The following is a 208,643-nucleotide window of genomic DNA, read 5'->3' on the forward strand; positions in this document are numbered from 1 at the left end:
CTAACTGACTTGCCAAAACTATAGTTTGTTAGCAAGAAATTTGTGGAGTGGTTGAAAAACAAGTTTTAATGACGCCAACCTAAGTGTATGTAAACTTCGGACATCAACTGTTTGTAACAGTATGTATGTATGTATGTATGTATGTATGTATGTATGTATGTATGTATGTATGTTTGTATGTATGTATGTATGTATGTATGTATGTATGTATGTATGTATGTATGTATGTATGTATGTATGTATGTATGTATGTATGTATGTAAAGAAACATACTACTAGAGATTAATTTTCACTTACCCTGTGGTTTATGGACGTTAACAAATTTTATTTAAATGTTATACATAAAACATTAGTTTAGCCAAACAAAAAATCATATATTTTTTTAAATATTAATAATTCTTATTTACAATTTAAAACAGTACAGTAAATAATAATAACAACATCATCAATCATAAAAATGTTATAAAACAAACTTTCAATTCGAAAATTTGGGAGCTGGGAATTCCAGAATGTTAGGATACAAAGTAGCTATGCGGAGTTGTTCTACATTCAAACAGGAACTCGAGGTGTGTTCAATCAAACAAGAAGTAGGCTACATGTCAATTTGTTCAGCAGGACACAACGTTGTGGAATATTCCGAAATAAATAAATGATGTGGAATAAAACATGTCTCTCTGCCTTATAGAAGGATTCATGTTGGCTGAATCCATAGTATTTCTATCTGCATCATTCAACAATGTTTGGCTACTGAACGTGACCCTAATTTCCTTTATAGAATTCCTTGAACTGTCATTTTACAATAGCTTTTGGAATTGCTTACCCCAGGTGGCAAACATTTGCAGCATAAATATAACCAACAGAATATGGACAAATTGTTGTGACCAGGATTACAAGCAAACTTTTGTCTGTTGAACGCACCTCAAGCTCATTAAGGTCACAAATTTCTAAAGGGATGGGGCTGGGGAGAGAAGGCGTGTGTTGTCTGGGTGTGTGTGTACAGAGTAAGGAGACGAGGTGGTCGGCAGGGGAGTGCAAACATGGATTGAGCCTTAAAAACAAAACAAAGTAACAGTACAGCAGCCTGTTCTACTGAACATCACCAGGACTGCAGACTACCGGGACGCCAGACTACCACAACTCCAGACTACCACGACCAAAGTCTACAGACTTCTGGACTTCCCCATCCACTTCCCTTTTTGCCTCAGTTCCCATAAAGTCACAGTTCCAGTCCCCTGCTCCTTTCTGTATAATTCCTGGCAGGAGGAAGAACGACGTCTGTCACCAGGAGCCATTTTGGGTAAACATGTCCTCCTGGGCACTGTCAGATTCCAGCATGCCTATTGGCTGCTCAGAAGGCGCTGTGTCGTTCTGTTCCTGGTGGTCTTGTGTGAGGGATCTTGGTATGGAGGAGAGACATAGATAGTCAATTAATCTTTCAAATAACACAAACAGACATCTGATGAATGCATGATGCGACCAAGCACGCACACACATATATGCTGAGAGGTTAGTATAATGCACAGCACAGTTCCACTTGCTCCATAATGACAGAGTCGAAAGCATGGTAAAGTGGGTGGGTGGGGGGGGATTGTGTGACGTGCCAGTCTTAGAAACGATAGTGAGGGAGATATTAGAAAGAGGAGCAGAAACTGAATGAGAGGAGTTGTCTATGCAGCTGAGATCCAATGAAAGAGAACAAATGAACAAAGAGAACAACACAAAGTGATGAGACCAAGAGACAAAACTCTAGCTAATCCAGCAAAAGCTCATGTGTAAAAATAAATAATGAAACAATGATATCAGAGAAAGTAATGACGAATTCAAATCAAATCAAATCAAATCTGAATTCAAAAGAATGATGACGTGAGAACAAAACTGTACCACACGAAAGTAAACAAAGACATTGATATGAAGTGTGTGAAGGTTAGTACTGTAAGTAGCTAGGCTAATGACTGAACAGCCCATTGGCCGAATGTATCAAGCTTCTCACAATATGATGTTTTCCTTAAACATCACAATGGGGGGGTGGAAGCTGATCCTAGATCAGTACTCCTATTCTGAGACATTTGATGCATACAGCCTCGGTTGTCTAAAGAAACAACAGTTTCAATGTTTCGGGGCGGTTCCGCAGACCTGCTCATTCATGACGGTGGAGAGCTCTGTGAGCATGTCCCTGTAGTGGGCTCTCATCTCCTCCTGGTACTCCAGCTGGTCCTCCTTGATCAGCCGTTCGTTGACATCCAGCGCCTGGCCGCACGCCTCTGCAAACTGCCTTCAGGGCCAAACAGAGTATGTTAGGGCACTATGAGGGCCAAGAGCTTTCCTGACCATGTGACTTGATCTGGAAAAACTCTGGGTTCTAGTTATCTTGACCTGAATTGACCCCAACCCTTTTGCTGAAGACTTATCAAATGCATCATTGATTTATGTGTGGCGCAGTTGGTAAAAGCGTGGCTCTAGCAACACCAAGCTTGTGGATCCAATTCCCACAGGGGTCACATAACTAGGGCTGTGGTGGTCATGAAATTTCGTCAGCTGGTGATTGTCAGGCAAATAACTGTTGGTCTCACGGTAATTGACCGTTAATATAAATACATTTAGCATCTCCTGGCTTCCTACAAGCCACTGATGCAGACCTTTGGAACATCTACACCTTTAAAAGTAAAATAAATCCATGTAATATAGCCTACACATTCATAACATGTCTAAAGAAACATGATATGAAGAAAATGTAGTCTATTTCAGAAGAACAGAACAGCATACACTGAGTTGTCCTTATGTTAGGTCCTGATCTGGCTATGCCATATGGCTGTTGGCTACATTAGCTGTCAAGATTTCCTTAGAATTCTGTGGCATCATTTTATATTATTTTATAATATGAAGAATACAATTGAACAAAGCGGAATAAAATAGAAAGGATATTTTCTCCAAAAGATTTCAGGGATAGCGCACATGCAGTTATTCTGTACTGAGCGGTTAATTCTTGAAACTCTGGGGGCGCAATTTCATTTTTGGATGAAAAACGTTCCCGTTTTAAACAAGATATTTTGTCACAAAAAGATGCTCGACTATGCATATAATTGATAGCTTTGGAAAGAAAACACTCTGAATTTTCCAGAACTGCAAAGATATTGTCTGTGGGTGCCGTAGAACAGGAGCTACAGGCAAAACCAAGATGAAACGGCAACCAGGAAATGAGCAGGATTTTCGAGGCTCTGTTTTCCATTGTCTCCTTATATGGCTGTGAATGCGAGAGGAATGAGCCTGCCTTATCTATCGTTTCCCCAAGGTGTCTGCAGCATTGTGACGTATTTGTAGGCATATCATTGGAAGATTGACCATAAGAGACTACATTTTCCAGGTGTCCGCCCGGTGTCCTCCGTCGAAATTGGTGCGTCATTTTCAGCTGCTGGTATTTTTCCATGGGATTCTGAGGGGAAAGTAGGCTTCCACGAACGGCATATCAATGAAGAGATATGTGAAAAAACACCTTGAGGATTGATTCTAAACAACGTTTGCCATGTTTCGGTCGATATTATGGAGTTAATTCGGAAAAAGTTTGACGTTTTGGTGACTGAATTTTCGGTTCGTTTCGGTAGCCAAATGTGATGTACAAAACGGAGCGATTTCTCCTACACAAAGATTCTTTCAGGAAAAACTGAACATTTACTATGTAGCTGAGAGTCTCCTCATTGAAAATATCCGAAGCTCTTCAAAGGTAAATTATTTTATTTATTTGGTTATCTGGTTTTTGTGAAAATGTTGCGTGCTAAATGCTACGCAAAATACTAAGCTAGCTTGCAATACTCTTACACAAATGCTTGATTTGCTATGGTTCAAAAGCATATTTTGAAAATCTGAGATGACAGTGTTGTTAAGAAAAGGCTAAGCTTGAGAGCAGGCATATTATTTTCATTTCATTTGCGATTTTCAGAAATCGTTAACGTTGCGTTATGCTAATGAGCCTGAGGCTTTATTCACGATTCCGGATCCGGGATGGGTAGTATCAAGAGTTAACAAAGAAATAGGTACTAAACTCAGCAAAAAAAAGAAATGTCCCTTTTTCAGGACCCTGTTTTTCAAAGATAATTTGTAAAAATCCAAATAACTTCACAGATCTTCATGCTTGTTCAATGAACCATAAATAATTAATGAACATGCACCTGTGGAACGGTCGTGAAGACACTAACAGCTTACAGACAGTAGGCAATTAAGGTCACAGTTATGAAAACTTTGCACACTAAAGTGCCCTTTCTACTGACTCTGAAAAACACTGAAAGAAAGCTGCCCAGGGTCCACCTATGGGCACAAACCCACCGTCACTGGACCAGACAGGACTGGCAAAAAAGTGCTCTTCACTGACGAGTCACGGTTTTGTCTTACCAGGGGTAATGGTCGGATTCACATTTATCGTTGAAGAAATGAGCGTTACACCGAGGCCTGTACTCTGGAGCGGGATCGATTTGGAGGTGGAGGGTCCGTCATGGACTGGAGCGGTGTGTCACAGCATCAACAGGACTGAGCTTGTTGTCATTGCAAGCAATCTGCAAGCATTCACTCTGTGCGTTACAGGGAAGACATCCTCCTCCCTCATCTGGTATCCTTCCTGCAGGCTCATCCTGACATGACCCTCCAGCATGACTATGCCACCAGCCATACTGCTCGTGATTTCCTGCAAGATAGGAATGTCAGTGTTCTGCCAAGCCAGCGAAGAGCCCGGATCTCAATCCCATTGAGCACATCTGGGACCTGTTGGGTCGGAGGGTGAGGGCTAGGGCCATTCCCCCCAGAAATGTCTGGGAACTTGCAGGTGCCTTGGTGGAAGAGTGGGGTAAAATCTCACAGCAAGAACTGGCAAATCTGGTGCAGTCCATGAGGAGGAGATGCACTGCAGTACTTAATGCAGCTGGTGGCCACACCAGATTTATTTATTTATTTTACCTTTATTTTACTAGGCAAGTCAGTTAAGAACAAATTCTTATTTTCAATGACGGCCTAGGAACAGTGGGTTAACTGCCTGTTCAGGGGCAGGACGACAGATTTGTACCTTGTCAGCTCGGGGATTCGAACTTGCAAGCCTTTCGGTTACTAGTCCAACGCTCTAACCACAAGGCTACCCTACCGCCCCTGACTGTTACTTTTGATTTTGACCCCCCCCCCCCATCCCCTTTGTTCATAGAGGCATTGTTCCATTTCTGTTAGTCACATGTCTGTAGAACTTGTTCAGTTTATGTCTCAGTTGTAGAATCTTATGTTCATACAAATATTTACACATGTTCATAAGTTGGCTGAAAATTAAGGCAGTTGACAGTGAGAGGGCATTTCTTTTTTTGATTTTTGATACATTTTAAGGCTGCATGATGCGACTCCAATGATTTGAAAGAAGTCCATGATCGATGCTTTGTTTTTTTTTTACACAGGCTGTACACACTTGGTCAGTACACATTTGTACAAGCTGTACACACTAGATAATGTCTCGAGTTTTCCAGCGGCATCCCCTTTGTGTGGCCATAATGCACCCTTAAAAAATCCATTCCTTTTTGCAGCCCTTCTCCCTGTGTGCTGCCTGCTCCGAAGCACCTCTCACTCACATCGCTTTCCATCTCACATGATCGGGTCTTTCCTCACAGGCTACAATGAAGACAAACACATCCGGGACGCAACTGCGCGCGTCCTTATCCAATTCCGAGGTGCATATTGAAGGTATTGAACTGTCCACATGTACTTTTCGTCAGCCAACAAGATAAGTAGGTCTAACGAACAGCAAACGCACTAGCCTATGTCATTCTACTATCCCCCATAGTACAACAGTTGACCTATTCTATTCTGTGCGAGAAATACATATTCCAAACAGTCTGGGACAGTTGTGGAATGCGATAGATCACAAATTAATACAACTACTAGCATCAAAAACGTTGTTTTTTTACGCACTGAGGCTGATGCAACAGATCAGATTAAAATGTTGATAAATTATTAGGCTATTTCTTCACATTATAAGCGCAGCAATGCGCACATGGCAGTAGGCTATAAGCGCAAATGTTCCATTAGCAGAAAGCACCATTATCAAAAGTGACCACAAATTCAATTATGCATGTAATGCTTTTATTATAAAGGTGCATTTTTATGGTGAAAATTATCTTCCCCAAACTTGAAACTCACGCGCTGCTTATGTGTGCCAGTTAGGATCTACGCCCCTTGTAAAGCAGATTAATGTGCTTAATTATAAGAAGGTTTTTGGCCAATTTAGCTGTGATACATACAAACCTTATCAAAACATGAGGTGTACATCTATGATTCGAAAAAGTCACAAAAAAGGCATTGTTTCTTGCCTTATCCTGGGTATCATTCACAAGTGATAATATATCATTCACAAGTGATAGGCTAATTTTGTCACCCATCAGACTATTCTTGATTTAATCTTGTCTTTACTTATACTAAATAATGTGTGAAATTTTGATTTAGAATGGACCATTATAATGCACCTGTCTCGAAACAGGGGCAGGGGAAAAAAATACGTCTCGTTCTTTGCTTACACTCAGTTTGTAATTTTATAACACACTATTTGCAAAACTGTAAACACAACTCACTGCTTTACACTCAGTTTGCAATTTAATGACACACTTCTAGCAAAACTGTAAACATTGGTCCCTACATTGCTACACTATTTCGCCAATTGCCTTTCCACATTGACAATGTGAAAACACTTTTAGGTGAAGAAGTTAGGGGAGGAGGAGGACGAGAAGGAAGAGGTGGGAGAAGGAGAGGACGGGGAAGAGGAAGGGGAGTCAGGAACACAATAACTGATGAAATAAGAGCGACTGTGATGGACCTTGTTGTCACCCATGGGATGAGCATGAGGAAGGCTGGACAACGGGTTCAACCAAATCTGAGTCACTATACTGTTGCAGGTATCATCCGGATATTTCGAAATGAGTAACTTTAAGTGCTGTAGTCTTACTGGTACAGTATTATGTACTGCACTTCCATAATGAGCAGGATCTATCACTGAAACCATTCAAATGTTTTTACAGAACTGCAAGAAAACCACTATCTGGTGGAAGAGGTGGACTGTTCACCTCAGAGCAGGAGACCCACATTGTACATATGGTCATTGCAAATTACTGCATCAGACTCAGAGAACTGCAGGACCACATAATGTCAGATAACACCATATTCCTAAACGTCAACAGAGTGAGTCTCTCTCTGCACTGTCTCGTCTACTGAAACAGAGTGATGTTAGTTTCCACCGGGCTGCTGTGGTCCGCAATTGGTTCACAGGTCACCCACTTTTCATCTCACTCAATCTCCCCCATACTCTCCGTTCTTGAATCCTATTGAAGAATTCTTCTCTGCATGGCGTTGGTAGGTTTATGATCGCCAGCCCCACCAACGCATACCCCTTCTACAGGCAATGGAGGAGGCTTGTGGAGACATCGATCAGGGGTCATACCAGGCCTGGATACGGCACTCCAGGCCATACTTTCCACGCTGCCTAGCTCAAGACAATATCGCATGTGATGTGAACGAAGTCTTATGGCCAGACCCACAAAGGCAGCGAGATGTAGCCTAATTTTTTTCTGCTCTTTTTTTCCCCGAGCACAAATATTTTTGTTTTTTCTTACTGCGCTTTTGTTGTTTGAGGAGTGTTAGAACATTCTGAGAAAAAACGAAACTTTTCCCCCTTATTTGTATTGATAGTGTGTTATGTTCAGAATACACATCCTTACATGTGGATACCTGTGTGTATGTGTGTTTACTACACGTATAACAAAACTTTATTGCAAACTGCTATGCCCTGCACACAGAAAAAGCAAAAGCCACACAAGTGTTCATTTATACGATCAGTGCGCAGTTGGTGCTTCGTGTGCTTATTCAAGTTATGGTTTGTGTGTACTGTATTGACGCTTTGTTTGAAGAGTTTTGCAAGAATTGTTTGCTGGTTAGATTTAAGGTTTTGTGGTTAGTGTGTAGAGTTTTGCAAAAATAGCCTACAGTTTCAAAGATAGTGCCTAAGCAATCATTAAAAAAAAATATAAATAGTGAATGGAGGACGGTTTTCCTGTCGTTCATTTTCCTGCCAGCCAGGTAGGCTATTACTCCTGTTGTAAAGATAAGCAATGTGCTTAATATTTGCTTAATATTAGGAAAGTTAAAAAATAAATATAGTAGGCCCAGCCTATAGAAAGCTGATGGGATCCTTTTAATAACCATCACTCTGTTTTCTCCGCAGTTGCATAGCCTATAGAAATGTCGCGCAAAACATGAGCTCATGGGCTCTCATGAAGAGTTTGATTAGATTCTCCATTACATTTGCATTGATGTCAATGTGATTAGGGGGACAATAGAGTGCGGAGTACCAGACAGTTAGCAAGTTTGGGAGGCTACTAGCGACCATCAGCAGCATCAGAGCTTGGAGAAGCCTAATTACTGTGACTAAAAGGTCACATGGAATTTGACTGCCTTCATGACTCGTGACCACTAGTGTGGCGGTAGTAATACGGTCACCGCAACAGCCCTAAACAGAGCTATACTAAACATTTACCTTTTGGATAAAAGCATATGCTAAGTGGTGCATAAATCAGGAGAAGTGTTGTGATGAATACCTGAAAATCTCCTTGAGCAGTTTGACTTGGTTGTCAGGGTACCTCTTGGCATTTTTCTCTTCCAGGAAGGCTCGGGCATAGGCCATGGGCCCTGCATTGACCTGTAAGGTAAGTTCATGGTTATTCACATGCACTATTTTCAACAGACACCGCAGTAAGAAGAAGGGAACTGAGGGTAATGCTAATAATGCAATAGGCTAATGCTAGTGATGCAAGAGGCAAATGCTACTGACGCAAGACACTAATGCTAATAGTGATGCTAGAGGCTAATGCAAATTCTGTGGTTGCCATAGCCCCATGAGGTCACTTAGGCAGAGAGCTCCCTTACATCTTGTAAATATTTGTATATAATTAAGATTTTTATGAAATGTCTGAATCACTAGTATACTGACCAGTGCTGTAATCACTGATCAGTATACTTGAAATTCAAAACATTTCATAAAAATATATTAATTATAAAGGTGTTTTTTCCCCCCATGCGTTCCGGTACCTCAGAGCCCCCGCCCCTCTCATGCTCGCTTTTTGTTTGGTACCTCCCGATTTACAAATCAAGCACTGTTCCCGCGAGGCCCCGAGCAAACATTTTTATTTAGGAAAACAGCTAACTTCCCACACTTCCACACATTTTGCCATGGGGCAGAAAGAAAAATGTACAGTTGTATAGCTGATCTCATGCTATTCTACACATTTTCCCATAAGGCTGAGAGAAAAATGTGCCGTTTCATAGCTGCATGGGGGGTACTGTAGATGTGTATCAGCTCAGCTATTTCTGAACTCACTAATGTGTGTATGTGTGTTGTTGTGTGTGAGCGTGTCTGTCTGTCAGTTGTGTCTGTCAGCTCAACTCACTAGAGTGGTAGTGTGTGTGTGTGTGTGTGTGTGTGTGTGTGTGTGTACAGTACGTGTATGTCAGCTCTGCCATGACCTCTCAACAACTCCCTTCTGTGTGTGTCTCTCCATCTTTCTCCTCCTCCACCCCTACCCTTACCTTGACGCTGACGCTACCCTGCAGTTTGAGCTGCAGCCGGATCATGTCAACCTCTGCCGTGGCACACAGCTGGTTGAGCTCGGACACCTTGCAGGACATCTCGTCGATGGCCACCTCGATGGGGTTCATCTCCGTGCTCTGCTGCTCCACCACCTGGATACGCTTTTTCAGGTAGGGGAAGGTGGAGTTCGCTGGGTAGGGAGAAAGAAAGGAAGGGGGAGTAGACACAGAGTATGAGGAACCAATTGGTTAAACCTTGTGGTCCTGGGTGGCTCAGTTGTTAGAGCATGAGGAGGGAGCATAGAGTCAGGGCCGTGGGTTTGATGCCCACTGGGGCTACCCATATGAAAAAATGTATGCTTTGGAGAAAAGTGTCTGCAAGATGGGATATATTTTATTGGGTTTGTTTAGGAATTAATTTGATTTTGAACCTACACCATAACTTTACTGGTCAGAATATTATCGCTGATTACAGCACTGGTCAGTATACTAGTGATTCAGACAGTTACAGCTCAGTGTTTACTGGTCATTCAGACACTTCCTGTTAGTATAATGTACTACCATACAAGCCAATGGCTCAGTGAGTTAGAGCGTCACCTGGGTTGTAGGTTCGAATCCTGCACATTCCACATACTGAATATATGTGAGAGTCAATGTCGACAGCTCTTTCGGATGAAAATATGAGCAAAAATGACCTTTTAAATAACTCACTTGTTAGTATGGTGCGTCTCTTGCACTGCTCCTCCACGTCGCCATGTTTCTTCCCCGACAGAGTGAAAGGCGTCTCGAACACGAAGCGATTGATGTTGTGGTGTCGCTCAAAGTCCGTCTTCTTCTCCTGCTGCTCCTTGTCGTCGAAGTAGGGCACTACGTAGGTCACCTGAATGTAGGCGTACTTGGGGTCCAGGTCTTTAGGATTTACCTGGTGGGATATATCAAACAGAACAATCAGTTCACAGTCTGGGTCGTATTCATTAGGTCGCTACGCAGAAAAACGTGGCAAAACATTTTTGCAATGGAAAATGTTCTGCAAACAAAAATGAGAGTGACTTATGGTGAACGATTGAGTGTATTTTTAGATTTTATTAGGATCCCCATTAGCCGACACCAATGGAGACAGCTAGTCTTACAGGGGTTCGACACACAACAAAAAAAATACTTTACAGACTAAATACTTTAGAATTGACATGCATTTAAAACATTAACATGTATGAAGCTATTGCTTACATACAGATGTCGTATCTTAATTTGATCATCCTGCTGTTACAGAAATTTTCCTGTACAGCTGGAAATGCAAACTTGTAGTGTATTTGAGGTTTAAAAGGCTTCTAAAGTTTGTAATTTACACTTTAAAATGTCAGACTTGACATGCCCTAATGAAACATTTATCAACCCCTACACATTTATTTTCATGAATTATAACACACAATCATTTACATTTCCTGTTGCTGTAGGATTATTTTCCTGCTGTAGCAAACAGGCTCATATTAAGATCCTACATCTGTACACACAAAAAGTAGGTCACATGAGGGAGAGGCGTTGTGCCGTGAGGTGTTGCTTTATTTGTTTTTTGAAAACAAGTTTGCTGTTCACTTGCGCTATATGAGTTCCATGCAATCATGGCTCTGTATAATATTGTACGTTTCCTTGAATTTGTTCTGGACCTGGAGACTGTGAAAAGACTGCTGTTGGCATGTCTGGTGGGTAAGTGTGTGACAGTGCTGTGTGTAAGTTGACTATGCAAACCATTTGGAATTTCCAACACATGCAGTCAGTCTCTCCTCAACTCTTAGCCAAGAGAAACTGGCATGCATAGTATTGATATTAGCCCTCTGATTACAACGAAGAGCAAAAAGTGACGCTCTGTTCTGGGCCAGCTGCAGCTTAACTAAGACCTTCTTTGCAGCACTGTTTTTTTTCACTTGGCTCCCCACACCTCCTGGCCAATGGTCATGCTGCTCTCCCTATGGTCATTCCCCCACACTCCCTAAACAGTCTTTACTCTGCCTCCAACCCAATGGACATTTATTTATTCATCACTGCTACAGTTCTGATATATGTAGTGTAATTTCAATAAATTTTTTAAATTACAATTTTCATTATTTTATTTCACTTACTCCTTCTTGTTGGAACTCGGAGCCTAAGATTTTCACTGTACTCTGCAATCACACCTGCAACCCCTGTACATGTGACCTTTAAACAATCCGAATCTCTGAATCATATGACTGGACAAAAATCAAGATGAGATAAAACTACAACCTGCAGGACTTGCTTTGTGTGGTGTCAAAAAAAAAGCAAAGATCTCTCCCCATCTTTACAACCATTGAATCTACAGTATATGTGTTGACCATGACAGTTTACAATCTAAGGTAACACCAAGTCATTTCGTCTCCTCAACTTGCTCAACATCCATACCATTCATTACCAGGTTCAGCCGATGTCTAGAACTTAGCACCAAATACACTGCTGTTAGTTTTAGAGATGTTCAGGACCAGTTTATAACTGGCCACCGTTTCAAAAACTGACTGCAACTCTTTGTTTAGGGTTGCAGTAACTTTACTAGCTGTGGTTGCTGACCTATAGGTCTGGAAGAAAACTAACACATTTAGATTTTTGAGTGTAACACCCCATTAATTGCGATTCTGGCCCTTTAATTGCACATCTAGCGAGTGAGGAACGAGCAGTATGATGTGCCGGTCAAGCGATGCTGCTCATTTCATAGCAAAGTTCGATACAAATGATATACTTACTCATGATATACTTCTGCCAGGCAAACCTACTTTTCAGTTAACGTTTAATTGAGACGGTTATCACATCAACTGGCTACACCAGGAGTAAAAGACAAAACGTGCGCACCACACAGACAGACGGGGGCAATATTACTAGAAATTAATTGACAGATATAGTGTTAGGTTTGGCTTTTTAAGCCAATAACCAGGGGTGTCATGTTGTGTTGATTACCTAGTAGTTGGGAGCTGGCAATGTCTGATACTTGTGAGATTTGTTTATGACAGTTTGCGATGGAACACGTGAAACTTGCATATGCTTTCAGAATTGTTTGGTGAGCTACTCATACAGTAGGTGGGCTGCGAGTTACTGGTAGTTTCACAATCGACCTGTTGGAGCCCATGGTCTAAATGAATCACTACTTCACTGGCTGCTTTTCTGTGGAGAAAGATTGCTGTCAAAATGTAGCAGTACATGAATTCATTTACAACATTTTGACAACAATCTTTCTATGAAAGAAACAGAGACAAGTACTAAAGAGTGCGAAACACTTTGAATAATACTGTATATGAAACATATAGATGTGACAGTGTTTGAAAGCTGGGGGGGAAGTAGACTGACCTTGTTGGAGTCCTGGATCATCTTGACGTTGTCGGTCCCAAACTTGTCTGAGTAGAGTTTGAGGAGCCTCTGGGAGATCTCGGACAGTCCTGTCAGCTTAGGCTCCTTATAGATGAACTCTTTACTCTCCTCCTCCTCAAAGAACCCCTGTTACAGAAACACCATTTTACCCAACCACCTTTGTGTGTGTGTATGTGTGTGTGTGTGTGTGTATGCTTGTCTGTGCTTCTGACTGTAAGTCACTCTGAATAAGAGCTTTTGTTGTAAAATGTAATGTAAATGTGTGTGTGTGTGAGTGTCTGTTTGTCTGAATGCAATGCCTGCGTCAATACTTTGAAGAGTATGTATATGTGCGTGTATTGTTTAGAAACTGTATCCCTTTGTTTTCTTTCTTCATCCCTTAGCTGAATATTAATAACCCTTAACTGGAATTTCTAGGCTCACATCACCCCTTAGTGGTTTACTGCGCTTCCCTATCAGTCAGGTCATGTGTTTCTTAGTGTTAGGTCAGCTTGTTAGAACACAATTGTAATCACAAAAGTTACTGACAAAATTGCAATGTTATTTTCTGGATAAAACAGAGGCCACGTAGAGGTCATTCTCAAAGCACCGTGGGGTCAAAGGGCAATGAGGGTTATTTTCAGACAGTGTGTTCTTTCCTATAGAAAACTTCCTGGGCTCTGTCTCAATGAGTCTTTCTTCAATTCCTGGCATCCTATATCGTCCATCCCTCCTTTTAATTCATTTTTTGTACTTTAACCCATTTTTCTCCACAATTTTGTGATATCCTTCAGGTAGGTAGTTAGATAGCTGAGAGAGGCGAAGGTCAAGAGCCTGCATCCCCCGAAACACGACCCTGCCAACCCGCATTGCTTCTTGAAACACAGATCACTTAACCCAGAAGCACCCATGTGTCAGAGGAAAACACCATCCAGATGGCGACCGGGGTCAGCTTGCAGGTGCCTGGCCCCCCACAAGTAGTCGCTAGAGTGCGATGGGACAAGGAAATGGACCAAACCTTCCCCTTACTTAGACGACGCTGGAATTGTACACCGCCTCATGGGTCTCCCGGTCACGGTCGGCTGTAACACAGCCTGGGATTTAACCCGAGTCTGTAGTGACGCCTCAAGCACTGAGATACAGTGCCTTAGACTGCTGTGCCACTCGGGAGGCCCTCATCTCTTTCTTAACCTTATTGGAGGAAAAGGTCCAAGGTAAGGTTGAATGGTGGGAACTCGGTTACTGAGGTTTACTGCCCAAAACCACTACCTTTTCCTAGGATAAATAACTGTATAATGCATGTAGACCTATCATCTCATCATGGTACATTTTTTTCTTGTGACAAGTAGGCCTGCATTTTCTTCAGGATAGCCCAAGCTACAGTAATATAAGGACTGAATGTGCTTCTCATTTACACATCTCTATTTGGCTTTCGGGGGTCACCTTCATTTTTTATTGTAGAGTCCTGTGTGGCTCAGTCGGTAGAGCATGGCGCTTGCAACGCCAAGCGTCGTGGGTTCGATTCCCGCTGGGACCACCCATATGTAAAAAAGTAGTGGCCCCAGCCGACTTGTAAGTCGCTTTGGACAAAAGCGTCTGCTAAATGGGATATATTATTGTAAAGATTTCATTTTTTAATTGCAGCTGCAGAGTTTTGAAATAGCCTATCATTCGAATAATAATGTATTGCTTTAAATCAGATCATGTGTGAGCAGTCTGTTCAAGATTGATTTAGACAGTACCAGTCAAAAGTTTGGACACACCTACTCATTCCAGGGTGTTTCTTTATTTGTACTATTTTCTACATTGTAGAATAATAGTGAAGACATCTAAACTATGAAATAACACATGGAATCCTGTAGTAACCAAATAATTGTTAAACAAATACAAATATATTTTATATTTGAGATTCTTCCATGTTGCCACCCATTGCCTTGATGACAGCTGTGCACACTCTTGGCATTCTCTCAACCAGCTTCACCTTTGCAGAGTTGCAAAGAAAAAGCAATATGTCAGACTGGCCAATAAAAATAAATGATTAAGATTGGCAAAAGAACACAGACACTGGACAGAGGAACTCTACCTAGAAGGCCAGCATTCCGGAGTCGCCTCTTCACTGTGGACGTTGAGACTGGTGTTTTGCAGGTACTATTTCATGATGCTGCCAGTTGAGGACTTGTGAGCCATCTGTTTCTCAAACTAGACACTCTAATGTACTTGTCCTCCTCTTTCTATTCTGGTTAGTGCCAGTTTGCGTTGTTCTGTGAAGGGAGTAGTATACAGCATTGTGCAAGATCTTCAGTTTCTTGGCAATTTCTCGCATATAGCCTTCATTTCTCAGAACAAGAATAGACTGACAGGTTTCAGAAGAAAGTACTTTGTTTCTGGCCATTTTGAGAGTGTAATCAAACCCACAAATGCTGATGCACCAGATACTCAACTAGTCTAAAGAAGGCCAGTCTTATTGCTTCTTTAAATCAGGACAACAGTTTTCAGCTGTAATAACATAATTGCAAAAGGGTTTTCTAATGATCAATTAGCCTTTTAAAATGATAAACTTGGATTAGCTAACACAACATGCCATTGGAACACAGGAGTGATGGTTGCTGATAATGGCCTTTTACGCCTATGTAGATATTCCATAAAACAATTGTCAGTTTCCAGCTACAATAGTAATTTACAGCATTGGAGCCAGTTTGTGCTGTTCTGTGAAGGGAGTAGTGCACAGCGTTGTACAAGTGGACAAAAAAAGTGATTTTCTTTCAAAAACAATGACATTTCTAAGTGACCCCAAACCTTTGAATGGCTACGTATATGTCCTAGCCTACCTCTTTCAGGTAATGAATGATGGATTATGCATAATAAGCTTCTAACTAGCCTCTGTCTCCTGCGCAATATGCACACACCTGGGCTCCTCTGGCCTCTCTCCTTAGCTCTTGGAGTCCCATGCAGGAAAAGCTAGACTAGAATAGCTTGCTGAATTTGTTATGTTTTTTCTGTCGTGCGTAATGTGCAGTAGCCTACATTATCATATATGTATTGGATAATGGCACAATCATTTCGGCTTTTTTGGGCTTGGGCTCATAAAATGTCTTTAATGTATGGCTCATTAGGCTTGAATTTTCGATCAAAGCGGCTAAGAGGGGATGAGAGGAATTGAGGAGTGATCAGTTGAGAAAGAGCCCTACATTCCAACATTCATGACCAGGGCCCGCATTCATAAAGTGCCTCAGAGTAGGAGTGCTGATCTAGGATCAAGTCGCCCCTCTTATTCATTATGACTTAAAATGCTAAACAGATCCTAAAATCAGCAGTCCCACTCTGAGATGCTTTGTGAATACAGGCCCTGGTCTGGCATGCCTGCATGTATACTGCTATGTCATCTTGACACCAACTGTTCTAAGATCTGTTCAAAGGAGCTAGAGATTAGAGAATGGGATCGTTGAGGGGAAAAATATTACTGGAGATTATAGGATGTAGGTATCGTGGTCAATTCTATTTAAATTCCTTCAACTCAGGAAGTAAACTGAAATTCCAATTTCCTAATTTTCCTAATTTCTTTTCAATGAGGGAAATGTACATTCTGCTTTATTCCTGAATTGACTGAATTGATATATAATCGACCCCAAACCCAGGTATAGGTATACATATCATGTAACAATATCATGTAACAATATGTATACAGCATATATCTAGGAAGAAAGGTTAGAGAAGCTACTACCAGTGAAGGGAGAAGAGAGAAGGTAAGCGGAACAAAAAAGATCGGAAACATAAAAGAGAGACAAAAACTTACCGCAATCTTGATACAGAAAAACCAAAAGGAAGAAAAGAAAAAGAGCAGATGGAGGAATTAAAGAGACTGACTAGAATTAAAGAGACTGACTATTAAAGAGACTGATCCACCCCTCTTTCCGTTCACCAAAGGTTAAATGTCTAAAGGATTCAGGCTCTTCTAAGATGTGTCCAACCAGCTTTGTGAATGTAGAAGTTTGACGTCCTTTACGGGACAAAATACTCGGTGAGACTGGGTTCGTACCAGAGGGCTATAGCTATAGCATGTACTGACTAGCTATCAAGCTAGTCAAAGCTAGTCGAAGCTAGTTTAGCATCGCGCTGTGACATCATTCCTCCTCCCCTGAGACCTAAAAGACTGAATCCCAGAGCAGGGATGGTACACGCTAGCCTGAGTGCCAGTCTGTGTGTGCGATCCAGATCGATGCCAAACATGACAATGAGTAACAAGGAGTTAGCATGATAGCACAAACAGACTGTCACTCAGGCTAGGTACACAGTACACACACATCTATCGATAAGGTGTGTTTGTCATTTTCAGTGTCTTCAGTGGCTCAGATGGCACTTACCAGTCCGTAGAACGCCACGCGGTAGTATCGGCCAAACAGACGCTTCTCAGAGTTCACGACCTCTGTCACCTTCAGGTAGGAGCGGTGAATGTCGTAGTACAGCTCCGATAGCCTCTGTGGATCACACACACACAATGTCAATCACATCTGATATTACTTCTGATCTCCTTCTTGTCAGAGTGTTTCTGGCCTGGTCAAGAAATAACCTTGTCCTTTCCCCCCGGTCACCTTGAAATCTCGCCTCTTCTCAAAGACAGCGATGACGGGTTTGTTGATATCGGCGATGAGCTCGTGCCTCTCAGACTTCCACAGGTAGTCCACACACAGCTCCAGCTGCTCCACTAGAGTGTCCTACATACACAGGAAGGTTAGGATCTGTGTAGCATTTGAAGTCTAAATGAATAAGAGGGGCGACCTGATCCTAGATCGACACTCCTACTCTGAGACACTTTATGAATACGGGCCCAGGCTCTGAACTGCATTGTCATTGAATGATCTTCCAAATCTATACAATTTTTTGTACTGCAGCCAGTGGTGGTGAGGGTACCTCAGTGTAGGGGGTATCCTGAGTCCCGGTGTCCTCTTTCATGGCCCCCTCTTCCTTCACGTTCGGTGAGATGCACAGGAAGGCCGCCCAGCCCATGGAGAAGGTCGCTGAGGTTTCAAACAGGATATGACATCAGAGAAGGAGGGACATAGGAGCAGAGAGCTCATAGTAACAACATGTTGTCACTCTCTTCTTTATGCTTCTGTGCATTTTATCATCCAATGGTATGAACCCATACACCACACACACACACACACACACACACACACACACACACACACACACACACACACACACACACACACACACACACACACACACACACACACACACACACACACACACACACACACACACACACACACACAGAGGTACTTAACCTTCCTTGTGTTCCATATCAACAAACCCAAACAAAGAACAGTCACTCCATTCATTGTGAACATGCTTTCTTTACACATATCAAGTGAAACGTTGGTGGACATCAATAAAGGCATCTCAAAAGGCAAGGTAGACCACAGACATCCAGACATCTTTCAATAGCAAAGGCAAATCAGTGGACATTATACCTGCCTGGACATTCTGCTAGTCTTTTGAGTCATGAGGTATGTTCAGCATACCACTTAGAATGCATGTCCAATACATTGCTTTGTTCTAAGTGGTATGGCTAAGCCATTGCAGTGGACTTCAAAACACTGTGCATCTGTAATAATTCAGATTCCATTTTGCTAGTTACAGTCAAAGTTTGGTCCTAGTATTTTTAAGTAAACTGTTTTCACTGTCTATATTGTATACTTGTATATAGATTATGTGTACGTTCTATATACTCTGTTTATTGCTGTCAGCACCATTTCACAAGGTTAAATTCCTGGTAGATGTACACTTTACATACACTTAGGTTGGAGTCATTGAAACTTGTTTTTCAACCACTCCACAAATTTCTTGTTAAAAAACTATAGTTTTGGCAAGTCGATTAGGACATCTACTTTGTGCATGACAAGTAATTTTCCCAACAATTATTTACAGACAGATTATTTCCCTTATAATTCATTGTATCACAATTCCAGTGGGTCAGAAGTTTACATACACTAAGTTGACTGTGCCTTTAAACAGCTTGGAAAAGTCCAGAAAAGTATGTCATGGCTTTAGAAGCTTCTGATGGGCTAATTGACATAATTTGAGTCAATTGGAGGCGTACCTGTGTATGTATTTCAAGGCCGACATTCAAACTCAGTGCCTCTTTGCTTGACATCATGGGAAAATCAAAAGAAATCAGCCAAGACTTCAGAAAAAAAATCATAGAAATCCACAAGTCTGGAAATTTCCAAACGCCTGAAGGTACCATGTTCATCTGTACAAACAATAGTATGCAAGTATAAATACCATGGGACCACGCAGCCGTCATACCACTCAGGAAGGAGACGCGCTCTGTCTCCTAGAGATGAACGTACTTTGGTGCGAAAAGTGCAAATCAATCCCAGAACAACAGCAAAGGACCTTATGAATTGCTGTTAGGAATTTTATGAATAAATGACTAAACAATATCCCCATTTTAAATAGAACTGTAACTAAGTAAACTTATACACTGTTTTATTATATCTGATTAACAATATGAATTCATAAGTGAGGGATTGATAAGGCAGTGAGTGCATTCCCAGGTTCTCTGTTAACTAGAACGGTCAGCTAAGTGGTGATCGATAATGGTGAGGGGTCAAGAGTTAATTCAGTTTTATTGTGTGTTCTGTGTGTGCGCTAGTGGGTCGGAATGAACTTTTAAACTTGCTCTGTCTTGGTCGGGAGGAGGAGATTCATTCTAGAACCTGTGACGTCATATTTTGTATATAAACTGTTGTTCGTGGTTACATGGCAGCGTGCTCCGAGAATAAATACCATTATCTATTTTTGATAAGACTGGTCTCCGTCTATTTTATGCAAATAAGAATCTTACAAATACTCATAAAATAGACTAAGTGAATTAATAATGAAATTATATCAACAGGTACAAGAGTGTGTGTATATATATATAAATGCAATGCTACCAAATACTAATTGAGTGTATGTAAACTTCTGACCCACTGGGAATGTGATGAAATAAATTAAATCTGAAATAAATCAATTCTCCCTACTATTATTATGACATTTCACATTCTTAAAATAAAGTGGTGATCCTAACTGACCTAAGACAGGGCATTTTTACTAGGATTAAATGTCAGGAATTGTGAAAATGTTTAAATGTATTTGGCTAAGGTGTACGTAAACTTCCGACTTCAACTGTAAATGTACGAATAAAGTTCTGATTCTGAAGTAAGCAAAGCTTGAATCGCCCCCAACCTTTACACATCCCTGTTCCATGGCGGCACACTCACTTTCTCCATCTCGGGGGGTTAGTAAGGGGCTACAGTTAATGACATTGGGCTCCTCAGGAACCACACTTGACATCCTGGCCTTGTCAAGTTTCCAGTAGCCTGCGTTATAAGGAGGAGTATAGGAGTTTACTGTACACAATGTAACTTTCCACTTGCTGTTTTGCCTTTTTTCACTTCACGACAAGCCAGTGCTTCACAGGGCATGCTTTCCACACCCGGCGTGTGGCGGCAGAAAGAGAGAGAGTGATGACGGCTCGTGCGCTGAACGGTGAAGCATGCATAGGCTAGCAAGCACATACCCGCGCAGATGGAAACACCGAGTTCCCGTGTCATAGTAGCACATACCATACATGAGAAGATGTGAAGTCACACTCACAGCAGCAGACACTGTCTAAATCCCAAATGGCACCCTATTTCCTATGTAAGTGCACTACTTTTGTCCAGGGAATATGGTGCTATTTGGGATGCAGCCTATGTTTGTGTATGAGAGAGTAAAGAGTGGATGGCCAGTACTGTAGCACATAGAGGCCTCTGTGTGCTGATTGGATGATGTCATTGTTTCCAGACACTCGAGTTGTGAGAGAGCACACAGAGCTCAGCTCTGACTAACCTCTCTTCTCACACACACACACTAAGTAATATGCCAACACACAAAAGCATGCACACATACACAGTGTATAACAAACCCACAAGCACATGTATACACAAACACACGCACAGACACAAGCATACACGCACACACATCAACCTACTCATACCATTTCCACACCTACACAAGCAGAAGAACTAGTTAGAAACAAATGTTTGCACCGAGGCTACAGTAGCCATATGCACAAAGTGCTGAATGATGATGTCACACATGCTGTCCAGCCAATTGATGGACAGAAGTGGCCAGAAGACTCACAAGCAAAGAGGTTATAGGTTCTCCACACACACATGCTGGAGAGAACACGCATGCATACACACACACACACACACACACACACACACACACACACACACACACACCAGAAGCTTGTTAGCAGTACTGCCATGTTATGGCCCACCGGGCTGTGCTCACCTCTCCTCTTGAGGGACTCAGCGATCAGGGCTGAGATGTGGATGTAACACATGGCCGCCTGAGCGACAGAGGAACAGGAGGAAAGGAGGTGAACAGTTTAATCACAGATACCATCACATCATTAACTGGGCGTCTCGGAGTAGGAGGGCTGATCTACGATCAGTTTGGACTTTTAATTCACAATGAATAAAATTACCTGGATTACATTGACAGTGGGTGAGATGATTCTAGATCAGCACTCCTACTCTGAGATGGCCCCTGAACACTATCTCATGGTAACAAACCTAGTCTTGGAAAGTGCATTATAAACACTTCCAATGGAGGTAGGCTTCTTGAGACTGTGGCAGTCTGAACAAGTTTGAATTACCCGCTAAAATTGATGCTATGGTGTCAGAGGTGGGATGGTACAGTGGGTATAATAAGTATTCACCCCCTTAGATTTCTACACATTTTATTGTGTTAAAAAGTGACTTTAAAATAGATTTAATTGTGATTTTTTCTTCTTCTTAAAAAGTAATAAAAAATGAAAACACAAATATTCCTTGATTAGATGTAATCACCTCTGGCAATTATTACAGCTGTGAGTCTTCTTGGGTTTGTCTCAAAGAGCTTTGCACACCTGGACTGTGCAATATTTGGCCATTAGGTGTTGGGGGTCATGGCTACACAGAAATGTTCAAGTCTTGCCATAGATTTGAAATCAGATTTAAGTCAAAACTGTAACTTGGCCACTCAAGCACATTCACTGTCTTCTTGGTAACCAACCCCATTGTAGATTTGGCCTCGTGCTGTACGTTATTGTCCTACTGAAAGGTGAATTTGTCTCCCAATGTCTGGTGGAAAGCAGACTGAAGCAGGTTTTCCTCTAGGATTATGCCTGTGTTTAGCTTCATCCCGTTTCTTTTTATCCTGAAAAACTGGGCAGTCTTTGCCGATGTCGAGCATACCCATACCATGATGCAGCCACCACCATGCTTGAAAATAAGGAGGCAGTCACTCACTGATGTGTTGTCATAAGGCTTTGCATGTAGACCAAAAAGTTTATTGTTGCAAACTGGATGCATGTATTGCAATATTTTTATTCCGTATATATCCATTCTTCTTTTCACTGTCATTTAGGTCATTATTGTGGAGTAACTACAATATTGTTGATCCACCCTCCGTTTTTTCTCCCGTCACAGCCATTGAACTCTGAACTCAGCCATTTTACAACTGAACTACACTGAAGAAAAATATAAACGCAACATGTAAAGTGTTGGCCCCGTGTTTCATGAGCTGAAATAAAAGATTCCCAAAATGTTCCATATTTGTTTACATCCCTGTTAGTGATCATTTCTCCATTGCCATGATAATTCATACAATGGACAATAAAAGGCCACTCTAAAATGTGCAGTAAATGTCACACAACACGATGCCTCAAGTTTTGAGGGAGTTGGCATGCTGACTGCAGGAATGTCCACCAGAGCTGTTGCCAGATCATTTATTGTTAATTTCTCTACAGTAAGCCGACTTCCAACATTGTTTTGTAGAATTTGTCAGTACGTTCAACGCCTCACAACCGCAGATCACATGTAGCCACTCCAGCCCAGGACCTCCACATCTGGCTTCTTGACCTGCGGGTCGTCTGAGACCAGCCACCTGCACTGATGAAACTATGGATTTGCACAACAGAAGAATTTCTGCACAAAGGGCAACTGGCGGGGGAATGGGCTTCAGGGAAGCTCATCTGCATCCTCGTAGTCCTCACCAGGGTCTTGACCTGACTGCAGTTTGGCGTTGTAAACGACTTCAGTGGGAAAATGCTCATCTTTGATGGCCACTTGCACACTGGAAGTGTGCTCTTCACGGATGAATCCCGGTTTCAATTGTACCAGGTAGATGGTACGTGTATGGCATTGTGTGGGCAAGCGATTCGCTGATGTCAACGTTGTGAACAGAGTTCCCCATGGTGGCAGTGGGATTATGGTATGGGCAGGCATAAGCTACAGACAACGAATCACAATTGTATTTTATTGATGGCAATTTGAATGCGAAGAGATACCATGATGAGATCCTGAGGAACATTGTCATGCCATTCATCTGATCATTTGATCAGTGTAATTTAGTCTTGCCTAAACAAAGGGGAGGAATACTTATTCCACAGCTATTTTTTTAGTTATTTAAATGTGTAAACTTCTGTAGAATTTTCTTTTCACTTCGACATTATAGAGCATTTTGCGCAGATCTATGACAACAAAATATATAATTCATTTCAGTCCCACTTTGTAACGCAACAAAAGGTGAAAAAAATCCAAGGGGGTGAATACTTATATGATACCCACTGTACATACCTCTGTACCCTGTATACACAACATAGCATCAGATCACACAACCCATAACATATCCCAGTAACCCAGTCCTACTGTACCTCGGAGAGGTCTCCGTTGCGGACGTGTATCTTGGCCATGCTCTCCAGCCAGGTGCGCCGGAGCTCGGGGGTGCTGGCGTAGGAGTTGGCCAGGCTGTACTGCAGGTCCACCAGCATCTCCGGGTCCTTCTCGTGCTCCTTCATCTGGGACGTGGCCATCAGCACCGTGCGGATCCGCTTGGTCAAGTCTTTCACCTCGGCAGGGAGCGGTGTGTTCTGGGAGGGCGGATGGATCATACACGATGACGTCACAGTTCATAAAAGGTTTTATTGTCCTTTTTGCCCGTAAACACAGGCAAAGGGTTTGTGGCTTCTGTGTGGCTCAGTTACAGAAACAATGTGCATGACGTCACATCAGATCAAACACGGGCAGTATGCAGAGTCGCAGCATATACAAACATTATTAGTCACTAGAGGGAGTTAAGAGAGGAATCACTAACTCTCTAATTCCTCAACACCATGGCTGACACCCAAATAAACGCCACCCTATTGCCATAGCTGGCCCCTAGACTAACTTACCAATCATAAAACTGTTTTGCTGACAAGGGCTAATTGATTGACTATTAGTGACCGACATTACAAGAGAAAAACTGTTGATACACAACGAAATATAGAAATTGCACCTTGTGTTGTCTAATTTTCGTAACTCGTAAGTTGACACCCCAATTGAGTTCCCCCGCCAGTTGCCCATCCCTGATATACACTGTAGTGGATTTTAAAGGGAATAGGGTGCCATTTGGAATGCAAAACATTTCTCACTCCGGTCCCTGTTCTCACCTTGAGTGGAGCATCTCCGTTGGCAAAGTTATTGATGATGGCCAGAGACTGTTGGAAGCGCGAGCCTCCGATGCCAGCATCCGCAATCAGCTGACTCACTGCCTTGATCAGCTGGAGGGATGGAGGAGAAAGAGGAGAGAAAGGGAACGAGAGTGATGGTGACGCTAATCACAACCGCTCTGAAACAGTGTGGCGATGTGTGTGTGTGGTCTCTGATCGGCTGCCAAACTGTCTGTTTCAGAGGTAAACAAAGCCATAGAAATATGGTGTGTGTGTGTGGCCTTTCTCTATCCAGACCCTGTGTTCACCGAACAAAACAGGGAAAATAAAGAAAGCTCTGGCACACACACACACACACACACTCACACACATACCCACCCCCACACCACACACATCCCTCCATTCCCGCTGACTGACCTGTAGGTGGGAGCGGACAATGGACTTTCCCTTGGTGAACTCAAAGTTTTTCCTCATGAAGAAGTAGAGGAGTGCGGAGGCCTCAGTCTGGGTGGAGCTGGAGCGGTGGTTACAACACTTCAGGATCTCGTAGCACAGGCAGCCACACAGGTCCGCTTTACCCTGGAAGAACGCAGAGGGGAACTAGACAGAGAGAGAGAGAGGGTGTAAGAAGGGAGAAAGAGGGGAAGTAAGGAAGGGGATAGAGAGAAGAGATGGGGTTAAATAAGAAGAGAGTAGGGAAGGAGAGAAAGGACGAGAAAGAGGGACAGCGAGAGAGAGAGAGAGTTCAGCGTCAATAATGTAATATGAAGTCAGTTAGTGTGCATGGGTGTGAGAGAGCTATCAGCCAGTACACAGACCTTCTGTATGAAGAGGCGCAGGGCAGCGAAGACATGTCTCAGGGTGCTGGTGGACTGATTGATCTGGAAGAAGAGGAGGTAGGTGTCGAACACCTTCTTCATCAGCAGGTTCTGACCCTCGTCCTGCAGTAACTGTTTCTGTGGGAGAGAATGAACAACAATCAACATATGCGCTTCCCAAATAGCACCCTATTCCGTTATCTCGTCCACCAGCCGGAACTGCGGTACCAATTGAGTCTGGGAATAAGGGTACCCTATTCCATATATAGTGCACTATTTTTAGACCAGGACCTATATAGGGCTCTTGTCAAAATTAGTGCACTATATAGAGAAAATGGTGCCATTTGGGACACAGACATAATATGAATCATAAAAGAGTCAAAAGACAAAAAAAGCAGCATGTCTAGGTTGCTGGGTTGCTTTACAGAGTATAGCAATTATAGGTATTGAGGGACAGCTAACTTGAGGACTGAGGAGTGCACAGTAACCTACAAGAACAACAGAAGATACAAATCCCTAGCTTGGAATACAAACTGAATATCTCAGATTCAGTGAAGTGAAACAATAGTGAATAGTTAAACAGATTTCAGGCGAAAAAGTCACTGTAGTTCCTAGTAATAACCACAAGGTGGCAGTGGCCTATTAAAATAGGCTCCTGAATGACAGGTCTAGGATAAGGCAAAAATCTAGAAATTACCCCTACAATTCCCAGGTTTTCCAGAAATCCTGGTTGGATTTCCTGTTTATTCCCTCGAGATTCCAGGAATCATCCAACCGGGATTTCGGGAAAGTTGAGCAACCGTAACAGGTCTGTAGGTTGTCGGGATCGGTGTTTGACCATTCAGACAGTGGTCAGTGTTGTTGTCTGACCTTGTGGTGATGGACAAAGAGGCCCAGGACATCCAGTACGATGAGGGCCACCTCGGTGGACAGATTGGCCTCGATGTCCGTCGGGCTCAGGTGGTCACCCTCTGGGATGTTCCCATCTGAGGGAAGGACAGGAAAAGGGCAATGGTACAGCAGCACAGCTAGCAACAACAGCCCAACCCTAACCCTAGCAATAACCCTCACGCACCTAACAAAAGACAACACTACAGACAGAATTATAATAGCGAAGTAATGTTACTTAGCACTGTAATAGATAAGAAATAGCACTATTGGCAGTTGGTAAAAGTAAAACAAGCTATTGGCCTAGGACAACAAAAGCTAACTTGACCAACTCAATAACAGAACACATTGATGTGAACTAAACAGTTTTGAAATGGGACCGGGGTGGCATTGCCCAGCAGTGTTGTTAGGCGGGAGTACTCGGGGGGACATTACCAGTCTCCATCATCTGCAGCAGCTTGGGGTTGGTCAGGGCGTTCTTGGCCCGGATGATGGGCATTGTCTGGGAGCGGGCGTGCCGATGGCCATCCTGTCCTGACAGCATCCTGGTGACCAGACGGGGGTCAAACACACAACCTCACAAGGGGTGTTGTTTCAACCTCACAAGGGGAGGTGTTCAGCAGAGACGAAACAGGTGAAAGCGTTTTGAAACAAAGAGAGATACTCTGTGAACGTATCCAATAGGATAAACGCTCATTTGACCCGTTTCATAATGTTTTGCGTTTCGTGAACACGACACCCAATATATTCACTCCACCTCGAAAACAGCCTGTAATTCTGCACTGCCGCCCAATCCCAAATGGACCAGTAGACCCTATGCCCTATGCCCTAGTGGAGATCTGAGAGGACGTGATTGGTAAAAGCAATATGGGGAAATTTCCAATTAACCTTGGAGGGCCATTTATTGACTGCACCTGTCAAATCTTATCAGATTTCCACAAGTGCATAGGGCGTAGGGTACAGGGGTCCATTTGGGATTAGTCCTAAGTGTGTGAAAATGTCTAAGAAAACAACATCCCCTGTAACGTGACAACACACATGTTAATGCGACCACGTAGTAAATGGGATTGCCGTTAAGACAGGGATCCCATTTTTAATGAGAGGGGATATGCAGACAAAGGACTAGCCAATTACACCACGCCACACGTATGGTAGACACGGGGGGCATGCTGGGCAAACAGTGGCCACCACACTATGTCACATGACACACTCACAATGTCCACCATGGATGGTCACTTGTTCAGGACCATGAAGATGACACTGATGAGCAGCAATGGTGAACTAAACTCATAACAGGACAAATGGTGTACGCAAACTCGGCTGGTTTAAGTCCTATTTATAGTCTCCTGGACTAAAAACGTATAGTTTACTGGACTAACATGGAGTTGAGGGATATAGAGGCAGAAAGGAGCTTTTCTGTTCCACTTTATTTAGAGCTTTCGTCCAGTAAGCTATACATTTTTGTCCAGTAACCCCCCCCCCCCCCCCCCCCAAAAAATGTAAGACACCTAGCTATTGTTACATACACTGCCTGTAGAAAGTCTACACCCCCTTTAACTTTTTTCACATTTTGTTGCGTTACAAAGAGGGATTCAAATTGGTTTAATTGTCCTTTTTTGACATTGATCTACACACATTTTACAACAAAACTGTAACGTTACATTTTTTGGGGGGAAAAGTCAAGGGGTCTGAATACTTTCTGAACTCCACTGTATTTATCACCCTTTTCACCGTGGTGACAACCTGAACTATATTATACTGGCCCTGATTTCTTATTTTCACATGGTCCTTTCCAGCCTGGTTCCAGCAACTATAGTGGATGCGTAACCAGGCCAGCAGAGTACAGCTCGGCTCAGATCAGCTCAGTAGTGTGAAAAGGGTACGTGTGTGTGTGAGTTGTGTTGGACGCTGTGTGGAGCTCCGAGGTGAAGTTTCCCCTCCCCCAGTCCTAACCATAACCATTAGTGGGGTAAACGCTAAACTGATCCAAGATCAGGTGGTAGGGAAAACTTCACCCTGCTCCCTGTGTGGAGGGCCCCCAGGTAACGACTGTGTGTTTACCATTGAGGGAGCAGGCCTGTGGAGGACTGGGTGGAATGGTTAGAGCCCTTCAGGGTGCCATTGTTCTGGGTGCCCTGGGCCAGCTTTACCACGGCCGCTAGCTTCCTGTTCACAAGCCAATGACACCAGCGTTAAGTAACAGCATCATCATCATCATTATCATCATACTCTTCCTTCTCGTTGTCAATTTGAACATCACAACCCAAATTTATCAAGCATCTCAGAGTAGGAGAGCTGATCAAGGATCAGTTTAGCCTTTCAGATCATAATGAATCCGATTATTATGGACAGGGGGTTCCTGAACCTAGATCAGCTCTCCTACTCTGAAACGCGTGATACATGTGGAATCAGGTGGGCTACAGCCATCAAGCCAAGCAGAAAGAGGAGGGGGTCATTTCAGTATTGAACGCTGCCACAGCAAAGTAGCGGGGTTAGTGGCGTTAGATAGAGAAATAAATACATTTTTCCAATGTTAGGTTGAGGTTGCCGTTAGTTAGGAAGTATTTTAAGGGCATTATAGAGCATTAGTTGGAAGAGAGTTTATTGCTGCTAATACATTAGCTAGTGTATGTGGTGACAGAGATGAACATATGAATTGAGCCTAACAAGACCAGCTAATGCCGTCTCAATTAGCAGATTTGTTAGTGGTCAGGTCACTGATGCTACTACGGTCAGTACACACAGAGAATGTAGAGCAGCGGATGGAGGGATGATGGGGAGGAGGGGTGGTCATCATGCCACATGAATGCTACATGATCATTAGCTTACATATGACAGCGGCAAAGCCATGCAAGTAGCTACACGCACGCGCACACACACACACACACACACACACACACACACACACACGCACACACACACACGCACACACACACACGCACACACACACACGCACACACACACACACACACACACAACAATATCACAGCTGAAGTTTTAGGGTTAAACAGTAAGAAGTCCGTCTTCGTTGCACCGCATTCGCCGCACAATAAAGTGTGGCCATCAATACATGTGCAGTCACATGGACCATCCATTAACACATCAATACACACATCAACACGTGGAGCGTGGAGGAGAAAACACAGAGGGGGAGGCCAGAGCAAGGTCAACGGACACACATTCCAGTGTGATCAGTGTGTTAACATGTCATATCAGTGTTTACCAGTGTCTCATGCCTTATCAATGTTACAGAAACGCTGACAAGTGTAACAGAAAACAGCCATGTAGTGGATGGGTCCTAAATGGCACCCTATTTGCCTTTGTCTAATCAAAATCAGTGGATTGGTCACATACACCGATGTGCAGGTGTTATGGCAGGTGCCGCAAAATGCTTATGTTTCTAGCTTCAAACAGTGCAGTAGGATGTCTCGCAAATACAATGCAAACACACACAAATAATAAAGCAAATCTAAACAAGAACTCAAGAAATAGCAGAACTGGTCCTATTTAACAGTCCAGGGGTAGATCTATTAGAGCCTGTGTCAGAATCTAGAATATAAATACATGATGTGTATAGACAGTTTCTAATTAGGAAATAAAATGGTATGTACAGTATATTAGGATGAGCTATATTGAGAATACAGTATATACAGTACCAGTCAAAGGTGGAATCATGTAGTAACCAACAATGTGTTCAACAAATCCAAATATATTTTAGATTCTTCAAAGTAGCCAACCCTTTGCCTTGATGACAGCTTTGCACACACTTGGCATTCTCTCAACCAGCTTCATGAGGAATGCTTTTCCAACAGTCTTGAAAGAGTTCCCACATATGCTGAGCACTTGTGGGCTGATTTTCCTTTACCCTGCGGTCCAACTCATCCCAAACCATCTCAATTGTGTTGAGGTTGGGTGATTGTGGAGGCCAGGTCATCATTCATCTTGTCCAGGTGGGATAGGGCAGTGTGCCCTACTACTACCCATAGGGGTAGTACACCCTGGTCAAAGGTAGTGCACTATAAAGGGAATAGGAGCAGGGGCCATAGGGCTCTGGTCAAATGTAGTGCACCATAAAGTGAATAGGGTGCTATTTGGGACACAACCAGTGTTACAGGTGTGTTGTGTGTTGACGTGTCACTGTATGTATGCTCCTGCTAGGCTGTATCCACTCAACAGAGAGATGTGCTGGAAATAAAAACCAATGAGGCGCAATTGACACGGAAAACGTTTTCGGGATGTCTCAGCAAAACCTTTACAGAGCGCTGTGGATGCACAAGTCATCAGCATACTTCAAAAAAGAGCTCACACTGAGTTCAGACAGGCATCAAAGTGTTGGCGCCACAGAGAAAGAGAGAGAGAAGGAGAGAGAGAGAGAGAGAGAGAGACAGAGAGAGAGAGACAGAGAGAGAGAGACAGACTATTCAAATTCCCCAGCAGCCTCTCTGATTAAGGTTGCATGTAACTTATCAGCCCCAGACAACGTATGTGACCCAAATGGCACCCTGTTCCCTTTATAGTGCACTTACGAGCTCTGGTCAAAAGTCTCCCAGCCCCTTCGTTTTTATTCTTCTAATGCCTGACATAGTTAAAAACGCCATAATTCCAGCCTTTTGTTGGCTCTGACAAAAAGAGAACAAAAATAAAAAATAAACGTCTCTGTCTCTTTTCTTCTTCTTCACATTGAGGAGGAAATAAGGACAAATTAAATTAGACGAGAGGAATTAAAATTCAGGCGAAGAGAAAAAGTCTGGCTGGGAAAGCATATGACTGCTCCAGGATCCACGTACACAAACACACAAAGTGTACCCCAATATCTATATCTAAGGTGTGAATTGAACAGCATCACACACTGGTTTGAGCTCACGAGAGCATATTCATGTGATCAGGCTCTTCACCACACACACACACACACCAACAAACAGACAGACACATACACACCAACAAACAGACACACACACACACACCAACAAACAAACACACACACACACACACACACACACACACAAACAGACACACACACACACACACCAACAAACAGACAGACACACACACACACACACACCAACAAACAGACAGACACACACAAACAGACAGACACAGCAAACAGACAGACCCCCCCCGACTACCATGCTCTTGCCAACCACGACAGTGAGAAACGTCCCAGTTCGTCCACCTCGTTGTCAACATCTGTGTGTCTGCCATTAATCACATTTCCCCCGTCCTCTCCACCCTCTCTTTCTCTCTCTTCTCCCTCCCTCTATCGACTGCAGCCAGCAGCAGGAGAACTATGGGGTTGGCAGGGGATCCACCCTCTTTCTTGTCTCCCCAGTAGATGCAGACACAAGCACGCAAACACACATGCACACAGACACACAGGCAGCAGCAGCTGTGGCTAGGGAGACAGTCAGTGAGCCCCACCCTGGATCCTTGGAGTAGTCTGGGTATGTGTGCATACGCATACAGTACACATATTCCGTTTGTGTGTGACCGACTGTTGCATGCGCATATATTATGCACATTAAGTGTGTATGTGACTGTGTGTCAGTTGGGGGGAGGGTAGTTGAGGGTAGTAGTGTGTGTGTGTGAGTATCTGGCTGTTGAGCAAACATTACATTTCAAACAATCTGACACAAGGTTCTGTTGCATGTCTTTCATTGATAAAACCAATGAACACACACACACACACGCACACGCACGCACACATTCACACATGCACATACGTGCGCATGCACACACACAAAACCTCTGAGTGGGAGAAGAAGAACAGTAGCAGGTACATAGTATCAGCTAAAAGCCCCTGTGGAAGGCTGATACTTACCTGGCTATGTGGCGCTTCCCCAGGAATCTAAAGTGCTGGAGACACAGCCTGCATAGAGGAAGAGGAGAGAGTGTGTATTAGGGTGTGTGTATGTGTGTGTTGAGTATAAGTTTATAAGCATGTGTGTGCATGTGGGTATGTGTTGTGCGTGCTGTCACAATACATGTGTGTGCTTGTGCAGTCACAATGTATGTATGTGTGTGTGTGTGTGTGTGTCCAGTGTGAGCTGAGGAGAGGTACTACAGCACTGTGTGTCTTGGAGCTGTGTGTTATAAAAACTGAAGCTCCAGCAGAGACAGGAAAGTGAATTTACTGCAGTGAATTTACTGCAGAGCTGAGTGGAGGCTTGGGGAGAAAAGTTGGAGCCTATTTCTCTATAACTCTCGTCAGTTTAACAGCCCCCCGCTCTCTCTCTCACTCTTTTATCAGTCTCATTCGTTCCCCTCTGCCAAGTCTCCCATTATTCCCTTCCTCCTCTGTCTCTCTCTGATATGTACACCCCCCCCCCCCCCCCTCTCCACCTAATGAGAGGACAGAGTCATTAGGCCTACTAAAGTTCAACTACTAATGTTCAAGTTCAACTAAGCCTATTAAAGTTCAACTTCAAGTTAGGTTTAGATTCAATCCGGACCGCAATTGGCATGCTGACTGCAGGAATGTCAACCAGAGCTGTTGCCAGAGAATTGAATGTTCATTTCTCTACCGTAAGCTGACTCCAACGTCGTTTTAGAGAATTTGGCAGGGCGTCCAACCGGCCTCACAGCCACAGACCACGTGAAGCCACGCTTGCCCAGGACCTCCACATCTGGCTTCTTCACCAGCAGGATTGTATGAAGAGGGGGTGGAGTATTTATTTCTGTAATAAAGCCCTTTTGTGGGGAAAACCCCATTCTGATTGGATGGGCCTGGCTCCCCAGTGGGTGGGCCTAGCTCCCCAGTGGGTGGGTTTATGCCCTCCAAAGATCACCCATGGCTGCACCCCTGCCCAGTCATGTGAAATCCATAGATTAGGGCTTAATACATTTATTTCAACTGACTGATTTCCTTTTATTAACTGTAACTCAGCAAAATCTTTGACATTTTTGCATGTTGGGTTTATATTTTTGTTCAGTATACATCTACGCGGTATGGTCAACAACAAAAAATGTAATAATTTCTTATCTTCCTCTATAGGCTTCTTCACAACCAAGGTTAAAAGGAATGTACCATTTCTGTTACACAATGTACAGTGTTTTGGTGAAGAATGGTGAATTGATCAATAATGTGAGGGGGAAACGGTGGAACAGTGTTCCGCTGGAGGTGGGAGACACTGTTTATGTCCAGTTCAGTGGCAGGACGGTCTTCGAAGCAACATCAATCACTACAACACCGCCAGTGGGTTGCTGTTCTTCAGCATGTGATTGGCCTACAGTACAAGTATGCAGTGCGACACATTTTTATTGATTGACAAGACCGTTCGTTTGGCAATGAATACATAACAACTGTGAATAGATCGCAACTGTTTTTTTGAAACACAAATTTGATTATTTCTGTAAAAGATAGTGTTCTTATCTGGTGTGGGGAGCTGCATTATCAAACTACGATCACACATTTCATCTTTTGAGAACGTAAGCTTTTCTATTTCACCAAGAGGGGGGGGGGGGGGGGTCCTTTTAGTATGTTTCTGCTTGTCATCAAGCAATAATATTGGAGACACCAGCACCAATATCCAACCACATTAAAGTGTAAGTCAGCGGAACAATTCTCATTAGTGTGCTTGAGTCAGCAAGACCACTCTTTTTATTGTCCATATTCTCCTTCTATTCAACTTCTTCCCAGCTTTGCGTGTTCAACTACTTATTTGAAGTCTGAAATGGGCAGCTGTGTCTTTGACAATAAATGCAATGTATCCAGCCACCTGTAGTATCTGCCCATCGACACAGGGACAGAGGAAGTGTTAACACTGTGTGGATACTCACTCCAGGATGTTGAAGAAGTCGGAGATCTCCTGGTGTATGGCTCGGTGCCAATAGGAAACCATCACCTCTGCAAATAGAAAAAAAGGTTGTGTTCTTATCACACTGTACCTGTACTTGTACTACTTCACTGTGCAAAAGCAAGAAATTGACTAACAGTGCGTGCCAGTATCGCGATACTCTTTAAGTATCATGGCAAGCAAAACAAACAAACGAACGGCCTTATTTTCGTCATTCAGAGTCACATATGTTTACTTCCCAAGCGTTAGCACCAATAAGGCATAGTTTAGACTTCTTCCCGTTTTCTTTTTTTTGCCATGGAAAATCGGGTATACTGGTATCGTAACAACCCTACTGTAGGATACGGGCTGGTATGGAAGAGGTTAACACTAAGGAATTGGTACCAGCTTCCCGGCTACTGCAGTGTGGGCTTAGCATATGGTCCGATTGCTAGCAGGCCACTGTACTATTGGCTATGGTCTGGTAGTGAAGGGGTTAACCATAGAACTACATAAAGAACACATATACAGTGCACTCTCTAAAGGCATTGGGACAGTGACACTTTTTTGTTGCTGTTTTGGCTCTGGATTCCAGCAGTTTGAATTTGAAATGACGCAATGGCCGAGGTTAAAGTGCAGATGATACTTGTGCTTCTGTAACTTTCTCGCTCATCATCATTCGTGACTCATTCAGGATGATCCGTAACCATGGTAGCATCCACATCGCCGTAGAAGTGTTTAGAGACGACATGTTCTATTCTTACTTACAAAAAAAGTGACTTCAAAATGACACAATACATTATGCACCATTAACTTCTATTGTCCACGAAATGAACTGAAACACAGCCAAAACAAACAGCAAATACATCCAACAAATGTGTAGAGTCACAAGCTTGATGTAGACATTGCGTGCTGTGAATATTGGACCAAATACACTACATGGTCAAAGGTATGTGGACACCTGCTCTTCCAAAATCATGGGCATTAATGTGGAGTTGGTCCCTCCTTTGCTGCTGTAACAGCCTCTAGTCTTCTGGGAAGGATTTCCACTAGATGTTGGAACATTGCTGCGGGGACTTGCTTCCATTTAGTCACAAGAGTATTAGTGAGGTCGGGCACTGATGTTGGGCGATTTGGCCTGGCTTTCAGTCAGAGTTCCAATTCATCCCATCCTCAATGGAGTTGAGGTCAGGGCTCTGTGCAGGCCAATCACGTTATTCCACACATTTCTTGACAAACCATTTCTGTATGGACCTTGCTTTATGTATGGGGGGGGGCATTGTCATGCTGAAACAGGATAGGGCCTTCCACCAAACTGTTGCCACAAAATTAGAAGCACAGAATCATCTAGAATGTCATTGTATGTAGTAGTGTTAAGATTTCCCTTCACTGGAACTAAGAGCCTGAACCGTGAAAAACATCCCCAGACCATTATTCCTCCTCCACCAAACTTTACAGTTGGCTCTATGCATTCGGGCAGGTAGAGTTCTCCTGGCATCTGCCAAACCCAGATTTGTCCTTTGGACTGACAGATGGTGAAGCGTGATTCATCACTCCAGAGAACGCGTTTCCACTGCTCCAGAGTCCAATGGCGGTGAGCTTTACGCCACTCCAGCCGACGCTTGGCATGGCGCATGGTGATCTTAGGATTGTGTTCTGCTGTTCGGCCATGGAAAACCCATTTCATGAAGCTCCGACTAACAGTTATTGTGTTGACATTGCTTCCAGAGGCAGTTTTGAACTCAGTAGTGAGTGTTGCAACCGGGGACAGCCGATATTCAGCACTCGGCAGTCCCGTTCTGGGAGGCTTGTGTGGCCTACCACTTCGCGGTGACATTTCCATTTCACAATAACAGCACTTACAGTTGACCGGGTCAGCGGGGCAGAAATTTGACAAACTAACTTGTTGGAAAGGTGTCATCCTATGATGGTGCCACGATGAAAGACACTGAGCTCTTCAGTAAGGCCATTCTACTGCTAATGTTTGTCTATGGACATTTCATGGTTGTGTGCTCGATTTTATACACACGTCAGCAACTGGTGTGGCTGAAATAGCCAAATCCACTCATTTGAAGTGGTGTCCACATACTACGTAACGTTTTACTACTTTAACCTTAGTCATTGTATAATTTCAAATCCCAAAATAAAATAAATAAATAAATAGTGTCACTGTCCCAATACTTTTGGAGCGTACTGTAGTGAATTATACAGTAGGACCTGCATGGAGGGAACACTATGTGTCTCACCCTCCGATATGGTCTTCATGATGTGGAGGAAACACATGAGCAGACTGCGAGTCTCGGCCTGGTCCAGCTTGTCAAAGCGAGATCCAAAGCCTATCAGAGACTGAGGCCGGGCAAACTGATGACAGAGAGAGAGAGGGAAGGAATAAGTTAGGGAGAGGGGAGGGGAGAGAGAGGTGGGAGGTGGGAAGAGAGAGGTGAGAGGTAGAGAGGGGGTGGCAGAGAGAGAGAGAAGGAGGAAGACACATTCTTCTTTATGCTATAGCTATTTTATTTTTGTTCTTTCTTTAATTAAGCCAGCACAGTGTCTGCACAACATTTCTGGACATGAAATACTGCTGAGTGAGTGTTGTCATCTTTCTCACCTTTTCACATCCATCCATCTTCTCGCTGTTCCTGTCACTGGTGCTGGGGTTGGACTCTATGCTGATCAGAGAACCCCGTGAGTCGGCATGGTTACCCGTGGAAACAGCCAGGGAGGAGAAGGCTGGGGGGAGGGGGAAGTTAGACTTATGGACCTTTATGTGCAGAGACAGTTGTGCACACACACACACACACACACAACTGTGCACACACAGTTGCAAACACGCCTACACACATGCAAAAGTATGCACGCACGCACACACACTACCTGTGATAGAGTTGAGCACTTCTTTGGAAAAGGAGGCATCCACCGAGTTACCATGGCGAATGACGTGAGCCACCGGACCTGCCACGCCCACTCCCACACTCAGGTCATCTCTTGAACCCTGGGAGGGGGAAAGAGTTCTCTAACACCACTAGGCCAGAGGAAAACAGTTCACTATGACACCACTAGGACAGAGGGAAACATTTCACTGTGACACCACTCGGACAGAGGAAAAGATTTCACTGTGACACCACTAGGACAGAGGAAAAGATTTCACTGTGACACCACTAGGACAGAGGAAAAGATTTCACTGTGACACCACTAGGACAGAGGAAAACATTTCACTGTGGCACCACTAGGACAGAGGAAAACATTTCACTGTGACACCACTTGGTCAGATGGAAACATTTCACTGTAGCCTTTTCTCATTTGGGCAAAAGTCTGTCCTCCGCCCTCTTTCCTGTTTCCTCTGTGACCCGAAAACCCGTCCTTCGCTGAAGTGTTTAGAAATCTGCCGCACCCCTTTTGAAATCAGCTTTTGTTTTGTCAGAGGAGAAAAGCAAGCACACCTTTAAAAACAATATGCTAAAACCACGATTTCACATGTGAAAGCATGTGTTTTTGGAACACTTCACACATGATCACGTTCTCACGTGTAGTTTCATGTTATCACATGTTGCTTTACATGTTATCCCATTAACTTCACATAAGATCACATGAAAATGTGTTTTTGGATTTTTCGGTAAGGGATTTATCGTTTTATCCATAAAATGATGACTCACGAGTGGAGGAGAGTCTCATTTCATACAAGCGCATTTTCATCCACGTTCCCTCTCCTCCACGCTTTTTCTCAATTACCTTTGACCTTTTCCAAAAAGAGGCGAGAGAGGACGGAGGAGAGAGTACGCAGGAGTTGAGCAAGACCAATTGAGAAAACGCTAATGAGATCACTTAAGCAGACGGCAACACCACTGGACCAGAGGGAATCAGTTCACTGTGAAAGTGAATTTATGTTAGATCCAATATTGTGGTCGGAGGCTTCGTATGGAGGGAGTGACGCAATTGCAGAGGCATGCAGAGGCCAAATCAAGCTCCGTACCGCATCGCCATGCACCTCTCAAATATTTGAAACAATCCGGAGGGCTCCGTATAGCTCCGCATTGACATGATTGGTTTATGGTAGGTGGAGGCGGTACGTCCTGTATAAACACAAACTCACTTCCTTGACAACTTCCTTCACAATAGCTCTGCTCCACTAAGCGCAAGAATTATGAAAACCCTGACGTCTGCAGAGGCTGCATCGCAGTAAATGCTGTACAGCCACTTCAGATGACCATGCAGAGCCTTTAACACAACTGCGCCAGAGGGATACATTTCACTGTGACACCACTACGCCAGAGGGAAACATTTCACCGTGACACCACTAGGCCAGAGGGAAACATTTCATCGTGACACCACTAGGCCAGAGGGAAACATTTCAAAGTGACACCACTAGGCCAGAGGGAAACATTTCACCATGACACCACTAGGCCAGAGGGAAACATTTCACCGTGACACCACTAGGCCAGAGGGAAACATTTCACCGTGACACCACTAGGCCAGAGGGAAACATTTCACCGTGACACCACTAGGCCAGAGGACAACATTTCACTGTGACTCCAGCAGGCCAGAGGGAAACATTTCACTGTAACTGCACTGGGCCAGAGGGACACAGTTCACTGTTTAAATAGATCTCAAACTCTTACTTGGTCACTGGAGGTGAAGTAGATGGGGAAGAGGTCTCGAAGGAAGAAGCGAGGCATGTTGTCCAGGATGAGGCCGTACAGAGGCAGGTAGAGGGACGCTATCCTCGCCTGCTTATCCTGGAGAATATGAATAGAGGTAGGAGAGAGAGGGGGAGGGGCAGAGGGAGAAAAGAGAGGGGTGGCAGAGAGAAACAGAGGGATAGGGAGGAGAGAGAGAGAGGAGAGAGAAAAGGAGGGAATAGAGAGAGAGAGAGAATTTGAGACAGAGATTGAGCGAGAGACACCGATAGTGAGCGACAGACCTACAGAGAGTAAATATCAGGGGTTTTAAACTGTGCCTGATTGAGAGAGGAACAGAGATCTGTCAACAGTTGTACAGTGTTGGGTTTGGCAGGCTTCTAATCTCAGATGGGTTCTGGCTGTCTGGGGTTGCATCCAAAATGGCACCCTATTCCCTACTGTACATAGTGCCCTATACACTTCCTGTACACCGAACCGCAGGATAGGGTGTGTGTGTGTGTCCAGATGAATGATTTCCTGTTGTTTCATATCATCCTAGCCACCACTGTAATGCGCCTCTCTTTCCTAACACACACACACTTTTAGTCAATCCAATATTTGTGAGAAAGTCTCGACACAGAGAACACTCCTGGAAGTGTGACGTGATGACAGGCAAAATAAAAAGTGATTTTTTACTGTGTATACATTTCCGTCAGCTGTAGTACATTGTACACTCAGAATATTTCAGTTTCCTGTGTGGAACATCAATATTGGTACAGCCTGCTCCCAGATCTGCTTGCACTTCAGCCAACTCACAACGGTAATCGGAGGAGTTGGCTAAATTAAAACAGAAAACAGATCTGGAAGCAGGCTAATATTGCTACCTGGCCCTTGCTTACCTTCACAACTTTTATTACACAAAACATTACATGATCAGATCTGGAACCAGAAATATGACAAACTGACTTGTTGGAAAGGTGACATCCTATGATGGGGCCACGTTGAAAGTCACTGAGCTCTTCAGTAAGGCCATCCTACCGACAATGTTTGTCTATGGAGATTGTACGGCTGTGTGCTTGATTTTATACACCTGTCAGCAACGGGTCTGGCTGAAATACCTGGATCCACTAATTTGAAGGGGTGTCCACATACTTTTGTATATATAGTGTACTTCTCAACTACAGGGCTCTGGTCAAAAGTAGTGCACTATAGAAAATAGGGTGCCATTGGGGACATTATATTATCATCTGGTGCATGGCGTTGGCGTGTGTGGCGTACCTTCATGGCATAGCGGGCATCCATCGAGTGCTTTGCCATCAGGTTCTTGAGGCTGGCGAGGGCCAGGTGGCGCAGGTCCTGCTCATCCTGCAACGCCAGGCCCAGTTCCCGTAGCAACAAGCCCGTCAGGAAGTGCTTCCGGCAGAACTCGCCCGTCAGGCTGTACTCCGGCACATCCACTAGGGGGAGAATAAGGAGGGAGAGAGAGGCGGTTGGGGGGGGGGGGGGAAGACAGGGGGAGAGAAAGAGGCAGAAAGAGAGATTGGGGAAGGAAGAGAGAGAGAGAGAGAGAGAGAGAGAGCTCATGTACAAGTGGTTCTCAACCTTCTTTATAGCAGAGACCAGAAAGCTATGGTCCTTCCTTCCTGGGAGGAATGCTTACATTAAAACTAACACTTTAGACAAAATTGATGTCCGCTAATCCTTTTATTGACTGGTAAGCAACATCTCGGGGACCAGAGCTGGTCCGAGTACCAGAGGTTGAAAAACTGCCATATACTACTGCTGCCCATACGAGAATTCTCCTGCACAACCACCACTACACTAAATGTTAGAACTAAATGATGGGTTGTTTATTCCATCCAGTTCCGGTCGTATGGTAAAGAACACCAGTACAACATCATGTGAATATCACAACACGGGACCAATAGTTACCCTGGGCACTTTGCATTTCTTGTGATGCATTGTCTGAAATGGACAGGAAAGAGAAAGAACAGAAAAGAAAAGTGTTAAGCGGTGTAATGAATGAAGATGAATGCAACGGTGTTAAACGGACTTCGATTGGGTCCCTGTGAACCCCAGATGACCTCTGACCTGTGATGTGAGCAGAGGGGAGGGGCAGACTGAGAGGGATGTAGTGCTCGTGGTTGCACACCTCTCGCAGGAACTCAAACTTGAACTCACACAGCACCTGTTGAGAGAAACATCAGGGTCACAACGAGGGCTGTGGTGGTCGTGAAATTTCGTCAACCGGTGATTGTCAAGCAAATAACTGTAATTGACCGTTAATTAACATGAGCACATTTAGCATCTCCTGGCGACTGATACAGACCTTTGTAACATACACAATTTAAAAAGTTGAATAAATCCATGTAATATAACCTACACCTTTACAATAAATCCATGTAATTTAATCTACACCGTCACAATAAATCCATGTAATATAACCTACACCTTCACAATAAATCCATGTAATATAACCTACACCTTCACAATAAATCCATGTATTATAACCTACACCTTCACAATAAATCCATGTAATATAGCCTACACCTTCACAATAAATCCATGTAATATAACCTACACCTTCACAATAAATCCATCATTTCTTTTCGACAGGTCTAAAGAAACATGATATGACGAAACTGTAGTCTATTTCAGAAGAACAGAACAGCATACTCTGAGTTGTCCTTATGTTGGGTCCTGATCTGGCTATGCCAAATGGCTGAGGGCTACACTTGTTCATTTAGCGGACAAGATTTGCTTAGAATTCTGCTGCATTATTTTATAGTATGAAGAATACAATTGAACAGAGCTGAATAAAATAGAAAGGATATTTTCTCCAAACGATTTGAGGGAGTGCGCACATGCGGCTATTCTGTGTTGAGCAGTTAACAAAGAAATAGGGACTCCTATATGCTAATTTAGAGTTACTCATGTAACTTTAGTTGTTCTACAGACGCTGGGCTATATGTTTTGATTTTTAATACACTAAAGCTGCATGATGCGACTCTAATATTTGAAATAAGTCACTTGAAAGGCATGAGCTCTGCTTTGTTTTTTTTGCGCAGGCCGTATAAACTTAGTCAATCTCTCATTCACAATTTGAGAAGCACTTGATAATGCCTCACATTTCCTGGCGGCATCCATTTTGTGTGGCCATAAAGCACCCCAAACCATCCATGCCTTTTGCAGCCCTTCTCCTTAAATGCTGGCCGCTCTGAAGCACCTCTCATCTCACTCACATGGCTCTCCATCACTTGATTGGGTCTTTCCTACAGGCTACAAGTGAAGACAAACACATCGTGGACGCAAATGCTCGCGTCCTTTTCCAATTCCGAGGTGCATATTGAAGATATTGGAAGAACTGTCCACATTTACTTTTCGCCAGCCAACAAGAGGAGTAGACCTAATGAACAGCCAAGCACTAGCCTATGTCATTCTACTATCCCCCTAGTACAAAAGTTGACCTATTCTATTCTGTGCGAGAAATACATATTCCAAACAGTCTGGGATAGTTGTTGGATGCGATAGATCCCAAATTAATACAACCACGACCATCAAAAACACTTCTTTTTTTTACGCACTGAGACTGACGCAACAGATCAAAACGTTTAGCTTAAAATGTTGATAAACTGTTAAGCTATTTCTTCACATTATAAGTGCAGCAATGCCATTAGCGGGAAAACACCATTATCAAAAGTGACCACAAATTCGATTCTGCATGTAATGCTTTTATTATAAAGGTGCATTTGTATGGTGAATATTATGTTCCCCAAACTTGAAACTCACGCTCTGACAGTTAGGCTCCACACCCGTTGTAAAGTGGACTAATGTGCTTCATTTTAAAAGAAGCTATTTGGCCACTATGTTGTGATACAAACCTTATGCAAACATATAGGCTTATTGGCTAGGCTACATGAGGTGTGTGACTATGATTCGAAAAAGTTCAAAACAAAAAAGGCATTGTTTCTTGCCTTATGCTGGGCATAATTCACAAGTGATAATATATAACTCACAAGTGTTGTCACCCATCAGACTATTCTTGATTTTATCTTGTCTTTACATATACTAAATAATATATGTGTGAAATTCGTTTTTTCAATTTAAAATGGACCATTATCATGCATCTGATTCAAAACAGGGGCAGGGGAAAAAATATATGTCATCTCTGACTTAAATAGTGAATGGAGGACGCTTTCCCGTGGTTCATTTTCATGCCAACCAGGAAAGCTATACTCCTGTTGTAAAGATAAGCAATGTGCTTAATATTAGGAAGGTTGATAAATAGATATAGTAGGCCTAGCCTATAGAAAGCTGATGGGATCCTCCTCTTTTTTTTAATAGAGGCCACCATTCTGTTTTCTTGCGCAATTGCATAGCCTATAGAAATGTTATGCAGCTAGAAATGTTTGCATTGATGTCAGAGTGATTAGAGGGACAATAGAGCACTGAGTACCAGACACTTGGCAAGTTTGGGAGGCTACTAACGACCATCAGCAGCATCAGAGCTTGGAGAAGCCTAATTACCGTGACTATAAACCGTCACGTGGAATTTGACTGCCTTCATGACTCGTGACCGGGTGTGGCAGTAATACGGTCACCGCAACAGCCCTAGTCACCACCTGATTAACCAAATAAAAACACCACAACACCTCTGAAGTTCATTGTTTTCTATTCTAGTAGATATATAATTGTTTTCTATTGCATTCTATTCTACCGTGAGTGAAATGGGCTATTACACAGACAGATGAGGAAATGCTTTATTCACATATCCTCCGTCACTGAAAAACAGAATGAGAAGGATGTGTGTATGTGTGTGTTTGTGTATGAGTGTGTGTGTGTGTTACCTTGTTGTCAGTGGCTGTGATCATGTTGACGTAGTTGCTGATCAGCTTGAAGGTGAACCCTCGGTCCATGAGGGTGAAGCAACGCTGGAGGGAGGGATGGATGGAAAGAGGGCGGGATAGGATGGAGGGAAAGGAGGGGGAGGGAGATAAGGAGGAGAGGAAGGAGGTAGGGAAAGAGGGAGTGGTGGATGGAGGGAGGGAGGTCAGCATTAGTTAATAAAGACCATGAAAGAGAGAGACCATTTCATAATTTCACAACACAGTTAAAAACATGCTCTAGAACTCTGGCGACTACTAAGTATCTTTTAAACTTCCCGTTTTTTTGGATGGATGTGTCAATGTGTAGTTCATACATGCGTAATCTACTCCCCTGGAAACTGGTCATCTCTGTATACCCATCGCAAGACCCACTGGTTGATGCTTATTTATAAAACCCTCTTAGGCCTCACTCCTCCCTATCTGAGATACCTACTGCAGCCCTCATCCTCCACATACAACACCCGTTCTGCCAGTCACATTCTATTAAAGGTCCCCAAAGCACACACATCCCTGGGTCGCTCCTCTTTTCAGTTCGCTGCAGCTAGTGACTGGAACGAACTACAAAAACACTCAAACGGGACAGTTTTATCCTCATCACTCATTCATAGACTCAATCATGGACACTCTTACTGACAGTTGTGGCTGCTTGGCGTGATGTATTGTTCTCTACCTTCTTGCCTTTGTGTTGTTGTTTGTGCCCAATAATGTTGCTACCATGTTGTTGTCATGTGGTGTTGCTGCCATGCTATGTTGTTGTTTTTACGTCTCTCTTTATGTAGTGTTGTGGTGTCTCTCTTTGTTGTTCCTATATCTTTATTTCTCATCCCAGCCCCCTGTCGCCGCAGGAGGCCTTTTGTCTTTTGGTAGGCCGTCATTGTAAATAAGAATGAAAGAATTCTCGCTCAGGAGTTTCAGCCCTCGCATTTGAGTGACATCTAGCAAAAGGCACATCATGCCCACAGAGCAGAGTGAGAGAGAGAGAGAGAGTGCGATGAAGGGGTGCACATATATGTGACGTAGTATGCCATTTCAGGGGTGACCACTTATGGCTCATGAGTGCTACTTTCAGAAATACTGTCTAACAAGTATACAAAAGTACCGGAGAATCTCTTTAAGGAAATCAGTATCTAACAATAATTAGCAGTGGAAGCCATTTTCATTTACAGTTAGCTTAATTGCATTCAACTCGGCTTCCGTATCATTAGTCAGGGAATATAAAAGCGTTAGCCTCGGAGGCATTTGAGCCTGATTTCAACAAGCGCTAAAGACAGCTCCCTAAACATGTAATTTGTGTGTGATGTGTGTGATGCCCACCTTGACAAAGGCTGCCACGGCCAGGTTGGCACTGCGGGTTTCCTCTGCCAGCTCTTTGTTCTTCCAGAAGATGTGGTCGGACACGGTCATGACTAGGCTCTCCAGACGACTCAGGTAGGTTGAAGGGAACCTCTGTGGTCGAGGGAGCTGAGGCCACACATAATATAGAATTTAACAGATTGTATTCGTTGCCCTAGCAACACCAAGGTCGTAGGTTCAATTCCAGCAGGGATCACATATACATACTAACAGCACTGAATGGAACAGTGGGACATAGGACAGATGCAGGCCCAATACAAGGTCGGAAAGTAGGCCGCAGGGAATCTGAATATGTCTGACTTCAGTACTAACTTTCAAGTGTTTTCCACACTGCATGTATTATAGTGTATTGTGTTTGTGTATTTGTATGCAGTCTTTCCAAAATGAATTTCCCTGTAAAAGGACAATATATTATATTGTATCGTACTGTAAGTTGCCTTGATAAAAGTATCTGGTAAGTGGCATACACACACCGGCCAGTTTATTAGGTACACCACTCCGTTCACAAAAATGGATTGCTCTTAACAGACAGTGATTCACTTGGCCATGGTTTGCTATATAAAGCAGCCATCAAGGCATTCAGTTACTGATCAAATGAACGTTAGAATGGGCAAAACAAGTGACCTAAGCGACTTTGAGCGTGGCACGACCGTCTGTGCGGGGCACACCGGATCCAATATCACAGAAACGGCCACACTGATGGGCTTTTCCCGCACGACAGCACTCAAGTAATAATTCATATTATTATTTTGCAATAGTTGCCACCAGATGGCAGTATATCGCCACAACCTCATGCAAAAAAAAGGAGAAGTCGTCACTGGCTTCCAAGTTCCAAATCAAATCAAATGTTATTGGTCATACACACATGGTTAGCAGATGTTATTGCGAGTGTAGCGAAATGCTTGTAAATAATAATACGTTGTTTCACTACGTATTTACTATATATACACGAGTGTTAAGTCAGTACTTATGATTTTGCAATTTGAGTAGTGATGAGCAGAGTTTTGGGACATGCCTACTGGTGAACACACATTTTCTATTCGCATGACCACACAATTCCATCTTAATGACTGTTTTTTGGGGGAATTTGGGAATCTACTACTTAATAGCCTTTAGTGTCGGCGGTCGAGAGAAGGGCGGGTGGGCTTGGGTGAGGAAACTGCATGTTAACGGCCAAACAGAACGGCAGGAGCATGGCTTGATAAAGTGGAATATCGCGGGCGCCCCCGCGAATGAGGAGGCGATTTGCAAAAAAAAGCTCTGGAGGTTGTTGCAGAGAAAAAGTCACATAATGTAGAACTGGCGCCAGCGCAGGATGCAGCGTTGTGACTTTCCCCCGTCATGTTGCTCTTCAGGGCCGATTCACCCACGCTCGCAATGTCAAAGTCTGACGCATGTTTTGCACCTTACACAGTGTGGGTTGGTTGTGTCCAGTGTCATAGTGGTTAAGAAAAAGGTGGGTAAACTACACTGAACAAAAATATAAGATGCAACATGTAAAGTTGTCGGTCCTATGTTTCATGAGCTGAAATATAAGATCTCAGAAAAGTTCCATACCCACAAAAGGCAGGATTTAATCGACATTTGCTCTGCATTTTTAGCTATCGATGTGACATTTGGCAACGCCTAAACAGTCCGTACATGCCTGGCTGAGTGGCAGTGTGGGTGGAATGAGTGAGTTTGCCTGGCAACCGCAGTGCGAAACACGTGAGGAAATACAACTCAGTAGTCTGCCTGGAATTTTTCTAATATCTTTCATAAACATATTTATCATTATCTGTTCTCCTCTCATTTTAATTGTACTTTTCAAGTACCAACTTGAGAAAATGTCAGATTTTCAAGGTATTTCAGTACTTGAATTTCAGAATGCCAAATTCAAGTACTTTAAGCACCTCAACCACCTTGTGCGAACCCTGTGTTTAGGGTTTACAGAGAAAGGTGCGACAAACAAAAAACATTCAGTCAGTGGCAGTCCTCTGGGCGAAAACAGCTCGTTGATGAGAGAGATCGAAGGAGAATGCCAAGAATACTGCAAACTAACAGGCGGGCCACAGACAGACAAATAACAGCGCACTACAACAGTGGTGTGCAGAACGGCATCTCGGAACGCACATTTGTCCAGCCTTGTCACGGATGGGTTATTGCAGCAGTCGACCACACCGGGTTCCACTGCTATCAGCTAAAACAAGAAGAAACGAGCGACTCCAGTTGACACACGATCACCAACACTGGACAATTGAGGAGGTGAAAAACATTGCCTGGAACATGACAGGGAGTTCAGTTTACTTGATTGGGCTGTGGAATCCCCAGACCTCAACCCAAAAGTACATCTTTGGGATGGGATGGAATGTGCTGCATGGACCAACATCCCTGTGGAATTCTTCCGACACCATGTAGAATGCCCCGAAGAATTCAGACTGTTCTGAAGGCAAAGGGGTGTCCGACTCAGTACTCGATGGGTGTACCTAATAAACTGGCCGGCGAGTGTATAATATAATCATTAGATATACTCTTTGAGTAATGAGGTTTGAGAACGTGATGGTCTCTTTGCGTGAGTTAAATACAACAGGGACAATGACACTAAAATTATGATGTCAAAATGTATTCCTCAGTGTGACGAAGACAGAATTTGTCTCATGTATTGTTTATGGGTATGCTAATCTGTCACCTCCCCTCGCACAGGGAGTGTATATGTACATATATAACAACTTCATATCTTATGTTTCTATACCTTGACATTGTCGGAGTCCACTAGATGCTGGGCCATGGACTTGACAATGAGCTCGAAAAAGAACCAGGAAAACTGCAGCAGACAGGGGTAAAAGGTCAAACAGGGGTCAGATCATCCGGGTTACGTTCAGTTAAGCACTCAGGGTCACATTCAACGGCACATTCAGATAGATATATATCACGTAGAGCAGATATGTACGATAAGGAATCCTAGCATGACTATGTGTGACATTTCTAAGTATGTCTTTATTTGGATAGTCCCAAATAGGTTTGTAGATGTTCAGTAGACTGTCAACAACATTTCAACTACATTTCAATGAACTATCCACTAACCTTAATGCTAGGCCTAACCCTTAATCCTTAACCTTAAACCCAATGGTAACCCTGTTAACAGAGATGCAGCTGACAGTTTGTTGACAGTGTGAGCATCTGTAGATCAGGGGACTATCCACCCAAATGACACCCTATTCCCTATATAGTGCACTATTTCTTTAACCAGAGCCCTTTGGGTTCCTATAAAGGGAATAGGGTGTCATAAGGGACTGGGCGTGGCGTCCCTCTAGGCTCACCCTGAGGATGTTCCTGATGGCCAGCTGCTCGTTGCTCTTCAGGTCAGAGGACATGCCCTTGGCCAGCTCCTCGTGGACCGTCCGGAAGCCATGCGACTCCGCCTTGAACACAAACTGACCAACCGCAGTGGAGAGAACAAGGTCAATGAGACAGACGGACATAGAGGCAGACAGAGACAGTAAGACAAACACACTGTACCGACACTTTTGCTCTCTCACTTTCTGTACATGCAATTAGTAGCATCAAGGGAACCAAACTTGCAATTTGCTTGGCTCTGCATTGAATTAAACATACATAAAAACAAAACAACGCAGATTGATTAAGGTTGATGTAATCAGAGTTGAGGAAGAAGAAAAAGCTGAGTCTGACAAAATTTGTAATAAATTATGCATAAAAAAAATCTTGATCTAATGTAGTTTTCCTTGGCACATGAAATGCATTGGGGTACGTGCTTCTGTACTGTATCTATAAATCTATGTGATTATTTTGGCACTCAATCTATTTTTCTCTTTTTGTGCAAAATGTTCCACCCACACTGTACGTGTATGGCACACACACACACCTCATTACCACAGACGTCACCCAATTGAGTTAATTCATTAACAATGGTAACCACACGTACGCGCACCCACACATATTGCAACGATGCACTCACACGTGCATATGCAACGTGCACAAACACACACATGCTACACGCACACAGGCACACGCATCTGGTATCCAGCCACACACACCCACACGGCGAGAAAGCACTGGTCGAAAATTGCTTGCTGCGAGCCCCACGAGCAGCATGCCAATCAGTTGCCATAGCAACGCCAGTTCCATTACAGTGGCCCTCCCATTCTTTCCTCCCCTCTTCTCCTTCCACCCTCCCTCCAATTTCTCTTTCTGTCTCTCTGCCCCTCTTAATGATCAATTGTAGGATTCTCATTTTCTTTCTACAATCTTGTGGTAAAGCTGGTTCTATTCTTCATTTCCCTTACTCACTTTCTGTCTCTTCCTCTGCCTCTCACTCTCTTCTTAACAAGCATGCCTTGCATTCTTATTGAAAAGGCTCGGTGTCCTTGTTTGCCTTCCACCAGACACCCCCCCTTCTCTCTTCCCCACAGCCATGCTTGTCTGTGTGTGAGCTGAGAGCCGTGTGTGTGGCAGACTCTCTCTCGTCTCTCTGGATCCACAGTGTTCTGGGCACATTGCCCTAGACCCTCAGCCACACTCCTGCACTCACCACACCCCAAAGCCCCCACCGTAGCACGCACACACACACACACACACACACACACACACACACACACACACACACACATACACAGCACGCACACAAAGCCCCCTTCTCTCCCTTCACTAATGAAGCTGTCTGTGAGTTATTCTCCTCCCCTTTGCTCTCATTAGCTCTCCTCACCTCACCTCTCCTCTTCTCCTCTCATCTCCTTCCCCTCCTCTCCACTCAGCTCAACCCCTCTCCTCTACCCTATGACACCACCTGGCTAAACTGCAGAATCTGAGCCTCGCTTTTCCTGCAAGACAGGGCTAACATCCCAATGAAATGAGCACCATACCTTTATGTAGGAGTGCAGGTAGTGGTCAAGTTTTTCTTCATGGCACTTGGCAACGATGTGGATCAGCACCCTGGTGAAACACAAGGTGGTCACTCAGTCATCATCATTGTCTGGCAACATTAATAGTTGGCAATGTGAATTCTGGCAACATGTATTCCTGCATGATCCGGTGGCAGTGAGAGTGGAGTCCGTGGCCTGCAGTGCCTCATCCTACCTGGTGGTGGTGGTGGTGACTTCGTCGTTGTCGTTCTGGGTGAGGACCTTGAACAGCTGGTTGAAGAGCACGGGCAGGAAGCGAATTATCACTGGAATCTTCTCAATGCTCAGTAAGCCCTGTGGGAGAGAGAGAGAATAAAGAGAATCAGAGAGAGAGAGAGGTAGTCAGAGACAGAGCGAGGATAGAGAGAGAGAGCGAGAGAGAAAGAGAGAGAGAGGTAGTCAGAGAGAGCGAGGATAGAGAGAGAGAAAGAGAGAAAGAGAGAGAGGAAAGCCGGTCAGTGAAGGGGTGTATAGTATGGGAGTGAAATGCAGAACGGAAAGATGACAATCATCTCTCTATCCTCCCCCCCTTCCTTCGTTTCTTCAGACCTTTAGGCAGTTGAGGAAGTTTGAGGTAGGTGATTGGGAGAGGTCCGTGTCTCGTTTTTGGCACTGTTGGAAGAAGCGGTTCAGGTGGGGGTCCTGGCAATCAAGGAGAGAAGACACAGTCACAACCAGAACCACCATCACTGAGTGATAGACTGTGCACAGGAGATAAGGACTAAATCCAGGAGCAAACTGAATTTGCATCCCAAAAGGCATCTTATTCCCTACATAGTGCACTAGTTTTGACCAGAGCCCTATGGACAAAAGTAGTGCACAAGATAGGGAATAAGTTGCCATTTGGGGCGCAATCCTAAAAGTCACAATGGGATAACAAGGATTGACTTGCTGGAGTTGAAACCCATTAAAGGTTGGTTAAATAAGATTTGATTTTTTACTTGTGGTGGTTTCATGGAGTGGCAGGGTAAGTCCAGACTCTTACCTGAGTATAGACTGTGGAGAGGACGTTGGTGGAGACCTTGAATATGGGCTTACCTCCGTCCACCCACTTCAGATCTGAGCCGTTCTGGGGGGAGAAAGGGAGGAAGGGTCACTGAGCACCAAGGAGATCCATGCTCGCTTAACACTTTACTGTTGTTCCCTTTGGTGTGCTCACTTCATCTCTCTCTCTCTCGCTCCTCTCTCACTCGCTCTCTCTCGCTCTCTCTCTCTCTCTCTCTCTCTCTCTCTCTCTCTCGCTCTCTCTCTCTCTCTCACTCGCTCTTCATTCACAATTCAAATTCAATTTTCTCTCCCTTCCATTCATCTCACCCCATCCCTCCCCCTTCTTCTCTCCTCTACCTTAGTCGATCCAGGTTCTTTGACGAGCAGGTATCCAGAGGGCAGGCTACAGGCCACAGGGATGTTGAAATCCTGTGAGGCCAGGCGACCCTCTCTGAGCAGAGGCAGCCACGAGTAGCCCACTGCAGTCACACACACACACACACACACACACACACACACACACACACACACACACACACACACACACACACACACACACACACACACACACACACACACACACACACACACACACACTATACTGTATGTAATGTGTAAATCAACCAATGAAATGTATTAATAAAGCCCTTGTTATATCGACAGTTGTCACAAAGTCTTCTTACAGCAAGCTCAATCAGAAGCAAGAGCACAGTAGTATTGGCCTGTAGACGTAGCATGCACCATCACACTCCAGAATCCAATAACACAATCACAACAGTATCGAGGCGATGTTGCTGCACAGTGATAAGCTAACACCAACTAGCTACCATCCAATCCATTGACAAACTTGCCTCAACGACATATATGCCATCGAACAGATGCTTTCATCCATACATTTTTGGACTGCGAGCCCGAAGCGGGAACCAAACCCATTACCCTGCCGTCGCAAACACCATGCTCTACCAACTGAGCCACACAGGGTCACAGCATTCCTCCTTCCTCCCTACCTGGGGTCTCCAGGGCCTCCTTCTTCTTGGAGTTGGTCTTGGTGTTGATGTCACAGGTCACATGGTAGAAGGAGAAGAGTAGATGGTGCTTCTCGTGGAGCTGGGTGGGCAACTCAATCTTCACCTGAGAAACAGAGGATGACACAAAGGACCACTTCAGAAACAGGCAAAAAAAATAAATGAAAATCACACATTATTTAAAGTGCATTTAACAAACGCCTCAATATATTAAAACAATTATAATATACAGTGTACCAGTCAAATATTCGGACACACATATTCATGAAGAATCTCAAATATAAAATATATTTTGATTTGATTAACATTTTTTGGTTAGTACATGATTCCATATGTGTTATTTCATAGTTTTTAGTTTTTTATTCTACAATGTAGAAAATCGTAAAAATAAAGAAAAACCCTTGAATGAGTAGGTGTGTCCAAACCTTTGACTGGTACAGTATATATATATATTAATTGACACAAGTGGCAGAACTGGTGTCACAGTGGTGAACAATCAACTGAGCCACTAAGTTCTGTGGTGAAGTTTCCCTTGGGTACAGATCTCGTATAATCTTCCCCTTCCCCCAATCGTAACCATTAGTGGGGGAAATACAAAACTGACCTAAGATCAGCATCTCGGGGCAAATTTATCCTACACCTGCCACTACACGGTGAGGGCTCTAGCCTGGTATGCACATGTCTGATTGTGCTTCAGCCTCTCAAATTCATGATAATGAGCAGAGTTGGCCTAGGCAAAAACAAAACTGGCTACCAGGCAATTAGAGCCCTGTACATGCCCCTTCCAATCAATCTCTTCCCATTCCTCTCCCCCTAGCCATACACCTCTTCAACACACTCATTCCACACTCACCTCATCATAGAAGTCTGGGTTCTGGGAGTGGTGAAGAACTGTCGAACAGGCTGCTGTGGTGAAAACTGGACCCCCAGGCTTGCCGTATATGCACTGAAGCAACAAGTTAAAAAACAAATGAAGAGAAAAGTGATGTTTTTCAAAAAAATGCACCATGACACTAAATGCTATCAATGACAAAGAAGATATTGAGAAGATACTACACCTTCAAAGGTTTGGCAACTTCCTCATCTGAACTCCGAAACTCCACATAGACTGCAAGGTTACGGGCCTGTGAATGAAAATGACGTTGTTAGATTTCATGCGTGTCTGCAAAGAGGTACCATATGTGTACAGTGTGACTTGTGTGTCTACTACATTCCTTTCCTTCATATCTAGTACAGTTTTCACAATACCAGTATCACGATACCAGCATATAGGTTTCCTTGCCATCATATTTCTGAGTATATCTAGTATAGATCACAAGTGATGTTTGATAAAGTACGACTAGAATTTATATATAAATGCCTGGATTACTTTAATTTTGGTGAATTTCTTATACAATGGGTTAAAGTTATGTATAAGCAACCCCAGATGTAAAATAGTAAATAATGGTTACTTCTCAGAGAGTATTGAGCTTTTAAGAGGAGTAAGACAAGGCTGTCCATTTTCTCCATATCTATTTATTATAGTCATTGAAATACTAGCTATTAAAATTAGATCCAACAAGAACGTTAATTAGAAATCCAGGGGATAAAAAGAAAAGTGTTAATGTTTGCTGATGATTCTAGTTTATTCTTAAGTCCGCAATCTGGATCCCTGCACAGTCTCATTGAAGATCTTTATCACTTTTCTAGCCTCTACGGATTAAAACTAATGATGTACCATATTGGATCGTTTACACTACCGCACCTTACACTAGGTTGCAAAATAAATGGGAGGAGATTTTCAATGTACCAATTCCATAGCACATGGTTTTATGAACTGGTACAAAAAACCACACCGAATTCGACCCTTCGAGTTTTTCAATTTCAATTATTATATAAAATTCTTGCCACCATCAGAATGCTATATATATATGGGGCATACAACAATCTCAGCTCTGTAGATTTTGCTGTGAAGAGACAGAATCACTAGATAATTTATTCTGGTATTGCCCCTATGTAGCTTGTTTCTGGTCACAGGTTCAGGAATGGTTAAAAAATCAACATGCACTTAAAATCAACCTTACAAATAGCAGTGTTGGGCGATTTGGAAAGCCATAGTCAGTCAATAAATAATATAATAATACTGGTAGGAAAGGTTTTCATCTTTAGCTCACAATCTGTGGATAATATATGATTCGAAAGGTTACATTTGTCTGTAAAACATCACAGCACAATTGAAAAATATATGGTACATGGAAACCAAACAAGGGTGGTCTATGATGATAGGTGGGATGGGCCGCGGGGGTGGTCTATGGTGATAAGTGGGATGGGCTGAGGGGTGGGATTAAAGAGTTTATGTTTGGTATTGTATTTTTGTTATGTGACTGCTTTATATAAAAGTACCATGTATATGTAACATGTATATGTAAAATGTATGTAGAAATAAATAAAAAAGTGGTGTGTGGGTTTGGGTGGTTACGGTACCTTGGCGAAGCTCTTCTGGCTGTCGTATTTGAGGTGTCGGGGGTAGATGTAGACGTGGTTCTTGTAGACGTGGTGTGGCTGGGTGAACTTGGTGGAGTCCTGGACAAACTCCTCTACCTCCACGGTGGCCTGGTGCTGGCTGCAGTCCTCGAAGGGCTTGACAGGCACATAGGATGACGTCACACAGTCTGCAGACAGACAGAGACAGAGAGAGAGAGATACATATGTAATACATGCAACACTAATGGCTATCAACAGTAGAGAGAGAGAGAGGTAGAGAGAGAGGAAGACAGGGGTAGAAATAGAGATAGAGAGGGGAGCGGTAGAGAGAGAGAAAATAAAGAGAGGTAGATAGAGCGAGAGAGAAGACATTTGTAATACATGTAACACTGACGGCTATTCAGCAGTAGAGAGAGAGAGGGGGGGTGTGGGTGGGTGGGGGGTAGAAAGAGAGATAGAGATGAGAGGTAGAAAGAGAGAGGGAAAGAGAAAATAAAGAGAGAGAGAGAGAGAACGAGAAAGGGAGACATGAGGGCTGTCGAAGTGAGAAAGAGAAAAGAGAGAGAAAGAGAACATAAAAGTGTTGGACTAACTTGGATGCTCCATAGGGACATAGTCCACTGTGATGTCCAGGTTCCCTGGAATGGTCTGCAGTTTACTGGTCTTCTCAGCCCTGCAAAGACACAGAGAGCCAAGGAATGAGTGAGCAATGAGCACCATACATTCACTAAGACTAGGGCCAGGAGTTTTCCAGGTCAGATTAGGTGGTCATGATAAACTCTGGACCATGGGTTGAACGGACAGTATTTGGTCTGCATCCCAAATGGCAACCTATTCCCTATATAGTGCACTACCTTCAACTAGAGCCCTATGGGCTCTGGTCAAATGCCGTGCACTAAATAGGGAATAGGCTATTTGGGACGCAATCTTGATGTCTTTTCGGTGCCTAACCTCCTGTAATTCAGACACCAGCTTGATGAGATCTTCGGTGGAGATCTTGTTGCTCTCCTGTTTGAAGAGGGGCGAGAAGCGAGACTCCCGGTCCACCGTCCCCTGATTGTCCTTAAACACAGACCTGAGACAGACAGAAAGACAAGACAGACAGGCAGAACAGACAGGAACAGGCGAGACAGACAGACAGGAAAATAGTTTAAGAGTGTAAGATACTCAAGAGTGTAAGATACTCATCAATCACCTACACCTTTATAGACATCTGTGTGATGCAGGTTGCTCATTAAAGGAGAAAAAGTCAATAAATGGATACGGAGTGAGTAGGATTACAGAAAACACGGTGTGGCTCAGTGTCCCTCACCTGATGGACCAGGCAAAGGGCATGTGGTACTTCCCCAGTTTACTGCAGAACTGCTTGTTGGATTTCAGCATCTTCTGAACCGTCTTCAAAGGGACAGGAACAGAGAGAGAGAGATGGAGAGAGAGGGGAGCAGAGTGGGGGAGAGAGAAAGAGCGAGAGAGTCAGAGAGAAGGAAACATTGTTGATATTCTTGAAGTCTGCCGGTGGGTTTGGGGAAAACACAGAAATGAATGATCCTCGACGTAGATAAATTGCAAGTCTAAATCAACTCCCGTCTGCTCATCCAGTCAACTTCCCAAACAAAGGCCAGGATTTGACTCTGTGGAATTCTATGGGGGCGTCTTGGAAAAAAAAATCTTGGAAAATCTATGAGGAAAAATGTATCTCCAAACCATCGGATTTTCTGTGTGATTAAGGGGAATTTAAATAGAGCTTTACAAGAAATCTCACTGGAAAGACCTTGTAAAGGTTGTGCATACCACTGTTTCACTACTAAGGGCCTGTACGTTGTTCTACACACTAACTCCCCTCAACTTATGTTCCATAATATATTGTCCAATAGGTAGAGTTACACAATTCCTGTAATTTCCCCAAATGTCTAATTTTTTCCAGGTTGGAGGATTCATAGATTTCCTGCTTATTACCTCCTGATTCCCAGATATTTCTAACCTGGATTTGTAGTTTTTATTGGTTGCAAGTCTAGTAGTATTTCTTTCTTTTTTTAGCTGTTAATAAATGTAAGTTTAAGTTTTGTATTATTGTTATTTCATTGTTAATATTACAAATTATTTGCCATATTATTCTTGTTTCTAAGTTGTTGTTTTTTTGTGTTTTTTTTGGACACTTGAAAAAGAGATTGTGCATCTCGAGAGATTCCATCCCGCAAAACTTCAATTAAATAAATAAATACATTTCTGTGAAAAATGGGAATTGGGGGAAAGTTACCTGAATTTTGCAACCCTACCCATAGGTAATAGGCTATAAAGGTGAGGGGTGGTAGTTAGAGAGAATTGAACTGTGATGTAGAGTTGCGTCACCTTGCTGGAGTCTGTGTTTTTGATGTACGGCTCTGTTCCCACGGCGATATTTCCCATCAGCACCTTCTCCACCCTCGCCACTAGAACAATGTCCGTGTGGGGGTTTGTCACAGAGAAGATGGCCTGCGCACACACACACACACACACACACAAACACACAAAAGGACTAAGTATCTCTCTTTTCTCCCTATGACATTCCCAGCTCTGCCCTATCCCCTGTGTGTGTTGTTGAAACTGATCCTAGATTTGCACCTTTGGGAAACTTCCTCCGGAGCGTTGCTGTAGCGTACCTGTTTGGGGAAGCGGAGCCAGTCGTCCAGGTCCAGGCTGAGATGACAGTCTCCAGGGGAGCTCAGGCCATTCTCCTGCCCCGCCCCGGGCCCTCCCGACCCAGCCCCACCCAGCATCTGACGCACCGTCTCGTGGTTCAGGTCAACATGGAAGTCGGCCGACACCTTCCTTCCCTCACGCACATCCAGCAGGGCCACAGTCACAAAGAAGGGCTCAATCTGATGGGGATATACTACATGTGATGAGCACCAGGGATTTACCAAGGTTTCCCAGCCCACAGCTTTGACATGCTTGCTATGTTGTTCTACTATACTTCAAACAATTTGTAGGCAGGTTGATTAGGATTCAAACCTTCTCTCTTATTCCTACTCCCGTATGCGTTAGCATATGAGTATTGCATCAAGCAAATCATTCAAAAGATTAACACTATTCCCTTTTCCAGTGACCACTGCACTCAATAGCTGATCTCGGATCATCCATCGCAGCACAGTAAACAACAGAGTGAAAAGTGTTTTGACCATTGAGCACCATCAGCTATGTAATGCATGAGCTCATCTCAATATCTGCGGCGCTGTTAGTTGCAACGTCATCATGCTAAGTCAACCTTTAAAAGCTGCGGAGAACTGTACGTGCGCGCGTGCAAGTGAGCGTGAGATGGTGGTGGTGTACTTGTGGTTTTAAGGGGGTCTTACATTGGTGACCGGACCAGTCTCAGTCTCATTGATGCAGCCCTGCAGCGTCAGGTTGAGGGATCCACAGGCGATCATCAGTCTCCTCCCCAGCTTCTCCTCGAAGGGACGGATTGGGAGGCCCTCACCCCTAGGGTACTCCTCACGCGGACTCCTCAACACCTGACACAGAACCAGACAGCATCAGAGGGGCACACAATTGGACTATCAGTGGGCAGCGGGCTGAAGTTGAATGTGGTGTGTAAGCACTGGTCTGGACCAGAAGCCTGCAGACACAGAGGCCCTCCTGGGACAGAGATTATCATCCCTGACCTAACAGTGCTTAATTAACAGGTGAATTGTGCAGTACTGTACCACCAACAGTTCTGCACAAGGTGTGTTAACCCCTATAGGGTACCTACAGTGTCAGTGTATTAACCCCTAAACACTACCTACCGGGGTGTCAGGGTCCAGGGAGAACAGGTTGAGCCTCTCTTCTCTTCTGGCCGATCGGACCACCTCCTCAGTTTCAGAGAAATACTGAGAGAGAGAGAAGATATTCCCACAAATAAAATACAGAATATACAGAATATGTATTAAAGGAGGACTACAGGAAAAGGAGGACTGAGTACACCCCATTCTCATTGACGGGCAGGTTGAGAGCTTCAAGTTCCTTGGCATCCACATCACCAACAAACTAACATGGTCCAAGCACACCAAGACAGTCGTGAAGAGGGCACAACAAAACCTATTCCCCCCTCAGGAGACTGAAAAGATTTGGCATGGTTCCTCAGATACTCAAAAGGTTTTACAGCTGCACCATCGAGAGCATCCTGACGGCCCAGTACATCACCGGGGCCAAGCTTCCCGCCATCCAGGACCTCTATACCAGGCGGTGTCAGAGGAAGGCCCTAAAAATGGTCAAAGACTCCAGCCACCCTAGTCGTAGACTGTTCTCTCTGCTACTGCACAGCAAACGGTACCAGAGCGCCAAGTCTAGGTCCAAGAGGCTCCTATAAATAGTTTCTAACCCCAAGCCATAAAACTCCTGAACAGCTAATCAAAAGGCTACCCAGACTATTTGCATTGCCCCCCCCACTCTACCTACATGTACATATTACCTCAATTGCCTCGACACTTGTGTCCCCGCACATTGACTATGTGCCGGTACCCCCTGTATATAGCCCCGCTATTGTTATTTACTGCTGCTCTTTAATAATTTGTTATTCTTATCTATTACCGTTTTTTTGTTGGTATTTTTTTAAACTGCATTGTTGGTTAAGGGCTTGTAAGTAAGCATGTGACAAATCCAATTTGATTTTAAATTAGCATAATACAAGTAGAAGCATTGATAATTTTTTTACGGGTCAAATGACATCTCCACACACCCACCTTGGCCAGCTCAGGGTTGATGCCGTTCTCGGTCACCTCTTCATTCTCAGGTAAACACATGTCGCTTAGAGACAGATCACAGACGTCTGGTGGGGAAAGAGACAGACAGTTACAGTCAATATCTCCGGTGAAATTCATGTCTCCCATTCCTGTTGTTGGTATTGGCTCATTTCCTCTGGTCTTCAATGACAGCTATAGAATGAGAAGGAGACTGCAAGGCTGTTGTCATGGAAGCCACCATACCTGAGTGTGTTCTGAGAGGGGTAAAGGTGGGGAGGAGGGGTGGGGGGGGCAGGGGAGAGCTCTCTCACACTGGCCTCTAATGGAGCTTACTGTATGTGTTTATCCTTTCACTACCATCCCTCCATTCAGTCAGTGTAGGTCAACCTTTTATGTGGTACTGTAAAAGAGGCCACACACAAAGATGGGGGGAATAGACAGCTGTTTTCTTTCACAGAGACAGAGAGAGAGAGAGACAGAGAGACAGAGAGAGAGAGACAGAGACAGAGACAGAGAGAGACAGAGAGACAGAGAGACAGAGAGAGAGAGACAGAGACAGAGAGAGAGAGAGAGAGAGAGAGAGAGAGAGAGGGAATAAAGAAAGAAAGACAGAAAGAGAAAGAGCAGAAGTAGTGCAGAGCCCTGAATGTGTATTAGGTCTGCTGATGCTGCTCCTCTTCTCTCATTACATGGTTAAACAGAACAAATACGAACTACGAAGATCGATCAAGATGGCGAGACACAAGTATAGGGAGAAAGTGGAGGAGCAATTCTGCGTGTCGGATACTAGGCATATGTGGCAGGGGTTTCTAACGATCACAGATTACAAAAAAACAGCTAAACACTGTTTTCTCACGGTTCATGCAAAACGACTCTGAGCTGCCGAGGAGAGTCCCTGAGGACAACAAGGGCTACGTGCTTACAGTTGGAGGAAGTCCAAGTCTAGTGGTTAGAGCGTTGGACTTGCAAGATCGAATCCCTGAGCTGACAAGGTAAAAAATCTGCCCTTCTGCCCCTGAACAAGGCAGTTAACCCACTGATCCTAGGATGTCATTGAAAATAAGAATTTATTCTTAACTGACTTGCCTAGTTAAATAAAGGTCAAATAAATTAATAAAATATAAGTCATTCAAACGTGTTAACCCTCGCAAAGCTGGCGGCCCAGGTGGCGTCCCTAGCCACGCCCTCAGAGGATGTGCAGGCCAGCTAGTTGTTGTGTTTTCTGACATTTTCAAACTCCCTCTAGCTATCATCCCTGTGCTCAAGGAAGGGAAAGTAACTGAACTGAATGACTACCGTCACCTCCATCATCATGAAGTGCTCTGAGAGTCAAAGATCACATAACCTCCTCCTTCCCTTGACACACTCCACCCTCTCGAATTTGAATACCGCCCCGACAGATCCACGGACGATGCAATCACCATTGCACTGCACACCGCCCTCACCCATCTGGACAAGAAGAATGCATATGTGAGGATGCTGTTAAATCGACTACAGCTCAGCCTTCAATACCGTAGTGCTCTCTAAACTCACAGCCCTGGGACTGAACTCCTCCCAATGCAAGTGGGTCCTGGACTTCCTGACAGGCCGCACCTGGGTGGTGAAGGTAGGCAACATTACCTCTTCCCAAGGGTTGAAACCGGTTCAGGAAACAGAACCGAAAACTGGAAAATACGTCATTTTTCCAGGAACCGAAATGGAACCTGGAACAAAAGTGATCCATACTGTTCCAGAAGAGAACTGTTATTTTAAAACATGGAAACCGGTAATAACATTCTTTTACATTCTAGAAACGCAACAAAAGCACCAAATGCAATGCCCCCACTCTGTCACTCAGAAACTTATTCCAGCATCTGTCTACGAACCAAAATCTTTGTGTATGCGTGTTAAGGCTACCTGCCCATCCCCCCTCCGAAGCATACTGTAGGCCACTGTACTGACGTTAGAAGCATGTGAAGATAGGGAGAGAGATGTTTTATTAGCTAGAGAAGAATGGATTCACTTTTTCAATACTAGTTAAAGGATTAGTTAGCATGTTTCACGTTGGATTTATTAATTGCAAAAAGACGTGTTTTTAATTCTGGCGGCGCTCTCACAAGCTTGTTTGCTTGATAACGCAAGCTTGTTAGCTAGCTAGCTCAAAGGACATTCAAAGTTCCTTCATACAGTAGAAGCCGCTGCTCCTGGGTATAATTCTGTGGACCTAATGAAGATAATGTAATTCTCTCGCTCTCTCCCCACCCTTAAAATTTCAGTCTCATCTTGTGCCATAGGCTACACTTGTCTTTCCATGACACATGTAAACAACTAGCTTGCCTGCTCTATCCTCACTAATTGGTGAATTAATGTAATGAGCTAAACGTAAAAAAAAACCTGTAGATTTCACAAGGTTAAAAAAGGAACAGAAAGGAACAGAAAGGAACATTATAAAAGGGTACCTTTTTGGGGGGTTGAACCAGTTCAGAACTTATTTTTTTCTGGTCAGAACTGGGGTTCTGTTCGGAATGAAACGATTAGACATCTCAGAGGAGCTGAAATGGTCTAACCACATGGACACTGTGAAGAATAAGTCACGACAGCAACTGACCGGAGGCTCCACAAGGGCCCTAACCGGTGGGTCCACAAGGGCCCTAACAATGTTCTAGAGGAGCACCATCCAAAGCATACTGTTGGGCTGCATCACAGCCCGGTACGGCAACGCCACTGCCACTGACCGCAAGGCAACACAGAGGGTAGTACGCTCAGCCGAACACACCACTGGGTGCACACTGCCTGCCCTCCAGGGCACCTACAACACCCAGAGTTGCAGGAAGGCCAAGAAGATCATCAGGGACCTCAGCCACCCGAGCCACGACCTCCATCACTCGGGTACGGGCAATACAAGAGCATCATGGCTCAAACTAACAGAATGGCCAACAGCTTCTACCCCCCTGACCATCAGGTTGTTGAATAGCCACCACTACTCCTACTCCTGGATAATAACTAACTCAGCATGACGCGTTAGTTTCAGGATTAGCTCTGGGAGCTCCACCAGCCAGCGCGGTTGATGAAACTGTACACCACACCACCTCCAGGTGATATTATATGGAGCTTAATGGCTAATAAGGCTCAGGTCAGTTAGTCCACCGAACTTGATTTAACATCATGTTAGTACAGCAAAACAGAACCATGATGACTACGGCTATTACATCATTCGTAGTCATTTTCACAACCTCAATTCTCCATGGTCCAGGGCGGTGTGTGCAATTTGTTTGGTTATATTCCACACCGAGGCTTTTTTTTAAACTATGTTTAAGCTATAAAAACCAAGGTGGAGTGTTTTGCCTTGTGTGTCCGGTCTAATTTCCTGTTGGAGCACAAACAATAAGGATCAAGTCACCGCACATTAAGTCTCAACTTAGCCATGGCAGAAAATCCTACAGCCATTATGAATACCAGATTATGAATACCTTAATGCACAAACAGATCTGGAACCAGGCTAGGGTTCTGTTGGGCATATTCTAATCTATATTCCAAACTCCTCTACTCTTTCCTCTCCCGCTCTGGGCCAATGAGGCTTAGGTGTCAGGATCTAAGTTTTTTTTTTAAAAGGAATATGTCCACTCAGCATTTGCTGCTCCCATAAGTTATTTTCTATGAAACTCAGTGATACTACATTTAAAAAAAAACACCTTTGGGAGACAGCAAACAGTCAGGGAACATCTTCCTTAAGTTGTTGTTTTCAAGTCTTGTTTTCAGGACACGTTACGATGACTGTGTCTCTTCTCATCATCAGGGTCGTGTTCAGTAGGCACACAGAACAAAAACGGTTCAAAAGGGAGTGAGGTACTATCTGGGCTCGTCAAAATAAGAAACACTTTTTCTCATTATCCGTTGCGAAAGGTTTTACTACACTGAGTCCTAATAAACCGGAACCAGGTCCGGAGTAGATGTAGGGTGAAGTTGCATCTAGACGCTGATCTTGGGTGAGTTTAGCATTTTCCCCACTAATGGTAACGGTTAGGATTGGGGGAGGGGAAGCTGATCCCGAATCTGTATGGAGGTCCAGAGTACTCACCTTGCCGTGTGTCGATGAGGTCTACATTCTTACGGTCCAGCTGCGTCAGTGGGGTGGGGCCGTCGTTGGGGCTGATCTGGAGGATCCGGGTCAAGGTACTGATCCACTCCTCCATGTCCTGCTCGCTCTCCGCCGCCAGCACGAAGTACGTCACCTCGTTCATCTTCAGCTCAAAGGCATACTTCCTCAGACGGTTGTTCTACAGGGGGTGTTTTGGTTACTGTTAGTTCGCCCATACTTTGACAGACAAGTCAGTAAATTAGTGAATTTTGTGCATCTGGGTAGTGCACGACTAGTTGCGTCTGTGAAATCTCCTATCGTATCTTACCATATTGTATCCGTATTGTAACATTGTGTTACAATAACCCATAGGGCTCTGGTCATAAGTAGTGCACTATGTAGGGAATAGGGATGCAGTTGGGACGCAGATAATAAGAGTTCTTTGGTAGCCTTCCTGCTGCATTTATAGGCATGACTACACCTATACTGAACGAAAAAATATATGCAACTTCCAACAATTTCTGAGATTCTTCTGAGTTACAGTACATATAAGGAAATCAGTCAATTGAAATACATGAATTAGGCCCTAATTTATGGTTTCACATGGATTTCACATGGGTGCAGCCATGGGTGGGCCTGGGAGGGCATAGGCCCACCTACTGGGGAGCCATGCCCAGCCAATCAGGATGAGGTTTCCCCCACAAAAGGGCTTTAGTACAGACAGAAACACTCCTCAGCTGTTTAATCAGCTTCTTGATATGCAACACCTGTCAGGTGGATGAATTATCTTGGCAAATGAGAAATGCTCACAAACAGGGTGGTAAACCTGTGAGAGAAATAATATTTTGGGGAGCATTTTAACGCGTATGAAATGTTTGTTTTTGTTCAGTTTATTTCCTCTCAAGAGTCTTAGCTAGGGAAAGTTGCAACCCCCCGAGCTCCTCGATTGGACAGATAGCAAGTGTGTCAATCTGTGTGTATGTGTGTATCCCCGAATGCATGCATGTGTGTGCAAATGTAATTTGACAGTCTATTGGGTCTCTATCATCGTCTACCCACCTGAACCACACCGGTACACGAGTCCAGGAAGATGCAGCCCTTGGGTTCTTTGGAGATCTTCTCATCTTTGTAAAAGTTCATGATGTAGGAGTTATCAGTCAGCTGTGTCAGCTGGAAGTACCTCCTCTTGAACGACTACAAGGATGTCAAAATAAAAAATACAACCCCATCAAAATCAATTACAGGCAATAAAGACGTAGTTACCCTAACCCAGACAATAATCTGAGGTTCTGTCCCAAATGGCACACTATTCCCTATAAAGTGCACTACTTTTGACCAGGGCCCTATGGGTAGGGCTCTGTATAAAGGTAAGTAGTAGTGCACTACATAGCGAACAGGGTGCAATTTGGGACACAACCACTGACTATGTGACAGTAAATTGGACATGACCTGGGCCAGTGGTGCTCTACATTAACACAAAGTCTCTTTAGAAGAGACAGGCCATAACTTAAAGCCACGGGGGACTGATGAGGTCATAAAAAAGTGCCAGGACCCTGCAGGGCCGGTCTAACTAAGAGTCTGCTTTTTCAGAAGACAGATTGGGAGGGAGAGGCTGAGAGGGAGACCAGGAAATGAGTGAGACGATAGAAAGAAGAGAGAATCAAGAAATGTGTGTTTGCGAGAAAGAGGAATGCAGTAGGAAAAAGTCCTACGACGAGGTAAAAAAAAGATGGTGGGGAGAGTGGAAGAAACGCCAAAGAGAGGAGTACAGGCATCAGAGAGAGAGAGAGTGAGACAGACAGAGAGAGGAAGAGGTAGAGCGAGAGGAAGACAGGCATCAGAGAGAGAGAGTGAGACAGACAGAGAGAGGAAGAGGTAGAGCGAGAGGAAGACAAGAATCAGAGAGAGAGAGAGAGTGAGACAGACAGAGAGAGGAAGAGGTAGAGCGAGAGGAGTACAGGCATCAGAGAGAGAGAGTGAGACAGACAGAGAGAGGAAGAGGTAGAGCGAGAGGAAGACAAGAATCAGAGAGAGAGAGAGTGAGACAGACAGAGAGAGGAAGAGGTAGAGCGAGAGGAGTACAGGCATCAGAGAGAGAGAGTGAGACAGACAGAGAGAGGAAGAGGTAGAGCGAGAGGAAGACAGGCATCAAAGAGACAGCACGAGAGACAGAACATTTCACTTTTGTTTGTAATCTATTTCACTTGCTTTGGCAATGTAAACATACACTACAAGTATGTGGACACATGCTCGTCAAACATCTCATTCCAAAATCATGGGCATTAACATGGAGTTGGTCTACTAAAAGAGCCTCCACTCTTCTGGGAAGGCTTTCCACTAGATGTTGGAACATTGCTGCGGTGACTAGCTTCCATTTAACCACAAGAGCATTAGTGAGGTCGGGCACTGATATTGCTCGCAGTCGGCGTTCCAATTCATCCCAAAGGTGTTCGATGGGGTTGAGGTCAGGGCTCTGTGCAGGCCAGTCATGTTCTTCCACACCGGTCTCAACAAACCATTTCTGTATGGACCTCACTTTGTGCACAGGGGCATTGTAATGCTGAGACAGGAAAAGGCCTTCCCCAAACTGTTGCCCCAAAGTTGGAAGCACAGAATCGTCTAGAATGTCATTGTATGCTGTAGCGTTAAGATTTCCCAAAACTGGAATTAAGGGCCTAGTCCAAACCATGGAAAACATCCCCAGATCATTATTCCACCGCCAATAAACTTTACAGTTGGCACTATGCATTGGGGCAGGTAGCATTTTCCTGGCATCCGCCAAACCCAGATTCGCACGTCGGACTTTCAGATGGTGAGACGTGATTCATCACTCCAGATAATGCATTTCTACTGGTCCAGAGTGAGCTTTACACCACCCTATGATGGTGCCACATTGAAAGTCATTGATTGTATAAACCTGTCAGCAACAGGTGTGGCTGAAATAGCCAAATCCACTAATTTGAAGGGGTACATACACTATATATTGGAAGTATGTTTCCCATTCCAATAAAGCTCTTTGAAAAAAAATAATTGAGAGAGGGGGGGGGGTATAGTTGGGGAGTCTGTGACACACTTCCTCACCCGAACAGTGATGCTGTTGTTGACAGTGCTATTGAAGTTCCCTTTATAGAGCCATCCCGATCGGAACACACCGATCCCTCCTCCTCCTCCACACCCTCCTTTGGACGAGGACAAAGACGTTGTGTCCTGCAAAAACCAAAACAGACATCTTCAAATCAGGCTCGATGGGTACATCCCACATGACAAACTATTCTCTATGAAATGCACCACTTTTAGGCAATCTAACTTTATAGGGCTCTGGTCAAAAGTAGTGCACTACAAAGGGTGCCATTTGGGACCAACTATGTCTCAATAGCCAAGGTCTAAATATGTCTGCCATTGACATGCAATAAGATACTTTGTTCCATTTCATTCTATGATGCCTCATTTGTCATGAACATACACCTGCTGTAACAGAGCCGAAGCTGGAGGAGCCATAGAGGATATTGTTTTTGGAGAGTCATTGATTCTGGCTCAGTTGAACTCAATTGAATAAAGCTTCGACTCAATGTCCCTAAACCAAAAACAACAGAGTAGAAATATGCGAGCAGACGTGCATTATGACAGTTTAACAGTAGGGCTAATCAATGGCCTCTGACTATTCATCATACTCAGGCTACGTCCCAAATCACACCCTATTCCCTATATAGTGCAATACTATTGACCAGAGCCATATGGGCCCTGTTCAAAAGTAGTGAATTGAAAGGGGAATAGGATCCATGAAAACAGGCCGGACCTCATCCTTGTCCACGTCTTCATGATCAATCTCAAAGGAGTGGGAGGGCAACTTCTCCGCCTTGTACAGCTTCCTGTGAGGGAGAGAGAGATTTGATATGTTTCTTTATGTTTGCTTTGGCAATGTATGTGATTAACATGTCTCGTGGGCCTCATAACCACGTCTTTATAACGATTCAATAAGGATGGGACGGGAGACGGGGATCAGTTCCAGTGGTGGAAAGGAAGTAGGTAAACATACTGAAGTCGCACTCGGTGACTTTCACTTTAATTGAGTCATTTTCTATTCTGTTATCTTTACTTTTACTCAAGTATTACAATTGAGTACTTTATCCACCACTGATCAGTTCAACAGTCAACACCCATGATGCTTTGCGCATACAACCTAAGGTTGGTACGGTACCGAAGTACTACTACATAAAATTAAGGTAGGTACGGTACCTAAGTACTACTACATACAACTAAGGTAGGTACGGTACCTAAGTACTACTACATACAACTAAGGTAGGTACGGTACCTAAGTACTACTACATACAACTAAGGTAGGTACGGTACCTAAGTACTACTACATACAATTAAGGTAGGTACGGTACCTAAGTACTACTACATACAACTAAGGTAGGTACGGAGGTACAACCTTTATATACATCATCTCCTCCCCTCTTACACAAATTGTCCCCATTATGAGCAACAGTCCTCTGCGGTCTGGACAGTGTTGGACACAGGACCAATCTGAGCAATGACTGTAGCAGGAACCCACACTTTGGTCCATTGAGGTAGTTCCTAGCCAAGACAGTTCCTCTACGATTAAAAGCTGTCCTTTGTTCTTAACGTTTGACTTGGCTCTCCTGTTGACATCCCACATGAAAAAAATACTATAGTGTATACTATGGTAGGAATACTATAGTATTCACTGTAGTGTTTTTGCAGACTTTACGTACAGTATTCACTGTAGTCTTGTGGGGACTGAAGTGGCCATACAACCTTTACTATAGTAATTACTGCATTGGTTTTGTGGACTGTCGTATACTGTAGGTTTTACTGTAGTGTTTTTGCAGACTATAGTATACTGTAGTTTTTAGGGACATTACTGTAGTATTTACTAAAGTGTTTTCATTTAATTATGTTTGATATAGAAGTGGTGGGCTTTGTCCTTGAGGAAACATACTGGAGAAATACTAAAATAGCAAATTTTCCATAACAGGTAGGCAAGGACTGGGTTCTGAACGTAGTTCAGAGCTTCTGCTCTATTCTATAACCTGTAGGGAACACAATATATGGTCTATACTGGGCATGTAGGTTTCTCACTTACGGGTGGCACAAATTGGGATATGGGGGAGGGGAATGGGCAGGGGATGGCAAATTAAATGCTGTAGTATTTACTATAGCTAAAACAATCTAGTGTTTTTGCAGACATTTCTGTAGTATTTACTACAGTGTTTTTGTGGATAATACTTCAGTATTTACTATAGTATTCTACAGTATACTACAAAATGCAATACTAAGTATAACTATGATCGAGTAATACTAGTGTGGAGTATAGTATTCTACAGTATACTACAGTCTATTACAGAATTATATAGTAAGTACCGTAGCATTCTATAGTAAACTGTAGTATTGTACTGTCTCATTTGCGTTCTGGGGTTTGAGTACGTCGAAGCTCGTGTGTAGCTATCTCTTTAGGAGTAGCGATGCAGGTGAAGCCTTAGTGGTTGCGTGAGGTGTATTCCTGTAGGATACTTAGGAAGCTATTCTAGTATTGGTGCAGTGTCCCTTGATCCTGAGACGCTTTTAATGTTTCATGGTCTCTATGATCCTCTCTGCCAGCCCGTTGGCAGATAGATGATATGGTGCAGACCTGATGTGCTGTACGCCATTCACCTGTAGGCTTGTAGCCAATTCTTGGGACAGTAGCTGCGATCTGTTGTTGCTAATGAGTTGGAGTGGCGATCCGAACCAACTAAACACCTCCAAGCATCTCAATGGTCATCCCTGCAGTAATAGACCTCAAGATGACAAGCTCTGGCCACTTACTTTGAGCATCCACTACCATGAGAAACATTCAGTTTTTGAATGGAACTGTGAAGTAGATGTGTTTGAGTTGCCACGTCTCTTCCGGTCAATCCCACGGATGAAGAGGTGAAAGTTGATGTACTTTGGGAACCTTCTGACATGAGGAACGTGTTTTCGGATGAAGAGGTGAAAGTTGATGTACTTTGCGAACCTTCTGACATGAGGAATGTGTTTTCGCTTTCATCGCAATGCTTCCATCCAATCCAGGCCACCAGAAGTAGGTTATCATTCCACAATGACCTGAGCGTAGCTGTTGCAACACTGGTTTCCTCTAATAAAGGTGGAATGATAACTATCCTCCCCCACAGCAGACAACCGGACTATACTGACAGCTCAGTTCTCCTGGAAAGGTAAGGTTTCAGTTCCGGAGCATCTCCTGTGGATGGACATCTCCTCCTCATGGACATCAACATGACTTCAGCTAACACCGGGTCGCTTGTGGTGTTTCCCTGCACTTGTGTTGAATGGACTGGTGCATTTTCCACTTGTCTGAAGAAGAAGATGACCACTTGGCATGACTCTGGTTTGACCACTTGTAGTGCTAACCTGGAGAGTCCATCTGCGTTGCAGTGCAGTTCTGATTTGCGTTACTTGATGTCGTAGGTGTGTGCTGACAACAAAGCCCTCCTTTGCACTCTGCTTACAGCAAGTGATGGAATCCAAGTATGTGGTCCAAAGATGCTTGTCAGTGGATGATAATCTGTAAAAAAGGGTGAACTCCCGTACAGATACTGGTGAAAGTTACGCACTCCAGAAACTATGCCTCGGGCTTCTTGTTTTATCGGTGCGTAGTTCATTTCAATGTTCACGATGCAAAAACAATCAGCTTCCCTTCTTTGATCTGTCCATTTCCATGTTTTGTCCTAACAAAGCAAATGAAGCAGTGGCTTCAGCTTCATTGCTAAGCTTGGGATAAAGCGTCCATAGTTAGTAACTCAGGAAAGAACGTAGTTTGCTCACATTCTGAGGAGCTGGGCTGTCCAAGATAGCATTGACCGTGGATAAGCCTTATGGACGCCCGTAGCGTCAATGACATGTCCAATATACTCAAATGATGAACTCGCAGTCTAGTCCTTCAATCACTGTAAGGTCGAATATACATTTTGGAGATGGTCCACTTCGTCCTTTCCAGTAACGAGAATGTCATCCAGGTAGCATTGTACTCCTGGCAATCCACTCAAGATCTGGTCCATCGCTCTTTGGAACAGCGCTGGCACACTTGTGATTCCAAACGGTAGAGGAAATTACCTAAAGAGCCCATTACGTGGTACGACAATCCGCTCCTTTGACTTTTCATCCACGTGAATCTGAAAGTAGGCTTGGCAGAGGTCGATTTCGCTGAACTTTTGACCCCCAGCTAAACCTGCGAAAAGGTCTTCGATGTGTGGTAGCGCATACTGTTCAGCAGACAACACAGGGTTAACTGTGACTGTTGCCCTTTCCTTTAGTCAAATTACCAAATCGTCCTCCATGGTCTCATGGTGGGATGTTAATAATATTTTTCATAATTTCATTTTTTTTTAAAACAACAAAAAAAACAGGTGTTTCAATGTCAAACGGTTTTGTTATATTTCAGTCTTCTGTGAAGTATATCAAGTGTAATATTGGGATGCAAATCAAAATGTAATACATGTCAACTCTATATCTGACATGGTACAGGTGTGCAGGTGTCTTCTTTTTTGAAGCCCATAACCATGTGTGTGAGGTGTATATTTTTGTTTCAAAATAGATTTGTTTAAGACTACCAAGAAACACTGTGTGACCCTGATTTAGCCCACTGCAGGAAAAGGATAAAGTCTCCACATATCCTGATTTCAACATCCTTCTTATTAAGGACTGGTATGATTGGCGTCACCCATTCACTCATGCTGACCGGCTCTAGTAATCTAGTAATTCCAGCCAATTTTAATTTCTCAATAGGCTCCTGATTGTCACTCACTTCAATATTGCCACAGAACTATTTTCCTCAGTCGCGTGACCTTCCATCACTTCACTTACTGATGTTTCATCCTCAAGTTCACTCATTTAGCAGTTTTTAATTCCAAAGTTTGTCTTCACAGTTGAAAAAATGTACTTTCCTTTACTCACTGTATATTCCTCCCTTTTTAATTATGTTGTTTTTCCACTCCGAAGTCCGTCTCGAATCCTTTCTGCCATTCATGACGATAGGGTTGGGCAGTATCCAGATTTTCATATTTACGAAATTACCGGTTTAGTACAAGAGGGCGCAAAAAATTAAAACCTCAAAACAGCCCATTTATTATCGTTTATTATCATAATGCTAACAGAATTAGCACAACTAATAGCGAGTTTCCATTGAGGCTGCTAGCTAAATATGCTAACGAGGGCAACTAAAAATAAATGAATTGCAAAAACCGGCAATCCAGCTCATAAAGTTATACATATATAGATAGGCAGGAGCTACCGAATGTCCTTTTTGGTGAGTTTGGACATTTACAAGCGAATGTAAATGAAATACATTATGCAAATTAACAACATTTTGATGCATGCTTTTTTGAAGAGAGAACAATACTGGCTCTGGAGCAGCATGTTAACACGCTGTGTCTGTGTGGAGTCTAGAGTGGATAGGGCAATGGGCCTGCCTGCTGTGCTCGGAGAAGATGGGGGAGGAGAACATGGGCCGAGAATGGAGAGGGAAAAAAACAGAAGGAAATCAAGATAGCAGCTGTACAGATAACTCATCCAAAGGGCTTTGACTTCTCAAACACAGCAGACACAATATGATGCCCCGTCACCTTATTAATTCAGCGACTTACTTAGATAACTATCAAGTAAAACCTAGGGGCCGCGTTAACGCAGAATTCTACAGGACAAAAAGATAAAACGCATAAGAAATCTCTAGCTGCTTTTTGTAAATGCAGATCTTAAATTCTTCTTATGGTCTTATCTTTAAATCTGCGTATTTCTCCAAAGCTCAGTTGTCCTGAGTCTGCACAACACTGCCAGGACCTAGGATTAAGGGAGACACTCAAGTTGTTTAATACTCTATCTCTTGACACATTGATGAAAATAGTCTTAGCCTCTAAACCTTCAAGCTGCATACTGGACCCTATTCCAACTAAACTACTGAATGAGCTGTTTCCTGTGCTTGGCCCTCCTATGTTGAATATAATAAACAGCTCCATATTCACAGGATGTGTACCAAACTCACTAAAAGTGGCAGTAATAAAGCCTCTCTTGAAAATGCCAAACCTTGACCCAGAAAATATAAAAAACTAAAATCAGCCTATATCGAATCTCCCATTCCTCTCAAACATTTTTGAAAAAGCTGTTGCGCAGCAACTCACTGCCTTCCTGAAAACAAACAATGTATATGAAATACTTCAGTCTGGTTTTAGACCCCATCATAGCACTGAGACTGCACTCGTGATGGTGGTAAATGACCTTTTAATGGCCTCAGACCAAAACTCTGCATTTGTCCTCGTGCTCCTAGACCTTAGTGCTGCTTTTGATACCATCGATCACCACATTCTTTTGGAGAGATTGGAAATCCAAATAGGTCTACACGGACAAGTTATGGCCTGGTTTAGATCTTATCTGTTGGGAGGATATCAGTTTGTTTCTGTGGATGGTTTGTCTTCTGACAAATCAACTGTAAATTTCGGTGTTCCTCAAGGTTCAGTTTTAGGACCACTATTGTTTTCACTATATATTTTACCTCTTGATGATGTAATTTGGATACATAATGTTAACTTTCACTGCTATGCGGACGATACACAGCTGTACATTTAGATTAAAAACATCGTAAAGCCCCAAAATTGCTCTCCTGGAAGCCTGTGTTTCAGACATAAGGAAGTGGATGGCGGAAAATCTTTTACTTTTAAACTCGGACAAAACAGAGATGCTAGTTCTAAGTCCCAAGAAACAAAGAGTCCTTCTGTTGGATCTGACAATCTTGATGGTTGTACAGTAATCTCAAATAAAACTGAAGGACCTCGGCGTTGCTCTGGACCCTGGACTCTGGATCTCTCTTTTGATGAATATTTCAAGGACAGATTTTTTACATCTTCGTAACATTGTAAAAAACTTTCTGTCCAAAAATTATGCAGAAAAATTCATCCATGCTTTTGTCAGTTCTAGATTAGACTACTGGTACCCGGATAAAGCACTAAATAAACTTCAGTTTCAGAAAAAGGTATCCATGCTTTAGTTACTTCTAGGTTAGACTACTGCAATGCTCTACTTTCCGGCTACCCGTATAAAGCACTAAATAAACTTCAGTTAGTGCTAAATACGACTGCTAGAATCCTGACTAGAGCCAAAAGATTTGATCATATTACTCTAGTGCTAGCCTCCCTACACTGGCTTCCTGTCAAGGCAAGGGCTGATTTCAAGGTTTTACTGCTAACCTACAAAGCATTACATGGGCTTGCTCCTTACCTATCTCTCGGATTTGGTCCTGCCGTACATACCTACACGTACGCTACAGTCACAAGACGCAGGCCTCCTAATTGTCCCTAGAATTTCTAAGCAAACAGCTGGAGGCAGGACTTTCTCCTATAGAGCTCCATTTTTATGGAATGGTCTGCCTACCCATGTGAGAGACGCAAACTCGGTCTCAACCTTTAAGTCTTTACTGAAGACTCATCTCTTCAGTGGGTCATATGATTGAGTGTAGTCTGGCCCAGGAGTGTGAAGGTGAACGGAAAGGCTCCGGAGCAATGAACCGCCCTTGCTGTCTCTGCCTGGCCGGTTCCCCTCTTTCCACTGGGATTCTCTGCCTCTAACCCTCGGGTCAGTTTGTTATATTTGGAGTACTTCTCCTGTCTTATCCGGTGTCCTGTGTGAATTTAAGTATGCTCTCTCTCTAATTCTCTCTTTCTTTCTCTCTCTCGGAGGACCTGAGCCCTAGGACCATGGACCTAGGACCAGCCTCAGGACTACCTGGCATGATGACTCCTTGCTGTCCCCAGTTCACCTGGCCGTGCTGCTGCTCCCGTTTCAACTGTTCTGCCTGCGGCTATGGAATCCTGACCTGTTCACCGGACGTGCTACCTGTCCTAGACCTATTATTTGACCACGCTGGGGCGGCAGAGTAGCCTAGTGGTTAGAGCGTTGGACTAGTAACCGAAAGGTTGCAAGTTCAAACCCCCGAGCTGACAAGGTACAAATCTGTTGTTCTGCCCCTAAACATGCAGTTAACCCACTGTTCCTAGGCCATAATTGAAAATAAGGTAGGTACTGTTAAGGTGTATGACTCCAGTCGTCATGACACCACACTAGAGTTTCTCACAACTCATCTCTCCATCTTTCCCATCCCTTACCAACCCCACTGACATCAAAAATTATAGACAGGTATCCTTTAACATTATTGCCTGTCTAATCAAACATCTAAATGAAATAATTCAAAAACTGTATTTTTTTTACATACCTGAATAATTTAACCTGTGTGTTTGCTTGTTTAAGTCTGTCTCCAACCCTGTTCCTTTACTCTACCTAGGGATTCTGCCTAACACCCAGACATGGATCCATTACCAACCACCCACCAACTTTTCATTACATCAGCTACTGTTATTGTCAAGTTGTCATTATCCGCTAAGAAAGAGCAAGACAACTATCATACTGGGCACATAATGTGGGCTGCACAGATTTGCTAAAAACACGAGAACTGCAAACACTCAGAACAAAGAGGTCAGCAGCGCTGCCTGGACTTTGCAGTTTCCCTCTTGAGTCCACAACATGTTGAAATACAAGTGACATGCAGAACCTCCTATCCACACAAGACCCACCTCCTCTCTATTCCACAAACCATAATTCTGTATTTCAGTCTGATTGCCATGTGAGGGTACAAAAAAAATCAGAAAGTAAATTGACACACACGTACCCAAAATATATCAATGGTTGTGTATTTAAATCAAAAATATTGCTAGATTGGTTTTCACAGCTGTTTCATAAGGTGTTTGTTATTGTAAATTGTAACGTATCCCTTGATGGTATTTGTTAGTTCAACATTATTAATTGTATTATAAGACTTACAATAGATATATATTCAACCACAAGGGTGTACTAATGTGCTATGATTTTTTATAAATCATAATTGAGGACTAAAATTATTTCAGTGTAGGTAAGGGAATGCCTATTTAAAATGAAAACATGCCAGCCAGACAAGCAAGTGTATGAATCAAATGTATTTGCATATGAATGAGTGGAAATCAGTTAACTTTATGATCTGTAAGGTAAGTAACTATGTGTGCGTGGGGGGGCATTGAAATTATATTATGTTTACCCTGATGCCTGTTTATTCATAAAAAGCAGAATATGGTAAAAAGCATTAATCGCAATGGTTAGCCTATACAAATTAATAGGAATACATTTAGCCTAATTGGTAATATGATGTGGGGGAAAGTCGGGACCCGAGTCAGGCTTTTGTTTGTCAACTCCAGATTAAATATAGGTCTTCATGTGTGGGAAACTGTGGGCTAAATCAATGAAAAACAGCTTAAATGTTCATGCTTCATCATGATCTGTGATCAATACAGGCTGGAGTGTTTTTGGTTCCGTTTAGTCTAAAGATATGCGTAAGAAAGCAACTTCACTGAAATGAATAGCCTGATTCAGTGGGATTCTCCTGAATAATAAATGTTTTTTATCTGTTAAACGGTTTGGTCTATGCATAGATCCATACCAATTCTAACTCTTTGGTATTTTGCATTAGGCATAGCTCTACATTGCAGAGCATTTAATAAACCAACCACATTTTCCTGGGATGTTAAGGCTGCGCAAGACCTTCGATAGGCTAGTAGACTGTGGAAATAATCTGGAGTTTATCATTGTTGTAGCCTAGATCGCTTTAGAAAATCTGGACTGTTGCATTCCCTATGGCTAAGCAAACAAGTGGTAGCATATTCTTTTGCATGTCTCTATAACAAGGCCTATATCCTCACATGCTCCCTCAATTTGAACCCTGCTTTCCACAGAAATGTATAGACAAAGGATTGCATGATGACAGTAAATGTGTCTGTTAATCCAGTAAACTGGGAAGTGTGTGTGTGTGTGTGTGTGGGGGGGGGGGGGAGGTCAAATCATGACATCAGTGATTTTCAGGTCAGAGAAAGATGCCAGAGATTCCGAGTTGGATGACTGTTCAAAACAAAAATCCCAGTCTGAGCTAATTTTACCCAGAGTTCCCAGTTGTCTTGAACACATTGAAGTCGGAAGTCAGAGATTGCCAACTTCCGAGTTGTTTTGAATGCCCCATAGAGACCCACAACAAAGAAAAGGAAAGTGGGATACCTAGTCAGTTGTACAACTGAATGCATTCATCCCAACCCCTCTGAATCAGAGCGGTGCGGGGCCTCCTTAATCGAAATCCACATATTCGTCGCCCAGGGAACAATGGGTTGACAGCCTTGCTCGGGCAAAACGACCAAAAAAAGTTTGTCAGCTTTGGGATTCAATCTCGCAACCTTTTGGTTACTGGCCCAACACTAACCACTAGGCTACCAATAATCCCTTGTGTTTGTATTGATGTGAGAAATAGGCTTATCTTACACAATAATGGTGGCTGCGATATCAACTAGCCTAATCATTTTTGAATCGAGGTGATCGGCCTATTTTAGCTAAATCGACAACTGAAATTGATGAACTAAACACACATAAACTAACACGTAACACATGTAGACGTTCTTAAGGCGTTCATGGTAAGGTCATTCATAATAACTTTCACGTGACATGAACGCGTCGGCAGTTTGACTCCTTAGAAACAAACTTGTCTCCACTGACAGTAATTCATGGCGTTATTTTATAGCGCTAGGAAGACGCTCGGTGACTTGGTGAGAGGTATCAGTAGCTTCGTGAGGCTTAATTCTGGCATGAATCACCCCCCATAGCAGCGCGGAGTAAGATTCCCAGTCTAGGGCGTCAGCCTTCTCGTCCTCTAATATCGCTCCAGTAGTTGTCACTTCACAAGCTCAGGGCATGCCCGGCTCAGCATGCATCTGTAGTCTACTTGTGTGCTGCTATAGCAAGCATGCCGGTGTACTTACTGACGTGCACATGCTAAAAGGAAGGCAGTGGTTAGAATACTAAGTGTGTCATTGTAGCAAAGTATGCATCAACCAGAAATCTGATCTCTTAAACGTTTCGTTCATTTTTGTTCTATTATCTATATAATAGGCCATCATTGATTTTGGTTCGGTAGGCCTGGTATATTCCCACATTCAAGGAGCTTTCCGTTTTGATTGGGTTATTTTGCCTAAAAACCTAAGACGAGCCAAAAGGGTGTTTAGCGTCCACAGTGGCTCTGCAAGTGTGGGAAGGGTATTCTCCGCTGCTGACCGGCTTTGCAGGCACCACATCACATGAGCCTGAAGCCACAGACTGGCCAAACTCGTGTTTCTAAGGCACTAATAAGTCATTTTTCAATTAATTTGTATTTATTTACAAGTAAGTCACTATATTTGCAATTTATAGACTTTAATGATTTAATATAACAAAATGTTTCATTGCTGAGAATTTATGTACGTACCAGCTTATAGTGTCACACTCGCAAATGCTCCTCAATGTATTTCTTTGTAGGCTATAGCCTTGAAATAATATAAATAATATAGGCTAAATAATTCATGTTTGTTCCATCTTAGGCTCCATGTCTGGCTCCTGACCTATTTAGAGTGTTTACAATGCATTCGGAAACTATTCCGATCCGTTCACTTTTTCCACGTTGTTACGTTACAGCAGTATTCTAAAAAGGATTACATTGACTCATCAATCTACACACAACACCCCATAATGACAAAGCAAAAATAGGTTTTTCAATTTTTTTGGAACAAACCAAACTGAAACATCACATTTACATAAGTATTCAGACCCTTTACTGAAACATCTCTTTGTTGAAGCACCTATGGCAGCGATGACAGCCTCGATTCTTGGGTATGACGCTACAAGCTTTGCACACCTGTATTTGGGGAGTTTCTCCCATTCGTTTCTGCAGACACTCTCAAGCTCTGTCAAGTTGGATGGTGAGTGTCGCTGCACAGCTATTTTCAGGTCTCCAGAGATGTTCGATTGGGTTCAAGTTTGGGCTCTGGCTGGGCCACTCAAGGACATTCAGAGACTTGTCCCGAAGCCAATCCTGTGTTGTCTTGACTGTGTGCGTAGGGTCATTGTCCTGTTGGAAGGTGAACCGTCGCCCCAGTCTGAGGTCCTGAGCTCTCTGGAGCAGGTTTCCATCAAGGATCTTTCAGTACTTTGCTCCGTTAATCTTTTCCTTGATCCTGACTAGTCTCCGGTCCCTGCAGCTGAGAAACATGGTGCCATGTTTCCTCCAGACGTGACAATTGGCATTCAGGCCAAAGAGTTCAATCTTGGTTTCATCAAACCAGAGAATCTTGTTTCTCATGGTCTGAGAGTCCTTTAGTTGCCTTTTTACAAACTCCAAGTGGGCTGTAATGTGCCTTTTACTGAGGAGTGGCTTTTGTCTGGCCACTCTACCGTAAAAGCCTGATTGGTGGAGTGCTGCACAGATGGTTGACCTTCTGGAAGGTTCTCCCATCTCCAAGAAGGAACTCTGTCACAGTGACCATTGAGTTCTTGATCATCTCCCTGACCAAGGCCCTTCCCAGATTGCTCAGTTTTGCCGGGCAGCCAGCTCTAGGAAGAGTCTTGGTGGTCCCAAACTTCTTCCATTTAAGAATGATGGAGGCCACTGTGTTCTTAGGGACCTTCAATAGTGCAGACATTTTTTGGTACCTTTCCTCAGATCAGTGCCTCGACACAATCCTGTCTTGGAGCTCTACAGACAATTCCTTCGACCTCATGGCTTGGTTTTTGCTCTGACATGCACTGTCAACTGTAGGACCTTATATAGAGCGGTGTGTGCCTTTCCAAATCATGTCCAATCGATTCAATTTACCACAGGTGGACTCCAATCAAGATGTAGAAACATCTCAAGGATGACCAATGGAAACAGGATTCACCTGTATGTGGATTGCACCTGTATGCACCACCATATGGATTCGTTTCAATACTTCAAAACCAAGTGGCAGGTCCAGCTAGTCATAAAAATAGATGCATGTTAAATTGTGATTTTGAAGAATGAATCCAGTTAGGAGCGGCAGTTTTTCCCCCTGTGATCGCTGAGCGTTAGCGCCGCTGTTTGAAAGGACATGGAAGGCTGGACCACAAGCATCGTTCCATGAGCGATGAGCGGGATGTCCAACCTCTCAACTTTGCTTACTTGCTCTTTCTCCCCACCCTCCTCTACTCCCCTCATTCTGCCTTCCCCATTTCTCTCTCCCCTCACATACAGTCGGGGGGGGATGTCTTCCATTAGGGATATCAAGAGGGAGAAGACTACACTTAAAAGCCTCCAGGCAGAAAGAGAGACGGCCTGCGTTCCAAAAGGCACCCTATTACCACTACATAGTGCACTACATTTGAACAGGGCCCATAGGGCTCTGGTCAAAAGTAGTGCACTATGCAGTTAGGGAATAGGCTGTCATATGGGACGCAGACAGGAAGGATGTCCTCTTTCTATGTCTCCTTTCATCATATTGTAAATGTACTAGACTCAGTAATGACATTCAACCTCAACTCTACTGTTGATACCTGTGTTGTGATAGCAACATAACAGTCCAGCAGTATATTGTAGTAGTAGTAGGACCTGTTTAACTACACAGGCATGGGCTAACTTGAGCCCAGAGTTGTTTCTGACCAGATCACATTGTCAGGGAAAACCCCTGGCTCTGTGTATAAGTTCTAGGATCACCTAGGTACTAACTCACGATTACAAGACACAGTTAGAAACCTTTGGCGCTCTCACTCCCCTGAAGGTGTCTGCATACATAGGTTCGGTTTGCTCCTAGCAAAACTCAGCTAGGCGAAGTAAATAGTCCCTTGCATACTCCCTTACAATATCTTTGCTTGAAAAACTAGACAAAAGTGGCAATATTACTGTTTGTCCCTCTTGAGACGCCATAGCAACAAGTACCCTTCCTCAAAATAGTCAGAATGAATCTAAGATAAGTCAAGAAATCTGTAATTCATTTTGACGTTTTTGCTGAGGAGGTTTTAGATGCAACTAAGATGTTTGGTGCAGTATTTCTCAAATGAAATGTGCATGAAAACTATTTGTCTGTTGTTGAATGACAACAAACACTTAATTGAAGAATCCCTGCTTTTGACCAATCACTGATGAAGGGGCATAAACTTTGGCCACCGAATTTCGACAAGCCTCAAGAAAAAATGTTGTGTGCTCAAACAGCCGGAAAAAACCCAGCTGAACGCTGCCGAACACCAAAATGAACAAACGTAAAAAATGTTGTGTAATATATCCGTGAACTCTTTTGACTGGGAAGCATAAGGTAAGCTTTACTGTAGAGGTGCTGGGTGCATGGAGTTGGATAGAGGGTAGATGTGCTACACAGCTTGTTATAGCATGGGCAGCGCCATCGAGGTCTTGCTCCATTTTAAATGGGTTAAAGGGACAATGTTCAGTTTTGGTAAACAGCAGATTGCCCCTTGGGAAGATTATCATAGCAAAGATAGGTGTTCTCTCTTCTCCATCTCTATGGCTGGGTGTCTGAGCTGAGCCCTGACTTACTGTATGTGTGCCTTGCTGGGGTAACATCTCACAGCAAGAACTGGCAAATCTGGTGCAGTCCATGAGGAGGAGATGCACTGCAGTACTTAATGCAGCTGGTGGCCACACCAGATACTGACTGTTACTTTTGATTTTGACCCCCCTTTGTTCAGGGACACATTAATCCATTTCTGCTAAGTCACATGTCTGTGGAACTTGTTCAGGATACGTCTCAGTTGTTGAATCTTGTTATGTTCGTACAAATATTTACACATGTTAAGTTTGCTGAAAATAAAGAGGACGTTTCTTTTATTGCTGAGTTTATGCAATCTCTGGAGAGACACAGCATGTGAAGATGACTAGCTCATAGTGAACTGGGATGTCAATCTGTCAATTGGATCCCAGACATATAGTATGATGAGCCCAAACTGATCTCAGATCTGCTGCTAACTCTGTGTCCAGGGAAAGACAGAGGAACTAATTCAGAGAGAAAACTCATCATGTGGATATAACCTCTATAAGAGCATGTACATTGTCTCTTAGTATCTATGATGTTAACTATTGTACACAGTATCAAAAGTAAACTATGGATCAGTTTTAGAGTCGATGTACAGTATATGAACTCAAAAAGATTGTAAGTTCAAGAAACTCAGAAAGGTCACGTGAAATTAACTGGACTCCGACATAACCAACCCATGGGAGACCAGGAGAACATTACAGTGGTCTGGATAGGGGTCAGAGGTCAAAGAGGCCCTGCTCTGATGGCTGGGCTCCCAGTGACCAATGCACAGCCCTGACATCTCCGCAGCTGGACAGCCTGCCACTCAACAACACATCCCACCGACGTCCACCATTTTGTTTTTTTGTTCCCATTGTTGACATCACAGAGAGCTATTTTTCAAGAGGCCCGTTATGCAACCGCAGACCACAGGCTGAATCTTAAATGGCACCCTATTCCCTATTTAGTGACCCCTGGTCAAATGTAGTGCACTAAATAGGGAATAGGGTGCCATTAGGGACACGGCCCCTGGATCTTCTGGTCTAGCTGAGGTTTTCAGCTGCGTCTTTCCTGGTGTTTATGTGAAGTACGCTTTCGGAAAGTCTGGCATGCGTTCCTGACAAAGACGCTATGTCAAAAACAGTTAAGCCCTGGAGTGGGTCCTGTCTAACTTAATACCCATAACATCATGACACTTAGAAGTACATGAAGTGGCGAAGTACTGTGCTTTTCTTATGCGGAACAATGAAAATATGTACACACACTGCTCTGTACATTGGTGTAATCATAGACAAGGCTTGCAAAATTCTGGTAACTTTCACAACACTTCTGGAAAACCTGGGTATTTTGGGAAAGTTGATGGAATTTTGCAACTCTTTCATAGCCTGTTCTGTACCTGGGAAGTAGCCGGTAATCTCCTGCGTACTCATCATATTTGTAATGGACCACGTGTAGTTGGGAGTTGTAGTACTCGCAGGCCTGGAATAGAGGAGAAGAAAGAGGAAGAGGAGGAAGTGGAGGGGAGAGAGGTTCTGTTAATGCCTAGTGCAGGTGAATAACAGACAGTTGATTCTGTCTGTATATATGACCGTGTGTGTGAGAGTGTTTTATTTAATGTATTTATTTTACCTTTATTTTAACAGGGAGTCCCATTGAGACAATGGTCTCTTTTGCAGCTACACAACAAATTATACATAGGGAATATACCAGTCACATTCCTCAGCAAAGAGGTTCTCAATCAACAACAATAGAGATTTGTGTGTGTGTGTGTGCGCATCTTGGCATGGGCAGTTGATGCTTAAAATCCCCTCTCTGTCACAACGTGGTTCTTATACAGCTCTACAGATGTCTATCAGATAGTAGTCTCTCTCGCTCTCTCTCACACACACACACACACACACACACACACACACACACACACACACACACACACACACACACACACACACACACACACACACACACACACACACACACACACACACACACACACACACACACACACTCTATCCATTGAAATAAGTAGATCCAAGGCACAGTAATGGTAATGTAAATGCAGTGTACAGCTTGTTTTACATGAGTAGCTGTCCTCGTACAACCCAGTGTGACGCAAGCTAGGGCTGCAGAGTCTGCGTCCCTCTTCATCATTAATGCCATGTCCCAAATTGCGCCCTATTCCCTACATAGTGCACTACTTTTGACAAGGGCCCATAGGGAAAAGGGGTGCCATTTGGGACACACTTAATGTTGTTGAGGGAGGCAGACTCCGCAGCCCGAGCTTGCTTCACACAGGTCGTCTTGGAGACCCACAAGCTTACAGTTACAAGATTGAATCCATGATTAGATGAATCAAACCGTAAGAAGAATTGAATTAACATTCTGTCCCACGGGCTTGAGTTACAGACTTTCTTTCTCTCCCTCTCGCTCTCTTCTCTCTGTCTCTCACATGCACACAAAGCGCAGATACGCAAGCTCGGCTGCGCGCAAGCGCACTCCCTCTCACTCGTTCACACACACAGACGCTCACGCAGGCATGCACTCTCACCCTGTCTCTCTCTATCTCTCTCCTCTCGGCAGTATGTTTTCTCTGTTGTTCTGTGGATTCTTATCTTCTTTCTGTCTGAGTGGCAGTATCATTATCTATCACTGAAACACAGCTCCACTGGCAGTCATCACATTCATTATTAAAGACACTCAAAACATATTTACTTCTACAAGGAAATAACACGTCTGGGAGCACATACTTAAATAGCCATTCTCTCTCTCTCTCTCTCTCTCTCTCTCTCTCTCTCTCTCTCTCTCTCTCTCTCTCTCTCTCTCTCTCTCTCTCTCTCTCTCTCTCTCTCTCTCTCTCTCTCTCTCTCTCTCTCTCTCTCTCTCTCTCTCTCTCTCTCTCCTCTCTCTCTCTCTCTCTCTCTCTCTCTCTCTCTCTCTCTCTCTCTCTCTCTCTCTCTCTCTCTCTCTCTCTCTCTCTCTCTCTCTCTCTCTCTGTGTGTGTGTGTCTAGTCTCTCTCCAGTCTCTCACACGCACCCCTTCATCAGTAAGCTGTGACGGTGTGGTGTCTGGTGGGTTTCCGTATGCAGCGAGGATATCTGTGAGACAATGCTTGGCTAATTTGAGCACTTCCTCCTAGCCAGCGTGTGCTGTAACTCTTTCACTTCAGCCTCACCATCAAACATGTCTTGTCACACAATAAGAGCATGAAAACAGGCACACCCAAATGGCACCCAATTCCCTATAGTGCACTACTTTTGACCACGGCCCATAGGGTACCACCCCAAATGACTGCCCTATAAAAAGGGAATGGGGTGCCATTTGGGTCACAGCCACAGTATAGGCTTATCAGATCCACATCTTCAACTGACAATCCAATAGGGGAAATGTATGCAAAATGTTGCTGGTCATAATCATTTGCATTTCTAGGGTTCCTCAAAAATAGATGAAATGGTTTCATGGTTAAAAGGGTCGCAGTCATTAGTGCCCTTAGTGTCTTTGCCAGCCCAACTAAGCTGAGTAGAGCAGAGTTCCTTCAAAACAACAGGATGCAGTGGACAAAATCCCTGCTCTCCCTCCTCCCTCCTTGCATGGTCAGCAGGCAGCCTCAGATGATTCAGCTCCATAGACGAGCTCATTGGAAGCAGCAGTCAGCAGTCCAGTCAGCTCAGCCACACAGCTCCCCCCCCCCACCACCACACACACACACACTCCAGATGCTGTTGATTCCCAGAGAGGAACATGATCCAGCAGCAAGCTGTACTTCTCGTTCCCTCTGGTTCAGAGGAGGAGCAGTAGCTCCAAGGCATGGGTTCAGAATACATGTTAGGAACCTTCTCGTATGTATTTGGTACATAGGGACTGAAGTGGGTCAAGGACCAGGAAGCGCTCTCTCTCTCTCTCTCTCTCTGTAGTCTTGCACTTTCACTAATAGAGCTAGCCGGGGAAACTCTCGTTCTCTCTCTCTCCCACGCGCACACACACACACACACACACACAAAAAAAAAAAAATCGCTCGCAGGCACACAGAATCACACACAGCTCCTGGAGGAGCAGAACACATCTGTGCTCCTGATGTCACTGCCTTACGAGCTCATGATGTTGATGTAGACCTCTGTGTTGAGGATATGTTTAAAGTACACGAACAACTGCATGTAGTCCGGACCCTTACCCGGACAACCACCAAGCCAAGCTGCCTGCCTGCCAGACTGAATGTGGAGTCAGCCCTGCTCCATAGCCCTCCTCTGCACCCGAGCTCAATCACACAACTAAGCATGGCACTCTCTCTCTCTCACACACTCACCTGTCTGACCAGCAGACACTCGGCCTGGAGCTCGGCCCCCTGGGGCACGGTGGACTGCAGTGTCCGTCTCTCCAGAGGCACTGTGAACACCTGGGGGACAGAGGGGAAGGAGAAATCAGATGGGGAGGGACAGTTTGATGTCAGGTAAAAGCTCATCTCTTGTGAAAGACTGTCGGTCTGGAAGGGGTGTGGACGTGACATCTCAACCTCTTCCCCGAGAACAAAACTCTGTAGCTGTTGTTGACGCGAGAGCGGGTTTTGGATTACTGAGTTTAGGTACTACATGCAGTCGTGGGATAAGATATATGTGCAAGTCTGAATATGTAAATGCTTGAGGGGACATATGAAATCTAAGGATACAGTCTTTACCACTATGATGTACTGTCAGATCACTGAGATCACTGTCAGCACTTGACGAATAACATCCGACCGAGAGCTCCGGTGTCGTCATAATTCATTCATAAATATTGAGGTCAAAAATAGCAAATGGCTCAAATAAATCATCCATACCTAGAAGGAAAGATTGAAAGTTGGAGAAATACTGATCTCACTGATTATTACGCAGCTAGTGGCAACTCAATGCAATTCTGTCCCAACTAGCACCCTATTCCCTATGTAGTGCACTACTTTTGACCAGGGCCCATGGGACTCTAGTCAAAAGTAGTGCACTATACAGGGAATAGGGTGTCATTCGGGACGTAGGCCACTGAGAACAGCCAAGTTCCCGCCCTCTCTGATCAATGCTTGGTTCTGATTTACTGTGTCTGCAGTCAGCTGTTTAAAATGCAGCACACTCTGAGGAAGGACATTTAGTTTTGGGTTTTGGAAGCGAATTAGGTTTGTCCATTAGCAAGTGACTTGGGGTTTCAATTAGATTGAGCTATGGAGACCCAGCAAATGAACCAGAACTGTTTGGTTGCCGGGCCTGTGTGTGTGTGTGTGTGTGTGTGTGTGTGTGTGTGTGTGTGTGTGTGTGTGTGTGTGTATCACGGTAGCAGAGTCATGACTTTAAACAACAACTCGAGAGCCGAGTCATTTCCCGAAAACCAATTAAAACTAGTTAATATGAAGTGGCGGTCTTAAGGAGTCACATTAGCGCACTAATTAAGTCACTAATGAGCAACAGCCACGGGACATTGGGGAGCAGAAGCAATGGGGAAATGAGGGGTTGAGAATGCAATATGAGTGTGTGTGTCTGTCTGTCCTCCGTCTTGTTGAAAAACATTGGTGTGGCTGGCATGAGCCAGACACAGACACAGTCCCACACACACCCACACCAGTCCCACACACACCCACACCCTCATTCCCACACCCCCATAGCAAACAAAATAAGTGAAAGGAGGTCATTGTGGGTGACATACAGACAGACTTGACAGAGACAGGATGGCATTCACACACACTTCTCAAACGCACACGCACATACAACCCCCCCCCCCCCCCCAAGCACAGACACAGACACGTTTGTACCCACCGTGAAATCATTGTCGGGGAAGAGAAGCAGCTCTCGGAGGGGGTCTTCCTTCAGCTCATCTCCCAGGTCACAGATCACAGCCTCATAGTCCAGAGGGTCTATCAGCTTGGGTTTCTCCTGCTGGAACACACACACACAGACAGACATTTGACTTATCCCATATGGCAGTGAAATAAATACTTGGGTACTACTTGGGGAAACGCAGATGAGAAAGTGGCGGAGGCAGGATTCAAATCCCGGTCCACGTGGAACACACTCGTTTTCAAAATTGCGAGGTCAGCCATACACTTGATGACTGCTGTAACAGTCACATCATGGGATATCCAACGTAGTCAACTATTAGGTCACACAGAAAGTCTTCTACATCTAGGACTTATCCTGCTGTAACACACAGAGAGAGAGAGAGAGAGACGGACAGACAGCCAGCGACACAAATGACTAGGCTAACACCAAGTGCAATTTGCCTCTACACTGTTCAATAATCATGACTCATAAACCTCTATGAACTCTGAGAGAAGTCAGCCAGTCAACAAGTATTCTTCAAATCAAAGACGAGCCAAATGGTGTGGCTAGGCAAATTGTCTAAAACCTCAGAATATCTGTTAATCTATCCATTTCTGTTATTTCTCTTCATTTTCTTTTGAAACGGCATGAAAAACTAGCTACCACCTCACTTCCTGTGTTCACTCAGTCACAATTGGATCAGCTCCACAAACATCAAGGCTGCACCCAAAATGCGGCCCCGTTCCCTATAGACCCTGGCCAGAAGTGGTGCACTGCATAGTGAAGAGAGTGCCATTTGGGATGCAGGCCCCAGTCTAGAGGGGCGGGGAAGAGAGAAGTAAAATAGAGGATGAAGTGGTTTACATGTCATGTGCCAAACCAAACTGAACCAGAAACATGTCGAGCTGTTCCCCTCTTTCCAACAAGGGAAACTGTTTTACTGACAGATGGGGACTATATCACATTAGCAGTGAACATAACAGCTCAGAAAACATATTTAAATGATAGGCTCAATGTCACCTATTATTTTTAGATTCTGGTGCTTAATAGAATTTTGATGCAAAGGATTACATCAGAGATTTGAGTTCTGAAAAGACTGATATATCAAAAGGCAGAAGTTTACAATACGTTTTAGGTTAAGGGTTAGGCTACACATCTGCACAGCACATGGTCTCAACAAGCCCATCCAGACAGAGCGTTTCACAGAAAGCGAAATAGACTGCACATGATGAGACGAGGCTATTTCCGTCCTCAAAGGAAATCAGTATGTCTTATTCATCACTGCTAACAAAAACTGTGGTCGGAGATGTGGAAAACTGAAGACCTGTGTTCTCTGTTTACACGCCCATAGCGGGGGGGGTTCCGACCACTATCCCCTGTTCAGTTAGACCAGGGGTGTATTCATTAGTGCACACCGTAGCAAAACGGTGAAACTTTCCTTTTATTTCCTTTTCCTTTTGAAAAGGAAATAAGGTTTATTGGATTTCTTAAAAGGGTTTCTTAAATTCAGCTATAGGTCCCTCCGCGTTTCAGCCTGTTTGCTTCCGTTTGGTTCCTCGTGAATACAACTCTGACAGAATGCACCGCTCACCTACAAGGGAAAGAGGTAGAAACCAAGCCGTCATTGAGGCATAAAACCACGACAAAGAATGTGACAAAAAAAAACAAAAAGACTAAAAAATACCCAGAATCATAACATTCCTTGTTGTGAGGAAGGATCTTGGTGTGACTCAACTGTAAAAAAAAAACAAAAAAACTATTTGTTTATACGAACTGTACCTGACTGGAAGAGAGAATGACGACTGAGGACAATTTCATTTCTCAGCCTCACAGAAATGTCTACCAAGACAATATCTTTTGCCTGAGTGGCATGTGGTCCAGCAGTTAGTGCCGAGTACCAGCCCCGGCACACATGTTTCGCCAAAACTATCCATCGGCATGGGTTCGAATCTGCCTCGCAATCTCTCCTACCTTGGTTCCAGTCAGTAGGGATCTTACCATATACAGATGAACCGGGGGAGGGGCAGAGAAACACATGAACAACAGCCTCTCATATTCAGCATTCATTCACGCTGTTTCCAAATCACTTAATCACCCTACTGAGCAGGGCTGTGGATTTGGCTCATTCAGTTTTGACTCTGGACTTGACCAGAGGCACTGAGAGGTCAAATGGCACCCCTTAGTTTTGGTTCCCCTTTAGTCTGGTCAAAATGGTGAGGGAGTAGGGTGTCATTAACACTGACAAAACTGCTTGGAAAATAACACAACAATGTGTAAGGAAATGAGCGCTGATGACAGTCGGCCCGAAGCTATAGCTTAGCGCCGTACAGTGGCGGCACCTTCACTGACGCCTGACGTACCATCGGCTCAGTACCACAACAGCTTGGTAATGACTGAGACTTCAGAGTCAGCCGTGTCGCTGTCGGCGTCGTATCAAATCTCAGAGCAGCTTGATACATGCTACGGAACACCTACACGTTCGGGGTCTATATTGCACCAGACAACATCACACCCGATATAGTTAGGAAGTTGCAGAGCATTTGTACAAATCAGACCTACGTATAGAGGCGTACAAGTCCCTTGCTGACAACCTCATATACTCCAGTTTAAATGTTGTGAACAAAAAGATCCCCTTCCTGATTGTACATGGCCACTCCACTGGTTAAAAACTCAGATATAGGGAGCAATACTGTTGGAGTCTCTGCCAGTTACAGATACAAACACACCGATCAGATAGTCAAACAGAGAGGCATTGGCTAACTAGTATTAGACAAAGGCTAGCAATGTCCAATTCCAAACTGTGCCTCATGTTGACGGACAGGTGCAGTGTCGAGTGAAGTTGCCCCCATAGAGACTGATCTCGGGTCAGTTTCGTCTTTCACCCACTAATGATTAAGGTTAGGACTGGGGAAGGGGAAGCTGATCCTAGATCTGTACCTAAGGGGAACTTCACCCTGGATCGACAGGTGCAACAGAAAGGAACAGGAAGCCTAGGGCAATAAAAACACAGGTACGGCACTGCACTAAAGAGGGAGATAGAAAGAGAAAATACATACAACGCTCAGGCGGTTGAAATCGTTCCGCACACGCCTGTTCTTATCCCTGTTCTTCCTTCGGAATGTGATCTTACTCCTGAAACTCATCCTGATTCAAAACAGGAGACTACTGCACACGGATACCGGTGACACACACTGACACGAGAACACGGAGAGGACATGTGTTCCAGCAGGCAGAAGCAGAAGGTCCATTGAAGGGTGTGCGAGACCTGTTGGAGCACGTGGTGGCCCAAGGAGGAAGTAGAGGCTTGATGTCACACAGTGACAGAGGTGCAGCAGGGGAAACTTACAACTAAAAAAAGAAAGTCCAACCACCAAACCACTCTCTCTCTTTCCGTTTCTCTCTGTAGACCGCTCTCACGCTCTGTTCTTAATCTCACCACATTTTCGCACACACATGCACACAAACTCACACACACACACACACGCACACAGCCTACAGTTGAAATCGGAAGTTTACATACACCAAGGGTGGAGACTCGTGAAAACTCCAGAAAATGATGTCATGGCTTTAGAAGCTTCTGATGGGGTAATTGACATCATTTGAGTCAATTGGAGGTGAACCTGCAGATGTATTTCAAGGCCTGCCTTCAAACTCAGTGCCTCTTTGCTTGACATCATGGGAAAATCAAAAGAAATCAGCCAAGACCTCAGAAAAAAAATCGTAGACGTCCACAAGTCTGGTTCATCCTTGGGAGGAATATCCAAATGTCTGAAAGGTACCACGTTCATCTGTACAAACAATAGAACTCAAGTATAAACACCATGGGACCACGCAGCCGTCATACCACTCAGGAAGGAGACGCGTTCTGTCTCCTAGAGATGAACGTACTTTGGTGCGAACAGTTCAAATCAATCCCAGAACAACAGCAAAGGACCTTGTGACGATGCTGGAGGAAACAGGTACAAAAGTATCTATATCCACAGTAAAACAAGTCCTATATTGACATAACCTGAAAGGCCGCTCAGCAAGGAAGAAGCCACTGCTCCAAAACCGCCATAAAACGGTTTGCAACTGCACATGGGGTCGAAGATCATAGTTTTTGGAGAAACAAAAATATAACTGTTTGGCCACAATGACCATTATTATGCTTGGAGGAAAAAGGGGGAGGCTTGCAAGCAGAAGAACACCAGCAGCATCATGTTGTGGGGGTGCTTTTCTGCAGGAGGGACTGGTGCACTTCACAAAATAGATGGCATCATGAGGAACAAAAATTATGTGGATATATTGAAGCAACATCTCAAGACATCAGTCAGGAAGTTAAAGCTTGGTCGCAAATGGGTCTTCCAAATGGACAACGACCCCAAGCATACTTCCAAAGTTGTGGCAAATTGGCTTAAGGACAACAAAGTCAAGGTATTGGAGTGGCCATCCCAAAGCCCTGACCTCAATCCTATAGAATATTTGTGGGCAGAACTGAAAAAGCATGTGCGAACATGGAGGCTTACAAAACTGACTCAGTTACACCAGCTCTGTCAGGAGGAATGGGCCAAAATTCACCCCACTTATTGTGGGAAGCTTGTGGAAGGCTACCCAAACGTTTGACCAAAGTTAAACAATTCAAAGGCAATGCTACCAAATACTAATTGAGTGTATGGAACTTCTTACCCACTAGGAATGTGATGAAAGAAATAAAAGCTGAAATAAATCATTCTCTCCACTATTATTCTATTATCCCCCCCCCCCCCCACACACACACACACACTTCCCTTGATGGAATTTCAATGCAGAACAGAGAGCTGTCAGCTGCCAGACAGTTTGAGGAACTGACCCCGTGACGTCACAGCCTCTGATTCCGTGTCCCAAATGGCACCCTATTCCCTACATAGGGCATTAATGTACTTTTGACCAGGGCTCATAGGGCTGTGTCAAAATTAGTGCACTATATAGGGAATATGGTGCCATTTAGGAATCAACCTGTCTGAGTGCTGTTAGCCTGATTACATTAGCTACTGTTACGTCTTTTTATGTTATTGATCATTTAAAAAGAGGTGAAAATGCAATCGATGTTTACTCTCTCCATCCAACACCACGGAAGAGCACAGAGTTTAAAGCTGAAATGCAGCATGACTTTGACACGCAAACCAACACATGAGAAGAATGATACAGGAAGAGTCATTGACAGACACTGATTGAGAGAGAGGAGACAAGGGTTGCATCCCAAATAGTACCCTATTCCAATGGCCAAATTAAGAAATCATAGGCCCCGGGGCAGTTTTTCAGCTGTGCATAATTGCAAAAATCTTTTTTTTACCCCTTTTTCGTGGTATCCAAATATTTATAGTAGTAAATATGTATAGTAGCTACTATGTATACACTGTATTTCTGATCTCATCGCTACAACTCCCGTACGGGCTCGGGAGAGACGAAGGTTGAAAGTCATGCGTCCGATACACATGCCTCCGATACACAACCCAGCCAAGCCGCACTGCTTCTTAACACAGTGCACATCCAACCTGGAAGCCAGCCGCAACACCGTGCACCTGGCAACCTTGGTTAGCGCACACTGCGCCCGGCCCGCCACAGGAGTCGTGGAATCTTGTTTAATTGAGGTCTGGGCTTTGACTAGGCCATTCCAAGACATTTAAATGTTGCCCCTTAAACCACTTGAGTGTTGCTTTAGCAGTATGCTTAGGGTCATTGTCCTGCTGGAAGGTGAAGCTCCGTCCCAGTCTCAAATCTCTGGAAGACTGAAACAGGTTTCCCTCAAGAATTTCCCTGTATTTAGCGCCATCCATCATTCCTTCAATTCTGATCAGTTTCCCAGTCCCTGCCGATGAAAAATATCCCCACAGCATGATGCTGCCACCACCATACCTCACTCTGGGGATGATGATATCAGGTGAGAGGTGATGGGATTGCGCCAGACATAGCATTTTCCTTGATGGCCAAAAAGCTCAATTTTAGTCTCATTTGACCAGAGTACGTTCTTCCATATTTTGGGAGTCTCCCACATACCTTTTGGTGAACACCAAACATGTTTGATTATAAATATTTTTTAAGCAATGGCTTTTTTCTGGCCACTCTTCTGTAAAGCACAGCTCTATGGAGTGTACGGCTTAAAGTGGTCCTATGGACAGATACTCCAATCTCAGCTGTGGAGCTTTGTAGCTCCTTCAGGGTTATCTTTGGTCTCTTTGTTGCCTCTCTGATTAATGCCCTCCTTGCCTGGTCCATGAGTATTGGTGGGCGGCCCTCTCTTGGCAGGTTTGTTGTGGTGCCATTTTCTTTCCATTTTTTAGTAATGGATTTAAATGGTACTCCGTTGGATGTTCAAAGTTTTGGATCTTTTTTTATAACCCAACTGTACTTCTCCACAACTTTGTCCCTGACCTGTTTGGAGACCTCCTTGGTCTTCATGGTGCCACTTGCTTGGTGGTGCCCCTTGCAGACTCTGGGGCCTTTCAGAACACGTGTCTATATACTGAGATTATGTGACAGATCATGTGACACTTAAATAAAGTCACATGTGTGCAATCTAACTAATTATGTGACTTCTGAAGGTAATTGGTTGCACCAGATCTTATTTAGAGGCTTCATAGCAAAGGGGGTGAATACATACGCACAACTTCCGTTTATACATTTTTTTTAATAAAAACATAGTCCAAATGTGGACTATTTTGTGTATGTCCATTACATGAAATCCAAACAAAAATCCATTTAAATTACAGGTTGTAATGCAACAAAAATAGGAAAAACGCCAAGGGGTATGAATACTTTTGCAAGGCACTGTATATATTTAAATGTATCATATTAAATTATCGTTGAAATTGCACACACATCGATGTCAGACATGCACCTACTCCAGTGATCTGTTGCTGATGACTGGGAGAAGCAGATTTCAGGAGCAGGACAAGGCACCCTCTTTTTGACTGATGACTGATATCTGATATAAGGGCATGTACGTGATTGGCCTATCTGGCGCATATGATTATGATAGTCGTAATGCTTCTTGACAGTGTCATAAAGTGTATTTTCTTAGTCCAAGTAAAGTGAAAAAGAATGGTCATAATGCTTTATGACAATGTCATAAATTGTATTTTCTACAAGTGATATAAAATATGAGAACAAAAACATGACAAGAAGTCATTACAACAACAACAAAGGATTTATGAAACAAACTTTTTTTTTAAAGGAAACTTCTTGGGAGAATTTTTTTTTTAAATAAATGCGGGTTTTGACACTCTTATGTAGGTGTCATAACTAGCCCAAAAAATAACACAGTATATATGTCACAATAGGTGTAAACATATGGGTCATGACAGAGTTGTGAACATATTATGACAGGTTATGACAAGGTATGTCAGCTGCTATGCCATATCATGACATGGTTAGATGGCACATTTTGGGGCGGCAGGGTAGCCTAGTGGTTAGAGCGTTGGACTAGTAACCGGAACGGTTGCAAGTTCAAACCCCCAAGCTGACAAGGTACAAATCTGTCGTTCTGCCCCTGAACAGACAGTTAACCCACTGTTCCTTGGCCGTCACTGAAAATAAGAATTTGTTCTTAACTGACTTGCCTAAAGGTAAAAATAAACATAATGTGTTATGATGCTGGGTGTCACATAAAGTGTTACTGTACAATATTAGGATTAGTACTTTCCAAATTGAGCGTTTTTCCCACGATTGTATTTTGAAATCTGCAAAAGGCAAACTGACAGCCGCAACCAACCATAGAAATATAATCCGGGGCCTCCCGAGTGCCGCAGCGGTCTAAGGCTTGAGCCGTCACTACAGACCTGGGGTTCGATCCCAGGCTGTCACAGCCGGCCGTGACCGGGAGACCCATGAGGCAGCGCACAATTGGCCCAGTTAGGGGAGGGTTTGGCCGGCTGGGATATCCTTGACTCATCGCGCTCTAGTGGCTCCTTGTGGCCGGGCGGGCGCCTGCAAGCTGACGATGGTCACCAGCTGGACGGTGTTTTCCCTGACAAATTAGTGCGGCTGGCTTCCTGACAGCAGTGGTGTAGTCTACGGCGATACGGATATCACTTGTTATTGATATCTACAAAGCGCATTGATGTGAATCACACTGCTGCTCTCTCATTCAGCTATTTGCGTCTCACGGATTGTGGCTGTTGTGGACGGCTGTTCACACTCTCTGCGTCTCACAAAGACAGGGCGGTTGAAACCAAAAATCTCAAATTTGGACTCATCAGACCAAAGGACAGATGTCCACCGGTCTAATATCCATTGCTCGTGTTTCTTGGCCCAAGAAAGTCTCTTCTTCTTATTGGTGTCCGACCATGAAGGCCCAATTCACACAGTCTCCTCTGAACAGTTGATGTTGAGATGTGTCTGTTACTTGAACTCTCTGAAGCATTTATTTGGGCTGCAATCTGAGGTGCAGTTAATTGCCAACTTCTAATGAACTTATCCTCTACAGCAGAGGTAACTCTGGGTCTTCTATTCCTGTGGCGGATCTCCTGAGAGCCAGTATCATCATCATTAATGGTTATTGTGATTGCACTTGAAGAACCTTTCAAAGTTCTTGAAATTTTCCAGATTGACTGACCTTCATTTTTCATTTCACCTTTATTTAACCAGGTAGGCAAGTTGAGAACAAGTTCTCATTTACAATTGCGACCTGGCCAGGATAAAGCAAAGCAGTTTGACACATACAACGACACAGAGTTACACATGGAGTAAAACAAACATACAGTCAATAATACAGTATAAACAAGTCTATATACGATGTGAGCAAATGAGGTGAGATAAGGGAGGTAAAGGCAAAAAAAGGCCATGGTGGCAAAGTAAATACAATATAGCAAGTAAAACACTGGAATGGTAGATTTGCAATGGAAGAATGTGCAAAGTAGAAATAAAAATAATGGGGTGCAAAGGAGCAAAATAAATAAATAAATTAAATACAGTAGGGAAAGAGGTAGTTGTTTGGGCTAAAATATAGGTGGGCTATGTACAGGTGCAGTAATCTGTGAGCTGCTCTGACAGTTGGTGCTTAAAGCTAGTGAGGGAGATAAGTGTTTCCAGTTTCAGTGCAGTTTCAGTGCTTTCATGTCTTAAAGTAATGACGGACTGTCATTTCTCTTTGCTTATTTGAGCTGTTCTTGCCATAATATCAACCATTTTGAAAAGAAGGTCGACGACATCCGATCCTCGTTTGCTAAGTCAAACGACAACGCTGGTTCTGCTCACACTGCCCTACCCTGTGCTCTGACCTCTTTCTCCCCTCTCTCTCCAGATGAAATCTCGCTTCTTGTGACGGCCGGCCGCCCAACAACCTGCCCGCTTGACCCTATCCCCTCCTCTCTTCTCCAGACCATTTCCGGAGACCTTCTCCCTTACCTCACCTCGCTCATCAACTCATCCCTGACCGCTGGCTACGTCCCTTCCGTCTTCAAGAGAGCGAGAGTTGCACCCCTTCTGAAAAAACCTACACTCGATCCCTCCGATGTCAACAACTACAGACCAGTATCCCTTCTTTCTTTTCTCTCCAAAACTCTTGAACGTGCCGTCCTTGGCCAGCTCTCCCGCTATCTCTCTCAGAATGACCTTCTTGATCCAAATCAGTCAGGCTTCAAGACTAGTCATTCAACTGAGACTGCTCTTCTCTGTATCACGGAGGCGCTCCGCACTGCTAAAGCTAACTCTCTCTCCTCTGCTCTCATCCTTCTAGACCTATCGGCTGCCTTCGATACTGTGAACCATCAGATCCTCCTCTCCACCCTCTCCGAGTTGGGCATCTCCGGCGCGGCCCACGCTTGGATTGCGTCCTACCTGACAGGTCGCTCCTACCAGGTGGCGTGGCGAGAATCTGTCTCCTCACCACGCGCTCTCACCACTGGTGTCCCCCAGGGCTCTGTTCTAGGCCCTCTCCTATTCTCGCTATACACCAAGTCACTTGGCTCTGTCATAACCTCACATGGTCTCTCCTATCATTGATATGCAGACGACACACAATTAATCTTCTCCTTTCCCCTTCTGATGACCAGGTGGCGAATCGCATCTCTGCATGTCTGGCAGACATATCAGTGTGGATGACGGATCACCACCTCAAGCTGAACCTCGGCAAGACAGAGCTGCTCTTCCTCCCGGGGAAGGACTGCCCGTTCCATGATCTCGCCATCACGGTTGACAACTCCATTGTGTCCTCCTCCCAGAGCGCTAAGAACCTTGGCGTGATCCTGGACAACACCCTGTCGTTCTCAACCAACATTATGGCGGTGGCCCGTTCCTGTAGGTTCATGCTCTACAACATCCGCAGAGTACGACCCTGCCTCACACAGGAAGCAGCGCAGGTCCTAATCCAGGCACTTGTCATCTCCCGTCTGGATTACTGCAACTCGCTGTTGGCTGGGCTCCCTGCCTGTGCCATTAAACCCCTACAACTCATCCAGAACGCCGCAGCCCGTCTGGTGTTCAACCTTCCCAAGTTCTCTCACGTCACCCCGCTCCTCCGCTCTCTCCACTGGCTTCCAGTTGAAGCTCGCATCCGCTACAAGACCATGGTGCTTGCCTACGGAGCTGTGAGGGGAACGGCACCGCAGTACCTCCAGGCTCTGATCAGGCCCTACACCCAAACAAGGGCACTGCGTTCATCCACCTCTGGCCTGCTCGCCTCCCTACCACTGAGGAAGTACAGTTCCCGCTCAGCCCAGTCAAAACTGTTTGCTGCTCTGGCCCCCAATGGTGGAACAAACTCCCTCACGACGCCAGGACAGCGGAGTCAATCACCACCTTCCGGAGACACCTGAAACCCCACCTCTTCAAGGAATACCTAGGATAGGATAAGTAATCCTTCTCACCCCCCCTTAAATGATTTAGATGCACTATTGTAAAGTGGCTGTTCCACTGGATGTCAGAAGGTGAATTCACCAATTTGTAAGTCGCTCTGGATAAGAGCGTCTGCTAAATGACTTAAATGTAAAATGTAAAATAATATGGACTTGGTCTTTTACCGACTTGGTATACCAACCCTACCATGTCACAACACAACTGAATGGCTCAAACGCATTAAGGAAAGAAATTCCACTTAACAAGGCACACCTGTTAATTGAAATGCATTTCATGTGACTACCTCATGCAGCTGGTTGCGAGAATGCCAAGAGTGTGCAAAGCTGTTTTCAAGGCAAAGGATAGCTACAATGAAGAATCTCAAATATATTTTGATTTGTTTTACACTTTTTTGGTTACTACATGAATCCATATGTGTTATTTCATAGTGTTGATGTCTTCACAATTATTCTACAATGTAGAAAATAGTAAAAATAAAGAAAACCCTTAAATGGGTAGGTGTGTCCAAACGTTTGACTGAAACTGTATATATATCCATTGTTTCTTGAAGAATATAACTTATAAATGCCTCATGCACTTAGTTCAACTATCACAGTCCATGAGAACCCAACATATAACCTTGTTTTACTCCAATGTTTGTCAACATTCTAAATGTAAACAAACATTGTATAGCCTCATAACGTGGTTAAAACAATCATTTTGATATCATGGATGGTCAGTCCTTGCATCCATAACTCTGTCTATTAATCTGAGAGTGGTTACATTTCTGCAGGCCCGTCCTTCAGCTTTTTTTTTTTTTTACCTGAACAGAGGTGGGGAGCCCATTTTGTAATTGTTTCATCCTTATCAAGAAATCAAAGTGTCACCAACACAAAGGTAAACAGTAGGCCTATATCAAATGCAACATATGGCATTCATTTCCCACGTGTAAATAGCACTTTTCTGTAGTGCTCAAAGCATGCCATTCCATAAGCTCAGCCCAATCAGTCCTCCATGAAAGCAAAATCATAATCAACAGAGTAGGCCTGGCTAATAAGTCCTTTGCTTTGGGGATATGCTCAGGATTTTTTGGGGGGGCTAATCTATACTCAAGTCCTATTCTTGAAGATCAAGGGGTATAACATTTATTGGAATGACTGGAATTCTGATAGACTTCGGTTTTTAATGGAATAATAATATTTTTGCAGGAATCTCCTTGCGAATGATTTTGCCGAAGATTGTATCACCGCTGGGCTGGGCAACCTGAGCTTTTGCAATCATATTATTTATATGTAGTAGAAAGTGATGGGTTAGAAGAAGCCTACACAACGAACACAAAGTAAAATTGAAAATCCATATATAGTCAGCTAATGTAAACTTTAACATTGATTTATCCTGCAATAGATGTCGTTCAATTGGTAACATACAGTTGAAGTCGGAAGTTTACATACATTTAGGTTGGAGTCATTAAAACTCATTTTTCAACCACTCCACAAATTTCTTGTTAACAAACTATAGATTTGGCGAGTCGGATAGGACATCGACTTGGTGCATGACACAAGCCATTATTCCAACAATTGTTTACAGACAGATTATTTCACTTATCATTTACTGTATCACAATTCCAGTGAGTCATAAGTTTACATACACTAAGTTGACTGTGCCTTTAAACAGCTTGGAAAATTCCAGAAAATGATGTCATGGCTTTAGAAGCACCTGATAGGCTAATTGACATCATTTGAGTCAATTGGAGGTGTACCTGCGGATGTATTTCAAGGCCTACCTTCAAACTCAATGCCTCTTTGCTTGACATCATGGGAAAATCAAAAGAAATCAGCCAAGACCTCAGAAAAAAAATCATAGACCTCCACAAGTCCGGTTCATCCTTGGGAGCAATTTCCAAACGCCTGAAAGGTACCACGTTCATCTGTACAAACAATAGAACTCAAGTATAAACACCATGGGACCACGCAGCCGTCATACCGCTCAGGAATGAGACGCGTTCTGTCTCCTAGAGATGAACGTGCTTTGGTGCGAAAAGTGCAAATCAATCCCAGAACAACAGCAAAGGACCTTGTGACGATGCTGGAGGAAACAGGTACAAAAGTATCTATATCCACAGTAAAACATGTCCTATATCGACATAACCTGAAAGGCCGCTCAGAAAGGAAAAGGCCACTGTGTCACGCGGGACTAGGTGTGTGTGCAGGAATCAGACACAGAGAGAGAGTAACGGAGTAAAGTGCTTTACTATTGCACACCAAACTGATAAGCCCAATACAATACAGGACGCAGGACACTATGCCAGACAACCCAAAACCACAGGGTGTCCAGTATAGAAAATAAAATACACCACGACCTAATATGTACACAAAAGACAAAAGACAATTCTGCACAAAACAAGGGCAGGTCAAACTACTACATATAGGGAAGCTAATTAAACCAAAATACACACAGGTGAAACTAATAAGACAAAACCAACAGACAAACGAAAAAGGGATCGGTAGCGGCTAGTAGGACGGTGACGACGACCGCTGAGCAACGCCCAAACAGGCAGGGGAGCCAACTTCGGCGAAAGTCGTGACACACTGCTCCAAAACCGCCATAAAAAAGCCAGACTAAGGTTTGCAACTGCACATGAGGACAAAGATCGTAATTTTAGGAGAAGTGTCCTCTGGTCTGATGAAACAAAAATAGAACTATTCAGCCATAATGACAATTATTATGTTTGGAGGGAAAGGAGGAAAAAAGTGGAGGCTTGCAAGCCGAAGAACACCATCCCAACCGTGAAGCACGGGGGTGGCAGCATCATGTTGTGGGTGTGCTTTGCTGCAGGAGGGACTGGTGAACTTCACAAAATAGATGGCTTCATGAGGAACAAAAATTATATGGATATATTGAAGCAACATCTCATGACATCAGTCAGGAAATTAAAGCCTGGTCGCTTGTGGAAGGCTGCCCAAAATGTTTAACCCAAGTTAAACAATTTAAAGGCAATGCAACCAAATACTAATTGAGTGTATGTCAACTTCTGACCCACTGGGAATGTGGTGAACGAAATAAAAGCTGAAATAAATCCCTCTACTATTATTCTGACATTTCACATTCTTAAAATAAAGTGGTGATCCTAACTGACTTAAAACAGGGAATTTTTACTAGGAATTGTGAAAAACTGAGTTTAAATATATTTGGCTAAGGTGTGTGTAAACTTCTGACTTCTACTGTACATGTTTTTCTTCTCCCCAATTTCGTGGTATCCAATTGATGTAGTAGCTACTATCTTGTCTCATTGCTACAACTCCTGTACGGGCTCGGGAGAGACGAAGGTTGAAAGTCATGTGTCCTCTGATACACAACCCAACCAAGCCGCACTGCTTCTTAACACAGCTTGCATCCAATCCGGAAGCCAGCCGCACCAATGTGTTGGAGGAAACACTGTGCACCTGGCAACCTTGGTTGGCACGCCCGGCCCGCCACAGGAGTTGCTGGTGCACGATGAGACAGGGACATCCCTACTGACCAATCCCTCCCTAACCCGGACGACGCTGGGCCTATTGTGCGTCGCCCCACGGACCTCCCGGTCATAGCTGGTTGCGACAGAGCCTGGGCGCGAACCCAGGGACTCTGATGGCGCTGCTGGCGCTGCAGTACAGTGCCCTTGGCCACTGCGCCACCCGGGAGGCCCCCCAACTGTACATTTTGTCTTATTTTAAAGCCTCTTAAGGGGAAAGTAATTTAAAAGTAACTGAATGTAATCAGATTAAGATTTGGGGTGAGTGCTCAGTCCCCTCCTGTACTCCCTTGTTCACCCACGACTGCATGGCCAGGCACAACTCCAACACCATCATTAAGTTTGCAGACGACACAACAGTGGTAGGACTGATCAGCAACGAGACAGCCTATAGGGAGGAGGTCAGAGATCTAACCCGTCGGTGCCAGAATAACAACCTATCCCTCAACATAATCAAGACAAATGAGATGATTGTGGACTACAGGAAAAGGAGGTCCGAGCACACCCACATTCTCATCAACAGTCCTGTAGAGGAGCAGATTGAGAGCTTCAAGTTCCTTGGTGTCCCCAACTGCTCGGTCTCCACCGCAAGGCACTACAGAGGGTAATGCGTACGGCCCAGTACATCACTGGGGCTAAGCTGCATGCCATCCAGAACCTCTACACCCGACGGTGTCAGAGAAAGGCCCTAAAAACTGTCAAAGACACCAACCACCCCAGTCATAGAATGTTCTCTCTACTACCGCATGGCAAACGGTACCGGAACGCCAAGTCTAGGACCAAAATGCTTCTCAACAGTTTTTATCCCCAAGCCATAAAAATCCTGAACAAGTAATCAAATGGCTGCCCGGACTATTTACATTGCATTTTGGGCGGGTAACTAGTAACTGTAACAGATTGCAGTTAGAAAGTGACCTCCCCAACCCTGGAACTACCAATTAGATATCATGAAATTGCAGAGAAAATGGGGTAGAAAGTACAAAATTATAATATATACTCCATAGATGGCAGTTCCCATTCAAGTCAGGACTGGCATCCATTGCTAGTGTACCGATAAGCTGAACAGTCAAATTGCCAGGGTAAGAGGTTACAAAATCCTTCCATGGATTATACACTACATGACCAAAGGTATGTGGACACCTGCTCGTCAAACATCTCATTCCAAAATCATGGGCATTAACATGGAGTTGGTCCCCCATTTGCTGCTATAACAGACTGCACTCTTCTGGGAAGGCTTTCCACTAGATGTTGGAACATTGCTGCGGGGACTTGATTCCATTCAGCCACAAGAGCATTAGTGAGGTCGTGCACTGATGTTGGGCAATTAGGCCTGGCTTGCAGTCGGAGTTCCAATTCATTGCAAAGGTGTTCGACGGGTTGGAGGTCAGGGCCCTGTGCAGGCCAGTCAAGTTCTTCCACACTGATTTTGACAAACCATTTCTGTATGGACCTCGCTTTGTGCATGGGGGCATTATCATGCTGAAACAGCAAAGGGCCTTCCCCCGAAACTGTGGCCACAAAGTGGAAGCACAGAATTGTTTAGAATGTCACTGTATGCTGTTGCGTTAAGATTTCCCTAAACTGGAACTGAGGGCCTAGCTTGAACCATGAAAAACAGCCCCAGACCATTATTCCTCCTCCGCTACATTTGGCACTATGCAGTCGGGCAGGTAGCGTTCTCCTGGTTTCTGCCAAACCCAGATTAGTCGGTTGGATGGTGATGAGTGATTCATTACTCCAGAGAACACGTTTACACTGCTCCAGAGTCCAATGGCGGCGAGCTTTACACGACTCCAGCTGACACTTGGCATTGCGCATGGTGACCTTAGGCTTGTATGCGGCTGCTTGGCCATGGGAACCCATTTCATGAAGCTCCAGACTAAAAGTGCTGACGTGGCTTCCAGAGGCATTAGCAGCACTTAGTTGATCAGGGCAGCTCTAGCAGAGCAGAAATTTGACAAACTGACTTGTTGGAAAGGTGACATCCTATGACTGTACCACGTTGAAATTCACTGAGCTCTTCAGTACGGGCCATTCTTCTTCTTTTTTTTCAATTGAGACATGGCTTGTGTGTGTGTGCCATTCAGAAGGTGAATGGGCAAGACAAAATATTTAAGTGCCATTGAACGGGGTATGGTAGTAGGTGTCAGGTGCACCAGTTTGTTTCAAGAACTGCAACGCTGCTGGGGTTTTCACGCTCAACAGCTTCCCGTGTGTATCGAGAATGGTCCACCACCCAAAGGACATCCAGCCAACTTGACACAACTGTGGGAAGCATTTCAGTCAACGTGTGCCAGAATCCGTGTAGAACGCTTTCGACACTTTGAGTCCAAGCCCCGACAAATTGAGGCTGTTCTGAGGGAAAAGGGGAGGGGTGCAACTCAATATTAGGAAGGTGTCATTAATGTTTTGTCCACTGTATATACTGTATATTTTTCCTTAATTACATGCCTCTTCGGCCCCCCACAGCCTGGGCCCAGGGGCTTCAGCACTGGTAAGCCCCTGCATTAATCCAGCCCTGCCTATTCCCTATATAGTGCATTACTTTTTATCAGAGCCCATAGTAATGCATTATATAGAGAAAGTAGTGCACTATATAGGGAACAATAGGGTGCCAATTGGGACGCACACCTCAGATCAACAACTCTCCAGGCATATGTTAGTATAGGGCCATTCCATTTGATTTCAACAACCTTTCGACACCAAAACATTCAGGAGATAAAGCTGCTCAAAGTTGACCCATTTTGCATACCTCGCCCTGTCATGTCTTCATTACTGAAAAAGAGAAACGGTTGAATTTGATATCATTTGAAAGCTTACAATCAGGATGGTCAAACTATTTTATAATTTCTTGAAAACATTTTTTCTCTCTCAACATTATGTCAATTTTTAACCTTTAATGGGCAATTATCGAACATTTTCACTTTTGTAGCTTAGTCCCTATTTTATGTCCTCTGAGGTGTTCATCTTGTGCCCACTATCGGTTGAGACACGGCATGCTCTTGAATAAAGTGTCATGTTTTGGCTGATAAATGTAGTTACTAAACATTACATTTCAACGTTCACATAGTACCACAAAGATGGCTGGAGGTCCACACATCAGGGTTTGTTTACTTGAATGGGAATATCTGTTCTTTTCAAATTCTACTATCAATCTTTCATAGGAAAGCTATTGAAATCATAGAAATATAGATCATAGAAAATACATTCCCATCTAAGTTTACATTCAACGGTGGGTGGAAGCGGTAGCCATCTATCTTTGTGGTAGTAAATGGAAGTAAAAATGGCAATACAATATAAATGTCAATAGTGTACCAGCTAATTTCAGTGGTCTGAAGGGATAGGTCCATTCTATGAATTTGGTTTCTATGAGTGAATTGGCACCCACCCTGTATTCAAGAGTATGCTGTGTCTCAACTGATGGCGGACACACCTGAAAAACCCTAGATTATGTAAATTAGGGTCTAAGGTCCAACATACACTGTATATACACAAAAGTATGTGGACACCCCTTCAAGTGTATTCGGCTATTTCAGCCACACCCATTGCTGACAGGTGTATAAACTCAAGCACACAGCCATAGAAAATCATTGGCAGTAGAATGGCCTTACTGAAGAGATCAGTGACTTTCAACGTGGCACTGTCATAGAATGCATCCTTTCCAACAAGTCAGTTCGACAAATTCCTGCCCTGCTCGAGCTGCCCCGGTCAACAGTAAGTGCTGTTATTGTGAAGTGAAAACGTCTAGGAGCAACAACGGCATAGCCGCGAAGTGGTAGGCCACACAAGCTCACAGAACGGGACTGCCGAGTACTGAAGCGAATAGTGCGTAAAAGTCATCTGTCCTCGGTTGCAACACTCACTACCGAGTTCCAAACTGCCCCTGGAAGCAACGTCAGCAGCTGTTCGCCAGGAGCTTCTTTAAATGGGTTTCAATGGCCAAAACAGCTGCACACAAGCCTAAGATCACCATGCGCAATGACAAGTGTAGCATGGAGTGGTGTAAAGCTCGCCACCATTAGAATCTGTAGCAGTGGAAACGCATTCGCTGGATTGATGAATGCCGCTTCATCATCTGCCAGTCTGAAGGACGAATCTGAGTTTGGCGGATACAAGGAGAACGCTACCTGCCCCAATGCATAGTGCCAACTGTAAAGTTTGGTGGAGGAGGAATAATGGTCTTTGGCTGTATTTCATGCTTCAGGCTTTCAAATGATACCAAACTCAACCGTTTATGTTTTTCAGTGATTAAAACATGGATGCCTCATGCTAGGGTGTAGTATGCAAAATGGTTCAACTTTTGAGCACCTCTTTCTCCTAAATGTTTTGGCATTCAGGTTCAAAAAGTCACTTTCTGACCACTTCTGCAATGGGCAAAAATGTATGGAAAGTTTTGTTAAAATCAAAAGGGGAAAGGCCATAAAGTGATTGAATTCATATAGAACGACCCTATACAGATGGACCTAACTTGTATCTAATGGACAGAGAGAGTTACAGTCTGAAAACATACCGTGAGCGTGTCATACTCGGAACGACTTGATTAGTGTAGTGTCAACATCGCAGCCACTACCAGCTAGCCTACTCCAGCAGTACTGTTTCATTTCAATCATTTTAGTCAATAAGATTCTTGCTACGTAAGCTTAACTTTCTGAACATTCGAGACGTGTAGTCCACTTGTCATTCCAATCTCCTTTGCATTAGCGTAGCCTCTTCTGTACCCTGTTAACTATGTGTCTATCTATCCCTGTTCTCTCCTCTCTGCACAGACCATACAAACGCTCCACACCGCGTGGCCGCGGCCACCCTAATCTGGTGGTCCCAGCGCGCACGACCCACGTGGAGTTCCTGGTCTCCGGTAGCCTCTGGAACTGCCGATCTGCGGCCAACAAGGCAGAGTTCATCTCAGCCTATGCCTCCCTCCAGTCCCTCGACTTCCTGGCACTGACGGAAACATGGATCACCACAGATAACACTGCTACTCCTACTGCTCTCTCTTCGTCCACCCAAGTGTTCTCGCACACCCCGAGAGCTTCTGGTCAGCGGGGTGGTGGCACCAGGATCCTCATCTCTCCCAAGTGGTCATTCTCTCTCTCTCCCCTTACCCATCTATCTATCGCCTCCTTTGAATTCCATGCTGTCACAGTTACCAGCCCTTTCAAGCTTAACATTCTTATCATTTATCGCCCTCCAGGTTCCCTCGGAGAGTTCATCAATGAGCTTGATGCCTTGATAAGCTCCTTTCCTGAGGACGGCTCACCTCTCACAGTCCTGGGCGACTTTAACCTCCCCACGTCTACCTTTGACTCATTCCTCTCTGCCTCCTTCTTTCCACTCCTCTCCTCTTTTGACCTCACCCTCTCACCTTCCCCCTACTCACAAGGCAGGCAATACGCTCGACCTCATCTTTACTAGATGCTGTTCTTCCACTAACCTCACTGCAACTCCCCTCCAAGTCTCCGACCACTACCTTGTATCCTTTTCCCTCTCGCTCTCATCCAACACTTCCCACACTGCCCCTACTCGGATGGTATCGCGCCGTCCCAACCTTCGCTCTCTCTCCCCCGCTACTCTTTCCTCTTCCATCCTTTCATCTCTTCCCTCTGCTCATACCTTCTCCAACCTTTCTCCTGACTCTGCCTCCTCAACCCTCCTCTCTTCACTTTCTGCATCCTTTGACTCTCTATGTCCCCTATCCTCCAGGCCGGCTCGGTCCTCCCCTCCCGCTCCGTGGCTCGATGACTCATTGCGAGCTCACAGAACAGAGCTCCGGGCAGCCGAGCGGAAATGGAGGAAAACCCGCCTCCCTGCGGACCTGGCATCCTTTCACTCCCTCCTCTCTACATTTCTCCTCTGTCTCTGCTGCTAAAGCCACTTTCTACCACTCTAAATTCCAAGCATCTGCCTCTAACCCTAGGAAGCTCTTTGCCACCTTCTCCTCCCTTCTGAATCCTCCTCCCCCTCCCCCCTCCTCCCTCTCTGCAGATGACTTCGTCAACCATTTTGAAAAGAAGGTCGACGACATCCGATCCTCGTTTGCTAAGTCAAACGACACCGCTGGTTCTGCTCACACTGCCCTACCCTGTGCTCTGACCTCTTTCTCCCCTCTCTCTCCAGATGAAATCTCGCTTCTTGTGACGGCCGGCCGCCCAACAACCTGCCCGCTCGACCCTATCCCCTCCTCTCTCCTCCAGACCATTTCCGGGGACCTTCTCCCTTACCTCACCTCGCTCATCAACTCATCCCTGACCGCTGGCTACGTCCCTTCCGTCTTCAAGAGAGCGAGAGTTGCACCCCTTCTGAAGAAACCTACACTCGATCCCTCCGATGTCAACAACTACAGACCAGTATCCCTTCTTTCTTTTCTCTCCAAAACTCTTGAACGTGCCGTCCTTGGCCAGCTCTCCCTCTATCTCTCTCAGAATGACCTTCTTGATCCAAATCAGTCAGGTTTCAAGACTAGTCATTCAACTGAGACTGCTCTTCTCTGCATCACGGAGGCGCTCCGCACTGCTAAAGCTAACTCTCTCTCCTCTGCTCTCATCCTTCTAGACCTATCGGCTGCCTTCGATACTGTGAACCATCAGATCCTCCTCTCCACCCTCTCCGAGTTGGGCATCTCCGGCGCGGCCCACGCTTGGATTGCGTCCTACCTGACAGGTCGCTCCTACCAGGTGGCGTGGCGAGAATCTGTCTCCTCGCCACGCGCTCTCACCACTGGTGTCCCCCAGGGCTCTGTTCTAGGCCCTCTCCTATTCTCGCTATACACCAAGTCACTTGGCTCTGTCATAACCTCACATGGTCTCTCCTATCATTGCTATGCAGACGACACACAATTAATCTTCTCCTTTCCCCCTTCTGATGACCAGGTGGCGAATCGCATCTCTGCATGTCTGGCAGACATATCAGTGTGGATGACGGATCACCACCTCAAGCTGAACCTCGGCAAGACGGAGCTGCTCTTCCTCCCGGGGAAGGACTGCCCGTTCCATGATCTCGCCATCACGGTTGACAACTCCATTGTGTCCTCCTCCCAGAGCGCTAAGAACCTTGGCGTGATCCTGGACAACACCCTGTCGTTCTCAACCAACATCATGGCGGTGGCCCGTTCCTGTAGGTTCATGCTCTACAACATCCGCAGAGTACGACCCTGCCTCACCCAGGAAGCGGCGCAGGTCCTAATCCAGGCACTTGTCATCTCCCGTCTGGATTACTGCAACTCGCTGTTGGCTGGGCTCCCTGCCTGTGCCATTAAACCCCTACAACTCATCCAGAACGCCGCAGCCCGTCTGGTGTTCAACCTTCCCAAGTTCTCTCACGTCACCCCGCTCCTCCGCTCTCTCCACTGGCTTCCAGTTGAAGCTCGCATCCGCTACAAGACCATGGTGCTTGCCTACGGAGCTGTGAGGGGAACGGCACCGCAGTACCTCCAGGCTCTGATCAGGCCCTACACCCAAGCAAGGGCACTGCGTTCATCCTCCTCTGGCCTGCTCGCCTCCCTACCATTGAGGAAGTACAGTTCCCGCTCAGCCCAGTCAAAACTGTTCGCTGCTCTGGCCCCCCAATGGTGGAACAAACTCCCTCACGACGCCAGGACAGCGGAGTCAATCACCACCTTCCGGAGACACCTGAAACCCCACCTCTTCAAGGAATACCTAGGATAGGATAAGTAATCCTTCTCACCCCCCCCCTTAATGACTTAGATGCACTATTGTAAAGTGGCTGTTCCACTGGATGTCAGAAGGTGAATTCACCAATTTGTAAGTCGCTCTGGATAAGAGCGTCTGCTAAATGACTTAAATGTAAATGTAAATGTAATACTCAATATGTTATGTACCTCTCAGTCTTCCCTCTAGCTAGCCCCCTTCTCTCTTGCTCTTAGTGACAGTTAGACCACAGACCACTTTTCTCAGGCAGATCAGGGAAACAGTGTCTCTCTCTCTCTCACACACACACACACACACACACACACACACACACACACACACACACACACACACACACACGTGAGATTAATGGTTGACACCTCTAAACTTCCAGTAAGAGAGGACACAGTGATCCCATATAGTAGTACTGCTATTAGTAGTGGTAGTAGTCATACTACTAGTGGTGGTAGTACAATTCTTCCTCCTTATTTCAAACTATTTTGAGTTCCATAATTGCTTAATATTTAGAAAATCTCCATCAGTGTGCTTCATCAACAGGCTCTGTTGCACACCAGTCCTTTAACGAGCTTCTAAAACACCTGCAGCCCATCAAACATCCAACCACCCCTCTCTCTCTCCGTCCTTTCCTCCTTCTCTTATTCCCCCCTCGAATTCTGCCTCAGCTGTCTGGGCTGCTTCCATCCCTCCATCTCTCCTTCTTTCCTGTCTACCCACCCTGACTCACTGACTTCCACATCCCACCAAACAGCCCCTTTCTCCTTCTTTTCTTCCTTTCTCTCCATCCACCCCTGTGCTGATTCTGTCAGTAAACTGCAGCTGTGCAGGATTAAAATAGAATGAGTGCAGGCCTTGGAATTAGCAGTGACTGCTTATCAAACAGGGGTGTGAACGAGAGAGAGAGAGAAAATAGACTGAGGGAGAGAGACACAGAGAGAGAAAGAGACAAAGAGAAAAAAGACAGAGAGAGAGAAGTTAATTAGGATCCCCATTAACTACTGCACATGCAGCAGCTACTCTTCCTGGGGTCCACATAAAATATACAAATATCTGCTAAAGTACAGAACAGTTATAGGCAAGAACGACATAAGATATCACAATAAACAAATAGAAAAAGTATTACAGTTAGAGAGAGAGAGAGAGAGAGAGAGCGAGAGAGAGAGAGAGAGAGAGAATGTAGGCTGGGGGAGAGAGACACATCAAGTGGGGCAAAAAAGTATTTAGTCAGCCACCAATTGTGCAAGTTCTCTCACTTAAAAAGATAACAGAGGCCTGTAATCTTCATCATAGATACACTTCAACTATGACAGACAAAATGAGAAAAAAAATCCAGATAATCACATTGTAGATTTATGAATTTATTTGCAAATTATGGTGGAAAATAAGTATTTGGTCACCTAAAAACAAGAAGGATTTCTGGCTCTCACATACCTGTAACTTCTTCTTTAAGAGGCTCCTCTGTCCTCCACTTGTTACCTGTATTAATGGCACCTGTTTGAACGTGTTATCAGTATAAAAGACACCTGTCCATAACCTCAAACAGTCACACTCCAAACTCCACTATGGCCAAGACCAAAGAGCTGTCAATGGACACCAGAAACAAAATTGTAGACCTGCACCAGGCTGGGAAGACTGAATCTGCAATAGGTAAGCAGCTTGGCTTGAAGAAATCAACTGTGGGAGCAATTATTAGGAAATAGAAGACATACAAGACCACTGATAATCTCCCTCGATCTGGGGCTCCACACAAGATCTCATCCCGTGGGGTCAAAATGATCACAAGAACGGTGAGCAAAAATCCCAGAACCACACGGGGGGACCTAGTGAATGACCTGCAGAGAGCTGGGACCAAAGTAACAAAGCCTAACATCAGCAAGGGCATTGAAGATGAAACGTGGTTGGGTCTTTCAGCATGACAATGATCCCAAACACACCGCCCGGGCAACTAAGGAGTGGCTTCGTAAGAAGCATTTCGTGGTCCTGGAGTGGCCTAGCCAGTCTCCAGATCTCAACCCCATAGAAAATCTTTGGAGGGAGTTGAAAGTCTGTGTTGCCCAGCAACAGCCCCAAAGCAACACTGCTCTAGAGGAGATCTGCATGGAGGAATGGGCCAAAATACCAGCAACAGTGTGGGAAAACCTTGTGAAGACTTACAGAAAACATTTGACCTCTGTCATTGCCAACAAAGGGTATATAACAAAGTATTGAGATAAACTTTTGTTATTGACCAAATACTTATTTTCCACCATAATTTGCAAATAAATTGATTAAAAATCACACAATGTGATTTTTCTGGATTTTTTTCCCCTCATTTTGTCTGTCATAGTTGAAGTGTACATTTGATGAAAATTACAAGCCTCTCATCTTTTTAAGTGGGATAACTTCCACAATTGGTGGCTGACTAAATACTTTTTTGCCACACTGTAGATACATTTGGGCTCTATAACAAAGACCAAACAGCAAAAACATATACATGATCAAATACAAAATCTTCGAATCAACTATTAAACACTACCAGAACACACTGAATTCTCCAATTACACAGGTCAAAATACAAACCCTCCAACCCAAAAAGGCCTGTGGTGTTGATGTTATCCTAAATTAAATGATAAAATATACAGACCAAAAATTCCAATTGACTTTACTTAAACTCTTTAACATCATCCTCAGCTCTGGCATCTTCCCCAATATTTGGAACAAAGGACTGATCACCCCAATCCACAAAAGTGGAGACAAATCTGACCCAAATAACTACTGTGGGATATGTGTCAACAGCAACCTTGAGAAAATCCTCTGCATTATCATAACAGCAGACTTGTACATTTCCCCAGTGAAAACAATCTTCTGAGCAAATGTCATATTGGCTTTTATCATGTATTCACCCTGCACACCGTAACTGACAAACAAACAAACCAAAACAAAGGCAAAGTTTTTTCATGCTTGGTTGAGTTCAAAAAAGCTTTTGACTCAATTTGGCATGAGGGTCTACAATACAAATTGATGGAAAGCAGTGTTGGGGGAAAAGCATACAACATTATACAATCTGTGTACACAAACAACAAGTGTGCGGTAAAAATGGACAGAAACACATACATTTCTTTCCACAGGGCCGTGGGGTGAGACAGGGATGCAACTTGAGCCCCACCATCTTCAACATATATATCAACGAATTGGCGAAGGCACTAGGACAGTCTGCAGCACCCGGCCACACCCTACTAAAATCTGAAGTCAAATGTCTATTGTTTGCTGATGATCTGGTGCTTCTGTCCACAATCAAGGAGGGCCTACAGCAGCACCTATATCTTCTGCACAGATTATGTCAGACTTGGGCCCTGACAGTAAATCTCAGTAAGAAAAAAATAATGGTGTTCCAAAAAAGGTCCAGATGTCAGAACTACAAATACAAATTACATCTAGACACCGTTGCCCTAGAACATTGTTTCCCAAACTTTTTATAGTCCCGTATCCCTTCAAACATTCAACCTCCATCTAGCACATGGGTCAGCGCACTCTCAAATGTTGTTTTTTGTCATCATTGTAAGCCTGCCACACACACACTATATGATACATTTATTAAACATAAGAATGAGTATGAGTTTGTCACAACGCGACTTGTGGGAAGTGACAAAGAGCTCTTATTGGGCCTGGGCACAAATAATAATAATCAATAATTTTGCTCTTTATTTAGTCATCTTACATATAAAACCTTATTTGTTCAACAAAAATTGTGAATAACTCACCACAGGTTAATGAGAAGGGTGTGCTTGAAAGGATGCACATAACTCTGTAATGTTAGGTTGTATTGGAGAGAGTCTCAGTCCACACAGTCTGTGCCTGTATTTAGTTTTCATGCTAGTGAGGGCCGAGAATCCACTCTCACATAGGTACGTGGTTGCAAAGGGCATCAGTGTCTTATTAACAGCACGATTTACCAAGGCAAAAAAACTCTGAGCGCAGCCCTATCCAGAAATCTGTAAGTTGCTTCTGATTAAATTACATTTTCACAGAACCGCTTGTTGCAATTTTGATGAGGCTCTCTTGTTCAGATATCGGTAAGTGGACAGGAGGCAGGGCATTGAAAGGGATAACGAATCCAGTTGTTTGTGTCGTCCGTTTCGGGAAAGTACCTGCGTAATTACGTACCCAGCTTACTCAAGTGCTTCGCTATAATCACATTTGACATTGTCCGTAAGCTTGAGTTCATTTGCACACAAAAAAATCCTACAATAATGGAAAGACCTGTGTGTTGTCAGAAAAGAGCTCCAACTTCTTAATCATAGCCTCAATTTTGTCCCGCATCATTGAATGTAGTTGTGGAGAGTCCCTGTAATCCTAGATTCAGATCATTAAGGTGAGAAAAAACATCCCCCAGATAGGCCAGTCATGTGAGAAATTTGTCATCATGCAAGCGGTCAGACAAGTGAAAATGATGGCCAGTAAAGAAAACTTTAAGCTCATCTCTCAGTTCAAAAAACGTGGTAATACTTTGCCCATTGATAACCAGCTTCTTCTGTATGTTGTAAAAGCGTTACATGGTCACTACCCAAATCATGGCATAACGCAGAAAATACATGAGAGTTCAGAGGCCTTTTAACCATTTTCACTGTAGTGTCCAAAATGTCTTTCAAGCTGTCAGGCATTCCTTTGGCTGCAAGAGCCTCACAGTGGATGCTGCTGTGTACCCAAGTGGCGTCGGGAGCAACTGCTTGCATGTGCGTTACCACTCCACTATGTCTCCCTGTCATGGCTTTTGTCCAGTAATTACAAAATATCCTCTCATGTTGACCTGGTTTCCAGTGGTTTGCAGAAGAGGATGTCTACCTTTAATTGGGGCGGCAGGTAGCCTAGCGGTTAGAGCGTTGGGTTGCTGGATTGAATCCCCGAGTTGACAAGGTAAAAATCTGTCGTGCTGCCCCTGCCTAGTTAAATAAATGTAAAAAATAAATAAATAAAATACACCCAATAAATGTAACGGACATATACAGTGCCTTGCGAAAGTATTCGGCCCCCTTGAACTTTGCGACCTTTTGCCACATTTCAGGCTTCAAACATACCCAAGATATAAAACTGTCTTTTTTTGTGAAGAATCAACAACAAGTGGGACACAATCATGAAGTGGAACGACATTTATTGGATATTTCAAACTTTTTGAACAAATCAAAAACTGAAAAATTGGGCGTGCAAAATTATTCAGCCCCTTTACTTTCAGTGCAGCAAACTCTCTCCAGAAGTTCAGTGAGGATCTCTGAATGATCCAATGTTGACCTAAATGACTAATGATGATAAATACAATCCACCTGTGTGTAATCAAGTCTCCGTATAAATGCACCTGCACTGTGATAGTCTCAGAGGTCCGTTAAAAGCGCAGAGAGCATCATGAAGAACAAGGAACACACCAGGCAGGTCCGAGATACTGTTGTGAAGAAGTTTAAAGCCGGATTTGGATACAAAAAGATTTCCCAAGCTTTAAACATCCCAAGGAGCACCGTGCAAGCGATAATATTGAAATGGAAGGAGTATCAGACCACTGCAAATCTACCAAGACCTGGCCGTCCCTCTAAACTTTCAGCTCGTACAAGGAGAAGACTGATCAGAGATGCAGCCAAGAGGCCCATGATCACTCTGGATGAACTGCAGAGATCTACAGCTGAGGTGGGAGACTCTGTCCATAGGACAACAATCAGTCGTATATTGCACAAATCTGGCCTTTATGGAAGAGTGACAAGAAGAAAGCCATTTCTTAAAGATATCCATAAAAAGTGTCGTTTAAAGTTTGCCACAAGCCACCTGGGAGACACACCAAACATGCTGAAGAAGGTGCTCTGGTCAGATGAAACCAAAATTGAACTTTTTGGCAACAATGCAAAACGTTATGTTTGGCGTAAAAGCAACACAGCTCATCACAATGAACACACCATACCCACTGTCAAACATGGTGGTGGCAGCATCATGGTTTGGGCCTGCTTTTCTTCAGCAGGGACAGGGAAGATGGTTAAAATTGATGGGAAGATGGATGGAGCCAAATACAGGACCATTCTGGAAGAAAACCTGATGGATTCTGCAAAAGACCTGAGACTGGGACAGAGATTTGTCTTCCCACAAGACAATGATCCAAAACATAAAGCAAAATCTACAATGGAATGGTTCAAAAATAAACATATCCAGGTGTTAGAATGGCCAAGTCAAAGTCCAGACCTGAATCCAATCGAGAATCTGTGGAAAGAACTGAAAACGGCTTTTCACAAATGCTCTCCATCCAACCTCACTGAGCTCGAGCTGTTTTGCAAAGAGCAATGGGGAAAAATGTCATTCTCTCGATGTGCAAAACTGATAGAGACATACCCCAAGTGACTTACAGCTGTAATCGCAGCAAAAGGTGGCGCTACAAAGTATTAACTTAAGGGGGCTGAATAATTTTGCACGCCCAATTTTTCAGTTTTTGATTTGTTAAAAAAGTTTGAAATATCCAATAAATGTCGTTCCACTTCATGATTGTGTCCCACTTGTTGTTGATTCTTCACAAAAAAATACAGTTTTATATCTTTATGTTTGAAGCCTGAAATGTGGCAAAAGGTCGCAAAGTTCAAGGGGGCCGAATACTTTCGCAAGGCACTGTAGCAGGAGCTGTAGTAACACTATCCCTCTTACTACTCGAAAGTTGTCTTTATTCTTGCTCAAAACACTCCCGTGGGTTATTTTTCAAATTGTCTTGTTTAGTTTCTAAATGTCTGTGCAAGAGTTAAGGTTTCCCGCGAGAGAGTAACGGTTAATGTGATTAGATGTTAATTATTTGACTAGGCTACCTGTATTTGACATTGTGTTATTTTGCCGAACACTAGATAGTTTAATTTTATTTTTGGCAGTGAAACGAGGCTACTCAGGCGAGAAAAAAAACCTCACCCAAATGTATAACCCTGTTTAAAAAAAAGTGAAATCACGACGCATCAGTGACATGGCAGGAGATGTTTTGAAACAATTACTGCTTCGCATACAAGCCAGTGAATTACAACTGTGTTCCATCACAGCAGCAAGATTTGTGACCTGTTGCAACAAGAATAGGGCAACCAGTGAAGAACAAACACCATTGTATATACAACCCATATTTATGTTTATTCATTTTCCCTTTTGTAACTATTTGCACATCGTTACAACACTGCATATAGCCATAATATGACATTTAAAATGTCTACTCCTTTGGAACATTTGCATAAGTAATGTTTGCTGTTCATTTTATATTGTTAATTTCACTTTTGTTTATTATCTATTTCACTTGCTTTGGCAATGTAAACATATGCTTCCCATGCCAATAAGTCCCTTTGAATTGAGAGCGAGCGAGAGGATGCGAGAAAACACAAGAGAAAACGGAAGGAAATAGATGAAAAGCAGAGCTGACAAGGCCATGTAATATCTTGGGAGTGTGACCACCTGTAGAAGCTGGGAATGTTTATCTCAATTACAATTTAGATCTACATCCCAAATGGCCCCCATTCCCTTTGCAGAGCACTCCTTTTGATCAGGGCACATAGGGCTCTGGTCAAAAGCAGTACACGGCACTATGTACTGTTGGAAAAAAAGGTGCCGTTTGGGAGGCAGTAATAGTCTGTTGTGTGATGGGAGCCAGAGAGTTTATGTTTCCTAGTGCTGAAACAGCACAGGACAGGGTCCAGGACCAGACTGCAGCTATCGCCATCTGGATCATATCAACTCAGTCCACATCTACTTCAGAGAGAGAGAGAGAGCAAGGGGGAGAAACGGGGGGGGGGTAGAGACAGAGACAGAGAGAATGAGAGATGAGGGGATAGAGGGGGAGAGAGAAAAAGAGGGGGAGGAGAGGGGGGGGAGAAAAGAGGGAGGGCTAGAGAGAGTACAGAGAGTGAGAATATCATACTCTTATGAACAGGGGAAGGAGGCAGATAAACAAATATATTATTAGGGTTAGAGCAAATTAGGGTTAAGTGCTTGGCTCAAGGGCACATTAACAGATTTTTCACCTTGTCGGCTCGGGTATTCAAACCAGCAACCTTTTGTTACTGGCCCAACACAACCTGCCGAGAGAGGGAGGAGCTAGAGAAGCAGAGATGAAGGAATGGAATGGCAGGAAGTCGTTACATATTTCCTCTTAACACAAGTGTCAGCGACAGACAGATAGGGACCATGGAGAGTCTGAGAACAGCCTAATGTCTGGGCCTCAATCAACCTTAGTTTAATGAGCTTCATACTGCAGCCCTCACCCTGAACTTGATTACTTTTTTGTTGCTATTTATGGAGATACATTGCAGTCAAAATACTGCCAAAGGTTATTCAACAAAGTACTGAGTAAAAGGGTCTGAATACTTTGTTTTTTATTTTTTAATAAGTTAGCAAAAAGGTATAAAAAAGTCAAGGGGTCTGAATACTTTCCCAAGGCACTTTATCTCCATAGCTGTGGCTTCTTGGGAGCCTTGTCATGTTTGAGCTACATCCGTGTTAGTCATGGATGACTTTAATGAATATTTTTTATTTATTCAATCTTCGTTTAACTAGGCAAGTCAGTTAAGAACAAATTCTTATTTACAATGACGGCCCAGGAACAGTGGGTTAACTGCCTTGTTCAGGGGCGGAACGACAGATTTATACCTTGTCAGCTCGGGGATTCAATCTAGCACCCTTTCGGTTACTGACCCAACGCTCTAACCACTAGGCTACCTGCCGCCCCTCAAAAAATGTCTATAAAACATATTAACATGCTTTTTTTATGTTCTTGTGATTTTTGGCCATCCCCTCGACTTATGTTGGTTGGAGCGCTCTCTACTTCCCTCCCAACATGCATTACATAGATTATTTAATTTATGTTCTTCATGTCTTCCATCACTGTGAGCTCAGTGCAGACTCTTTTCCCAGCCCATATCTGTCCGTCCTGCTTCCTCTCCTACACCGTCAGGTCAGATGTGGGTCAATGTCTTAATGGACCAGGAGGATTACGAGTCCTCAGTATCCCTGCAGACTACCGTACAGAAGAAAAGTCTGCCCGAGCGTCTTACTCGTGCCCCTGTCCAGGACCAGAAAAAAGGAGAGGAAAGCAGAGAAGGGAAGATAACCAGACCAGGAGTCTTTTACCCTCCCCGTCTTTTCTTCCTCTGTCTCTCTCCGGCTCCTTCCAGCAGAGGGGACGACACCGTGCTTGGGTCCAGTCTGCAGATGAACAAGACTTTAAGTGCCACAAGGAGAAGGTGAGTGGGTAGACAGACAGGTTCCTCTGGTATATGTGAGGAGAGAGAGAGAGAGAGAGAGAGAGAGAGAGAGAGAGAGAGAGAGAGAGAGAGAGAGAGAGAGAGAGAGAGAGAGAACTTTGTGGTTGCCTGGCTAGCCTCCCCTACGATGTCTAGAATGGAAATACATTCTAGATCGACTGATTGGTCACAATAAAACGATGGGTTGCACCAGAGCCAAAACACACGTGGGTAAAGCGACATTTTGAAAACGTATCATTGACTTTGTTCCTCTGATTGGTTACGTCCAAACGCCGATGACTTGGTTTTGTACAACACCCCTCATTTTGACGTCACCACAAACGACTTCAATGATTGCAGTCTCAGACTGAAGTATGTAGCGAGCGACAGAGCAGCGGAAGAACTCAGTTTGAGTCGTCAGGCAAACTTTATGGATCCCCTCCACAATCACGGCCTTAACCATTAGTAGGGAAAATGCTAAACTAAACCAAGAGCAGCGTACAGGGGCAACTTCACCCTACTGCTCCTAATAATGGATCCAAATGGTATTGCACAATCAGTATCACTGTCACTCACAGACAGAAACATAAGAATGTTGGCCAGTCCAGTATCCTACATTTGTTCATTTGCTCATTCATTCACCCGTTGACTGAGACAAACACTCACATCTTATCAGCAGCCTACTAGACGAACCATGAGCAATGAGGCACATTTTTTCCCACAGAAACTAAATTCCTCAGGACTGAACCCCAGCCAGCCCCCCACCCCACTTCTCTCCCTGTACACCCCCGTCAGCCCCCTGCTTCTGTTTTCACCCCACTCCCTCACACAGCTCTGATCACATCATGCCTCGCTCCTCGATAATACTGTACATTACCCTTCACACACCCATGCACACACACACACACACAGTCCCATGCACACACAGACACACAGAGAGGACACACTAACATACAGCAAGGGGAGAAACCCACATGGTAAAACACTCATATCCAAAAATAGGAGACCAAACAGATTCCCTCTAGCCCTCTTACACACACCCCCAACCCCCCCCCCCCCCACAGAGGAACAATGGAGGCTGCAGCCTACAGCTCCGCAGTCTGATGTTAGTTACCATAACGATGATGGTGAGGGCTCTACTTCCCCCGGAGGTGGCGTGGCCCTCGCCGGGCGGCAGGACATCCGGGGATAGCTGGTCCTGGCGGGAGCACATGCGGGCACAGTTGGCCCGACCCACGGAACGCAGGGCCTGGAGGAGCACCAAGCTGGCCGAGCAGCCCATACCCAGGTACCCAACCACGTCACCCCCAGACAGAGCCCTCTGCCTTGGGATCACCACCCAGCTCTGGCCAACTGTCCCTAGCAGTCTGGACCTTGGACTAGCCTAATAGAGCTAAGTTCAGGAAAGCCCAGCTACAGCCTAGTCCAGTCCAGGTTTGGTTAGCCCAGGTTCCCCCTGTAGCCCTACTTCAGTCCTAAAGCACCGGTGCTCCAGCCCTGCCTGCTTGCTTCGTACTGCAGACCCACTGCTCTCCTCTAGCTCTGCACTGCTGAGCGCTGGGCTCCCTCCGGCTGCAGGAGACAGAGGCTGCCTTGTCTCTCCACTCTCCACACTGATCTGCCTACACTGCAGCTGAACACAGCTGGCTCCTCCAATCGAAGCAAGCCACGGCCATCAGCTGACCAGAACTGACGGTCAAACACACACACACACACACACACACACACACACACACACACACACACACACTAGCACCCAGTCTCACCTGCTCCCTCTAGGTCTCGTGCACTCCCTCCCTCTTCCACACATACTGTACACACTCACACAAATATTCTGATTGAGAGGGAGATGGTAAAAAGCCTGGAAGTCAATCCAAGCTGGAGCAAGCTCCGGGAATTGCACTATGCATACGCAAAGGGGTGAGTGTGTGTGTGTGTGTGTGTCTGTGCATGCGTGTCTAAAACAATCAGCAGTTTCAGTGTCGTTCAACTATCCAGACCAGATACCTACTCCACACACTAGCTCTCGCTCTGCACTTCTTTCTCTTCCTCTCTTCCTACTTAAGAATGTTGAAATCTGGCTCATACTGTAAACTCACTTCGCGGTACCTAAAGTGCTGCAGCCTGCACCTAAAAGCAGAATAGCACAGAGCAAGAAAAAGAGGAGAAAAGGGACAGTGGGGAGAATTTTTTTATTTTACCTTTATTTAACTAGGCAAGTCAGTTAAGAACAAATTCTTATTTTCAATGACGGCCTAGGAACAGTGGGTTAACTGCCTGTTCGGGGCAGAACGACAGATTTGTACCTTGTCAGCTCGGGGGTTTTAACTTGCAACCTTCCGGTTACTAGTCGAATGCTCTAACCACTAGGCTACCCTACCTAGTGGAATTGACAGAAAGAAAGAGAGGGAGAAGAGAGCGAGAGGAGTGTGAGGGAGAAAGAGTGAAAGAAAGAGAGGACAGAGTAAGGGAGAAAGAGGGTGTGATTAGGGCTGTTGCGCTGACCATGTTACGGCCATACCGGCAGTCATGAGTCATGACCGCAGTAAAATTCCATGGTAATCTCCTCTTATGCACTCTGGACATCCATTGGTAGTACCAAACTGACTAATGACCATCAGGTTGCTAATGGTCTGGTACTCAGGGTTCTATTGTCCATCTAACCACTCTGACATCAACGCAAATACAATCTAAAATCACATCCAACCCATCACCAAAACAGTATCGTGCATTTAAAACTCACCTCACTGGGATCAATCAAGTTGAAGAAAGAAGTTCAACAACGGGTTTAAAACATGGTCATTGCGGGACGTTGTTTCAAAGCCAAACACAACGAAATGGACAGCGCTTTCTAAGGTGATAATTTTATATTAAGCCTGAAAAAAATGTGAAATTAAAATAATGACAATACATAGCCTACCACATATTATGCATGGCAGAAAAACATACAATAAATGATTTCAGATGGGCACACAATTAGTACATAATTGCTCGAGCTAGCCTATACTCCAAAATTAAACAAATTCTCGTAATCGCCTTTGAGTGTGGACTGTATTATTATGCATACTGGATGGACTGGTTACTTCATGCTATGCTCCAAACTTTCTATCCATGAGTCTTAGAGAGAAAGTATAGAACTAGGCGATGCTGTTGGTTCACTGGCTTACAGTTAGCCTACAATTAAAGTGGATTTGTATTTGATTTTGAATAGCCTAGTAATAGGGATTTTGTTATATTTTCATAATTAAATAGGCTGACACTTTACCTTTAGCTACAGAATTTCTCCACACCATGCGTTTCCATCTCCTCTCTTTGCTTCAATTCCTTTCTCCAGCTTGCAGAGGAGAGGGGCTGCCAACAGTTGAATTAAATATGTTTTGAAAACGTGTTACTATCAATATTCCCGAACAGATTTCACTTGGTTCCCCAAACTAAACACGGGGTAGCTGCAGGAACTGGGTAGGAGAGCCGCTGGCATACAGAGTTTGGGCGGAATACCCAAGAGATTGCGTCCCCAAGAGACTGCATACAGCAAGAGACTGCATACAGCAAGAGACTGCATACAGCAAGAGACTGCATACAGCAAGAGACTGCATACAGCAAGAGACTGCATACAGCAAGAGACTGCATACAGCAAGAGACTGCATACAGCAAGAGACTGCATACAGCAAGAGACTGCATGCTCCTCAAACAGTGGTTGATACCTGGAGTGAAATAACCGGGTAGCCTACCAGCATGATTGAAAACCGAACCAGTGGGAAAGCGGCGGCCTCCATTCGCCATTCCAGTGCATACAGATGACAGCATATAGTCATTTCCCCCCTGGCCCTGCCCATTTGATAATGGGCCATTCTAAATTGAATCAAATTTTTACATATTAGCCAAGACTAAATTCAATTGAGAATAGTCTGATGGGTGATAATAGGACCACTTGATGAGAGAACAGCATGTGCAGCCTGAGGCAAGGAACAGAGCGCAAGTTTTTTTTTTGAGACTTTATCAAATCATCAATAGACTATAGTTGCATCATGCATCCCATTTATGTTCAGATTTCGAAGACATTCTAGTGATTGGATCATTCACAACTAAAGTTGCCAAATAACTCTAAATCTAGCATATGGGACTTGTTTCAAATGATCACTTTTACACTCAACACAGCCACTTCATATGCATACTCGCTCCCGGAATGGGACAAATATCCTTTCTATTTTATTTAGCTGAGTTCAAGTATATTCTTCTTACTATAAAATCCTATAATATAAAATAATGGCACGGGACTTATAAGCATATCTTATCTCCTAAATAAACACGCCTACAGCCTATGGCATGGTGTATAGCCAGATAACATACAGTCGTCCAACCCATATTCTGTTCTTCTGAAATTCATTTTCTTCATATCGTGCTTATTTAAACCGGCCTAAAATAAAACATTGATTTATTGTGATGGTGTATATATTTAATTTATATTTAAATGTAAACGCTCCAAAGGCGTGCATCAGCGGCTTGTATGCGGTTTATATGCGTGGAGGCCTGGAGATGCTAAACGTACGTATCTTAATTAATGGTCAATCACTTTTACATGACAATAACCGGCGGGCAAAATCGAATGACCACCACAGCCCTGGCGTGCAAGCAAGAGATGGAGAAAGAATGGAGAGCGAGACCGAGATATAGAGGGGGGGAGAGATAAATAGAGGGGGAGAGGGAGAACAGAGAGCGAGAGATAGATATAGATGGGGAACAGAGAGCGAGAAATAGATAAAGAGGGGGAGAGGGAGAACGAGATGTGTATAGTAGAGTAATTACAGGTTACCAGGGTTCCAGAGAAAACAAAGAGGGAGGGACTCCTGAGTTTTAGAACTATTGAGGAAAGTGAAGCATGTGAAATTTCTCTACAAGTTAATTACAGCTCATGGTATCACATCTGTCCAGCAGTCACAGACAGTTTACTGGGCCTGAGAGTTAGAAAGATTGGCCTAGGGTGGTCTAGAGGTCTAAGCTGCTGCCTCTGGGACATAAAAAGTGGGGCCAAAAAGTATTTAGTCAGCCACCAATTGTGCAAGTTCTCCCACTTAAAAAGATGAGTGAGGCCTGTCATTTTCATCATAGGAACACTTCAACTATGACAGACAAAATGAGAAGAAAAAAAATCCAGAAAAATCACATTGTAGGATTTTTTATTAATTTATTTGCAAATTATGGTGGAAAATAAGTATTTGATCACCAACAAACAAGCAAGATTTCTGGCGCTCACAGACCTGTAACAACTTCTTTAAGAGGCTCCTCTGTCCTCCTCTCGTTACCTGTATTAATGGCACCTGTTTGAACTTGTTATCAGTATAAAAGACACCTGTCCACAACCTCAAACAGTCACACTCCAAACTCCACTATGGCCAAGACCAAAGAGTTGTCAAAGGACACCAGAAACAAAATTGTAGACCTGCACCAGGCTGGGAAGACTGAATCTGCAATAGGTAAGCAGCTTGGTTGACCCACTCCCTTTAAAAGAAAAATAAATAACCCAGAAAAAGGACTGATTGGCCCAACAGAGATTAGGCACTGAGAAGGAGAACGGCTGGGGAACAAAACTCCCAACCTTCCAATCTCAGGGAAGACACTCTAACCATAAGGCTACTGATTTGGTTTAGGGATTTTACTGTATGAGAATGCTATTATCTTGTGTTGAGTCTGCTGTTGCTGCCCTGCTGTGTTTCCAGTCAGGCCTGTGATGGTGGGTCTGATACAAGGGGCCAGACTGTCTACCCAGCGTTTACTTGGAGGACACAGACGTGTTCTCCAGGTCCTCATGGTTAAGTGCACTGTCTAAGGAGATGAGGACTGGGATATATTCACTAGGAAGCAAATGGGCCGAAACGGGGCGGGACCTACTTATTTGTCCAATAAGAAATGGTTGTTTTTCGTTTTCCCATTGCAAAACATTTTGCTACGGTGTGCACAAATGAATGTGACCCAGGTCCAAAAGGTTAGCATTTCAGTCAGTCAGTCAGTCAGTCAGGCAGGCAGGCAGGCAGGCAGGCAGGCAGGCACTCACTCACTCACTCACTCAGGCACTCACTCACTCACTCACTCACTCACTCACTCAGCAGGAATCTGCTATAATTCCCCTGTTCTGCATTCCACAGAATATAACAACTCAGTTTGATCGTTCTCCCTTTCTGGCACTTTCAAACGAAATGCTAAGCAGCACCATAAACCCGGTCTGGCTCCTATCTAAACTCTATCCAGACACACACACGCTTGCTCGCACTCTCACACACACTGTATACATAAAACTGATCCTAATTCCCTGATGAGATAGATTGCTGGTGTAGGGATACACTGTATCACAAGGGCAGAAATACTTGAAAGCAATGCTATTATCCTCACATCACAATATATTACACTAAGTGCTGGGTGAAAAAGTCTGAATATAGAAAATGCATAAATAAAATATATTGCTCCTCTACTGTATATACCAACCATAGACTCACATCTCATCAGTTTTCCTCTACCACAAGGTGAGATGAGCCCTTTTCTCCTCTCCCTCTACTTCGTTGGCAGAAAACCAGTTTGCTATATATACCAAACCAATTCTTCTGGATTTACTCTCCGTTAAGTGCAGGAGCCTAGAGAGTAGAGGGCGAGGGTTTGTTTCTGGAGTTGTTTTTGGACTGGGCCACAGCCTCTGGCAGCATCCCTACAATTAGTGTTTCTTAATCCTTGTCATGGGAACCGAAAAAGAGGGGAACATTTGAATTTTTCCCCTCCAGAACTTACACACCTGATTCCACTATTCAAAGACTTAATGATGAGTTGATTAATGGAATCTAGTGTGTAGTGCTATTAAGAAACACTGCTCTACATAGTGCAATATTTCTGACCTTCTGAGGACTATGGGCCCTGGTCAAAAGTAGTGAAAAATGTCATAATTCAATAAATGTTCACTAGAAAAAAAGGGAACTTCATAGCACATTTTCTACATTTTCACTTCATGACATATAGTCAGGAGTAGAGGTCGACCGATTAATCGGAATGGCCGATTAATTAGGGCTGATTTCAAGTTTTCATAACAATCGGAAATCGGTCATTTTGGACGCCGATTTTGCCGTTTTTTTAAATGTATTTTTTTTACACCAAATGGTGGGGAGGTCTGATCTTCAACCGGTACCACGTTGCACCTTCCTAGACAAGGTGCCGGATGGTAATTACTGATGTGGCCGATGTACCCAGTGGAACTTTACGAACAAATGCACAATGTTCAATCGCCCCTATGACGGGAAAAGCCATTTAAGATTAAGGGCATCATTACGTGATTCAACAAACAATGTGGTCTACCTGATCAAGTGTATTTGTGGTCTATGCTATGTAGGAAAAAACGAAACAAGCTCTAAACACAAGAATAGCGGAACACAGGAGTAATATCAGGACTCTTGACCAGAGAAACCCTGTGGCTGCGCATTTCATAGAGGCTTGTCAAAACATCAGCTCTTAGTGACGCAGTACATTGGTATCGAACATGTTAACACCCCTGGGGGGGGGGGATATACTGATAATCTATTACTGTAAAGAGAACTGTATTGGATTCACAGTTTGTCCGCCATGTCTCCTAAAGATCTGAACCAAGAGTTTGATATCAGAGCATTTCTTACATGAATGTTACGTTGATTTGTCTGGCCATCCATGTCTCCACTTGGTCCTTTGGTACATACTGTCTGTCCATAATAGATTCTGTAACTACTGCATGTGCTCATCTCATTGATAACAAGTTATTGAAGGTACACAAGTTGTTTTTGAAATAGCTCACTGCTATTACAGTATATCTACAGCCGTACATCCTGCGTGTAATGGTCATATCGGCGGGTATTCCAACAGTTTCCAACATCATTTTGTACATACATAGTTTTTTACTCTTGCCTAGACTTTAACTTGGACTGATTTGTAGGTATATAATCCTTTATGATTATATACCTCTGTAGTTGATTATGATTGACTATGCGCAAAAGGGAATTTAATTGTTTCCACACCCACCATGTGTCATGTGCGTAATGGTCATGTGAGGTGAAATGTGTATATTTTGGAATGTGAGCACTCAGTCTGTTTGACCTGACTAAGATCCATTTTGGATCGAAACATTGTCAATAAAGCAGTGAATTGGGAACATAAACCGTGTGTGGTCCTTCCTGTTCTTTACAAGTATTCTTTATTAGACCACAACCTACATTTTATAATTTGTGTATAATTATTTAAATGGTAATTTTCTGGAGGAGTGGCTTATTGGAGGTGTGGCATTCAGATGGGTATTGTTGGCCACCCGTGACATTAAATGTCATTCCTGTTAATTTTGTTATGTTTGTACACTGCATTATTTTATCACATTGCATATTTTAATATATAATCAATAACGTTATTATTTTAATACCATAACAAAATGATAACTATTCCAACATTGGGATACGCATAGGCACTTCAGGACTCAACTTGTGTAAGACTCATTAAGCTACAAAAGTGTCAGTGCTCAACCTTAAACATGTGTTGACAAAACAACTGAACAGATTAACTGGACATTTACTCTCACAGGTGGCCAAAAATAACTATCTGAAAGTCTCTGCCCTACTAAACCACACCTCCAGTCTTCTGAACTGACCCGCAGGGTCAAAAATAATTCAGTGTCTTCTGTCCACTATTTACCCATCGCTGGGTTGTTTTTAACCCAGCATTTTTTTTGTGCGGTTGCAGTGAATGGTAGACCTTGTCTGGCCCACTCAGGGTTGCCAATTCTAGCAAAATAATATATCCCAATGACCTCTGAAAACCCACCCACAAGGCCTGAAAACTAGCTAAAAGAAAAGTGTTTGCACACTTATCCAATAAACCCTTTTTTAACATAAAGTTATCGAGCGAATTAAGAAGGAATATCGACGTCATTTTATATAGTAGGCTAAGAAACACAATTTGGTTGTTCATCAAAATTATAATTCTTGCGAGTTTAAGATTAAGTTGCAAGAGAAAATATAAATCCCCTTTATTAAACTCTCTAGATCATTTTCCATCAATGGATGTTGATTTAACTTGTTTTGACTGCTATGATTAAGCAATAAGGCCCGAGGAGGTGTGATATATGGCCAGTATACCACAGCTAAGGGTTGTTCTTAGGACATAACCCTTAGTCGTGGCATACTGGCCATATACCACAAACCTCGGAGGTTCCTTTTTGCTATAATTTTTTTTCTCCCCAATTTCATGCTATCCAATTGGTAAGTTACAGTCCTGTCCCATCACTGCAACTCCCACACGGACTCAGGAGAGGCGAAGGTTGAGGAGCCATGTGTCCTCCGAAACTCAACCCCACCAAGCAACACTGCTTCTTGACACAATGCTCGATTAACCCGGAAGCTATGTGTCGGTGGAAACACCGAACACCTGCGACCGTGTGAGTGTCAATTGAGCCTGGTCCTCCACAGGAGTCGCTAGTGCGCGATGGGACAAGGACAACCCGGCCGGCTAAACCCTCCCCTAACAACGGACAATGCTGGGCCACTTGTAGGCCGCCTCATGGGTCTCCCGATCACGATACAGCCTGGGATCGGCTTTATTGCTATTATAAACTCGGTACCAACGTAATTAGAACAGTAAAAACTATTTTTTTGTAATTCCCGTGGTACGTGGTCTGATATACCATGGCTTTCAACCAATCAGCATTCAGGTCTCAAACCACCAAGTTTGTAATTGTACATAAATCTACAGGTAAAACCGACAGGAGATATGAACATTGTTTTTTTTTATTGGCTATTTGTGAGATTGACTTGTTATTTCATTAGGCATTAAGCTACTGACTAAAATATGTGTTTATAATTGCAATTCTACTTTTCCATGGTTTGCTGAGCCAGATGCAGGTAGTCTATAGGCCAACATCTCACTTCAGGGAAAAGTCCACAATGAAACTGAGGGTTAAATGTGGAGAATGATAAAACATTTAATAGAGCTGTGACCATGATCACAGTTGATAACTTTCAATCTAATTAATTAAACATGGTCATTAACCTGTTGAAACTCTAGGGGCGCAATTTCATTTTTGGATGAAAAACGTTCCCGTTTTAAACAAGATATTTTGTCACAAAAAGATGCTCTACTATGCATATAATTGATAGCTTTCGAATGAAAACACTCTGACGTGTCCAGAACTGCAAAGATATTTTCTGTGCGTGCCCTAGAACGTGAGCTTCAGGCAAAACCAAGATGAGACGGCATCCAGGAAATGAGCAGGATTTTTGAGGCTCTGTTTTCCATTGTCTCCTTATATGGCTGTGAATGCGAGAGGAGTAAGTCTGCCCTTTCTGTCGTTTCCCCAAGGTGTCTGCAGCATTGTGACGTATTTGTAGGTATATCATTGGAAGATTGACCATAAGAGACCACATTTACCAGGTGTCCGCCCGGTGTCCTGCGCCGAAATTGGTGCGCAAAAGTCAGCTGCAAGTATTTTTCCACAGAATTCAGAGGAGAATGCAGGCTTCCACGAACGATATATCAATGAAGAGATATGTGAAAAAACACCTTGAGGATTGATTCCAAACAACGTTTGCCATGTTTCGGTCGATATTATGGAGTTAATTCTGAAAAATTTTGACGTTGTAGGTGACTGAATTTTCGGTTTGTTTCGGTAGCCAAATGTGATGTACAAAACGGAACGATTTCTCCTACACACAGACGCTTTCAGGAAAAACTGCGCATTTGGTATGTAACTGAGAGTCTCCTCATTGAAAACATCCGAAGCTCTTCAAAGGTAAATGATTTTATTTATTTGGTTATCTGGTTTTTGTGAAAATGTTGCGTGCTAAATGCTACTCAAAATGCTAAGCTAGCTTAGCATACTCTTACACAAATTAGTCAATTGCTATGGTTCAAAAGCATATTTTGAAAATCTGAGATGACAGTGTTGTTAAGAAAAGGCTAAGCTTGAGAGCAGGCGCATTATTTTCATTTTATTTGCGATTTTCAGAAATCGTTAACGTTGCGTTATGCTAATGAGCCTGAGGCTTTAGTCACGATCCCGGATCCGGGATGGGGAGTTTCAACAGGCTAATTCATTGCGTAATAACAAAAGGCTACAACAAACTGAGTTAAAGCTCCAGGTAGACGACACAAGTGGCACAAATTGATTTGCAATGTCCCCAGTGATATCGTAATTTCAACATACAGTTGAAGTCGGAAGTTCACATACACTTAGGTTGGAGTCATTAAAAAACTTGTTTGTCAACCACTCCACACATTTATTGCTAACAAACTATAGTTTTGGCAAGTCAGTTAGGACATCTACTAAGTCATTTTTTCCAACAAATGTTTACAGACAGATTATTTCACTGTATCATAATTCTAGTGGGTCAGACGTTTACATACACTAAGTCGACTGTGCCTTTAAACAGCTTGGAAAATTCCAGAAAATTATGTCATGGCTTTATATGCTAACCGTCATAATAAGTCAATTGGAGGTGTACCTGTGGATGTATTTCAAGGCCTACCTTCAAACTCAGTGCCTCTTTGCATGACATCATGGGAAAATCAAAAGAAATCAGCCAAGACTTCAGAAAACAAATTGTAGACCTCCACAAGCCTGGTTCATCCTTGGGAGCAATTTCCATATACTTGAAGTTACCACGTTCATCTGTACAAACAATAGTACACAAGTATAAACACCATGGGACCAAGCAGCCGTCATACCGCTCAGGAAGGAGACGCGTTCTGTCTCCTAGAGATGAACGTACTTTGGTGCGAAAAGTGCAAATCAAAAAACCGCCATAATAAAGCCAGACTACAGTTTGCAACTGCACATGGGGACAAAGATCATACTTTTTGGAGAAATGTCCTCTGGTCTGATGAATCAAAAATAGAACTGTGTGGCCATAATGACCATCGATATGTTTGGAGGAAAAAGGGGGAGGCTTGCAAGCCGAAGAACATCATCCAACTGTGAAGCACGGGGGTGGCAGCATCATGTTGTGGGGGTGCTTTGCTGCAGGAGTGACTGTTGCACTTCACAAAATAGATGGCATCATGTGGAAACAAAAATTATGTGGATATATTGAAGCAACATCTCAAGACATCAGTCAGGAAGTTATAGGTTGGTCGCAAATGGGTCTCCCAAATGGACAATGACCTCAACCATACTTCCAAAGTTGTGGAAAAATGCCTTAAGGACAACAAAGTCAAGGTATTGGAGTGGCCATCACAAAGCCCTGCCCTCAATCCTATACAAAATTTGTGGGCAGAACTGAAAAAGCGTGTGCGAGCAAGGAGGCATTCAAACCTGACTCAGTTACACCAGCTCTGTCAAGAGGAATGGGCCAAAAGTCACCCAAATTATTGTGGGAAGCATGTGGAAGGCTACCTGAAATGTTTGACCCAAGTTAAACAATTTAAAGACAATGGTACTAAATACTAATTGAGTGTATGTAAACTTCTGACCCACTGGGAATGTGATGAAAGAAATAAAAGCTTAAATAAATATTTTTCTCTATTATTATTCTGACAGTTCACATTATTAAAATAAAGTGGTGATCCTAACTGATCTAAATCAGGGAATTTTTGCTCAGATTAAATATCAGGAATTGTCAGGAAAACTGTATAGTGTATATTGTATAGTGAACTACTTTTGACAAAAGCAATGCACTATGTAGTGAATATGGTGGAACAAACTCCCTCACGACGCCAGAACAGCGGAGTCAATCACCACCTTCCGGAGACACCTGAAACCCCACCTCTTCAAGGAATACCTAGGATAGGATAAAGCAATCCTTCTCACCCCCCCCCCCCCCCCCTTAAATGATTTAGATGCACTATTGTAAAGTGGCCGTTCCACTGATGTCAGAAGGTGAATTCACCAATTTGTAAGTCGCTCTGGATAAGAGCGTCTGCTAAATGACTTAAATGTAAATGTAATGTAATGAATATGGTGCCATTTGGGACCTAGGGCCAGTGTGTGTGAGTCATCCCATGGTGGTTTGTTGTGGCAAGGGGGGCTGGGGTTGAGATGGTGAAAACATTCCGCCATTGTCATGACAACTGCAACAGGATGCTGTCACTCAGAGCCGGGAATTACCAGCAGAAAACTTCTGCTTTGGTCCCTGAGTATCTGACAGGCACAGCAGAGGCACAAAAGGTCCCCCTTTCACTTTCTCTTCCCATCTTTCTTTCGCTCTCTCTCACCCTCTTTCTCTCTTTCCCTTGCTCCATCTCAACTCTCTCTCGCCCTCTTTCACTCTTTCCCTTGCTCCATCTCAACTCTCTCGCCCTCTTTCTCTCTTTCCCTTGCTCCATCTCAACTCTCTCGCCCTCTTTCTCTCTTTCCCTTGCTCTCTCTACTCTCTCCCGCCCTCTCTCTCTTTCTCTCTTTCCCTTGCTCCATCTCAACTCTCTCGCCCTCTTTCTCTCTTTCACTTGTTCTATCTCAACTCTCTCTCGCCCTTTCTCTTGCTCCATCTTAGTTAGGTTTTACCTAAAGTCAAAGAGGTTTGAGTACCAGTCAAAAGTTTGGACACACCTACTCATTCAAGTTTTTTTGTGTCATTTTTACTATTTTCTACATTGTATAATAATAGTGAAGACGTCAAAACTATGAAATAACACATGGAATCATGTAGTAACCCAAAAAAGTGTTTGAAAAATCTTAAATATATTTTGATTTGTTAAAGTAGCCACCCTTTGCCTTGATGACAGCTTGGAGTTCTCTCAACCAGCTTCCTTTCTAGGAAGTTTTTCCTAGCCACTGTGCTTCTACATCTGCATTGATTGCTGTTAGGGGGTTAGGCTGGGTTTCTGTTTAGCACTTTGTGACATCAGCTGATGTAAAAGGGCTTTATAAATACATTTGATTGATTGATGAGGTGGAATGCTTTTCCAACAGTCCTGAAGGAGTTCCCTCCCACATGCTGAGCATTTGTTTGCTGCTTTTCCTTCACTCTGCGGTTCAACTCATCCCAAACCATCTCAATTGGGTTGAGGTCGGATGATTGTGGAGGCCAGGTCATCTGATGCAGCACTCCATCACTCTCCTTCTTGGTCAAAGCCCTTACACAGCCTGGAGGTGTGTTTTAGGTCATTGTCCTGTTGAAATGATAGTCCCACTAAGCACAAACCAGATGGGATGGCGTATCGCTGCAGAATGCTGTGATAGCCATGTTGGTTAAGTGTGCCTTGGATTCTAAATAAATCACAGACAGTGTCACCAGCAAAGCATCCCCACACCATCACACCTCCATGCTTCAAGGTGGGAACCACACATGCAGAGATCATCCGTTCACCTAGTCTGCGTCTCACAAAGACACGGCGGTTGGAATCAAAAATCTCACATTTAGACTCATCAGACCAGTGGTGACCCATCATTCAGGGCAGGTGGTGTGGAGCCCCACCTTTTTTGAGCCCCACATTTTTAGCACCCTTTGGTGCTGCCATATAGTTACATTAGAAGTGTCCATCCAAGAAGGCTCAAGTTCATTGGGCACTTTGATTGGATTGATGTCAACACCATACTTTCAAAATCTTAGCTAGCGGTCATCATCATGAATCAAGTCGACAATCTACTGGCAAATCAGTTTTAATCCTTGTCATATGAAGAGAAATAATGAATAGAAATTATAGATAAAACGCGTCAGTGCTCATCGGCCATTGGACATAAACATTACACAACAAGTTGGAAATCGCAAAATCAACCACTGATCACAATCACTGATAGTCTCAAATCTGGGATTAAGTGTCTCTTTTCCAATTTTAAAATAATAAACATTCAACATTGGCCATACTGTCAATGAAGCATGATTTGAGCCGTGCTCAAAACAACTGTTTGCTTGGAACCCGGAAAACTTGACTTCAGTGAGTTCAAGACAACTGGGAATTTGAAAAAAAAACTAGCTCAGACAGGGAAATACATTTTGAACGGTCATCCAACTCGGAATTGTAAATCGGGAACTTGGGCCTCTTTCTAGAGCTACGACCTGAAGATCAACGGCGTCATTATGATTCGACCTTGATTTACTCAGAGTTCCCAGTTGTCTGGAAAGCACCATAAGAAGGTCACACTTTGATGACAAAATTTGCCCACGAAGAGCCACCTTCCTGTTCAAGTGAGCACAGCACAACAAGGTGAGTCCAAAAATGTCATGTATGCTACTGCATAAATGATGTAATATGCCAGAGAGATATGTATACTGTAGCTGAGAAAGTAATACTAAGTATATGCTGTGTAGCAAGCTATTAGTAGCCCATGTGCCTCACACTAATAATTTGGTTTATTTACCCCTCTTAATTTCACCTACTGTTCTGACTTGGTGGTGCACATGTAGCCTATAACCTGTTTTAGAGAAACGTAATCATCAAATTATGTAAGAGCTTTCATTGTCTGCTTATTTGCCCCCTTTATTTATCCTATGGTTCTGACTTGGTGTACAGGGATAACACTGTAAGAACGGCCCATGTTCTGAATTCTCTCACTGTACATTTCAAAAGTGCTAAACAAAGTTATATTGACTACGCTCATTAATGTCTTAAATCAAAATGACGTATTGCATCTTATCCGCTTGTCGCCCCCTTATGCCATAGTTTGTACATCTCAATTGTCATTAGAAGCCACATTAGTCAGCCATATCAGTTATATTTATGTAAAAGGCAGTAAATGAGGCTGATTGAACTGTTTCGCTGCCAGACAAGGCTCCGCTGACAGCCAGGTGTAGCATTGGGAAGATGTTAGGACTGCTTTACGTAGGACCTAACAGTTTGTGGGCACCGTTTGTTACCGTTATAGTGCAATATATGTATTGTTTTGTGTTGACTAGAGGCTTTGCTGGCAGGCATCCCACTTATTTTTTATTTTTTTTGCCCCACCAAGATTTACATGCTAAAATCGCCACTGCATCAGACCAAAGGACAGATTTCCACCGTTCTAATGTCCATTGCTCGTGTTTCTTGGCCCAAGAAAGTATTTTCTTCTTATTGCTGTCCTTTAGTAGTGGTTTCTTTGTAGCAATTCGACCATGAAGGACTGATTCACACAGTCTCATCTGAACAGTTGATGTTGAGATGTGTCTGTTACTTGAACTCTTTGAGGTGCAATCTGAGGTGCAGTTAATTGCTGATTTCTGAGGTAGGTAATTCTAATGAACTTATCCTCTAAAGCAGAGGTAACTCTGGGTCTTCCTTTCCTGTGGGGGTCCTCATGAGCCAGTTTCATCATAGCGCTTGATGTTTTTTGCGACTGAAGAAACGTTCAAAGTACTTGAAATGTTACGTATTGACTGACCTTCATGTCTTAAAGTAAGGAGGGACTGTCATTTCTCTTTGCTTATTTGAGCTGTTCTTGACATAATATGGACTTTGTCTTTTACCAAATAGGGCTATCTTCTGTATACCTTGTCACAACACAAGTGATTGGCTCAAACGCATTAAGAAGGAAAGAAATTCCACAAATGAACTTTTAACAAGGCACACTTGTTAATTGAAATGCATTGCAGGCAACTACCTCATGGAGCTGGTTGAGACAAGAGTGTGCAGAGCTGTCATCAAGGCAAATGGTGGCTACTTTATAGAATATAAAAATACATTTTCATTTGTTTAGCACTTTTTTGTTATTACATGATTCCATATGTTATTTCATAGTTTTGATGATTTAAAGAGAAATGAAAGAAAAACCATTGAGACAGTAGTGTGTCCAACCTTTTGACTGCCACTGTACATACACACACCCACACCTCTGCTCTACAGTCTTCAAACCCACAGCCTTCCTCCCCTACGATCACATTCTCGGTAAAACCTCTATTGCCGGATATAGCACAATTCGCTCGTGTTCTCTGAAACAAAGCCTTGAATAAAACAGGAAGATATTATTATTTATATATATATATTTCTCTCTCTCTCTCTCTCTCTCTCTCTCTCTCTCTCTCTCTCTCTCTCTCTCTCTCTCTCTCTCTCTCTCTCTCTCTCTCTCTCTCTCTCTCTCTCTCTCTCTCTCTCTCTCTCTCTCTCTCTCTCTCTCTCTCTCTCTCTCTCTCTCTCTCTCTCTCTCTCTCTCTCTCTCTCTCTCTCTCTCTCTCTCTCTCTCTCTCTCTCTCTCTCTCTCTCTCTGAGAGGTATGACTCTGACTTGGAGCCAACCTGTAACAGTGATGACTATGGTGTATAACAAACTACAGCTGCTCTGCTAGAAGGGGGGAGGTTGTAGTGATCTATGGTCTACAGTACTCTGCCATTGCCATCTAGTGCTGAGCCCACAATAAAACATGCACAAACAGCGGAATGCACAGATCAATACTTTTTTGTGAGAGTGGTGTGTGTGTGTGTGTGTGTGTATGAGAAAGAGAGAGTCATAATGGCACTGATTGTAAATCCCTGTTTATATTTGTGTTTACTCAAAGGAGCCTTTGAATGAGTGTGTGATAGATGTATAAACCTGGGGTGTGGTTGTGTATGTGTGCTCGTACATCAGATAAACCCGCCTCTTTGTGATGCCCTCCAGGTGGCGCCCTAACCCTGAGATGTATATCAGGGAACTCGCTGAGCGTTTGTTTATGGAAGGAAACCATTAAAGAAGAATTAAAGTCCTGGACAGGGGGTAACAGAGGAACAGGGGAGGAGGGTTGGTGAAAACAGAGGATGTCAAAAGTTTCCGCTCTCTCTCTCGCAAGTCTCTTCCTCCCCTCCCTTCCCCCTAGATATGTGAACCTCTCTCTCCGTCTGTCCCTCTCTCTCCCTCCCTCCCCAGCCCAGCCGTCCTCCAGGGGGGAGAAGGAGAGGGAGAGAACCACAGATCACAATCATCAGAAGGAAAAGAGGAGATTAGAGGAGACATGGTGGTGGTAGTGTAGTGACGAGGTGTTGATCTGAGAAGCAAGACAGGCAGGGATCACCACCATGTCTGTCTGTCTGTTCACCTGTCTGTCCGGCTGCCTGTCCACCCTGCCTTTCTGCCCCCATGGTAAACATGAAGACATTAGGCATGTATGAGCTCACAGAGGGGTTACGTAAAGCTCAGCCCAGCTCAGTGCTGTGATCAGATATGCACCACTGGGGTTGTGTCCCGATTAGCTATCTATTCCCCAAGGGCCTTAGTCAAAAGTAGTGCACTAGGGAATAGGGTGCCATATGGGACGCACTACTAGATCTCAGAGAGAAACAAAAAGGGACACAAATAGCCTGCTATCGGTGGAGCGGAGACACACAAACCCTACTGTCAGAAAGAAAGCAGGGTCTCATTAATTAATCCACCCACGTGGCAGTTTACCCCCCTCCTCCCCACCCGACCCTGGTGGAATCACACGACACACAGCTCACAAGGCCCTGTCTTCACTTCACTGTACTAACTCTCTTTTCTTTACCCCCCCCTCTCCCCACCCGACCCTGGTGGAATCACACGACACACAGCTCACAAGGCCCTGTCTTCACTTCACTAACTCTCTCTTTTCTTTACTTCTCCCCCCCCCCCCATCTCCCTCATTCCCTCCAAGGACACAGCTCTCGTATAAATCTCAGCTTCTCTCCCTGTCGCCCCTCTCTCAGTCCGACATGGAGTTAAATGTTTCTTTTATAGATCTAAACTTATGCCATGTTCCCCGCTAATCAGCTGGTAGCAGGAAGACAAAGCGGACAATGTAGAGCATGCTGTGAGACATGGGGTATAGAATGGAAGGGGCGTGGAGGCTCGGGGCTCGGTCCAAAAATCAGCCCCTCTGACCTAATTTACAGTACCAGTGGGACCAAGACCCAAATATGCACCCTATTCCCTATTTAGTGCACTAATTGTGACCTATTTTATAGGTAATAGGATGCAATTTGGGACGCTACCCAGTTACCCAGTGCAGAGCAGACCTCCTACCTCCTACCTGGGACAGACTTGCCTGTTACTCAGTGCAGCCAGGGGTCTGGAGACGAGCGCTACTGCAACTATCAACACCACACTGACAACTACGGTGCTGCACCGCTACAGCAATAACTACTGTTATATCAGCCCTATAACAAATGACAACGACAGTTACAACTAGTCTTAGAACAACCACAACTAAGCTGAGAACAACAACAGAGTTCAATGATCTGTATAACAATTGTGGCAGAGCAACTAACTACAGTATAGTACAGTTGCAGTATCATAGTAATATCTACAGTAGCAACAATGACAACAACAGGCAGGTAGCTTAGCAGTTAAGAGCGTTGGGCCAGTAAACAAAAGGTCGCTGGTTAGAATCCCCAAGCCGGCTAAGTGAAAATCTGCCGACGTGCCCTTGAGCAAGGCACTTAACCCTAATTGCTCCTGTAAGTCGTGCTGGATAAGTCTGCTAAACGACTGAAATGTCAAAACAAACTGTAGAGGTAAGAAGTAGCAGGAGGAGCTTTTACAAGTACAACAAGTAGCAGCGAAGGAGGAGCGAGCACAATTCTGGGGGTGCGCTTTGTCTTTTTCCATCCAGGAGAACAGAAAGGTAATGAGAACCAGACTGTTAGGGGTCGGCGAGGAAAGCCAAGCTCGCTCTCTCCCTGCGTCCCAAATGACACCCTGTTCCCTTTATAGAGCACTGCTGTTGAACAGGGCCCATAGGGTTTCCTGTAGGGTTCTGGTTAAAAGTAGTGCACTATGTAGCGCGGCTAAAGCGTTATCCTCTGCACTGATTGAATGGGAATTCACCTGGGAAGAAGGCAAGGAGCGAAAGAGAAAAGCTTTGGAGGCAAATGTACTGTGTGTGTCACTGCTAATACACTTCAATCTCACCCCACATCTTTCCGACTTCATTATCTTGATGCTGAAAGTCATAGGCTTCATCCCAAATGGTACCCCATTACCTTTACAGAGCACAACTTCTGACCAGGACCGTGGGTGCCATTTGGGACGCAGACATATTGTTCCAAAACAACAACACACGCGATGTGAAAGAATACAACGATGAACAAAGTAAAACATGCCACCAGGATTATGTGCATAACGGTGATCTTGTCGCCGCCGTACGCATTAGCATTTATTTGCTTAGCATAGCTGTTTATCCATGTCGGCTTACACACTGTATTACATCCCACCTGGACAAGAGGAATACCTATGTAAGAATGCTGTTTATTGACTACAGCTCAGCATTCAACACCATAGTACCCTCCAAGCTTGTCTTTAAGCTCGAGACCCTCCAGGACACCTACAGCACCCGATGTCACAGGAAGGCCAAAAAGATCAAGGACAACAACCACCCAAGCCCACTGCCTGTTCACTTCGCTATCATCAAGAAGGCGAGGTCAGTACAGGTGCATCAATGCTGGGACCGAGAGACTGAAAAACAACTTCTATCTCAAGGCCATCAGACTGTTAAATAGCCATCACTAGCACATTAAAGGCTGCTGCCATATATACAGTGGCAAGAAAAAGTATGTGACCCCTTTGGAAATACTTGGATTTCTGCATAAATTGGTCATACAATTTGATCTGATCTTCATCTAGGTCAAAACAATAGACAAACACAGTCTGTTTAAACTAATAACACACAAACAATTATACGTTTTCGTGTCTTTATTGAACACACCGTGTAAACATTCATAGTGCAGGGTGGGAAAAGTATGTGAACCCTTGGATTTAATAACTGTTTGACACTCCTTTGGCAGCAATAACCTCAACCAAACATTTTCTGTTGTTGCAGATCAGACCTGCACAACGGTCAGGAGGAATTTTGGACCATTCCTCTTTACAAAACTGTTTCAGTTCAGCAATATTCTTGGGATGTACGGTGTGAACAACTCTCAAGGTCATGCCACAGCATCTCAATCGGGTTCAGGACTCTGACTGGGCCACTCCAGCAGGCGTATTTTCTTCTGTTGAAGCCATTCAGTTGTTGATTTACTTCTGTATTTTGGGTCGTGGTCCTTTTCATCACCCAACTTCTGTTGAGCTTCAATTGGCGGACAGATAGCCTAACATTCTCCTGCAAAATATTTTCATAAACCGGGGAACTCATTTCTCCGTCAATGATAGCAAGCTGTCCAGGCCCTGAGGCAGCACCAAACCATGATGCTCCCTCCACCATACTTTACAGTTGGGATGATAGAACGAACACACAACAGATAGTGGTGTGTGTTTGTTCCAAACAACCCAACTGTAGTTTAATCTGTCCACAGAATATTTTCCCAGTAGCGCAGTGGAACATCCAGGTGCACTTTTGCAAATTTCAGACGTGCAGCAATGTTTTTTTTTTGGACAGCAGTGGCTTCTTCCGTGGTGTCCTAACATGAACACTATTCTTGTCTAGTGTTCTACATATCGTAGACTTGTCAACAGAGACGTCTTTGCAGGATGGCCACTCCTAGGGAGAGTAGCAACAGTGCTGAACTTTCTCCATTTGTAGACAATTAGTGTTAATGTGGACTGATGAACATCAAGGCTTTTAGAGATACTTTTGTAACCCTTTCCAGTAAACAATTCTTCATCTTAAGTCTTCTGAGATCTCCTTTTTTTGAGGTATGGTTCACATCAGACAACGCTTTTTGTGAATAGCAAACTCAAATTGAGTATTTTTATAGGGCAAGGCATCTCCAACCAACATCTTCAGGTTAGCGGACTCCTGACTCCAAAAAATACAGAAATGTGTGTGTTATTAGTTTAATCACACTGTTTGTCTATTGTTGTGACTTAGATGAAGATCAGATCAAATTTGATGACCAATTTATTTAGAAATGCTGGTAATTCCAAAGGGTTCACATAATTTTTGGTGCCACTGTACATAGACTTGAAATAAATCACTGGCCACTTACATAAATGAACCACACTGTCACGTGTGCTCCCTCTCCGGCCTATAGGTCACCAGGCTGCTCGTTATGGCGCACACCTGTCACCATCGTTACGCGCACCTGCACGTCATCAGACTCACCTGGACTCCCTGATTATCTTCCCTATATATGTCACTCCCTTTGGTTCCTTCCCCAGATGTTATTGTTTCGGTTTCATGTCTGTGTGCTGTTAGTGTTTCTTGTTTTGTATGATGTTCCGTTTATTTTATGTCATCAAGGCAAAGGGTGGCTACTTTGAAGAATTTAAAATATTATATTTTGATTTGTTTAACAGTTGTTTTGGTTTCTACATGATTCCATGTGTTATTTCATAGTTTTGACATCTTTATTATTATTACACAATGTAGAAAATAAAGAAAAACCCCTGAATGAGGTGTGTCTAAACTTTAAATATTTGTATTTTTGCTCTGCCTCCCCTCCTCCTCCTCACTGCTTTAATTTTCTCTTATTATTTTTACAGATCCTCGGTGAGCTCTCTGCCCAGAGTTACACACACACACACACACACACACACACACACACACACACACACGGCCAGCGTGGAGCCAGAGACTGAGTGCAAATCCCAAACAGAGTAGAGGAGACACAAAACACAAACCCTCTGACTCTCAACATAATATCAGTTTACAGAAGCGTGACAGCATTATTCATCTCTCTCTATTGTTCCCTCTGCCTTTTAAGTCAGCGGATCCTTTCTCTACTTATTGTTTATTTTGCCTGGGCAGAGGGGGACGTTGTTTCCCCGGGGGGCGTCTATCAACGTGGCACCTCCCTGAGTCTGTCACCTGGAAGTGGCATTGGCACTGGGCCAAGGGGTCTGCTTTTGATGGCCGCGCATCTCTTCACACACACACACACCTCGAGCCCAGAACTCTCTCCTTCTCTTCTCCTCCTCTCCGTCTGCTATACATTCTTTTTGGTCATTAACTCACAAAATGTTATAAAAATAACACGCAGACTGACACTGCAGTCATAATAGCGTAATCTGTGTCTCAAATGGACCATAGGGCCCTGGTCAAAAGTAGTGCACTATGTAGGAAATAGGGTGCCATTTGGGACGCAACCTGAGTGTGAGCGGGCGTTTTGTCTGAGGGCAGATGAAACATGAATGATGCCTCAGTGGCGAACGATGATGATGCGGGCATGCGGCTGGCAGGGGATGGTGGGTACCCCGCGGACCTGACAGACAGTTCCCTGCTCTCTCTCCTCTGCCCACCACTGCCCAGGCAAGGGGCAGAGAGGAGTAGGACGGGCTTCATTATTTCCACCGCTGCAAAAAGTATGATGGCAGAAAAAAAAAATGTACAAGACAGCAATGCCCCCCCCCCCCCGGTGAAACACCCCCCGCTCTAACAGTTTCTGTGCTTCTATGACATGTTCACCTGTCCCAACATAAGAAAACACTTTTGGGAGACAAACACACAATCATATCTCAGCTGGACTGCAGTATGCATGTGCTGATATGCCAACTCATGTTCATCCAGTGTGCCAATCCTGTTGGCACTGTCGTCACTGCCCGGCCTGCCATCACTCTGCCACACCAGCAGCATGTGGCTCAGCAAAGGTTGGCATCAGAGAGAGACTTGCACACACACACACACACACACACACAAGGTCACTGGTTGGGGTCTTGGCTACAGGGGCTGTGAGCGAGGTCTGTTGATGTTGTCCAATCAGCAAACTCTGCTTTAACCCCTGCCCAATCAGAACACTTCCCCTCCCTGCAGAGTCCTTATACTGTGTGATTCTGCTGAGTATAACCAACAATGAGCTGCAGGGCTCAACCTGTGTGTGTTTGTGTGTCTCTGAGTGTGTGCTCTGTGTTAGTGCTGAGCTGCTAGTGTATTCAGTATGCATAGAGCAGGGGGGCGTACAGTAATGGCAGCAGCAGCAACAGCAGCATACTCCGGCCTCCTACTGCACTCAGGAATGCAGTCCCTCCCGGAGCCCTAAGAGCTCTGGAGAGAGCGCTCACTCATCAACATCTGCGTCCCAAATGCACCCTATTTCCTACATACTGCACTTTCAACCAGAGCCCTATGGGCAGATCTAAAAGTAGTGGTTCCCTGGTCAAAAGTAGTGCACCATATAGGGAATAGGGTGCCATTTAGGATGTACCCAAAGCAGAAAAATCCTATTCTTGGAGTCTGATATGGATACCCCCTCATCCCCCAGAAACCTCTTTAGATTGTGGTATCGTTTCGAGTCAGGGTGTTTGCAAAGCCGGGCGGGGCGGTAGAGGGGATGTGTGTGCATCAGTCAGTCAGTCAGAGTGTGAGTGTGAGTGTGTGAGAGAGAGAGAGAGAGAGAGAGAGAGGATTGTGTGAATCTCTCTGTGTGTGCATGCGTGGATGTACTCTAGACAGAGTAGATAGGGTTTTGTCCAGGCAGGCAGGCAGACAGGGGAGAACGTTAAGCTTTAATGAAGCATAGCCTGGTCAGCAGTGGCTGAATGGCACGAGCCCAGAGCCCCTGAAAACTCACTACATACAGACTATTGTAAAGCTCCACCAGCACAATTCAATGCAGCCCAAGCGATCCCTCTTCTCTCTCTCATTCACCCTATACCCCCCGCCCCCCTCTCTCTCTGCATCCTCCTCTCTCTCTGCATCTCAGTCAAAACAGCCATGGCCAAGGACATTTCACCCCCCCCCCTCCGCCCTTTCCCCTCTTTACCCATTGGGTTTAATGGTCTGCCATCAGAGAGTTAATCCCCTAAAGCTGACACACACACACACACACACAGCGTGAGCAGGGATTACAACGCCTAGCTACGGGATATTGAGAGGTACACACACACTAACAGAGACACCTAGGGTGTTTCTCAAAATGCATACTACCGTGCTCCAAGCACACAGTTTGAAGCACCGGAGAGTCAGAGTATGAGTCCAAATCAAAGTATGTGAAATGGAGCATGGAGGGCACTTCTCGAATGCGTACTCCGTTTGTATATATTTTGAAGCATGCGTCGATGCAAGCTTCAACAGGAAGTATGCGAAGAAATATGACACAACCTCGTAAAAAATTATGCAACATTTCTTGAAATCAATGGCAGCTAATGGCAGCTAATATATATATCCCTAATATCTGAGCTAAAAGTGTGAGAAAATACACTCTGACCTCGGAATTAAATGTTTCCTATTCACATCTTATATGTTTCCTGACTACAATATTTTATCTTGATATGTTCATAAATACATGCTGTGTTGATTTTGGCATGTACCCTATATCGCAAGCCCATAATAAGTCAATAGGGCTAACTGGCTAGCTCCTAACGTAAACTCACGTAAACTCGTACATCGCCTTAGTCCGTACAATTGGCCTTATTTTAGCGCCCCAAAAACGTAATAGTTCCAGATCAACTGTAATGTCAATACCATTGTAAAGCCCAATTTCTCCCCTTTCCAACAGAATCAATTACATGACCTAAACGCTGCCCATTTCTGCATAATTCAAGCAGGCAATGAGCCCCGTCGGGTCTTTTTAAAAATGGCAGGTGGGGAAACGAAACTAATGCGTGATAGTGAAAAGGACAGATGTCGTGTGGGAAAATGGCTTTTTTTCACTCGGTCTGTCCACCTTATCGCCCCTAAAATGTAAATAATACACTATAAAGATTTTATATAATGTGTCATTTACTTACCTATTTGAAGGTTTGAGTCAAATTTGAATCGGGTTTTTAGGGCGATGCTAAAGTGATCTTATTTGAGAATGATGATCGCTTGCAATGATGACGCAAAACATGACTAGGTTTTGACATCAACACAGTCTCTACAGATCCATTAGTTTTCTTTATAGCCTCGTTTGAATGTTGCGGTTGCGCACATTTGTACGGAATGGGGTGAGTTTACGTTAATACTGTTAGCTAGCCAGATAGCCATGAATAATTGATAACTAGCTATCCATGAAGAATTAACGTTACAGTTTATTGCATAATATTAGTTTTAGGTCATGTTTGCCTGTTAAACTATCTGGTTAGCTACATTATTATGATTCACATATAGCTAGCTGATAGTTATGAAGTAAAACGGTTGCTTTGTGTAGTTAAACAGGCAAAAACGGTTCAGTGAATAGGTAAGTCCATAGTAAGTCAATATGGCTACCTGGCTAGCTACCTTGCATAACATTTTAGGTCATTTTTGCCTGTTTAACTAATTGCCTAACGAGATTATTACAATTTTACATATCTAGCTGATAATTATGAAGAAAACTGTGTGCTTTGTGTATATCTTGTTTCGTCTATTGTTGCCATTGTCCTCGTCTGGAAGACGGTTCAGTGAATGGGGAGGTGAAGTGTGAGGTAATACAGTAGGGGGAGTGTGAGTCCTTCTCAAATGTATTGTTTGATGCATTCTCCACACTCTAGTCCTCACAAGAACGTACTCAAGAGAACGTGGTCGGAGAATGCACTCGGCACGACAGTGTGGAGCACGATAGTATGCATATTGAGAAACACCCCGAGACGCATATGGTCAGGGGAGACACACACAGGCACACACACAGCTGAGATCACTGTGCATGGCACCACCCCCCCCCCCCCCCAGTGAGATCACAGAGTTCAAACACTGGGGCGATTCAGCCGTGAAATGAAAAAAAGGAAAACACTGTCACTTCGGAGTTCTGACCAGCTCCAGTCCTCTCTGCTGCCTCTTTTCTCTCCTTTATTTATTTCTCTCTTTCCACAATGAGGCATTCAGGGGGGAGAGACACATCCACGCCGTACATGGTTCCAAACATGTCAGAGTGTGTCTGCGGTTCAGTCACAACAAAAGTCAAAGACCCATTCACTTCCATAATCCCCATTTCAATGGTGTACAAAAAAAAAAAACTGTTGACAGTGACAGAAGCAAACGCCACCCACTAGAGGAGTCCTATAGAGGTTTTAGGGTCTGAAATGCTCAGAACGTCGTTGTGAGGCTTAGACATTCTACCACTGGCTACTACTGCACTGGCTACCGTATTCACACTATAGGGCCGACCCGACCCGAACCTTACCGCGCGGGCTCGGATATTTCCTCTCACATCTTTATTTCAAGAGTCGTTCAAGCAACCATGGTGGATGTGTACCTAGGACAGCCCAGTACAGCTCAGCTTGACGCAGCACTGTTTGGCTATGTAGTGTGAAAAGGGTCAAAAGGGATGATATTTAGCCATCGTGTAGTGTAAACACACCTTGAGTTTTACCTGACCCCATGACCTGTCCAGGAGAAATCCATGAGCGCTAGTTTTAACTTTGTCCAGGTTACTGCGCTGTATGTTTCACCTTTTTGAGGTCAATATTTGGAGGGTGCATCATCCGTCTCGGAGTAGCAGTCAGTAGGAGGGGGAAACATGGGAAAAGCGGTTCGATAGAAATAAAAGAAACAGTGGGTGTAAGTCACTCCCCCCCCCCCCTCCCTAATGTAACATTGGGCTTTGGCAATGTAACAATATATCATTCCCTTAATGCAAATTCATATTGATATTGACTGAGCACACAGACCGCGCCAGCTCAGTCGCCTTGCCTCACGCTTCATTCGAAACGACTGAATCGGCGAAGCCCGCACTGCACTCTCTGTGACAGATCGACATCCTGTTGATGTGCGATGTGACCTGTGCATGCACCCACTTTGACACTCTGCAGTACATCAGCCATTTAGCACAGGAACCAACAACCTACTCTTCGGGCCAAGGTTATATTTCTGCCTGCGTCCCAAATGGCACCCTATTCCCTATATAGTGTGTCACTTTTCAAAAAGAGCGGAACCATGTACGGCATAGAGTGTGTGTATGTGTCACAAAAGCAGTGCACTAAATGTGGAATTAGGGGGTCATTTGGGATGCAAGCCTTTGTAAGTGGCTGTGCAGAGAAAAAAGACCTGTAAGTGCCAGTGCAGAGCCTTGCCCCTTAACCGAAGGTAAGGACAAGACATCAGGGTGATGTTCATTAGGCAACAAACTAAAGAAAATTGGACTGAAACGGGGAGGGAATAACTGAACTTGTCGAATAAGAAACACTTGTTTTTGTTTTCTGCTGCAAATGTTTTCTTATGGTGTGCACCAATGAATACGACCCAGGCTGGAATGGGACGGTAGAATGGTCGTGATATTAGTGGCATCGGTTTTTACTATCCCAGTGAGCCTGTAAAGCTTTTTAGGTAATGGTCTGGTATCTCCCTCACAGAGCTGGGACACAGCTCCTCTATCCACTACTGCGCAAACAGACAGACAGGCAGAGAAGCAGACATGTATGTGGGAAGGTAGGTAGGTTGGTAGGCAGACAGGCAGGCCATCACCACACATACTTCTAGAGCAGATAGATCTGCATAGACCGCCACCACACATAGTCCTGGAGCAGATAGATCTGCATGCACCACCCCCACACTGTCCTAGACCAAATCGATCTGCATGGGCCACCACCACACATAGTCCTAGAGTAGATAGATCTGCATGCACCACCACACAATCCTAGAGCAGATAGATCTCCATGCACCATCACCACACACTGTCCTATAGCAGATAGATCTGCATGTACCACCAGCACACACTGTCATATAACAGATAGATCTGCATGGACCACCACCACACACTGTCCTATAGCAGATAGATCTGCATGTACCACCAGCACACACTGTCATATAACAGATAGATCTGCATGGACCACCACCACACACTGTCCTATAGCAGATAGATCTGCATGGACCACCAGCACACACTGTCCTATAGCAGATAGATCTGCATGGACCAACACTGCCAGTACAGACAAACATACACCTATAATCCATAGGTCAGTTCTACATGGTGGCAGGCAGGCCACAGTGCCAGACAGACGGACAGTGGTCACTCCCCTAATTGCTTTGGGTGGGATTGAATCCCTCTCATGCGGTTGGTCTGGTTTATAAGCTTGTTTGGGTTCCCCTCTCCAAAAACACAGCTTATGTAAGGAAATGGCAGTGCTGGCATGCAATATGCAACAACAGGCCTCATTCATATTGCAAAGCAATCTGGACCTAAGGGGAAGAGCTACTCTCCCCCATGTGTCACGATCTAGTAGTTCTACAGATGCTAGCTTTAATTGGCAGAGTGCTTGATTTGTCGGACGGCAAGAATTCGGGAAACAAATGCCTGCTGTGATGCTGGGTCTCGGAGTAGAGGACACTGGAGCTTGGCCTTCAATGTGCAGGCATACAGAGAGGCAGACACACACACACACACACACACGAGAGAAGGGTGTGGTGTATCAGGATGAGCCAGAAGCATGGTCCAGTACAGAATGTTGATGTGGCCCAGAGAGATTAGAGAGAGACACACAGTCACATAGTATCAGATGGGAACAGGATTGGCACTAGTGTAGGTGACACAGCTCCGTGACACACACATCCTGTGGTTAAACAGCAGTGTGCATGTGTGTGTCTCTCTGTGCATGTGTGTGTGTGTGTGTGTGACAGCGCCATCATCAAAGGGTTAACCTTGCTGACTGCTAAAACATGACATCCTGCTACTCAGACAAAGATCAGGCACACACACACACACCAGCTGCATACCATAATGGTACCTTATCCCCTATATAGTGCTCTACTTTTGACTATGGCCCACGGTGCTCTGCTCAAGTGAAGTGCCCCATGTAGAGAACAGGGTGCCATTGGGAAACAGACACACCATTTAACGAACCCAGAGGACCAGTGAAGTACCTCAACAAACAGGCACATGATGAATGATTTAGCTGCCTAGAGAACAACGATTGACAAGTCAAAACATTTTCAGGAAACTATATCCAGGATTAGTAAACAACCAACGGCATCCATCCGATCTCTTCAAGACACACACGCATGCGCGCTAACAACATTCAGACAAAAGGACGGACAGACAGAGACCTGCGCGCGCACACACGGGACAGTGTGTGTTTGGAGGGGGATAATTAAGTGTTTGTGAGCAGTATGAGGGTGAGGACATGCTCCTCAGTGAGGGAGACAGACTGACTCTCTCACTCTTTCACGCACAAGCCTCAGATAGCTTGTGACCAAATATACCCCCCCCCCCATCCCACAAGTAGGTCTAATCAGAGACGTGCGACTGCCATCTCATCCCAGCCCTACTGACAACATCACATACTATTCATTCCTCTAAGAGACAGGGGCAGATAGAGAGAAAGGAGTGCCTTAAACCCAAAACAATATATTCTATGGCTTCTGGGCCTCCGGGGTAAAGTGTCCCCTAGGTACAGATCTAGGATCAGTTTCCCCTCCCCCAATCCTAACCTTAACCATTAGTTGCCCCGAGACGCTGATACGAGAGGAGTCAAAATGATACAAACATTTCCTTAGTTTACATTCCATCATAATTAAGCCCGCTCTGTAGCTCACACAGCATTGACTGGACAGGGCCCGTGTCCCAAATGGCAATTAGACCATGCCTGAGGATTGGTGAGAAACCAGACTCAGTCTAACCGTCAGACCAAAAGCTCCGGGCCCTGGTCAAAAGTAGTGTAGTGTATACGGAAAGAGGTGCCATTTGGGACGCACACAGACACAAAGTAATGACCAGGCAAGCTTCCATTTTTCCCTTCATGGGTTTATAAATGGGCCCCTGATAAACAGCTGATTTGGGTCTCAGACAAGTGAGACCGAGTCTGGTTCTCACCGATCCCCACGCCACAACGTACTCCGGAAGCTAGCGTGCTAGCCACTAGCCTATCCAATCCATGGTTGTGGCGGGCCAGGGGCGGCACTATTACAAGTCTCTACTGAGGAAGGCAGTAACGATGCTTACTTAGCCATCCCCTACACACGCATTTATGTGTGTAGCTTTATACACTACCAAACCAGTAGGTGTTCCCACAACTTCATAAACAACCCCAAGTGGCATTCATGTAAAGAAAATTGCTCCGGGGTGAAGTTTCCCCTGGTTGCAGATCTAGCTTCTCCCCCAAACCTAACCTCAACCATTTAGTGGGGAAAATGCTAAACTGACCCAAAATCAGCGTCTAGAGGCAAGTTCACCCTATACACCCAGAAATTTGGGACAGAGACCGAACAACTCGCAGATGATGACTACAGGGCAAACGGACAAAGTGTAACCAGTCAGGCAAGTCCTCATGCCTTGACGCGGAGTGATGATGCGTCACGGAGAGGGAGCTGAGCTGGGATGACAGCAGCTTTGCTTCCAACCACCAAACCACCCATTGAGCCACACTGCTTGACACACATTCTTAGTTCTTAAATGGCACCCTATTCCTTAGATAGGGCACTGGTAAAAAGCAGTGCACTATGGGAATCCTTTAGGTCCTGGTCAAAAGTAGTGCACTATATAGGGAATAGGGTGCCATTTAAGACATATCCGTAGCGCTGAGACTCAGACAGAGATATAGATACATATACAGGGACCCACGGCATAGAAGTAGTCTGGAACTCAGTCTGACGTGACTGGTGACCGTGGAACATGGGGTGAACTGGCAGTCACTGCTCTGTCTGCCTGTGTGTCTGTCTGACTGTTATTCCTCTGTCTGTCTGTCTCAGTCAGATGCACTGCGGGTATAGAATTAAGCAATAAGGCACGAGGGGGTGTGGTATATGGAAAATATACGACGGCTAAAGGGGTGTTCTTTTGCACGACGCAACGCGGAGTGCCTGGGTACAGCCCTTAGCCGTGGTATATTGGCCATATACCACAAACCCCCTTGGTGCCTTATTGCTATTATAAACTGGTTTCCAACGTAATTAGAGCAGTAAAAATAAATGTTCTGTCATACCCGTGGTGTGTGTGTTACTCCCATATACATTTAGAGGGTTTAGCAGGAGAAACCCACAGCACCACAGCATCTCAATAACACACTAAAGAGTGTGAGTGCCTCTCTCCATCCCTCCCTTACATACTCATCCTCTTCTCCCACTCACCATAATTACACTGCGAGTGCAGGGACTTCCTCTGCTCCCATCGTCCCAAATGGCACCCTATTCCCTATTTAGTGCACTATTTTTGACCAGGGCCCATAGGGAATAGGGTGCCATTCTGGATGAAAGCACATGTTTAACACCAACATTCTCTATTGCATGTACAGTATTGTATTTCTGTCACGTTTTTCAATCTAACATTAGATTTCATGCTATCGTGGGTATATTTGATCCTATAGGCATTTTCGGGTCAAAATCAAATCAAACTTTATTTGTCACGTGTCGACCTTACCGTGAAACGCTTTAAGAAAATATTTACCAAATAAACAAAAGTAAAAACTAATAAAAAGTAACACAATAACAAGCATTATGTACAAAATAAGTTTTGAAAAATAAGTTACAAACAACGCCAAAAAAACTAAACAAAAGAGCACGATTGGTTACGGGCATGTAAAAGGTCAGCCATCCTCTTCCGCGCCATCTTCCATTCTACACTGTTTCTACTGTCTACTGTGTTATAGAGTGGTGCAGTGAAGGAGGATAAGCCCCAGTGGGGAGAGTGGAGTGTGTGTGTGTGTGTGTTTGTTTGGTTCTACTATCCTTGTGGGGACCAGAAGTCTTCAAGAGGATAGTTAAACAAGGAAAATTGTGACAAGTGAGGCCACTTCGCCCCACAAGGAAAAACACTATTTTAGGCTTGGTGGTTAGGTTTAGGATTAGAATTAGAAGTTCGAGTTAAGGAAAATAGGATTTTGATTGGGAATCAATTAAATGGTAAAACAAACATGTTTGTGGTGTAAAAGAGGAGAAGAGAACCTTTCAGAGTCCTATTGGTCGAGGTTTGGGAGAGGGTCAGCGAGAGAAAGAGGGCAGGAGAAGGAGAGAAAGAGAACAGTCTGCATACAGATGTTGTGGGAGAGCAGTGGCATTCCTCTCGTCAACCCCCTCCTCCTCCCACAGTGAGAGAGAGAACAACCCCCCCCCCCCAGAGTGAGAGGAGAGACGAGGGCCCTGTCACTGAGTCACTGAGTTCTTTTCATCAGGGGACACAGAGGGAGAAGGGAGGAGAGGAAAGGAGTGGGGATGAGAAGAGAATAAGAAAGTAGTGGAGAAGGGAGGAGAGGTGAAAAGAACAGAGGAAAGGGAGGGGGGGTCCTCGACATCTGCACATCCTGCCATAGCCCCTCCTCCTTCTACCCTTTCCCATCTCTGCTCCCAGGGCATGCAGTGAGAGAGAGACAGACAGACAGACAGAGAGAGAGAGCGAGAAAGAACGATGTTGAGCGAGATGAAAGGAGAGAGGCTCACACAGTCACACCAGCCCTGACAATGTGCATGGGACAAAAACAGACTAAAGGGCATGGAAACCAGAAGAGCCGGAAGAAAAAAGGAAAATCTTTTTCGACCTTTTAAGGTTTATGTGGCCTTTCCGTACATACAGATGTAGGATCTTAATTTGAGCCAGTTTGCTACAGCAGGAAAATAATCCTGCAGCCGTATTATGTGGATTATAATTAATTGGCATTTTTGAAGGAGTTGCTAGATTTTTCGTAAGCCTCAAATACACTACAAGTTTAGGATGTCCTGCCATGCAGGAAAGTACTCCTGCAACAGGGTGATCAAATTAAGTTCCTACATCTGTACTATGGCTACTTGGAAGATGCAGCCCGTCAGTCCGGTACTCAGTCAGTCCATCCAAGTCTTGACCTGCCCATTCCCATACAGCCCTGCCAGATCAGGAAGCAAGCCAGGATCGGAAGACACAAGGGGAGAGGGTGTGTACGCTCCCAAGTGGGCACACAAGGGGCAGGAGGGCAGCAGAGATTCCGTGTCTGATTCCCAAATGACACCCTACTCTCTATATATAGTGCACTACTTTCAACCTAGAGGCCTACGTGGCAGCTCTGTATAGTCTCTGGTCAAAAGTAGTGCACTATATAGTAATACTAGGATGTCTTTTGAGATTTGGCATTTGATCCGGCATGGCACTGTGCCCAGGCATCCTCTAGGAATCGTCTGGGCATAGGGCAGGTTGAACACAGCAGGTAGGCTTGGCCTCTAGATGAATGGCAGCTGTCATCTAGTTACCGTTTACAGATCGTGATGACGGAGGAGGACTCAGTCCAAACATTGTCTCTCGCTCCCTCTCTTCTCGGCACCTCTTCATCTCTCTCTCTTCCCCTCTTGGCACCTCTTCATCTCTCTCTCTTCCCCTCTTGGCACCTCTTCATCTCTCTCTCCCCCACGTGGATCCATTTCATTTCAGCAAGCCATATGACACCCACCATCTCAGATCTGAAATCCTTTGGGTTTTTTACCCCCTTTTTCATGGTATCCAATTGGTAGTTACAGTCTTATCTCGTCGCTGCAACTCCCGAAGGTTGAGAGCCATGCGTCCTCCAAAACACAACCACAGCCCCACTGCTTCTTGACACAATGTCCACTTAACCCGGAAGCCAGCCGCACCAATATGTCAGAGGAAACACCCCGTACACCTGGCGACTGTGTCAGAGTGTACTGCGCCCGGCCCGCCACAGGAGTGCACGATGGGACAAGGACATCCCTGCCGGCCTAACCCTCCCCTAACCCAGACGACGCTGGGCCAATTGTGCTCTGTAATTGTGCTCTCTCTCCAGGTCGCGGCCTGCTGCAACAGAACCTGGACTCAAACCCAGAATCTCTAGTGGCACAGCTAGCACAGCGATGCAGTGCCTTAAACCACTGTGCCACTCGGGAGGCCCCTGAAATAATTTCTGTAGTTAGAGATAGATAAGACTGGCATTCCTTCACCATTATTTTGTTGAAATATAATTTGTGCCCTGAGAAATTAAGTTAATTGATTGCACCCAAATTGGCCTTTTTTTAAATTTATATGATTCATTGAATATTCAATAAATATAGTACCTAACACTCAATATGCAACAAACATTTCTCTAACAATAAGGAATCCAAAGAAATTGTCAAAAGCCCCCCATGGAGGACGGGCTCATTGTAATGGCTGGAATGGAGTGTATGGAACGGTATCAAATACATCAAACATATGGGAACCCCGTTTCAATCCATTCCCACCATTACAATGAGCCCGTCCTCCTATAGCTCCTCCTACCAGCCTCCACTGGAGTATACAGTATAAGTTCTATGTGTTTGACAAGTAGTATGGAGCTGTGGCTTGGAGTATTGTTTCTTCATGCAACGTTATGTCTTCTCAGTGAATTTGGTGATGGTTGTTAACCCCTGTTCAGAGAAATTAGTCGCTAGGTTTATGGGAATTGAAGTAGCTAGGTTTATGTCCCATTCCACATCCTGATTTTACCAGGTTCTGACCACTAGATGGTGCTGTTTCTACTATTAGGGGATATTTATTTGAAAGAATCCCACTCCCCTCAATGGTAAAAGGAGAGTTCACCCAAATTACATATTGGTTTCCTTATCCTGTAAGCAGTCTATGGACAACCTATGCTTTGGTTTTGTTTACCTGGCCACTGTTTAAAATACTAAATTTTTAGCATGTTTTTTTAACCTTTATTTAACTAGGCAAGTCAGTTAAGAACAAATTCTTATTTTCAATGACAGCCTAGGAACTGTGGGTTAACTGCCTTGTTCAGGGGCAGAACAACAGATTATTACCTTGTCAGCTCAGGGATTCGATCTTGAAACCTTTTGGTTACTAGCCCAACGTTCTACCCACTAGGTTACCTACCACCCCATGTGTAGCACAAATCCAATGCAAGTGAATGGTACCTATTTGAAACAGTGGAAAATAAAGCCAATGCGTGGATTGCTGTCATATCATGTCCATAGGCTGCTTACAGGGTAAGGAAACCATCTTTCACTCGAATATTAAGGGGGGGTTCTTAAAAATACAATACAAAAATCACCTGGAACAGCACCATCTAGTGGTCAGAACCTGGTAATATCAGGATGTAAATTGAGACATAAACCTAACAACTTCAATGACTAATTTCTCTGAACAGGGGATACTATTTGTCAGACACAGATCCAGTTTTCTATCTTTCACAGAGATCAAATTATATTTCAACAGAATGATGTTGCGGGAATGCCAAATCTTATCTGTTTCTAATAGAAACAATTTCAGAACAATCTGAGATGGTAGGTATCAAAATCCTCATTCTTTTTGAGGTAGGTAGAAGATCTGGGAGGGAGAGAGGAGAGGAGAGGAGAGGAGAGGAGAGGAGAGGAGAGGAGAGGGAGAGAGAGTCCCTCAGATGCCTGTTAAAGTATATCCCTCGCTCGCTCTTCATACTCAACTCCAGTGCTTTTTTACTCCCTTGGTCTATGCAACCACAACATCTTTCTCTCTCGACACCTAGAAGTTTACAGTTGCCCGCAGACTCAAACCGACCTTTGCCATCTCCGTGGACAAGCTCAAGAGCTCTTGACATTGCAGGTCAATTTCCTGTCGATCTGATATCAAGCAAGGGGCGGGAAAATGTCACATTTAATTACAAATAATAGAAGTGTTTGACTGTTATTATAGTTTGCCAACGCCATTGTGTATCAGCAACACATTATATCTTCCACTATGTGGTCAGGGCGCTTGAAGTACATGAGAGGCTGGCTGTCATAAAATCAAAGTACATTGGTCGAGTACACAGTTTAGCAGATGTTATAGCAGGTGCAGCAAAATGTGTGTGTTACTAGCTACTACTGGCTTCTAGTTTACAGGGTTTAGGTCCATTAGCATTGAAGACAGTCAATCCAGGAAGTGATTTGAATTTGAAATGCAAAAATGGCTTGATTGAGAAGTCCCTAGGAAATTATATAGAATTTCAGTTTACTTCCTAAAACTGACTTCAATTCCAATGGACACTATTCCTGGCTGGACGGTTCCCTCCATAGAATTACATAGAGGTCCTATATTAATTTGTTCTATACGTTCCACTCCCCCATATAAATAGAATCTAGATAATATTTCTATGCCTTCCCTCCCACCCTGTTCTCAGGGCTGATGAGAAAGTGAAGCTGATCAGCCTCAGGAGGCACAGGACCCAGCAGGCCCTATGGGGAAAGATGGAGGGTGACTGACCTTTATCTTGGTTCATCTGCAGGGAAACAAGTCACTAGGGATGTACATCTTTACGATATGTATTTCGATACATAGGTTCTGATATGATACAGGAACAGTACGTTTTAGTTTGGAATGTAGTTTGAAACGATTCGGTGCGATTCGGTTTGATTAGAGAACGAAATCAGTGCGATTTGGTTCAATGCACTCACATTTGTTGCATAAACACATTTATTTTCCATTCTAAATTCAAATCTGCTGCCGATATGGCTAATGAGTTGGGCTTCTTTGGGCTGGATCTGTCTGAGCTGAAGTGTGTGTGTGCGTGTGTAAATGATGTATGTCTATGGGGTATTCTATGTAGGCACCTGATCAGAGCCATAAGGGAGACTAAGCATCGATCACGCCACTACCACTATCAGATTAGGGGGGACAAAGTAGCCTAAATCCAACCCCACCTTGGGTCTGAAATCAATCATTACCCACTAATTAACTTCTCAAGTTTGCAGATTGGGCTCGGGAGAGACGAAGGTTGAAAGTCATGCCTCCTCCGATACACAACCCAACCAAGCCGCACTGCTTCTTAACACAGCGTGCATCCAACCCGGAAACACCATGCACCTGGCAACCTTGGTTAGCGCGCACTGCGCCCGGCCCGCCACAGGAGTCGCTGGTGCGAGATGAGACAAGGGTTAGTCCAATTGACGCTAGTCCAATTGTGCGTCGCCCCACGGACCTCCCGGTCGAGGCCGGTTACGACAGAGCCTGGGCGCGACCCCAGAGTCTCTGGTGGCAAAGCTGTCGCTGCAATACAGGTTTTAACCACTGTGCCACCCGGAAGACATTCTTATTTTCAATGACGGCCTAGGAAATGTGGGTTAACTGCCTTGTTCAGGGGCAGAACGACAGATTTTTACCTTGTCAGCTCAGGGATTCAATCTTGCAACCTTACGATTAACTAGTCCAACACTCTAACCACATGCCTCACAAGGAGCCCGCCTGTTACGCGGATGCAGTAAGAAGCCAAGGTAAGTTGCTAGCTAGCATTAAACTTAATCAATCATAATCACTAGTTATAACTACACATGGTTGATGATATTACTAGTTTATCTAGCGTGTCCTGCGTTGCATATAATCGATGCAGTGCGCATTAGCGAAAAAGGACTGTCGTTGGTCCAACGTGTACCTAACCATAAACACCAATGCCTTTCTTAAAATCAATACACGGAAGTATATATTTTTAAACCTGCATATTTAGCTACAAGAAATCCAGGTTTGCAGGCAATATTAACCAGGTGAAATTGTGTCACTTCTCTTGCGTTCATTGCACGCAGAGTCAGGGTATATGCAACAGTTTGGGCCGCCTGGGTATTGCCAACTAATTTGCCAGAATTTTACATTATCATGAAATAACATTGAAGGTTGTGCAATGTAACAGGAATATTTAGACTGATGGATGCCACCCCTTAGATAAAACACGGAACGGTTCTGTATTTCACTGAAAGAATAAGCGTCTTGTTTTCAAGATGATAGGTCATTAATATGGTTTTTGTGTGTGTTATTATGTTATAATTAAATCTATGATTTGATAGAGCAGTCTGACTGAGCGATGGTAGGCACCAGCAGGCTCATAAGCATTCATTCAAACAGCACTTTCGTGCATTTTACCAGCAGCTCTGCTGATTATGACTTCAAGCCTATCAACTCCCGAGATTAGGCTGGTGTAACGATGTGATGTGAAATGGCTAGCTAGTTAGCGGGGTGTGTGCTCATAGCGTTTCAAACGTCACTCACTCTGAGACTTGGAGTAGTTATTCCCCTTGCTCTGCATGGGTAACTGCTTCGAGGGTGGCTGTTGTCGTGGTGTTCCTGGTTCGAGCCCAGGTAGGAGCGAGGAGAGGGACGGAAGCTATACTGTTACACTGGCAATACTAAAGTGCCTATAAGAACATCCAATAGTCAAAGGTTAATGAAATACAAATGGTAGAGAGAGAAATAGTCCTATAATTCCTATAATAACTACAACCTAAAACTTCTTACCTGGGAATATTGAAGACACATGTTAAAAGGAACCACCAGCTTTCATATGTTCTCATGTTCTGAGCAAGGAACTTAAACGTTAGCTTTCTTACATGGCACATATTGCACTTTTACTTTCTACTCCAACACTTTGTTTTTGCATTATTTAAACCAAATTGAACATGTTTCATTATTTATTTGAGGCTAAACTGATTTTATTGATGTATTAAGTTAAAATAAGTGTTCATTCAGTATTGTTGTAATTGTCATTATTACAAAAACATTTTAAAAATCGGCCGATTTAATCAGTATCGGCTTTTTTTTGGTCTTCCAATAATCAGTATCGGCGTTGAAAAATCATAATCGGTCGACCTCTAGTTTGGACACACCGAGTCATTCAAGGGTTGTTCTTTATTTATTATTTTTTATACATTGTAGAATAATAGTGAAGACATCAACACTATGAAATAAAACATACAGAATCATATCGTAACCCCAAAAAAGTGGTAAACAAATCAAAATATATTTGATATTCTTCAAAGTAGTCACCCTTTGCCTTGATGACAGCTTTGCACACGCTTGACATTCAACCAGCTTCATGAGGTAGTCACCTGGAATGCATTTCAATTAACAGGTGTACCTTGTTAAAAGTGAATTTGTGTGAGCGAGCGGTTTGCTGATGTGAACAGAGTGCCCCATGGTGGGGTTATGGTATGGGCAGGCATAAGCTACGGACAGCAAACAATTGCATTTTATCGATGGCAATTTGAACGCACAGAGATACCATTAATAATATCCTGAGACCCATTGCAGAGTCATTCATCCACTACCCTCACCTCATGTATCAGCATGATAATGCACGGCCCCGTGTTGCAAGGATCTGTACACAATTCCTGGAAGCTGAAAATGTCCCAGTTCTTCCATGGCAGTAATACTCAGACATTACACCCATCGAGCATGTTTGGGATGCTCTGGGTGGACGTGTACGACAGTGTGTTCCAGTTCCCGACAATATCCAGCAACTTCGGCACAGCCATTGAAGAGGAGTGGGACAACATTCCACAGGCCACAACCAACAAGCCTGATCAACTCTATGCTCTGCATGATGCTGACTGGTTTTCTGATCCATGCCCCTACCTTTTTTTTAAAGGAATCTGTGACCAACAGATGCATATCTGTATTCCCAGTCATGTGTAATCCATAGAATAGCACCTAATTTGTTTATTTCAACTGACTAATTTCCTCATCCAGTATGAACTCTAACTCAGTTACATCTTTGAAATTGTTGTTTACATTTTTGTTCAGTGTTTGTATGTATGTATGGCACAACTGGTGGGCAATGACCTGTCATAATGAAAGTTGAGTCACTGGGCTTTCCCACTCATCTATAATTGTTGCTGCCCCTAGTTCAGATCTAGTATCAGATTCCTCTCCCCCAATTCCAACCTTAACCATTACTGGGCAAAACGCAGTACTGAACCAAGATCAGCGTCTAGGGGCAACTTCACCTTAAACAGTAATTGTCATCTCAGAGCTGTGGTGGCAGTAACATTAGGACTGGATGTGACAGCCAGGATGACAGATACCACCTCACACATTCGACACTGATGTACTGATTAAAGCAGAGAGAATAGCATAGAAACCCATAGTGAAGATCTGTAACAAAAAGAATGATTGAAAATGAAAGGAGATGAGAGAGATAGGGGAGAAATCAGGATCCAAGTGGAGATATGAATATGCCCCTCAAACACAACACACTTGCCCACAGCACATAGGTGGGCACCAGTGGCGGTCGGTGTCATTTAAGATGAGGGAGGATGATTCCCCCCCCCCCCCCCCCCCCATCATGAGGTCGCTACAACATAGCCTACGAATTAAAGTTTACAACAAAAGGTGCACAGGTCGTGAGACAAATTTCAGTAATCATGGTGACAGACAGTGACACATTCAATACCGCCTTGCCCACTCTTGCCTGCATCTAGCTAATCTAGGATGTAATCATTAGTCCAACAGTTGCAAACAAGAATTTCTATTGGACAAATTCAGGTATGTTCATCCCCATTTTGTTCCGTCTGCTTCTGTTTAAGAAATGTTTTTAAACAGAATCGACGGAACGAATTACAGCCTTGATCACCTGTAAACACAATTCACGTTGCTAACGTCACATCCAGGCAGCATAATCACTTTGCTCATTGTATATTCCTTCTCGCATCTACACGCTCTCCTCCTTTCACCTTTTCCCTTTGCTTGTGGACTGTGACCAGGCAAAAAAAAACACATTTTCAAGCCAAACCTTCATGCCATAACCACTATCCGCTACACACAGCCTACATTGTTGTCACCATATTTACTAATGTCATAGTCAACATAGCTACTAGAACTCGTTAGCAAACAATCATGTAGTCATGCGGTACAGTAAGCAGTTTAGCAGTTACACCGGCCGGCCGCATTGGCAATAACTTCATCAAACCAAAAGCTTGCCTTAACTTGGAAGAGTTCCGGTGTTGGATAGCCATGGCCAACTAGCTAACATAGCATCCTTCTCTGTTTGAGCCGGTTGTTAGATTAGGCTAAACTAGCTTGCTGCGTTCGCTAGCTAAGTAAGTGCAAGTGAACAAAAATATAACAAAATATTCCTCTCTCTCTCTCTCTCTTCTCCTTCATATTCAAAGAAATTAATCTGTTCAAAACTGTTAAACAATTGATATTCTCTTTGAGTCAACTGCTCACCACATTTGATGCAGTGCAGTGCTAGCTAGCTGTAGCTTATGCTTTCAGTACTATATTCATTCTCCGTTCCTTTGATTGGGTAGACAACATGTCAGTTCATGCTGCAAGAGCTCTATTAGATTGGAGGACGTCCTCCGGAAGTTGTCATAATAATAATAATAATAAGAATAATAATTACTGTGTAAGTCTACGGAAGAGGTGATTACCATGAGCCTCCTAGGTTTTGCATTGAGGTCAATGTACCCAGAGGAGAACGGAAACTAGCTGTCCTCTGACTTGTGCTACCCCAGAGTGTGAGGTTGAGGCTACTGTTGGCATTCATTACAACAGTGCGCTTTAATACATTTTGGAGTGAAATATTCATATATTTAATAGTTTTAGAGTAGTTTCTAACTTTAAATATTTCACTATTTTAATTTTTATGAAATTCACTGAGGATTGTCCTCCCCTTCCTCCTCTGAGGAGCCTCCACCGGTAGGTACAACACACACATCTTCCAGAGCCAATGTATCTTAATTAAAATGCCAATCCATCCGAAATGTGTGAATGGGTGGGGTAAAATACGCTACGTTGTCTCAGCCCATCGCACCGCTGTTTTTTTCTTTACACACACACTCACAAACTGGGCTGATGTTACTACTGCTTACGTCATTCAGCATCCTCGGCTCAAGGCAGGAGGGCATTTCCCGCGGAAAGCCAAGGACTAGACTTACAACCAGGACCGTTATTTATTTATTTCAACGAGGCAGCATGGAAAATACCGAAAATCACTAGAGAATAGGCAGGGGCTGCTTCAATTTGAGCAGCAAATCTCGATACGAGTAAAACCGTGAGGTGGGTAACGTTATTAAGGATAAGCATTCACAAACCTCGACCCATGTCCTCATCAAATGCAACATTGTAGCCCATTTAAGGAAATCCTTTACACGAATGCAACATTGTCTCTTGCAACACCAAGACAAACTTCCCTTCGCTGCAAACATGCAGGCATATCACAGTTGATATCACAATTCAAATGTACCAGCTGTGTTCATTAAACCCAAATCGCGTAAACACAATTCTGAACGTCGAGGTCAGGGTGCAAATGGTGCGGCTCGCATCTCCAACAGTCAATTCACAATCAATGGGTGGCTCTAGGCTGTATAGCGTCATTGTAGGGTACAGGGGGGGACCCTACACATCGAGCTCTATAATATAGGCCTCAGCATGACTGAAGAAGGTGCAGTCGTAACCTTTGTTTTTCCCCATCGACTCACCGTCATTGCCGAATGTCTGACAGCATTGGATGCCGTCTGCCTTATCTCCGCCGCACTCCCGGGCTTGAGCAGGTTCTTCGTGAATCTCCGGGTCGATTCCGCTGCCATTTCAGAACGGCCCACACTATTCCTCTGGTTCAAGTGCCGCCGTTCAACGCGTTCGTCTATTGTAAATCCACTGTATACGCCAGCGACGGCTCTGCTCGCCTGCTTGTCTCGCTGCTGCGCCTACTAGGCTACTAGTACTACACAGCAGCCCTGCTTGCGTAGGCTACAGATGCCTATTCAGCGAGATTCTACTAATTCCCGTGCGCTACAGAGTCAAAGGAAGCGGAACTAATGGCCAATCTCCTCCAAGGCAAGCCCCCCTGCCCAACGAGACCACATGCGGCCAACCCTGGTCTGCAAGAAGCCTTTTTAAACTATTAACATAGGATGGGCTTTCCCAAACAGTACTCTTCAACCCCACTATTGATGATTATCTGTTGCTGAATGCAAGTCTACGAAATGTTCAAATTGGTCATAAAGCACAATTCTAATAGGCCTGCAATGACAGTGACCATTACGTCTACAATTTGACCTCTGCCACAGGTCTAGACCAGACCTAGGAGAATAACCTCCAGAATGGCATTAACTCATCAGCAGTCGACGCAGGACCATGGTTGGAGGGGAGGGAGGGAAAGGAAGGAAGGGAGGAAAAATGGTAACACAGCGACCTATTGTGGTGGAATAGGCTAGTGCTCGTCAGTCATGAATGTTTTTTTTTTTTTCTATAGGCAGCATTATCATAACAGGCTACACAACGCCTGTAGCATGGTTGCAACATTGTTGGGCACTATACTGTATATCCACATTGAATACAAGACATCGTCGGATATGATCAATATGCCTTTCTGGTATTTTTTGCATTGAACTATTAACCAATAGTTGGTTAATAGTTTGCATAAATGATCATGCTAGCTGGCTATCAGGAAGGAAACTGAAACCCAAAAATGCCGTTAGGCCTTCAAATTTGACAATTCCAAATCATTTTTAACCAGGCAAGTCAGTTAAGAACAAATTCTTATTTACAATGACAGCCTAGGAACAGTGGGTTTGTCTGCCTGTTAAGGGGCAGTACTTTGTCAGCTCAGGATTTTAAACTTGCAACCTTCCGGTTCCTAGTCCAACACTCTAACCACTAGGCTACCCTGCCGCCCCATGACCTATGTCCTTGTGAAAACATGATGCCAATATGATCACGGCTATCCAATGGACATCTATTCGTCCACTCGTCATTTTCGTGCTTCAGCGCAAAGCACTCAAGTGAACCAGCTGTGACCTAGAAAATAGACTTCATCATAAGCCTACCATTTGGCTTTGGTAATTGATGGGATATGTGGCTTCCATGGATGTCTTGGCAGGTAAGCCCCATGGAGTTGTATCTTACCTAATGGCAACAGAGCAGAAATCTGCATACAAAGGCATTTTTAAAGAGTTAAATGATGATATCTAATGAGACCTACCATATAAATGACATAAAACACGTGTCCAATTTAGCTTGCTTGATTTTAAAGAAGACTTCTTGCAGTTGTTTGATGGAATAAGGCATCTGGATTTATTTATTGTACTCTGCTTTACCCCGTGTCCTGAGAATAATTGCACCAAATGTAGAATTGTATGCATTGCCTTTCATATCTTCATTAGTGCTTTGAAAGCTTTCAGAAATTTGCAGGTTTTCAAGAAGGGTTTGTTGGTCTTGGCTGTTTTCAGGGGCTTGGGGATGGTCTTGATCAGGAACCCAGGTTTTCCTATTCTCAGCTTCTTTGAGGTTAGTTGAAAAATCCTAGAAAGAAATCACAGTTCTTAGAGAGGACTGCCCAAATTGTCCCTAACAGGGTAGATCTTCACTCATGCCACGTTCACCTGCTATAATAGTTATTGAAAATTCCAAATTCAAACTAGGAAGTTTCCCTTGAATGACCCTCCAAATCAGAATTACAAGTGGAAAACTTTGACTTTTCACCACTGACCTTGTACCGTTTCAACCAAAAGATGACAGCAAATACGTTTTTGACAACTACAACCCTGTCAAAATTGATAATTAGGCGACATTTTCAATTTGATAATGTAGCTAGTTTGGCCATATTGTCAATGCTAGCTAACGTAATTATGAGCAACGTCAGCTAGTTTATCAAGCTAGCTAAAATCGTATTGGTTGGATAATTATTCCAACCAAAAAGCATATGAATGAAACAGTCGTATTTCCTAGAAAGTAGGAAGTTCCGACGAGCACGTGAGCGTGGCATAAACACTCAACTGACCACAAAAAGGGGTTGTGTTTGTAGCTTTTAGTGTCAGAGAATGTAAATTACGTTTTAGGGTTAAGGATGGGATGAAATTCATTTCTATAGGACACAATTCAGATGTACACTCATCAATAATGTTTTTTTCTTTCGTTTTTAAAGGAGACCGATCTCCTGCTGTAGTAGGAAGTAGAGGCTTAGGAGAGAGGTAGGTGGAGGAAGAACACGGACAGATGCCGAGTAGTGACTTGAACCCCCCGGAACCGTGGCATGGTCCAGTCGAGTTTTAGCACTCGACATGCCTCCGAAAGTAATATATTTCAATAGAATTCATTGACTGTTGGACTCACCTCTGGCGGAGTAGCGCTGCCTCATTCTTCTCCATGGCCAGAGCATGCTCAGCAGCAGAGGCTCTCCGCTAAAGACAATAAACGAATTACAGTACTACTTGAAAGTATGTGATCCCCTTGTGCAATTTCAGATATATTGTAGTTTTTACATTAAAATCTTAATTGAATCAGAATCGGTCTTTTTGATCTGACATAACAGGTTAATATTTACCAATACCATATGTTGGTGAAGAAGAAATCATGCGTGTAGTAGAATGTTTTGTTTTTAAAGGAATTATTGCAGTTGCCAAAATAATTGAACCCCAAGTTGCATTGGTTAAATCAGTAAGTATGTCGAATAAGGTGGGTACATAATTGAGTACCAAATTAACCAATAAAAGGAGAGATCTTTAGGACAGAGTTTGGGCGGAACTATGATAATAGAGATAAGAAACCTAGTCAGTTTGGTGTTACCCATCCAGGTGAATGCAAAGCACACCATGCCAAGAGGAAAGGAGATCTCAGAGGACATCAGGACGAGGGTAGTGAGAGCACATCAGTCTGGGAGAAGGCTATAAAATCCTCTTTCAAAGATTTGAGCTCAGTCCACTGTGAGGAAAATCATTTACAAATGGGGAGCATTTAACATGACAGCAAGTCGGCCTAGAAGTGGACGACCTTCCAAAATATCCCCAAGAGCCACAAGAACAATAATAAATCAGGTAAAAGCAAACCCAAACATAACATCTAGAGATTTGCAGACCTCCCTTGCTGCATGTCCGGTAAATGTGCAAGCTTCAATAATAAGAACACTGAATCCAAATACCATTCATGGAGGGGTTTCTAGGAAGAAGACTCCGCTGTCAAGAAATAACCAAACTGCCCGTCTTAAATATGCCAGAGACCACCTGTACAAACCTGAATGTTTCTGGAAGTCCATTCTCTGGATCAATGAATCAAAAAAATTGACCTTTATGGTCACAATCATCACCGCTATGTTTGGCAAAAACCCAACACTGCCCACCACCAAAATAACCTTATCCCAACAGTCAAGGATGGTGCTGGGAATGTCAAGATCTGGGGCTGCTTTTCCTCCTCTTGATCCGGGTGACTCCACATCATTAAGGGAACCATGGATTCTGAGGTATACCAGGAAATTCTTGAACAGAACGTCAGAACATCAGTCAAGGAGCTGAAGCTGGGTCGAAAATTAGTCTTCCAACAAGACAATGACCCAAAGCATTCAACCAAATCTACCAAAGAATGGCTCACGAGAAAGAAGATTTGTGTTTTGGATTGGCCAAGTCAAAGTCCTGACCCCCTTCTAATCGAGATGCTCTGGCAGGACCTGAAGCAGGAAGTTCATGCCAGACACCCCTCAAACCTCACTCAATTGGCTGAGTTCTGTAAGGAGGAGTGGGCAAAAATCCCTCAAAACAGATGTCAGAAACTGATTACTGGATATAGGAGACGTTTACTATCGCTGCTAATGGAGATGCCACAAGCGATTGACTGAAGGAGTTCCTGTATTTTGCACACATCAAATCTGAGTTTCTGTTAAATAAACAATAAACAATGAAAATATATCATAATTTTGTTGGTTTCTGTCACTTACTTGGAATGTTTTTCTTACGAATTGGGGTTTAGATAAGGATTTTCTATGTTTATGTTATAGCAAAATAATGAGCAGTCCTGTAGGGTTCACATACATTCAAGCAACACTGTATATCTTACTGTACAGCAAGACACAGAGTAACTAGCAAAACGTAGCTAATAACACCTTAGTGCAACTACGGTAGCTAACTTTAAAGTGAATGTTCTACTTACAGATATGTTCTGGATTTTCTCTTGTAGCGTGTCAATCTGAAGAGAGAACAAAAATTGCATTAGAAATGTGTGCAAAGACATCCTATCACATGTGACCCAATACGAGTGTTGATACTGGGGCTTAAGGTTTGGTTTAAGTACTTCGTGGTTTAGCTTACTATTGAGCGGTTATGGATCAGTATTTGGCAGGCTGTCTTAGGCTTACTTACATGTTGCTTTTCCTCAGGTTTGCCTTGAATCAGGGCTTTGGTCCTGTGAAAAGACAAACACCAATGTTCATGTCATGTGAATGAGAACAAATCCTAATATGATCAAACTAATATCAAAATCCACTTACAGCTCGTTTAGAGTCTGTCTATACATCTTCTCAGTGCTGTGGAGTTTTTGATGTAGAGCGGCATTCTTCTCTTCAAGCTGAGCATTTTTGTCTGTTGCAAAGTAAACAGATATACATGTAAAGTAAAGAACATATCAATACAGAATAAAGTGAGTCTGACTGGTGGGACATATGTTGTGTGTTTGTAACATAGCCTACCCCGAAGACCCCTGTTCACCTCCTCCAGTGTGGTTTTGATCTGTAGAAGATTCTGCATTTTTAAGTGCAAGAGCAAACAACTGATCCATTGTAAAATATTATAGTATTTACAGTTTTGGGGTAAACTGAAAAGAGGGTCCTTTCTGTAATCACACCCATTATTTTCATCTACTTATTTCAGTAACTTAACCAAATGTCTCCTAGCTTACACAGACTATACAGTAACTTACTAAGCTTGCATCCTTCATCACAGTGACCTCGATCTCAATGTTTTCCTCACTCTTGATATCTGTAACTAAGGTGATTATTTGATCAACAGATGAATGCACATTTAGTTGTAGATAACCCTGCATGGTTCTACCCTCGAACAATCCTGACAAGTAAGCTTAGTAGGTCGATAAACAGTTTGCAAACTCTTTACACGCTGGTCAAACTGTGTGATTTACTCACCGGTAGATTGGGTGTTGGTGGCACTAGGGATCCTGGCATCCCCACCGTGATGTTCTTTAAGTGGTTCCATCGGTCCCCACTGTTGGGAGCCATAACATAAACCCCATTAAGATAGCTCTTTATCATCATACCAAACCAGTGAGTTTGATTGAGCAGTAATGGACTTACAACAGCTTTCAGTTTCTGTATGCGTTCAACACGCTCCTGGAGCTGGAGATGAAATGCCTCCATTTCTCCAGCTCTGATGTCCCATTGTTTCTTCATATCCTTGGGATAAAAGAGATGGGCTCAATGTTAACTGTGTGATAAACGTCTGACCATGACAATTAAACAAATTGATAAATGGACTGTACTCTGACCGTGAGTTAATAGCTCAAATACATTTTCACCGGTAGACCGGTAGTTATTTGACTTTGCACCTATACAACTCCATTCATTTCCAGAAACTAAACATTAGTCAATGTCAGTCCATTAGACCTGATGACACATTGGTCATACACTGTAGAGGGCAGGGAAACTAGTTAAAGGGGTTGAGGAATAATACTTCTCTGACTGCTTACCTCCAGCTCCTGACTATCCTCCTGAGAGGACTGCAGGCATGCCCGCAACCTTTTCACTGGCGCGTCATAGTCCTTCAACTAAAGCCAACCAGATTTAGAACATAAGTTACAATTATCATGGAAAAGTATATGTTACTGCAGGTATGCCCCCGACCTTTGCACCCGCGAGTCATAGTCCTTCTACTAAAACCAACCAGATTTAGAACATAAGTTACAATGATCATGGAAAAGTATGTTATTCAAGTCCAGAATGTTCCAGGTCTGACTTAAGCTTCTAAAACGTACCAGTATCTCCATTTCAGACAATTGAATCATTATGTCACATTTCTTTTTCGATAGCTGGGCGAGTTTCACGTTTAGCTGTGTCTGAGTCACTGGAGATACAGATGGGAATATGAAATTAGTCTTGGTTCAGGCATGACTAAGGAGCTAAATCTACTGTATAAAATGTAAGTACGAAAGCTTTCTTCTCCTCATCTGAGCTACTTAATGAAAGGTAGGAAAACTCACATAGACGTATCCTGCTTTTTATCTATGAGAAACAGAGACAAGGCAATGAGAACAACGTTCAAACATGGACTACAGCATACATCATTAGAAGATCAATCAAACTGCAAAATGAGCCTTTCCCTCAATTCCTTTCATTTCCATAGATAATTGAAGTGTATGAAAATTGTTGTAACATGGTAATAATACAAAAAGTTTACCGCAAGGACGATCCTCCATAGTAATATCACACCAAGAACAATCAGGGCAGCAGGGAGAGTGAGCTCCCATCCCACTCCAGGATGGGTAGCTCCAAACCATTCCTCTTCTAGAGAGAAGAGAAACTGGACAAACAAACAAATGTCACATTACCATTTATTATGGAATTCACATCAGATGGAATGGACTGTCAATGAGGTAGAAAGGTAGATTACCATAAAGGATCTCTGTGGGTACTATTTACCAGTGGTGTAGAGTACCTTAATAAAGTACAAATCCCCCCCAAAACTACTCAAGTAGTACTTTTACTTTTTAGCTGCACCAACATGTCAGAGGAAACACTGTTCAACTGACAACAGAGGTCAGCCAATTTGTATTGCTTTTAATCTTTTTAATGAATTTATCTTATTAACACTTTGTTCTAGCTAGCTATTTGTATAGGTAGCTATCAAGTAAACCCAATGATAGCGAGATGTGCCAAGTTTAGCCTTCCCAAAACGCTGCACTAACCTGCTGGGCCAATTGTGAACCGCCCTTTGGGACTCCCGGTCACGGCCGCCGGTCACGGCCGATAATGACACAGCCTGGTATCGAACCCCAGGCTGTATCGATACTTAGATCGCTGCGCCAATGGGGAGGCCCTAAATAATGTACTTTTCATTTCATACATCTTCCCTGACACCCAAAAGTACTTGTTACATTTTCAATGCTTAGCAGGACAGGAAAATTGTCCAATTCACGCACTTATCAAGAGGACAGCCCTGGTCATCCTTATGTAACAGTATATATAACTTTAGACCGTCCCCTCACCCATACCCCGGCGCGAACCAGGGACCCGCTGCACACATCAACAACAGTCACCCACGAAGCATCGTTACCCATCGCTCCACAAAAGCCACAGCCCTTGCAGAGCAAGGGGAACTACTACTTCAAGGTCTTAGAGCAAGTGACCTCACCGATTAAAACGCTATTTAGCGCGCACCGCTCACTAAGCCAGCCGTTTCACATCCGTTACACTTACTGCCTCTGATGGCGGACTCACAAAACACACACACTTTGTTTGTAAAAGTTTTGGAGTGTGCTCCTGGCTATCCGTAAATTAAAACAACAAGAACATTGTGCCTTCTGGTTTTGTTAATACATGGAATTTGAAATTATTTATAGGCTACATTTACTTTTGATTCTTCAGTAGTGTAACGACCCTGGGTTTTCAGCGGAAATCGACGATGCCGCTCGAACATGTTTTTGCGGCACAGTCGACAGCGCGCCGGACCGCGGGCTCGAAGGTCGAGGGTGCGAGACTTGCTCCCTGCCTGTTTCATTACATTGGTGTCAGAAGTGATCGGACCTTGCATACACGACAGTGCGTGTACTTGGCCGGTGAGCGCGTTCCTGTAAGACCAAGAGTCACAAGCTAGCGCGAGGACGCGCTCTTTGAAAGGAGGGAGGAGCGTCACGACCCTGGGTTTATTTAGGGCGGAAATCGATTCTGCCGCTTGAGCATGCTTTTGCGGCACAGTCGATAGCGCGCCGGACCTCGGGCTCGAAGACCTGCTCCCTGCCGTTTCATTACAGTATATTTAAAACCAAATACCTTTAGACTTTTATTTAAGTAATATTTTACTGGGTGACTCTCACTTTTACTTGATTTTCTATTAAGGTATCTTAACTTTTATGTAGGACAATTGGGTACTTTTTCCACCACTGCTATTTAACTACCATTTCATATTTGCATTAAGCTCCATAGACTACACCAGCCACAAGCCATTCACACTTCTACCATTATTAGCCTACTTCAATACTACAAGCAGGCACACATTATGTTCAGGAAATGTCCTTGTCTAGTTTTGTACTCAGGCCTACATCCTTTAGTCCTCCAAGAAAAAGCGCGAAGAAAATGGTAAATTGGCCAATCACTCCTTGTTTGGGCATCGTCATGGCGGGCCAAGGAGCACCAAACTCCGGTACACCCACTTCTTGATACACATCCATATCGATGACTGAACCAAAATACACAAGACTCTATTTTTTAACCGTATGCTTTGTGACGTAATAATAGAGACATTATCAAGCCGCACCCCTTAGTTACTGTTGCGAGGTCCGACATGTTTTTTTTTCTTCCAGCAAAGCACATTTCCTCATTGAAATGGATGGAAGGCCTATGGGTCAAAATGATCTCAAACTGTGTTGACACAGATGATAAAATTAAACCCATCGTCAAGGAATGTTAGTCTCTTGATTGACAAGCTGACGCACCAATTATTGTATCCTAGGCCTAATTATCATAATTCATAATTATCATACAAAAATAACGAATAAAGGCAGAGTTTAGGGCCTAAAACACTTTATTATGTAGTCATTTACTCATATTCAAAACCATAAGAGAATCATAACACTAGCCTATTTTTTTTTTTAAACATCAGGGAATAGGCCTACAGGATATAAAGTAGCCTATCTAAGATATTTTGGTTTAGCTCTTCAACAGTTGATCTTAGACAGTAGCCTAATCCCACATCCATAATTTAATTTAGATTAGCTAGTTAGTTTTTGTTTGGAAACAATCAACTCATTAAAAAAAATACAATTATTTATTTTTTAAGAAATTGTCATCTCCGATTCACAACCCTCCCATGCAAATTCATAACCGGTTAGGCCTAAATACGTTTATTCTTAACTGCATACATAATTATTTCCAACAACCAGCTCAGTAACATAGGTCTACAAGTGCTCAACATTACATCTTGAAGTGGTATGAACACTCAGATAGGAATCAAATGTATAACGTTAGGTCTAACAGTCCGTTAGGGACCAGACACCAGAGCATCTGTATTTCAACGTGCCCTATTGAATAGGTAATTCACTTCAGTTTTTATGTGAAACCCAATGGATGCCTTTATGGATTTAAGTCAAACCCTTATTATACTGTGTGACGATGCAGACTCAGTGAGTCTCCGTCATTACTTGAGCACATAGTTGAATTTTACTTATATTATTGGGTCTACTTCTTATTTCTCTATAGTATATATATTTTGACATTCGCTTCCCCAAAGTAGGCTAATACATTTAGTTTTAATTACATTTTTCTGCCATTATCATGAGTATTTACCCTGCGCAAATCTAATGTGTTGGGGAAATGTTGTTCTCGTTCTACTCGTACTTGAGTGAAACATTTAAATACATTAATTTACCCGTATGCAACACTCACTAGTTTACACCAGCAACACTCATGAGCAAGATGATTTGTTTTTATTTTCATAAATTAGTATAGGCCTACATTTCCCGTTGCTTGTCGGCTCATTCGCGCGTCTCGAGCTCCATGTCTTTTGTCATTGTCAGGATCAAGTAGGCCGTTATGCGAATGCGCTTTGATATTGAAGTTTCGGCTTACTACAGGAATCAGACCTGTTATTTTACTACATCTAACTGTTTCAGGTTTTGCTAAGCTTAAATTCTACCTTTAATAATTAGTCTATAACAATTGAACTTCCTTTCAAAAACCCTTTTTAGATACCTTAATAAGTATTCCTTCTCATTTTCCATCTTTCCTTCACCTTTTTGGCATCAACGTTATAGAACAGTGTTGACCACAAGATGGAGACAGAGTAAAGGAAATGGACATATCAAAATGGAAACGGATTCTCCAACACACAGGAAGGTTACAACTACAGGTTGCTGTAACTCATTTCAGTATGTGAAGCACAGCGACCGGTATTTACCTATCAGTAATGAATAGACTCTTGTGTCCTTTACAGGTAGTAGTAACCTTCCTGTGTGTTGGAGAATGCATTTAGCACCACAATGGACAGTGTAACTATACAACTACACTAGAGTGTTTAATTGCATGATTTGTATTAGAGAACAAGTTTCAGTAAAATAAAGACAACAGAGAGATATACTGTCCTAAAATTAACCTTTCACGCATATTATCGCACACACACATACGCACACTCACACACACACACACACACACACACACACACACACACACACACACACACACACACACACGCTCATACACACACACGCTCATACACTCTCTCTCTAATACACCAGATGTATTATTGGGAGGAATCACAGGAACATGTGCAGTCTGACAGGCCATCTAGTCTCACCCCAGCGTTGAGGACAGAGCCAGGCCAGCAGCTCGCCGCCAGGGAAGGAGGAGGAAGTTAGGAGAGGAGGAGGAGAGGAGGCTGGGGGCCAAGGGAGCCCAGGCAGGATCACATATCTCTGGGCTAATTTCTCACATGGTGGAGGAGCCTTCTATCTCATTTCCTCCTCCAAGCCCAACATCCTCCCAGGAAAATAATTTACAAGGTAACAAAACAGGATTGTGTGTTTGACTGAGAGCAATGTTGTCCTCCCACCCGGTGCGGAGAGAGTGAGAATGAGAAGGAGAGAGGGGAGAGATGGTGTGCAGCACTGCCAGAGAAAGACAAGCTGACGGTGGATTTATACGACCCTAGAGAGAGGGAGATGGGGAGCTAGACAGAGAGGATTATGGAAATAGAGAGGGAGAGACAAAAGTGCTACAGAGAGATTGAGAGGGGGAGAATGAGAAAGACAGAGAGACAGATTGTGTAGTCTATTGTCTCAAACCTGTGGCCTACATGGAGGTAGGAGCATGTCAGAGTTGAGCAGACTGGGTGGAGGGTCTCTCACCTGCACATCCTACCAGTAGACATAGCACCAGTTGTACTAAACATTTGTACCTAGTCATGGAAAATTAGAAATTAAGGTTATGAGAAGGTAAAAGAGAAAGATGGATTTAGATTTTAGATTTCAATGTAGTGTTTTTCATGGGAGAACAAGGTTCAAAGTTGAGAAAGTCAAGCCCCTTAATTTTTCATTCTCTAAAGATCCTGTTGGATCTCTCTATGGCTACATCCCAAATGGCAACCTACCCCTATATAGTGCACTACTTTTGACCAGGGAGCATAGGACTCCGGTCAAAAGTAGTGCACTGTATAGGAAATAGATAGGTTGCAATTAGAGACAGAACCTACTTCTCCTGGAAAGGTATTATCACCAGAATTTTCATCAACAGCACATGTGACAGGTATTATCACCTGCATGTTCATCAACAACCCATGTGACAGGTAGTATCACCTGCGTGTTCATCAACAGCGCATGTGACAGGTAGTATCACCTGCAACCCATGTGACAGGTAGTATCACCTACATGTTCATCAACAACCCATGTGAAAGAGGGGATGTGACATAAAATACCAGGGTTTAAGACTTCCACGTTTCTCTCAATGCTGAGTTTCACATTTCAGAACCTCTAATCGCCCTAAAACAGCAGACAGGGTGTGAATCCTCTAAAGACCTGCCTTTCCACTTAGGAACGGGATGGGAAGAGTGGCAACACAGGAGAGGTGTGTGTTTATGCGATTCCAGTTAGGTATTGAGACAGTTAGGTATTGAGAAAAGAAAGTGTTTGTTCAAGTATAAGAAGACAAGAAAAGATCGGGATACTTTGCTGTATTGACTTAAATGACATTATCAGGATTTTGATGAGCTATCTTTACGATGAAAGGTTTACTCATAGAGATACTATAATTCGATGGGTTTACCTACAATATTATTGATAATAAATAATCCCCTACAAATGTGCAGCAATATGAGCACTTTTAACAGTTCATAGTACTTAAAAAAAAAAATAATAATAACAACCCTCTTTTTCTAATAACTGTAATGATAATAAATATGTTTTTCTTGCTCACCCAGTTTGAGTCCATGGCACTCTGTGTGTTGGAATGGAATGAATTGTAAATAATTGTCTTACTGTAATGTAATAATAACACAGCCCACACCCTCGTCCTGGTCTATGCACTAAACTGAGGCCGTCAACTGACAGATACTTCAATACTCCTTTCTGTCCGTGGAACTCATTGAGGGACACACACAGGTGAAGAGGTATTTCAAGGCTAAGCAGAAAATTGTCCCGGACAGGGGACAGCCAAAGTGTGTGTGTGTGTGTGTGTGTGTGTGTGTAAGCCAAGGCAGAGATGGAGGAATGCGCACTGGGGTAGGGGCATGGAACACACAGAAGAGGAACGTTATGTGCGTTATGACATTACAGTTAAGCAAACACACACACACATGTCCACACACACACGCTACAGTGTGTGCTGAGTCTCAGATGTGTTTTAAGTGCAGCACCAGCAGCAGTAATTAGTGATGTCTCAGAGTGTGCCTTCATTTTTAAACGTGTTAATTAATAATGATCCCACTCCTGTCCCACTCAGGCAGCCCTGCTTGTTTCTCAGAATACGGGCTTGACTGATTAGTGTTCCTCAGAGCCAAAGGGTTTCATGCATAAGTGCTCTTGTCGCTCACCGAGTCTCCAAACTACCCTGAGTGTACAATAGTACTGGTACAGAGATCAGCTACAGTATGTTTCTTAAACATGCTGTGTGTGTGTGTGTTTCATGTGTGTGTGTGTCTGTTTGTACAGCACAACTGTAATATCTGAGTCTAGAATACTTGATTACTCTACTGAGAGATCCACATGTGTACACAATTCATCATACTCCTATTAGAATGTGACCTCTTTTCTCTCTCCTTCTCTCTCCCCCAATCTCTCAGTATTTCTCTCCCTCCACCCTACCCCCTCTTTCTGTGCCTTGTGAGGCCTGCCTGGCTGGTGATTGAACACAACGTGCTATTCAAACACTCTCAAATCACAGAGAGACTCTTGATGTCTCTGTTTGCATTAGAGCCCGAGCCTGGGAGTGCAAATGGTCCTTCAAAAGCCCATCACACTCAATTAGACTGCCATTCTGACGACGTGCTCATGTGACCCTCTAAACGTGTGGACTAGACAGATAGACAACTAGGGTGTACTTTGGTCGAGTGTGGCAATACATTGACATTCAACGACAGAGACACACACCACAGACATAACCATACTCACACACGTACACATGCATGTGTGTTTGTGAGCGTGCGCGTGTGTATGTGAAAGGTGTGTCTGGTGCCTGGGGTTAAATCAGCCAGATGAAAGGTGATGATGAGGTCTGGTTCCTCAGTATAGTGACAGCTGTATATTAATCTAAAGAAGTTCTGACAAATCAAACAGATTTTTTTTCTCTCTCCCCTCTTCACTCCCAATAAAAACCCCACCCCTAGAGCCCTCATCATCCAGCAGAGGTACAGGACTTGAAACGAAATTGATTTCATCTTTAAGGGGATGGGGCTGCTTTGAAACAGCACCAGCTGCCGGTGATGCATGACTTTTCTTTCAGGATTTTTTTTATATTTTTTAACACTTCAACAAACTTGAGCCATATTGTGACGGATAAAGGCCTGAACATCAGCAATCCAAACTAATTCTGTAATTGAGAGATGAAACGGACACATTTTGCAGGTTCTGAGAGTCCCGATCGAACTGGGAACATCAATGGGCCCCGCCTGGGAGTGACACAGAGCGTTGTGCGGCTCCTAGAGGATTTGAGCACAGTTGCACATTAGCCCACGTAAATATTACTGTGATATATAAAGGATACAGTATTATTAGTCAAAGACATGCTGGCCTGTACTCATAAAGCACCCCAGTGTGGGAATGCTTATCTAGGATAAGTTTGACCTTCACAATCCTAATGAATAAGATGACTTGGACAACAGAGTCCTGATCCTAGATCAGCACTCCTAGTCTGAGATGCTTTATGAGTACGGGCCACAGATTCTACAGGTGAGATTTTACTCCACTGTGTTCACATGGAACATCTAGGCCTAATGTCTCTCAGTCCCCGCCTCTCCTCAGATGAACAGTCCCTGGCCCTCTGGTGGGCATCTGAATCCCTCACCTCTACAGAAAATGACAATGTCAAACACATGCAGGTACGGTAACACAATCCTAATAAATGGTCATAACAGACATTCATAAAGTAATGTGCAATCATATAGACTACCCTATTTAAAATGCATTGATACAATAGAAAGAAAAATATATGGTTTTTACCTTTTGTGTTTTTATTATTTAAAAGCGCACTTGTTACAATAAAGGCTAGAAATGATCGTAACAATCAAAACCAAGCAAATCATTTTAAAAACACAGTGACACATATTACACATATTAGCCACTAATTTGTAGTTTGTAAGTGTGCATATAAGTAGCTAAAAAGTTCTTCATTATTTCTTATTAGGCCTTAACTACTGTAAGTGTTTTCTTATTCAAACATTATAAGTCAAGTGTTGCTGGCCAATCCTTAATAACCTATTTGTTCGCCATAATAAAGACATATTAGTAATAATGAAGAGCAAGTTACACAAGAAACATATTCTTAGTAAGCTGTCTCAATGTGGGACTATTAAGGACATAGTACCTTAAAATGTGTTCCCTATTCTAAAGTGTCACCATATTTTTACTTTCAGAAATATTGTCCAGAAAGGACCTCATTGGACAGAAAGGGGCACACTCCTCACACCCATGAGTAAAAGCATATCATGTTTGCCCGATGTGAAGTATTTGTGTAGTTTCATGAAATAAGAAATGTAGATCAAATCCAAGTTTATTGGTCACGTACACAGACTTGCAGATGTTATTGCAGTTATTGTGTTTCTAGCACCGACAGTGCAGTAATAATACCTAGCAATACAATATGCAAGTAATCCAAAAAGTTAAAAGAAAGAAAAAGTAAGAAATATCAGAACAAGCAATGTCAGAGTCTGGAATATAAATGTACACAAAGTATGTGGACACCCCTTCAAATTAGTGGATTCGGCTATTTCAGCCACACCCGTTGCTGGCAGGTGTATAAAATTGAGCACACAGCCATGCAATCTCCATAGACATAGCTGCGAAGAGGTAGGCCACACAAGCTCACAGAACGGGACTGCCGAGTGCTGAAGTGCGTAGCGCTTAAAAATCATCTGTCCATGGTTGCAACACTCACCACCACTCTATAAGCAACGTCAGCACAATAACCGTTCGTGGGGAGCTTCATGAAATGGGTTTTCAATTGTCAAGCAGCCATACAAGCCGAAGATCACCATGCGCAATGCCAAGCGTCGGCTGGAGTGGTATAAAGCTCGTCGACCATTGGACTCTAGAGCAGTGGAAACGCGTTCTCTGGAGTGATAAGAGAACCATCTGACAGTCCGAAGGACAAATCTGGGATGCCAGGAGAACGCTACCTGCCCCAATGCATAGTGCAAACTGTAAAGTTTGGTGGAGGAGGAATAATGGTATGGGTCTGTATTTCATGGTTCAGGCTAGGACCCTTAGTTCCAGTGAAGGTAAATCATAACGCTACAGCATACAATGACATTCTACACGATTCTGTGCTTCCAACTTTGTGGCAACAGTTTGTGAAAGGCCCTTTCCTGTTTCAGTATGATAATGCCCCCGTGCACAAAGCAAGGTCAATACAGAGATGGTTTGTTGAGATCGGTGTGGAAGAACTTGACTGGCCTGCACAGAGACCTGACCTCAACCCCATTGAACATCTTTTGGATGACTTGGAACCCTGACTGCGAGCCAGGCCTTAATCGCCCAGCATCAGTGTCCGAACTCACTAATGCTCTTGTGGCTGAATGGAAGCAAGTTCCATGTTGCAGCCTTCCCAGAAGAGTGGAGGATGTTATAGCAGCAAATGGGGGACAAACTCCATGTTAGTGCCCATGATTTTGGAATGAGATGTTCGACGAGCAGGTGTCCACATACTTTTGGTCATGTAGTGTATATTAAATACACCATACAGCCTACATTCAACTCAAATTTTGACATGAACAATTAGCAAATAAACGTCCATAGTGTATATGTAGACTATAGCAACGATCACTTTGTCCTGGAAAACGTTTGCCTTTTATAAACACATTTCGTGGGGTTCTATGTCAATTTACATGACTGGAGACTTTGGCAGAATCTTCTTTAATATCGCACAAATGACAGGCTACTTTGACACTGACAAACTGAGAATCTGAGATCGCTAAAAAAAATACCTTGTCTTGAATCCATCAATAGCCTTAGGTGTGTGGAGACACATATTGTAGGCTGCATTATGAGGAGGAAATTATAGTCCTAAAAATTCTATCCAGTTTCACTGACTCGCACAATGACGCGCAGCTCCAATAAAGCCTGGCAGTCCCAGCATAGTCAACATTAGAAACATCATGGTCGATCTCATCCTCCTGAAGGGAAAGCACAGAGCAAATTCAACAACAGCTTTAATAGGAACCAGTCCACAGAAACCTTGTCACAAAGACTGAAACAATCTTTTAGGCTGCTTTTATTCAATCACAATATATCATTGTTATCAGTTATAATTTCAGTTCATCAATAAAACAACAATATTATCTAACCAATAAGCACGCAGGTTCTACCAACGGGGCTGGAGCATGGAAATACCAAGGTAACAACAAGACTGCAAATAGAAGGAGTTTTATTTTCTGCGGCAGCATTTCATACTTTTATTAGTTTTAAGCATCAGCTTCGTTCTTATATTGTTACGGTTTTCTTCCGTCGAAGGAGAGTCGGACCAAAATGCAGCGTGGTATCTTTGATACATGTTTAATGACGAAGAAAAAAACGAACAATAGAAAACAACAAACGGAACGTGAAAACCTATACAGCCTATCTGGTGACAACAAACACAGAGACAGGAACAATCACCCACGAAACACTCAAAGAATATGGCTGCCTAAATATGGTTCCCAATCAGAGACAACGAAAATCACCTGCCTCTGATTGAGAACCGTCTCAGGCAGCCATAGACTATGCTAGACACCCCCAAGACAAAACACACCACAATAAACCCATGTCACACCCTGGCCTGACCAAATACATGAAGACAAACACAATATAAAGAGACCAGGGCGTGACACATGGCTACAGTATCACAGCATGGAGCAGCCTGAGCTGTCAGTCTGCATGGAGCAGCCAGAGCTGCCAGTCTGCATGGAGCAGCCAGAGCTGTCAGTCTGCATTGGAGCAGCCAGAGATACCAGTCTGCATGGAGCAGCCAGAGCTGCCAGTCTGCATGGAGCAGCCAGAGCTGTCAGTCTGCAAGGAGCTGTCAGTCTGCATGGAGCAGCCAGAGCTGTCAGTCTGCAAGGAGCTGCCAGTCTGCAAGGAGCTGCCAGTCTGCAAGGAGCCGCCAGAGCTGCCAGTCTGCAAGAAGCCACCAGAGCTGTCAGTCTACATGGAGCAGCCAGAGCAGCCAGTCAGCATGGAGCAGCCAGATCCGTTAGTCTGCCAGGATCCGCCAGTCAGCTAGACTCTTCCAGATCTGCCAGTCAGCCAGACTCTTCCAGATCTGCCAGTCAGCCAGACTCTTCCAGATCTGCCAGTCAGCCAGACACTTCCAGATCTGCCAGTCAACCAGACTCTTCCAGATCCGCCAGTCAGCCAGGATCTGCCAGAACCGCCAGCCAGCCAGGATCTGCCAGAACCGCCAGCCAGCCAGGATCTGCCGGATTCAACTACCTGCCTGAGCTTCCTCTCAGTGCTGGGCTTCCTCTCAGTGCTGGGCTTCCTCTCAGTGCTGGGCTTCCTCTCAGTGCTGGGCTTCCTCTCAGTGCTGGGCTTCCTCTCAGTGCTGAGCTTCCCCTCAGTGCTGAGCTGCCCCTCAGTCCCGAGCTGCCCCTCAGTCCCGAGCTGCCCCTCAGTCCCGAGCTGCCCCTCAGTCCCGAGCTGCCCCTCAGTCCAGTGGGTTTCTGGGTGAGGACTACTAGGCCATGGTCGGCGGCGATATTCTTTGGGCAGCCATATTCTTTGAGTATTTCGTGGGTGATTGTTCCTGTCTCTGTGTTTATGTTCACCAGATAGGCTTATAGGTTTTCTCTTTCCTTTTGTTGTTTTGTATGTTTAAGTTATGTCATGTCTCGTTCGTTATCCTTAAAGAACATGAGTAACCACCACGCTGCATTTTGGTCCGCTTCTTCTTCAACAGACGAATGCCCTTACACCATGCTGGTTAAGTGTGCCTTGAATTCTTAATAAATCACAGACAGTGTCACCAGCAAAGCACCCACACACCATAAGACCTCCTCCTTCATGATTTACAATGGGAAATACACATGTGGAGGTCATCCATTCACCCACACCGTGTCTCACAAAGACACAGCGGTTGAAACCAAAAATCTCCAATTTGGATTCCAGACCAAAGGACAAATTTCCATGGTCTAATGTCCAGTGCTCGTGTTTCTTGGCCCAAGCAAGTCTCTTCTTCTTATTGGTGTCCTTTAGTAATGGTTTCTTTGCAGCAATTCGACCATGAAGTCCTCTCTTTGCTTATTTGAGTTGTTCTTGCCATAATATGGACTTGGTCTTTTACCAAATAAGGGTATCTTCTGTATACCAACCCTACCTTGTCACATCACAACTGATTGGATCAAACACATTAAGAAGGAAAGAAATTCCACAAATTAACTTTTAACAAGGCACACCTGTTAATTTAAATGCATTCCAGGTGACTACCTCGTGAAGCTGGTTGTGAGAATGCCAAGAGTGTGCAAAGCTGTCATCAAGGCAAAGGGTGGCTTAAATCTCAAATATAAAATATATTTTGATTTGTTTAACACTTTTGGTTACTACATGATTCCATAAGTGTTATTTCATAGTTTTGATGTCTTCACTATTGTTTTACAATATAGAAAATAGTAAAAAAATAAAGAAAAACCCTTGAATGAGTAGGTGTTCTAAAATGACCGGTAGTGTATAATCTACAAAACCTGCTAACTTAAAACTTTTACATGAAGAACTTGAACTTTCGTTCAAATAAAATGTAATAGTACACTAAAGTAATTCAAATACATATCTAATTTAGGCCTTATTTTACCATGGCCATTCACTGTAAGCCTACACAAATGAACAAAACACAAGTAAATGGTCAATGGCAAAGTAATAGTTATCTAAAGTTAAAGTAAGGTAGGTACTTACAAGTATTTAGGAGCTTTTGATTGAAGAATCTGAGTTGCAGGTTTCAGTCATGAGGTGATGGAGCAGGTCGGGTCTTATATCCCTGCTCATGTAAAGGGGGTAGTAAGGATGAGGACATGGATGGCATGAAGTATTGACAATGTATCTGAATGAACTGAGAAAGGAGGCGATTTGAACCACTGTACATTTTTTTAAATGTTCATTTATTTTACCTAGGCAAGTCAGTTAAGAACAAATTCTTATTTTCAATGACAGCCTAGGAACAGTGGGTTAACTGCCTGTTCAGGGGCAGAACGACACATTTGTACCTTGTCAGCTCGGGGGTTTGAACTTGCAACCTTCCGGTTCCTAGTCCAACGTGACCAAGTGTGACTGAAACTTACATGAGAGCCACAATGACTCAACATACTCCTGAAGCACGATAAATACCACTGCGGCAGGTGTTGAAATTTTGTGTGAGCTATACACACTGTGGTAAAATGCATCAGATAAGTGTTTACTTAATGTGTCAATGTATTTGTACCTGTCAAATTACCACAATTTTGGGGGGGTTTTAAGCAATTGATAACAATGCCAAACTCTGCAATGTTTTAAGCTTGAAACAAGCTGTTGATTTCAGGAGAAGGATGTGATTCTGGTGCACATGGGGATATCTGGATGATTGTCTTTATGTCATTCAGGCTATGCTACAACCTTCTTAAAGTGGCAATCAGCAGTAGAAACAATAACAAAGTGCCCTCCCCGCCACTGCTTTGGCAAAAAGCTGAGGGATGGGGCTGGAGAAATGTCATCAATCTCAAATTCATAGACAGAGTTATGGATGCAAGGACTTGACCATCCATGATATCAAAATGATAGTTTTAACCAGGCTATGTAGTGTTTTTTTTCTTCTTTTTTTACATTTCTTTGTTTACAAGCTTTTATTTTGGGGTTCCTGCGTTGCACTTCATCATTTATTTCCTCATATAATCATTGCCGTGCGAAGGGTTCTAAAAGAACTGCAGTGCCCCTGTAAATTGAAATGCATTTGCCAAAATTATAGAATTACTGCTGTCTGTTCATAAATAAATGACATCATTCAAAATAGTCTACTACGCCAAGAGAAGCCCTATAATTTAGCCACAGAGGATCAATCGCTTATTTTTTTTAAATAAAAAGCCTAGCTGTGGATTGTAGCCCAAGAACAAGGAATAGCCTACAGTCGGGAACGCGCGGCAAATCTGTCAGTGAAAAAAGCAGCATGCAGACCAAACAGGACTTTCACAATATTTCAAATACAATTGAGGGAAAACAAAGGTTTAGAAAGCAAATGGCTCCTGCTGAAAAGTGAAGACTATGCTGCAGGCTACCAAAAATATTGGATCAACTTCCAAATATTATTTTGAGAGAGAGAGAGAGAGAGAGAGAGAGTCTTTTGGCACGAGCCCATCCGCCATTATTGGCGTGACTGGGTACTTCTCCCCAACGGGTAAGGGTAAGACCAATCACTTTATATTGCATTTGAGTATCATTGAAGTAATGTTACAGGTTAATTATTAACTAATTCAGAGCAATCAGCTCTTATACGAACTAATTTAAATGTGTAACCACAATTAGATTATTTCTCACAACTCTATTTGCATCTTGTCCAGGAAAGAACGTGGCATTACGAGGAAAAGCCACCCAGTAATCAATACAGGCCTTTATTATGTTCTAAACGCCATTGATGGGAACCGTGACACATGGCTCCTGCACACTGAGATTGAACCTTACCCATGGTAGTGATTGGACCTGCTTAATACATACAGTGTTCTTCATTACCATCACCAACAGAATTGATTGTTGTTCCAGCAGACTGAATGGAGCTGAGATCCGGATTGGAGACGCTGTGGAGGACAACAATGGCAACAACAATCCCAGGTGAACTATGGGAGTTGTGGTTCCACTGAATTGCTCAACTGGGCAAATTATTCATTTTGTGAGCGTCAGAGTGAGTTCACATGGGACTGTGTGCAAACAGAGTCATAGTTGCTATTTCTGCAGTAACTTGTCATTGTGATTCATCCTGCAGACGTGCTTTGGTCCCTTCTGTCCCAGAGCGTGCCTTCAGCACCTTCCATTGTAACGGCATGGAGGGACAATACATCAACGTGGTCATTCCAGGGAGGAATGAGTACCTGACCCTGTGTGAGGTGGAGAGCTACGGGGCACCACTGGACTGAATCTGAACATTGATACGAACATATCACTAACACTCAAACTACAGCAACTGTACACTGTCTCCTGGGCTTTTCATTCTTAGATTACTTTTGGGGCTATAAATAATCAGACTCTGTTTTATAGACTGTCCGTAGGTAACGCCTCTGCCATTTTAATGGCTACTAAAGTTAAAGTATTTGGTAAAGATAAAGAGTGAATCTAGACCATTTCACGCGATCACACCATGTCATCTAGACAAGAATTTAATTTTTTATCCGTTATTTTACCAGGTAAGTTGACTGAGAACACATTCTCATTTGCAGTAACAACCTGGGGAGTAGTTACAGGGGAGAGGAGGGGGATGAATGAGCCAATTGTTAACTGGGGATTATTAGGTGACCGTGATGGTTTGAGGACCAGATTGGGAAATTAGCCAGGACACCGGGGTTAACACCCCTACTCTTACGATAAGTGCCATGGGATCTTTAATAACCTCAGAGAGTCAGGAAACCCGTTTAATGTCCCATCCGAAAGACAGCACCCTACACAGGGCAGTGTCCCCAATCACTGCCCTGGGGCATTGGGATATATATTTTTTTAGACCCGAGGAAAGAGTGCTTCCTACTGGCCCTCCAACACCACTTCCAGCAGCATCTGGTCTCCCATCCAGGAACTGACCAGGACCTTCCCTGCTTAGCTCCAGAAGCAAGCCAGCAGTGGTATGCAGGGTGGTATGCGAGAGAAGTTTAATATAGGTCCTTATAAATGTACTAATCATCAGTAAAGTATATCTGCAAGACCTAATATAAAGTGAGGGCTACTTATACTTTATAAATGTTTTGAGTGACAAGTGGAATTTCTCACAGAAAGATGGACATGCCATTGGTAGACACTCTGGCAGTACCTGGTGCTCCTAATATAATAATAATATATGCCATTTAGTAGATACCTTTATCCAAAGAGACTTACAGTCATGCGTGCATAAATATTTTATGCATGGTTGGTCCTGGGAATCAAACCCACAATCCTGGCGTTGCAGGTGCCATGCCTACTGAGCCATACAGGACCACCTCCATAATTAAGATCTCAAAATGGCCACTAGAATGTATCAATGGTTAAACAATCAGCAGGAAAATACATTTGTTTTTATTCCAAAACAGAAACACTGTTGTAGTAGTGCGAAGTGTGACTTTAAACACAGTCTATACTGAGTAAAAGTAATGTTTTTTCTTTTGTCTGAAAATGCTAACGTTGGCATTTCTTGGCGGTGACTTTTCTACCCAAACCAATGTGGATTGCAGACACTCCTCAGTGCAGTAAGGAAACAAAAATCCGAATACATCATTTCACTGAACTATCCCATTACGTTGAAAGCTTTACTACCTATATAGGCCCAGTAAAAGGTCTGCCAAACAAAGCAGTGGAAAATAGTCCAGCAATACAGTGCAGTAATACGTAACAATACAAAACAATGCACACACATCGCAAAATACAAAAAGAAAGCAGTGTCAGAGTCTGGAATATAATATACATAATAGGTGTGCAAAGACAGTATGAATAGAAAAGGGGTGTACGGCAGTAGTTATACTGTAGGATGAGCTTTGACTAGAATACAGTATATACATATGAAGTGGGTAAAACAGTATATGGGGTACAACATTATTAAAGTGACCCGTGTTCAATGACTATGTAAATAGGGCAGACAGACAGATAGACCTAGAGCTTGGATGAGCGTTCTCTGCCCGAAAGAAAGGCTCGCTTCTTGCCCCAGCTTCGACCAAACAGAGAATTAATTGGCTCGTTTGCCAAGAAAAACACTCTAATCAGTCGGTTTCCTCTCATTAAAAGTGAATTAGTTTGACACGAGTTCCCTGCAGAAGAAAGTATTGGCCACTTAGAACTCATTAGAGCTAATGGAAAACATCACACTGAGGAGCTGGTGGAGATGGAGGAGAGGGGAAACGCACATACAGTATGTCCACAGTCCTCACACATGCAGGCTACGCAAGCTCATACACTAACACACAGTCACACGTACACAAACCCACAGTCATCAGTAGACATTCATGAAAACATATTAAGGAGTGTCAGAAAGTAGAAAACAAACACATGGAGGATAGTGAGGGGTGGACCCGTTGCCTAGAACCATTTGAGTAACCCAACTCAAAGTATGTCAGTGTTCAATACTTCAAGTAATAAAGTGACCACCACCCATGTGGTTATCTTTTTAAGTACTTAACTGTTTTACAAACTTTTTGACACTAAACTGAATTGTGTATTCTGAACTATAATGATTGAAGTTACTTAATATTTGTTGTATTGAACATAAAAAGGTAGTGCCCATTTACCTTAAATTATTAACCTTTATTACGCATTTTTGTCAAGTGTAAGTAGTTCTGATGAGTCGTTTTCAGTGGTCGTGTCTTAATGTTTAATATCGTTTTCTGTACTTGACGAGGTGACATTTGAACCCGTGCTCATTCTAGTAAACTGTAAGCATTTAAGTGGTGCGCATGACCTTGTTCATGGTGGGAATGGCTTGTCTCGTTATTAAACGTCAATTTGCTTGACGGTTTTGATAACCATTCATCATGATCAGTTACACCTCATAGCAGAACAAACTTACAACGATACAGGGCAAGATGCAGACACAGGAGGCAGATGGTTTGAGTCTCTGATATTTAGTTGAAAACAAGGGGCAGGCAAGAGACAGGTCGTGGACAGGCAAAAGATCATAAACCAGGTCAGAGTCCAGGAGGTACAGAGTGGCAGGCAGGCTCTAGGTCAGGGCAGGCTGAATGGTCAGGCAGGCGGGCTCAGTGTCAGGGCAGGCAAAGGACAGAACTAGAAAAACAGAGACTTGGAAAAAGCCGGAGCACAGAAAAGACGAACTGGCAACAGACAGAGAACACAGGTATAAATACCCTGGGAATAATGAGGAAAACGGGTGACACCTAGAGGTGGGTGGAGACAATCACAAACCCAGGTGAAACAGATCAGGGCGTGACAAAACTGCTTAATACTATTTTAGAAATATACTTTTCTTTCTTCAAACATGTATACAACATTATGTAAAACTATCATAAAGTCTGAAAATGTTGAATTACCCACAGTCCTCTAAAATCAGTGCCACTTGGCCCTATTAAGTATTAATAACTTGCAGAAACGTAATAAATCTATATCAGCACAACACAGATAAATCAAGTGTTTTTAACTCAAATATGAATGTGCCTGACAACTACTTTATTACTTTAAGAAAAAGACATCAACATAATAGAATCAAGTAAGTACAACTTATTTAATAAATGTTAGATTGACTTTAAAACATTAAATAATCATAACTTGTAAAAACTCAACTTTAGATCAGCAGAACACAGATAAATAAAGTTATATTAACAAAGTCATCTAATATTTGTTAACGGTACTTAAAAAAAACGTTAAGTGATAAGAACATCTGATTGACATCTGAGTGAGCACCACTTATATGTGTCACCCTGGCATAAAGGGTCGGGAGACAGGCGCAGGAATGCGTAATAGTTTTTTTTATTTCCCAAATGACAGCGTGTTGTGTAAAGGCACGGAGACGAAGACCAAACAAAAACATATACAAAACACAGGGTTGAAACCCAAACAAAAAAGAGAGGAGTACCTCGAATAAATACACAATCGCACAATGATTATCACACGGGACGAGACTGGTAATCATCTGCAAAATATACGTGGCACGGAGGCCCAAAACAACATAGCACATGTACTCACATGAACCAACGGACATTGGAACAGCAATCGACAGGACAATGGTAAACAAAGGGCAGTTTGTTTACCATTTGTAGCGATGAGACAAGATAGTAGCTACTACAACAATTGGATACCACGAAATTGGGGAGAAAAGGGGCTGAAAATTCAACAACAAAAAAACACACACAAAAAAAAACACGACAACTGTGCTGTAGAACAGATCAGGATTTTACTAGAGGGAGGAACATACTGCATCTCAACTTTACTATTCCATTTCATTGTTATCCATGTCCTATCACTTCCTATCCTCTTTGTTGCAAATATATCTTATTCCCATTACGGTAATTGTGCTTACATTTACTATTGATACATGATTGAGCAACATGTATTGTAATGGTTGAGTCAATGGACAATTTACATGAAACACAGTCCCCATTCCTCTCACAATCTCCCATCTCCCATTTTACTTTCTCATTCCTCACTTTGTCACCCTTTCTCTGTCTCCCCCCAAAACCCCATCCTTTCACTCCCTAACTCCTGTCACTCTCACCCCTCTCTCTCACCATCATTCCTGTTACTCTCACCCCTCTCTCACCCCATTCCTGTCATTCTCACCCCTCTCTCTCACCATCATTCCTGGTCCCTCTCATCCCTCTCTATCTCTCTCTCTCTCTCTCTCTCTCTCTCTCTCTCTCTCTCTCTCTAACACCATCATTCCTGGTCACTCTCATCCCTCTCTCTCTCTCTCTAACACTATAATTCCTGTCACTCTCACCCCTCTCTCACCATCATTCCTGTCATTCTCACCCCTCTCTCTCACCATCATTCCTGTCACTCTCAACCCTCTCTCTCACCATCATTCTGGTCACTCTCACCCCTCTCTCTCAACATCATTCCTGTCACTCTCACCCCTATCTCTCACCATCATTCCTGTCATTATCACCCCTCACTCTCACCATCATTCCTGTCACTCTTAACCCCCTCTCTCACCATCATTCCTGCCACTCTCACCCCTCTCTCTCACCCCATTCCTGTCATTCTCACCCCTCTCTCTCACCATCATTCCTGGTCCCTCTCATCCCTCTCTATCTCTCTCTCTCTCTCTCTCTCTAACACTATAATTCCTGTCACTCTCACCCCTCTCTCACCATCATTCCTGTCATTCTCACCCCTCTCTCTCACCATCATTCTGGTCACTCTCACCCCTCTCTCTCAACATCATTCCTGTCACTCTCACCCCTATCTCTCACCATCATTCCTGTCATTCTCACCCCTCACTCTCACCATCATTCCTGGTCCCTCTCATCCCTCTCTATCTCTCTCTCTCTCTCTCTCTCTCTCTCTCTCTCTCTCTCTAACACCATCATTCCTGGTCACTCTCACCCCTCTCTCTCTCTAACACCATAATTCCTGTCACTCTCACCCCTCTCTCACCATCATTCCTGTCATTCTCACCCCTCTCTCTCACCATCCTTCCTGTCACTCTCAACCCTCTCTCTCACCATCATTCTGGTCACTCTCACCCCTCTCTCTCAACATCATTCCTGTCACTCTCACCCCTATCTCTCACCATCATTCCTGTCATTCTCACCCCTCACTCTCACCATCATTCCTGTCACTCTTAACCCCCTCTCTCACCATCATTCCTGCCACTCTCACCCCTCTCTCTCACCATCATTCCTGTCACTCTCACCACTATCTCTCACCATCATTCCTGTCATTCTCACCCCTCTCTCTCACCATCATTCCTGTCACTCTCACCCCTCTCTCTCACCACCATTCCTGTCACTCTCACCCCTCTCTCTCACCATCATTCCTGTCACTCTCACCCCTCTCTCTCACCATCATTCCTGTCATTCTCAACCCTCTCCTCTCAATACAGACGCACACTCAGAAGAATGCTAGTAATTACAGGAATGAGCCTGGCACAGCTTTTCACTCTGATGGCCCTCTCTAAACACAATCAATAACCGTTGTTCTCACAACACCCTCACACATCAGACACACACACACGCACGTGCACATGCACACGCACACGTGCACACACTCTCCTTCTTATGCCCTTTCCTTATTTCCCCTCCCTCCCTCCTTTCATCCTCCCATTCGCTGCTTGCGTATGGTCTGTCCAACCAGCTCTCACTTCCTCTTCTTAATGAATCATGAAGTTGGACTTTTACACGCTAATAACGTCTGTTTTGCAGCGAGTAGGGTGGGGAAGTACTAGCGTTTGTTTTCCTTTAATTAGGTAGCCATGTTCCCGAAAGCGAGGGGCTAACGTAGGCCCGGACCCCAGAAACAGGGCCGAGAGGAACCGTTTAGTTCCAGCATTCATTAATACGTGGGCGTAAGACGAATGGGCGCGGGACACAGATGGAGACGGCTCAGGATACATACAGCCTGGCGCAGCGACATTAAGCACAATGATAGGAAACGTCCAGCAGAAAACAGCAGCAGCGGTGGTGCTGAGAGAGAGGGAAAGGGAGAAAATGAGAGAGGTAAAGGAAGAGAGAGGAAGAGAGAGAGAGATAAAATAGCAGCCGCAGTGGTGCTGAGAGAGGGAGGGTCAGAAAGAGAGGGAGAGAGAGGGAAATGAAAAAAGAGTAAGAGGGGGAAAGTGCTGGAAAACCTATGCAGACTACCGGGTAATGAATCCAGACTGGCTTGTAATATGGAAGAGAACTTTATTTTGGGAGCATGACAGAGTGTATCCTATGAGTCTGTACTATGTCATGATGTGAAAGGGTCAGCATGAGGAAATGGAATGTTCTGTCTGTGAGCAACCAGCCAAAATACAGTAAGTAGTATGTTTCCCAAATGGTGCCCTATTCCCTATATAGTGCACTACTTTTGACAATGGACCATGGGTGCCTGCCTGTGAGTGTGTGCATGCGTGCGTGTTTGAGTGTACATGTGTGTGCGTTCGTGCACGCCTGCATGTGTGAGTGCGTCTGTGTACATATTCCTGTCTTTGTGTGTAATATTTGGGGATGACGTTGTCATTGAGGTGTGTGTGTGTGTGTTACTGTGTGTCTGTGTCACTGTGTGTGGGTCTGTGTCCCAGCGTCGCAGACATAATAGTCTCATCAGACAGAACCTTTGTGGAGTCAATATCAAAGCCCTCACCTCTGGTGGCTGACCTTTCACAGCAGCCAGCCAGGTCCTCCCAGAGCTCAGCTGCAGGGGGACGATCAATCTCCCCCCCCCCCCCCCCGTCACCGACAGCACAACACAAAGCCAATCACATGGACAAGCCTGGGACACCTCACACACCTGCTGATGAAATGTCACAGGAGAGGCTGTGTCTGGAGGACCATGGGGGGGGGGGGGTAGTTTGTGTGTGTGTGGGAGGGGTTGTTTGTGTGTGTGTGGTGTGTGTGTGTGTGTGCATTCAAGAGAAGAGAAAGTTAAAGTTAAAGAAAGCACTCCTCTTCTGCACTAACTTTTTTTAGACATTGTTCTGGAGATATGAGATGGAGAGGTCTTTTACGGCTATTATTGCTCTGATGAAGAGCCCTGTTAAAGCAAAAACGTTACACTTTATACTCAAATTATACATTTAAATTAATCATAACTTCAGATCCACCAATGTACCTTTAATTTCACAACAAATCTCTCAATGACATCAATGCACCATTAGGCAGTACATGAGTTACTATGTACGTCCCATATTTATAAAGCGTCTCAGATTAGGAGTGCTGATCTAGGATTACCTCCTACCTGTCCATATAATCTTATTCATAATGATCTAAAATGGCAAAACTGATCCTAGATCAGCGCTCCTACTATGAGGCGCTTTATGAATACAGGCCCAGATTTCAAGTTGTGATACAGCCTATGGCAATCAGTGATGCATCTCTAATAATGGGTCGCGTGACCTGTGACCTCACAGATAGGTTGTCATCATGACATACATGGCTGTGTGCTTAATCATAACCCAAAAAATAATCATCTGTTCTTTTTTGGTAATTTCCTGTTGGAGGTTAGCCAATGATGTGTCCTTCCCAGAGTTACTACATTGTTGTTCTTTGTGAGGGAAGTTCCATGCCAACAAAAGCCTTTGGAGCTGATCCCAGTGACATGTTCGACAGACGAGCCTGAGTTCCGCTGCCAAACTCACCTGTACCGCATTCACCTGTAGCCCTGACCCCTCCCCCTAGCACACAGACCTATCAGCACCTGTCTTAGTAAAGCCCTCTGTCGAATCAAAGCAGTTCGCTCTACCTGAGAGAAGAACATGGTTGGAGGAGGCTCAACATATACGGGCTCCACAACAAACGTTTGGAAGAGCTGCTCCGTTTTATGGTTCCTTTACCCTCAACGCTGTGATACGGTGTCCATATTAGGACAGCCTCAAAGCTGAGTGATGAACGAGACTTGGGAGGACGGCTACATTAGACTATGGTTTATGAAAGCATTTGAGCTTACTGTGATGGGCTTCCTGACTGTCCAGGACACCATACCATAGGACGTGACCGATCAACCAGCCACACACAACCACTCTCTTTTCACATAGATTTAGTAAGATTATCATCAGTATATTACAATATTGACTTTTAATTTCAGTGATTGCATTGTTGTGGCCAACATTGGGTTGTCCCTTTGACATAAAGCTAGTTTGAACAGAATTTAAGTGGATTGAACAGTATTTTCTTAATATCGTGATGGCTGTAGAATTCAGTGCTTGTGTTCAATTCTGGTTTATCATTTGAGCTGGCAGTGCTTTGCTAATCAATATTGTGGCAACAACAGTGTAGAACAGCGTCAAGAGTCTCCTAGTCCTACAGCATGTCTTTGAGCGAGGCCCATGCCACATTAGCACGATGAATAGTCCACTTCCTGGTCCACTTTAAGTGAAATTAGAAGCTCAATTGCAGATACTGACTTAGAATTCTTACTGTACTGTACACACATACACATATGAGGTAGAGAATGTTAAACAACATTGTTTTTTTTTTTGACTGATTTTATTCACAGCATGCATTATGTAAACTCAACAAGAGGTCACGGGATCTCCAGGGTAGGTTGGAGGAGCGGGGATGTGTCTGAAACATTTTGTTAAAGGGAAAAATGTGGGAAATTGTCTCATATGAATGTAACCTCGGTTTTCACCCCTCATATGAGCATTATTGATTTGTTTACTTTAAAGAGGCCCTTGAAATTCTTCAGATAGGGAACGATACAGCCCAGTCTTCAGAGAGAATGGAGGCACCGGTCCAACTGTGAATGTCTCCAAGCATGCTACAGGCAAGAGAAAGAGACAAACAGAGAGAGGGAAAGAGAGAGAGAGAGTGATATGTAATCGGGGGTGAAAAGACAGACGGAGGGAGATAGAGCCATACGGAGAGAGAGAGAGAGAGAGTGAGCGAGAGTGAGCGTGTATGTGAGAGAGAAAGAGAAAGAAACGAAGAGAGGAAGAGAACCCTATGAATCCCAGAGTTTCAGAGACAATAGGAGTTGCCTGCACAGTTCCTTTCTTAACAGTAAAGGGAATGGGTAGCGGCCCGAGCCGTTGCAATATCCATGCATTTGACAGAACTCAGGGTATATCGTGGCTTATTGTATTACGTGAAAAAAGGGAAAGGGTAAAAATAATCAAAAATGCATCAGAAATAATGCACTTTTCAGAGTCTATCCATCATTGTTTCGCCACCCTCGATCCTTTACGAGAAGTGAGTGAGAGACGCGAGGGGGCCGCTCTGCAGTCTTTGCGAAGAGACGCTCGCCCTCGCTCAGGCAGCCAAAGAGGGGCATGGGGTAATTAAATTGCATGTCGCTCTCTAAGAAAGAAAATGAAGGAAATAGATGAATCCTATTGCATTATGCCACAATTGTAACCCGAGGAAAACTAATGGTATAATAATTGTTTTAGCCCCCCCCCCCTTCCCTTTTGAAAAAAAAACAAAAAACACAAAAAACAGGGGACCACTTCAATGCATATGCAACTCTACGGCGCACAGTCCATCCACTTACATATCCAACGGAATGTATAACAATAACCGCAGTTCTGTTTTCATATCCAATTCAGACAACACTATGGTCTATCCGGGCATAGATAAAGCTATTTTAATTGGGAGCACCGAGTGTTGGTGATATTCTATCATCCTGGCACCATAAACCACAGTCTGTGTTTCTCTCTTTGCTGTTCATAAATGCCTCCGAGTGCCTCTGTCCATAGAATGAATGCCCGTGCTTTGTAGTTGTTGACTATAAAATGCTTTTTTTTAAAGAAGAAAATCCTGGAATCGTGAGCAAAAAGGAATCTAAATAAAAGATCAAACCGAGAGCTTCAGCTAGAACCAGAAGGCTCGTAGTCAGAGCAATAACTCCACCACACGTCGTTGTGAGTTATCTTGACACTCTCAGTAATACCAGCAAGCTGTACACAGGTAAGTGATCATAGCGCACTTGAAAGCATACGCCTCTTGAAGAATTCTCCTTGATTACCTGCTCACTCAGGTAAGACTATGCAGATTCGCTGCGAGAGCACTTGTGTACGTGAAAAGCGAGGCTGACTAAATATTAACTCGTAAAAACATCGTCATGTTTTGTAAACACTCCACAAGGCGCAAGGCTTTGTTTATTAGATGAACTGACTCGAACATGTACGGTGTCCATATTAGGACAACTTGCAAGCCCCCTTGGCCCTGTTCCCTGGTCTGACCAATAGATGGCAGCACTCAGCTGTATATCTGTTCTGCTATGATGTGGTCCTGTACAGGCAGGCAGGCAGGCCTTTAATCTCAGCGGTCTACAGCTGATACACAGAATCACACAAGAAATTGGCCCAGCATATAAAATACCTTAAAGTAGGTTACTAATGAAAGTCTAAATTAAAACCCAAAGAACCAGAGTTTGATATCTTATGACCATAACATAACGCATGTGAAAATCAAATTCCAAAGATCTCTTATCAACATAAATTTGATTACTGCAAAAGTGTGGGTTATTCATGACTATCTCTGAGTAAGAATCCCAATCAGCAGCTGTCAACTCCTGACCTTTAACTTCAGCCTGACCCCAGGTCTCAGTCCTTCACACTACAGCATGAACACTGCCTGTCACCCTGTCTGACCCTGCACTGACACACACACACACACACACACACGCGCACTGACACACACACACACACACACACACACACACACACACACACACACACACACACACACACACACACACACACACACACACACACACACACACACACACACGCACTGTCACACACACACACACAGGCACGCGCACACGCACACACACACGCACACACACGCACACACATATATGCACACACACATATATGCACACACGCAAGTGGAAGATAATTTCTCAAACTTAGAGGAATGAGAAATGTAGTTTTTCTAGTGAAGATAGCACTTTTTTTTATTTTGGTATGTATATGCTGGAGGGGCTGGCAGAATTTGAACAGGGTTAGGGGGAAGTAGATTTCATCCTGTTCCTTCTGTTATTTGATTTCCTGTTTTACAAAGGCGACAGTCGGAGAAAGAGCTCATGTTAAAAGAATCAAAACAAGCTCAAATAACACCCTTTCTGCCTCTCTTCGGGGCAGCAAAGTGCACAGCCTATAGTGCCTCCGACTCGAAGCCCGCTCCATCTTTACTTGCACAAAGAAAAATAAAATCTCCCCCCTTCACCCCTTCAATGATACCCATCAGTGTTATGGCAGGCAGTGCCCCCCCCCCACATTAATCAGGGCTACCCCATGAGGAGTGGTACGGAGCAGCACACCTCTCCTTACTGTGTAATTACAGACGGGCGCTAATCAGGGCAGCCTACTGGTGCTGGAGGAGGCAGGAGCGAGGAGGAAGAGATGGGTGGGGGGTGAGCCGACAGAGGTGTTAATAAACATTCCTGCTGCTCTTTTTGTTCCTTCCCGCGGTTAAAACAGAAGAGGCGCCCGCACCACCGCGGCCCGAGTCAGGGTAGTAGCGCCGCCATCGTTGCCACAGACGCCCCTGGGTGAGACAGTCTGAAAGGTCTCTCTCTCTCTCTCTCTCTCTCTCTCTCTCTTTCACACTCTCAGACAGAGATGCACACACACTTGCATACACCCCTCTCCTAGGGATATTAAAAACACACTCAGGCGCTGTGTAGACATATCATCTGAATACTAAAGCCCCGGTGATTAGCATAAAGAGGCCTTCCAGTCATAGGGAGGTGATTTGACATTTGGCATTGAAATCAGCACCACCTCGCCAAATATATCTAACAGCATTATACATTTATTTTATTTTAAGATAGAAAGAAAGAAACTGGGAGTTGGTTGGTTACCCCCGGTGCAGGGCTCAGAGCAGACTTGTGTTTCCTTCTGGTTCGTACACGTACAAAGACACACAAAAAGGAGACGGAAAGAGAGAAGCATTTGTCTTTCCTAAGGATGTCAGCTTCTGCTTTTCAAAGAGTTCACTGGTGTGTTTGTGCAGGGGAACATGACTTTTTGCCATTGATGGACTCAATCCTAACTTTATAACGTTCTGATGCAGTGGCATGTATATATAACATGTATAAAGAATGTCAAGTGTTGTTGTTAACATGTTCAACACCTTAATCACTCCATTGTCAAGGTTTCTCAAACTTCATCCACCCCGGGAAAGAAAAGTACCCTTTCTTCTTTTGCCTGGGGTCATTTCTCCGGCTGGCTGATGTGTGGGATCTTTTCCTGTTTCTCTGTTCTTCAAATTAAACATCGAAATTTACTCTTGACTGCCAGTCATGTGGTCTGCCTGCCTCTGCTCTGAATTAGTGAACACTAACTGTAATCACGATATGGGATGCGCCCCAAAACCACTTGTTGTGCCTGTGCCTCCTGTAGCTTAGGTCCAGCCAGAGGATGGTTGTGTGACAAATTGAGCAGGATCCATGGATCCACAGCCTCTCTCGGCCCTACTATGCCCAGATCCACCATCTCCAGTGTGGGCAGACCTTGAGAGGATCCCTCCCTCCCTCCCTCCCTCCCTCCCTCCCTCCCTCCCTCCCTCCCTCCCTCCCTCCCTCCCTCCCTCCCTCCCTCCCTCCCTCCCTCCCTCCCTCCCTCCCTCCCTCCCTCACTCCCTCACTCCCTCCCTCACTCCCTCCCTCCCTCCCTCCCTCCCTCCCTCCCTCCCTCACCATGTTCCCAAAATAACCATATAAACAAGCCCTGGACAACAGCAGAGAAAGAGACTGAGAGACTAAAAGCCTCTAAATGCCGGGAACAGTTCAGAATCAAATGGAAATATGAAATAAATCACATGTGACGGGCGAGCTGTGGGTTTTTCATGTGTTTGTTGTGGCAGATTCTGAGGGTCGAGTTGAAAGCATCAGGCTAGGGAAGTACAACTGCTTTTATTGCACAGCGAAACCCATTGTTTTGGCTCTTTTTGATGATAATCTTAATATACAGTTGAAGTCAGAGGTTTACATACACTTAGGTTGGAGTCATTAAAACTAGTTTTTCAACCACTCCACAAATTTCTTGTTAACAAACTATAGTTTTACCAAGTCGGTTAGGACATCTACTTTGTGCATGACAAGTCATTTTTCCAACAGTTGTTTACAGACAGATTATTTCACTTATAATTCACTGTATCACAATTCCAGTGGGTCAGAAGTTTACAAACACTAAGTTGACTGTGCCTTTAAACAGCTTGGATTAGAAGCTTCTGATAGGCTAATTGACATCATTTTAGTCAATTGTAGGTGTACCTGTGGATGTATTTCAAGGCCTACCTTCAAACTCAGTGCCTCTTTGCTTGACATCATGGGAAAATCTAAATAAATCAGCCAAGACCTCAGAAAAAAATTGTAGACCTCCAAAAGTCTTGTTCATCCTTGGGAGCAATTTCCAAACGCCTGAAGATACCACGTTCATCTGTACAAACAATAGTACGCAAATATTAAACACCATGGGACCACGCAGCCATCATACCGCTCAGGAAGGAGACGCGTTCTGTCTCCTAGAGATCAACGTACTTTGGTGCGAAAAGTGCAAATCAATCCCAGAACACCAGCAAAGAACCTTGTGAAGAAGCTGGAGGAAACAGGTACAAAAGTATCTATATCCACAGTAAACGAGCCCTATATCAACATAACCTGAAAGGCCACTCAGCAAGGAAGAAGCCACTGCTCCAAAACCACCATAGAAAAGCCAGACTACGGTTTGCAACTGCACATGGGGACAAAGGTTTTACTTTTTGGAAAAATGTCCTCTGGTCTGATGAAACAAAAATAGAACTGTTTGGTCATAATGACCATCGTTATGTTTGGAGGAAAAAGGGGGAGGCTTGCAAGCCGAAGAACACCATCCCAACCGTGAAGCACGGGGTTGGCAGCATTATGTTGTGGGGGTGTTTTGCTGCAGGAGGGACTGGTGCACTTCACAAAATAGATGGCATCATGAGACAGGAAAATGATGTGGATATATTGAAGCAACATCTCAAGACATCAGTCAATCAGTATAAGCTTGGTCGCAAATGGGTCTTCCAAATGGACAATGACAAAGTTGTGGCAAAATGGACAACAAAGTCAAGGTATTGGAGTGGCCATCACAAAGCCCTGACCTCAATCTTATAGAACATTTGTGGGCAGAACTGAAAAAGCGTGTGCGAGCAAGGAGGCCTACAAATCTGACTCAGTTACACCAGCTCTGTCAGGAGGAATGGGCCAAAATTCACCCAACTTTTTGTGGAAGGCTACCCGAAACATTTGACCCAAGTTAAACAATTTTAAGGCAATGCTACCAAATACTAATTGAGTGTATGTCACGACTTCCGCAGAGGTTGGCTCTCCTGCCCGTTCAGGCGGTGCTCGGCGGTCGTCGTCACCGTCCTACTAGCCACTACCGATCCCTTTTCGTGTATCTGTTAGTTTTGTCTGATTGGTTTCACCTGTGTGTTGTTTAGTTAATTAGTGTCTGTATATATAGTAGGTTGTCCCGCCCTTGTTTTGTGCGGGATTGTTTATTTGTCATCTATGTCTGTCGGTGTATCTTGTGTTCTTATTCTCCGGTTCGTCTTTTATCCTGTGTTGGATTGTTCACCCTGTGTGTATTGGGTTGACCGTGTTTCTTGTTCACCGGAGAATAAACTTTCATATCGCTATCTGCTCTCTGCGCCTGATTCCACCCACCTTGATTAGACGTGACAGTGTATGTAAACTTCTTACCCACTGGGAATGTGATGAAATGAAGAAATAATTCTCTCTACTAATACTATTATTCTGACATTTCACATTCTTAAAATAAGGTGTTGATCCTAACTGACCTGAGACAGGGAATTTTTACTAGGATTAAATGTCAGGAATTGTGCAAAACTGAGTTTAAATGTATTTGGCTAAGGTGTATGTAAACTTCCGACTTCAACTGTCGATGACCTCCAGAAAACAAAACGTGAATCGCAAAACATCAAACAACAGAAAATGTCGACATCACAACATCTCCAGAAAGAGAGAACAGGGGACAAGAACAGAGAACAAGTAAAAGAGCGGGAGGATAAGGTGAAAGAACGAGGGAGAAATAAAGCCCACAGAGTGCAGACGAGGAGACTCATTGAGAGAAATAACCAAATAAAATAATTCCTAAGTCGTTCTGGCCTGTAGCCTGTATTGTAAGACCGGAACGTGAATTAGTACTGTAGTGTGCGTTCCATTGTAATAGAACGGCAATAACATGTCATTAAGCTTTGATTGTTACACAGCTCACTTGAGCAGCATACTCGGCTTGGGCGTTAGACACGGCATGGCACTGGTAGCTCTAATTTAAGGGGGAGGAGGTGGTCTAGGACGATTCTCTCTCTCTCTCTCTTTCTCTATGTCTCTCTGTCTCTCTCTCTCTCTTTCTCTCTGTCTCTCTTTCTCTCTCTCTCTCTCTCTCTCTCTCTCTCTCTCTCTCTCACTCTCTCTCTTTCTCTCTGTCTCTCTTTCTCTCTGTCTCGCTTTCTCTCTCTCTCTCTCTCTCTCTCTCTCTCTCTCTCTTTCTCTATGTCTCTCTGTCTCTCTCTCTCTTTATCTCTGTCTCTCTTTCTCTCTGTCTCTCTCTCTCTCTCTCTCTCCCCCTACCTCTCTCTCTCTCTCTGCTGGTGCTCCAAGGGCTCCAAGCTCAAACATAGCTCAGCCTTATTTGTGTATTCAACATTACAGTTCAAATAAGCATGTGGACCTTGCACCACTTTTCCAGCATTTGATCAAAAACTAATATATCTAACCTAATGAGAACTCTGACGTGCCACCCAAAGAAAACACTGGGCTGAAAAAATGTGTTTGAGGTTCAACCTTTTAAAGGGCAGATATTCAGCGGAGGCAGGGAGAGCGTGGTTGGCTAAGGAACAGGGACAGTGTATAGTGTGTGTGTGTGTGTGTTCGTTTGTGTGCGCGTGCGTGCGTGAATGTGTATGTGTGTGTATATCACTAACATGGTGTTAAGGAGCCTGTTACTGTAACATCATCAGTCTAGGAATGTTTACATGGCGTTGCCATGTGAGGCCTCATTTCATCTTAATCCATCTTTTGCTCTCTCTCTCTCCCTCTCTTTCTTTCTTTCTCTCTCTCTCTCTCTCTCTCTCTCTCTCTCTCTCTCTCTCTCTCTCTCTCTCTCTCTCTCTCTCCCTCTCTTTCTTTCTCTCTCTCTCTCTCTCTCTCTCTCTCCCTCTCTTTCATTCTCTCTCTCTCTCTTTTTCTTTTGCTCTCTCTCTCTCTCTCTCTCTCTCTCTCTCTCTCTCTTTACAGCTCGGTCACAAGTCATGACATGCTCGTCAGAGCAATTAAAAAATCTATGTTCTGACCGATGTTATGAACATTTTTACATGTCTGTAAACATTTCTTAAACACACCAGTAATCTGACCTGCCTTTTGGATTTCTCCACTCTTCTGAAAACCACTTTCTGGCCGGTGCTAGAGTGCTGTTGTCAGCTTTACCAGACTGTCTGATGTTTCTCCCCCCTTTACTAACAGAACTTTTCATTTCCTTTATGGAAAATCTGTTCTTTATAATGTTAGAGAGAGCAAGAGAAAAAGAGAGAGAGAGATGTTAAGAGAGAGATGTAGAGAGGATGAGTGCCAGAGAGAGGAGGAGGAGCAAATTTGGAGAATCATTTTTTTGTAAACGTTGATTCATGCCATATTGTGGAAAGGACCCAGTCTTGAGGACATGCAAGCCAACGTGTCAGTCACTGTAAGGATGGAGGGAAGAGGACAGAAGAGAAGTGAGAGAAGAGGGGAGCAGTGGAGGAATAAGGGTTGCTACATTGAGAGCAATGGAGAATGGATTGGGCAAGAGAACAAGGTCCATGGCAGAGTTGGGCAACCTTAACCTGCGGAAGCCAGTGTGGGTGCAGGCTGTTGCTCCAGCCAAGCAGTAGCCCACCTGATTTAGCTGGTAAACTGATCAAAGTCGTTGATGAAGGCTTTGAGTTGTAGAATCAAGGCGTGTCAGGCCTTGCAAAACCCTACACCCACACTGACCCTCGTGAGGTGAAATTGCTCACCTGTGCACTATTGATTTTCTGTAATAATTGTGCTGTGGTTTGGTTACCAGTCAGTTCCAGACAGATTAGTAAAGTAGCTTGACAACGATACCTTCTAACATGGCGTGTCATTGGACCGGCCCAGAGGAAATAGACTAATTATAAAATGAATGACAAGCGGTCTGATGACAGTTGGCAGCCATAATTCCATCATATAGCCCTACATTCAGCCTCACCCTCACATATTCCACCTGTCGGTAATGCTTATATGACAAGAAAAATGATTCGCTCTCGGGGAAACATCAAATGTCGAAGGAGCCGCCACGTGCTATGGTCGGGACGCACTTCAGTTAAAACGCACAAAGTAAACCTCTTAGCCCGAATGTGACACTTCTGTCGATCTTGCATATTTCCTTTTCCCATTGATGCCTGTCCGAGAGAGAGGGAGAGGGGAGAGAGAGGTGTGGTAAGAAGGAGGAGTGGAAGGGAGAGAGAAAGTGGGGAGAGAGGTGGGGGAGAGAAAGGAGAGAGAGGAGACAGAGGGCACTAAGCCATCTGTGGGAAGGAGAAGGAGAATGGAGAGAGAGGAGACAGAGGGGCGCTAAAGCCATCTGTGGGAAGGAGAAAGAGAAAGGAGAGAGAGGAGACAGAGGGCACTAAGCCATCTGTGGGAAGGAGAAAGAGAAAGGAGAGAGAGGAGACAAAGGGCACTAAAGCCATCTGTGGGAAGGAGAAAGAGAAAGGAGAGAGAGGAGACAGAGGGCACTAAGCCATCTGTGGGAAGGAGAAAGAGAAAGGAGAGAGAGGAGACAAAGGGCACTAAAGCTATCTGTGGGAAGGAGAAAGAGAAAGGAGAGAGAGGAGCCAGAGGGCACTAAGCCATCTGTGGGTAGGAGAAAGAGAAAGGAGAGAGAGGAGACAAAGGGCACTAAAGCCATCTGTGGGTAGGAGAAAGAGAAAGGAGAGAGAGGAGACAAAGGGCACTAAAGCCATCTGTGAGAAGGAGATGCATTAAGGTCCTTCACTGTATCTATCCTGCTTCATTCACTTCTCCTCCTTTTCCTCCTTCTCTTTTTTTATTCTCCTCTTCCCAGCATTTACATCATGGAGAACGTGTCAGAAAAAGATAAGAGGTGGAATGAGAATGAGTCAATGATATGACATGAATGAAAATGGAGATAGAAAAAGGGCACCCATAACCTATAGAGTACATCCCAGGACCCATATAGTCCAAAATAGTTCACTATATAAGGAATAGGGTGCTATTTGAGATGCAGACATGATGTGTTGGCAGGGGAATGGGAGGGAGAATGAGGAAGAGTAGGACCAAAATCTATCCATGCCATAACCCCCCCCTCCCTTACTTCCATGCTCGGTGCACTCCCCTTTCACCTTCAGCCCTACCACTTCCCCCTCTTACCTCCATCTCTAGTGCCCAGAGCATCCGGGTGTGGGAGGCACAACATCTGCAGAGCTAGGTGGATCTGCCAGAGGCCCAGCTCTTCCACCTGGCCTGCCCAAGCCTTCCCCAGTCTCCCTCAGCAACCACAATCACCCCCAGTCTCCCGCACATGCCCTACCCAGGCTGGGGCAGTCTCTTCCAGGCCGATGGTGTGCCAGACAGCCCCGCAGACTGATTCCTCTAGCCTCCTCCAGCACCTCCAGGCCCTCTAACACCTCTTCCACCTCCGTTCCCTCTCAAAGGAGCCCTGCTAGGAGGCAGCTGTACACTGACAATTAATAATAGATTATCGGACTGGGGCAATAGCAGGATTTGTTTTTTGGCAAGGTGGTTATCCCCAAGCAGGTCTGTGCACTGTTGTTATTTCCTGTTTATAATATCAGACACAAACAAATGGGATCTGTAGGAGTGTCCGTTTTGCCATTTAGATGAGAATGAATAAGACAGGAATGATTCTGATCGTCGATGGAAAACGCAGACCAATGCATCAGTGAGTGTGTGTGTGTGTGTGTTCTAGCTGTGTGTCTACTCATATGAGTGTGTAAGACAGAGAGGAGGAAACATGTGAGTGTGTAAGACAGAGAGGAGGAAACATGTGAGTGCGTAAGAGAAGAACGAGAAAGGGAATGTCAGAATGCCGCATGTGGAAGGACTGATGACGTCAGAGAGAACTTTTGTTTTGCTTTTCACACAGTCACACCCCTTCCTTGAAAACTCAGAACGTCTTATGAACACTTCACGACTAAGCATTTCATTATTTGTTAACATTTATACATGTTTATAAGCATTTATAAAGCCTTATTCATGGAAGTTATTATGAAATGTTAAGAGAACATATTCCACAAAACCCACTAACGCTGCTACTGTAACTTTAGCCAATCAGAGTAGCCCAGTAACAGGAAGCAGATTTATCATTGGTCCTCTTTCCAATGCATAGAGTAAATTTGTTCTTCTCACTAAGCTCAAACGTTGTCTGATTATTCAGGACTGAGACAACACTGTGTGGATTCTTGTTTCATCTCCATCGCATAAGATAAAATGTCAATTTGACATACATATTAAAACATTAGTCCTCAACAGGGGACCGTGCTTAGCGCCTTAGAACCTTTGATTCTCATCCCCCACTGTACGGCAGGAGACTTGTTTGCAGAGTGTCTTTGCAAATTCTCATAACCCCTCTCCTCTCCTGGGTTTTACAAGAAACAATGCGGCTGGAATTTGTTTTGCTGCCTCTCATCGAATTAGCGTTGATTTTTCTGCTGCCGGGTTGCTGAACTATTGAGCCGGTGAACTTCTTTAACCGGGCTTATCGGATAAACATTTACACGGCAGTCAGCGGGGCCCCACTGCCATTTACTATGAAATAAAAATCGATGGTGCTGAAATGTGATTTTATGGCCCTCCGTTATTGAGACGAACGATGATTTCCTGCGTAACAGGAAGCAAGAATGTCAGCTACACTGCCGCGGGGTGAGAGACAGAGAGTGAGAGAGACAGAGGCAGAGATAGAGACAGAGAGACATACAAAGGAGAGACAGAGAGGGGAGATAGCAAGAGACAGAGAGAGAGAGAGAGAGAGAGAGAGAGAGAGAGAGAGAGAGAGAGAGAGAGAGAAATGGGGGAGTGTGTGTCAAAAAAAGTCAATAAATAAAGAAAGGCAGGTCGTCTTTCTACCTGAGCATTGATCCTATAACCACTCTTTATTGATACAGTAGTTTTTCATCACACAGTAAGTATACTTTCAGTGTGTGAAAAATGACTCTTAACACGCTTCTAGTGCCCTCCTAAACCATGCCCTTTCACGAACACTGATATCAGCATAACTGTAGTCCTCATCACGACCTGCAGTCTACCATTAACCAAACTGTAAACACCCAACAACACTGACAAGACTGCGTTGACAACACTCCTCTCCAGTCGATTTGTGTTATTACCAAACTACAATGGATCTTTTAACTACAGTGGCCAGGCCTTCTTAAAACATCACTTTACCTAAAACCACTAGAGTCGTACAGCCTAGTCTATGACATGGTCTGCTGTCAGAGCAATAATCACAGTGATTTACACACTATTATTAGAGCAGCTGCTTGTCGGGGAGTTGTGCTAACAGCCCCCATCATTCTAGATAGAGTGCACATCAAAGCTAATGCACTGCCTCAGTGACCCCATGTTAGCAGTGCAAGGGGCCAGACAGATAAGTGGACAATTATTACACCAGTGTGTGTGTGTGTGTGTGTATGTTGAGAGGGGGAGGGATTTTTTTGTTGTCAATTTCAGTTAATAGACTTTGCCACTCTGGTTGTTGGAGCTATCTGTTGTACGGTACGGTGAACTTACAAGATCTCATGGTTTGACCAATTTTACTTCATATTCTGACGTTTGTCCACATTTCTCCAAACATCAAATTTAGACATTTCGCCAAACGTCAAATTCCAAGGTGTTTTGGTCACCCTGGGTTGCTCCTCCTGCTGCAGCTACTGATGCCGGCACCTCGCAGCTGGTTAAGTTTTGGCATTAACTCCGAATGGTTAAACTAAGCGTTAAGATTTGTGATAGGATTATGAATGATTAAGGGTTAAGGTTTGGGATAGGATTATGAATGATTAAGGGTTAAGGTTTGGGATAGGATTATGAATGATTAAGGGTTAAGGTTTAGGATAGGATTATGAATGATTAAGGGTTAAGGTTTGGATAGAGTTATGAATGGTTACGGTAAGGGTTAAGGTTTGGGATACGGTTGGGGGAAAAAACACTTAAAAAACGAGTGCCTATCACTGGGATTGAACACACTATCCTCAGAGCTCGCGGCTTACCGTCCACAACACCCTAGCAAAACCCAAGCCTACTTCATTGTAATAGCACTCACCATCACCCCTTGTGGCCAGATTTGAAGGCATCGTTCAACGTCCCGGGTACTTGGACTAACGTCAGATTTTAAAGTGGATCTTGAGCAACCTGGCTGGAACTTGGGCTTCATCAAGGTTTCTTTGTGAGTAAATCTGGCTTTGATTATAGCCAGGCCTACCCAGCCAGCAACCTCACTGCACATCAGCGGTGTGTTTATGTGTGCATACTGTATGGAACCCGTGTGAGTGCTGCTGCGAGTGTGTGTGTGTGCGTGTGCGTGTGAGTGCGTTTGTGCTTCTACACCTGCTGACCCATTGTCACTGGGCATCTTCAGCCCAGTAGTGAGCCATGGTGAGAACAGAGCTGTGTTCTGAGTACACACACTGAGACTGGCTGGGTGACTAAGCCCTTTAGTGTGCATGCACACTGTTAGCCCCCAGTATAATTACACACTCAACCCCAGTGGCTGCGCACACACACACATGCACTCCCACACGTAAATGCATGCACGTGCACATGCTCTCGCATGCACGCACGCACACACACACACACACACACACACACACACACACACACACACACACACACACACACACACGCAATAACACAGCCTTTAACACTGTCATTGTCAGTGCCCCTCTCATTAGGCAGATGTGTCTCTCTGCTCGACATGCACACACTCGCCAGACGGCCAGGACATGCAAATACACACAAACGCTGGCACGCCACAAGTGGGGAAGAGGGGGGCTCCCTCTCCCTCTCTCTCTTTCTCTCTCTACAAGCTAAGATGCTTGAATCCTTGGTAAATCCACAACTTTGCTCTTTTTTATCTCCAAAGTATATTTTGAATGCAAACCAATCAGGGTTTAGGCCTGGGCATAACACTATTACAGCAACCACTTTAGTTGTTAATGATCTTGTCAATGCTTTAGACACTCAAATGAAATGTGCTGCTGTGTTTGTGGACCTGTCAAAAGCTTTTGATCATGCTATTTTATTGAAGAAGTTGTTCTCGATAGGCCTGAGCTTTCATGGCTTCATGATTATCTTAGTGACAAAACTTAGGCTATTGTGATTAATGGGGTTAAGTCCTCATTTCTTGAAGTACATAAAGGTGTTCCACAGGGGTCGATATTAAGACCTGTTCTCTTCATAATTTATATAAATGCTATTGGTCAAGAAAAAAACAATAATCTAGATGCGGATGATACTATTATGTAGGCAATGGTCCCGACTGCTGACCTGACTTCCGTCCTGGCTACCGTCCTGGCTACCGTCCTGGCTACTGTCCTGGCTACCGTCCTGGCTGTGACAAGGCTACAGTCCAATTTTGCAGTTGTGCAGGAAGCCCTTACTGTTGTTTTCAAGTTCTCATAAGATTGTCTCAGATGGATTACATCTTTACTCATCGGATGGTTCTATAACAAGTCCCTGTATACAAGTACCTTGGTATTTGGATTGACAATTACTTAACGTCTCAAAAACATATGACTGAGCTTGTTATTAAGAAGCTAAGATTTAAACTGGGCTTTGTTTACAGAAACAGATCATGTCTCTCTCTAGTCAGCAGGAAGCAGATTGTGCAGTGAACCTTTCTCCCTGTTGTTGATTATGGTGATACTATTTATCAACCTTTCTCCCTGTTGTTGATTATGGTGATACTATTTATCAACCTTTCTCCCTGTTGTTGATTATGGTGATACTATTTATCAACCTTTCTACCTGTTGTTATGGTGATACTATTTATCAACCTTTCTACCTGTTGTTATGGTGATACTATTTATCAACCTTTCTACCTGTTGTTGTTATGGTGATACTATTTATCAACCTTTCTACCTGTTGTTATGGTGATACTATTTATCAACCTTTCTACCTGTTGTTATGGTGATACTATTTATCAACCTTTCTACCTGTTGTTGTTATGGTGATACTATTTATCAACCTTTCTACCTGTTGTTGTTATGGTGATACTATTTATCAACCTTTCTACCTGTTGTTATGGTGATACTATTTATCAACCTTTCTACCTGTTGTTATGGTGATACTATTTATCAACCTTTCACCCTGTTGTTGATTATGGTGATACTATTTATCAACCTTTCTCCCTGTTGTTGATATTGGTGATACTATTTATCAACCTTTCTACCTGTTGTTATGGTGATACTATTTATCAACCTTTCTCCCTGTTGTTGATATTGGTGATACTAGTTATCAACCTTTCTCCCTGTTGTTGTTATGGTGATGCTATTTATCAACCTTTCTACCTGTTGTTATGGTGATACTATTTATCAACCTTTCTACCTGTTGTTATGGTGATACTATTTATCAACCTTTCTCCCTGTTGTTGATATTGGTGATACTATTTATCAACCTTTCTACCTGTTGTTATGGTGATACTATTTATCAACCTTTCTACCTGTTGTTATGGTGATACTATTTATCAACCTTTCTACCTGTTGTTATGGTGATACTATTCATCAACCTTTCTACCTGTTGTTATGGTGATACTATTTATCAACCTTTCTACCTGTTGTTATGGTGATACTATTTATCAACCTTTCTCCCTGTTGTTGATATTGGTGATACTATTTATCAACCTTTCACCCTGTTGTTGATTATGGTGATACTATTTATCAACCTTTTTCCCTGTTGTTGATATTGGTGATACTATTTATCAACCTTTCTACCTGTTGTTATGGTGATACTATTTATCAACCTTTCTACCTGTTGTTATGGTGATACTATTTATCAACCTTTCTACCTGTTGTTATGGTGATACTATTTATCAACCTTTCTCCCTGTTGTTGATATTGGTGATACTATTTATCAACCTTTCTACCTGTTGTTGTTATGGTGATGCTATTTATCAAAGTGCAGCTGCCTCTACTCTTAATCCCTTGGATGCCATTTTTCATAGCGGTCTTCATTTTGTCACAGGAGACAGTTGTATTACTCATCACTGTATTCTTTACCAAAAGGTTGGCTGGACCTCTTTGAAGTAATGTAGATCACAGCATTACACTCTTTTTGTTTACAAAGCCCTGCTCCACAAACTTCCAACTTACCTGAAATCATTGTTAAGATTTAAAATGGCATGTTATCAAACCCATTCACAGGTTTGGTTAACTCTGGAGACTCTTTTGGTTTCTAGAGAGTCAGGTGAATCAGCCTTTCATTTCCTTGCCCCTTACGTGTGGAATGATCTACAATACACTTTAAAATTGGAGGAATTGGTGCCATTTCAGACAGTTGTTCGGAGACCTTTATACTGAAGAACGTGTCTGTTTTTTATGATTGTGTTTTGCTTTTTGTGTATTGTGGTGTATAATAACATGTATTTTATTGCGTATATGAATTTGTAGCCACCTGCCTGTCTCTGTGTGTGTGTGTGTGTGTGTGTGTGTGTGTGTGTGTGTGTGTGTGTGTGTGTGTGTGTGTGTGTGTGTGTGTGTGTGTGTGTGTGCGTGCATGCTGCATGCGTGCTGCGTGTGTGCGTGCGTTTGTTCGTGCTGCGTGCGTGCGTGTGTGCGTGCGTGTGTATGCGTGAGTGTGTGCATGTATGTGCGTGCATGCCAATGTGTGTCTGTGTGTGTGTGTCTGTCTATTGTTGCTGGAGATGGGCTCTTGTAATTACAAAGCAGGCCACAGAGAAAAAGGCCTGGCAGGACAAAGTGCTAACCAATCAGGCCTTTCTCTCCTGACTCACCACCCATCGCATCCAGCCGCTACACACCTCTCTCTGTCGCCCTGTTGGCATGTGACTCTCTCCTCGGGATGAAGGATTATAAGGTCATCCATATGACACTATGCAACCCAACACGACACAACTCAACACTACTCAACACCACGCAACGGTACGCTACACAACGCAACGCAACACTACACTGCACAGATCCCACGTATCTTCCCCCTTCCAGTGGCTGTTTAAAGGACAAGCTTAACACATACTTCATCTAAATCAACTGCTTTGCAACCAACTTCTGTTTCTTCTCCAAGAGTGACTGAGGAATACTCTCTCACTACATATCCAGCGTGCTCTTGAATCAAACCCTTGGCCCCTCAGTTGCACTGTGACAGTGTACTTTTCCCTTTAAATAAGGAAACTGCTCCAGACCGGAGGCTCTGAGCAGCCCCATGCAGGCAGCATGTGAGCCAGCTCTCCATCCCATTAAAACCATAAATCACGAGGGGGTGGATCTGTTCCCCCTCCCTGTGGCCCTGTACCCCTCCCTGTGGCCCTGTACCTGCTCTATGTCACCCAACACAGGCAGCCCAGTGTGAGGGGCCAGAGCACAGAGAGTTGCCTTTGTCTGAATCCCCTAAAACTCCATTAAAGACACTCTCAGTATCACCTCCACTAGTGAAGTGAACTGGCCAGTGTGTGGACAGCAGTGGTGTAAAGTACTTAAGTAAAAATACTTTAAAGTACTACTTACAGTAAGTAGTTTTTAGGGGTATCTGTACTTCTACTTTTACTTTTGATACCAAAGTACATTTTAGCACTCCCATTTACTTTTGATACTTAAAATATATTTCAAACCAAATACTTTTAGACTTTTACTGAAGTAGTATTTTACTGGGTGACTTTCACTTTTACTTTAGTGATCTTCTGTTAAGGTATCTTTACCTTTACTCAAGTATGACAATCGAGTACTTTTTCCAGCGCAGTAAACACTATTTAGTTGTTGAGTTGGCTTGTATAATGTGTTTGTTTGTGTGTGTGCATGTGTGTGTGTAAGTGTGTCTGTGCCTGTTTCTGGCAGCGGAGTTAGGGAGTAGGCAGTTTCCATCTACTTATCATTGCAAAAATCAGGACCTTTCTGTGCAAAAATGATGCAGAGAAATGTATCCATGCTTTTGTCATTTCTATGTTAGACTACTGCAATGCTGATAAACAAATAAATAAACTTAAGTTATTGCTAAACATGGCTGCTAGAATCTTGACTAGAACCAAAATATTTTATCATATTACTCTTGTGTTAGCCTCTGGCTTCCTGTTAAGGCTAGGGCTGATTTCAAGGTTTTGCTGCTAACCTACAAAATATAATATTCAGTAGGTCCTATGATTGAGTGTAGTCTGGCCCAGGAGTGTGAAGGTGAATGGAAAGGCACTGGAGCAACGAAACGCTCTTGCTGTCTCTGCCTGGCCGGTTCCCCTCTCTCCACTGGGATTCTCTGCCTCTAACCCTATTACAGCGGCTGAGTCACTGGCTTACTGGTGTTCTTCCATGCCATCCCTAGGAGGGGTGCTTTCCTTGAGTGGGTAGAGTCACTGACGTGATCTCCCTGTCCGGGTTGGTGCCCCCCCCTTGGGTTGTGCCGTGGGGGAGATATTTGTAGGCTTTTCTAAGCCTTGTCTCAGGATGGTAAGTTGGTGGTTGAAGATATCCATCTAGTGGTGTGGAGGCTGTGCTTTGGAAAAGTGGGTGGG

General features: G+C 43.8%; 1 protein-coding gene across 1 annotated transcript; it reads right to left on the bottom strand.

Moving 5' to 3' along the window:
• Positions 1 to 288: 288 nt before the first annotated feature.
• Positions 289 to 118,880, bottom strand: LOC135552512 (dedicator of cytokinesis protein 10-like). Its single transcript, XM_064984185.1, has 56 exons — positions 118,381 to 118,880; positions 86,092 to 86,211; positions 84,621 to 84,710; positions 81,719 to 81,801; positions 66,714 to 66,786; positions 65,999 to 66,124; positions 63,977 to 64,111; positions 62,918 to 63,116; positions 58,861 to 58,946; positions 57,925 to 58,008; positions 57,493 to 57,651; positions 56,800 to 57,018; positions 56,510 to 56,632; positions 55,473 to 55,555; positions 55,117 to 55,235; positions 54,754 to 54,837; positions 54,161 to 54,348; positions 52,756 to 52,821; positions 52,551 to 52,643; positions 51,680 to 51,803; positions 51,030 to 51,151; positions 50,671 to 50,754; positions 50,235 to 50,327; positions 49,861 to 49,979; positions 49,647 to 49,716; positions 48,087 to 48,200; positions 47,519 to 47,590; positions 44,749 to 44,895; positions 43,396 to 43,479; positions 40,640 to 40,736; positions 40,481 to 40,513; positions 39,827 to 40,005; positions 38,549 to 38,665; positions 36,807 to 36,924; positions 36,541 to 36,662; positions 36,179 to 36,293; positions 33,937 to 34,003; positions 31,979 to 32,026; positions 28,222 to 28,326; positions 26,596 to 26,705; positions 26,143 to 26,258; positions 25,273 to 25,410; positions 24,872 to 25,054; positions 24,455 to 24,565; positions 23,678 to 23,893; positions 21,271 to 21,328; positions 20,211 to 20,309; positions 17,848 to 17,954; positions 17,529 to 17,651; positions 17,301 to 17,414; positions 12,940 to 13,086; positions 10,303 to 10,513; positions 9,592 to 9,782; positions 8,604 to 8,704; positions 2,134 to 2,272; positions 289 to 1,396 (listed from the first exon to the last, which is right to left on the bottom strand). Exons 1-56 carry the CDS (start codon positions 118,546 to 118,548, stop codon positions 1,349 to 1,351), a joined length of 6,540 nt encoding a protein of 2,179 aa, XP_064840257.1. The 5' UTR covers positions 118,549 to 118,880; the 3' UTR covers positions 289 to 1,348.
• Positions 118,881 to 208,643: the final 89,763 nt, after the last annotated feature.

Source organism: Oncorhynchus masou, chromosome 13 (assembly GCF_036934945.1).
Source record: "Oncorhynchus masou masou isolate Uvic2021 chromosome 13, UVic_Omas_1.1, whole genome shotgun sequence".
In the NCBI taxonomy this organism is placed as follows: domain Eukaryota; kingdom Metazoa; phylum Chordata; class Actinopteri; order Salmoniformes; family Salmonidae; genus Oncorhynchus; species Oncorhynchus masou.

Bases quoted from the DNA above. Each gene is read 5' to 3' on its own strand.
- LOC135552512 (XM_064984185.1), bottom strand. From the start codon at position 118,548: ATGGGCTGCTCGGCCAGCTTGGTGCTCCTCCAGGCCCTGCGTTCCGTG. The intron at 26,706-28,221 runs GTAAACACACAG...TCTGGTCACCAG, and splicing joins ACAGGCCTGCTCCCTCAATG to GATGCTGTCAGGACAGGATG. The intron at 21,329-23,677 runs GTACAGTAGGAC...TCTGTCGCTCAG, and splicing joins GCAACGGAGACCTCTCCGAG to GCGGCCATGTGTTACATCCA.